This window comes from Felis catus, chromosome C2 (assembly GCF_018350175.1).
Source record: "Felis catus isolate Fca126 chromosome C2, F.catus_Fca126_mat1.0, whole genome shotgun sequence".
Lineage (NCBI taxonomy): Eukaryota > Metazoa > Chordata > Mammalia > Carnivora > Felidae > Felis > Felis catus.
In genome coordinates this window covers 136,551,813-136,840,170 of record NC_058376.1, presented here as the reverse complement: position 1 = coordinate 136,840,170, position 288,358 = coordinate 136,551,813, and the positions used below count along the sequence as shown (strand labels likewise).

The 288,358-nt window shown below is 40.0% G+C and overlaps 4 protein-coding genes, 1 long non-coding RNA gene, 1 other non-coding gene and 3 pseudogenes across 12 annotated transcripts; 5 read left to right on the top strand and 4 right to left on the bottom strand.

The window, feature by feature from the left end:
• LOC101081751 overlaps window positions 1-260 on the bottom strand; it is a 1,728-nt pseudogene extending 1,468 nt beyond the window's left edge.
• Window positions 261-4,377: 4,117 nt separating this feature from the next.
• On the top strand, window positions 4,378-7,940 carry LOC101081490 (40S ribosomal protein S6-like). The gene is given in 5 exon segments (XM_045037333.1): window positions 4,378-4,387; window positions 5,289-5,603; window positions 5,606-5,629; window positions 5,632-6,031; window positions 7,877-7,940. Coding segments are annotated over 5 exon segments (813 nt in total).
• A 121,126-nt stretch (window positions 7,941-129,066) lies between these two features.
• On the top strand, window positions 129,067-140,280 carry LOC101081245 (annotated as a pseudogene).
• A 15,736-nt stretch (window positions 140,281-156,016) lies between these two features.
• LOC101080993 lies at window positions 156,017-159,429 on the bottom strand (annotated as a pseudogene).
• SGO1 (shugoshin 1) lies at window positions 158,722-172,343 on the top strand. Of its 3 annotated transcripts, none has more exons than XM_023260596.2 (8): window positions 158,722-158,917; window positions 161,003-161,151; window positions 161,238-161,434; window positions 165,515-165,588; window positions 167,218-167,276; window positions 168,229-169,041; window positions 171,059-171,248; window positions 171,473-172,343. In XM_023260596.2, the coding sequence occupies exons 2-8, from the start codon at window positions 161,010-161,012 to the stop codon at window positions 171,573-171,575; spliced, it is 1,578 nt and encodes a 525-aa protein (XP_023116364.2). In that variant the 5' UTR covers window positions 158,722-158,917; window positions 161,003-161,009; the 3' UTR covers window positions 171,576-172,343. The 3 variants fall into 3 exon arrangements, with proteins under 3 accessions (XP_023116364.2, XP_023116365.2, XP_044893607.1); XM_023260597.2 differs by having other exon boundaries at window positions 158,722-159,032; XM_045037672.1 differs by lacking the exon at window positions 158,722-158,917 and adding an exon at window positions 159,104-159,620.
• An 8,060-nt stretch (window positions 172,344-180,403) lies between these two features.
• Window positions 180,404-283,908, bottom strand: KAT2B (lysine acetyltransferase 2B). 5 transcript variants are annotated; one of them, XM_023260591.2, is made up of 18 exons: window positions 283,585-283,908; window positions 251,524-251,650; window positions 236,839-236,984; window positions 232,348-232,440; window positions 230,838-231,019; window positions 223,038-223,229; window positions 217,147-217,253; window positions 213,129-213,254; window positions 210,229-210,365; window positions 207,524-207,732; window positions 206,234-206,360; window positions 197,568-197,678; window positions 194,230-194,373; window positions 188,925-189,039; window positions 187,380-187,416; window positions 187,074-187,137; window positions 186,891-186,975; window positions 180,404-182,479 (listed from the first exon to the last, which is right to left on the bottom strand). In XM_023260591.2, exons 1-18 carry the CDS (start codon window positions 283,891-283,893, stop codon window positions 182,286-182,288), a joined length of 2,505 nt encoding a protein of 834 aa, XP_023116359.1. In that variant the 5' UTR covers window positions 283,894-283,908; the 3' UTR covers window positions 180,404-182,285. The 5 variants fall into 5 exon arrangements, with proteins under 5 accessions (XP_023116359.1, XP_006936511.1, XP_044893603.1 ...); XM_006936449.5 differs by lacking the exon at window positions 283,585-283,908 and adding an exon at window positions 282,441-282,500; XM_045037668.1 differs by lacking the exon at window positions 213,129-213,254.
• Window positions 206,542-206,648, bottom strand: LOC111556377. The gene has a single exon (XR_002735862.1). It is a non-coding gene; the product is annotated as a U6 spliceosomal RNA (small nuclear RNA).
• Window positions 249,222-252,707, top strand: LOC123380143. Its single transcript, XR_006585529.1, has 2 exons — window positions 249,222-249,443; window positions 250,446-252,707. It is a non-coding gene; the product is annotated as an uncharacterized LOC123380143 (long non-coding RNA).
• LOC109491531 (40S ribosomal protein S27-like) lies at window positions 254,175-254,973 on the top strand. Its single transcript, XM_045037671.1, has one exon. The coding sequence runs from the start codon at window positions 254,719-254,721 to the stop codon at window positions 254,971-254,973; it is 255 nt and encodes an 84-aa protein (XP_044893606.1). The 5' UTR covers window positions 254,175-254,718.
• Window positions 283,909-288,358: the final 4,450 nt, after the last annotated feature.

Genomic DNA, 288,358 nt, shown 5'->3' with positions numbered 1-288,358 from the left:
CCCAGTGGTCTTGTCACTTGGCACCTACCCATCAGGCTGAATGCCGTGTTCCAGGCAATAGAGCTCCCAGCCAGCACTGCCAATCTGAGCACCAGCCTGGCCAACACGGACGGAGATGCATTCACACACAGTTGTTGCTTTGCAGCTGCCAAGCAGATGGCAGAGAGGAAAAGGAGAGGTTGTTGCTTCCAACAGCGTGACTCTTAAGTAGCCAATGTAAGAGAACCTGTCCGCTTTGTTGTTGATTATAGGGTATATTCTTAAGATCATCCATGCCCTTCTAACAAATGGGTTTATCACTCAGAAGCAGCCATGCAAAAAAAGAAAAAAAATAGCGGAATGATCTGTTAAAGGTTCAGCTAGGGTGCCTGCTTAGGAACAATACACCGAAGACTTGAGACTCTGACCTCCAGGATGCAGTGTAGATGCTATTCCAATACTTGACATGTGGTAGTATGTCTCCAATAACTTGAATACAAAAGTACAAGAACAAAGAGGAATGTGAGTGTCCCCTCTTATCATCACACTCTGTAGCCCACTTGTGGCATTTGTGCTTTCAGTTCCATAAGCCTAGGCTCCTAGGTTCTAATTCCCAAAAGAGGAACACTTGGCAGGGGATGCAAGGTGGTTCCACTGAACCAGAAGCTGTACCTACCACTTGGATAGCCTGAATTCTCCACGGAAGCGATCACAGAAAGGAGTTAATGTACTGGCTAAGATAATCAACCTTGATTACCATGAGATCTTAGGGTTGCTTCTACACAGTATGTAAAAATACAGACATTCACTAAGACATCTCTTAGTGTTTTGTACAGAAATTGTTTATGTGACTTGTCATGTGTTTTTCCCCAGAGCCACATATACACAATCAAGGGGGGCGCTTAGTTGGCTTGTACTCCATATCTGGCCTGGGGGTCAGAACTGGCCCTTCTGTTCCTGACGCCAAGTGGGATTACCATGCCTCACCAACTTGAGCCAGACCAGGCTGGCCCCGTGGAATGGATTAGGCGGGGAAGAGGAATATGCAGATGCCCAGACTCTTAGAACTGTGAGATATAATAAAAGAAACCAAAAATCCAGCTCGCTCAGGACTGCACATAGGCAAACTTAATGACTAACCATAAATCACAATCCGGATTGTCCCCTCAATCGGGACTCCAACCGGGCTGTTCAACGTGGGGCTTCCCCAGTCAGAAGTTTGGATGTTGTTAAGTACTTGATTTGATGTATTAAGCCTTCTTTGTTCTTCTCTGTACTTCTCTCCCTCTATATGTTTACTATATAATTGTTTAATTCCTTATATTCCCTTTCCCTTATAATCAATAAATTCATTCTAACCAGAAGCGTGGTTATCGTGAATACTTACTATTATTCAGAACAGTATCTCTACACCCACTACTAACTGTCATTGGCCAATTAGAACAACTATTATCCAGTAACACAGGACAACAAAGGACTTAAAATCCTCAGTCTGGGGTCTGGGTCACCCCACTAGGCAAGCGTACCAGTGAGAGTATTTGCACAAGGTGAGGAACTCTATACTGGATGGTGGAGGAGAAAAATGATAAGTATTACAGCCTCAGGACCCACTGAAGAAGCAGTAGTAGCTTTTCGCTGACCTTCCTGCCTTATCTCTTCTAGGAAAATTCACCTTGAAAGTGACTCTGTGACTGGTTGGACTTGTATCTCTACTTTCCAGGAAGATGTCCTCTTGTTCTAACAAACAAACAAACAAACAAACAAACAAATGTCCCATATTTTAGTTTGTGAACTAGATACAACTAGAGGTCATAAACGGATCTCGATGGTACAAGGGGCAGACTGTAAGACCCCTTTTTTTGCAATTTGCAGATTATACTGGCTTCACTTATCCCCCAGACAGCTGCCATCACAACCAACATACTCAGAATTTTTGTTACTTGAGACCAACCAGCCACACTGGAGTCCCCATATTCTCCTGCCTCTTTCTGAGATTCAGATGAAATGCCACACCAAAGAGCATTTGTTCTGGCGTCTAAGAAGCTGCTGAAGACGCTGGACGGTGCACACCAGTAGTGCCGAAGGGCAAACTGTGGTGCAAACCTTGACCAGGAAGAGCAAAGAGATGGGAAAGAACCAGGTAGATAAGTTCTCTTTCCTTTTCTCCCTCCAATGGAACGTTCTCAGTAGTGATTTCACCATGCAGCCTGGCCAAGTGGGTTGACCTGCTAAGTGACTTGCTATCTCTTTCAACTTCCTGGGAAGTAATAGCCTGTATGTTGCCTCGCCCTGCTTACCATCCTTCCCTGCCTCACTTCCCTTTTCTCTCACTCTTGCTGCCCTGGACTCATATCTCTCATAAAAAACATCAACACCTAGTCCTTGCCTCAGATTCTATTTTCTAGAGAACCTACGTTAGATGAGTACATTATTCAGGCTCCTTTGTAGTCAGATATGCCCGTGCAACTGAATTCTAACCCAGGGAATACAAGGAGAAATTATGTATCCCACTTCCAAAGTTGACACAAATTTGCTCTTTTCTATACAAACTAGAAAGGAGAAAGAAAAAGAAAACCTGGGAACATTTCAAAGCCTCTCCATGGCAGAGCCTTGGTTAGCCTGTGTCCCTAAATGACAGTAGAGGAGTGCTATGTGCTCACTTGTTGACATTCCCATTACTATTCCATTAACAAAAAATAAGCTTCTATTATGTTTGAAACATATTTGAGGTCTACTGGTCACTGCAATCAGCATACCCTGGCTAACAGACTTAAACCAGCAACTATTAAAGTTATTAGACCAGCAACTACAAATAGTGAAGATGAAGAGTCTAAAAAAGATATGATGCAAAAGCTAGGAGTCGTATTTTCTTTTTTTTTTCTTTTTTTGCTGCCAGTTTTCCTGAAACCATAACTTGTTTGTAAATTTGTATAAATGAAGTAAAGCAACAAAGTCACGATTCATTTCTCCAAAATTTACAGTTAATAGGTCTTCTTTACAAGCCATTCCCACCCAGTCACCCTTCAACCCATCTTCTCACACCTTCAGAAAAAAAAAGCCAAATGATCTGAACTGGCAGGTGTTCATCCATGCAAACATCTTCGTGCAGGTCTTACCAACAAAGGCTACAGTCCTAGGAATGCAAGAGAAACTATGCTAGATGCAATCATTGAAACTAACAGACTTCTTCCTTTCTATCCCTACATGTTACCAACAAATGAGGGCAATTTTTCTCTAAAAAGTAGAAAAATCCCCATGCGAGGAGCACCTCATTTCTGATATTACGAGTAAATGGTGAGTAAATCTGAGTAAATGGTGCCCTCTGATCTTAAAAACTCAGGAGGACAGCGTGGCCCATAACCATGACTCCCATTTGCAATCGCTGCTTAATCTCTTACACAAACCACTCAAATGTCTCCACCCACTTCATTCTCTTTCTCCCTCTTGGTACCCACATCATCCCTCCCTAAAGATAAGCTTGTGGTAGAGTGGAAATGGGAGAGTTCTTGCTTTTCTCTCCCTGCTCTGTATTCAGTAAGAAAGCACAGATGCTGGGTCAGTCATGTGCTAATAAAGGATGGCAGCTGCATACCAGAGAAGCTGTGAAGGAGAGATACAATCCAAACCAAAGACCAGGGAGGAGATGAGTCAGGAGCACAGGATGAAGTCAACATCTGTGGCTTCTGCTGGAGGGAAAGGAATAGTTCATAGATCTTGCTAGATCTCAGCCTCGCTAACATGACATCTTAAATGGAGGAAAAACTGTACATTATCTTTGTTCATTCAACACACACTCACAGGGAAATTACTATGCTTAGAACTTGCAGAACACCAGGGGCAATCACCAGTGCAATGTACAAGATAATTAGATATGTGCTCTGATGGAGCTTGTGGGCTAGTCTAGAAACTCCATACTATACTCTCAACAAGGGATTCATTCCCACCGGCTTTCTTAAGAAAAATAAATTGCAAAAGTGATTATGATCATTATCCTAAACATCACTTATAAAACTTCTAAAAGCATCCTCTCATGGTTAAGATATAAATCTCAAGACCCTGGCTTCTCAACTAAAAATCAAAACAGAAGTTCTGATAAATTGAAATTCCCTACTATCTCTCCACGTTCTTTCCTCCTCTAAGGTCTTTAAATGCACTCTCTGATTTTTAAAAATGAACCTTTTTGTCATATCAGGGAGAGGTGACACGAAACAGTGCTAGATTAGTGTGCAGATTGAATACATCTTTTTGCTAATTAAAATATCAGGTACGGGCTGAACAAAGGCACATGCCAGGAAACTTCATTCTTCATAGATGGTGTTTTGCAAATGGAAGACTGCTCGCACACGAGAACGGGTACAATGGCCGGTTCCTCCCTCAGAAAGACAAAGCTGGGGCATAATGGGGCCCAGTATGTACAGCCTGACAGACAAGTGGGATGAGGGGAAAGGAAGGGAATAAGTCCTGGCACGTGTTTAAAGCAACCCTGGATGTGAAAATGGCTCGGTGGTTATATTATTTTTGATATCTTTATCAGTTAGAGACACATCATGACATACTGATGTCTGAAGCAATATGAGTCTAGAGTTTGCTTTAAAATATGTCATTAAAAAGGACCACAAAACATGGATATTTGTTAAAACTAGGTCATGGGCACAGGGGTAAAATCTGTCTATTTTGTGTGTTTGAAAATGTTCGTTATAAAATATCTTTTGAAGAGCTACACACTGGGTCAGAAAGTTGTATACAGCTGAGGTACCAAGCTGTGAGCCTCTAACTGTAGCAGCTGTTACAGCACCGATAAATAGAAAATTCATGAACCTTTATTGCTCATCGTCACCGAGACATTGCTGCATAGTGTGAGGAGGTTCCTCATATTGGGGGAGGAGAGTCCTGATGCGGTAAAAAAAATAGGATCACAGTCGCTCTTTGTTGTGGCACCTCAACGTTTATTTATTTTTGGGACAGAGAGAGACAGAGCATGAACGGGGGAGGGGCAGAGAGAGAGGGAGACACAGAATCGGAAGCAGGCTCCCGGCTCCCGGCTCCCGGCTCCCGGCTCCCGGCTCCCGGCTCCCGGCTCCCGGCTCCCGGCTCCCGGCTCCCGGCTCCCGGCTCCCGGCTCCCGGCTCCCGGCTCCCGGCTCCGAGCCATCAGCCCAGAGCCCGACGCGGGGCTCGAACTCACGGACCGCGAGATCGTGACCTGGCTGAAGTCGGACGCTTAACCGACTGCGCCACCCAGGCGCCCCTGTTGTGGCACCTCAGAGGCGGCAGGCTGCTTTGGGAAGAAGCCGAACAACTCTGTTCCAGCTACTGGCTGCCAGAAACTCATCAATGTGGATGATGAATGCAAACCCCGTAGCTTTTGTAAGAAGCGAATGGCCACAGAAGTTGCTGCTGATGCTGTGGGTGAAGGACGGAAGGGTTACACGGTCCGACTTAGTGGTGGCAACGACAAACCAGGCTTCTCCATGAGGCAGGGTGTCTTGACCCACAGCCGTGTCCACCTGCTGCTGAGTAAGGGGCATTCCTCGTACAGACGAAGGAGGACTGGAGAAAGAAAGCACAAATCTGTCTGGGGTTGCACTGTGAATGCCAATCTCAACGTTCTCAACTTGGTCCTTGTACAAAAGGCGAGAAGGACATTCCTGGACCACTGATACTACAGGGCCTCATCACCTGGGGCCTAAAGAGCCCCTAAAGAGCTCACCTAAAAAAGCTAGCAGAAGCCACAAACTTTTCAGTCCCTCTAAAGAAGACGATGTCCACCAGTATGTTGTGAGAAAGCCCCTAAATAAAGAAGGTAAGAAACTTACAACCAAAGTGCCCAAGATTCAGCATCTTGTTGCTCCGTACGTAATCTACCACAAATGGCGCATTTCTCTGAAGAAACAGCATATGAAGTATGCTGCAGAATATGCTAAATTTCTGGCCAAGAGAATAAAGAAGACCAAAGAAAAATGCCAGGGACAGATTGCCAAGAGACAGGGGCTGTCTTCCCTGAGAGCTTCTACCTTTAAGTCTGAGTCCAGTCAAAAACGAGACTTTTCAGGGTGCCTGGGTGGCTCAGCTGGTTGAGTGTCCGACTTCAGCTCAGGTCATGATCTCATGGTTCATGAGTTTGAGCCCCACATAGGGCTCTTTGCTGTTAGCACAGACCCTGCTTCAGATCCTTTCTCTCCTTCTCTCTCTGCCTCTGCCTCTCTCTTTCTCTCTCAAAAATAAATAAACATTTTCTAAAAACTTAAAAAAAAACCAAAATTTTCTTTTTAAAAAAAAATTTTTTTTAACGTTTATTTATTCTTGAGACAGAGAGAGACAGAGCATGAACGGGGGAGGAGCAGAGAGAGAGGGCAAAATTTTCTAAGAGCAACAAATAAGATCAGACATAAAAAAAAAAAAAAAGGATCACGGTCTTTGTTCTCTACACAAACTCATCCCAGATGCCACCTGTCTCCTTCTCCATATGGTTGAGAACCAACTCATGTTTACCTAATTCTACTATTTCCATATATTTCATCCCGATCCAAAAACATGCGCATGGCTGCCTCTACTATGATATATTTCCCGTGCCCATTACTTAACCTAACAGTAATTATTTTTCCATATCATGAATCTCTCCCAATCAGTAATAATGACGCTCCCACCAGCTATTGTTTATGTTGTCCTAAAAAAATGAACCCACATCTGTATTGAATCAACACTTCTCTCCAGCCAGTGTTCCCTCACTTCCCAACCCCCACAGGGACCCAGCCCGGGGCTGGGCTGACTTCAGGCAAATAGTCTTTAGCTTCACTTATGGAGCTACTAACTAAATACTGGGATTTAAGCATGAACAGTTCATTCATTGATCCAATAGACAATTGTTAAGCACTTATTATGTGCCATGTGTTACAGCTACAAAAACAAATCAATGAGATATTAACCTCGAAGAAGGTGAAAATCTAGCATGTGCGATAAATGCAAAAACAATTGCAATAGGTTGTAGGAAAAAAATGCAGTTAGATACGTATGCTAGGTAGAGCGGCAACCTCGGTGAATATACTCACTTCAACTTTTTGGAATTAGGAGGTACGGCTATGAGGACTGGGCTTCCAAAGATGAAAAAAATTCCTGATTTTGCCTCTGGAAGGTAGAGCAGTGGTTTGTCAGGCATGTGTAAGAAAGCTTAGACATGAATTATAAAAATTCCATGAAGCTAGAACTAATAAAGGGAAAAGAGATAAGGTTGGAGGAAAAGAATATGAAGCTTCTTAATGCTATAAACCTTGTGATACAGTCCACAGAAAATAAAAAGTCACTGAAAGCTTTTAAGCAGGGCTGTCAAACAATAATACTTGCATTTTAGAAAAAACTTCCCTGTGGTAGAGTAGGAGACGACTCTGAAGGCTCAGGGCGAGGCCACAGGATGATTGTAGCTGTCTAGAGGACAGAAGACATACACCTGAATAAAGGCAATGACAGAGAAAGTGGACTCAGATGGTCCATAAATGTATTTACCAGCCTTGTATAAGCCTTTATTTCTCCCCCAAAAGAGTCTGTTTCCTCTAATAAGTCACCCTGAGAGACTATTGGGGAAAATCGGGGAGCAAGAATATTTGCCTGCTGTGCCCTATTATTCATTCCCTACAGATTTTCTCTCTTTCTCTCCCTCCCCATAAAGCCCTCAGCAAGTCCCAGTTCCTCCAAGCCATTTCTTGGCTCCTTTCTTCCTACTTTTAAAATTTGATTTTTAAGTAATCTCTACACCTAACACGGGGCTTGAACTCACGACCCCAAGATCAAGAGTCGTGTGCTCTACCAACTGAGTCAGCCAGGTGCCTCTCTTTCTAATTCTGAGCTCTGATCTGTACCCTCTTCAGCTGTTTGGTTTATACTGTAAAGGCTCCTTGTTCTAGAATTGTGGCTACGTGGACCAAAGGCATCTGCCCGAGTGGACAAGAATATGACAGTGACATGTAGCCACCACAATACACCAAAGTCGAGACTGATTTTGACAAGAACAAAAGCTTTCTGCCTGCTGCCCCTATCTTATGGGATTTTTAGGGTTTGGGGAAATTGTCTGTCTTAAAAATCCTGAATGTCCACGTGAGATTGAATGCCATTTAAATAAATGAGCCATTTATAGTGATGGTTCCTGTAACAGAATTATTCAGTTGGTTGCTCCGGAATTTGTTCCTTTTATTTTTAAAGTTCAGTGGAAGTTAGTTTTGTCAAAGTACTCTGCAAACGTTGTTGAGAACTTAAGTTCCAGGGGGTAAGATCCTAGACAAGTGTCAGCTGGCACAGCAAAGGTGTCAGGAATATGTTTAATTAAGTGTTCAGTGATCAATAACATAGGTATACTTTATCCCAAGATAAACACTGATATATACATATCATTGAGAGAGTTCATTCTTTGAGAGAAACAAGCCAGGTAATTCTTCAAGGCAGACAATTCCAGGACCATGACCTACACGTTACTTGGTGACATGCTAAGCGGGATTCCTGCTACCATTGCTGTATGGTCAACATCCGTTTTGGCCACTGCATCCTTTTCTTTCTGGGGCCTTGACCACTTCTCCTCTCCCTGCCTCTGTTCCCCAAACTCCAAGAGCTAAGACACTGTCTGCAGCTTTCCGAAGCATCCCGCTTCGGCATTTTCCCCTGGTCAGCCCCCTTTCCAAACTATCTCCTCCTCCAAACGAGCCCACTAACTATTTCATCTCCTCAGCTAGGTGTTAGAGGAGAGGCAATGAAAATGCCTGGTTAAAACCAATTCACACTGGTGGTAGGAGTCTTAACTTGCATTGCAGTTTTCAGCAGAACCTGTTATTCCAAATGAATCTCTGATTGGTGGGATGCATGAGGGAAGTATTTTTGAGGTGTGGGGAGCTAGAGTTCTTCCTCGCTGATTCATACTGACCAGAGCCTCTATATCCAATTTTCCTCCCTCATAGAGACTCCTACAGAGTCTACATAAACACATGCTGCAGCCCCAGCCCTCCGGATTACACCTAAAAAAACCTCAGCAGGAAACGTGGTTTGGCTTCCCAGTCCTTACAGTCTGTAGTTGAGTTTCCTCCTCCGGAGTCACGAGTGCACATTTGGACTTTTTCTACATAGGCTTCTGTGGCTCCTAGCAAAGATAAAAGTGATACTGATTATCTCTTGCACTGTTGTCTTTTCCAAATAGCAAAATATCTAGCTTGAAAGTTAATACTAGAGAAGAATAGCAGGGAAACAGTGACCACAATGCAGACCCTCCTAAGAGAGTAAGTTAATATGGAAATCAAATAAAGGAGTGAGGTGCATCTTTATGACACTGCATTTTAACATCAGCTCATTATGCACAGACAAACCTTCCCTTTATATATCCCAAATATTACCCATAAAATAGGGAACAAGTAGGAAGCCCCCGTGAGCACACACTTCTCACTAATGCCCTTACGGTCAGTTCTGCAGCCAGCTCAGATCGCTGTCTCTTCATTGCACACCACATGAAATGTGGCCTGCATTCAGGGGCCACATTTTAAGAAAAAACATGGTTCTTTTAATACTACACACACTTGGCTTTGACCATAAACAGTGGAATTTCCTCCAACTAAACACCTAGACAAAGAGAGTCCACCGATCATTTGGCTTTCTTTCAAAGAGCTCAAATTCTATCTTCACAGTATCTCCAAGCTAAGGTATAAATAAACTAAACAGACTCTCTCATGTGCACTATGACAGAACTCACCTTCCCGACTAGATGTGCTAAGTCCCAAACCAGAGCTTCATCCCTGCTACAAAACCTAAAAAGCAAGCCTAAAATTCACAACAGGCCCCTAGAAAATCAAACCTTGGATATAAGGCCAAGTTCCACTACCTTATCATTCAACAAATCCATGATGAGTTTCCTCTCTGTGCCAGGTATTAGCTAGGCTCAGGTGATACAAAGATGAACGATAAAAGAGAGTACCTTTCTTTTTTAGCGGGGCTCATGGTTTAATGACATAAGCAGGCAGTTACAATATAGTGTAACTGTTGTGACAGGCCACAGGTCAAGGGCACACAGGGCGGAAGCATCTATGCCACTTAAGAGCCAGGGCAGGTGAACATCAGAAAAATTTCTTAGTGAAGAAGGCATCTAAGATGAGGGATTTTATTTATGGTTTTTTTTTTAATTTTGTACTTTCATATGGTTTCAGGCTTACAAAAAAAGTTGCAGGAATGGCACAAAGGATTCTCATACACCCTTTCTCCAGATGTGCTAAATGTTCTAACAAATATGGTCTCTCATATATATGAGATATATATATGTATATATATATATATACATATATATATGTATATCTATATATATATCTCATATATATATATATACACACATTTTTAAAGTCATTTAAGAGCAATTTACAGAAATTATGCCCCCTTTACTCTTAGATACTCCAGTGTGTACTTCCTAAAAGCAAGGACATTCTCTTCCATAGTTTACAATTAGCAAAATTGTGAAATTAATACTATCTCATACTACTGTCTTAACTACAGACCTTATTCAAATTTCACCAACTGCCCCAACATATACTTTATAGCAAAATAAGTTCCCAGCTCATGCACTGCATTCAGTTGTCCATTTAGGACCCTACAGTCTGGAACTGTTCCTTTGTCTTTCCTGACCTTGTCATTTTTGAAGCACACAATCTAGTTATTTGGTAGAACGTCCCTCAATTTGGTTTTGTCTGATATTTTCTCATTATTAGATTTAGCATAAGCATTTTTGGCAGAAAATGCCACGGAGCTGGTTTTGTGTTTTTGTAATGAGTTTTGGAAAATGAAGACAAGTCAGCATGCATAACCTATTGCTACACGAATTTGCTTTTACATTCAGACTTGGGAGGAAGGAAGGTGGAGAGCAAAGGGAAAGGCTATACTATTATTAGCTAATATCGATCAAGTACTTAAGAGCCAGGCATTGTTCCAACTGGATTATATAAGTCAGCTCAATCATCCTCAGGACAAATGCTCTTTTCCCATATTTCAGATAACAAAGACTGAGGTACATAGAGATGACAAAGCTGACAAAGGCAGCCACCGGGTTTCAAATCCAGACATACTGACTCTACTGCCTATACTGTCAGCAGAAGAGATTCAGTGACGGCAAAAAATCTTTCAAAAAGAAAGGCTTGCACTGAGTTCAGAACCAGCTGGCTTCCAGAACGGCATGCAATACCTGGTCCAAGCAACTTCCGTAGAGATTGTGGCTTATGGCTGTGGCGCTCCCGCCCCCTGCTGGCTGAAGTCGCACATTGCATGCTCTTCGCTGCTTTCTGCTCAATCGGCAGGAGCACCTCTGTGCAGAACAATGATCACTGAAATTTCTGCAGAACAGAATTATGCCTGACCTATGAACATGCATCAGGAAGAATTTGGCACCCTTTCCATTCTTCTTCTCTGTGCCTCTCAGCCCCCTGCCACATTCTAAACGTTGCTCAGCGGAATAAATCCTAAGCCCTGTTCTCACCAACTTCTTTCATGAAACTTCCCCAGAGAATTTTTTTTTTTAAACCATGACAAATTTGGAATCCACTGAAGCAGTAAGGAAGCTAAAAGTTAAATTAATCAGAATACAATCCCCAGACAAGACAATCATTGCAGCCGAGGAAACCTGTAGGGAGGGTGTTTGTCCTTGGAAAATATTTGAAAAGGATCCAGTGCAGCTGAAGCAAATCATCTCACAGTGGGCTCTGAAGAGCCACATAGGATCAAATCACTAGGCAAATAAGATGATGGAGAGGAAAAATTCCCCTGAATGAATCATAAGCAGCCTCTATTTTCAATCAAATTCCCCTGCTCTTCAGAGGTAAAAGCTTGTCCCTCTCAGATTCAAAAGCCCCTGGGGCTTTCACAAAATTCCATTGTTTTCTCTAGTAAGGGGAAGAAGCAGAACTAAAAGCCAGAAGACAATTCAATGGCAGTCTTGAAAGGAGAGCACACTGATGGATTCCATATATATCCGAAATAGGCCTGGCAATTAAAAAAAAAAAAAGAAAAGAATATGTATTTAAATTCCCCAAATACATCCTATTGGAAAATTTGCTCATTCTGCCTTGATGGCAAAGACAGATGAGTCCATGGCCATTATTAAACCACTTCTAAGCTCCTTGTCCCGTGTGAGTATTAAGTTGATAACTTCTAGACACCTGTGTATCTGTCAGATTTGGAGGGACACAAATATATTTGCATACTGATATTCCCAAACAGAGGGCTGAAACCTTTGCCCCCAGGTCAAATCAACTCAGTTAGACAAATGCCTCCTGGGGGTGGGGGGTGATTGGGCTAAGCAAGCCTGTTACTTCAAGGTCTTCTTATTTACTTTAACAAAGCATCAAGGGTTCCTTGAAGAATTACTCAGAACTCCCCACTTTCAGTCTATCTGGAAACTTGTGCGTCCATATCAGTTATCTCTTGCCACAATAGTGCTGCATAACAACCTATACACCTCAATAGCATCCAGGATTAAGCATTTATTGCTCTCGTGTCTGGGGTTGTCAACCAGAATGGCCTTGCTGATGGTATTGCCTAGACTCTCTCATATGTCTGGGGCCGATGAGACTATGTCCCACACCACCCATCAGGCTGGGCCAGTATTGTTCTCATGGCAGTGTGCTCAGCAAGTGAACATATGGGAAACACAATGCCTTTTGAGACCCAGGCTCAGATATAGCATGCTGTCACTTCTACATTCCATGGGCCAAAGCAATTCATAGGATATGTCCACATTCAAAGGAAGTAGACTCTTTGTATTGGGGAAATGCAGCCTCAGGGCAAAAGGTGTAGATACAGGGATAGGTTAAAGACTTGGAGCCACGACGGGAATCATGGCCCAGAAAATAAAACTGGCTGGGAACTCTCCACATTCCCAGCATGCTCTTTCTTCACATATACTCTTCTCAATGGATGGACTACAACCGGTGCTCTCTAGATTGCCCTGGTAAGATTGAATAAAAAGGAAATTCTTCAACCTTGAGGATAACTTTTCTACATGTGAGATCTGGAACACCCTAGCTACCTGAAGATATTGTATCAGAGCCTTTGGATCTGACATAAATTACCACTTAAGACCATCAATTTCTCATTGACAACTGGTCCCAACTTCATTCTAGAGCAGTCTCAGATCTAAGAAAAAGCAGAAAAATGTCACTGATGTTGTCTGTCACTATGTCACAACCTTTGGTCAAAAAATATACATCTAAAGGGGCGCCTGGGAGCGCCTGGGTGGAGTTAAGTGTCCGACTTCGGCTCAGGTCATAATCTCGCGGTTTGTGATTTGGAGCCTTGCATCGGGCTCTGTGCTGACAGCTCAGAGCCTGGAGCCTGCTTCGGATTCTGTCTTCTTCTCTCTCTGCCCCTCCCCCACTTGTGCTCTGTCTCTCTCTATCAAAAATAAAGGAGTGTCTGGGTGGCTCAATCAGTTAAGTGTCCAACTTTGGCTCAGAGCCTAGAGCTTGCTTCGGATTCTGTGTCTCCCTCTCTCTCTGCCCCTCCCCCACTCATGCTCTGTCTCTCTCAAAAATATATAAACATTATAAATATTGAAATATGAATTACATATAACATGAAATATTACATAGAACATGAAATATTATATATAATATGAAATAGTGTTTTTTCTACCATGAAAAAAAATGTATTACGTTGCTGGTAGTCCTGCAATCTTTGCCATCAGGAAATCCTAATAATTAACCAAGAATGAAAATGATACAAGCAGTAGTCACAATAGGATCTTTTATTTCAGGAGGAGCCCACTTAACCTGAAAAGAATAAAGGACATAATGAGTGTTTAGTCTGGATTAAGGGTATTAAGGAAGGGGGCAGTCAGAAAAAAGTAGGCTGCACTCCAGTGTTTATAGCAGCACTATCAACAATAGCCAAAGTATGGAAAGAGCCCAAATGTTCATTGATGGGTGAAAGGAGAAAGAAGATGTACACACACACACACACACACACACACACACACACACACACACACAATGGAGTATCACTCAGCAATCAAAAAGAACGAAATCTTGCCATTTGCAAGTATGTGGATGGAACTGGAGGGTTTTATGCTAAGTGAAATTAGTCAGAGAAAGACAAATATCATATGACTTCATATGAGGACTTTAAGATACAAAACAGATGAACGTAAGGGAAAGGAAACAAAAATAATATAAAAACAGGGAGGGTGACAAAAACGTAAGGGACTTTTAAATATGGAGAACAAACAGAGGGTTACTGGAGGGGTTGTGGGAGGGGGGATGGGTTAAATGGGTAAGGGGCATTAAGGAATCGACTCCTGAAATCATTGTTGCACTATACGCTAACTAACTTGGATATAAATTTAAAAAATAAATTAAATTTTAAAAATGTATACATATCTATAAACATCTAAAAAATTTTTAATTCCACATATGTGTGATATAATAAGATCTTAAAAATTAGGGTACATAGATTTCTTGATCAATTGCAGTCTTTCTGGGTGAAAAATCAAAACACATACACCATCTGAAAATTTTTTTACTTGAAGAAAGGAACTAAGAACTCTTTTTTTGTGTGTGAGTGTGGGACAAGGGCTTTCAGCTTTTGACTTTTGAATGGCCTTGATGAATTCTCTTATTTGAATATGTTCATATAATGACTCCTCAGTTCTCAAATGACTAGGTTTTTAACCAAATCATTTTTCCTTCCTTCTCCATTTCTTATTCATCTTTTTCCATTCCATAACTGTTCTACTACCTGTCTCGAAATAATATATAAATGGAAAATATATGACCCCTCTCCCCTCAGTTTGCAAATCTACAAATATAATTTAACAGGAGAATCTAATATTTTCACTAATTATCTTTCCTTTACTATGGTCCAAGTGATTTTGCAAGTAACAAGGGTAAAAACTTACTCATGTTTTTTTTTTCCTTTTTTTTTTTCTAGTTTAAGTCAAGATTAGAGTAACAACATGACGAACCATGCTATGCTTCTCTTGGTATTTCCATCTTGCTGAATTGATGGTACATCAGGCAGCCCAATTTTTCCCAAAGGATAGGTTCACATTCAAAATATTAAATCCTTAACAGAGACAAATGAGGAAGCCATTTGAGATCCCTCCATTACTTCTCAATTTCAGTGAATCTCTTAATTTAGCCCTTTGAGCAATAATCTGTTCATTTCACTGTCATGCAAGTTCTATTTTACTCCACCTGACAGTCTGCCTACCTTTTTGTATATTGGAACATAAAAAACAATTTCAAGGAATAAAACCATCTCCCATAACATATCTCTGCTAATGCCAACCATATTGATTGCTTGACCTTTACTAAGTCTACTGACTAGATGGCATATAATGTTTGAGGATTAAAGATGCTGACTTATTTCTTTTCTAAGTCAAATTTAAACTCTGACTGCCCAGAATCAAATCCTGCACACTGTCTCAACCTGTCCCTGCTTCGCATCACTCTCTCTGACATTTGGACACCACTTATTGATTGAATTTTTAGCAGGTGTCATTCAAGGGCACCCAGCTTGAGCTGGGCCAGCATTAGAATGGCAGACTCCCAAGGGCCTAAAAATGACCCAGTCTGACCCAAATGTGTATCATCTTTCTGCAGGAATAAATGGATTCATTGAGGTTATCGGTTTAATAATTCTGATCCAATTATGATTATCATAATTAACAAACAGTCTTAGCAACAGAGGCATTCAGACTTAAGGGATTTTCCTTTTCAAGAAAGGAAATATGGTAAGAATGATTTAGCTTTCTCATTTCCAAGTATTTGGGGTGTGAAATCCATGGACTAAAATTTACTTTTATCTAACAGATGAGTTGCTAGTGTAGGGATGCAGGAGCATCATTCAAGACCATAAACCTCCACTGTCACCACACACACACACACACACACACACACACACACACACACACAGATTAGATAATGCCCTGGTCAAAAAAAACCATCTTTGCCAAATCTGATCATGATACTTAAAAACTAGCCTTGGCTGCATATCAGTTGGGTTTTGTTTAACTTGTGTAATTTAACAGAATAATTTTCCATCTTTCAAAAAGAATTTCTAAGCACTATAAAAGTGGCAAATATTTTATTCTTTTTTAAATATGAAATTTATTGTCAAATTGGTTTCCATACAACACCCAGTGCTCATCCCAACAGGTGCCCTCCTCAATGCCCATCACCCACTTTCCCCTTCCTCCCATCCCCCATCAACCCTCAGTTTGTTCTCAGTATTTAAGAGTCTCTCAAGGTTTGCCTCCCTCCCTGTCTGTAACTTCCCCCCCCTCCCCTCCCCCATGGTCTTCTGTTAAGTTTCTCAGGATCCACATAGGAGTGAAAACATATGGTATCTGTCTTTCTCTGTATGACTTATTTCACTTAGCACAACACTCTCCAGTTCTATCCACGTTGCTACAAAAGGCCAGATTTCATTCTTTCTCATAAATGGCAAATATTTTAAAAGTCAAGCACATTGTTCACTTTTAACAGCATATTTGGAAGTCATTCATGACCTCACAGATCAAAGACAACCCTTCCAGTTTCTATTAATAAACAAGACATTACTACTAGGCTTACTATGCACAACCAGATAAGATTATGAACACCTTCAGTTAGTAGGAAAGAATCAATGAAGCACCACTGTTTGACCCAATATGAAATTCAGACTAGAACATATACACCTTAACATCTTGTGTGGTTTAGCTTTGAGTACACAGGCACTATAAGACACTGGTCCCAGGGGTGCCTGGGTGGCTCAGTCGGTTAAGCATCCGACTTTGGCTCAGGTCATGAGCTCATGGTTCATGGGTTCGAGCCCTGTGTCAGGGTCTGTGCTGACAGCTCAGAGCCTGGAGCCCGCTTTGGATTCTGTGTCTCCCTCTCTCTGCCCCCTCCTCCACTTACACTCAGTCTCTCTCTTTCTCTCAAAAATAAATAAACATTAAAAAAAAGACACTTTTTCTTTCACGATCCATTTTTCCCCATTGACATGGAAAAGATGTCTTAAGTTAAATTGTATATTGTATAGTCCCACCTTACACCTAAAACAGAGTTAAGGTCACCAAGTTATTGGCCACTTTTAGTAAGCTATTAATATTGTGTTCTTGGAAAGCCAGTATTATTGTAAAATGAAATTTAAACATCAAGAACAGAATCAGCATTTTTTTGCCATCAAGGAAGAATTTCTCCCGTAAAATTGGTACCTTGGAACTAATTCACTTTGTCTCTCAAAAGTTAATTGTGTGTATCTCTTTGCAACTAACTCCATGTTCAGTGGGATGTTGAAAGCTTGAAATTAGTCATGTAGGGGTATCTACACCACAGAAACGGGCAAACTACTCATAGGTTTACAAGTTTAGTATTAGAGAAATAAAGGTGTTCTATATCTGTATTGTCCAATATAGTAGCTCCTAGCCAATGTAGCTATTGAACAATTGAAATGTGGCTATCATGACTGAGCTACTATATTTTTAATTTGATTTCATTTTAATTTAAATAGCCGTATGTGGCTAGTGGCTACCATTTTGAACAGCTCAGTTCCACAGTGAAAAAAAACAAGTGATGGCCTCTACCAAAAGTAATAGAGACTGAGGTAGCTAAGGCTTGGGAAGAAGCCAAAACACCTAAAAGGGGGGGGGGGGGTCAGTTCAGGTCTTAGGAAAATGAAATGCAAAGCCCTTCCAGGTTGTGTCATCACTTTTTGGCTCTGCTATCCACCCATGTATTCATTCTCAGGCCGGGAGCAATCAGTTGTGGGGACAGATGAAAGCTACTTCTTCATTAAGGTGACTCAGTAAAGAAAAGTGGCACCAGTGCCCTAAAATAATGGTTCCCCAATTTCAGCATGCATCAGAATCACCTGGAAGACTCATCGCACCATAGATTTTTGGGTCCTGCCTTCAATTTCTGATCCAGTGAGTCTAGGCTGGGGACCAAGAATGTATCTTCCTAACAAATTCCCAGGTAATACTGATACTGATGATCTGAAGACCACACTTTGAGAACCACTAGCCTCAAACTAATTTATAGCATCTCCAACCCCTGCTTCTTCAATCACAGTCCACATGCTTTTCACTCCAGCTGAAATCCTATTAGCTGTGTTTTCTAAGACACTAAAGCAAATCTCATTCGTCTCCATTGGTTAATTCTGTTCTTAAGGTCTGGCGTTAAAACTACCAGAAACCTGACAAGCTCTCCTACTTCACCTCTTCTGGGGTCTCTGGAGCTCTGTTGTTCCCCCTATGCCAGATGCTACTTTCAAATGTACAGTGTAAAGAGTTTCTGCTCCAAGCCCCAGCTGTTTACAAAAGCTACAGACACCACTTAATCTCTCTCTCTCTCCCCCATAATACCTTCCAATAGAATATACTAAACACAAGCACAAAAACCAAAAACAACCTCTAGTGTATATACCTACACCTTGCAAACTCCTTGACAATATAGATTTCAGCAGGAGCTAAATGATTTTATTTCCCAGAAGGAGGTGGTAAGAAGCGACTCTTCCCCAAATGGAAACACACCTATTTGAGTAGATTGGAGACCCAGGAATTTGGATCGTGAGAGTAAATGGCGTCTCAGTTTTAATTCTAGTTTAACAAAGAAAGCAATATGAGGCTTGTGCTTTCTCCTATTCTTGTTTTATCCCCCCTCATCCAGAGAAAGAAGATGATGGTATTCAGGAGACCATTTTAGGAACTGGTCCTGAGACAGCTAGGATAAAGAAAGGTTGATAAAGATCAAGTTATCCATCAAGACAGAAATGAATGATAGCTAAAAACACAATGTTGGTGATATAAAGAGAAATTACAAAGGAGGAGAAATATACAAGTATCAACTTCTGAGCCCCCACCCCCAACCTGTTGCCCCAACTACTCAGAGTTTGTTGTTGTTGTTTTTCTGATAAGGATGTTGCCTCACTTTCTACAACAGAATTCTGTTATGTCTAATCAGCACACGGTTAGGAAATCAAGGAACATTTTAAAAGTGAGAGCAGAGGCACCAAACTCTGTTCTTTCTGTGACGTGTGGCTATTTTTATCTCCAGGCTAAACCACTTCTAGACTGGGAAAAAATTCCTCAGCTTTTCACTATAAACAAGAGATTAGATCTAAACTCAAAGTATAGTACTGAATAAATAAAAACAGGCAATCCCTATTATTTCTCTTTGCATATAGATTATGAATGCTTTTTGCATACTTTGAAATCCATCTAAATTGGCCTTAACTGGTATTCTAAGGGACAGAAACACTAGATGTTTCTTCAAACCATAAATTAATTTTAAGGTTAGCCTGAACAAAATATCTTGAGACAGTAAACCAAACTGTTCCCCTCACACACAAAAAATTCTAATACATACTTAAGTCAGTTTACAAACCCCACTATCTCCTCTGCACAGAAAATCAAAAGTTGACTTATTTGTCTAGGACTATTATTCATATTCTACAGCCTCAAAAAGGGTAAAAATTGAGGTTAATGATATGCCTACAAAATAACAATGATCTATGATTTCCCCATACACACACACACACACACACACACACACACACACACACACACATGCCATATCAAGAAGCTACTAATCTTTCTCTCCTTTTTCACTCGCATACATTTTCTCACACCGTCTACATTCACTGGGTCCTGAAGTCACTTCTTTCTCCATTTCACACTTTCCTCGCCTTTAAATGATATATACTTTAAAACACCAAGAGGAAAGTTTGACATTCACATTAACTGATTTTAATTCTCCACTGGGGCTAAGATGTTTCTATTCAAGAAATATTATACACTCTGACCCCTAAGATAAGATGTCCTTTAAAAGAAGAACTCCAAATGGATGGTACATATAACACAGAAGCAGTCTGGTAGCAGAACTTGAAAAGATGCCTGTTTCTAGTATTGTCTTAGTAACAGAGCAAATGTCTCTTACTTGTAGGCTACATTTCCTAGCAATTGTTAAGTTAATTACAAAGAGGAAATTGATCTTTGTTTAGCTTTTCCATTTTAGAGCTTCCTATTAATAATGAGCCCTATCTGTTAATATGTGCTTACCATATGCCAGACATTGTTGAGTATTATGCACCTATAATCTCAGCATTTTATATTAGCTCATTTAATTATCATAACAATCTATCATGAAAATCATTTCAAAACTGCAAACACTGAGTTTCAAAAACAACTGAGAATTGTTCTGGCTCACATAGCTGGTAATGGCAAAGCTGACTCCAACCTCTGAAGTTTCAAAGCTTATGCATTAAACTCTATGCACAGAAGCCTACCTTGAAAACTGTACTCCCAGCAAAAGAACTCAAAAGAAGAAGACGGCAGAAGTTTCTCAAAGTTTAATGAGATCCAAATGTCAACTAACGCTTCCCATTAGAACTACTCATTACAATTATCAGCTCTTGCTGGCTTACAAATAGGTTAAAGAGGAAATTAGCTGAAGTAGATTTTAATCACTTAAATGGCTTTTTTTTCCCCCTTCAACAGGTGATTTGTTTCACCAAAAGCAAATCCTGCCAAGAAAATTAGATAAATAAGCAACCTGTAATTGAACGGTTCTTATCTAGTCTTCCCTGGGAGTTAGCAGAATTGGATTCACGGTTTCTGTCCCTTTAGGTAAGGAAAAAGTTAATATTTCAACTAATGTCTTACAGCACAGAAAAGGAGCTAACAGTGACATTCCTCTTTTTTTTTTCTATCTTTACCATGTTTAGCTATTTGGAACTTAAGTAGTAATACCAAAGGTGGGCTGCTCAAATACACGGACCTTGACTCTGCAATTTATTCCATGATTTTAAACAATCAACATGACAGGGTTCTTCAGGTGCATACATATCCTTCATCTATTTACTCATGGCTTATAGAGTTTTCATCAACCTAACACTTGCTCAATAGTTACAAAGGATTATTATTATTTTGACAGTGTTTCAGCTAGGGAGAGGGGCAGAGGGAGAGAGAAAAAAATCTTAAGTAGGCTCTACACTCATAACCATTATAAACAGATGAAAGAGTAAATAAAACACAGCATACATACAACGGAATATTACTTAACTATAAAATGAAATTCTAATACATACTACAGTGGAGGATTACATGGATGTACTATGTGGATGAACCTTGAAAACATGCTAAATAAAATAAGCTCAATACATAATATGCTTCCACTGATAGGCAGTACCTAGAATAGCAAATTCAAAGAGACAGAAATAGAGTAGACGTTACAAGGGATAGGGGTGCAGGGGAAAGGGGAGTTAGTGTTTAATAGATACATTTTTGGGGTGATGAAAAAGTTATGAAAATGGATAGAGTGATGGCTGCACAACACAGAATGTAATGCTGCTGGATTGTACGCTTAAAAATTGTTAAAATGGTAAAAAAAAATTAGGTATGTTAATAAAGTCAGCTTATAATTAAATATGTTCAAATAAAGATATATCGAAGGGAGAAAAAAACCTAAAAAAATAGTTATAAAGGAAACAACTTTCTTCTCAGAGAAATTCAGATTATGGGTTTCTTTTGCATTTCGAAGAAAAGGTTAAAAAAAAAAGATTTGGGTGAGGGGGCAAAATTTCCAATAATCTTATTTTAGAGGAATCTGTAATTACAATCACGAGTTCTGACATGAAAACTCCTAGAGTAAGAAGAGAAACCTACAAAACTTCTGTACCATTTCACTCCTGTTCATCTGCTTATCCTTTTAATTTAACCAATAATTATTTAATGCTTCCTGGGGGCTGGCCGCCATGTTAGGCACTGGGGATACATACAGCAGTGTATAAAACAAACATGATTCCTACTTTTTAGGGACCTTACAGAGCTGGTAGGGGAGTCAGGCGTCAAGACTCCCCCAGTCTTAAAGATACACAAATGTAAGTATACTCTAGAAATCTGTAAATGTAAGTATACTGCATAAATCTATAAAACTGTGTCTCCCAGAGAAAATTCCATGGCACACTATCTGTCCAGAGTTCTCCAGCTTTCCCTAATTGGGGTCAATTCCATTCTCTCAGAATTTTCACTACCTTGGAAGGTCACAGAAAGTCAGTCAAAAATTATACCTCTTACGGCAAGGGCTAGCAAAGGTGAAGAGCTTGCCAGATTGAAGCGATTCTTACCCCTCCAGGAGGACATTAGTGAGCATAATCCCAGCTCCTCCACTATAGGTGAGACTCAAGCCAGTCATTATCCAAAATCCCCTCTTCACACTTAATTCAGCACTGTGTGAAGAGCAGGAAGCAGCAGTGACCACAGAAAGATGCCATGTTTGGTGGTAGGAATCCCTCACTGCAAGTGACTAAAAACCCAAATCAGATTTATTGAAATTATTAAGAGAATTTACAGGTTCAAGGCACTGAAAAGTCCAGAGGTCAAATGGCCTTACGTGCAATTTCATTAAGTCTCAGTTTTATCTTTCTGGGATTCGTTAGGCTCTCCTCTGTATCCACTTGACCTTCAAGATGGCTTTTCTTACAGACCTAACAGCATTGCTAGCAGAAAGTGGAGCTACAGTTGTTTTCTCCAACACATCCAGGGTTGAGATGAGTTTTCCACAAAAAAAAAATTGAACAAAAACTCTAAACTTTACTCTGATTGGACCATTCCTAAACAATGACTGTAGCCGGGGAATATCATCCACAGACTGCCTTCTGTCCGGGTCCGTAATTCCCACCTTTACCAATCTTTGTGACAAGGAAACACAAATAACCGTGAATGGCTTTACCTATTCCACAGCCCAATACAGGAGACATGCATCATGGTGGCCACAAAATGGGATGAGGTGGAATGGATGCCAGAGAGACACCTAGAATAACTGTTTCGTATAGGTTTCTTTGTCTATCTTTAGTAACAGGTTTCCTCCCCACAGGAACAATGTCCAGCAGGCAAAGCCTAGACTAGTTGACTCACAACCCATAAAAGGAGTGCAACAGTGTTTCCAGATTCTTTTCCCAGCTAAATCAACAATAATGTAGAAACTCACATGCTGCTCTCATACAGTTTTATCAGCTACAGTGGAAGAACCTGGATAACATCCCAGCCAATCTCTCAGCAGCAGCTGGGGAAAGCATCAAAAAATTACTTTTTCAATTGTCCAAGTATTGTCTCCACTTAATCTGCAGATATCCAACCGTTAACACTAAGGGACTTCACTCAAACAAAGCAACTGCTACAGCACCCTGGGCACACTACCCCATGTGACCATTCTCTCGAAATGTTAATTAAAAATTCCATGTTCAGAGTAGACTTTGTTAGGAAATGTCCTTAAGCCCAGCAGAGCAGCCTGATTTCTCCGCTAATTGCTCTAATTCCCAAATGCTAGGAGATGCCTTTTGGTGGAACCTATTCTAGGCAAAATGTAGGTTTTCCAACTCTTCCTAAATGAACTTATCTGTTCAATTTGATTCCCCATAGGAAACAATGGCTTTAACCATTAGCACATGGGTCTCAATAGGCAACATGCTTTTCCTTCTCCATTTTATCTTGTAGCTTCTGAGCTTAACACGGTGAGTAAGAGCATGTGCTCTGTGGTCTGAGTCTTATGTGAGACAAGTCTCCACTAGCTATGTAACCTAGATTACACCAGCTTCTCTATCTATTAAAGGATAACTTAAAAAAAAAGGTATGATCATGACTCTCATACAAATGAACAGAAAATGAACATCATGTGCCAAAGATTTTATGTAATGCATTAATTAATGAGGAAACCAGTAAGATGTTACAACCAGTTCAAAGGATAATTCAAAGAACTACACCTACACTATCTGTAAGTAGGTAACAGTGTGAAACATTAATGAAATCTCTACTGGAAAAGACAGAGTTTGCATCTACCTGCAACTTACAGAGAGATACAAAACAGCTCAAAGACCAGGAACCATCAGAATCTAGTAACCCAAAAAGGTATGCTATAGCTTTTTATTAAAACATAAAATTTTTCTCCATGTGTCAAAGAGGGTTGATAACAACACAGACCTCATTGTGTGGCCTTTGGAGAAGGAAGCAGCCCAAGATACAAAACATGTCAGACTCTCAATCTTAACATAATGCAAAGTCCAGTAATGCTAAATTGATGGAAATGCTCATTGTTGCCATTATTATTGTTGCTATGGCAGCCAAAGTATCTTTCTTATACCTGGCTTGTTTTTTTTAAAACATTTTTATACAAAGATCTTCTTTACCCATTGCCTTGCTATTCAAGACAAACTCTATTAATAATTTATTTTATCACTGCTTATAAGGAAAAAAATGCAGAAACCCAAATGTCTAATGATAGAATAAACAGCCAAATTGTGGTCCATCCACCCAATGATACATGGATGGTAGCCAATGACAGCCTAAAACTGGTGTCTATGGAGAGTTTTAATGATGTAGAAATATATCAGAATACATTGACTTTAAAAAGAAAAGTTGCATAGCCAAATAAATAGGATGGATGGATTGGTGGGTGGGTGGGTGGATGAGTTTATGTATGAAAAATAACAGAAACAACACCTATTATATCTTTAAGACATTCTGCATCCTCTCCTTTTACTCAGTAATATGTCTGAGCATCTCCTCACTTCCACAAATAGTCCTTGAGAACATATACTCTTAAAGTTATAGCCTAAGATATATTCCCTCTATGTTATTTTTCTATTAACCTCTGACTCTCTCATTAAGAATTATGTGGAAATGGATGGAACATTAAATTGGCACGCTCATGCAGCAAGGCTGCGGATAAATCTTCATTTGAAACAAAGAAGAGTCCAAACCATAAATGCCATGGTCAAAAGGGGACCAGATGAGAGAACTAAGACAGAATATTGGAAATATGAGGGACACTTTCATATGACAGTCTGGGGTTTGAATGAGCCAATTTGAAGGGTTTGAGGTCCTCCTCCCGCTGCAAAGGTGAACTAGAAAATTCGAGTGGCCCCTCTTCCATTCCTACTCTTTAAGCAATAACACTACTATAGTTCACTAATACCCATATTTTCTCATACCCCTTTGGTCTCATACCCCGGGCTGTCCTTCTGTTTAGGACACCCTCCCCACCCCATCCATCTAGCAAACTCTTCTTCATCAAGTGTCAGTTCAAAGCACCTTATGCACAAATCTTTCCCTAATTCCCCCAAGGACCATAAGGGCTCCTTGTCATGATACCTCTTCAGCTTTGTAAGGACCTTCAGTACAGCCGTTCTTTCACTGTAACACAATCCTTTGCATGCTGACCTTCCCTAGTATACAGTGAGTTCCCTGAAGGTAAGGTTTTCACCTCTTTATCCCCCATACTTAGCATATTGTAGGTGCTAAATAATTATTCCATGGATAAATAAATGGAAAAATGAATGACACTTTGTGATGAAATAAAGTGAAATTTAATTGATTATCTAGGATCAAAAACAAAGTTTTTCGGGTCAGCAGCTTGGGCTGCCTAATTCCTTAGAATTACTAATATTCCCATTTTAAAGATAAAGAAACTGGGGCGCCTGGGTGGTGCAGTCGGTTAAGCGTCCGACTTCAGCCAGGTCACGATCTCGCGGTCGGTGAGTTCGAGCCCTGCATCAGGCTCTGGGCTGACAGCTCGGAGCCTGGAGCCTGTTTCCGATTCTGTGTCTCCCTCTCTCTCTGCCCCTCCCCCGTTCGTGCTCTGTCTCTCTCTGTCCCAAAAATAAATAAAAAACGTTGAAAAAAAATTAAAAAAAAAAAAAGATAAAGAAACTGAGGTCGAGGATTAGATAACTTACTCAAGAAAGTAAATTTCAGAAAAGAAATACATATGGTCCTTATTTTTTGAAAAGATAAATGTAAATTCAAACTGTTTTTTGCCTATCAGACTGGCAAAAAAAAAAGTTTATATTGGACTTTTTTTTAATATGGTGTAATAGGTACTTTTGTGTACTGCTGGTAGATAAATTGTAACCACCACCAATTTGGCACTATACCTACACCTGTATGAAATGATAGAAAAACAAGACTATTCACTGCTGCATAGTTTATAACAGCAAGAGGGTAGAAAAATCCTTTTTTTCTGTTCACAGGCTACATATATTATGGTACATCTAGAGCAGTGATTTTTAAAGTTTATTTTTTTAAATTTATTCTGAGAGGGGAGAGGGACAGAGAGAGAGAGGGAGAGAGAAAACCCCAAGCCAACTCCACACTGTCAGCACGGACGTCAACGTGGGGCTCGTCAACTATGAGATCATGAGCTGAGCCGAAATCAAGAGACAGATGCTTAACATACTGAGCCGCCTGTGAACCCCTAGAACAGTGATTTTTTTTTGAGAGACAAAGCATGAGCTAGGAGGGGGAAGAGTGGGGTGCGGGGGACCTTAAGCAGGCTCCATGCTGATGTGGGGCTTGATCCCACAACCCTGGGATCATCATCTGAGCTGAAATCAAGAGTTAGATGCTCAACTGACTGAGCCACGCAGGTGCCCCAGAACAGTGATTTTTAAAGCATGTCCCTAGACAACAACATCAGCATCTCCTGGGAACTTACCAGGAATGCAAATTATCAGATCCCACCGCAGACCTCTTGCACCAGACTTGGGGATATAGCTCAGTAATCTGTATTTTAACAAGCCTTGTACGTCATTCCGATGCATGTCAAAATGTGAAGAATACTGATCTAAACAGTGAGGCAGCATGCAGCCGGAAGGCGCTCTCTATATCCTGCTAAAGCAAGGTCACCAATAACTTTTGTTAGGCGGTGAAAACAGGCTGTAAAAGGCTGTCTATAACCTGTTACCTTTTGTGCAATAGGTGGAGGGAAGAAATCAAATTCTAATTGGCTTTTATAAATTTTTTGAAACTCTGAAAATCTGGATATGTCAGAAATTAAGAAGAGTGATTACCTATGGCTGAGGGGTCTTGGCAGACAGAGGGCAAGGAACAAGAGGGAAACTTGTAACTATGAACGTTTTTACACTTTGTAATTTTTTTTAACCACATGCATGTATTAACTCTAAGATAGATAGATGATAGATGGATAGATAGATACAAACTTTTTTAAAGCATGTATATATATATCTCTGAGTAGCAGCTAGAAAGCATTACCACCTTGGCTAATTGCTTGCTACTGAATCTTTCCCTCAAGACCCTACAGAACTGTGAATGGTTGTATTTTTTTCTCAAGAGTTGCTGATGACTCATGCTAACATCTAGTAGCTAACACACAGACACACGTACGCTCCGATGTGCACACAGACACGAACACACACACATTAGGAAGGACTGGCTGGCTTAATTACCTTGTCATCAATTAATTTTCCAACTGTTCTTCCAACTTTAAGGGTATTTCCTGCCCATGTGCAGAATTTGCCCGAGTGCAAAAAAGGCACAATCGTTTACAAACTGCCTGCTTAAAAAGGAGGTAAATTATTTAGAAAAATCTAAACTGAAGAGTCATTTAACAGTGCAAATACCAGGTCACATTGATGGATGATAAGTAAGTTAGATAAAGCAGTGCACCTGCTCTATGTTTTGTGGCCCTATAATCTGAGCAAAGTCCAACAGTTTGCATCGTTTCAAATGTGCACTAGCTGTTGAAAACAAGAAGTGTTTCGTGGTGTTATACTCTAGACGTCTGTGTGCGAGTACTGCTGTTGTTCATTTGTTGTGTGGCCCTCAATCATTACTAAGGGATTCAGTCATCCTTTCTATAAAGAAAAAAAATTGACATATTCCTCATCTATCCCATTGGGATGCGATATGAATTAATTGAGGATTGTTCTAACTTAGTAATATTTTTAGTTCTTCAATTCCAGACATTATGCAAAAAGCAAATAGCCTTGTCATAAATGTCTTCCTATTTTGTCCTATTTTCAACGTAGTGACACTCGGACAAAGTTAAATCCCAAGATCCCTTCCTGCTGCCAAACTCCAAAATGGAATCAACAGCAGTGACCTCACCTAAGTCTCCAGAAGGACTGGAAAATTACAACACCAGGTGGCTCTTGCTGGCTTATGTCCTCGGGAGACCTTTATAGGCCCTGTGCTGTGGAACACGAGGCCTACACTTGGCAAATTTACTGTGCTGTTTGCTTTGATCTGAATTTGCCTCCAATAAGTACCTTTGAAGCCCACATATTTCCTGAGACTACTACCCTGCAGATGCCCAAAATGAGCCATGAGCACTATTAAACTGTGTCTTGACCCGCTGTGGAAGCTCAAATGAACCATCAGTAATAGCATATAAGAGAACCAAGAGAGACCATAGCCAGTGATGGGTACAATTGCTATCAGGGTACTTCTTATCTATTTCAGAGACAGGCTGTAAAGATCTTGGAAAATGTTTGCCAAGTGCTTTAGGTCCTAGAAAAAAAATATTAGTGGAATCCTTTGAGACAAAAAAAAGGGAAAAGAGGGGCTTTTTTAAAGCAGAAAGAGCAAAGGGGATAATAGAAATTCAATTCAACAAACATTTGTTGAGTGCCTACCAAGTACTAGGCTCTGGGCTCAGTACCAAGATGAATGAGGCGCTTATAGGACAGCGCTCTGGAGGAGGAATGGGAAGACAAGTTTAATAACAAGAAGGTAGATTAAAATAAATTTCATGAGAAAGATGTTCCTGTTCTATTATCTGTTTTTTTATTCATTTGTTTTCGTTCCCAGCAACTGGCACTGTGCTTCACACAGAGGAAGTACTCAGTAATGCCAAAGACATGAATGAACAAATAATTGGGTATGTAACACTGGGGGGCATGGGGGGAGGGAGTGTTTCTGTCCTCTTACCTCTTAATCTGCCTCCTTTTCTGCACATGCCCCTGCTTATGATATTCAAATGGCAGTCATCACTTAAATGGTGCCTTTTAGAAACACGATTTGTAGAATTTGAAGTTAATTAGTGGCAACTATCACAACCAGCTGGCTGCCATTAATACAGGCACAACTGAAGCCTATGCTGAAATAATACTACTGTAGACTGAATGTTTGTGTCCCCTCCCCCCACCCCAAAATTCATCACTGACACCTATGCCCCAATGTGATGGTATTAGGAAGTGTGGTCTTCAAGAAATGATTAAGTCATGGGGCGCCTGGGTGGCTCAGTCGGTTAAGCGGCCGACTTCGGCTCAGGTCATGATCTCACGGTCCATGAGTTCGAGCCCCACGTCGGGCTCTGTGCTGCCGGCTCAGAGCCTGGAGCCTGTTTCAGATTCTGTGTCTCCCTCTCTCTGACCCTCCCCTGTTCATGCTCTGTCTCTCCCTGTCTCAAAAATAAATAAAGTGTTAAAAAAATAAAAAAAAATTAAAAGAAATGATTAAGTCATGAGGGTGGCACCCTGATGAATGGGATCAGTGCCCACATAAAAGAGACCCCAGAGAGCTCCCTCACTGTTCCATCATATAAAGACACAGCCAGAGGATGGCCATCCATTAACTAGGAAGCAGGCAGTCACCAGACACTATATCTGCAGGTGCCTTGACCTTGGACTTCCCAGCCTCTGAAACCATGAGAAAAAAATGTCTGTTGCTTAAACTACTCAGTCTGTGGTATTTTCAGGAGAGCAGCCCGAACTGACTAGGACAAGTATAGAATGCATGTTAGGAGGAAGGAGACCAGCTCATCCCCTGCTGCCCATGTCTTTCCCCTATTTAACAATGAAAGTCCTGCTTTCTGATGAACTCACTTCCAGGAAAACCAGGATGGTTGCTCGCCATTATGAGGGACTTCCTATGGACTTTTCCCCAAGTATTTTCTCTACCATTTAGCGCTGGCAAATTGAAAATGTTAGACTGTAACTTCCTGGACTGTCAGTGATTTCCCATCTACAAAAACTTGAAGCTCTTCTCCTCTCTCCCTTCCCTGCCAAATAGTCACTCTTTTAAAAGTTATCTGGCTCCAACTGCCCACCTCCCAAGACTCCCTAATTAGGTGTATCAAAAACGTTTGAGAGCTGAAATATGAATAGAATTAACTAATCTTGTCCTCTCTTTACAACTGCAGAAACTGGGATCCCAGAGAGGTAGTTGGCCAAAGTCTCAGCTTTCTGCTTGGCAGAGCAAGGCAAGTGCTCCAGGCTTCTGATTCCCAGATTAGTGCTATTTCTTTCAAACGTAGCTTTTTAAAAAAGTATATTTTATGTGCAAAAAGCCCAAACTTATAAATGTTTTCTTTCCCCTTTTACTGGACTTGACAATTCCTTATAAAGTCTTTCACAATGCTTTTAAGATCAATGTATAATTTGATCAACAGGGATCTAGGTTTAAACACAGCATTTGGCTACTGAAAAAGCTGAAATAACATAAGCTCTTCTATTCGTGATTACAAAAGTCCTTTAAGTTTCCCACCAAAGTAGGGATGTTAAAAAGTACTTTTCTATTGCATTGATTACCGAACTCATTCCTCCACTTGCCAGAGTCCATCACTGCCCACTGGGTTCCATGATTTAATAAGGTGAAAGAGTAACACACACAACGTTTATCAGTTTAACAATGTCACCTAAACTGTACAAAACCCTGCCAGGCAGCATAGAGGATGAATTCCCCCTGAAGAGTTTGGTTAAAAAAAAAAAAAGTTGCCCTCTGAGAGTTGCACTACAAAATCAATAAAATGCATTGTGATGGAGATATGCAGAGTTGATTTATAAAGTCAACTGAATCCCAGACATGCATAAGACAAGTTTGAAGATACCTGCCAATGGCTGGGTCATTCATAATGACAAGGCAGAGAAGCTAATAACCCTATTATAGAAAAGGATACATAAAGCTACCCTTTCCCTGGTGCTTCAAAATTCAAACCATGAAACCCCCTACCTTTATTTGAATCCTATTCCCACGTAACGTTCTGACTTTGACTGTACTTCCAAAATAGTTGGCCTACAAAGACAATATGCCCTAACCAAGGAATACTACTGTCCATCCCTGGTGATCTTCACCTTTCTCACTCAAATTAATAAATTCATGAGGCGCCTGGGTGGCTGAGTTCGTTGAGCGTCCAACTCATGACCTGGTATCAGCTCAGGTCATGATCTAACAGTTTTGTGAGTTCAAGCCCTGCAGTGTGGAGCCTGCTTGGGATTCTCCCTCTCTCTCTCTGCCCCTCCCGTGCTCATTCTGTCTCTGTCTCTCTCAAATTTAATAAATAGATAGATAGATACATACATACATACATACATACATAAATGAATAAATTTCCCTGATGGTTTGTACGTCAGTCTTCATTAATTTGGTTAACAAATCTTGCCTTGGAAGAAGACACCATTATCAGGACAGGGAAAACCCTAGTCTGCATGGATTTTAGAGACTTCCTCCTGAAATCCCCTGGCTGCCAGCCAGTTCACTTCTCCTAATGGTACACTGGGCTTGGCTCCATAACCTCCACACGGCATATGCCCTCATAATATTATCTTCATCTTCTATATGAGAAAACTAAAGCTGGGAGTTAAATGCTGGGAGCTAGTATAAGTGCGAGCTTGAAAGCAGACCTTTGACTCCAATTCCAGTACAGTTTCCTCTTCTGATTTTGTGGTAGACACGCCTAGTGTCCCAGAGCATATTGTCTTCAACATGTTGAATTTCAGTCTCAGCTGAAGCCTACGTAAACTTAGACTACCCTCAGGGTGACGGTGCCCCAAGTCAAGACATGTCATTCATCTCTGCTTTCTGCCAAAAAGCCTTTTCTGATGCCACAGAAGCTTGCTCAGCCCATGTGCAAGTACAGTCCAGAGCTTGCTCTCGGACACAGCCCTCAACCCAAGGGGAAACGAGAAGGTTGGATAAATATCTCTGAATCCTACCCTATGGGAGGATATCTTTAAGAGGTATGCTTTTCAGGAGCTCCCAGGGAAATCAAGTCTTTGTTTCCTACAACAACCTTGATAACACCCCCTTCTACTGGATCTTTCTCTTTCTAACTCTCCCATTCCCTGTCTACTGCTTTCTGGGATCATTTCCCAAACAAAGAGGAATAAATTGAGGGGAATCCAAACTGTGACAGATACATTCATCCACAGAGTAAACCAAGATAGACTTCCTTTTGTCCTGAAACCCAGAAAGTACCTCTCTCATTGCTGCTCTGGGACTCCCTGTAGAAAATCACACCCTCTGGGTTTCACAAGAGCCACAGAAACAAGTCTGGGGGCAGGTTTTATGGCCCATATTCTGACCCAGCAAGTCAGTAAATCTGAACTCCAGATCAGAGAGACCCTTCTGGGTTCTATAAAAGGCCCTAGAAGCCAAGAGAAGATATTACACTCTCCTAGAATCCAGAAGAACTCAACAGACTTTCCATATTGTGGGCTTTTGCAATTACCAATAGTCAAAGTAGTCCAATGATCTACTGTTCTATAATAAACTACCCAAAATTTAGTGGCTTAAAACAATGTCAACATTTATTTTGCTCACAGCAATACAGTTTTATAAATTCTATCTGTAATACAGCTTTATAAATTCTATCTTGACCCAGTTTTAAGGCCCTAGCTAGAGACTGGTCAGTTCTTTTCTTGAGCAGCTGATGAAATCCACACTCCAAGCAGCTCCTTCATCTGGGTCTCACACTCCGGGCCACTCTGAGCCTGGCATAATCACCCTAGGGCCAGGTACCAGACAAGCAGGGATAGCCCCATGCCCCATAACCTGCTGGTGTTATTCAAATCAGCCAATCTTCAGCCTGCTTGTCCTGCCTTGCCCTTTTCTTCCCACAGAAATCCCAGGAAAGCCACATTCTCACTGTTCTCTCTTCCCTCTAACTTGTGATGAAACCTGGTGCTTCCCCGAGGGACTCGGCACAACATGCCATGTCCCCCTTCCCCCCCCCCCCCCCGCCAGGGAACTGCAGGTTTAACAAGCATGTAAAATTCTCTCTGGCCTCTTTCTCTTGATCTGCCTCTGACCTCACCTCACCATGCCTCACCAAAGGTAAAAAAGCTAAAACACTCAAAAATCCTGCAATTTTGGCAGGGATCAATGGCGACATCTCATCTCTGTTCCATGCAGCACCACCTGGGGGGCTCAAAGACTAGGTGATAGACCCATCTGAAGACTTGCTTACTCACTCACATACCTGTTAGTTGATGCTGGCTTTCAGCTGGGTCCTTAGCTGGAGACGTGCCTGGAATATTTACATGTGGTCTCGCCGTGTGACTGCTAAATGAGGGAGAGTTAAATGCTTTAGGAAAGTCACTCAATAGGTATAATTCTGAACTTGAGCACAGACTGGGTTCCAAGGGTGAGCATCCCAAGGGAATATCAAGTGAAAGCTGTACCAGCCTTTCTAACCTAGCCTCACAAATCATGCAGATCATTTCTACTGCATTGTACCAATTAAAGTGAGTCATTCAGGCTCACTTAGTGATGAGAGAAGTTTCAAAGAATTTGTGGCCAGAATGTCTATCCCTTGCTAAATCTGCTATCATTGACCCTGCCATATCATGTTGTCTTAAAGATCTGGTCCTTGGATTCTCTAAGGTCCTAGAAACGGGTCCTTAGATTTTTTTAAACCATGAGAGTCTGAGACCTATTGCAGTCTTTAAAAAGTATGCAGTTCAGCTTCCCATAAATCTACCTAGTATACGGCCACTCAGATCATGTTTAACCGCTTTAAATGGCAACAGGGGAGGTCAACACTTCTCAAGCTGCCCATTTACACTGTAAACAGCTCTGCTAGAACATTTTCCCTTACCCAAATCTACCTTTGCTTGAAAATTCCAAGTCCTGGTTTCATTTGTAGCTGTAGGATTATCCAAAATAAATCTAATCCCTGTTGTACGTGATAGTCTTTAGATACAAATTATCTAAATAATTTGTGGTATTTAGAAGACAAATGATCACATCTCCTTAAACCTTCACTTTTTCAAGTTTAACATCTTCAGTTTCCTTAACTATTTCCTATGGAATAGGGGCTTCTAAGATCTTTCGTTAGCCTTATATTTTAAACTGAGGGCAATAATTTAAATTTATCCTAATTCAATTTCATGTTTAAAAGTCTCTGTTCAATTTTCCTACCTGGTCTAATCTTTTCAAATTTTAATTGTCTGAATCTCAAGTTTGTCTTATTTGAAAATTCTCTCTATATTACATATAACTATGTATATATGTGTGTGTGTATATATATATATATAACTTTATATATATGCACACAAAGAGATAATACATATGTTCTGTCAATTCATTAATTAAAATGCTAAAGAAAACGTCAATGTACACCAACAGTGAAAACAGATTTATTCATCAACTCTCAGCTAGTTATGCTTGGATGCAAAGATACTGAAAGATAGTTTGTTAAATGTCTTTTAATATAAAATATACTATGGCTTATAATAGTATTCTGATCCTCCAGCTTGCTTTTTCTATTTTTTAAAGGAAATACATTTTATTACTCTATTTAACAAATATTTAATAAATGCCCAAAATGCACTCGTTGCCATCCCAGGCACTTGCACACAACAATGACAAAATAGACAAGTGTTTTTGCTTTCTATAGAGGAAGACAGATAAACAAGTAGTCCAATGAATAAGATCATGGCAAAAAGTGATAAATGCTGGAGTAGTGAGTAAATGAAGCTATTTTAGTGTGAGTAATCGGGGAAAGCATCTTGGAAGGGATAACATGTTTAAATAAGACCTTAATAAAATAATCAACCCTGTAAGTATACAGGTTGTATACTTTGTAAGTAATACAACCAAAAAAAAAAAAATAGTGCATGCAAAGAAGCTATGGCCACACCTGAGAAACAAAGGGACAATGTGGTGGTGGGTAATGTGTGAGGCAGAAAGTGATACAAAACAAGACTGGACAGGTAGGCAGAGGTTATATTTAGGACCCCCAAGGCCATTATAAGTTTTTTTTCCACACACAAGTGAATGGCCAGTTGCTGGAGTTAGAGAAGTCCCCAAGACTGGCCTCACTTCTGACACCAATTAAAAGCTCAGTGGTCCCTGAGACCACCATCAGGTTTCATAATTCACTTTATGGACCCACCAACTCACTGAAAGCTATTATACTCAGATTACAGTTTATTACAAATGGACTGCACTAAATCCTCTTGGCAATCATGTGTAACAATACATGTGGGGTATCACCAATGAGAGAAACTCACCTGAGCCTTGGTGTCCAGAGTTTTTATTGGGCTTTGTCACATAGACATGAATGACTTCCCATGTGCTGACCTTTAGTCTCATGCCACTCTGAAGGTTGAACTGATACCACACGGTCCTAAATTCCCACCACAAATCAACTTGCTGGACTATGGGAAGAGGCAAAGATAGAAAAAATAAATATTAAAAAGTTGGGGCAAAAGACCAGACAGCCTAGGACCAGGTTGCCTTGCCTATACCAAGGCTAGCTCCCAATGATCACTGTACTCTAAAACGACCTAAACCACTCCTTTGTCAATTTACACTAAAATTTTGTCATTAATTGATGGCAAAGATAGCTATCTATCAATAGCTATATCTTATAACCTCTGTAGCTTTTTTTTCGTGAAAGTATACATGTTTTCCCAATCATGCAGTGATTTAGACAAAATTTCTACAAATGCAGTGAGGAATGAAACAATTTTTGAGAATGTGATATACATCAGACACTGCTACCGATGTCTATTAAGGTCATTTCATCTAGTTATAAGCAGATATTTTTTTTCAAATGTTCTGGGGTATAATTCATCTAGGTCTGAAGTCTCAATTATATCCAACGGGCCATCTCTGAGGATCAAAATGTATCTTTCTGGTGGTAATTTCAGAATACACAGACATTCATTAATTTCACTTATTCAACAAATATTTATCAATTGCCTACTATCTGCCTGCAAGATGCCCTGTACTCACCAATGAGGACAGCAGGCACTGGGACCCACCCCACTGGAGTGGACAGCCCACTGCTATACAATGCAATAAGAAACTCACAAACTGTATCATCAAACAAACCTAGATTTGAATCAAGACAACTACTTAGGAGCTCTATGACTATGAGCAAATTACTGAATTTCTCTGGACCATAATTTTTGACTCTGCTAAATGACACTAACACCATTCATCTCCAAGGGTTGCTGTGAGGCATAAATGAGAGAAAGAATTCATGGTAAGTGCCTGACCTTTAGTGGACTGTTAGTTCTCTTCTGACCCTTATGTGATTTGATCTAAAGGCTGCATGCCTGTCCTCAATAACCTTCTCTTTTTTAAAGCCAAGGTAGAGTGCAAGATTCTAGATATGACATTTAAAGTAATGGGATTATGCATTTCCTGAAATAAAAAATATCAATTGTTATAGTCAATTAAAAGATTCCAAGCCCACAGTCCTAGTCTCATTTTTCTTTATGACTTTTAGAAATGCACATTGTGGTAGCCAGTCTCCACAATGGTCCCAATGACCTCCATCTCCTGGTTTTCATACCTTTTCATCTATAATAGGCCTGGCCTGCATAACCAGAGAATATTGTGAAAGTGACAGTGTGTGACTTCCAAAGTTAGGCCATAAACACTATGAATTCTACCCAGCCCTTTCTTGTATTGCTCCCTCTGAGGGAAGCTGGCTGCCATGTTGTGGGGGTACTCTATTAGCTCTATGCAGAGGTCTGCACAGCAAGAATAGAGGTCTCCTACCAAGAGCCAGTGCTAACTTGACACTCTATGGAAGCCAACCTACAGCCCCAGAACAGCATTCAGTCTGCCCAACATCTTGACTGCAACCTCATGGGAGACCCTGAGTCAGAACCACCTAGCGAAGCCACTCCTTGTGTAATAGAAGGAAGGTTACTGTTTTAAGCTGCTGAGGGCCATCTCAGAGGATGCTTTCAGGGTAATTTGTAATTCAGCAATGGATAACTAATACATTTGTATTAGGCCACTTGAATAGCCAAGAACAGATAACCAAGTGTTTTCAGAGGCTCAAACATGATGTAAAGACATGTCTCCTTTGTTTTCCAACACACATCAAGAGTTTATTTTCAGATGGTTTTGTTGTTGTTATTTTTGACTTTTTGGCTTTGGTTTATGTGTTACTGGCACAAAGGTACTGGTATAATAAAAGGCGGTCACTCTGATCATGAAAAACTAGGAACTAAAAATGTTAGAAGTGTTTCTAAGGAACTAGCCCTAATCTTGTAAATGTAATTTATTATCTCACCAGCATACCGGGTGGAAATGCAGTTCTTAGTTTTAGAGAGTCAGAAGAAGGCAATGTGGACTCCTCTTGAAATATGGATATAAAACAGCCCATCTACAAACTCTGCTTCCTTCCTGCAGGCATAGCTCTGTGCATCTGGCGGCTGAGTCTTCATACGCCATTATATTATCTGACTAACTTATAGGTACAAAAATTAAACAAGGCACAGAGTTGATCTTTAAGAAAGATGAAGATTAAAAGATGAAATGAAAAAAAAACCTGAGGACAGGGATGGAATATCGTGAAATAAATGAACACAATTTTCTATAAAAATGTATCTCCTTAGCTAGATTTAATTTATATTAAGTTCTAAGAGATTAAATAAATTAAAGTCATAATTCTCAAATTCGTCTGTTATTCTCTGCTTTTTCACACTTCCCTTTCAAATCCTCTACCCTGCATATTCCATATACCCACATCTATGCTCACAGTCACATACTTCCCCACAAACACACCTCTTTCTTCTTTACAATAACTGTAAATTTCCATCGCTCAACAAAGGAAGGGTGAAAAATCTAAATTATTTGGTCACAGTCAGCATGCTAAAGGAAAAATAAGCCTAAAGTCAAAATCTGCATCCCCCAATGCAGAGACTTTAAGTAGACCTTATTTTTAGCTCCAATAAAAGAATCCACATCCCTTTGGTTTTCCATGTTTACAGAAGTAGGCTTCTTAGTTCTGCACATCCCAGGAGGGTTAGCTAATCCTGTACCTGCTATTTACACAGTCACATTCCCATCACTGTGCCAGAGCCCTGAGCCGCCCAAGAGAATTTTCCTACAGGCCCTTCAAAACTGGAGGCTGGCCCAGCAAATCTTAGAACCTCACTCACAGAGAAGGTATTCTGAAGTTGCTACAAAGTACTTATTTCAATAAAAATTACAACCCAAAATTTAGTTTGGAAAACTCCCTTTCAGTACAAGAACTAAATAGCATAAAAACTTTCACTACCAAAGATTTTCATTTTGACTCATAGGCATCCTCCCTAAATTCCATTCTACTATTTAATCAAAGACTTTTTTTAAACATTCAATTCCATTTCTTAATCTCAGCTGCCATCCAAAACCAAGAATTATTTTAACAAAGTACTCTAATTGCCACTTCGTTTCTCTTATTTACCTTAAGGTAATATTTAGATTAAATTATTTGGAACATGGGGATTTAAATGTCATACTCTAACATTTCAGAATCTTTTCCTAAATTTTTCATTGTAATAATTCAAAATCTTAATCTCCTTTTAATCATCACCTCATTCACTGAAGTCTCTTATTCAAAGCCTTTATTCCCAAATTATTGTAACTAATATACAAACAACTGGATAGGATTGAGATGAAATGCAAAAGAAGGAAGGAAGGAAGGAAGGAAGGAAGGAAGGAAGGAAGGAAGGAAGGAAGGAAGGAAGGAAGAAGAGAAAAAGAAGGACAATGAAACAAAGGGATCACTTAGAAGATGATGGAGTAGGAAGATTCTGTGTTTACCACCTCCCATGAACACACCAAGGTAACAACTCTTGTGTATTCCAACTCACTCTGAAAACAAGCTAAAGACTAGCAGAAGAGATCAGCAATAGCTGAACACATAAAGAGTAGGTCATATCAAAAGGGTAGAAGGGGTAGAGGCCTGGTCAGGAACCAAACCCCCAAGGGGGCTGCCCACAATCAGGAAGGATATCACAAGGATGGAACAGTGAGGGGATCAAGCCCCACACCAGGCATCTCTGTCCCTGGAAAACCTATAATGGCTGGCTTTGAAAATCAGTGCAGCTGAATTTATGGAGCTTTAAAAATCAGCAGGGCTTAGCTCAGGGAGAGCCAGAGATCTATAGGAAAATGAATATGTGCTTTTAAAGAGCCAGCACACTATATCACTCAGTCTGAGACCAAACCAGAAGGAACAGTTTGAGAAGTACCTAGATAATATGTGAAAAGATTCATAGACTAAGTTTAGGACATGTGCCAGAGGGTCAGAGATCTGTGGAACGCCCTCTGGGAACAGAAGTAGTAGTGGGCACCATTTTTCTTGCCCTCCTTCAGCCTACCCAGTCAGATGCTTATGGGTACCAGTTCTGAAAACTCTCCATCAACCTTGTTAGCACCACTTGCCCTATCCAGCATTCCCCTGTGGATCCACCTGCCTGGCAGGCACCCCTCCAAAGTGGCTCCCACACCACCATACCCAGTGTGCGGGCCCTGACAGGACCAATGCCCCTCTGGAGCAAATCCTTCCTTGGGGAAGGAGGGAGCTAGCCCCACCCACCAATGCATCCACAGTAGCTATAGTCCAACCTCTCAGCAAGCCACACTGGAGAAAAGCTCTGTCCACCAGCGCACCTGCAGAGTCATGGCAATTCATTGCAGCCACCTAGACTGAGAACCAGCCTGCCCACCAGCATCCATCCCTGCAGTAGGTACAACTGTGCCTCTCAGCCAGCCACTAGTGGGCAAGTCCTGCCCATCAGTGCACTCACAGCAGTTGTGGCCAATGATTGCTAAGAACCAGGTCAAGGACAGCCCGACACCCAAAGTACCAGCAGCAGTTGCAGCCCAGGCAGAACAAGAGGGCACACACAGTCCACACAACAGACACTCCAGGAGTGCCTGGTTCTGATGACTAAGGGGGATAGTACCACAGGGCACCACAGGACATGGTCTACATAAGACACTATTTTAAGAGTAGGACATATAGCTGACCTGCCTAATACATAGAAACAAACACAGAGAGTGAGACAAAATGTAAAGACAGTGGAATGTGTTCCAAATGAAAGAATAAGACAAACTCCAGAGAAAGACATAAACAAAACAGAGATAAGCAATTACCTGATAAAGAGTTCAAAGTAATGTTCATAAAGACACAAAACAGGCTTGAGAGAATAGGGGATAAATTCAGTGAGAACTTTCACAAGCAGACAGAAATATAAAAAAGAACCAGTCAGAGCTGAAGAATATACTAACCGAAATGAAAAATTCACTAAAGGGAATCAACAGCAATTAGAGGATGCAAAACAACAGATCAGTGATTTGGAAGAGAGAACAGTAGAAGAAACCAAACTGAAGAGCAAAGAAAAAAGAATACCAAAAAAAAAAAAAAAAAAATGAGGATAAGTTCAGGGACCTCTAGAGCTACATCAAGCATACTAACATTCCCATTAGAGAAGTCCCAGAAGGAGAAGAGAAAGAAAAAAAGGCAGAAAACTTATTTGAAGAAATAATAGTTAAAACCTCTAAAACTCAGAGAAGGAGACAGAGGTCCAGGTCCAGAAAGCACAACAAGCCCCACACAAGATGAACCCAACCAAGGAGGTCCACACGAAGACATACAACCATTAACTTAGCAAAGTGTAAAGAAAAAGAGAGAACCTTAAAAGCAGCAAGAGCACAGCAAACAGTTAAGTACAAGAGAAAGTCCATAAGGCTATCAGTTGATTTTTCAGCAGAAACTTTGCAGGCCAGAAAGGAGTGCCATGATATATTAAAAGTGGTGAAAGGAAGACACGTACAGCCAAGAATGCTCTACTTGGCGAGATTATCATTCAGAATTGAAAGAGAGAGAAAGAGTTTCCCAGAGAAATTAAAGTTAAAGGAATTCAACACCACGAAAGCAGCCTTACAAGAAACGTAAGAAAGCACATGTTCAAGTGGAAAGAGAAGACCATTACTAGAAGTAAGGAAGAAATTTCAGGAGGAAAAGCAAAGACATAGTAAAGTTAGGAGATCGATCACTTACAGTGATAAAAAAAATTATGTGCCAATAATTTGGACCACCTAGAAAAAGTGGATAAATCCCTAGAAACATCCAATCTTCCAAGACATAAAACGCATCCAAATTGGTAGGAAAGAAGTAAAACTACCACTATTTGCAAATGATATGATACAACATACAGAAGACTCTAAAGAATCCAGCAAAAAAAATTGTTAGAATTAATCAATGAATTTAGTAAGACTGAAGGATACAAAATTAACATACAGGAATCTGTTGCTTTCCATATAGTAAAAACAAAGTAGTGGATAGAGAAATTAAGAAAACAATCCCATCCACAATTGCATCAAAAAGAATCAAATACCTAAAGATTAATTTAACCAATGAGGTCAAAGTGTTGTGCTCTGAAAAACTATTAAAATTGATATAAAAGATATTGAAGACAATACAAACAAGAAAGATCTACATGCTCATAGGTTGAAAGAATTAATATTGCTAAAATTTCCATGCTACCCAAGGCAATCTACAGATTCGATGCATTGCCTATCAAAATACCAATAGTATTTTTCACAGAACTAAAACAAATAATCTTAAAATTTATATGGAACCACAAAAGACCCCCGAATAGCCAAAGCACTCTCCAGAAAGAAAAACAAAATTGGAGTTCTCACAATGCCAGATTTCAAGATATACTGCAAATCTACAGTAATAAAAACAGAATGGTACTGGCACTAAAACAAATACACAGATCAATATAACTGAATAGGAAGCCCAAAAATAAACCCACCCTTATATGGCCAATTAATCTATGACAAAGGAAGCAAGCATACACAATGCCGGGCGGGGAATATCTCTTCAACAAAAGCTGGACAGCTACATGCAAAAGAACGAAATACTACTTTCTTGCAGCACACACAAAAACAAACTTGAAATGGATTAAAGACCTAAATGTGAGACCTAAAATAATAAAACCCCTAAAAGAAAACACAGGCAGTAACCTCTTGGACATCAGCCTTAGCAACATTTTTCTAGGCGTGTCTCCTCAGGCAAGGGAAACAAAAGAAAAAATAAACTATTGAGACCACACCAAAATAAAAAGCTTTTTGCACACTGAAGGAAACCATCAACAAAATAACAAACAGGCAATCTTCTTCTATGGGAGGATATATTTGCAAATGATATGTGATGAAGGGTTAATATCCAATATATACAAAGAACTTACACAACTTGACACACACAAAAAGAATAATCTGATTAAAAATGGGCAGAGGACCTGAAGAGACATTTTTCCAAAGATAGCCAGCAGACACCTCAAAAGATGCTCAACATCATTAATCATCAGGGAAATATAAATTAAAACCACAATGAGATATCACCTCTATTCCAATGGCTAGTATCAAAAAAAAAAAAAAAAAAAAAAAAAAAACAATAAATAACAAGTGTTGGTGAGGATGTAGGGAAAAGGAACACTTATGCACGATTGGTAGGAATGTAACTTAGTGCAGCTACTATTTTGGAAAAAAGTATTTACCTGAAAAAAATGAAAACACTAAATCAAAAAAATATACGAACCCCTATATTTATTACAGCATTATTTACAATAGCCAAACTATGGAAGCAACTCAAGTGTCCATCAAGAGATGAACTGATGAAGAAGATGTGGTATATATACGATGGAATATATTACTCGGCCATAAAAAAGGATGAGATCTTGCCATTTGCAGCAACATGGATGGACCTAGAGGGTATTATGCTAAGTGAAATAAGTGAGGCAGAGAAAGACAAATACCATATGATTTCACTTACGTGTGGAATCTAAAACACAAAACGAATGAACAAACAAAATTAAAAATATAAAGAAACAATGGGGTACCACTAGAATGGCCAAAATGTGGAACACTGACAACACCTAATGTTTGCAAAGTTGTAGAGCATTAAGAACTCTCATTCATTGCTGGTGATGAAGCAAAATGATACCACTACATTCAAAGATAGTTTGAAGCAGTTTCTTACAAAATTAAGCATCTGATCCAGCAATCTCACTCCTTGGTGTTTACTCAAAGGAGCTGAAAACTTATATCCACAGTAAAACCTGCACTGTGGATGTTTATAGCAGCTTATTCGTGATTGCTGAAATGTAAAAGCAATCAGGATGTCATTCAGTAGATGAGTGGATAAGCTGTGGTCCACCACACAATGGAATATTATTCAGTGCTAAAAAGACCAAGCCAGAAAAGACATGAAGCAACCTTAAAATACATATCGTTAAGTGAAAGAAACCAATATGAAATATTACATCCTATATGATCCCACCTGTATGATATTCTAGAAAAGGCAAAACTATGGAGACAATAAAAAGATCAGTAGTTGATGGCGAGCAGGGGTGCAGGGTGCCAAGCCTGGCATGGGAAGGGATGAATAGGCAAAGAACAGGGGATTGTTAGCAATGAAAGTACCGGGTACAATGCCATAATGATGGATACGTGCCATTATACATTTGTCTAGACCCATAGAATGCACACCACCAGGAGTTAGCCATACTGTAAAGCATGGACTCTGAGTGACCATAATGCATCAATGTGAACTTGTCGACTGTAACAAATGTACCACTCTGTGAGGGATATTGATAATGGGGGAGACTGCATATATGGGGGCAGAGGGTACATGAAAATCTCTGGACCTTCTTCTTAATTTTGCTGTGAATCCAAAACCACTCTAAAAAATATAAAGTCTTACAAAATTTTAAAGAAAGAAGAAGAAATGAAATTGTGTTAGGGCAATTCAAACATCAAGTCCAAATATATAGATGGTATACATACTTAGCAAAGTGACTAGGACTACGTTTAAGACATGTTTTACTGCTCCATCCTGTCAATTATGTAGTTTAAATATTAAAATATTTGGGTGGGGAGAAAGAGGCAAAGTGTGAGTCTGTTTTAGAATCTGCAGATCTTTGTTGGAGGAAGAGGTGAGGTGTCATACAACACTGGAGATAATCAAATTTTTGATCTTCGACTGGAGTTTCATTTATTAAGGATATTGCCAGTTTTACTTTTTATGTCTATTTTTGACAAACCATAAGATAGGTCTTCTACAAGATTACTAGTTTCCACCACCACTCCAAATCATAGATTTGAAACGACTGGTTCCGTGCCCCATCCTGCCCACGTACAGAATAAAACTCTTCCATATAGTACTGTTTTCTAAGGTATACATGTTTAGATCTTTCTAAATCAGGATAAAATGAGTTGGGGCAAACCGTCTTTTTCCACTTGCTATGAAGTCTTGTTACAATAAAATAAAAAAAAATGGAGCTATGATAAAATAGAAGACATTGTGATGAGGAATCACTGAAGTCCCTGGACTTTCTATTATAAATGTGGTTCTCTTTCAGGATGAGCTTTGCTTCTTCCTTTTTTTTTTTAAATCAAAGCAGAACCAACAAAGGAAGACCTACAAATTCTGAAACAGAATCACAGAGAACTAGGCCATGTTAATAGCAAAGCAGTGTAATTGGGTGCATCTAAAAGATGCCATTGTTCATAATTTCCACAGTTTGCTAAAATAACTGTGTGTGAATAGAGTGGCCATTCTTAGAGCCCCATGCCATTCATAATGCCACTTGGGCATAAAAGCAATCAAATGTGTCAAAATAATTTCTCTCTGACCTGGGGTTCAGATGCTAGAATTGCCAAATCCACAAGGAACTTCCTGCAGGTTTTAGCAGTAAGAGAGTTCATCTCCACTGCCAATAACTAAGGAATAGCCAACAAAATTCCCTAAGCAATGCTTCACACACTGTACTGCGTATCACAATCATCTGTAGGACTTGAAACGTACAGATTTCTGGGTCACATCCTCTGAGCTTCACATTCAGTAAACCTGGGAAGGATTTGGGGAACACTTTTCCAGGTAACGCTGATGCTGTTGGTCTGAAGACCACACTTTGAGAACAATAATCCCAGAGAAGTGGCAAAGGAACAGCAAGCCCTACACAGCCTTTGGGGTCACACCTATATAGAATAGAGGTTCCCAACTTTGAATGCAAAATAGAATCACCTGGGAGACTTTTAAAAATACTAATGCTCAGGCCACAACCCCAGACCACTTAAAACTAGGGGAGAAGCAGCCCAGACAGCAGTCTTTTTTAAAGGTCCCCAAGTGATTCCATACGCAGCCATGGTTAAAAACCAGTGAAGACCCCATATAATTGGTTCTCAAACTTGGCTGCACATTGGAATCACCAGGGAGAAAATTTTAAATACTGATGCTTGGCTCCTACTCTCAGACATTCTGGACATCAGGGTTTTAAAAGTTCCCAGGTGAGGGGTGCCTGGGTGTCTCAGTCATTTAAGCATTCAACTCTTGATTTTGGCTCAGGTCATGACCTCACAATTCATGGAGTAGAGCCCTGCACTGGGCTCCATGCTGACAGTGCAGAGCCTGCTTGGGATTCTCTCTCTCCCTCTCCCTCTCTCTCTCTGTCCTTCCCCCACTTGAACTCTCTCTCTTTCTCTCAAAACAAATAAATAAATGTCTCTTTAAAAATTCCCAGGTGATTCTAATGTGCAACAAACCATGAGAACCAATGAAACTTACCTAAGTCAAATTTTCACATTATTAAAAAAAAAGAAGAAATTGACCCTAAGTCATAAAGCCACCATAATGAAATTAGACTTATGGATGTATTTTTTCCCCAAATTCAAGCATTTTAATAATATTTTTTATTAAGCCACTACAAATGACTTAAAAAATAGAGAAGAATATGAATATGTTTGTAAAAGCAAGTTAGAATTATGATTTTTTATGTATAATTCATATGTAGAGAATTCACCTTTTTAAAATGTACAGTTCTATGACTTTTGACAAATGCAGCCATAGTCAAGGTATAAAACAATTCTATCCCACTGAAATGTTCTCTTATGCTCCAAAAGCTCTTTTGAATTGCCAGTAGATCAGGATATTCTGCCTCACCGCCTCCTCTATTTCATCTCCAATATGTTCCATGATTCTTTCTCTGTCTTAGCAACAGGAGCTCAGTTTCTCTGAGGACACAGAAGTAGACATGGGGTGTAAACTAATATAAGTTAGTATATATCTACCTAATATTAAAATGGAATTGTATCATCAAAACTAAAGGCAACCAATGGAATGGGAGAAGGTATTTGCAAATGATGTATATCAGATAAAGGGTTAGTATCCAAAGTCTATAAAGACCTTATCAAACTCAACACCCAAAAAACAGATAATCCAGTGAAGAAATGGGCAAAAGACATGAACAGTTTTCGAAAGAAGACATCCAGATGGCTAACAGACACATGAAAAGATGCTCAACATCATTCATCATCAGGAAAATACAAATCTAAACCACAATGAGTTGCCACCTCACACCTGTCAGAATGGCTAAAATTAACAACTCAGGAAACAACAGGTGTTGATGAGGCTGCAGGGAAAGAGGATCACTTTTGCGCTGCTGGTGGGAATGCAAACTGGGGCAGCCACTCTGGAAAACAGTGTGGAGGCTCCTCAAAAAATTAAAAATAGAACTACCCTACAACCCAGCCATTGCACTACTAGGTATTTATCCAAAGGATTAAAAATGCTCCATCAAAGGGGCACATGCACCACAATATTTATAGCAGAACTATCAACAATAGCCAGATTATGGAAAGAGCCCAAATGTCCATCAACTGACAAATGGATAAAGAAGATGTTATATATTGGGGCGCCTGGGTGGCTCAGTTGGTTAAGCGTCTGACTTCGGCTCATGTCCTGATCTCACAGCGTGTGGGTTTGAGCCCCACATTGGGCTCTGTGCTGACAACTCAGAGCCTGAAGCCTGCTTTCTATTCTGTGTCTCCTTCTCTCTATGCCCCTCCCCTGCTCGCACTCTGCCTCTCTCCCTCTCAAAAATAAACATTAAAAAAAAATTTTGTTAAAGATGACATATATATATAGTGTATAACGGAATATTACTCAGTGACCATAAAGAATGAAATCTTGCCATTTGCAACAGCATGGATGGAACTAGGGTGTATTATGTTAAGCAAAATAAGTCAGAGAAAGATAAATATATGATTTCACTCATATGTGGAATTTAAGAAACACAACAGATGAACATAGGGGAAGGGAAGGAAAAATAAGATAAAAAGAGGGAGGCAAACCATAAGAGACTCTTAAATACAGAGAACAAACTGAGGGTTGCTGGAGGGGTGGGGGGTGGAGGAATGGGCTAAATGGGTGATGGGCATTAAGGAAGGCACTTGTCGGGATGTGCACTGGGTGTTACATGTAAGTGACAAATCACTAAATTCTACTCCTGAAATCATTATTACACTATATGTTAACTAACTTGGATTTAAATAAAATTTAAGAATTTAATTAAAAAAAATGGAATTGTATTGGGCACCTGGGTGGATCAGTCGGTGAAGTATCCAACTCTTGATTTTGCCTCAGGTCATGATCCCAGGGTTGTGGGATTAAGCTCCACTAAGCATGGAGCCTGCTTGAGATTCTCTCTCTCTCTCTCTCTCTCTCTCTCTCTCTCTGCCTCTCCCCCCACTCACGCTCTATCTCTCTCTCTAAAATTAAAGAAAATAGAATTGTACCAAATGTGACTGGATTTTAATCTATAATTCTATTTTTAATTTAATTTTTTAATTTTCATTTATTTTTTTAATTTACATCCAAGTTAGCATCTAGTGCAACAATGATTTCAGAAGTCGATTCCTTCGTGCCCCTTACCCATTGAGCCCATCCCCCCTCCACAACCCCTCCAGTAACCCTCTGTTTGTTCTCCATATTTATGAGTCTCTTCTGTTTTGTCCCCCTCCCTGTTTTTATATTATTTTTGCTTCCCTTCCCTTATGTTCATCTGTTTTGTATCTTAAAGTCCTTATATGAATGAAGGACATATGATATTTGTCTTTCTCTGACTAATTTCGCTTACTATAATACCCTCCAGTTCCAGCCACATAGTTGCAAATGGCAAAATTTCATTCTTTTTGATTGCTGAGTAATACTTCATTGTGTGTGTGTGTGTGTGTGTGTGTGTGTGTGTGTGTATAAAACATCTTCTTTATCCATTCATCCATTGATGGACATTTGGGCTCTTTCCCTACTTTGGCTGTTGCTGATAGTGGTGCTATAAACATTGGGGTGCATGTGTCCCTTCAAAACAGCACACCTGTATCCCTTGGATAAACCTAGTAGTGCAATTGCTGGGTCGTCAGGTAGTTCTATTTTATATAATGCTATTTTTAAAAAGATTTAAATAAAAAAGATGGTTGGTCACCACTGGAGGATGCTAGGGTAGCAGCTCACTATTTTGAAAACTGGTAAGAAAAGGAGAAAAAATGAAGCATTCATTCTTGCTTTCTTTTATCAACTGTACCACTGAGTAATCAAAGCAGTAGATGAGATGAATTTCTCTTCATTGAAGAAGAAGCTATGAAGCACTGGAATAGCATACGCTGCAACTCCTAATGAACTGAGGATATACGAATGAGGTTCATAGATAGCTGCTATCCCCCAAAAAGAGGAAAAAAACATGCATTGTGTACCTCCAGAAGGAAGAACAATACCCCCTATGAAGTGGTTTTGCAAAAGAAAGAAAGAAAGAAAGAAAGAAAGAAAGAAAGAAAGAAAGAAAGAAAGAAAGAGGAAAGAAAGAAAGAAAGAAATGAAACTTGACTCTGATCGAGCCTCTGGATCCAACTACCAATTTACAGGAAATACAGGGAACATAAAAACATGTTAAACTGCACCATGAGAACACAATCAGCAAAAAGCAGAGTATAGGAAACCAGAGGAGAAATGACCCAGTTCTTTCAACAAATGAATTCCAAAACAAAGACGGACACAGACAGAGACGAAGGGAGAAGCTACAGTGTCAAAGAAACATTGAATATTTATCCTAATCAAGTGCAGTATGCGAACTGTATTTGCTAATTCAAACAAACTTTAAAATTTATGATACTTATATGAAAATCGTATGTGTGAACACTAAGGCTATCCAATTTAGATTTAAGTATAGAAACTGAAGGAGTCAATGCTACTTTCCAGTATGCTAATGGTATTTTAGTTATCTTTTTTATAAGTGTTCATTTATTTTTGAGAGAGAGAGAGAGAGAGCATGAACGGGGGAGGGGAAGAGAAAGGGATACACAGAATTGGAAGCAGGCTCCAGGCTCTGAGCTGTCATCACAGAGCCCAATGGGGGGCTCACACTCACCCCACAAGATCATGACCTGAGCCGTTGTCAGATGCCTAACTGAGCCACCAAGGTGCCCCGAGGCTTATGTCGATTTTAAAAGGGGCTTATCTTTAAAAAATAAGAAGAAAAGAAAAGGGGCTTATCTTTTAGAGATGTTTACTGAAATATTTATAGATGGAGTGATATGACATCAGATATTTGCTTTAAAATAATACAATTATGAGAAAAGTGAGTGGGGTAGAGGAGAACCAAGACTGGCCATAAGTTAACAACTGTTAAACCTGGCTAATGGGCACGTAAGGATTCATTAAACTGTTTTGTCTACTTTTGTAAATGGCTGAAATTTGCCCCAATGAACACAAAAGGCAAGAAAGATTTGATTTAAAATATCCATAATAGCATAATTTTTTTAAGTTTATTTATTTTGAGAGAAACAGCACACGCACATGGGGGGTGGGGGGTGGGGAGGGGAGGCAGACAGAGGGAATGAGGGGATCCCAAGCAAACTCGGGACTGTCAGCACAGAGCCCAACACTGGACTGCATCTCACGAACCATGAGATCATGACCTGAGCCTAGGTCAAGAGTTGGACACAACTAAGTGAACCACCCAGGTTCCCCCATAATAGCATTATTGATAAGAGACTAAAACTGTGGGGGGGGGGGAGGAGGGAATGTGTCAATTGGTAAATGGATAAATAAAATGTGGCATGGCCTTACTCTATGCCTACAGTGGCTGATCTATATGGTTTGACTACCTGGAATAGTACTATGCATGAGATTCCATGCAAAGATTGAAATGTGAGGATTCAAGGCAGAGTGGCCTGCTCAGAAAACAATCCCCACTGTATTCAACATAACACCCACCAGCACATCACTTCCCAAATGGTAGAAGGAGCAAGGGCTAGAAGTCTGAAATACAGAAGGTCTTGGGTCCTCCAACATCCTACATTTAAAAGGAAATGATATGATATTGATTTATAATTCTTTTACACTGAAAGTTGGTGTTTCAAATCCTGTTTCCTTAGGTACCTGGTTAATCCTAGATTAATAAGACAAACTAAAAAATTCTTGTGTATTACCTGGATATCTAAATGCTTCAATCAGTGATAAAAATAAAAGACATTTAAAGGTAAGTAATATAGGGGGATTTCAGAGAGCATAAGGGAGACATGTTTTATTACGGGGATGGGGTTTCTCAGGAACTCTCCTGAGAAGGTAGCATCAGACGTGTTAATGTACAAGGCTCACAAAAAATAATATAGTTAATAAACACATGCTTCCATTCAGCATATTCTTAGGAATCATCTTCTCTCTACATACCATCAACAATGACAACAGAGAGATACAAAGTCACTGGCAGGGCCATATCTACTTAGACTCTTGTCTAAATGAGATCATAAATAAAGGTGGAGGGTAAGCTCTAAGTTTTTGAAACACACAGTAATAAATAAATTTTTAAAATCAAATATTTATATCAGAACTTATTTATAGTGGCGCCTGGGTGGCCCAGTCAGTTAAGTGTCTGACTTCGGCTCAGGACATGATCTAGCGGTTTATGAGTTTGAGCCCCACATCGGGCTCCGTGCTGGCAGCTCAGAGCCTGGAGCCTACTTTGCATTCTGTATCTCCCTCTCTCTCTCTGGCCCTCCCCTGATCATGCTCCCTCTCTCTCAAAAATAAATGAACACTAAAAAAAATAATAATAATGACTTATTTATAAAACTGTAAGTTGCATTTAATAATATATCTCAGTGAGCATGCTTGCATGTCAGTACAAAGGCAAGAAATACAACTTGATTACTGCCATGCCATTGCCCATTTTCCAGACAGGAAACTTGAGCTTCCCCGAGTTTCAGTGTTATTTCAATTGTTTTGCAGAATTTAATCAGTCAACATTATACCTAATCACTATGCCGGCATTAAACAAAGCTTCTTGCTAAAATTTTAACAGCGGACCTACAGAACTACTCTTGGTTCCCATATCAGGTTGGGTTAGGTTAGGTTAGGTTAGGTTAGCACTATCTAGAAAATGCAAACAAAGGCAGGTCAGAGACCAAGTCAACCAAGACCTGGGATCCAACTTGTCCCTCTCCCTCTCAGGCCCTAATTCTCAAGTTTAGAAGTTGGCCAGCTATTCTTTCCTCAATTTCAAAACAGCCATTCCCTCTACGTCTTCCCTTTCTGAAATTAATTATTGGTTCTGAATATTTTAATAAGATGAATTAAGATAGATTTTTGTTTTACACACTAGATTGAAAATTTTTCCATCTACCTTCAGATAATTAGAGGCCCCCTGGAGTGTTAAAACTTACTGCTTGTGAAATGTTCTTGGCTAATAATAAACATAAGGTATAGGGGGCTGTTTCTTAGCAGGAAACTGCTGTCAACATGCTCATAGGGACCTGTCATCACGGGCCCACACAAGGAGGTGAAACAATGGATAATACTGGCTGGCTACATTCCCCCAAGAATAAGCACAGGGTAACTTTTCTGCCCCCCTTCTTGCAACAACCCTAAATATTAAACAAATGCAACTTCTGTCCAAAAGAGTGTTTTGCCTATAAATTTAACATGAAGACATCCAAAACAAAACTGCGTAAGTTCTGTACCTAAGGTCAGCAGAGAGCCGGTTAAAATGCCAGATCAACTCGGGGCACCTGGGTGACTCAGTTGGTTGAGCATCCAATTTCAGCTCAGGTCACGATTTCACAGTTCATGAGTTCGAGCCCCACATCGAGCTCCATGCTGACAGCTCAGAGCCTGGAGCCTGCTTTGGATTCTGTGTCTCCCTCTTTCTGCCCCTCTCCTGCTCATGCTCTGTCTCTGTCTCTCTCAAAAACTAAAAAAAAAATTAAAAAATTAAAAAAAAAATACAAGATCAACAATTAACCAAAATAGAAGCTACTTGGGCATCCATAAATGAACATCTAATCCAAGCATGTTCACTTTATTAACTTACAGGGATATATAGTACACATTACATGGCAGCAATAGTTTTAATACGAAATTAAAAAAAAAAAACACAAGTGCAGATTTGGTAGATTTTCTGGGAGGTTAGTGTGCAAAGATGGGTGAGCGCAACTGAAAACCTCCAGTGCGCTCTATATTTAAACTGGATGTAAATAAACCTGTGACTTTCATAAGAGGGTGGCCTGTTCCTGTGCACTGTTAATATACACACACAATATGGACACTGCCCTACATCAGGACAGTAACACAAATCGAATCAGTAGGGTACACAAATATGGGCAGCGTAACTTTGTCAACCCATAGTGGTCACGCAGTGGGGAGCAATTTAAAATAGCGACTGGTATTCTTGCTCAAAGAGGAATTAATTGAAAGTGTAGATGAGCACAGTTTTGATACAACTGTGTTAATATAAATAACTGGTAAGGATGAGTTAAGGCTAATTATACATGAGGTGGGTTTAAAATACATTAGTAATTTCACTGAAACTCCTCCCTTCAAAAGTCAGACCCTAATTCTCTACCACTTGCATGTGGGCTGAATTTAGTGGTTTACTTCTAATAAATGGAATGTGGTGGAAGTGATGCCATCTTAATTCTAACCCTATATCAAAAGAAGGATGGCTTCTCTCTGGCTCTCTTTCTATCTTGGATTACTCCTTTGGGGAGAAGTCAGAGGCACGTCATGAGGACATTCAATCAGCTGCGTGGAAAAGAGCAGGTGGGGAGAAACTGAGGCCTCACATCAACAATCGACTTGGCAGCCTTATGAGTAAGCCACCTTGGAAGTATTTATGCCAGCTCCAGGCAAGTTTCACATAGCTACCAAACCAGTGAACATCTGACAATCCCATGGGAGAACCCAAGCCAAAGCAGCCAAGTTAAATTACTCCTGAATTCCTGACCCACAGAATGGGAAAGATAATAAGTATTTACTGCTGTTTAAGCCACTAAGGTTTGGGGTAACGCATTCCACGGTAACAGATAACTCATACAAAGTATTCTGGGTTTTACTTACTTATTATTTTTCATTTACATCCAAGTTAGTTAGCATATAGTGCAACAATGATTTCAGGGGTAGATTCCTTGATGCCCCTTACCCATTTAGCCCATCCCCCCTCCCAGAGCCCCTCCAGTAACCCTCTGATTGTTCTCCATATTTAAGAGTCTCTTATGTCTTGTCCTCCTCCCTGTTTTTATATTATTTTTGCCTCCAGGTTTTTTGTAGTGTTTATTTATTTGGGTTTTTTTTGGGGGGGGGGGGACCATGAGTGGGGGAGGGGCAGAGAAGGAGGAAGAGAGAGAGAATCCCAAGCAGGCACTGTGCTGTCAGAGCAGAACCAGATGAGGGGCTTGAACTCAAGAACCATGAGATCACAACCTGAGCCAAAATCAAGCTGGATGCTTAACCAACGGAGTTACCCAGGGTTTTGTTTTGTTTTTTTTAAGATCAAAGATTGGTTACCAAACATTGGATGTGTCGATGTGCTCCTACACCGAGCACCCTTGCAGATGGACAGGTGATCTCCATTTTACTTCGTGAAAATGCTGAACCCAAGAGAACTTCACAACTGACCTAAAATACTCTACCAGAAATATATCTTTTAAAGCAGAAATTGTTGTTTTGGTAATAAAAGGCAAGTAAAGTGTGGAAAAGCCCTCTACATAACTTCAAAGGTTCCTCCTTTACCCTCATGATGAAAATGGAGATTAAACATGATGTAAAAGGTTCCTCATGACCTAGACCTACCAAAAATCTCAAGCTTTATTTTCTGTCACTCCTCCTAAATTATTCATACTTTTTGGCTCATAATATTGGTCAGCAACAATTTTGGAAGACTTTACAATTGTTTAAAAGTTAAACTTTTTAAAAAAAACTTTCTAGAGGTCCTGACTAGCATGCCTTTGGAGATTATCTTAAGCTTTCATTGTGTTTGAAGTTATTTTTCAACTCTTTTTAAGTTATAGAAAATGGATTGTAATGCAAATGGTTTTGTCTATACAAATGCAAATGAATTGTGTCCAGTGGAGATGTGGTTGATTATTGTCCTTTGGAGAGAGACCAGTTTTGCATCTCTTTGTAAATTCATCTCACTACTCCTCAATGTTTATAACTGCATAGTGTTTTTTTTTTTCTTTTGAAAATTATGGGAATCCTACCGATTCCCTCAGTAATTACTCAAATAAGTAAAATCTTTGATATGTGTTTGTTTTATATTTGTATGAGACTCATGATTTAACTTTCTTTTATTGAGATATAATTGATATATAATATGCATAAATTTAAGATGCACAATATAATAATTTGATATATGTAAGTATTGTAAAATGATTGCCACAATAACATCCATCACCTCACAGAATTATAATTTTTTTCTTGTGATGACAACTTTTATGATCTACTAGCTTAGCAACCTTCAAGTACACAATACAGTATTGTTAACTATGATCACCATGTTGTACATTACATCCCCAGAGCTTATTTATCTTAGAACTGGAAGTTCGTACCTTTTGACCCCTTTACCTAGCCTCAACCCCTACCTCTGGCAACTGCCAATCTGTTCTCTGTATCTATGAGTTCATTTTTGTTTTTTTTTTATTCTACATATAAGTGAGATCATACAGTATATGTCTTACTCTGTCTGACTTCTCTCACTTACCTTGATGCCCTCGAGGGCCACCCATGTTGTTGTAAATGTTGTGGGATTTCCTTATTTTTTTTATGGCTGAATGATATTCCATTGTATGTGTGTGTGTATGTATGTGTGTGTGTATATAGATATATAGATATAGATATATAAATATAGATATATAGATATATATAGATATATAGATGTAGATGTAGATGTAGATATAGATATATAGATGTAGATGTAGATGTAGATATAGATATAGATACCACATTTTCTTTATCCATCCATCTGTTGATGGACACTTGTTTCCAGGTCTCAGCTATTGTATGTAATGCTGCAATAAACACCGGGATGCAGACATCTTTTGAAGCTAGTGATTTTGTTTTCTTCAGATAAATACCCAGAGGTGAAATTGCTGGATCATATGGCAGTTCTATTTTTAAGGTTTTGAGAAACCTCCACTCTGTTTTCCACAGAGGCTACATTTACATTCCCAACAACACTGCACAACATTCTCCACCTTCTCGCCAACATATCTCTTGTCTTTTTGATGATAGCCATTTTAACAGGTCTGAGATACTTCATTGTGGTTTTGATTAGCATTTCCCTGATAATTAATGATGTTTAGACACTTTTTATGTACCTCTTGGCCATGTGCATATCTTCTTTGGGAAAATGTCTATTCAGTGTTTCTACCCATTTTTTCTTATAAAAAGGAATTTTGGAGATGTTAGAATCATGCAGTAAGCAAGTGAGACTGCACGTTAAATAATACAGGCTTCAGGGGTGAACTACAGAGTGACCTACCACAAGTGTTCCCTGTTGCATGATTTCTACCAGTCAATTTCCTCACTGGCTATTGTGCTTTGAAATATTTTTCCAGTCAAAGGCTATGTCTGCAGTGTTCAGAAGACATGCTCTGGCCTCTTAAGACTGGGGCTCCTTTATATACGGGGTGCTGTCCATGAGTTTCCCAATACAGACCTTTGAGAGCATTTTAGTAATTCTCAGGAAGGCCAACAATTGCTGACTTCCTCAAGCTTGAACTTCAGGCACAACTGGACATTTCCACCAGCAATCAACCAAATTCGCAGTCTTTTTAATTTCAATTCCAGTATACATAACAATTCTCAGTCTCATTAAACCTGGCTGAAATATTAAGAACCCACTGTTTGCTAATCTAAGACTTGTACCGAGACCACAAAACTGCAGTTAGGAATGCCCTACAAAATCAAACAACTGTATTTTCCAAAAGTATTTTGTACAGCACTTTAAATAATTTACCAAGGGATTCCTGGGTGGCTCAGTTTGTTAAGCATTTGACTTTTTTTTTTAATTTCTTTTTTACGTTTATTTATTTTTGAGACAGAGAGACAGCATGAACAGGGGAGGGTCAGAGAGCGAGGGAGACACAGAATCTGAAACAGGCTCCAGGCTCTGAGCTGTCAGCACAGAGCCTGATGCGGGGCTCGAACTCACAGACTGCGAGATCATGACCTGAGCTGAAGTCGGTCGCCCAACCAACTGAGCCACCCAGGCGCCCCAAGCATTTGACTCTTGATTTCGGTTCAGGTCATGATCTCACGGTTCCTGAGTTCGAGTCCCACATCAGGCTCTCTCTGCTGTCAGCAAAGAGCACGATTCAGATCCTCTGTTCCCCTCTCTCTGTCCCTCCCCCGCTTGCTCTCTCAAAAATAAACATTTAAGAATAATAAATAAATTACCAAAAAAGCCACAAAAATCGTTGTTTACCAAGGCACTTCTGTTAAATAAAAATACCATTTTATGTTAATTTACAGGGCTATGTGTAGTGTATTCCAGTTTTCTCTCCCCTATATCACAAGCATTATCTACACACACACACACACACACACACACACACATGTATACTGCTTTCCACAAATATGATGAAAACCAGGAAGCATACTCACAACTTGAAGACTTTGCCCTTGGCCTCTGGGCTGCTACCACCTTCCTCTGCAGACGTGTCTGAATTCCCTACACTGCTGCTGGAGACCTCCTTGTCTTTGTGTCTCTACTGACTATCCTCCGTCTATTCCTAACATCCAAAATATTTTCTTCTGAACCTGAATTCCTCATGTCATACAAACCGAGCACTGTTTCTGACTCCTACGTGGACAGCGCCCGCCTTCCTTCTTCATAGGCAAGTGGGAGCTTCCCAACATTGGGCAGAGGCCAGCCAAGGTATCTCTGAAGGCTGAGAAGGACACACCCTGCAGAAACCGACGAGGGGGGTTCTGCAGAGGCTGGCTTACTCACCCTCCAGGAAAAACCAAAGTGAAATAACTGTATGCAGAGCAGCGGAGAAAAGCCTGCAAAGGGTAAGCTTTTCTTAGAGTCAATTGCCAGGCTGGGCAAGTGCCAGACCTGGCCCTCTGCCCCATCTCTAGCTCCAGAGGCCCCCTTTCCACACCACATCTCTACCATCTAAGTTCAGCACCTACATGCTCTACAGCCAACTCAGGTGGGCTAAGTCACTCCACGAGAGGGCAAGCCCAGCCTGGAATCATTCTCCCTCTCTGCTCCTGGGGTCCGAGTGAGTAAGCTCCAGCTCTCCAGAGTTCTTTAAAAAGGTACTACCAAGGGGGTGCTTGGGTGGCTCAGTCAGTTGAGCATCCAATTCTTGACTTTGGCTCAGGCTGTGATCTCATGGTTAGGGGTTCGACCCCTATATCAGGCTCTGCACTGACAGCACAAAGCCTGGTTGGAATTCTCTCTCTCCCTCTGTCTCTGCTCCTCCACTGCTCGTTCTCTCTCTCTCTCTCTCTCTCTCTCTCTCAAAATAAATAAATACACTTTTAAAAAAACAAAAAAGGTACTAATAGGGTTTTCCCTATGTGGGTGCCAGCTCCCTATGTGGCAGCTGATTGAAAGCACATTCCCCGGTGCTTATGCCTGTTTTTAAATCGGATGGTCTTTTTTTTTTTCTATTGAATTGTATAAATTATTTATATATTTTGGATACTAACCCCTGTCAGATAAGTGATTTGCAAATATTTTCTCATTAAGTAGGTTGCCCTTTCACTTTGTTCATTGTTTCCTTTGCTGTACAAAAGCTTTTTAGTTTGATGAAGTCCCACTTGTTTATGTTTGGTTTTGTTGCCTTTATTTCTAGCATCAAATCCAGAAAGATAATTGCCAAGACCTCTGTCAAGGAACTTACCACTTATTTTTATTTCCAGATCCTTATAGTTTCAGATCTTTAACCCATTTGGAGTTTTGTTTATGGTATCAGATAAGGGTCCAGTTTCATTTTTTTGCATGTGGCTTTCCCAACATCATTTATTGAAGAGAGTATCTTTCGTCATTGGTTTTATCATAAATGAACTGACCATATATGTGATGGCTTCTTTCTGGGTCCTCTAGTCTGTTCAATCAATCTATCTGTTTTTACGCCATTTTAACAATATTTATTCTTCCAATCCATGAGCATAGAATATCTTTCCATTTATTTGTGTCTTTTTCAATTTCTTTCATCAAAGTCTTAAAAGTCTTCAATGTATAGGTCTTTCATATCCTTGGTTAAGATTGTTCCTAGGTCTTTTACTCTTTTTGATGCAACTGTAAATGAGATTGTATTCTTAATTTCTCTTTCTGATAGTTCATTATTAGAAATGGAACTAATTTGTACATACTGACTTTGTATCCTGTACTTTACTGAATTTGTTGATTAGTTCTAGTAGTTTTCTTGGTGGAGCCTTTATGATTTTCTATATGTAATATATCACATTATTTGCAAGTAGAGATAGTTTTACTTCTTCCTTTCTGATTTAAATGCCTTTAATTTCTTTTCTTGCCTAATTTCTCTGGCTTGGACTTCTAGCCCTGTGTTGAATAAAAGTAGGGATAGTGGGCACCCTGTCTTGTTCCTTATAATAAAGGAAAATATCTCATCTTTTCACTGTTGACTATGATATTAGCTGTGGGCTTGTCATATATGATCTTTATTATGTTGAGGTACATTCCCTTTATACCCAGTTTATTGAGAGTTTTTACCATGAATGGATGTTCAATTTTGTCAAATAGTTGCTTTGTATCTATTAAGATGATCATATAGTTTTCATCCTCCATTTTGTTAGTGTGGAGTATCACATTGATTGATTTGCAGATGTTGAACCATCCTTGCATCCCTGCAATAAATTCCATTTGATCATGGTGTATAATCCTTTCTTTTTTTTTTTAATTTTTTTTAATGTTTATTTATTTTTGAGAGACACAGAGAGACAGAGCATGAGCAGGGGAGGGGCAGAGAGAGAGGGAGACACAGAATCCGAAACAGGCTCCAGGCTCCGAGCTGTCAGCACAGAACCCACAAACCGCAAGATCGTGACCTGAGCCAAAGTTGGTCGCTTAACTGACTGAGCCACCCAGGTGCCCCAGTGTATAATCCTTTCAATGTGTGATACTACCTTTAAAACAAATTTTTTAACACATGCTGATTTAATCCTCTAAATTTTGTATATGCTGTAGCCAATGACTGGAATGGTTTCTTCACCACATTCAAGACAAAAATCCAAGATATTTAGCATAACATATAAGGTCATTCATGACCAAGCCCTGCTTGGTTATGTAGTGCCTCCACTACTCTCACGTCCCAGTGATCTTCTGTTACACATCCTTAACATCCCTGCTCAGACATCATCTCCTTTCCAAGACCTCTGTAATCATTGATGTATATATAAGCAAAAAGATGTGACATTCCAGGTAAATGAAAGAGCATTGGGGAAGCCTCCTATATCTGGATGAAGCCAGGCATTTTGCAATACACAAGAAGTTTGGTGTGGCTGGAGACAGAGTGAGAGAATAATGAGAGATGACCATGCCAACCCATGCCTGGTCTAAAGCCAAAGCAAAGCCATTTCTTCAATTTATTGCCGAATGGAGATCGAAGGAAACAGACTGGAAATAAACCATAAGAGATACAGGGAGGCCATGTGAGGAGGCTATTGCAATTGTTCAGGTGAAAGATCATGAAAACTTGGACCAGAGTGTTGGCAGTAAAGGCTTAAAAAATAATAAATAAAGTATATATAGTGAAAGACATTTGGAAGGTAAAAGAAACAGACCTTGATGATGGTTGAGAATGAAGAGGTGGGAAACATGTAGGAGGACACCTGTGTTTCTCACCTAGGTAACAGGACAGATTATGGTGCACTCACTGAGAGGATGAATAAGAAGAGAAGTAGAGTTTATGGACCTAAGCATCATACCCTCTGAAAGTATAATCTTTAAAATTATAAGAAAAAGGGTAACACATTTTCTAGAGCAATGAAAGCTCTGAAACATATCTGATTATATATACAAAAGCTAAATTTTCTGGGTAGGATATTTTAGTTCACTGGTAGGCAATCCACTCTAATCAAACTACCGTCTCATGAAATCTTCAGGTAGTAAACTCTAGAGAAAGGAGAATAGCTAAGTAGGCTAAATGATACAGAAGGATAAGGCTTATCCTGGCTCAGATGAGAAGAACACCAGGTGGCCCTTTCCAAATGATTTCATCTCTGTCCCTTCATCTGAAAAAGGAATTCATGAATAGCAGTCTTACTCCAAGGGCAAGATGCATTCAGTCCTTCCAAACTGTGATGTTATTCATCCCAAAGTGGATTTTTTTTTAAGCTGAACTATCCAGTTTGGCTATCTACCTGAATTTAATCACACAAATAATCACAAAGTATCCTTATTACTTTGTTATGTTGATTTCCTGACTGAAAGTTCATTTTCTATCAGACATTCTATTTGAACTCTAATTCCTATAGATTTAAGATGCAGGCCTCCCTAGGTTTTCATAAGCAAGTACATCTTGTGTGATTACCTTGAAAAAAGGTAATTTTAAGTTGGTATATATATGATAAATATTATTTGAGTACTGTCCATCACCACTAGACTGGTCGTAACTTAAAACTGATTGTAAAAATAGTAGCTAAAAAGATTAGAATAAAATAAAAAGAGAAAAATAATGAGCACAAAATATAATGGAAAAATTAAAACAATTAGGTATGGATTATTATGACCTAAGTAATTCCTATAATGTCTACCTAGTTGAAAAATAGTAAGTTGGTAAAAAAACAAAAACATGCAATATCAAATAACAAGATGAGAAATGAGGACAAATAAACTCATCATTTGACCTATTCAAGCAGAAGTATAAATAAGCCAATTCTTAAGATTTTGAAACTTTTGAGTGTGATAGGGACTGCAAACGATATTAAGAATAACAAAAATTTGTTTAGGAGTGAGAATGCAACATAGCAATGCTTTGGTTAATGAGGAAATTACGATATTGGCAAAGTGTGCTCAATAAGGTGATTTCTCATCCTGATAAAGCATAATTTAACTTTTTTAAAAAAATTATTCTACAAAGTCTTACTTTAAATCCTTTTAAGTGTATTATAGATGCTTTATCAGAAGTTTCTGTAGCCAACACATTTATTTAAAGCCTTCCCTAATGTCCAATAAAATGAACCACAGTAACGAAAATGTTACATCAAACGATCTCTAATGTCACCAGAAGCAACCCGACCGTATACATAAACCACAGGGAGTTGCTATTAGTTAGATACCACGTAGACTAAGTTGAGTACAGATAACAGAACAAACCGATCTCCCAGCTTAAGAGTACTATACAGCATTGCAAGAAAAATGTGGGGAATGCCCTTCAGGTTTCCACTGAAACTTTCAGCTCCAAAAATATACAATCCAAACAACGAGCAGGATACAAAAATGCAGGAAGACTGCTCTTACTCTAGTCTTCTTTCCACAGATCAGCAGTGAAGAAAGTTAGACATACGTCTCTCTGCGTATATAAATCCACAGTCTTCAAATCTGCTTCCTACACTGAGAGATATGGCCTTGAGGACAGCCCAATTTTCAGTGAGGAATCAGGTCGCCTGCACTAAGAAGAAAGCATTCCAACCAAGAAAATAAAAAGTCAATCCTTTGTCAAGCATCATTTTAAATTCCAAAATTACCAAAGAGCATGGCTTACCAAGAAAAGGGAGATCATCTATATTCAAAACAACAAAACTCCTCAGATTTCATCACAATAGGACACACCAAATTATCTGACTCATTGGACAGAAGTTACAACAAATTAAGGAAACATAATTCTCAGGCTGTGCCTTTGCACACCAATTTGTCTCTCTCAGGTCATGAAAATAGAAGCAGAGAACATATGCTAGCCCATCTCCTAGCCATCCAACCCATTTTCCAAGCAGAGGACCTAAAAATCAAGCAGAAAAACAGCATCAATTACAACTTCATTCAAAGATGAAGCAATAAAAAAAAAGCTTGGGACTTGCACAAAATTCCTTGAAGAGAAGAAAAGAAACACAGAAATTGAAAAGATGGATAAAGATAGCACTTGTGAGGATTCATTTCAGGTTACAAAAGAATTTTTTAGAGTAAACTTACTTCCAATTTACAAATATATTAAAGAAAACATGTGCTTTATAAAATAGGAAAGTTGGAAAAGAAAAAAAAGAGAACACCAGAATTAGATAAAACAAGATCTGGCAATGCTAAGGAAAGAAATTAAGAAGAAAATAAAATAATAGTGTTGCCAAACTTAAAAATAAACTTCAAGCACACTAAGGAATCTACTCCTGAAATCATTGTTGCACTTACATGCTAACTAATTTGGATGTAAATTTTAAAAAATAAAAAATAAAATTTAAAAAAATACATAAAACAAAAATAAAATAAAATAAAACTGTAAAATAAAAAAAATTGTGGATTGGATGAATAAATGGTGTTACCATGTTTCAGCATAGACAAATTCATTACAGTAGTGTAATACAAAAGTGTTACAAGACTTTCCATTCTAATTGAGAGTAGTTTGGGCCCCATTCTATATATGTTGAAATATTATTATTGCTAAAATTATCTTATAATTTCACTTTTCAGTTATACAAGTGAAATATTAATTATAGGAAAACATGGAGAATAATATTTTGATAAATTTTTCTTACATTAAAAAAAATAAACTACAAGCAGTAGAGAATGGACTTTGTACTTCAGAAAGCTTAATCAATGACATGAAGAACAGATTTAGGAAAACACAAAGAGGAGCACTTGGGTGGCTCAGTCGGTTAAGTGTCCAACTTCAACTCAGGTCATGATCTCTGAGTCTGTGAGTTTGATCTCTGATCTGTCAGCACAGAGCCTGGAGCCTGCTTCAGATTCTGCGTCTCCCTCTCTCTCTGTACCTCTTCCACTCACTCTCTGTCTCTAAGAATAAATAAACATTAAAAAAAATTTTAACAACAACAACAACAACAACAACAAAACCACGGAGAAAACAACAACAGCACATAGACCCAAGATGACAGGCAGAAGATAGACATTAGAGACCCAATATACAGATCAGTGTTATGCCTAAAGAAAAGGGGGGGAAATGTATCATTTTGTCAAAGTTGTCTTCAGAGGCAGAACATAAATATATTGCTGGAAAAAAACCCAAAATGTTCCAGGAAAAAAAAAAGAGGTTAATAAAGATTGAAAAACTTCGAGATATATCCTGGTCAAGTTTTTACATTTCAAAATTGAAAAAGAATTCCACAAGCTTCCTTGTAGATAGAACTCTTCTACAAGGAAAGAGAAACAAGCTGACTGCAGACTTCTCCACAGCTTTAAGTGCTGAACAACAATGGAATCATATTTACTCTGTGAGTGTGTGGGTGTGCACGTGCGTGCATGTGCATGCATGCACAGGAGCACAAGCTAGTGTGCACACTCTCGTGCTTTTGGAAGACGTGATGAAGGGAAAGATAAGACACAATCCTCATGCGAAGAGAATTCTTGATAATGGAAATGACTGTTCTGGGCAACCTTCCGTTCAAAAACTAATCTTATTTGCATTTTTTTTTAATGTTTATTTATTTTTTTTGAGAGAGAGAGAGAGAGAGAGAGACAGGGCATGAGCAAGGGAGGGTCAGAGAGAGAGGGAGACACACAATCCGAAGCAGGCTCCAGGCTCTGAGCTGTCAGCACAGAGCCGGACGCGGGGCTGGAACTCACAGACGGCGAGATCATGACCCGAGCGGAAGTAGGACACTCAACCGACTGAGCCACCCAGGCGCCCCAAAAGCTAATCTTAATTGTTTTTCAGGAGTGATTTCTGAGATTTCTTTCCACAGCTATTAGTGGCTCAGGAGAGCAGCACTCGTTTTTAGGCATTCACAGAGAGAAGTCACACGGCAAAGAGTGACACCTCCCACGATTCTCTGATTTCATGCATTTGTGAAATAATGAAGGGGATCAAGAAGAGTTCTGCTAATGAATGAGAAATGAATGAGAAATGAAAACGAGTGGAGTAGAATGGCGAGGGTCACCGATTGCAGCCAGACTGCCTGGTCACTTACCAACTAACCGACCTTTAATCACATAACCTTTTGTCCCCGGTTTTCATCCGAAAAACCAGGATCAATAAAATAGTACCTGGTTCATAAGCAACAAAAGGGAGCTAAGGATTCATTAACTCCTTTTCCTTCATTGGTCAAGGATGGGCCCATGGTGCTAAGTCAGCCCCACTTCATTTGAATGCTGACATGATTCTCACAGCTGTCCCATCCCATCCTGGAGCAGAAAGTGAGAGGTATGGGGACTCTGGCTTGGGATGAGCCACTGTCTGATTTGTGTCCCTGTTTTGTGTCACAAAAACCTTCTGGGAACTGATCACCATAACAATGGCTAGAGCCGGAGGTGGTGACAAGAGGATGTGCATTCAACAGAGTGCCTCATTCCTTATCTTTGTAATCCCTCTGGAATTGGGTTTACTAGCTCAATCTGAAGGAGATGTCAGTACGTCAAGAACTGGACTTGAAGAATATGATAACATCTCACTTCAAGGCCTACCAAATTGCAGAAGGTGCCACTAGAAACAACATGAAGTCGTAACTGTCCAAAAGCCTTTTACTTTTTAAGAGGAGCTAGACAAGGGCAATATTTACATTTGCCTATGGGGAGTCTGAGATCTCTATAATGCTGTGGCAAGGGATAAAATTTCTCCTGCTGTTTAGTTTGTCATTCTGTGTCATCCTGAATAACAACAGGATTGAAACAATAAAGGGCAGTCAGAACAATGTTCAAAATATCACTGCTCTCATCAGGTGCCTCCTCAAGTTAAATACTACAACATCCAGCCATGAACATAACACCCTTTAGCAGTGATAGCAACAGTTGAGAATTTCTTTAACACATTACTCCATCCAGGCATTAGCTTCTGAATAATCAGCAATTAAATACACTCTCACCTCAAATGCTCCAGGTGAAATAAATTTTCCAGTCTTCAAAAGGTTTTATCTCATGAAGATAAGACCATATTAAAGAGTCAATGTTATGTAGACTCACATGCCCTCGTGAAGATGGGAATGATTGTTAAATTAGCCTCCATTTATTTGTTCTGGATTGCCATTCAAGGACTAAGTTGTTCTCAGGGTGACACAAAGCAATGGAGATTTGTCATCGTTTCCTTACGTACTGACTCTTGACACTAGCAGTCTGTAGTCTTCTCAAGTGACTTCTGACTTTAGAACCGAAAACTAGTCTTTTGAGAAAGCATATGGCAGATTGATAAGCATTCTTTCGTTCCTCGAAAAAATCTTTTACCACTGTAATAAGCCAGATGGAGAGCTCTTTTCACTTTGATCTTTCCTCTAAGAATGAGAAATGCACATTTTTAAACCTAGGTCCTTTATATTAGCTGAATGCCCGATAATAGTAATAATGATAGCTAACATTTGATGAGTTCTTACTCCATAACTAAGCACTAGTGCTTTGATTAGACACTCATTTTATTTTCACAAGATTATAAAGTAGATATTATTACCCTTATTTGAGAGCTAAAAGAACTGGGACAAAGGGTGTTTGAATAACTGACCCAATGTCCCTTATGCTAGGCAGGAAATAACAGTACTCAAACTCAGTTCTATTTGGGTTCAAAATCCACACTCTTATTAATCACTATATACTATATTGTCCTAGTTGCCTTAGATTTCACAAAGAATCTGTATAGTTGCTCTCTCTGAGGGTTTTAACCATTAATACAGGTCAGTCAATATTTTATAGATCTACCAATGTTTCCCTTTATTTTTAGTTTTCAAGTCACATTCAGATATAGACTTTCTCGGTTAAGGTTAGCACAACATTCTTACAATTCCACCTTTTGCGTTTCCAGGAAGATAGATGATACCCTGTGATATAAGCTGAAATATTATGTTCTGTTGCTTGTAGGTGTTCAACTTTACACTATTATCCAGGTTCCATTCTTCTGTTTTGTTGTGACTTACTGTGTTGCACTATGTCAAACAAAAAGCCTTCTCCAATAATATAAGCTTATGCATCTTCAGGGGGACTCCACCTAAAAACAATGGCGTCCAGTGACATTTAGCTGTCCTTTTCCTAAAATATTCCCTATTCCAGTCTACTGAGCTATCCCATGGCTGAAGTGGTTTTACTTTTACTTTAGGGAGAGAGAGAGAGAGAGCGAGCGAGTGAGAGCGCAAGAGTCAGGGAAAGGAGCATAGGGAGAGAGAGAAAGAATCTTAAGCAGGTTCCATGCTCAGTGCAGAGCCCAACACGGGGCTCGATCCCATGAGCCTGGGATCATGACCAGAGCCAATATCAAAAGTCATACACTCAACCAACTGAGCCACCCAGGTGCCTCTCTATTTTCTGACATTTTAATACTAACTTGCTTCCCTCTGCTATCAGAAAACTTCAGCACACTATCCCTGAATCTCTGTAACTCTCAGGACTCTTCTGAGATTTACTCTGTACTTCCCATCCTCCGTCCTCTTGATTCCTCTACTATCTTTCTTTCTTCCGACTTATTTTCCTGCTCTCTTCTTGCTACTTCTTTAACTTTTATGTGGAATTAACAGAACAATTTTTTGTCAAATATGCCATAATTCCAGATGCTTGAGATTTCAGATTTTCTGCTCACTAAATTACAAAATGTTTCTATAAAAGTTTTCACTTCGCTTTTATTTATTTTTTATTATCTACTTACTTCAAAACAATGTGCTCAAGTTCATCTATCACAGTGTACATTTGGGCTGGGTCAGTGGGGCTATGATACTTTAGGTACTGTGACTTTTATAGTTCAATTGCAAAGTCAAGAAAAAAGAGTTAAAGGGAATAAAACATTTTTGTTGAAGCCTTTAAATTGAAAAATTAAATCAAATCACAGTATCTGAATTTCCTTCTGGTACAATTAAAAGAACATACATGTATTTTTATTTGTGAGTCTACCTAAATATTCTGACTTTCCACAAGATATTATAGAAAGCATCTTCTTTTTCTACCCTTACCATTGATTCATGTGTAGCTACGATACACTGGAGATTCAAATTATAACTGGTTGGTTGGACATCCCCACACCTGTGATCAGTTTGTGAAAAAAGATACACAGTCATACCAACTTTTTAGTCTCCTTATATCTTCTTTATGTTTGTCGTGGTTTGAGTTAATGTAACTCTTACCTTAATGAAATTGATGTTATGGTCAATCTCATCCCCAGCCCAGATTCTTCACCCCTCTCTGCATCCATGCTCTTTGCCATGTGATTCTGCAGTTTATCCCATTCAACTTGTAAAGCATATTGCCCTACGCCTTGACTTTGGGTTTGGCCACATGACTTTGACCAATATTTTGAAAAAGATCAGGTGTTATTTCTGAACTTAGACCTTACAAGCCCTCAGATGTTCTCTCTTTTACGTTTCTACTATTGCTGGAAGAGGAGAATGCCTAGAAAACCTGCTGATTCCAAGAGGAGGATGAGAAGTCCTTGGAGCTGACTCACCCAGCCAACCACCTCAGCCAAGAACATCCAACCCCATCTACCCACAGGCACATGAGCTAGATAAGCGCTTGTTTTTGTATGCCACTACTTTTCGTGGTGACTGGCTATGTGCCCTTTTTATAACAATAGCTAACTAATATAGATATTTACAAGAGTGAAATGTTCTAAGACCAGCACTTAATGGATGCGTGTGCATTCACCATAAGCCAATCTAAATCAAGAAGACTTCTCCATGATTCCTTAAATGTCCCATTTTAAGCAAAATGAGGATTCAAAACACAGATATAATAGGAACTGCAAATTGCTGAATTCTCATAAACAATAGCTATAGACAACAAGCAATTCTTATTATACATAAGATTTCACTTGCTTTACCAAAAGGCTTAAAAATCACATTTTAGGACTATGGCCACACTAAAGAGCAGACCTGAAAGCTACCTTTGAAGGAGATGACAAGTTATTTAAAACATAGTCATTACATGACTAGCATTATCACTTGTCAATTAATTTTGGGTGATTTCTTTGATTTTCTTTTGTCACTAGAAGTTTTCTTTTTTTAATTTTAAGTCACATGGGTCAATCCCAAAATTTAGCCAGTATAATAGCATGCTTAATTTTATTTTTGCATTCCACAGTCCTTGATAATAGCAAACTAATTTCTGTGGCTGCATTTGATGAAAATATGCTGATGAAACTCATATTTCACATCATTGACTATAATGAGCCATTTTATCAAACTGTCCTTATGACAGTATTATAGAGAAAATGATAAATTTACTAATTTATTCACTTGAGATTCCATTTGAAATTTTTAAAAGAAAGGAAAAGATCAATGAAGTCAGGTAAATTAGGCTTTCACCAAATGATGCGTCTGGGTCTGTATAAAACAATACCACTAACCATCCCTGCACTTAATGAAATGCTAACACTAAATAAGGGTTGATTAATTATCACTTTTAATAAAATTCTTCAGAACAAATATGTAGCTGTGCTATAATATGCCCTATCGTGAACACATATTCACAATGTTTACTCATAATCAGTATAATCACTGCCATGGTTTTATATCAGAATTGTTTTGTTTTTTTTCACCTTGTTGGAATTTTTTATTTTTACTAGATTTTTAATTTGAAAATTATCAGTAAGTAGCTATATCAATTAATGAGAGTTACCAATCATTTTGTGGGACATATCTAAAAACTTTGAAGTAACTGGAAACTGTAGCATAGTATCTCTTTCTGAAATGTTGATGGGGTTGATATTGGTACAAACACCATCACATGTACAATGTGCTAAAATAAAATGTCTTTTGTCAATTATTGTGTTCTATAGAATGTATGCTCTCTGAACTCTAGAAGCATTATTAACTTAGAGCATGGCAGGGTCTTCATGGTCTGGATATATCCAAACAATCTTCAAGTGTTATATGACCATGACATTTTGTTTTGGAAACCTTTCTCAATATAAAATGAATTCATTGATTTTTTTTTCCATTTACAAGCCATCAGCAATGAAAACAATTGCTCTAATAAATTATTTAACTTCATCTCTTCTTGTGGGGTTTATTCCACCATGAATGACTCTCTTATCTGTAAGAATACACATAAGTAGAGAAAGGTTATTTTAAATGGCAACTATGTTCTTCATAAATGTTCACAGAAAAATCCATCGGTGCCATAATAGACACTGTTTCCTTCCTTTCTAATTGTTCCCCTATTTCTACTGTTTCTCAGATACTACCATAAAACTGCTGCCTTCCGTCAATCCAATTAATACTTTCCCAAATGATGAATTCATGATGATGAATTCTAAAATGATGATGAATTCTAAAAGCAGCTGTTAAGATTAGAAGAACATGACATTCTTAACGGCAGTGCACAGAGAAACAATGAAAGTATAATTTCGGGGAAAACAAGAACAGAAAATCCTCATTAAATAACGGAAACATAGTGTGAACTTAAAAATTTAGTGCTGACTGCCAATATCCTCTGGGGCTGTCAGGTGTGGGGAGAGTCCTTTGAAAATAAACTGTTTCAATATAGATCTATCTCTGCCATTCCAGAGCAATCAGCTGCTCTGTAAAATAATAATAAAAAGAAGGGAAGAGTTGATCTTATCTCTTTCCTCATTCGGTTATAAATGAATGGTCTGCTGTTTATACAATCTTAAAAACAGTACTACAGTAGTCAATGTATCTATGCCTCATCATAAAATATCCAATCATCACCACCATCATCTCTAAAGATTATTGAGTGATTTTTATGTGCCAGGCCCCAAGAATTTGCTCGTATTGGCGTATGCATTCCTCTTCACAACCTTGTGAGGTGTGTAATATATTCCTGTTTAACAGATAAAGACACTGAGGTTCTGAGAGACTCAGGCAATCACATATGTCCTATTATTAGTAGATTGTGGAGCTGGGCTCAGACCCATCACAATCCAGTATTTCTTAATGTCGAAAATTCAACTTCTGAGGGCTTTCATTTGAGCCTCTGTGCTGTAATTCATAAAGAAAGATAGATGAGGAATTATTCACTTTCATGACATAAAGAAATATAGCACATAATTATGCTCCCAAATATCATCAATAAACTACTGAACAAGTGATCCAGTTCTCTTTCTGTTAGAAAAAATTAGGGTTGGTCAACCCAGTATTTAGAAAGTTGACAGGTTTCACAAAGTGACTCTCTAAAGGCTATCTTTGCCACAAGAAGTTGGTCTAACTCCCTCATCCTAGACAAATGAAGAATTCTGTTGACTCAGTAATTAGGTCAACAGTTTTATTTCATGGTTACTTTATAGATGGAACACATACAGCATAAAACCGCATGTAAAAAATATCCCATTCTCATTTTCAAAATTAAAAGGATGCCTTTAAAAGACATATACAAGAGGGTGCCTGGGTGGCTCATTCTGTTAAGCATCCGATTCACTCAGGTTATGATCTCACCGTTCGTGAGTTCAAGCCCTGCATCCGTCTCTGTGTTGATGGCTCAGAGCCTGGAGCCTGCTTTAGATTCTGTGTCTCGCTCTCTTTCTCTCTGCCCCTCCCCCACTTGCAATCTCTCTCTCTCTCTCTCTCTCTCTCTCTCTCTCTCTCTCTCTCTATGTTAAGAATAAACATTTAAAAAAGGAAGTAAAAGACATACACAAGATTCCCTTAAATAAATAGAAGATGGATGAACGAATGAATGGATAATACTTGGTTTTGATTCACGAGTTTATTTTCAAACGAAACCCTAGGGAGGAGGTGCCGTGTGGTTATGTGAAATTGTCCAGCGACTTCTCTGTATCTTTCTGACATTCAGACTCTGCCTCTTTCTTGTCTGCTGCTCCACGAGAACTCACCTCTGTTAACTGATGACACTGCCTGACGACTGGCCCCCTGGGTCTGGTAAAACCCACCCAGCTTATTCTCAGTAAAGGTGGACATTAGAAAGGCTACAAGAAAACATCCAACAACCTTATGTGATCCAACCGAAACACATTTGTCATAATACAGAGGCAGTGTGTCTGCCCCCAAGGAAAGAATGTGTTCTTTCTTCTTCCCATTCAGTGAGAATTATGTAGTGAACCATGCTTCTCTTTTGCGTTCACCTCCAGGAAGGTCAAAAACAAATTTAAAGCCAAATCATGCAAGACTTTATTGTGAGGTTGTTGGTTTTTTTTTTTCCTTCTGGCATAATTTACTCTATTTTGGCTTTTCCTGCTGTTGGTTTTATTTTTATTTAACTAATTAAGCATCTCTCCAACTGGATTTCCTAGAACACTAATTCTTATATATAAATAGATATTTTGTGGGGAAAAAAGTTTCCTTTTTAAATGTATTTGTGAAATGTTGTATAATAACTATAGCCCCATGCCATCCCCAAGAGTCACTTAGTACTGATTTAAAAAAAAAAAATTCAAGTCCATTTAACCAACATTCTGAACAAATTGGACATGGGTCAGTTTTGCCATGATATCTGTAAATATTCCAGAATATGCCTTGGAAAAGAAACACTATGCTTTTTCATTATATATATTTCCTGAAAGCCACTTTATATCTTTGGGGGAATAAAGACAGTAAGAATAAATGAATGAATAAAAAAATAGAATTGAAAATTTTCTCCAAAACTACATAATATATAATTTTAATTTCCAAGTTGTATTCTAAAGCACAGTCTGATATGCAGAAACCTGTATACCCATTATGACCAGACTATTTGAAGAAAGAATTTGAAGCAGCTTAAAGAGACACAAATTTAAGAGGATCACTGAAGAAAAATAAAAGATAAGAACCAAGTAAAGTAAGAGAAAGAAAAGGTTAAGTCAAGAAAAATAAAATCATTGAAAGAGAAGACATTGCAACAGATCACAAAACTTAACCCTGAAATAGTTACCTCCAAGATGTGAAAAAGAAAAAAATAAAGAAAATACACATGTGGTTTTAAAATGAATGCTGTCTGGGGCATCTGGGTGGCTCAGTTGGTTAAGCATCTGACTCTTGATTTTGGCTCTGGTCATGATCTCATAGTTCGTGGGATGGAGCCCCATGTGGGGCTGTGCACTGACAATGCAGAATCTGCTTGGGATTCTCTCCCTCCCTCTCTGTCTCTCTGTCTCTGTGTCTGTGTCTGTCTCTGTCTCTCTCTCTCTCTCTCTATACACACACACACACACACGCACACACACACGCACACACACATAGTGCTCTCTAATAAAAGAAAGCTGTTATCAAAAGTTATAAAAAAATTGGTCATTTGGAATTATAAGAAGGATTTATCACTTAGAAAAATGATATCTAAGAGTAATAGTCTTGTAGACATCACTAAGCAATGTCATTTTAAATGTGTGTCATTACAGATTTGTTAAGTATGTTTTGGGAGATTCTTTTTTGATTTATATCATTATGTTAGTTTTAGAGGTACAACATAATGATTTCTTGTTTCACACTTGTTTCGAGTGTGAAATGGTCTCAATAAGTCCATTTAACATCCATCACCACATGATAGGGAGATTTTTAATAAATAGTTCATAAATTGTAAGTGTAATGCTTTCAGTAAATAAAGCTAGAAAGGACTCTTTCTGTCAGTAGGAAACCCAGGTAAATGAGAGAAACGCACCCTCATATACAAACCTTATAAGAGAACAAAGAAAGCCTGTTTTGTAACTCACAGATGCCTTGCAAAGATCAAGGCTATAAAAAGAGGCTAGGTGGTAGATTTTGGAGGGATTGATGAAGAGATTACTCTGGAGAGAGCCAACATGGCATGATTTAGGTCTTGTTAATAGGGCTCCGTAGGGGACTAGAAGAATCAGCAGAAAGAGACTGGAAGCCAGGACCTAAGGAAGAAGATGCCAGTGACTTATCAGGAAGAGTAATAAATCCACTAGCCTGGCCCACTGAACTGTAAGCCTCGTGAGGGCAGAAACCACAAACGCCATGATGACCTTCATATCGTCTATGCCGAGCACAGTCCACAGCACTACCATTATCTTACTCTCAGCTTGCCTGTTGCATCAAAGTACTATTACCCAATAGCTATCATTATGCTTTATAATGTACAAAGTCCTTCGCTCCACTCTCCCTCCATGAGATTTCATTTCACCCACAGAGTTCCTGTTCCAAAATTCTACTGTGCTTTTTCTCCCTACTTTCCCAATCTCCCTTCAAACTTGTCATTTAATCAAAAGAATAATTTCAACTATTATAATTAAGAAAAAGTAAAGTGCTTAAATATCCTTATTTCTTCATTCTAAGGTATATTGTTTACATTTAATATTTACAAAATTCAGATGTATCTAAAAATGGACCCATATATTTAATATAGCAGCATTTTTCTCCTCTTTAAATATTAAATAAATGATAAACATCACAATCATTGGCCCCTTAGAGTGGAAGAAACATAGTAATTAATATCAATAAATATCTGGTATTTCATATTAACTTTCTTTTCTAATAATTGCTCTCTTGGGAGCAAAAAACAGAAAACAATTCCACCTAGCTAATGCTGAGGAAGGAATTTACTTGCTCACATAACTGAAAATCCAAGGGATCAAGCCTGGCTTGACCCAGGCAATTGACCGATGTCTTGAAAGCTCTGCCTCCCTCACTGTCTCTACTCTGCTTTGTTTTTTGTTGGCTTTGGGTTTTTTTCTGGTTGTTGGTTCATTGTGTTTGTTTGCCTTCATTTTTGTGGCGGGCTATATCCAAGAAAAATGACCATCCAAAGATTAGTTGGTCCTATGAGTTTTTATCCCATGGATGAGAGGGTTTCTTTGCTAACAGAACTGACAGAAGGCCAAGATTGTGATGAACTGAGGGGGAGAAGGGGAACAGTGAGAAGAGGATCAGGATTTCTTTTTTTTTTTTTTTTAGTTTTTTTTTTTTTAACGTTTATTCATTTTTTGATAGAGAGAGACAGAGAGTGAGTGGGGGAGGGGCAGAGAGAGGAGACACAGAATCCGAAGCAAACTCCGGTCTCCCAACTGACAGCACAGAGCCCGACGTGCCCGACGCGGGGCTCGAACTCACGCACCGAGAGATCATGACCTGAACCGAAGTCGGACGCTCAACCGACTGAGCCAGCCAGGCGCCCCGAGGATCAGGATTTCTACTGCACTTTCTTAGAACCTCAGGTGGTATGGGTTTCCCCATGTTTGGATTTCCAATTCTTGTTAAATTCAAGTTGGGCCTCAGTAAAACGGCTTGTTCTAAAGAATGTTCAGAATAGGGTTAACATCCCACTGTGAAATCAGATGCTCCTAATTGACTATGGGAAACAAGAGTTACCATCTTTAAACATCTTCAATCCATTCAATCCAAAGACTACTAATACACTTCTTAGTCGTGTGTTGTTTTTTCATGACCGTTTCAGTGCCCAGGGTGTTAAAATTTTATCCTCTAGGACTTCGTTTATTCTACATTTCTTTTAAAGGAACCAGAAATCATGAGGTCTAGAAGGGACCATCATTGCCACTCGACCTGCCATCGCTATTACCAGTCATCTCATAGTGAAAGCCAAATTCAGAAGAACCGAGACTTCCCAGAGGTGGCAAAGAAGACAAGTAGCATTCAATGCTCTTTCCGACATACATTTTTGTAAACTTAAAGTGTAAATCTGCCTGTAAAATCATTTAAACACATTTACCTTGATCTCCTGATAGTTTCAAGGACATGTAACTTATGTTTCAGAGACTACAACATTGCTGGAAAGAAATGGAAGTTGCGACTGAGTTGTAACTCAGGAAATATTTCAGGCTGGCCCGCTGAAGTGTCTCAGTGCTTTCTTTGGATAAGGAGGGAAATGGAGTTGTTTAAAATTGAGAAGTTTCTCCCATTTCATCAAAAAAAATTTTTTTTAAAGAACAAGAAATTTTAAAGTGCAACTGTCTCTAAACATGAAAATAACTCCTCCGAATATCCCTTTTAAAAAGTTTGCGAGCTGCAAAGACACTTAGTTTATGCCCTGAAGACTTGACCTTAACACCTTAAGATGTGCTACTGCTTTCAGTTGACTCGAGGGTATGAAAAGCAATTCCTCACACTTTATCAGCTTTTGACAATAGGCACTTATGGGCCTAAGTGATCTAAAATAGATTAATGAGGCACTAAAGTACTTTAATGAATAATGGAGCATTTTAAAATTTATTTTGTTTTTTAATTCATTTAACTGCAATCCATTTAGCAGCTGAAACACTCCCTCCTGAACATATTAAAAGGTATTTTACATTGAGGTTTTTCTTAATTTATTATGTTTCATTTATCATTTATTCATTTTATTAATATATTCATCGAATTGAGCTTCACCCTACAAACACTTTAGAAATCAATAGTTTTATTGGGTTCTACGTGCAACAAAATAACCTTTTAGTAGGTTAACTCGGGAATTCAGAATCCATGAACAGAACACCATTGGCATAATGCAAAAATACTGTTATCATTTCAAAGAGCATAGGATGGCAGAGGGCCCACTCAAGAACTTTGATTCTGTCTCCTTGAAAGGTAGATTTTTTAAAATAATCAAAGACGGTTTGCGGGCATTTTATTTCCTTCCCCTTTCCTTATCTTAGTCATCCATTAGTAACACTTACCCTCCCTCTCTCAGATTTACTCCTTTAAAGCACACCTGTACCTTTTCCTCATTGATTAAAATAATACAGATCTTAATGAAGTGATCCACGCCAGAGTCCCGTATGTTCCCAGCTTAGACTAATGAGGGGTCATGGTGGAATTTCATGCGTCTACATGCAGCATAAAGAAACTTCTAAATAATAGTCGGCAGACTAGGTAGAAGAAGATCTTCTTTTCCCATAAAGTGACAAGGCTTTGGCAGTGATCTATGTGGGAAGGCTGCTTTGGCCCCTTAGAGTGACTTAAGTCTTTTTAAAATATGGTTTCCTGCTCAGCTGGTTAGAACTTTATCTGTGAGATTTAACCAGAAACAACTTTGTCCTTTGGGTCCACAAAACCAAGGCTCTTCGAAAAAACTTGTTTCCTTGGTCTACTCAACAGCCTTGGCCACCTTAAACCACCATCCTCCAAAGCAGTGGAAAATAAATGACTCTGTACTGCCTTGTTCAACACTATCATCTCAGGCACCAGGCTGACACATGTAAATTCCACCTGAGGTTTCAGCCCACCCTGACAGGGGCTAAATTCTAGATCATTCTTGCTGCTGAGCCATTCCAAAACTTAGCACTGCAATTCTTCAATCACTGTGTTGTAGCCTCAGTCCTCAGTATCCATCGTTTTCCCTTGCCTTGCACAGTGCTTTACAATTTTCAATAAATATTTGTCACATCAATGAATGAATAAAAGAATCCCAATTTCCTAGGGATCCCATTCCCATCCAGTGTCCCTGCTTTGTACCCCAGTCTCTCAGAAACTAGATCACTGCCCATGTCTGAGTCTCTCAAACCTGGTGTTGGACCGTCCTTGGGACCATCTGGACCACTCCTATTACTTGAAGCTCAGAGTATTTCTTTCCTATCCTGAACTGAAACCACTCACCCTGGAGTTCTATTTAGATTTTTGAGAATTCTTTTTCATGTATTTTAAGACCACTCCTCTAATGTTCAATCTTACCATCTGGAACATAACTTTGGATACATTTTTAAGAGACCATTCCCTAGAATGACTGAGCCTGAGCCATAATTTAATGTTCAAACCTTCAGATTCTACTCTCTCCATCAGGTCTCTTTACTTGGTCTCTGCCTGCCTCCATCCCTCCTCCCCCAATGTACACTGTCATTGTCCCATGTCTGATCCACACAGGTGGTTCTTTTCTCTTTTTATACAGAAGGATCAGAGATTTTAAATATATTGGCTTCTGCAACCACCTTTAGAAATACATTCTAGTGCATCTAACAAATAAAACATTCAGATTTGGGGAAGGAGGGGGGAAATCCTCTAGATCATGCCACCAATATTTGCCCATCTCATCTCCTGTGTCAAGCTGTTGAGTATCTTCAGAGAAAATTACAAAATATTTATAGAGTACCTATTATGTGCCAGGTTCTCTGGTAGATGTGGAAGGTGTAGATTACAATTCACATACTATCTACTTACTGATAATATCACAAAGGTATAGTTTTTATCTTCTATGAGGAAAAGTCCAAATTAGGTATACCATATGCACCAGGAGAAAAATAAAAGTAGTCCATAATGTCAAGAGAGCAGAAGCAATGACTGTTTAAAGTAAGTAAATAATTAACAGCTAAAGCATCACCTAATCTTTAAGAAATTTTATTCTCCCAATTCTCGTCCCTATCTGATGGATAAACATCTATTGAGATGATCATATGATTTTTATTTTTCGTTTCAGTAATGTGGTACATCATACTGACTGATTTGCAGATGTTGAACCACCCTTGCATCCCTGGAATAAATTCCATTTGATCACGGTGTATGATCCTTTTAATGTATTGTTGAGTTCGGCTTCCAAATATTTTGTTGAGGATTTCTGAATCTATGTTCATCAGGGGTATTGGCCTGTAATTTTCTTGTCTTACTGCATCCTTGTTTGGTTTTGGTATCAAGGTAATGTTGGCCTCATAAAATGGGTTTGGAAGAGTTATTTCCTTTTTTATTTTTATTTTTTTTGAAGAGTTTGAAAAGGATTGCTATTAATCCTTCTTTGAATGGTAGAATTCACCAGTGAAGCTGTCTGGTGCTGGACTTTTGATTGGAGGTTTTTTAATTTGATTAAATCTCCATACTAGCAATCGGTCTGTTCAGATTTTCAATTTCATCATGACTCGGTCCTGGTAGGTTGTATATCTCTAGGTATTTATCCATTTCTTTTAGGTGTCCAGTGTTACCATATAATTGCTCGTAGTAGACTCACGATCCTTTCTGTTTCTATGGTATCAGTTGTAAATCCCTTTCATTTCTGATTTTACTTATTTGAATCCACACTCTTTTTTTCTTGGTGAGTCTAGCTAAAAGTTCGTCAATTTTGTTTATCTTTTCAAAGAACCAGCTCTTAGCTTCACTCACCTTTTCTATTGTCTTTGTAGTCTCTATTTCACTTATTTCTGCTCTAATCTTTTTTATCTCCTTCCTTCTACAAACTTTGTATCTCATTTGTTCTTTTTCTAGTTCCTTGAGGTATAAAGCTAAGTCTTTTGAGACTTCTCTTGTTCTTTGAGGTAGGCATTTATTGCTATGAACTTCCCTCTTAAAACTGCTTTTTGTGCATCCCATAAATTTTGGTATGTTGTATTTCCATTTTCATTTGTCTGAAGGTATTTTTTTTCTTTCTCCTTTGATTTCTTCTTTGACCCATAAGTTGTTCAGTAGCATGTTGTTTAACCTCCACATATTTGTGAATTTTCCAGTTTAATTTACACTTTAGTTTCATAACTTTGTGGTTGGAAAAAAAATGTTTGGTATGATTTCAGTCCTCCTAACTTTATTATTATCTATCTTGAAAATGTTCCTTGTGCATGTAAGAAGAATGTGTATTTTGTTGCTTTTGGATGGAATGTTCTTATATATATCTAAGTCCATCTGGTCCAACATGCCATTTAAGGCTGATGTTTCCTTATTGTTCTTCTGTCTGAATTGATACAAGTAGGGTATTAAAGTTCCCAACTATTATTGTATTGTTGTCTATCTCTCCCTTTAGGTCTGTTCATATTTGCTTCATATCTTCAGGTGCTCCTATGACGGGTATGTAAATATTTACAAACGTTATATCACCTTTTTAGACTGACCCCTTTGTCATTATGTAATTCCCTGCATTGTCTCGTACTACAGTCTCTGTTTTCAAGTCTTTTTTGTCTAAGTATAGCTACTCCAACTTTCTTTTGGCTTCTATTTGCATGGAATAGTTTTTCCCATCCCTTCACTCTCAGGATGTGTGTCCTTACAACTAGAGTCTCTTAGGGCGCCTGGGTGGCTCAGTCGGTTGAGCATCTGACTTCGGCTTAGGTGACGATCTCACGGCTCATGAGTTCGAGCCCCATGTTGGGCTCTGTGCTGACAGCTCAGAGCCTGAAGACTCCTTCCGATTCTGTGTCTCCCTCTCTCTCTGCCCTCCCCCTCTCGCGTTCTGTCTCTCTCTCTCTCTCTCAAAAATAAATAAACGTTAAAAAAAATTTTTTTTAAGTGAGTCTCTTGTAGGCAGTATATAGATGGGTGTCATTTTTTATCCATTCAGCCACTCTATGTCTTTTGGTTGGAGAACAGAGTCCATCTACATTTAAAGTAATTATTGATACGTATGTCCTTACTGTCATCTTGTTAAATGTTTTCTGTTTTTGTAGTTCTTCTCTGTTCCTTTCTTCTTCTCTTGTTTTCTTTTGTGTTTTGATGGCTTTCTTTAGTGATATGCTTATGTTCCCTTCTCTTTATCTTGTATGTATTTACTATAGTTTTTTGCTGTATGGTTTCCATGAGGTTTACATATAACAACTCATATCTATAACAGTCTATCTTAAGTTGATAACAAATTAAGTTTGATTCCATTGTAAAGATCATTAATACTCTCACCTCCCCCTCCACCAAATTTTATATTTTTGATGTCACATTTTGTATCTTTTTATTTTGTGTATCTGCTATTACTGTAATCACAGTTATTTTTACTACTTTTGTGTTTTAACCTTTATACTAACTTTATAAATGATTAATACAATACCTTTACTATATATTTACCTTTCCAGTGAGATTTATTCTTTCATATGTGTTCTTATGACTAATTAGTGCCTTTCTTATCAGCTTAACAAAGGCCCTATAGCATTGCTTGTAAGGCCAGTTTAGTGGTAAGGAACTCCTTTAGCTCTGGCTTGTCTGGAAAACTCTCTGTCTCTTCTCACAACCGAATGATAATTTTGCCAGACAGACTATTCTTGGTTGGCAATTTTTTTCTTCAGTATCTTGAAATATATCATGCTACCCCCTTCTAGCCTACAAAGTTTCTGCTGAAAAATCTGCTGGTTGGCTTATGGGGGAAGGGTCCCCTTGTACATAAAAAGTTGTTTTTCTCCTACTGCTTTTAGTATTCTCTCCTTGTTTTTAATTTTTAACATTTTAATTAGAATGTGGGTTTCTTTGCATTTCAAATATTTTTTCAAGCAATATGAAAGATTATCACTTTGCAATATTTTTGTGTAAATTTCTATAATTAGAGGAAGGAAAAGTTATATTAAAAAGAATAAACACAAAAAACCCCATCCTCAGAATAAATATTTGCCACAATGAATCTACTCAAAAAATAATTACACACATGAATACATACACACAATTCTAAGAATATTTCAGCAACACTAACATGAACATAGAACCTTCCAATGTGATTATTCTCAAAATGACTTTTTAGTATGGGACTTTGAGATCCCTCTGTGATGTATAGTAATGACTTATTTAATAAATATTTGGGGGTTATTTAAATAAAATCAGACTACAGCAAATATTTTGGAAAACTTTCATTGAAATGAGAAGCACATAAGTCAGGCCAGCATTTCAGCCATCACAAGCCATCAAACAGATTCAGGAATAAGGCCAGATTGATGGAAGCCCAAGGCTGCCCCGTCTTGCCCTGGTCAAATTTGGTATCACTGAACATAGAAACGGAATGAGGGAATTCAAATTCCATTCACCTTTAGACACTATTGAAAACAATATCTAGCTTGAAGGTATCCTTACAACATTTACACCTCGTTCTAAAAATTTCATAAATTAAAGAAAGGGGAATAAACAGAAAGTAAAAGCATACTAAGAAATGTATTTGACTCAGCAATATTTGGCAATGTGATTGCCCAGGAAAATCCACTACATTTTTTAAATTCTGCCCATAACTTGCCTACCCACATATTTCTCCTGAAACTGTGTGACAACAGTTTGTCTACTGTCACTTTTCTAGAATTGTATTTATTGCTGCTGCATTTCATATACTTAAATAGAGCTTGATTTATATTTTTCTTTTTGTGTTTAAGACAGTTAAATAAGACTGCAAATAAGCATATTATAAAACCTTTCAGGGAAGGGATTGTTTTTTTCCTAAGTAGTATTTGGCCTTTACCTAAAATTGCAATCAATCACACCTGGAAAAATGCATCTATATTTTAAGTGTAATTTTCCATTATTTCAGCTTGATGATACATTTCAGAATCTAAAACATAAAAGGTGTACAACTTTCCTGGAGAAATATGCCATCTATTTTGTTTTATACATCAACTTCCCCTTAAAATGTTAAAGCATGTATAGATAATTGAAGGTCTTTTTACTAATTTTCTACTTAAAATTACCTCCTCCCCCCAAAAAAACTATGCTAAAAATAAAAGTTCAATGTTGGGATGTCTGGGTGGCTCAGTCAGTTGAGCGTCCAACTTCAGCTCAGCTCATGATCTTGTGGTTCTTGAGTTCCAGCCCTGCATTTGGCTCTGTGCTGACAGCTTGGAGCCTGGAGCCTGATTCAGATTCTGTGTGTGTGTCTCTCTCTGCTCCCCCCTTTCCCCCACTCACGCTCTGTCTCTTTCTCTCAAAAATGAATAAATATTTTTTTAAAAATTTAAGTTCAATGTTAAAGACATAAAATACAAATAGCTTGCTAGTTAGATTCCATATACAATACCAAAAAATTACCAGATCAAAGCTTAAAGACAGAAATATTTAGCAGCATGTTTTATATACATTCTAGAAAGTTCACCAGACTAAAAGCACTAGGGAAGATAGGGTGGGGAGGCCTCCTATTAGAAATAATTCCAATTATTAGATAACTTTTTTATTATTCAGTGGACCCAATGACACTCAAAACTAAAGTATTTTACCATAATTATTGATCATGTCTTTGTTTTTGCAGAACATAAGCACTGAAAGTAAACAGGTATTACAGTCAACAGAAATGGGCTTGACTACGCTGAGCTCAACATCTAGATTGATACTGTTACCAGAAGCTGCCTGAAAATTATGTCTGAGACGTCTGGTATCTTAATTAAAATTCCACAAAATCTCCAAAGCTAGGAAGCTTTCTTTCTTCAGGAAGATAAAGAGAAAATATGTAATTCTATCTTTTGGCTAGCTACCAAATGTTAATTCTCTCTTTGTGAGGTTATGAGATATACACAAGATATACTGGGTAACACCCTGTTGAAACTCATCCCCCTTTTTCATCTTATTGCCTCCACCCTCCCAGGGGTAAATCTAATTGAATGAGAAGGTAGCCTGAGTTCTTACAAGATTCCCTGTAGGATGGATTTCTACCCATTCTGTTTGCCCTGGCTGATCATTTCACCACCCCTACATATACCCTTGGTCAACCTCTTCTTACCTACCTAACACAAGGACATACAGATCCAAATACAAATATATAGAGCACACTTACCTCTGCTTCTTATTTTCCAAAGACTGATTTTTCTGTTCTTTCTAATGTTCTACATTTATTTATTTATTTATTTATTTATTTATTTAAGAGTGTGTGAATGGGGGAGGGGCAAAAGGGGAGAGGGAAAAAGAGGGAGACAGAGGGAGAGGGATAGAGAGAGAGACAGAGGGAGACAGAGGGGGACAGAGGGAGACAGAGGGAGGGAAGGAAAGAGAGAGGGAGAGAGAGGGAGAGGGAGAAAGGATCTCAAGGAAGCTCCGTGCCCAGGGCGGAGCCCAACATCGTGCTCAAACTCATGAACTGTGAGATCATGACCCGAGCCAAAATCAAGAGTTGGCTGCTCAACTAACCGAGCCACCCAGGTGCCCCTCTACATTTATTTCTGTTTCAGACTTTCTTCACTCAAAGCCTCTCTTTTCTCTTGGACAGCTGAAATGTATACACTATTCATTGATCATGTGTGAGATTTGTTTCTTAATATGTTATTCTGAAACCTTTTTAAAATAGTTTATCATTCAGAGATGAATTTCCAGATTTATTTCCCTTGTGAGACATTAGTTCTATGGGTTCAAATGTTAAAACTAGGGACTATATTGCCTGAGCCCAGTTCATAGACCCAAGTCCTCATCAAACAGAACTAGACAGAGGTCCTTTACTGAGTGACTGATATTCTGTCTAAGGAGCGGCCTGAGACCTTTGATCACCCTCATATTTCAACATATATTCCAAACAGAATAAAAAACAAAGACATAGTTGATCATTTGATTTGTTGATCAACTGAGAATCCATTAATCCTTTTCACTTTCAACCCCCTCATGTTCTCATTTCTCCCCTTACCTTAAATTACATCGTCAATCACTCCTTTGCCCTTTTGTTTTATTTTATTGCCTGGAAAATCTCCAACCTTGAGTAAACGCATTAATGCTGCCACTGTCTTGTGCATCTGAAAGGTGATAGAGAAAATCACTCAACCAGACTTACTAGGCTCAATTTAAGTTCCTTCCCACTAACTCCAGAAGGCCCTCCATGGAATGAACTAATAATACCTCATGCCCATTGCTTATCTGCTTCCCTACTTTCCTAGCCCTCTACTTCACATCTTCTGTTCTTGCTTCAAATTATACCACCTCCTGCCTGTCCTCATACTTAGCTGAATGAAAAAACGGAAAGAATCAGAAAAGAACTTGCACAAACTTCTCCGACCATATTTACCTACCTACCAACATCTATGTCCATAAACTCTGCCTTCCCAGATGAACTATCCAACTCCTATCAATGGCGAGCCCCTACGCTTGTAAATCACATGCATGGCCCCCCAAGATATTTCTCCAGTGATTCTTCCTTCTTTTCCCTGCATCTCTTTTGTCTCCCTCCTGGGTTATTTCTATCAACATACAAACTTGCTATATCCCCCATCTTCATATTCTTCCCCCACCTAAAAAATATAATATTTGTTCTCACATTATTCACTGGATACAATCCTATTTCTCTTGTCCCTTTAAGCAAACTCCTAGAAATTCTTGTCTATACTTGGTGTCTCCAAATTCTCTCTTCTCTTCTCTTCTCTTATAGCACTCCAGTCAGGCCATTTCCCCGTACAACTCCACCAAAATTTACCTGTGACCTCCAAATTGATAAGCCCAAAGAATAATTTTCTTTCACCTTCTATTTAAACTATTAAACAGTGTTGCACACTGTCTATCCTTCCTTTCTTCCCAGAACTCTTTCTTCATTTGACCTACAAAAACATCACATTCTCCTCCTCCTCCTATATCCCAGGGCATTATAAAATCACCATTTGCATCTTTATAAGAGCATTATAAGATCACCATTTTCTATTATTTGTTATTTCTGTTATATTCTATTACCTTGTAAATTCTAGGCAAGTCAATAAAACATAATGAAGAAATAAGAGGTACAGATATCTAAATGGAGAAAGCAAAATCATCATAATGTGTAGAGAGAAATTATCTACCTAAACTTTTAGTTACCCAGAAATAACTTTAACACAAAACGTGCAGCTCCTAAATGACGAGAACTATAAAATGTTAGTGAGACATGAAAGAGGTCTTGAACAAATCCAAAGACATAATTGGAGAAACTTAAAATGGGAAGTGAATAGCTTATGGCAAGGCTAGAGAGTGCTTCGGAAACCCTTAGTTACTGAAATAGACACCATGGTCCTGGATTAGAAACCTTAGTATCACAAACATGTTAATCTTAACTGATTGATCTACGTGTTTATAAAATTCGAATCAAAACCTCAGGAAGACGTTTCCTAAAAAGTGTTAAAGTGGTTCTCAAGTTTACCAAGAAGCCGTGACAAGCAAAACAAGAGAAAAAGAAAAACATGGAAACACTGGAAAAACTGGGGAAATCCAAATAGAGGCTGAAGTTTAATTAATAATGTTGTGCTGATGTCAATTATACAAGAAACATGAACAGACAAACACAAGAGAAATAAAACTAACAAATACATTTCGTTGTTATTACTGTTTCATTTTTCAGTTGTGATTTAAATTCCAGTTAGCTAATATACAGTGTAATATTAGTAATATTAATATATTACTGTATAATATACAGTATATTATATATACAGTGTAATATACAGTATATTATATCTATACAGTGTAATATATTGCACTGTAATAATATACAGTGTAATATTACTAATATACAGTGTAATATTAGTTTCAGGCATACAGTGTAGTGATTAGACACTCCCATACAACACCCAGTGCTCATCACAAGAGCCCTCCTTAACCCCCATCACCTATTTCACCCATCCCCCACCCACCTCCTCTCTGGCAAACATCAGTTTGTTCTCTATAGTAAAAAGTCTGTTTCTTGGTTTGCCTCCCTCTCATTTTCTCCTTTGTTCATTTTTTTTGGTTTTTAAATTTCACAAATGAGTGAAATCATATGGTGTTTGTCTCTTACTGACTTATTTCACTTAGATAATACTCTCTAATTCCATCCAGATCGTTGCAAAGGGCAAAGTTTCATTCTTTTTTATGGCTGAGTAATATTCCTCTGTGTGTGTGTGTGTGTGTGTGTGTGTGTGTGTGTGTGTGTGTGTATCTCACCTGATCTTTATCCATTCATCTACCAATGAATTGCTTGGGTTGCTTCTATAGTTTGGCTAATGTAAATAATGCTGCAATAAACATAGGGGTGCATGTATCCCTTTGAAATTAGTATTTTTATATTCTTGGGCAAACATTCACTGGTGCAATTGCTGGATGGTAGGGTACTTCTATTTTTAACTTTTTAAGGAAACTCCATACTGTTTTCCAGAATGGTTTGCCAGTTTGCATTCCCACCAACAATGCAAGAAGGTCCCCCTTTCTCCACATCTTACTGTTTCTTGTGTTGTTAATTTTAACCATGCTGACAGGTGTGAGATGGTATCACATTGCAGTTTTGATTTGCATTTCCCTGATGACGAGTGATGTTGAGTATCTTTTCATATGTCTGTTGGCCATCTGTATGTCTTCTTTGGAGAAATGTCTCTTCATGTCTTCTGCCCATTTTTTAATTGCATTATTTGTTTTTTGTGTGCTGAGTTTTATAAGCTCTTTATATATTTTGGATACTGAGCCTTTATTGGATATGTCATTTGCAAATACCTTCTCTCATTCCACAGTTTGCCTTTTAGTTTTAGTGATTGTTTCCTTCGCTGTGTAGAAGCTTTTTTTATTTTGATGTAGTCCCAACAGTTCATTTTTGCTTTTATTTCCCTTGTCTCAAGAGACATACCTAGAAAGAAGTTGCTACTGCCTATGTTCCCTTCTAGGATTTTTATGGTTGCAGGTCTCACATTTAAGTCTTTAACCCATTTTGAATTTATTTTTGTGTATGGTGAAAAGAAAGTAGTCTAGGTTCATTCTTTTGCATGTTGCTGTCCAGTTTTCCCAACACTATTTGTTGAAGAGACTTTTTCCCATTGGATATTCTTTCCTGTTTGTCAAAGATTAACTTACAATATAGTGGTAGGCTCATTTCTGGGTTTTTCTCTTCTGTTCTATTGATCTATGTGTCCATTGTTGTGCCAGTACCATATTGTTTTGTTTACTACAGCTTTGTAATATAACTTGAAGTCTGGAATTGTGATTCCTTTAACTTTGCTTTTTTTTCCCCAAGATTTCTTTGGCTCTTAGGGGTCTTTTGTGGTTCCATACAAATTTTAGGGTGGTTTAACAAATAACTTTAAATTCAACTTTTCTAATGGCCAAAAAAGTAAAAGATTAATGAGGCAAGTTTTTGCCATCATATTAGCCAATATTCAAATGATTATTAATGTCCAGTGCTGATGAGAATCTGCTCAAATAGACTACACTGTTGGCACGACTGATGAGCGTGTAAATTATACACGCTTCCTGGAAAGAGATTTGGCAATGTATAAAAACAATCTTTAGAATTCAAAAGGTCATTTCCTTTTGCCCAATATACAGGTGAAGATTTATACATTTGGCTACTTGTCAATGTGCTGTTAATACTAGCAAAAAAAAAAAATGAAAACGACCTACACACATGCACAAGCACTTATGTACGTGCACTAATAGGAAATGCACACACACACACACACACACACACACACAAACAGCATTTATTGGTGAGTAGTGACATTATGGGTAAATTTTACTTTGCTTCCTTTTACTTCTCTAAATTTCCTAATCTCACTGGTAGTATCTATTACATAATTTTAATTTCTTTATATTTTTGTCTGTTCTTTAAAGTCTCTAATTTTTCTTGTAATTAGGAGGGGAATGCACATTTTCACACAGAGGAAACAGTGAATATAACACACAAAAGAATGTAAGAAATGTTTAAATGCATCAAGATTTTTAAGTAGTTAAATTTTAAAAAACAAAACAGATGAACATGGGTGGGGGGCAGGTAAAAAGAGAGAGGCAAACCATGAAGTCGACTCTTAACTACAGAAAACACATTGAGGGTTGCTAGAAAGGAGGTGGGCAGGAGGATGGGTTAAACAGGTGACAGGGATCAAGGAGGGCACTTGTGATGAGCACCAGGTGTTACATAAAAGTGATGAATCACTAAATTCTGCACCTGAAACTAATGTTACACTGCATTAACTGGAATTTAAATACAAACTTGAATGAATGAATGAATGAATGAATGAAAACAAAAACATATGACAAGAAATTTTAATATTGTCTGATATTTTGATATTCCACAGAAGACAATAAAATAGATTAGATTGCCAAATTAAAACTGAGAACATATGAAAACTAGAGAACATGCCGGGCTAATTGGCCTATTTTCATTTCAGGAGTGAACCAATCAATTTCTGTAGCTTCTGGGTCTTTAGTTTCCTATTTCCAATTGCCCCAAACCTCTGGTTGATACATTCTGATCCATCCCCCACTCTCCCCTTACTTCCTGAGGCCGCTAGGATGCTTGAGCCACTAAGACCGTTTAGGGTTCTGGATGGTTGTGTCAGGTGCAGGATTATGGGAGATTCCAACTTGCTCCAGGGGTTCCTAGTTCAGTAAGACTTTCACCCTCCAACACACAACGCTAGAAACGTACACAATCATCCCCATGGACATTGGGAAATTGCCACTGGGTTTTCAGAAGTAGGTGATGATGTTCACACTTTTTTTTTGGAGGGGGAGGAGGCAAAATTTCACAAAACAGTACTTTGCTTTACTGTGAAGTAAATATTCTTGGTGTTTTCTATTCTATTGTTTTCTACTTCTTTAACCTACTAAATTGATTTCATGAGCTTCCAATGGTCCCTCATCATAAGAGCAAAAAGCACTAGAATAGAAAATGTGGAGAATGTTAGCTGACAAAAAAAAAAGCGCAAATAACAAAAATACTCATAGTCAGAGGCAACTAGGTAGCTCAGGCAGTTAAGTGTTCAACTCCTGACCACAGCTCATGATATCAGGGTCGTGAGTTCAGTGCTAGGCATGAGGCCCTACTTAAACAAACAAACCCTCACAGCCAGGTGTTCAGAAATGGAACACAAGACAAATCTATGCAGAAAGGATATTCATCAGTATTTGGTTCCTATAGTGAGATTTAAAAAATAAAACAAAAGCAGGGGTGCTTGGGTGGCTCAGTCGGTTAAGCATCTGACTTTGGCCCAGGTCATGACCTCACAGCTTGTGAGTTCAAGCCCAGCTTGGGCTCTGTGCAGACAGCTCAGAGCCTGGAACCTGCTTTGGATTCTGTCTCCGTCTCCCTCTGCCCCTGCCCCACTGGCACAATGAATCTCTCTCTCTCTCCCTCCCTCCCTCAAATATAAATAAACATTAAAAAAATTTTTTTAATAAAAGCAAAGGTGGTTTTAGGAGCTATGCAGACCTAACACGAAACATGAAACATTCTCCTTTTGGCTCATTCAATTCCTTCCGATTATCATGTATAGAAAGCCTATCAATTCTTGCTAGAGAAAGCTCTTCAAAAAAAGTATTTGTTTTTTTAATTGATCAAATAAGCACATGGAACAACAATAAAAATAACTGCAAATGTTCATATAGTCTTGCCAAGTGCCAGGCACTGTTCTAAATACTTTTCACATATTTTATTTCATCTTCAGTATAATTCTATGAGTTAAATACAATTAAAATCACCATTCTATAGATTAAAAAATAGAGATGGAGAGAAACTAAGTAGCTTGTTCAAGGTGACACAGCTAGTAAGCGGCAGAACCAGGATTTGAACCCAGGCAAGTGAACTTATGCTCTTTAACTGCTATTCTGTGATTTAAAGTATCCAGAAGGATAAACAGTGAAAAGTAAGGATTCCTTCTGCTCCACTCTGAGCCCACCCTTTTCTCCCCACAGGACACAACCACTGTCACAAGTTTCTAATACACCATTCTAGAGATTTCTATACATATAATAAACAATAGTAGATAAACAATGTATATAATAAATAACATATACAATAAATAATACATAAAATATATAATATAAAGTGTATAAAGATCTGTGTGTATATTCCAAATGAATCTTTTTTCACATAACAATCCACTCTACATAAAATCTTCCACAGTTCCGTTATATTCTATTGTGTGGATGCATCATAACATTTTACTAAGCACTATCAGTAAGCACTTTATTCTCATCTTTTGGTAGGTCAAATAGTGCTTCAGTAGATAACCTGTACATAGGTCACTCGGTACAGTCATAAACAAATCTCCAGTATATATTCGTAGAAGTTATATTTGCTGGGTAAAAGAATACGGGCATTTTTTATGTTTGTATTAACAAAGAGCAAGTATGCCTCAGAATGAGAGCCTTACACAAGCCACAGTAGTTAGCCAGGTTTTAATACTTCTTTTCCTTCATTTTCACTTTTAAGTAAAGTTATGAAGCATTTATGACTGGTGATACTGGTTCTCCAATTTATAAAAATTATACAAACTTTCCTTAGTGAAAAAGTCATTTTAAAAATTTTTATCATATAAATATTAAGGTGGTACATGAAGGTAGTCCTTGGACCATTTAGAACAGAGACCAAAAAAAGGCAAAGGGGGTGGTAAAGAGTCATCTTAAAACACATCCATATTCACTTCTAGAATTTAATATTTTTCAGTATTTTCAGGCTGATAAGAACAAGTGCCTGGGTAAGTACCAACTGGCTGACAGTCATTCTTTACCACTGGTTTGGCAACTGCAGCCTTATTCAAAATGGCAGGCCCTCAGATGCTTCCGCACGGTGATTTCACTCCCACCCATAGATTATACTGACCTCTTGGTCTACCTCTTGCCAACTCTTTTCATTTCCTTCCTCTCAGTACATAGTAAAAGGTACTCAAAAAATGTTGACTACTCAACATGTTTCAAGTTTTCTACAACCAACTATTCTATCCGTCAATCAAATTCTATCCATAGACATGTTTCATAGATTTTTACAGACGTTCCTAGTCCTATAACTTGTCTAACCCCTTCAGTTTGCTAAAACGCTCTAGTTCAATTGTGTTGTCGTATCTAATACATCTTTTGTACATTTAAGTTACTCTTAGGATCCAATATTTTCCCCTTCTCACATAGCTAATTTGAAATAATAATGCATCATTCCACAAAGCATGTCAGCCATTTTAAATGTGGTCTTGCCTATGGACCCACTGAAGTTCTATGATAAGAAGCTCCCCTACAGAAACACAAAAATACATGCCTATGCGGTTACTTTCCTTGACTCTTTCATAAAGTATGCTCTTCAATGATATCAAAAATATCTAGTTGTGAACTTCAAATTGCTTTGGACTTGGAATTTGTTTCCAAGTTATAGTCCAGACTGTGTAGTCTGTTACCATATATTTCTACATTAAACTGTTAGCCAAATCTACTTACAGAAACTGCTGATCTCTGTCCCAATACCATTTTATCAAATCTCAGCTTGAAAACATTTAGTTATACAAACTATGCACTGTGAGCTTATAACCATCCTACTGCCAAGCGGCCTTTGTTTCCTTTTTATGTTTCCATAAAGACTAAAGTTTAAAACTTTGTGGGAGTCCAAGAATTGCTCACGTTATTCTAAGTGGAAAGTGCAACTGCTAATTATTATTTTTTTTCCTTTTCTTATTTTTTTTTAATTTTTTTTCAACGTTTTTTATTTATTTTTGGGACAGAGAGAGACAGAGCATGAACGGGGGAGGGGCAGAGAGAGAGGGAGACACAGAATCGGAAACAGGCTCCAGGCTCTGAGCCATCAGCCCAGAGCCTGACGCGGGGCTCGAACTCAGGGACCGCGAGATTGTGACCTGGATGAAGTCGGATGCTTAACCTTAGACTGCGCCACCCAGGCGCCCCCACAAGCCATTATTTTTCAATAGCATCTCTATTCTTATTCAAATTTTATATTGAATATATTACTTTTACCATTGGACAAAAATAAAATATTGGGGGAATTATTAACCTTAAGGTTAACAATAACAACCTTCAAGGTCTACAATCCACCAAAGAAATATGAACTACAAACTCTCCAGAGAAACAAGTTCTTAAAATTATCACATAGTTTCATTTCCGTGTGTCACATCAGGTTTCAGTTTTATTCCAAATATCTCCTAATACAAGCTATGTGTGTGTGAGTCTTTTGAATCACTCTACAAATAGAAGTATCTTTTTAATACTTCTTCAAATCCTCTTTAATTTTATTTAAAATACTAGGATACAGGGGCACCTGGATGGCTCAGTCAGTTAAGCATCTGACTCTTGGTTTCAGTTCAGGTCACGATCTTGCGGTTTTGTGAGTTCAAGTCCTGTGTCAGGCTCTGTGCTGGTAGTGCGGAGCCTGCTTGAGATTCTCTCTCTCCCTCTCTCACTACCCCTCCTCCATTCATGCAGTCTCTGGCTCTCTCAAAATAAAGAAATAAACTTAAAGAAAATTTTTTTAATAAAATAATTTAAAATACCAGGATACATACCAGACTTTCTGTTCCTTGCTAAATAATGCATATCCTGCATGTCCTTTTGACAGTGTTTTCCAACAGTTTGTCAGTTCTTTACCTTGTTTCTATTACTGCTTATTGAGGAAACTAATCAAGATAAAATCCTTCCCATTGTACTTACTAGAATGGATCTGGATCGGTGGGGTCACTTACTTTGTAACAGTAACCACAGCCACCACTTCCTAAGCATTTGTATGTGTCTGGTGCTGTTGTAAGCACAGAAACATTGACTATTTTCTATAAACATTGCAATGACCCCGCTGATAGAAATAATATTGTTGTCTCCAGTTGTGGATAAGGACACTGAGGGTTGGAAAGTGAAGTATTTTCCCAATGGTACCTACATCAGAGGAAGCAGAATTGGGAATCAAGCCCAGAGCTCTCAGGCCAAACCCTTAAATGCCATGTTTATTCGCACTGCCAAACCACTTACAGTGGGTCTTGTATTTGACTTAAATCTGGTCTCACAGGTGAGAAAAAAAAAAAAAGAACGTTATTCCAAGGTCACATGTTACAAAATTAATATTAATCAGTAAAGTACAGGTAGACACTATTGATTGGAAAGGAGATAACTGCTTTTAATAAACAGTTGATGTCTTAATTCTGGAAATAACTAAAATATACATTACCAACAACCAGCCAGTATCGTCTGCTTTTATCTAAGTTAATTTATTCTTCATTTACTCCCATTGCTTGTTGATTCATTTTCAATTTTGAACTTCACCATGACCTTTATATTATTTCCTTTTTGCCCTCTTAAGTCTATGTCAGACATTCATGTCAGACATTCATGGTGCAGAATTTCATTCCAAACTGAGATGGATTTTCACGGATATTAGGGCTGTGTGTCTGCCTTTCTCTATGTACACACACCCATATTAGCTGTATGTAAAATCCTTTTTATGATACTAAAAATTGGTTTATCCAAAATTACATCCTCTACGATTTAAAAGCTTTCAGATACCATTTTGTATTTGCACTGTGTCTTAATTGTTTTGTGCGGCTTTTCGAAACAAGAGACTACAGCACAGAATGACTTTTTTTGCCAAGGGGCACCTGGAGTCAGAGGCAGAATTGGCACTGAAACCCTGTGCTATTAAATCACAACTCCCCCATCTGTTCCTTAATCTACCCAGCAGCATGGACGCTCAAAGGTTTAAATAAACAGGAGAACCACATATTCATCAATGGGATAAATTTCTCGCTTATCCTTCCTCTTTGAATATGGCTCATTATCACTACTGTATTGTACTGTTTGTCACATAAAAACATAGGTAACTGAAGTACAACTGCATTAATCTTAGAAAATACCTGGAAGTAAAATGCACAGTAGAATATGATGCTAGACCAATATGTTGGTTTGGATAGCTTCTCTTCAAATGCATTTCAGCTCTGGTCTGTAGTGTGGCAAAGGAATATAACAGAGATTGATAGGTTTAAGGTGGGTTGTTTTGGTTTTTTTTCAAATTTCTTATACAGATGTCATAGAAGGATAGCAGACACTGGTATAATTGGTTTACTAAGTTCTTCTTTTAATTAATTGCTAACATTTAACCCTCAAAGACTTTACACAAAAACAGATTTCCAGATCTTTTTACTCATGAGGTCCAGTGGGCACCACAAACCACATGGCCGAGTATCTGCGGTCCCTACCAGACAGAGGCTGTACCTCCAATCCACCACACCCTCCCCTCATCTGCCTCACTGACTTCTATTACCTGACTGATTTGTGTTGAACATGGAATCTGTGGCTTTGGAAGAACTTAATAAGCTGTGAAAGGTATCACAGGAAACTGGGCTCAGCATAGTGAGATACGGTTAAGTCCAGTGACAGATTCATTACAAAATCTCAGTGAATTCCATTATGCAAAATGGTTAGCCCAGGCTCAGACTACTAGAAGGATTTAAAAACATAATCCACGAGGGGTGCCTAGGTGGCTCAGTCGATTGAGCGTCCAACTCCAGCTCAGGTCGTGTCTCGTGGTTCATGAGTTCAAGCCCTGCATCGGGCTCTGTGCTGACAGCTCAGAGCCTGGAGTCTGTTTTGGATTCTGTATGTGTCTCTCTCTGCCCCTCCCCCACTCATGCTCTGACTCCCTCTCTCTCTCTAAACATTAAAAAAAATTTTTTTAAGTATCAAAAAGAAGATAAATTAAGAAATCATTTAAAAAAACTTAGTAATTTGGCATGTCAATAAATATTCTCCTCTTGCAATAACCTGAAAATCCTTGATTAAAATTTGTAGCCTGTGACTGAGTCATTTTAATACCTAAGGAAACTGCAAAGTACATCTATTCTTAACAGTCCCCTGGACCAAGGGTGACTAAAGGAGAAAATAGACTCCAACACTGTGCCCAAGAAATAGAAGGAAATTCCTAAATCTAAGGCCAAACCAGATTATGTCAAGACAGTTCCTCCAAGTAAATGAAGTTATACTACTCCCCCTACACACACACACACACACACACACACACACACACACACACACACACACAAATTCTCATTTGTTTATATCATTTGTGAAATAAGAAACATTCATAAGAAATAACTTTCTAGAGCCTTCCACAGATACAGTCCTGTCTTAAATCCCAACGTGATGCAAAACTGTCAAGATTGAATCGAATTTGACCTAATTAGAAGAGTGGCTTTTCATCATGTCGGCACTGATTAAGGGCTTAGTTTACATTTAGGGAATGCCCCGCCTCCAAATGGCACTGCCATTAATCTGCTCGAGGGCGCCGACAAGAACGTTCAGTCATAATGCATTGTCAGGTATTTTTATCTCTTGCAAGAACTCGCTCTCATGAGCAATTATAATCTAATTAAAGTCATTAATGTTTACTCCTCTGGGAAATACAGTTATTCATAGAGATCAGAATCTTTTATGTTTTTCCATCTACTGTACAATTTATATCTTGCTTCTCACTTCTGAGAGTCTTCAGGAGTTATTTCCCTGTCACCCTAAAATAGAAACGTACCCTTTGGCAGTGTTTTCAATATAGCTCTTTGCAGTTAAATTGAATAAAAAATGAATAATGTGTTTATTAAGAGTATCAGGAGCGGAGATGCAACTTTTCTCATTATGTTATATTACTGTTTCTGCTGAGCTACAAGATATTAATAATTTTATAACATAAATAGTATAAGCTTTGAAAAGTCATAACATCTACAGGAACATACCTGGACTGAAAATTCTTCCACAGAGTGGCAATATCCTTTAAATCAAAGTAAACTATAAATCTGGTACAAACTTTTAAAATTTTATCGTCCTGGGAAGTGTTTTTCATTTTTTAAAACAAAAATGCATTTTTATATTGGTGTTATGATATTGCTATCAACACATTCTCCAATATACCTAGGGGGTCCTTCAACAAGTAATATATGCATTAGAAAACACAAAGTAAATTGTTTTATACTGTTTACTTAGCACTGCACATGCCACATACTCTATTTCAAAACAGAGATAAAAATTCAATATTAATGGGCAATAATGACTTACACCTTTTTTCAGGGTTTACTTTGTCAGGCACTGGTTTAAATGCTTTGTGTCAGCTCATTAGCTCCTCATACCTCATTAATTGGATCTTCTTTTAACAGAAGGGGAAACTGAGGCACAGAAGGTTAAGCAACTTGCCAAAGTCAACCAGCCAGTAAATATGGTAGAGCCAGAATACCAACTCACACAGTTTGACTCCAGTGCTGGACTTCTACTGTCTTTTCCTGTGCTCTACTGTTCCTTAAATATAGGGGTTCTCCTTTTCAAAGCTGTAGTCATTCAACTGCTATCTACAAGTTTCAAACTCTCCTGCTGTCCCTTCATGCTTCTGTGACAGTACCGCAAAGTAGATTTTTTGAGAGAGAGAGAGAGAGAGAGAGAGAGAGCGCACAAGTGAACGAGGTACAAAGAGAGAGAGGGAGAGAGAAGCAGGGCTCACCCAAAGTAGGGCTCCTGTTTTTACCCGAAACGGGGCTCAAGATCACCCAAAGCAGGGTGTGAGCTCACCTGAAGCGGGGCTGGAGACCAGCCAATGTGGGACTCAAACTCACCAACCACTTGATCACGACCTGAGCCAAAGTCAGATCCCCAACGACTGAGCCATCCAGATGCCCAAAGTAGATTTTCTTTTAAGTCTATGTCAGACACCAGGCCTGCCACTTAAACGGCATGGATCTAGGCTTCTCATAGAAACTCTCTGAAACCTCAACTTTCTTCATCAGCAAAATGGTACCTACTTCATAGAACTGCTTAGAACTGTTTTTGAATTAAACATGGAATGCATATAAAGCACTTAGCTGAGCGGTGCCTGGCTTGGAGCAATCACTTGATAAATGTTGACAATCCTATTACTATAGTTTTAATGTTCAACAAAGGGAGGACGTGTAGAGGATGATCTATTAAGGAGTCCAGAGATGTCCTTATAACATTAACCCAAGCAAGCAATTTCACATTTGATACAAAACTATGTTGGTTTTGATTTGGGGTTTTTTATTTCAATAATGTGAATATGCTCCATGAAATAACCAAGGATGTTATCGATGGACTTGCAGATATTTCTGATAGATTAAGAATACAAATTAAATTGGGGCGCCTGAGTGGCACAGTCGGTTAAGCGTCCGACTTCGGCCAGGTCACGATCTCGCGGTCCGTGAGTTCGAGCCCCGCGTCGGGCTCTGGGCTGATGGCTCAGAGCCTGGAGCCTGTTTCCGATTCTGTGTCTCCCTCTCTCTCTGCCCCTCCCCCGTTCATGCTCTGTCTCTCTCTGTCCCAAAAATAAATAAAAAATGTAGAAAAAAATTTTTTTTAAAAAATAAAAAAAAGAATACAAATTAAATAATAGGAAAGTGTCTATGACTTTTAAGTTAAATTTTTTTTTGAGAGAGAGAGAGAGAGGGTGAGGGATAGGGCAAAGGGAGGGAGGGAGGGAGGGAGGGAGAGAGAGAGAGAGAGAGAGAGAGAGAGAGAGAGAGAGAATACTAAGCAGGCCCCACACTCAGTGTGGAGCCCAATGCAGGGCTTGATCCCACAACCATAAGATCACAACCTGAGCTGAAATCAAGAGTCAGACACTTAACTGACTGAGCCACCCAGGCACCTCAAGCTAAATTTTTTAATGATACTTTTAATAGTATATAAAATGAATGACAGTAAATCAGAAGAATATATAAGAATTAAGCCCATGTTTTTATTTCCTTCAGCACTCTTTTTAAAGCCAACAAACAATTCTTAAATAACAATATCTTGAAATTACATCCTTATGTGTATCTTCCTTTTTGTACGAGAAATATTTTTAAAGATATTTTTATCCAAACTTACCATCCCTTCACTTGTGAGTGTTCTGAGTGTTAGTGGTTTCCAAATTTTTAATTACCCTAAAGATAATGACAATTTTAACCAAGTGAGGTGCATTATGATAGAATGATTTTTAAAGAGTAAAATTCAAGTGGAGCTATTGAAGTTTACATTTCAAGGCTCCTCATTTGCATGGGACCCCTTGTAGTACCCTGAGATGTTGAGTTGGGGATACATTTAGTTTGAATTTAGTGGGAGTTATTTATGTAGTTTGCAGTAACTTCTCTTTATAGTTTTGTTATCACTGGCTTTCCTGACACACAAATGGATTCCAAAAGATTCCTACTGCCCACTATAGTGAATTATCCAGCACTGTTTTGTTAAGGTAAGAGACAGAAGTCATATAATGATATAAATATGGTATCCAGCACTGGAATTATATCCATTGTAGAGAAGAAATAAGATTGCAAATATTTGGAGCCACAAGCTAGTCTGGAAAATTATTACACAGATGTGTTGGCAGTTAATGGACAAAAATATTTATTTCTGTGGATCTAGTGATGTTTTAGGGTTTCTCCCAACTTTTCTAAGTTTTCAACTTGCTACTTTTTTCTAATTTTAAATAAATGCAGACTCTTGTGTCTGATTCTGCATTTCTATGTCCTTTTATATAAAAGAGCCCTAACTAGATGAACATAAGGGAAGGAAGCAAAAATAATATAAAAACAGAGAGGGAGACAAACCATAAGAGATTCAAACACAGAGAACAAACTAAGAGTTGATGGAGGGATGTTAGGTGGGGGGATGGGCTAAATGGGTGATGGGCATTAAGGAGTGCACTTGCTGGGATGAGCACTGGGTGTTATATGTAAGAGATGAACCACTAAATTCTATTCCTGAAATCATTATTATACTATATGTTAACTAACTTGGATTTAAATTTAAAAAAAACAATAGAAAGAAAGCTTTAAAAACAAGCTTCCAGGGAAACTGGGAAATCTTTAACTTCTTGGAGGTGATTTTAAAGAGAAGCCCCTTGGGGCGCCTGGGTGGCGCAGTCGGTTAAGTGTCCGACTTCAGCCAGGTCACGATCTCGCGGTCCGTGAGTTGAGCCGCGTGTCAGGCTCTGGGCTGATGGCTCAGAGCCTGGAGCCTGTTTCCGATTCTGTGTCTCCCTCTCTCTCTGCCCCTCCCCCGTTCATGCTCTGTCTCGCTCTGTCCCAAAAATAAATAAAAAAAAACGTTGAAAAAAAAAAAATAAAGAGAAGCCCCTTGGGGCGCCTGGGTGGCGCAGTCGGTTAAGCGTCCGACTTCAGCCAGGTCACAATCTTGCGGTCCGTGAGTTCGCGCCCCACGTCGAGCCCCACGTCGAGCCCCACGTCGAGCCCCACGTCGAGCCCCACGTCGAGCCCCACGTCGAGCCCCACGTCGAGCCCCACGTCGAGCCCCACGTCGGGCTCTGGGCTGACGGCTCAGAGCCTGGAGCCTGTTTCCGATTCTGTGTCTCCCTCTCTCTCTACCCCTCCCCCGTTCATGCTCTGTCTCTCTCTGTCCCAAAAATAAATAAACATTGAAAAAAATTTAAAAAAAAAAAATAAAGAGAAGCCCCTTTCTCTTTTCTGATAGCTGAAAAATACCTATGATGACTGGAATCAGAGCAACTATCCTGGATCTCAAGGAAGAAACCTCGTGTTAGGAGTGGCAAAACAACAAGGTAGAAGGAAGGATTGTTAAACTCCCATTCCAGATTTGGCCTGCTCACTTCCATAGTCATTGTTTTTCTTTTTTTTAGCTTTGGAAAGAAAAATAAAATCTTTCTTAAGGAAAAAAAAAAGCCCTGAACTGCAAAAGGGCTTCAAGGTCAAATCCTGCAACGCCTGGACCTACCCTCATAATGTGTAACAGAAAGCTTATTAGCCTATTTCCACACTTCTCCCAGATAGAGTCACCTACAGCATCAAATGAAATCTTTCTCACTGCAAAAAAGCAAGCCTTCCAAGAAAAAAGAAAAGATACACATATGAGAGCATCGAACCAAGCAAAATTAAGAAATCTTTAAAAATCCTCCATTATTCTTTTTCATAAATCAGTTATGTTCCATATCTATGTCAATTTCATCATTTCATCCATATAGTCAAAGCATGAATGATTTTATCTCACTTAAGATCTCACTTAAGTAAGGAAGATATTAATCTTATTTTAGATTCAATCCTTTTGGAATATACCCACTACCTGAGAGGAAAGGTTGGCAAAATGTTATCTTGATAAAGGCACAAAATTATGCCTATGCACACATAAATATAAATATAAATATAAATATAAGTATAAATATAAATATAAATATAAATATTTTTCTTTGATTTTTCAATTTTGGAAAGGTCACAGTTAAGAAAGGCTCTCATCCAGAATCTTTCCTTCAAAAGAGTCCAATTCATTTCTGGGAAGGATTTCTGAAGGCTATAGTGACCTTCATTTAATGACCACCCTAAAATTTCATCTTAAATGCCTGGTCAATTTTTGGAGCAGCCCTAAAATCTCCAACTGGCCCAGCGAATCCCAAAGGCTGATATCTATCAACAAACACTCGGGTAACATCTACTGAGCATTTTGTTCCAGGCACCATGAAGCTACCTAAAAGCCCATCTTGATTTCACGGTAATTGACATAGCAAGTGAAATGACTGTGAGCTTTTAGGAGCCACATGAAATGTGCTAAGATGTCACTGAATCAGTAGATGATATACCTACTTCACTGACTCCTGGGGTTGGGGGTTATACATAGCGTTGCATCCAGCTTGATAAAAAGACTGCAATTTATTGACTACAACAAGCAAAAGACCCTTAATAAGCCCAATAAGTTTGGTCTTTACTTACACTCGATCACAATTAAAAAAAAAAACATTAAAAAGTTTTCTTGAAAGGTTATGTACCCCAGTATTTGACAATTGAGGGTATTAGTCTTGAATTTTGTCGTAAAACCATTTTTTCCCAAGAAACCTGCTGCACAAGTATATTGGAATTGCATAGTATTCTAGCTCCACCAAGTGACAGTTTTGTACCATTGCTATGTTGCTGCTACTCATCTGTTAACCTCTGAGGGGAAGCTAATGAAAGAATGTGTTCTACGTATAACCTGTTCATCCAGCTGGTCAAACTTGAAGGGATTTTGCTCTACTCGTTCACAGTTCCAAAAAAACCCTTACATTTCTATTTCTAAAATTCCATCCTCCACTCTGCCCTCCTAAAATATACCAGTTCTAAAGAGAAAATCATACAATAGGATTTTTTGAAATTCATTATTTTACATTCCATTCTGAGTTTATGATGACAGTTGTTGAAGAAAATTGGATGAAAGTTTCTTATTCTCCCCAAATATTTGTGTCTTACAAATTAAAGTTTATATAATTCAGAGTAGTTATGCTGGGGGTAGAGATGACTTAAAATAACAAAATAAAATAGTTAAAAGGCAAAAGTTGTGTACTTTGCCCCAATAATTCTTTAAATTAAAATTAAAAATAAAAATCTACCCAGCATATAAGAAAGCATCATGAACATTTTTTAAATGTAATTTTGAAGAGTAAGGGTTTGTCTGGCTAAAATTCCTGTTTATAAACTACAGAATAATGGGGGAGACCTTTTTTCATCAAATAGAAGGATATATTGTATTTCCAATAATAAAAGTTACACATGATTATTCAAAATAAATAATTCATGATATGAAAAAATATTTTTAAAAGAAACAAAAAAAAATTAGAAACCATTCATAATTCCTCTACTAAAATGTAACCAAAATGACATTCTAATGGACATCAGGTTATTTGCTCTACATATATTCACACACATTTCTAGAAGGTACAAAAATAGTATCAATATAATACAAGTTACTTTCAAGTTTTCTCTTTTCTTTTTTTTGATTTTTTTTTAACGTTTATTTTTGAGACAGGAAGAGACAGAGCATGAACGGGGGAGGGTCAGAGAGAGGGAGACACAGAATCCAAAACAGGCTCCAGGCTCTGAGCTGCCAGCACAGAGCCCCACACGAGGCTGGAACTTACGGACTGCGAGATCATGACCTGAGCCGACATCGGATGCTTAACTGACTAAGCCACCCAGGCGCCCCAAGTTTTCTTTTTCCTTAATGGAGGTTATAATGTATAATATCATCTGATATAGATGCATAGTGTTCCAAAATATGAATATATTATCTTTTTTATAGCCAATGTCCACTTGTTAAACGTTTTTGTTGCTGCCAGTATTTCCTCTATAATAGACAACTATAAATATATAATTTTGCAAGCCGTAGCTATATTAATAACAGATCATCATATAGCAAAAAAGCATTATTAGAAAAAATAATTAAATTAAACTTCATAATTAAAAGGGTCATTTCACCAGGGATGCCTGAGTAGCTCAGTCAGTTAAACATCCATGCCAATAGCACAGAGCCTGCTTGGGATTCTCTCTCTCCCTCTCTCTCTGCCCCTCCCACTCTCTTGCACACGTGCTCATACCTTCTCTCTCTCAAAAATAAACAAATAAAACTTTAAAAAATAAAAATTAAATTAAAAATACAAGGGTCACTTCACCAAAATGACAAAGATTTTAAACATGTACACATCTAAAGTATAGCTTTCAATTTAAAAGCAAAAATCAACAGAACTAAAATATGTTGACATTACATAAAGAATTTATATAAAGAATTTTACATTATATATAATATACATTGTATGTGGAATTTTTATACACTTTGGTTATTGTTATATTATATTCTTATGTATTTACCAAAACATGGTAAGATTATAGAAAATCTGGACAGCATAATTAATAAGCATGTTTAGAAGAACTTACCAAGCATACTGAACCCAGCAATGAAAAAATGCCTACCCTTTTCAAGAACATGAAAATGTATATAAAAGTTGAGCACCTGTTACTCATAAAGCAAAATTCAACAATTTTTAAATCATTGTTTTCATATGGACCGTAATGCAATTTTAAAATGACATTACAAAGATAATTTTTTAAACGTTAAATTTTTTAAATGTTTAAATATTTTAAATTTAAATGAAATTAAGAAATTTTCTAAATAATTCAGACTAGAAGAAAGCATGAAATAAAAATTAGAGAGAACACAGAACTAAGTTATAAGGAGAATAATACTGATGAAAATTGTATTATTTAGTTTGTTAAAAAAAAGAAGAAAAGCTTAAAATTAATTCATCGAGATTTCAACTTAAGATGTTAGGAAAGGAACAAAATAATAAAAGTAAAAGAAGGTAGATATAAAATAATAAAATAGGAATAAAAATTAATTTAATAGGGTAAAAAAAATTAGAGAAAGAAGATCAATTAACTAAAAATTGGCTCTAGGAAAATATTAATAAAATTGACAAACTGCTCGCAGGATTGATAAAGAATAAAAGAAGCCTTCCCCAAAAATGTTAGGATGAAAAAGTAGATATCATTACAGATGCATCATTATAGAGATTAAAAAGAGACTACTATGAATAACTTTCTCCCCAAAACTGCAAACATTTAGATGAAGTGCATAAATTCTATATATACATATATATTTATGTATAGGTGTACATATACATACATGTACATACATAAATACACACACCCACATATATAGAAAACTTTGCCCAAACTAAATCAAAAGAAAAACTTTTAAAAACTAATAAATTCATTAATTAAAGAAAGGGAGGCAACAACGCACAATATTTACACACACACAAACAGGCCTGTATATTGTATTTCTTGGTCCAATCTTATATAAATGCTTACAGAGACTGGAAAAACAAGGTATAATCCCTACTCGTTTTATGAAGCTAGTACAACCTTAATGCCAAAGGCAGTGTAGAAGAAAGGGCAATATCACTAGTGAATTTAGATAAAAATATGCTAAAGAAAACACTGGCAACCTGAATCTAGCAATTAATTTAAAAGATAATACCACATGACCAGGCTGTGCTTCTTCCCAAGAATATAGGTTGGTTTCTGATTAGAAAACCTATTAATACCGTTCTCTATATTAACATTTAAGGGGGGAAAATCATATGATTATTTCAATAGAATAAAAAAAAAAAAACATTTCATTCATACTTTGATTCTCTCAACAAATATATTATACGTATTAGTGCTTACTATGTTCCAGGCATTTTTCCAGGTACTGAGAAAAATCCCTATCTCCATGAAGTTTGTTTTTCACCAAACAAATGAATGAACAAACAAACAAGATATAGGACAGCAGATGGTGTTACCGGCTATGGAGAAAAATTAAGCAAGGGAGGGCACTGTGGGAAGCTCCAAAGAGGTCAGAGGTTGAAAGTTTATATAAGATTGTTGGTTAAGGCCCCACTGAGAAGGTGACATCTAAGAAGACCTGAAGGAGGTGAGGAACATATGGAAATATAAGAATTCTGACAGAAAGCACAGCCAGTACAATGGTTTTGGCCAAGAGGGTACCTGGACAATTTAAAGAACTATGTGTCTAGAGCAGAGTGAAGGAGGGACATTTGAAGGAGTTGGTATCCGGTGATAGGGCATGTATCAGAGAGTAGGAAATGAGGCTGCATAGGGCTTTGTCCGGAAAGCCTTTGGCTCTTACTGCCAGGGAGACAGGATGCCATTAAAGGAGGGAAAGAAGAAAGAAAGAAAGAAAGAAAGAAAGAAAGAAAGAAAGAAAGAAAGAGAGAGAGAGAGAGAGAGAGAGAGAGAGAGAGGGAGGGAGGGAGGGAGGGAGGGAGGGAGGGAGGAAGGAAGGGAGGGAAAGAAAGAAAGAGAGAGAAAGAAAGAAAGAAAAAGAAAGAAAGAAAGGGAGAGAAAGAAAGAAAGAAAGAAAGAAAGAAAGAAAGAAAGAAAGAAAGAAAGAAAGAAAGAAAGAAAGAGAAATGGGACAAGATGTGATTACACGTTAACAGGATCACTCTGACAACTGTAGCAAAATAGATTGTAGGAGGAAAGGATGAGTGCAGAGCGACTAGTTAAGATCCAGGCAAGAGATGACAGTGACTTGGTAACACTGAGGGAACGAGAAGTCATTGAATTCTGAAGATATTTTGAATGTAGAGACAACGTTCTTTGCCGGCAGATAGGATATGGAGTCTGAGAAAAAGAGGATCCAAAGGTGATTCCAAAAGTGTGACCTGCACAACTAAGAAAATTCAGCATTCGTTTATGATTCAATACTTTAAATTTTTAAAAAAGAAAAATCACCCTTTTACCAAAGTACAAAAATAAAATGTCACTGCGTTAAAAAAGAAAGCAAACCTTAGGGCAATCACAGATGGGGGATGAATAGAAAACAAAAGAAACCTCTCCACCTGACTAGAGAATTGCATGCATTCAACCTCCTAAACCAAGTAGAGGCAGGAAGAGCTATCAAGACACTTACATTCAGGTGACTGAGATCTGCAAGTTCTAGTGAATGACAACTGGGACCACATTTTCTGAACGCTCCCTTATGGCTGCCCTACCTCAGTCCCCTAGCCCCCACTGAGAAATGGTCGGCCTCCAAACATTTTTAAGCCCATTTTTTTGGTAACTCAGGATACATTATTCTCTAACAACGTTAGAGACAGTGTATTACAGCTCACAGAGGTCCACTTAACCCATACCATAGATGAGTTGTATTGTGATTAATAGGCCCACAGAATCTAATCATCATTGACAGTATTGTCCCTCAGGGAAAACCGAAGCCAACTTCCACCCCGAACCCCACAGAGCTTCTTCCTCTTAATGTAGCTGTAGGAATGGGAAGGTAAATTTCCCCCTGCCTGCTATCCAAAGCCACTGGGGTAAGACTCCCATTGGCCTATAAGCACCAGAAAGAAAAATTTAGGAGATAAAAAACACGCCACAGTCCTAGACCACCCCAACTCCCTACCCTAACAAAATCCACCTAGATAGTCTCAGACATAACCAGAGACAGCAAGGAAGAGCCCTGATCATACCCAGAAACCACAGAGATCAGAACTTTTGATCCATTCCCAGCATGCTTTGTGAAGAGGACTTAGGGCAGCCAGGCCTAGAAATGGGTCCTTTGGTCAAGATTCCAGCCTAAGATAAATTTTTGAGTTCTATATTCAATCAAGAGCTGTCTGAACTGTAGCAAATAAATATTATCAATAGGAGGTTAGGGGATAATAAGACATTCCCTTCCCTGAGGCAGAAGAAACCAGGAACACATTATTGGGCCAGAGAGGCCCATTGGCCTGTCATTCATAGCACAGGATTGTGGGTAAATGGACTTCCTGTAGATGCTCTACAACACCCTTGGGAGACAAACGGGTGACAGGTACAGTTCCTCCCATTTTTCATGAAGAGGAAATGAAGCTCAGAAAGTATAAGTGGCAGACTTCCAGAAAGCTTTTCAAAAAATATGAAACAAACCTTCCACAGTCAGCCACTTCTCTCTCTAGGTGAAAAGTCCTGCATCAAATGAGAGTAGTTCCTCTCGAGACTTGCTGAAAAGACTTCTGGGATTTGTTGATGAAGCATTTCTCAGGTCTCATGGGGGAAAAAAATGGTAATTTATAATTGTGACATTTTACAAATGTTTCAACCTTCTGCATAGCTAATTATGCTTCCTAGGGCTTTTCTACATTTTTCTTGACTATTGGAATTAGTGATGAATTACTTGGCATATTTCTTCTGATTACACTTGAAATTAAATCTTCTTATTTCTAGTGGGTTTTTCTCTCCTCTACTTCTTTTCTAATTATCTGGACTATTCAGAAAGAATATTGATATCTACTCTCGTTTCTCACAAATACATGTTACATAATTTTTATGCGTATATGTCAGACTTACCAAATTCATCTTCCAGCTCCAGAAAAGACACTCTTGGAGTCTACTTTATGTTCAAATTATCTTTATGAACTGCATTTTATTATGTAAATCCATCTTTCCATACAAACAGGACTTCTCAGAAATCTCTTTGGGCTGAAAGATGTAACGGGTTTTGAAATAGAGTTTTTAAAAAAAGATGATGGATACACAACATAGAGAAGATAAAGAGAAAAAGATGGACAGGATAGTAACAGTAGATGCCTCTTACTCTTCAAGTTATTTAAGCCATAAGAAATTCTTATTGTACTTTTATTGGCATCTCCGTTGAAGTTCCTCTTTAAGGCATCCAGCCTACCAGCCTTCTTGGAACTTTTCCTTTTTCTAATGAAAAGAGTAATGTACACTTCAGAAAGCTTCATTTTTTAAAAATTCATTTCTGAAAATAGAAGATGACTTTTCTGACTTCACTTGAAGTCAAAATGTAAGGCCCTTAACACTCACCGTCTCCCAGGATAACTAGAGAGAAAGAATCATTCAAAACAACACAAATGCCAGAGAAGAACAATAAGAAAGACTGGCCATTTCCCCCTGTTCGAGATCTAGTTTCCTAACATCTCTGCTGTCATTTGGAATGCGTGAACCATGCTGGTTAGTAGATGAAAAAGCTCTAGGTGGTCGTCCAACCACAATGGTCAGCAAAAGGACAATGGATAAGGGAGAATAAGCCAGACCAAGAAACAAAGAAAAAGACGAAGGACAAAATAGGCTTCTTTCTTTCCATTCATCACAAGGGCCTTTGCCTCTTAGTCCCCCCGTGACATGCAATTGCCCTCCGAAACCTGAAAACGAGATCGAAGAATAAAAAGTGCATTTTAGCCTGGAGTCATTCCACCATCAACCAGAGGAACAGTCCCCCACAGAAGCAAGGGCAGGGGCCAGGAGGAAGAGAGCAGCTGCTTGGCTCTCCTGTAGGGAGGGGACCAGCTGCTGTCACAGACACTTCCAAGAGAAGTAGCAGCCACTGCCTGAGAAGGGGTGACCCCAAACAGAGCTGGAGAGAGGTTCTACCATACACCAATGACTGGGATTTAAGTCATCCATGCTTTCTGTCTGCAAGGCTATTATTTCAATATATAATCCAGATTTTTTATTCCCTCAGCTTCTCTACCACCGTTTTCTTTTTCACATAATAGTGTTACACAAGAATATGTAACAATGAAACTATATCCTATTATATGAAATGTATATAAATATATAGCATTTGCTTTTCTATAACATATATTCATTCACTCAACAAACACAGAGGAATAAATGTAATGAATGGAGCACAGTCAGCCCTTCCCCCAGTCTCACTTTAATTCTTTACTAGTGTTTGAGCTAAATAATGCTTACAGAAACTGTCTGAAATCAGAAACTTCCAGGGATATAACCATGTCAAGGAATATTTATTTTTTTTTTAATTTTTTTTTTTTAACGTTTATTTATTTTTGGGACAGAGAGAGACAGAGCATGAACGGGGGAGGGGCAGAGAGAGAGGGAGACACAGAATCGGAAACAGGCTCCAGGCTCCGAGCCATCAGCCCAGAGCCCGACGCGGGGCTCGAACTCCTGGACCGCGAGATCGTGACCTGGCTGAAGTCGGACGCTCAACCGACTGCGCCACCCAGGCGCCCCAAGGAATATTTATTTATGTGATGAGATGGACACAGTGGATTGCCAAATTGGAAACGCTAACAGTTTATCACTGGCTGCAAAAGAGTACATCATGGGTATGTTACTATTTTAGTTACGATTATATATTCATTTCTTCCTTCATCAGTTATTGGCTATCTACCATATACCAATCACCTCAAAAAGATCCTTTGGCCTGTAACAGTTTACATTCTAGAAGGTGCGGGAAGCAAGGGGAATGGGAGAGAGGGCAAGTAAGCCTGGCAATACACAACAGATGTAATAAAACAAGTATGTTCTGTAATATGTTTAAAAATCCTAAGTTCTTGAAGAAATGCAGCCTGGAGCAGGCCCAGGGGAACTGGCAAGAGTGGGTGTAAGGAAACGTGGGGGTGGGCTGCAGTTTTAAAGAGAGTTGTCAGGCTAGGCTATTTTGACAATGTGAGATCTGAGCAGAGACTGGAAGGAGAGGAATATTCACAGAGACGGCCCCTCTTGGAAAAGAGCTAGAACAAAGGCCTGAAGATAGAGTATGCCTGGTGTGCACCAACAGCAGCAATGAGGTGAGTGTGGCTCAAGTAGAGGGAACGAGGAGGAAAAAAAGGAAGCCAGAGAGATACTAAAGGCTGGCAAGTGAGGTGAGTCCTTGTAAGACACATAGTACAGTTGACTTTTGAACGCAGGTTCGAACCTCAGGATCCATTTATACACAGAGTTTTTTCAATAAATATAATACAGTACTGTACATATATTTTCCTTCTGATTTTCTTTTTTTAAGTTTATTTATTTACTTGGAGAGAGAGAGAGAGCATGAGCAGGGAAGGGGCAGAGAGAGAGAGGGAGAAAGAGAGGGGATCCTCACACGAAAGATCTCAGGATCTGTGAGATCATGACCTGAGCCAAAATCAAGATGCTTAACCGACTGAGTCACCCAGGCACACCACTTACGATTTTCTTAATAACGTTTTCTTTTCTCTAGCTTACTTTACTGTAAGAATAGAGCATATAATAAACAGAACATAAAAAATATATGTGAATCGACTATGTTATCGGTACGGCTTCCTCCAGGTCAAGAGCAAAGTTCTTGGGAATTCAGAAGTCATACACAAACTCTTGACTGTGTGGGGATGGGGGTAATCAACTGTATTATTTTCTCCATGTGAATACTAGAAAAGCATAAGCCAAAAAGGTTGCTTTTTTTTCTTTGAGTGATAGGATTACAAATAATTTACATTTTCTTTGTGCTTTGTTATGTTCAGTTTTATTGAGATATAACTGATACACATTACTGTATAAGTTTAAGGCACACAGCATAATGGTTTGTCTTACAGATATTGTGGAATGCTTATCACAGTAAGTTTAGTCAGCATCCACCTTCTCAGATAAAGAAAAAGAAATTTCCTTGTGTTGAGAACGCTTAGGATCTACTCCCTTAACCCCACCCCATACAGCAGCGTTAACTGTAGTCTTCATGCTGTGCATTACACTGCTGGTAATGTACTTATCTTAAAACTGCAAGTTTGTACATTTTGCCCACCTTCCCACCACTGTGCTCTGCTGTGCACTGGTTTTACAGCTAGGAAAAAAAAAGTCATCATAGGAAACAATTTTAATAAGATCTTAGAAGAAATCCAGGCTATCTTAACCCCTCATTCTCTGCGACAGCTGTGAGGAAGGTACACCTACAGAATTCAGAGTTCCCCCTGGCTATGGGCGCACACCTGGCAAGCCACGGTCTCCCTCCTCGCAGCAAGGAAGATAAAAGAGAATCAACAGCCTCTAGCAGCCAGAAAATCAGAAACCCAGAGCACATCACGGCCTGCTGCCTGTTAGAGTCAGTCTCTCCAGTGGTTTCATCTGACAGAGCCAGGGCTTTGCCATCTAGACCTGGGAGTCTCACCTGCACAATTTCTGCCGGAGTCAGTCGTATCCACGGACATTGACAGAACACCAGTGATACAATCTCTGTCGCTGTGGGTTCAAAATACAGGAGATTTTTGGCAAAAACCTCTAAAATCTATTGGCTAAGTCTACGATTACAGTAAGCCATAATAAGGGATATGGCAAAGGTAAATAGAGGTCTTCCCAGAAGAACAGCCAGAGTATGTGGAAGGAAGGATGAGGAGGTCTTCCAGGAGGGGGAGGCCGGAGGTCAATTTTAAAGGATAAATGGGAAGGAGCCAGCAGGACGGATGGGCAGGCAACTGGTCAGAGAAGATGGTTTCCGGAAAAGCATAGAAGATACAGACACAGTGCTCCCCAGACATGAAATGTGAACATAATTACTGGACAGCCTTGTTAAAATGCAAGTTCTGATTCAGCAGGGTGGGATGGGGCCTGGGATTCCACATTTCTAACAAGCTCTCAGCTTTGCTGGTAGAAAGACCACATTTACAGGACGGAGAACCATATTTTGAGTATCCGAGGGCTAGCAGTCCCTTTCCAAGCTTACAAGGACCGATGCCTGGCTCCACCCCCAGACATGCTGATACAATGGGTCTGGCATACAACCTGGGCCTCTCCCCCTGGTGGTGCTAATGTGCAACAACATTTGGCATTCAGGAGCCAAAAGAGGGCTCAGCGCCAGCGGGGAATAGAGGGAAATGTACCATGAGGTCAGCAGATGCCAATAATAAAGAACCGCCCCCCCTCCCCGAACTTCCACACTAAGAAGTCTGGATACTTGTATACCTATAGAGAGAGAGATACAAGTGAATAGACGGATAGATACATAGAACAACCTAGGAGCCTGTTAAGTTCTCCCTTCTTGAATAGCTAATAGACATCTCAAAACTGCTATGTAAAAATCCAAACTCCTCATTTCCACCCCACCCCACCAGAAAAGGTCTGTTCCTCCATTAGTCTTTCCCATCTCGGCAAGTCTCAGCTCCACCCTCCCAGGTGATCTGGGGGCCATGTTTGAATCCCACAGCTCATGTCCAAAGTGGCAGCAAATCCTATTGATTCTACCGTCAAAATAGATCAGAATTGTCTGGGATTTCTTCAAAATAGTATGTGAGGGGAAGAATGGAGTGGTTTATATAGGACAGATAACTGGTCCTAAGTTAACCACTTTTTTGAAGGTGGAGGGACTTACGAAATTGTCCTCTGAATTTTCCTATATATCCAAAGCTTTCCACCATGAAACGTTTGCATCTCTATTTGCACTGCCTTCGTTACCACCCCAATGGCCTAAGCAACCACCAGTTCTTAGTGGATTATTGAAAATGCTCTTAGGCACACCTGGGTGGCTCAGTCCGTTGAGCTTCTGACTTCAGCTCAGGTCATGATCTCACAGTTTGAGTTCGAGCCCCGCATCAGGCTCTGTGCTGACAGCTCAGAGCCTGGAGGCTGCTTCAGATTCTGTGTCTCCCTGACTCTCTCTCTCTGCCCTCCCCCACTCACACTCTGTCTCTGTCTCTCTCTCAAGAATAAATAAACATTAAAAAAAATTTTTTTTAAGAAAGAAAATGCTCCTTAATTGCCTCCAAACCCCTGTCTAATGGGCTTTCAGTCTTGCCCCTTTTCCGCCTATTCTCAACAAAGCAGCAGAGGCATCCAGTTAGGTAAGTTCACATTGCTCCTCCACTCAACCTTCTCCAGTGGCTTCTCATCTCAGTCACGGGAAAAACCAAAGGCTTCACAACGGACCATAATTTGCTCCATCCCTGCTCCCATTTGTTCTTACCTCTTGGATCCTATTTCCTATTTATTTCTCCCTTCTAAATACATAAGTCTTCTCACCTTTCCTTTAAACCATGAGGCATATCCCCTCCTTACTTCCTTTGCAATGGCTGTTCCCTCTACCTGGAATGCTCTGCCGTCAGATGTCTGCAAGCCCTGTGCTTTCCTCCTTCAGGTCCTCACTCCTGCCATCTCCTTTGTGAGACTTCCCAGACTTCTCTATTTTGAACATGTTGCCTGGTAGATGACAGGTGCTCTGTAAATATTTGCTGATTGACTGAATGTTTCCATCAATCAACTGTGCCTGGCCATCTTGGATGAGAGACCTCTACTCCACATAAAGTACTTGCTACAGTGCACCACACTATTGATAAACAGTAGCTCTTTTTATAATACATATTCCCTACAGCAGAAGTCGACAAACTTTTTTCTCTAAGAGGCCAGCCTTTCGATAGGAGCCACACAGTCTCTGTTACAGCTATTCAAATCTGTTATAGTAGCAGGAAAGGAGCCATATACTACAGATCCGCCAACGGGCACCGTTGTGTTCCAGTAAAACTTTACGGATTTGGCTCACAGGCTGCAATGTGCCAGTCCTTGCCTTATAGCAGAGCCTCCCAGTTTACCCCATACTGAGGGATGTGTAAAAAAATTGCCTATCTCATGTCAAACAATGCAACCAAAAGCAGGAGCAACAACCAAATCCCTCAAAATAGATGAAATAACTTTGAAACAATAAAAGACAGATGTAACCAATTCACTCAAGATGTATTAAGACATTTTGGCATAATTTAATAGCACTCTGTATTTCTTAGAAACAATGGTGCATCTGACATTGATAACTTTTGATGAAATATGGTAACTTCTTTTCTGCTTGAAATACCTGGAATAGTTTCTACTTCCTGCACCTTGACTAATATAATGCACATTTGTCCAACCTGCCGAGATGAATTTTCTCATATTCTATCTATAGCTTTCTCCTGATCTATCAGTAAATTAACTAGACAGATAACTTGCTCTTTTGAAACAAGGTTAATTGCTAAGAGCTTTTTAATTGTTAATATAATAGTATAATTGTTTAAAATTATTTTAGTTAGTTTAATTGTTTAAAATTGTTTAAAATTATTTCAGGATAGCAAGCAAATTCAGATTATCTGTTTTATGGGCTTTTTAAATATCAGGACTATTTGCCTATCTGTAATTTTCTTATTTTCCTCCAGGCTGACCAATCCTGGCTCAGTGATCTAAAATGAAGCTTCTGGAGCACCTGGGTGGCTCAGTTGGTTAAGCATCCAACTTTGGCTCAGGTCATCGTCTCACAGTTTGTGGGTTGTGTAGGGCTCTGTGCTGACAACTCAGAGCCTGGAACCTGCTTCAGATTCTCTCTCTGCCCCTCCCCCACTCATGCTCCGTCTCTGTCTCTCTCTCTCTGTCAACAAATGTTAAAAAAAATTTTTTAAATGCAGCTTCTTCCAATATTACAAAAACTTTATCAATAAGGAAGCAGATTCATTTAGAGTATCAAAGTATGGCACATGCGGGAATATCTCTGATAAAATGGTCCACTCACAGCAACAGAGACTGAGAGGGAAAGGAGTCAGAATGCATAAGATTTGCACACTAAAGCAGAACAAGGGATGGGAAACTAACTGAAAACAGGCTTTCGCTTGCTTCAGAGAAGCAGCCAGATGGGAAAGGTGCAATGTCCAAAGGCAAAACGAAATAACTGCATCATTTCTGTCTTCCGGTGTATTAAATCTGTCTTCAGCTGGGACCAATCTACTGTTCAATCTGTCCACTGAGTTTGTAATGTCACTGACTGTATTTTTCATTTCTAAAAGTTCTATTTGGCTGCATTTGTTTCTTTTTTCCAATCTTCTTGGTCTTTTTCATGGTGTCTGCTTTCTTTCTCATAGTTTTGACTCTGGTTACATCCTGAACTATTTTAAGCATGCTTATTTTATCTTTACTGTTCAGCAGTTCTCTTATCTGAGGTTCTTGACAGTATATTACTGCTGCTTATTGTGTATGCTGACTTGCAATGGTGGTATATTGTTTTCTTTTTTTTCCTTTTTTTTTTTTTTACAATTTTTTAATGTTTATTTATATTTGAGAGAGAGAGAGACAGCGCGCGCACGTGTGCAAGTGGTGGAGGGGCAGAGAGACAGGGAGACAGAATCTGAAGTAGGCTCTAGTTCTGAGCTATCAGCATAGAGCCTGACATGGGGCTCGAACTCGCGAGCCATGGGATCATGACCTGAGCCTAGGTTGGATGCTTAACTGACGGAGCCACCCAGGCGCCCCAAGTGGCATATTGTTTTCTTATGTGCTTCGTAATTTTGTATTGTGAGTTCTTCGGGATGCTTCAGGACGCTATGGGTGGGAATCGTGTACTATCTGGATTGAAGGTGTTCCTCCAGAGAAGCTTTACATTTTACTTTGTCAAATGCTCAGGGTTTTCACGTGCCCAGGCCATGTTCACGTATTCACTCAAGAGTTTCCAGAACCCTACAACTAGGAATATCTTAATCCCAACTCTGGGTGAAGATAGGGATATAGTTATGAATTTTCATTAAAGACTTTTTCTATCTAAAATCCAAATGAAGACATACAAACGTCTTTCAGACACTATTCAGCAGCAGTGAGTGGGTAGACTGTTGTTCCAGGTGAATCTTCAAAGGTCCCAGCTGTCCACGGGGGGGTCTCAAATGCACTTTTTAAACTCTTGAGACCCCAAGACATTATCTTCTATTCTTGTGTAGGCACTAAGACAGAAACAAGACTTCCATCGCTCTCTCCTGATCCCACTCCCCAGCCTGCCAAAGCACCATTCAGTGAGATTTGGCTCTGGTTTTCAATTTGTACTTCATTTTCTGCCCATTGGGGATTTCCTCACATGCTTTCTCACTCGGCTACATATTTAAAAATGACATTGTTTTCTATTTTGCCTAGCATGCGCGAGTGTTTTATAGCAGGAAGCTTTCTGGACAACCTGGTTTGTCATGTTGCCAGAAATAGAAGTCGCAAATGGTAGCATGATACCATCAAGATCAGTGGGATACATTAAAACTAAGCATCTCAAACCTGAAGAAAAGCCATTGCAATTTTTCAGAGACTGATAAAGTCATGCAACACTAAAGGTAGAATTTTACAAAGTGTCGTGAAATGTGGTAATAAATATTTAGAAGCTTCTTTTGAGGCTTCTCATTTTAAAGCAAAGGTAAAAGGCACAGCCACATCCAATGGGGAAACACGGGTTCTTTCCGACACAGTTGAAATGACTGAAACATAACAAAACAAAACAAAAAGCATGTGGTGAAACCTAAAATGTGTATCTTTGTCAGCAAATAGTGTTGAATGATATATGGAAAGCATTATAGAAGAGTGAAGAAACAAATGTTAGAACAAATTACGTAGTGTTGAAGGTTTGCTATATATTTCGATGAAACGCTGATGCTTCTAATATCTTTTCAGCTATGGTATTTTCTGGATCCTGTTTCCAATAATAAAACACGTGAAGTGCCCTTTTCTAGCGTGAGCTACTAAAAAAAGGACCAGATGATAGTTTCCCTCAATAATACATAACTTATTTTAGAAAAATTATGATGTTTAGAATGTTTCAGGCAACTATCTGAATTGGGATTTTTTAAATTCTCCAAAAAAAAGTATAAAGCACTGTGCGTGAAATGCATTCCCTCTATCTTTCACAGGGAAGCTGCTGCAGCAAAGATGGTGAAGCTATAAAAGAGCAAAGTGCAGGATATTTCATAGGGGAGGTTGGCTTTATAAAAACTAGACATTTGAAAATATAGGGGACTCTTTGCACTCCTTTATGGAGAGTACTTTTCTTAGATCAGATTCCCTGGAGAGAAGATGGTGAGAAGAATAACATAGAAATTTTTACTGGAGAGTGCCCTCAAGATCAACTATAGGGGAGGCGCCTGGGTGGCTCAGTCAGTTAAGCATCTGACTTCGGCTCAGGTCACGATCTCACGGGTTCGTGAGTCTGAGCCCTGCGTTGGGCTCTGTGCTGACAGCTCAGAGCCTGGAGCCTGTTTTGGATTCTGTCTCTCCCTCTCTCTCTGCCCTTCCCCCACTCGTGCACACTTCTCTTTCTCTCTCTCTCAAAAATAAAAATAAACATTAAAAAAAATCAACTATGGGGAAGTGCAGAAGGCAATATTGAGCAGAGGGAGAAATTAAATTTAGTTACCAGCAAGCCAGCTGAGCCTTTATATCCAGCTTGGACCCGTCTTTTGATGAGAGCTGCCCCCTGGGAGGGGGTGTGACCTTGGGTGAGGCATCCTTCCACTGAATGAAATACCTAGAGAATGACTTCTCAGTCACCAACACAGTGGAAAGGGCTGTGAACTGCACACCACAGCATCCAGTGAAGCAATCACACAGAGAACTGCAGGTCTAGACTGGTAAAATCCTTAAAAGAGTTGGCTGACTTAAAGATGAGTTCTTTATTTTCCTCTAACAACAACAAAATCAAGTGATTCCAATGTGCTGACTTTTGCTATGGGGGCAGTTTGGGGACACAAAAATTCAACATACCACAAAACATTCGCTCTAACAATAAGTGAGAAAATAAATTACTTCTTCAAAGACATTTATGCAATGGAGAGAGCATTCTGAAAGCAGAAGTTTGAAAGTGTTTCCATTATTGCATACTATTGTTTCCAAAACTTTTATGGCCTATAAAAACTCTAATACAGGCACACTTAAAGAAACCTGGAAAATTGTTTCAACTTGTTAAAATTTTTCCAGTGCGTTTAAAACCTACATGTTAATTTTTTTCTTAATTATAAACCTTAAATAGATAATTTTGTCTTAACAAAAATATTTTTTTATTTTTAATTTCTTTTTTTTTCAATATATGAAATTTATTGTCAAATTGGTTTCCATACAACACCCAGTGCTCATCCCAAAAGGTGCCCTCCTCAATACCCATCACCCACCCTGTCCTCCCTCCCACCCCCCATCAACCCTCAGTTTGTTCTCAGTTTTTAACAGTCTCTTATGCTTTTATGTATTTTTTTAACCAAAACCTAAGTTCTTTGTTTTGTCTTGAGGCATTTCCAACCTGACTGAGAAAACAAGACATGCATTCATTAATCGAAGAGACAACCTACCTTATAACGTAACTAATGTAACTAACTTGAGTTTGCTCTTTGGTGAGTCACAAATAGAGACCAGACCAGGTGGAGTGGTCACAAAAAGGAAATGTTATTTGCAACAAATTAAGGAGATCACAGAGAGTAACTTCCAAAGTCCTGACTTCCTGAGCAATGGTGAGTGTGCCTTTTATGTAGGGTTAGAATGAAAGAATATTCAGAAAAGGGACCCTTGTCATCACCTGTAAAAACAAACATGAGGTTGCACAGGTATACTTAGAACCTATATATGCATCTTATGTTAATATGTTTTTTTAATTGTAAGATTTATTTTACTTTATTTATGTAATTTTTTTAATGTTTATTTATTTTTGAGAGAGAGAGTGTGTGTGCAGCAGGGGAGGGGCAGAGAGAGAAAGAGACACAGAATCCAAAGCAGGATCCAGGCTCTGAGCTGTCAGCACAGAGCCCATTGTGGGGCTTGAACCCACGAACCCTGAGATCATGACCTGAGCCAAAGTCATACACTTAACCGACTGAGCCACCCAGGTGCCCCCTAATTTATGTAATTTTATTAGTTTTGAAAAATGAGTTTTACAGTTTGGAAACCATACTCAAAGATACACTTTTTGTATTGGGGTTTACAATATGTTAGAAGAAATTTTTCAACTATGATAGCCATTAAAAGCAAGTATCTTAATAAACGGAAAGCATAGGTTTTTAAATTTCTATATCACAAGTTTTGAATTAGAGGAAAGCCTTTGATCACAGAAAGATACGAGGCTTAAAATTTTGTATGGTCTTCATTGGGGAAGGGAAGGGGAAAAAAAAGTTAGGGAGGGAGGTAAACCATAAGAGACTCTTAAAAACTGAGAATAAACTGAGGGTTGATGGGGGCTGGGAGGGAGGGGAAAGTGGGTGATGGTCATTGGGGAGGGCACCTGATGGGATGAGCACTGGGTGTTGTATGGAAACCAATTTGCCAATAAATTTCACATTAAAAAAAATTTTTTTTGTATGGTCTTAATCCAGAACCAGGATAATTCATGGGCTCAAGGCTCCTGGGCTCCCCCAGTCCCAAATTAAAAATGTTCATTCTCTTCTAGATTGTGGCTGGTTACCCTATCACTTAGCACAGTGGCCTCCAACTCTTTATCTTCATCTGTCACCATGAGTAGCAACATGCTGTGCATGTACCTCCATTTATTTGTTTACAAATTTACACATGTGCTGCTTTTCTGATAAATTATCTATATTATGTGACACATACAAAAACAGAAATTAAAAAAGATAATTTTGCCCCAAATGCATAAATTATGAGGAAATATCAGGCAGCCTCAAATAAGAGAGATTGTGCAATGTAAGTGGCATTTATTCCTCAAAAATGTCAATTTCATGAGAGAGAACGATTTAGAAATTGTTCCATGCTGGAGAGACAACTAAACGCAATGCATAATCCTGGATTGATTCTTGGACCCATAAAGGAAATTTTGGAGGAAATAGGCAAACTTTGAATGGGATCTATGGATTAGATGATAGATAAATGTCAATTTCATAATTTTGATTTTTGTATGGTAAATACAGTCTAAATATGAAGGGGTTATAGGGCATCATGTATGCAACACATTTTCAAGTAGTTAAGAAAAAAAAAACCCACAGCAGTATGTAAGTATATATACTGCATGTTTGTGTATGTGTGTGTGCGCATGTGGGCGTGTGTGTGTGTGTGTGTGTGTGTGTGTGTGTGTGTGTGAAGAGTGACAGAGAGAAAGAAAGAGAATGCTAACAATGTGGATAAAGACCATACAGAACTCTATGGATCTTTTTACTACTTTTGCAACTTTTCTATAAATTTAAAATTGTTTCAAAATAAGAGAGGTTATAACTTTAGTACAAACAAAAGAAAAAATAATTTTAAAAGATGAGACAAAAATAGAAACTAGTTTAAGAGTATTTCATTGGGGCACCTGGGTGGCTCAGTTGGTTAAGCTTCTGACTCTTGATTTCAGCTCAGGTTATGATCTCACAGCTTCACAGATTCGAGCACCGGTGGTGCTGAGCCTGCTTGGGATTCTCTCTCTCTGTCTCTCTCTCTGTCTCTCTCTGTCTCTCTCTCTCTCTCTCTCTCTCTCTCTCTCTCTCTCTCTCTGTCCCTCCTTCACTTGCGCTATCTCTTTCTCAAAATAAATAAATAAACTTTAAAAATAAAGTATTTCAGGAGCGCCTGGGTGGCTCAGTCGGTTGAGCGTCCGACTTCAGCTCAGGTCACGATCTCACGGTCCGTGAGTTCGAGCCCCGCATTGGACTCTGGGCCGATGGCTCAGAGCCTGGAGCCTGCTTCCGATTCTGTGTCTCCCTCTCTCTCTGCCCCTCCCCCATTCATGCTCTGTCTCTCTCTGTCTCAAAAATAAATAAACATTAAAAATAAAGTATTTCATCCATAAATGTATAAAATAAAGTATTTTATTAAAATAACTTTTTTAACATGAGAATATTTAAAACTCTGGATATTTGTCCTTTCCTCTTCTTTATGAAACTATTCCAGAAGAAAACCTTCAATGGTTTTTTATTAGTAAAGAAAAATGAACTTTCCAGATTATAAAACCAGTCCCTCTTGAAAGATCAGATTTAGTAATTTAAAAGTAACTTTTGGGGCACCTGGGTGGCTCAGTTAGTTAAGCGTCAATTCTTGGTTTCAGCTAAGGTCATGATCTCGCAGTTCATAAGGTCGAGCCCCTCGTCAGGCTCTGTGCTGACAGTGTGGAGCCTGCTTAGGATTCTCTCTCTCTCTCTCTCTCTCTCTCTCTCTCTCTCTCTCTCTCACAAACACACACACACATTCTCTCTCAAAATAAACTCTAAAAACAGTAACTTTTTATTGGTTGACATTTAATACTTAAGAATTAATGAATCGTAAGCAATTTAACAAATACATTTAATATCTATTCAAAACTATTCAAAAGGCTTAAATTATTTCACTTAGGATAATGTTTACACTTTCTCATGAAATAAAATAGAAATCATTTCCTAGAAGACACTCAAATCTTGACCATTTTCTACCCATTTCCCATATTCCTGGTTCGCTCTCTTCCCTATTAGTATCAAAATGGGGTGTCATCTTAAGAGGACTCAAGATTTGAAATATTATGTAAGAGGAAGTGATAATAGTTTCAGCTGCAAAAAACTGTTCTTCCTGAGACCTTCTCCTCATTCTAATCCCCAAAGAATGGTAAAATGATTATGTAGCAGCCAGTGCCACGGAACAATCCCCTGCTGCCTCCTTCACTCAGCCCGCTTCCCTCACAAAGGGAAGCCCTCCACCCAGAAATTTAGAGGCGTGGATGGACGGTGCACTGACTTAAAGAAAAGTATATGGTCCTTAAAGAAAAGGAATGCATATATGGTCCCTTTAACTCAACAAACAGACTCAAAATGCATGGAAACAAAGATTGCTTTCATTTGATTTTTATTTCGACTTTTATATTTCGTTTTATATTTCAACTAGCATGCAATACAAGTGCAGTGAGGGTTATGTAACTGTGAAATAAGGTTCGTGGGTAACACTGCAGCATGTATACCCACAGCAACAGCCCTCAAACACCGAGAGCCACTGAATGTCGGAACTTACAAACAGTCCAACTCCCCCAAGAGTGTCACGAATCTACTGTGTACATGATGTTGCTGAGTACTATGTCCTGTACAAGGAATTAGCTGAGAGAGAAAGCAACGTTCCAGAAGACAGTCTGCCCCTGTACGTGTCAGGAACCATCAGCATCACCCATGAATACTCATCCATGAATATATGGGATCAAAGTTCCTGTGGGAATTCTCTCACAGATGTGGAAAAAGTAAGAATCTTCAACACAAAAGAGCCTCATTTGCTGCAAACAGGAAAGCCTCATTAGAAGGAACAAGCAGTGTGATTTGGCTTGAGTTAAGACTGTGACACTTTTCATGTCGTAATTTGCATAACTGTCCATATGCAAGATGGTAACAAGAAAGCCAAAGATTTCTGTCAATGATTATGTTTCTTCTGACATAAGAACTTGGTGATGTAAAAAGACAAAGAAGTGGGCTCCAATGTTTTAACAAAGAACCTGGCTAGGATGCTATGACCTTATAGGTATCAAGACACCGCATATGAAATTAGAAGATACCAGCTATGTGATATAGCAGAATATAGAAAATCTAAACATTTTGGGGAGCATGGGTGGTTCAGCTGGTTAAGCGTCTGTCTCCTGACTTAGTAATTCAGGCTCTGCGCTGAAAGCCTGGAGCCTGCTTGGGACTCTGTGTCTCCTTCTCTCTGCCCCTCCCCTGCTCACGCTCTGTCTCTCTCTCAAAAATAAATAAGCATTAAAAAAAATTTTAAAAAGAAAATAAATTTGAACATTTCATTCCAATAGCAAAGGGGTGGGGAAAAAAGTACAGATCTCACCGACTGTTCCTTATGCTTATTAATGCTCTTGAGCTAAAGACCAGTGGCAACACCGATAGCTGAAAAAGTTGGGTTTCTTGACTTGTTGCAATAATGGAGAACACACCTGTGGGGGACCATAGGGCATCTCACCAAGAGGCAGTATTAGAGATCTGGGCTTATGTTAGTTCGGTGATACGGGGGAGAGGTCAAGAAAGCAGGACTTTGCCCTGGACTGGATGTTACCAGGATGTGGGTAATTCTGTGAGGGGGGCCTCCATAATTCTTATCTAGAAGGTAAGTCTAGATGAGTCTAAAGCTGTCATTGGTGAAGAAGCAGGAGCCATTCCTATCAGCCAGGATATAGGAAACGTCTGGCCACTTTTGTGGTTTAGACATTGTTCCTGTCTTTGCCTATGCTCAAACATAATTATCGAGTGGTCTTGTTTTGTCTTGACCCACCACAGTCACAGAGGGGCCTTGTCTGGCATTGTTGTTTGTGTGTAACATAAGGCCAGGGCTTCGCTATGTGCTCCAGGGCTGTTCCTGGCTGTCCAGATCTGCGTCTCTCTTTCTCACACTGATAAAATGGGTAAGTGTTCCAGGAACACTTCTGGGAATACTCAGTACTCAAGCTTGGGACTATTTTTAAATAAAAATATATCCTAGTATTCATGACAGATGCACTAGGGCAAATGTACTGTGGAATAATAAGTTGTGAAACAGAAAATAGTTCAAGAGGTCCTTGGATTCATCTTCTTGCCTCCAGGATGGATCTCTCTATCTTACTTTAAAAGCTCCTCATTTAAAAATTATACAGTTTCTATGTGGCAGGTCTGTTGCTATAAGAAGTGATCCCAAATTCTCCCTCATTAAATTGTAAGATGCTTTCTTCTTTCCTTCTCTGTGGAGACAATCAGCCAATATCCTCTTCGCTCTAAAAATAAAATCTCTGCCTTCTCTTCTCTGGCAAAAGTAGCCTCTATTCCCAAGGGAGCTATTATAAATATCTCAGATTGCTCTCCCTCTTTGCCTCTGCTGCTACTCCCCAGGGTGCACCCCATCATGTCTTCACTAGAACACTGCACTACCTGAACACTTCCTACCTGATCTCTCTCCTTCATTCTGACACTGCTCCCCACCTCCTTCCACACAGCGGCCAGAGTGATCTCTGAGTTCATTTCACTAATGGACATTAGCTTCCCCCATTTTTACAAAGCAAATTCCAAACTCTTTAATATCACCCAGAGGGTATTACTGCCCTTCATCCACCTCACAGTCACATTCTGCAACACAGATTCTTCTCTGCACTGCAGCCACATTAAATATCTTTTAGTCCTGGGAAATCCATGGTCCTTCAACCCCAGTGCCTTAGCATATGCTCTTCCTGAAATGCTCTCCCCCCCCCCACCCCCGCTTTACCCAACTCACTTCTATTTATCTTTCAGATCTCATTTTAAACACCCTGACAACCTAGATTAGGTCAGGTCTCCTTACTGATGCATTCTTAGCATCCCCTGCTTCATTTAGCATGCATCACAATCAATTCACTTACCAGACATGAGTTGTGTATTTGGCTCTAAAACAGCAGAGACAGTTCTGGTCTTATTCATCCCCTCTCCTCAGAACCTGTTGGCATAATTCCTTTATTGGATAGTCATTCAATAAGTATTTGTTAAACAAATTTAAAAAACACAGTAACTTGTGGGCTGGGTCCTCTTTAATTTCTGTACATTATTTTTTAAACCAGAAAAAAGTACTCGGAAGTGATATAACATTCTGAATACAGCAGTGGAACCTCATCCAAGACACCATAGATCCAATTTACGTTAGAAATAATACAACCCCTTCATGCTATTGGATGACTGACATATTGATTTACAACACCAGTTCATTCCACCAAGGATTTAAGATAATACAGTAGTTTAGTTTCATTCTGGTAAAGCCATTACCTAGTTACTCACTAGTCTCTCTGTTAGGATTCTCCACTTTCTTTCAACTATGTTAATAATAAAAGTATTACGATCGTTATTCATTATTATATTAGGTTCTCTTCACATGTAATCACTTTAATTATTTAATAATTATTAGAAATTATTATTATCATTTTATGGAGGAGGAAGTGAGGCTATGTAGCTAGAGGAAGCTAGGATTCAAATCCAGATATATTTGATTAAAATAAGCCTTTAAGAACCAGGAGTCCTCTTCAGTAGTTATGGGAGACCCTGGCACTCAGTGAGTCTGGCGGGCCTCCTTCCCAGGGCCACCCAGTAACCGAACAGGTAGGTGTTGATGTAAGTGAGCATGTGCAGATCCCCTGGCTTTCGCAGTTGCCCTTTCCTGACCACCCAAGGACGGTTACCTGGAAGTAACCTGCTGCCATACTCTCATCACCAGGGCTGATCCCCTTATCCTGACAACTACCTGAGCTTGTTCCACAACTGTTGTAACTTTTGGACATTGTGCCTGGAACTACCTGGCTCTCCCAGCCTGGATCAGCCATTACAGAAGCTTAGGTCCCAACTTACTAGACACTAGCCTAGGCTTTCCAACCTTCCCACAGACCCAACCTTACAATGATTCCAGCAGGTCCCATAGCAAATGAACTTCCAAAAAGCAGTGTGCGTGTGTGTGTGTGTGTGTGTATGTGTGTGTTTATGTGAATGTGCACGTGCTTGGGCAGGTAACTGAAATTTTCATTGAGAAAACAAAACACACAAATGACACACTATATAAACAAATAAAAATATAGTCCCGTGTCAAAATAGAGGATTCAGAGAAGACGTATTATGAACAGTCAAGATGTGAATAATAGTGATGAGAGAGGTGCTCTAGGAGGATTTGAAAAAGAAAGTGTGACTTCAGTCAGATAAGGAGCTAGATTATAAAGGTCCTTGAATTTCCTAAGCATGTGTTTCCTAAGCTTAAATTATTTGTGTAAACTTACCATATCTATAAACTACCTATGCTACTTTTTTTAAATTAATTAATTAATTAACTTACTTAAGTAATCTCTACACCCAGTTTGGGGCTTGAACTCACAACCCCGATTTGCAGAGTCATGCTCTCCTTGCTAAGGTAGCCAGGTCACCCTGTATTGCTTTTAACATTTTTCGTTAAATTGATTCACCTTCGCCCCCCCCCCCCGTTTTTTTTTAGTTTGTTTGTTTGTTTGTTTATTTATTGCACAAAGATCTCCAAGATCAAGAATTGCATGCTGGAGCACCTGAATGGCTCAGTCAGTTAAGTGTCTGACTTTGGCTCAGGTCATGATCTTGCAGTTCGTGGGTTTGAGCCCCACGTCGGGCTCTGTGCTGACAGCTCAGAGCTTGGAGCCTGCTTTGGATTCTGTGTCTCCCTCTCTCTCTCTCTCTCTCTCTCTCTCTCTCTCTGCCCCTACCCCACTCACGCATGCTCGCTCTCTCTCTCAAAAATAAAATTAAAAAAAATAAATAAATAACATTAAAAATTAAAAAAAAAAAAAAAAGGTTGCATGCTCTTCCAACTAAGCCAGCCAGGCACCCTCGATTTACCTGTTCTACTGAAATACAGTTATTTCAGAGGAGGATTAAGATGGCAGAAGAGTAGGGTGACCCTAAGCTTGTGTCCTCCCTGCGAATAGCTAGATAAATATCAAATCATTCTGAACACCCAAGAAATCGACTGGAAGTCTTAGAGAACAAAGCTGCACTTCTACAAACAGGAAAAATGACCCCATTAGGGAGGACTGCGGAGAATTGCTTTGTGGGAGAAAAGAGCAGCAGGCTCTGCAGTGGGGAGTGAAAACACACGCAGGGATTGCCCAAGAAAATTGTTTCCCAAAACCACTGACGGGGGGGGGGGGGGGGGGGGGGGGGGGGTGGTGAGAAGGGGGCGGGGCGCGGGGAGGAGAGGGTTTCAATACCACCGTTTTTTATAAACAGGAGAGCACAGAATCTGAAGTTTCGGAGGTCAGTCCCTGGTGGTGCTCCAACAAGGCAGCAGGACAGAGCCCTGGGAACAGACAGCGTGGTCTGAGGACCCCTGGGTCTTTCCGGGAGAAGCAGTGCCCCTGCTTGGAGTGCATTTGGTAGAGGTGATATGGCCTCTCCCTGGGCAAAAGACCCAGTGGGCACCACTGAGCTGCCCTGTCACCAATATAGGAACAAAGGTGCCAGCTGAGGGCAACAAAGGCAGTGTGTTGCAATTTACCATAAACTCCAAGCTGCTGCCACCGGGCAGTCTCACGACTGGTTCCTGGGACAAGCTGGCACCGACCACAGCACAGTGAGACCCTCCCCCAGAGGATTAGTGTGGGTCAAGGCCAGGGGTTCCCTAAAGCACAGGGTTCAGAAACACAGCCACACCTGAGATAAAACCCAGGTGGGTGGTGCTGCCTGACAGACAGACAGCTGAGACACAGACAGGGTAAAGGAGGGTCTCTGATGCAAGCCCGGGACACAGGAGAGGTGACTGATTACATGCCTTTGAGTGCACAAACTTCCAGCTCTGGAGACTAGAGAACAGGCTGAAGCCATTTCAACCCTAGCGAACCAGCGCTGATAGACCTCAGTGAGCTAAACAGCACCACCAAGTGGACAAGAGAGCCACTACACCAAGCCCCATCTCCCTGCACCCTCTAAGCCTATCTCCGGTAGGGCAAGTCAGCCTGAAGATCAGAGCAGGCTGCTCCCCCAGAGGACCAGCACAAATCCCTTCCACACATTACGTCTACTAATCATAGGGTGCTGCAAAGCTTCAGCTCTAGGGGAAACTGGATCTAGCTTCCTTTGGGCTTTTTCATATGTGTTTCTGTTTTTGTTTTTTCTTGGTTACAGAAAGAGCAATTTTTTTAAATTTTATTTTATTATTTTTTTAATTTTTAATTGTTTATGTTTTTTGTTTCCATTTTTTTTTCTATTAAGTTTCTCTTAACAACCAGACCAAAACATATCAGGATCTAGCTTTATTATTTTTTTAATTTTTTACATTTTATTTAATTTTATTTAATTTTATTTTTCTTTTTTCCCTCCAAAATGACAAGAGAGAAGAATTCACCACAAAGGAAAGAACAGGGAGAAATAATGGCCAGGGATTTAATCAATACAGATACAAGTAAGACGGCTGAACTAAAATTTAAAACAATTATAAAGATTCTAGCTGGGATTGAAAAAAAAGCATAGAATACTCTAGAGAATCCCTTATTGCAGAGATAAAAGAGATAAAATCTAGTCAGGCCAAAATGAAAAATGCTATAACCGAGATGCAAACCAAAATGGATGCCATAATAGTGAAGATGGACAAACAGAGGAATGAATTAGTAATACAGAAGACAAAATTATGAAAAATAATGAAGCTGAAAAGAAAAGGAAACAAAAAATCACAAAGGTACACTCAGGGAACTCAGCAACATATTAAAACAACATAACATTCATATCATAGGAATCCCAGAAGATTAAGAGAGAGATAAAGGGGCAGAAGGTTTATTTAAGCAAATTAAAGCTGAAAACTTCCCTAATCTGGAGAAGGAAGCAGACACCAAATCCAACTCCCATTAAGTTCAAAAAACCCAGCCATTACCAACTCATACCAGAGTCAAATTCACAAAATACACAGACAAGGTAAGAATCATGAAAGCAGCAAGGGAAAAAAGTCCTTAACCTACAAGACAAGACAGATCAGATTCACAGCAGATCTTTCCACAGAAACTTGGCAGGACAGAAGGGAATGGCAGGACATATTGAGCATGCTGAAATCTGTTGCATTTCTATACACCAATAATGAAGCTGCATAAAAAGAAATCAAGGAACAGATCCCATTTGCAATTGCACCTAAAACAATTAGATACCTAGGAATAAACCTAACCAAAGAGGTAAAAGATCTGTACTTTGAAAACTACAGAACACTTATGAAAGAAACTGAAGACGACACAAAGAAATGGGAAAGCATTCCATGCTCATGGACTGGAAGAACAAACATTGTTAATGTCTATACCACCCAAAGCAATCTACACATTTAATGCAATCCCCATTAAAATACCATCAACAGGGGCGCCTGGGTGGCGCAGTCGGTTGAGCGTCCGACTTCAGCCAGGTCACGATCTCGCGGTCCGTGGGTTTGAGCCCCGCGTCAGGCTCTGAGCTAATGGCTCAGAGCCTGGAGCCTGTTTCCGATTCTGTGTCTCCCTCTCTCTCTGCCCCTCCCCCGTTCATGCTCTGTCTCTCTCTGTCCCAAAAATAAATAAACGTTGAAAAAAAAAATTTAAAATACCATCAACATTTTTCAAGGAACTAGAACAAATAATTCTAAAATTTGTATGGAACCACAAAAGACCCCGAAGAGCCAAAGCAATCTTGAAAAAAAAGACAAAAAAAAAAAAAAAGCAAAGTTAAAGGAATCACAATTCCAGACTTCAAGTTATATTACAAAGCTGTAGTAAACAAAACAATATGGTACTGGCACAACAATGGACACATAGATCAACAGAACAGAAGAAAACCCAGAAATAAACCTAGCACTATATTGTAAGTTAACCTTTGACAAATAGGAAAGAATATCCAATGAGAAAAAGTCTGTTCAACAAATGGTGCTGGGAAAACTGGACAGCAACATGCAAAAGAATGAACCTGGACCACTTTCTTTTCACCATACACAAAAATAAATTCAAAATGGATGAAACACCTAAATGTTTGATGCAGGAAACCATCAAAATCCTAGAGGAGAATACACAGAGCAACCTCTCTGTGACCTCAGCTGGAGAAAATTCTTACTAGACACATCACCAGAGGCAGAGGGAAAAAAAGCAAAAATGAACTATTGGGACTTCATCAAGATAAAAAGCTTCTGCACAGCAAAGGAAACAACCAACAAAACTAAAAGGCAACTTACAGAATGGGAGAAGATATTTGCAAATGACATATCTGATAAACTGTTAGTATCCAAAATCTATAAAGAACTTACCAAACTCAACACCCAAAAAAGAAATAATCCAGTGAAGAAATGCGCAGAGGACATGAAGAGACACTTTTCCAAAAGTATCCAGATGGCTAACAACTACATGAAAAGATGCTCAACATCACTCATCATCAAGGAAATACTAATCAAAACCATGCTGACATACCACTTCACACCTGTCAGAATGCCTAAAATTAACAACATCAGAAACAACAGGTGTTGGCAAGGATGGGGAGAAAGAGAACCCTCTTGCATTGTTGGTGGGAATGCAAAAGGGGGCAGTCCCTCTGGAGAAGAGTATGGAGGTTCCTCAAAACATTAAAAATGGAATTACAGTAAAACCTTGGATTGCAAGTAACCTGTCCTACAAGCATTCCACAAGATGAGCAGACATGTCTAATAAATTTTAACTTGATAAGCAAGCAATGTCTTGCAATAGGAGTAGTACGTGATGCCAAATGTCACATGATCGCAACAGAATGAATGGTTCTTCTCTCGCTCGCTTGCTGCAGGATGCTTCTCTCTCCCATACTTGGATGTTCGGTCTCAGGCTGTGGTGTTTGTTAGAAATCAGAACATTGGAAGGTGCCTGCAACTGGCGCTAGTCAGTACTTTGTCATTCAAAGCACTGGGGCGCCTGGGTGGCGCAGTCGGTTAAGCGTCCGACTTCAACCAGGTCACGATCTCGCGGTCCGTGAGTTCGAGCCCCGCGTCAGGCTCTGGGCTGATGGCTCAGAGCCTGGAGCCTGTTTCCGATTCTGTGTCTCCCTCTCTCTCTGCCCCTCCCCTGTTCATGCTCTGTCTCTCTCTGTCCCAAAAATAAATAAACGTTGAAAAAAAAATTCAAAGCACCTATGCACCTTTGGATGGTCCTTTGCTTTTCCATACAAGAGTAAACTTAGGAATGCTTCGCTTCGTTCTAGGTCAGGATGCCGGCAGACATAGAACCTTTGCTTATTGCCAGTTACATTAAATACAGTATATGACAAGAGTTTATTAATACTGTACTGTACTCAATGTATACAATGGCCCCCAGGCAGAGAAAGGTTGAAAAGAAAGGTGCTAAGAAGAAGGAGATAATTACAGGGGAAGTTGAGAAGGAAATCATGGAGAAGTACAAACGAGGTATGCAAGTGGCCAAAATTGCAAGATCTTATAAGAAGTGTATGTCTGCATCTTGTCTGCAGAGGAGGAGGAGAAAAGGTGGAGGAATCCCTCACTTCAAATGAGATTAGGAGGATGTGTAAAATATGGGAAGCAGTGCAAAATTTTGTGGAAAAGCACCACCCAAATAAGGATGTAGCAGTGCAAGCGATGAATCTGTTTAAAGACAATGCAATGTCACATTTCCATGAAATCCTCAAAAGGAGGCAAAAGCTAGTGTCATTAGATTGGTTCCTTGTTAAAGTTGCACGAAAAGAAAAAGATTCCATTGAGCCAATAGATAGCAGTGATTCCATTAGTGATAGTGAAAGTCGTCCTACATAATAACCCTCCCATCTCTTGTCTTCCCATCAAAAACCAGCCATGAAGGTTTTCAAAGGTAAGTACAGGTTAATTTGTTTACTTTTCTTTATATTTTGTATTTTCTTTATTATTTTGTATTACATTACAGTATTGTAATCATTTTTATATAATATTTTTGGGTTATGGAACGAATCATCTGAGTTTGCATTATTTCTTATAGGGAAATTCACTTTGATATACAAATGCTTTAGATTACAAGCATGTTTCAGAATGAACTGTGCTCACAAACCAAGGTTTTACTGTATAGCAATTACACTACTAGGTATTTACCTAAAGGATACAAAAATACAAATTCAAAGGGACACATGCACCTTGATGTTTATAGCGGCATTATCAACAATAGCCAAAGTATGGAAAGAGCCCAAATGTCCACCAACTGATGAATGGATAAAGAAGATGTGTATGTATACATACACACACATATACATATAATTGAATATTATTCAGCCATCAAAAAGAATGAAATCTTGGGACACCTGTGTGGCTCAGCTGGTTAAGTGTCCAACTCTTGATTTTGGTTTCAGGTCATGATCTCATGGTCATGCTCTCTCTAGGAAGGAAGGAAGGAAGGAAGGAAGGAAGGAAGGAAGGAAGGAAGGAAGGAAGAAATAGGTGAACATATGGGAGGAGGAAAAAAGAGAGGTAAATAAACCATAAGAAACTCTTTTTTTTTTTTAAATGTTTATTTTTGAAAGAGAGCGCGCGTGCATGAGTTGGGGAGGGGCAGAGAGAGACAGAAACTGAAGCAGGCTCCAGGCTCTGAGCCAACAGCACAGAGCCCGATGCAGGGCTCGAACTCATGAACAGGACCACAAGATCATAACCTGAGCTGAAGTCGGATGCTTAACCAACTGAGCCACCCAGGTGCCCTAAGAGACTATTAAAGATAGAGAACAAACTGAGGGTTAATGGAGGCAGGTGGGTGGGGGATGGGCCAGGTGGATGATGAGTTTTAAGGAGGACATTTGTTATGATGAGCACTGGGTATTGTATTTAGGAACAGAAAAAAATATAATAGAATTCAGGAATCCTATTCCTGAAACCAATATTGCACTGTATGTTTAACTAACTAGAATTTAAATTTTTTGTTTTATTTATTTTTGAGAGAGAGAGAGAGAGAGAGAGAGAGAGAGAGAAAGACAAACAGGGCACCAGTGGGGTAGGGGCAGAGAGAGAGGGAGACACAGAATTTGAAGCAGGCCCCAGTTTCTGAGCTGTCAGCACAGAGCCTGATGCGGGGCTCGAACTCATGAGCCACGAGATCATGATGTGAGCTGAAGTCAGACACCCAACCAACTAAGCCACACAGGTGCCCCTAACTAAGTAGAATTTAAATAAAACTTTGAAGGAAAAAAAAAGAGATAAATTTATTTCAAAAAGAACTTTATACCATTATGTTTATGGCATTATAAATGCTAGCTGTATTTTCATATACACAGTAGACTCAAAGTATGACAAGATTGTAAAAGCATGTATTGAAGTACTACTTAAAACCATCTCACATACCAACAGTGGTATGCTAGACATGTCTGTGGAAACACCAACTCAAATATTTGTAGTTGGTCAACAAATGCATGACTCTCCCAGGCAACAATATCATACATTCTTCTTTCTCCTCCTCCTCCATCCTCCTTCTCATCTAACCTTCTTAAACGAACTGTATGTACTCACTGTCTCCCAATTTCTCTTCCCTCACCTTCTCTTAAACCCACTCCAATCAGGCTTTCACCCCGACCACTCCCACTTGGCTTCTAAAACACCACTACTTGTCAGTTTCTTCCTGCCCTCCTGGACACTCCCTGGCTTTCTTTGCTGATTTCCCCCTTTCTCCTCAATGTCTTAATGTTGATGAGCGCTTGGATTCAGTCTCGTAACTCTTTTCTTCTCCCTTGGTGATTGCATCTCAGCCACATGCCTTTAAACATATTAAATACAGTCTATATACTGATGACTCCCAAATTTCATCTCCACTTCAGATCTCTCGCCTGAATTCCCAGTGTGTACTCTGCCTCCCTGACAGCTATACCTGGATATGTGGTAAATCTCTCACATTTAACACATTTAATGATCAATTCCCAACTCCCAATCTTTGCCTCCAAACCTACTCCACTCATGAGTCTTTCCATCTCAGTTGATGGCAACGCCCTCCAGCCTCCCATCACTTCCTACCCAAATCTCTGCTCCCATCCAGCTCTAATCCCTCATTATCCCTCTCCTCAAAACTGCAATTGGATTCTGCCCTGCTTCCTTCCACAGCGTAATTTCAATACAAAAGCCTTGTAAAATATGTTAGATCATATCACTTCTCTGTTCAAAATCCTTAGAGGTTTCCCATCTCAAAGAAAAAAACTAAGTCTTCATAATGCCCTACAGCGTCTTAAATAACCTGACCCCTCACTTCTTTGACCTCCTTTCTTCTGTTCTCTTCCTTGCTTATGCGGCTCTAGCCATTGTAGTGCATTCTTTCACATACAGTCATAGTCCTCAAAGGCTATGATTATGCCCACTTTGAGGATGAAAGAAAACTGGAGCCCAGAGAAGTTCCTTGGCCAAGGTCAACATCAAGTTCTAGAGTCAGAATTTAGTCTGTTTCACTCCCAGATATGCCTCCCAAGTATACCCTGCAGTCTCACACATTCTTATTCTTCTCAAATAGGCCCAACTATTTTGGAATTGTATTTCTGACAAAGGTGAGATTTCATGTCAGTAGCTAAGTGGTATTGGGACAACTAAATATATATCTGGAAAGAAAATCGAGCTGGATTGCTTCCTCTTTTCTTATACAAAATTTAATTCAGGTAGAACAAAGATTTTACTATTAAAATGAATCCCCAAAACATCCAGAATAAATCACAAGTAAAATTATTTATAATACTAGAGGAAAAAGAGCAGAAACCCAGAACCACAAAACCCATAATCATAAAAAAAGAAAGAATGGTAATCTAGAACACAAATTTTAAAAACACTACATGACAAACATACCATAAACAAGGTGAAACACAAATAACTAATGGAAAAAATATTTATAATGAATATGTCAAAGAGCTAATTTCCTGAATTTACTAGGAGCTGGTACAAATTAAAAAAAGAGAATTGTTCTTAAAACAATTGTTAAAAGTACATGAAAATATGCCCAACCTCCCTTGAAATGAAAGAAATGCAATTTAAATCAGCAAGGCGATATCATTTTTTACCGAGCAGGAAACAAAAGGATTCTGATTTTGTTAGCTGCTCTCTGGCCTCAGAAAAAATTAAAAAAAAAAAAATAATGTAAAAAAAGAAAAAAAAAACCTCATTAGCTGCTACTCATTAATCCCTACCCATCCTCAAAAAAATGTTTAATAGTTAAATCCACTTGGTGTAGACCTTGCTTTGAAATATCAGTATCCAACATGTAAACCACCACCTGAACCACTTTTTAGGGTACCGTCCCTCAAATACTCACATGGGCTTGCCCATGTCCTGGTCTTACACCCTTTGTCCACTTCCCAAAACCTTCTACTACACCCATAGAACTCCTGATCCATAATCAGCAAAAATCCCTATAATTTCATCCTGGCTCCAAACTCCTCCTCTACCACCTTGAATTAATTCAAATTGGGCTTCCCCAAGGGCACTGGTGGCCTTGTAGCCTTCTCTGGTGAAAGCAGTTCGTCCTCTGACATTCCATTGTTCCTCCCCATGTTTCTTACTATTTTTCGTCTCTCAGGTCATTCCTCCTCATTCACCTGTGACGAGGCACATGACTCACCTCCAAGCTCTGCCATAAATAAATTCTGGGGGACCTCACTGTCCACATAAGCAATCAATCTAATAACTGACCTCAAAGGTCCCTAACTTCTTCATCTCCAAGCTCTTTCATTTTACCCTAGCCACCCACTCCCATGGTGATACCTTGAACTTTTTCACTTCCTTCCACTGCTCCATTTCAAAAGTTTCTATTCAATGTCAAACAACCCAGGCTCTTATAACAGCCTCTCCTTCCAATTTTCATTAACTTCATCAGAACTTCAAATTTATAAACGTCTCTATTTTCTCTCAATCTATCTGTCCTAATGACCCACCTTTTTTTTTAAACTTCCTTACTTATCCACCTTCAATACCATGAACTACCATTTCATTGGTTCCCATTTACATTCATCTCAGACCACTTGCTAGTACTTCAGAAGAGCCTTTCCAGATTGTCCTGTCTAGCTGAGGTCACCCCATGACTGCTTCCACAGAAATGTGTTCCACGTTTTCAACATGCTTTTCAGAATTAGAACCTTACAGTTATACTACATTATGTGATAAATATCTGTCTTCACCATTAGACTATAAGGTCCACAAAGGTGAAACTGGGTAGGAGGGAGACTTTCGCTTTTCATGTTATCCCATTTTGTACTGTTTGAATGTTGTAGCCATCTATTAAAGGATTTTTTAAGGTAAAATCATGACTCTCATACAAACTAAAATGAGTAGATATCAGAAATTTGATTTAACCCATTAATTAACGAAGGAATCATTTTGAACTATAATTAGTTCAAAAGAGAATTCAAAGAACCACATGCATCTGGGCAATCAGCATTGCTAAAATGATTTATAAACAGCTTCAAAAGAGCTCTATTCTCAGGATAGAAATCAACTGAATTCCACTGCACACAATTCATTTGCATTTTTATAAACAAGAATTATTTCATTATTATGAATTTTCTACAATATACAAAATTATAAAATAGCTCCAGAACAATGAAAAGCTGAGATAAGCTGGAATGGTACACCAAACGGGACACTTAATATTTTTTTTACCTGTTTCAAAGGTTTTTATAATTTTTCCTACCCATCAGTGTATGTATACTATACATTAATATATGTATGAATTACTACTTAGTTTTTAATAATGTTAAAGATTATCTGTGTAAGGAATTCCGACCTAATTTTATATGCATTTTTGTACATAAAAAAACTTGTAATTTTATTTCAAATGTTTTGAGATCTAATTGACAGATAACATTATATTAGTTTCAGGGGTACAACATAATAGTTTGACATTTGTGTATATTGAGAAATGATCACCTCAATGTCTAGTGAACATCCATCACAACAAATAGTTGCAATTTTTTCCTTATAACTTTTAAAATCTATTCTCTTACAACTTTCAAAATACAACACAGTATTGTTAGCTACAGTCACCATGTTGAACATTACATCCCCATAACTTACTTATTGTATAACTGGAAGTTTGTACCTTTTGACCACCTTCACTCATTTTGCCCACCCCCTACCCTCCATCTCTTGCAACCACCAACCTGTTCTCTGTATCTGAGTTTGGTTTTGTTCAGATTCTACATATAAGAAAGAGATTATATCGCATTTGTCTTTATCTGATCTATTTCACTTAGCATAATGCCTTCAAGATCCCTCCATGTTGTTGCAAATGGCAGGAAAAAAAATATTTCCTTCTTTCTTATGGCTGAATTGTATTCCATCATATATTTACACATACACCACAACTTCTTTATCCATTCATCCATCAATGGATACTTGGGTTATTTCCATGTCTTAGCTACTATAAATAATTCTGCAATAAAGATGGAAGCACCTATAGCTTTACAAGTTAGTGTTTTCATTTCCTTTATACATAACCAGAAGAATTGCTGGATCATACAATAGTTCTATTTTTAATTTTTTTTTGAAAGAGAGAAAGAGCATGAGTTGGGGAGAAGGGCATAGGGAAGGAGAGAGAGAAAGAGAGGGAGAGGGAGAGAGAGAGAAAGAGAGAGAGAGAGAGAGAGAGAGAGAGAGAGAGAGAGAGAGAGAGAGAATGAATCTTAAGCAGGCTCCACACTCAGTGTGGAGCCCAACGTAGCGCTCAACCCCACAACCCTGGGATCATGACCTGAGCCAAAATCAAGAGTCGGATGCTCAACTGACTAAGTCACCCAGGTGCCCCTCTGTTTTTAATTTTTGAAGACCCTCCATATATTTTTTTTCCATAGTGGCTGAGCCAATTTACATTTCTATCAACAGAGCACAAAGGTTTCCTTTTCTCCACATCCTCACCAGCATTTGTTATCTCTTATCTTTTTGATGATGGCCATTCTAACAGACATGTGGTGATATCTCACTGTGTTTTATTGTTGTTTTTTTTTAAATGTATTTAAGTATTGACATACAATGTTACATTAGTTTCAGAAATACAACACAGTAATTTGAAAATTCTATACATTGTACTATGTTCACCTCAAAAAGCATAGTTACCATCTGTCACCATGCAACATTATTACAATATTGTTGATATATTCCCTATGCTGTAGTTTTCATCCCTGTGACTTACTTATCCTATAACTGGAAGTTTGTACCTCTTAATCCCCTTCATCTATTTCAGTCAATCTCCCACCCACTTCCCCTCCAGTTCGTTCTCTGTATTTATGATTGTTTCTGGTTTGTTTTGTTAGATTTCACATATAAGTGAAATCACATGATTTTGTCATTCGCTATTTCACTTACATAATACTGCAAATGGCAAGAACTCATTCTTTTTATAGTTGAGTAACATTCCATCACACACACACACACACACACACACACACACACCATAAATTCTTATCTATTCATCTATCTATGGACACGTAGGTTGCTTCCATAATTTGGCTATTGTAAATAATGTTGCATTTAATATAGGGTGCATATATCTTTTCAAATTAGTGTTTTCATTTTCTTTGGATAAATACCCAGTAGTGGAATTAATGGATCATATGGTATTTCTATTTTTAATTTTTTGAGGAACTTCTATACTATTTTCACAGTGGCTGCATCAATTTACATTGCCACCAACAGTGCACAAAAGTCCCTTTATCTCCACATCCTCACCAAGACTTTTTATTCCTTGTCTTTGTGATAGTAGTGCCATTCTGACAGGTGTAAGATGATATCTTACAAGGTGGGTTTGGTTTGCATTAGCCTGATGATATTGAACACCTTTTCATGTGTCTGTTGCCAATCTGTATGTTTTCTTTGGGAAAATGTCTTTTCAGGTCCTCTGCCCATTTTTATTTTTTTAAAGCTTATTTATTTATTTTGAGAGAGAGAGAGAGAGAACATGCACATGCAAACAGGGGAGTACCCAAGAGAGGGAGAGAGAGAATCCCAAGCAGTCTCTGTGCTTGTCAGTGTAGACAATCAATCTCACAAACCATGAGATCATGACCTGAGCCAAAATCATGAGCCAGATGCTTCACCAACTGAGCCACCCAGCTGTCTCCACCCATTTTTAAATTAGATTATTTGGTTTTTTAGTGTTCAGTTATGTATGTTCTTTATATATTTTGGATATTAGTCTCTTCTCAGATAGATCTTTTGAAATATTTTCTCCCATTCGGTAAGTTGCTTTTCCATGTTCTTGGTGGTTTCCTTCACTGTGCAAAAGCTTTTTATTTTGGTGTAGTCCCTCTCATTTATTTTTGGTCTTGTTGCCTTTGCTCTCAGTGTCAAATCCAAAAAATCATCACCAAGACCAATGTCAAGGAGCCTCACTATTTTTCCTTCCAGGAGTTTCAGTTTCAGGTCTTACATTCAAGTCTGTTTTTAACAAATCAAGCTTTCAGAATATGGAATTGGCTGTACAATATCTAAAAAGAAAGCAATCTGGGGGAAACAAACTACTACCCAGCATGTGTGTGAGGATCTGAGGGAAGGTTGGCTAATGTGTAACAGCCTCAAGGAGCAGGCTGGGGAGAGTCAGAGCCAGGGGCTAGAAGCCATTAGCCTTTGGAGTCTCTGGGCTGGAGGAGGGTTGTCCCTGGCTTCCAGTTTCTTTCATAAATGGCACTGCCCTCAAGGCAGGAGGGAGCTGAGGGCAGGGGAGGAGCTGGACAAGGATAAGTGATAAAGCCTCCTTTGCCCTCCTCTGCTGGGGGGAAGGGAGACCATGATGTACTTCTGGAAACAGCCAGGGGCCAAAAAAAAGCAGTAGTGGGGTGCAGTTGTGACAGTGGAGATCAGCTCAACAAGGGGCTGCACAGCAGGGACCACGGTGGTGACCGGAGAGGTGGTACTAGAACCCGAGTCAGAAGACGAAGTGCTGAGGGACAGGACCTAACGGGTGGACGAGCCACTGGAGGACAACGATATTATAACAAACTTGGGAGGAGGGGAAGAGTGAGACAGAGGTGCAGTTCACACACATACTAGACAGGCACTGTGGCGGCACCAGGGACCTTAAGACTACCAGGGGTCCCAAGGCCAAGCTGAGGAGCCTGCACGAGTGTCCGTGTGGACCAGTGCTGAGTGATGGTCAGAGGAGTCCTGTTGACCTGCTGACCTGCAGAGCAGCCTTGACCACGTGGGAGGAGAGGAGGAGTCCAAGGGACCCAAACTGTGCCCCACAGGCATCCTGATTATCAGATGGTGGGCAAAGCCACCTGGCAGGCAGGTAGCAAACCACCCAGTGATGATCCACATCTGACTGCCGGCATGGCTGTCATCACAGCCGGAATCAATTCATGCACGGATTTTTCTAGATACAATGCAGGGTTATCCTTCAATGCCTTTGCCATCAGATAGATGATTAGGGCCAGGTTGTTGTGCACCACACTCACATTCTCTTTTTTTCCCTCTTCTGTGGCGCTTATAATTTTGATTTCACTCCTGAAAAAAACTTCAGTTTTTGGAAACAAGATTCTGCTCTGTTTCCAAATCCCACACTTTGAAAAGCATTTATAAACCTCAGTCTCAAAACTCTGCAGAAGACATATAATTGTTTCCTGGTTCGTATAATCTTGGGTTTTATACATATATACACACGCACACATATATACATATACACACATAAATGCCTGATGCCAGATATTTCATAAATACTCTAGCTACTGTAAATATTGACTCCTCGGAATTGTTTTAGAAAATCAACGCAATGCATTAAAATCAAGTGTGGGGCAATTTCCTGGTCTCACGACAACTTTCATTTTGTCATTGAATTAGTATTAAATTGTATCTAACTCTGCACTACAGACTAATTACACTTTGTATTTCCTAAGGCTTCATAAAGAAATCTTTTCAACCTTTAAAGAAAAAAGCAAGCACGTTGCAGAGCACGAGAGTCACGAACGCTGAACTTGCACTGACAAAAACAGTCACAACCCCCCTTCCTCACCACTCCAGGTGGCCCCGGGCTGCCCTCCCTGTCCTCTACCCTCTCCCACCTAAGCGTCTCCTCTCCGGCCTGTGGTCTTTTGCACCCGCTGCCCCGGGCTCCCGCCGTCCGCCAACGCCAGGAGCTGGGTTCCTTCCCCACGCCCTGCCCTCCCCCCCAACTGCACAGGAGGCCCACCTGCTTCTAGGCCACTTTGGCGCCAAACCTCGAATTTCTCTGGCCATCCTGCTTCCCGATGGCTATGCACACGGAGCGGCTAGTTCGGCCCAGAGTGGCCCAGGTGCTGCACCCTCAGATGTCTCCCAGGAATCCGCAGGGACGGCCGGCCCCTTCCGGTGCATTCTGGTAACCTCCGCCCACTCTGGGGTCAGCGGGCCTCGCCAAGTGCAGGTTGCTTGCTGCAGAGACGCAGACGGGCCAGAAGATCCAGATGGTCCCCTCAGTGGACACCTCTGGTATCCCCAAGCAGCCATTCATCCTCATCGGCCCAGACGGAGCTGGAACTGAGAAGGTGATTCTGGCTTCCCCCCGCCCCGAGACATCCAACGCCAGACAGCTCCTTCTCACCACCTGGGATGACCTCATCCCTGGCGGGACCCACGTCGTCAGGGTCCCGCCCCCACTTCTGTAGAAGGCCCACGTCCAGTGGCCGGAGATGGTAAGTACTGTGTGGTCTGTGATAACAAAGCACCTGGCTGTCACCATAGGGTTGTCAGTTGTGAAAGAGGCAACATTTATTACAAAGGGGCATAAGGAAAAATTTGACCTACAGCTGTCAGAGCAACGAAGGCTGCATCATCAGTAAGCGGCACCTGAAGAGCTGTCAGTTTTTCTGACTGAAAAAAATGCTTAGAGATGAGTACGAAAATGGAATCTGTCCAGTGTGAACAGAAGCCCTTTGGCGGGGGGGGGGGGGGGGGGGGGGGGGGGGGGGGGGGGGGGGAAGGAGAAGAAGCCCTTTGATGTGCGGTGGGAGAAACCAAGGAACTGTGCCGCTTCAGCTGAGAAATAGGTCTTCTTGATGCAGGATGCTTGTGAACATCCAGCAGCCTTTGATATACGAGGATGGTATGGTTCTTCTGATCACAGATTCTAAAGCTGACACAAGCCAGGGGGCTCCGGACACACCGCAAATGTAGTAGCGTCCCTTGCCAACCTAAGTGAATCCCTTAACAATGCCAAGTCTTCAGAACACCATGGGAGAACCAGTCTGCAAGTGAGGTTCCTTGAGCATGTGATACCTTAGCAAAAGCACTTAATACCACAGCTTCTTGTCTCCCAGCCTGGCAGACAAAATAGCAGAGGAGAGAGCATCCACAGCATCACTGGAGACCAGTCCACTATCACTGAGGTCAAAGACACCCTCCTTTTAGACACTTACATTTAGGTTTGTGATGCCTGGCCCCATTCCAGAATCCCTCAACATGTGCTACATCTGCAAGTCGACATCCCATTTGCTTTTCCTCCCCATGGTCTGGGCCCCAAGTTCAGTCACTTGGTCAGGAATGCAACATCAGCCTTGTGCTGCCCTACTGGAATGAGCTCTTCAGCCTTGGCCTGCCCCAGTGTGCCCAGGTTGTGAGTCTCTCCAATATCCTGACAGTTATGGTCAACCACCTACAGAACAGCATCCAGGGAGATAAACTTTCTGGTTACTGAATAAAGCAAGTCATGGAGCACATCTGTAAGCATCAGGACTTCTGTTAACAGTATGGTGAAGCTGGATATGGACAGCTATGAGTATGCATACTAAGGTAAGCTATAGTTCTCTTTAGTCCAGATCATTCGGGTTTGACCAGCACAAACCAGATCGAAAATTCCAAGAAAATACAGAGATGGGCTTACAAGACTATGTTCAGAAACCTTACTCAGAAGACACCTACCAATTGGCCTGGATTTTCATCTGTCTGCCGGGACTTAGGCTGATGATGATCTCCAACATAACAGAAGAACTTAATTTTTTGTTTTGTTTTGTTTTGTTTTACTGGTTGCATTGTCAATGCTTTGATAGCATAATCCCCTATATCCTCAAAATGGAGACAACAGAGTACAATGGCCAAATCACCAGAGCCAGTATCTAATGCACACCACACACCTGCTGAGAAGCAAAAGAATCTTCCCAGGACTGCTCAGATACAAAGACAATGAAGTAGTGGTATTTTGGTATATACAAATATTACCAGTATGTTAGCCATTCCTTCCTCATTTCTTCTTATTTGTTAATCCCAGACAATAGCAACCAAAACCTAACAGGATCCTTTTTTGCCACGAGAAATGTTTTCATGCCTTTCGGTGACACAGCAGGTTTTGGAACAACCGTTTAACTTAATTTGTATTTAGAAATTCTCAAAGGGCAAATAACAATAACAAAGTTTTATAATCAGAGACTATAATTAAGGAAAACTAAAAGAAATGTTTTGAAAAACAAAGAAGCCTTATATTCCACGGTAAATTCTAGCTCACTAAGAAAGAAAAAAACCTTAAGATAGACATTCACAAATAATTTGCTATTAACGTTCCATTGAATGTTCAGCTTAACTTGTCACCTAATGAACACTATTTTTAAGAACACAAAACTAAGTAGACAGGATGATAGAGTTCAAGCCAATATTCTCCCAACCTGTTCCAAAGAATAAAACTACAAAAGATTACTATGCCCTTTTGCCTTGTACTTAGTATAGTAATTTGCATTAATATGGTATGCGGTGGTTTATCTCATATTCAATACAACAGTGAATTGCCTATTAACAGTTGTTCTTTAAGAAAAAAAAAAGATTAAAGCTTAGCAAAAATAAAATTTTCAGAGAAGATTTAATTTTAAAATTTCAAGAGGTAATTAGGTAACCTGTGCTTTTATTTACTTATGTGTTAAATATGATATATTCCAACATATAGATAGTTTTTAGAAAGTATTGGTACTTAAAATTATTTCTATTTGGCAAAATTTCACTTACCTATGCCATTATTATCTGGCATTTGGTGGAAATAAAAATCAGTACTACATGTTGAAACACAAATGTATGTAAAATTAACACTAAAACTATCACATGTCTATTGCTTAAAGACAAGAATTACCCAGACCCACATTATGCTCTTAATTCACCTGACAATCTTTGCCTATTATGTTGCCCTTTCCTCGATGCAAAAGAAAAAAAAAATGACTACCACTAACTGGACAAGAAAAAGAAAAATAGCAATTTCTAAAGATTATTATTTTTAATTGAACTTTTTATCGAGATAATTTTAGATTCATGTGTAGTTCTAAGAAATGACACATAGATGACTTTGCTCATGTTACCCTAATGGTAACATTTTGCAAAACTGTAGTATAATATCACATCCAAGATATTGACATTGATACAATCCACCAATCTTAATAAGAGTTCTTCAGTTTTACTTATACTCATTGTTGTGTGTGTAGGTGCATGTATGTGTATTAAATTCTTTATTATTACCTGTGTAGGTTTATGTATCCACCACAGTCAAGATAATCCACAGGTACCTAACCATAATATAAGAACTAAAACTATAAAACTCTTAGAAGAAAACACTGGTGTAAATCTTTGTGACCTTGGAATAGGCAATGGTTTCTTAGATATGACCACAAAAGCACAAGCAAGAGAAAATAAAGATAAATTGGACTTTATCAAGATTAAAAACATTTGTGCTTCAATGTATACTATTAAGAAAGTAAAAAGACAACCAACATAGCAGGAGGAAATTTTTAGAAATCATATATCAGATAACAAGATTTGTATCTAAAATTTATAGAGAACTTAAAGAACACTTACAAGTCAAAAATAGAAACAAATAGCCGAATCTTTATAATGAACAAATTATCTCAATGGACATTTCTCCAAAGAAGATATACAAGTGGCCAATAAACACATGAAAAAATGCTCGGTATCATTAGCACATCAGAGAAATGCAAATCAAAAGTAAATGAGATACCACATCACCCCCACTAGGATGACTGGAATCAAAGAGAAAGGTAATAACAAGTGTGGATGAGGATGTAGATAAATCTCCACCCTCATATTCTGCCAGTGGATTGTAAAATGGTACAGCTGCTTTGAAAAGTAGGCTAGCAGATCCTCAAATGGGTAAATGTGAAGGTACCATATGACCCAGCAATTAAACTCTTAGGTATATATCCGAGAGAAATAGAACTATATGCCCACACACAAAATTTTACACAAATGTCCATAGTAGAATTACTCATAATAGCCAAAAAGCAGGAAGGACCTAAATCCAACATAGGAACGGATAAATAAAATGTGGCATATCTATACAATAGCATATAATTCAGCAATATAAAGGAATAAAGAATGCGTATGTGCTACGTCGTAGGTGAACTTTGAAATCATTATGCTAAGTGAGAGAAGATAGTCACAAAAGACCACATATGATTCTGTTTATATGAAATATGCAAAATAGGCAAATATATGGAGACAGACAATAGATTAAGGATTGCCTGGGGTTGAGGGAGGGGATTAGGGAAAAATGAATGGCTTCTAGTAGTTACTGGGTTTCTCTTTGGAATGATGAAAATACTCTAAAATTGATTGTGAGAATGGTTGCAAATACTTGTGAATACACTAAAAAAATTGATTTGTACACTTTCGATAACTTTATAACTCAATAAAGCACTTATCTAACTCTTAAAGGTTAGGGGAAAAAAAGGTAAATCTCAAGTATCCTTCATGTTGCACTTTTATAAGCATACGCACCTTCTTCCTAAACCTCCCCATCCCTATTTCTATTCAGGGACAGTTCTAAAATTTTGTCACTTCAAAACTGTTACATAAATGGAATCATGCAATACGTAATCTTTTGGATTTGACTTTTTCCCCTTGACATAATTCTTTGGAGCGTCATCCAAGTTGTTGCATGTATCAACATTCTTTTTTGTTACACTGGTATGGATGTACCACAATTTGTTTATTACCTGTTGAAGAAGGACATCTGCAATGATTCCAGGTTTGGGCTGCTAAAAATAAAGCTTCTTATGAACATTTATGTACAATTTTTTTGTGTAAACGTAAGTTTTCATTTCTTTGGGGGGAAAACACCCAAGAGTGCAATAGCTGGATTATAGGATAATCACATTAGTTTTTTGAGAACCTGCCTAACTTTTTTCCAGAATGGATGTATCATTTTACATTCCCACTAGCAACGTATCAATGATCCAGTTTCTCCACACCCTCACCAGAATTTGGTGTTGTCATTATTTTTTATTGTAATCATTCTGATAGGTGTGTAGTTGAAATCTCATTGTGGATTTAATTTGCGTTTCCTTGATGACTCATCCTGTTAAACATCTTTTCATGTGCTTTACTGCCATCGGTTTGTCATCTTCAGTGAAAGGTCTGTGCACGTCTTTTGCTTATTTTCTAATTGGGTTGTTTTTCACTGTTGAGTTTTGATGTTCTTTGTATATTCAAGATAGTAGTCCTTTGTTGGATAGGTGTTGTATTATTTTCCTATGGCTACTGTAACAGATCACCGCCCAGAGGGTGTCTTAAGACAACAGAAATGTATTCTCCCCCAGTTCTAGAGGCTAGAAGTCCAAAACCAGGGTATCAGCAGGGTTGTACTACCTCTGGAAGAAAAACCTTCTTTGCTTCTTCCAGCGTCTAGTAGCTGTCAGCATTCCTAAACTATGGTCACCTCTCTCTGTCTCTGCTCAGTCTTCACATCGCCTTCTCTGTGTGTTTGCCTGGTGGCTGCATCTCTCCACCCTTTACCTCCATCTTCACATCACCTTTCTTTCACCATGTATTTGTCAAATCACCCTCTGCCTTTCTCTTACAAAGCTTCTTGTGATGGCATTTAGGGCCCACCTGGGTAACTGAAAATAATATCCTTATCTCAAAATCTTTAGCTTAACTACATCTGCAAAGACCCCTTGTCACAGCCCATCTATTTTGAAAATATTACCTAATAAAAGTTTTAAAGGAAAAAAAAAGAAAACCCTTTTTCCAAATAACATTTACAAGTTTCAGGGATTGGACTTGATATGTGTAAGTACCCATTATTCAGCCTACTACAGGTGGTTTGCAAACATTTTCTCCCAGTCAGTAACTTGTCTTTTTATCCTCTTAACAGGGCCTTTCACACATCAAGAAAAATTTTTCATTTTCATAAGGTACAATTTATCATTTTTTCCTTTTGTAGATCATGCTTTTAGTGTCCAGAAGTTTACCTTTTTTACCTTTTGTAAGATGGGCTACTTGAGAAGCAAATAGGTGAGGCCCATCTATTTCACGGCACTGGATGAAGAGTCATGTCTGCAATCCAAGATACTTATTACAGGAGTAAATGTAGGCTGGAATGAAAGTTAGAGCAAATTTATTTGTGACCTTTGTATGTGTGAAGGCCTCGATGGCAAGCTGGTATACCAACACAGAAAAAGCTCTGTTTTAAAAGGCAAGAGACAATTAACTAAAGGGAATTGAACCTGGCCAACTTGCCCTAGCATATTGTAGCAAAGGAGCTAGAATCAAACTGAATCTTGAGCAAACTAACAAAGTAATTCTAGATTAGATCATGAACCTGAGAAAAAAATATAGCTACACAAAAACATTATTGCAACAATTGATGAAATTTGAATACAGATCCAAGATTAGGAAATAGTGTTCTATCAATGTAGAATGTTCCGGTTTCAATCGTTGTACTGAGACTGTGTTAAGAGAATGTCCTTTATTCCTAGGAAAGACATGTAAGGTTTCTTAGCAGTAGAAGCATTGTGTCTTCTACTTACTTTCAAATGGAATAGATCTGTTCCCAGGTAGAGATGGAATGATAGGTCACTCTCCAGAATGAGGTTTAGAACCTAAGGGGTCATGAGGGTGGGTGGCCAAAGGAGGCCGGTTGTTCTAGAATTGGGCATTCACTACAATGGTTCTCAGATTTGACTGTATATTAGAATCACCTGGAAGCGTTTAAAAATCCCTAGTGCCTGAGCGTTACTCCATCTATCTGCTTACCAAATCAAGAAATCTGGGGATGGATACTAGATAGTAATTTTAAAAGTCCTCATGTGATCACAATGTGCACCAAGCTGGAGAAGCACTGTCTTAGAGTTCTGCTACTCCAAATGTGCCCCACAGACCAGCAGCATCAGCAACACCTGGGAGCTTGTTAGAAATACAGAATCTCGGGCTCAGCCTCACGTCTAGTGAATCAGAATCCGCATTTTAACAAGATTTCCAGGTGATTTATATGCACATAAAAGTCTGATGAACATCAGAATCACCTGGAGAACAAATACAGCTGAGAAAGGCCCAGGCTTGTCGAGGCAGGATAAGGCCCACACCTCTGTATTTTTACCCAGTTCCTCAGTGAAAGAGTTTCAGTATCTGACCATCCCAATCTGTCTCTTACGTAAGGTAAAATTTATCTTCCCTCAGTGCACATTTCCATTCTCCCAATCTGGCAAACTTAGCCAACCACTGTTAGATGGAATAATTCACTATTTAATGTTCTGCAGCTGAGGTAATTTACTAGTAAAATTTACAGGTGCCTAGAGCTAACCATATTTTCTCTTTATTATAACTCCATACTAAATCATGAAAAAATCTGATGCTATTAATAAACATTACCTTTCTATTTGAGCAAAATAATATTTAAAGGATAAGAATGCTAGAATAATAGTAAATTGGAATTTTTTCCCATTGTTTCACATTGCACAAGAAGCTGATACATTTCATATGTAACTACGCATGCTAATATAACAGGACTGCCGTAGGTAGTCTAAGAAATAATCAGCTTGGAGTTTTACAAGTATGTGGACATCTCTAGACTATTCTAGAAACTGCATTCTAGTTACCGTACCTCCTTTACCATTGGCCTCTTTCTCAGATATCAGCCCCCTTTTACTCTGATACATAGTACCGTCTTAAGGCAAAACTTACCTTCTCTCAATGCACATTGCCAGTCTAGTCCTTCAGCCCTTGTAGACCTAACAAAGATGCTGTTTGTTTGGGGGTTTTTTGAAGATAATTGTTTATGAAAGAAATTATAAAATAACATAATCAAACGGAATTAAGATTTCCAAGGATAAACAGAAATGTGTCAAAATAGAGTGTCAAAGGTAGACACTTGAGAATATTTGTATAATAGAAATGAATGTTGAATAAACATGCTTCTAGTCACAATGAATACAGTTCAGTGTGTATGATTCAGAAAGTTGTTTTTTTTTAATGAGAAGGAAAACTGTAGCAGAATTTTAATCTTTGTTTAATTTCACCTAAAAATTGGAGTGAGAGGGCACTGGAAGAAGGTAGCAACTGAAATTTCACAGTTTCAGGACTTTGCATGCAGTTTTGAAATAATCTCTGCGATTGTTCTTTTTATCCCTCCTTTGCTCTAGAATAATGAGCCACGCATCTCTGTAATGGGTGGCTAAATTAGGTGAGGTTGTTAATAAGGTGAGGCATGAACACTTGTTGGAGGGAAATACAAGAAACCAAGAAACTGTGAGACTTTCAGTAAATAATATAACCTCCAAAATCTATAACTTGAAGGAGATCAAACAAAACAAACTAATTTTAATTCAATTTCAACATTCTTATTATCCCTTTAACACAACTGTTTTACTGATCTATAGGTGCTTACTAGTTCATTACATCAACACATAACACAAAAGCAAACTTAGCCATAAAAATAGCATAACATTAGTGATTTGTGTTTCTAACATAAAGCTTTAATGAAAATGACTCATGTCTGGCAGGTGCATATCCCCTCCCCTATGACATTAATAACAAATTGACAAGGACATTATTTCACCTGAGTATAATGCTAACTCAGAATCCTTCTTAACACAAAGTTGACAGTCATTGCTTCATTTATTCATGCATGCAAACAAAGATTTACTCTGTGCCTCTTCTGGGATCCAATATAAAACAAGACAGACACAGCTCTGTCATCATACAGCTTATACATTTTAGGAGAGACATTGAAATAAGTAATTATGATGATGTAATGTGACATGAAAGATGAAACCATTTTTGCTATACTTGCTTTAGGATTAGACTCTTCTTAAGCTAGAAGCTTAAGAAAATATGTCATGAAACTTACCTAGTTCCCTATATAAGGACTTCCACTCTTTTTTTTTTTTTTTAATGTTTATTTATTTTTGTGAGATAGAAAAAGCACAAGCAGGGCAGGGGCAGAGAGAGAGGAAGACACAGAATCTGAAGAATGTGAAGCAGTTTCCAGGCTCTGAGCTGTTAGGACAGAGCCTGATGCAGGGCTCGAACTCACAAACTGTGAGATCATGACCTGAGCTGAAGTCAGACACTTAACCGACTAAGCCACCACGGTGCCCCAGGACTTTTACACTTATTAGATATTCCTGCAAAAGGGAGGTTTGAAATGTTCATTATAGCTGCACACATTGCTACTCCAATAATATAGTGGTTCTATTATTAAGAGAGAAGAAGGGATATCAGGTAGGCAAGAGCAGTCTCTGCCTGAGTGTTTAAAAATACATTTGTTCTATGAGTGAATGAAATCTTAAAGTCACTCCATTGCTTCAATTCCTTCAGGTAATAATATTCATTTTCTCACTCCCATTTAGCAATACTCATTCCCTTACTATCTTAGATCATTAGCATCCTTAACTATTATTATTATTACATCATTGTTATGTAACTTTACACAGGTGTATACCTTGTTCTCCCAACTAAATTAAGCCCTATGAATACCTTTTTATTTATAGAATACCATCAATATGCTATAAATTACTTCACTTAATAAGTCCGCTATTCTGTTTGGGCTGCTCTAACAAAATATCACTGTCCTGATGGCTTATAAACAACAGAACTTTACTTCCCACAGCTCCTGAGGCTGAGAAGTCCAGGATCATGGTGCTGGCAGATTCAGTTTTTAGTGAGGCTTCCTTGGTTCACAGCAGGTGACTTCTCCCTGTGTCCTCACAGAGTGGAAGGGGCTAGGAAGCTCTGTGGGATCTCTTTTGTTAGAGCACGAATCCCATTCATGAGGGCTCTGCCTTCCTGTCCTAAGTACTCCCAAAGACCCCACCTCCTAACATCCCATTGGGCATAAAGATTTCAAACATAACAATTTGGGAAGAAAACAAATACTCAGACTGTAAGTAATTCCCAATATTTGAAGGAATAACATACTTCAAAAAAGAAATAAGGGAAATAACCACTTTCTATCATGACAATTACTACATGTCTCAAATTGGGTTTTTTGTTTCTTTTTTATATTTTAGAGACAGAGAGAGAGAGAGAGAGAGAGAGCACACACGTGCAAGCAGGGGAGGGGAAGAGAGATGGACACAGAATCTGAAGCAGGCTCCAGGCTCCGAGCTGTCAGCACAGAGCCCAATGCAGGACTCGAACTCACAAGCAGTGAGATCATGACCTGAGCCAAAGTCGGACACTTAACCAACTGAGCCACCCAGGTGCCCCTGTTTGTTTTTTAAATTGAATTTTTCAAAATGTTTGAGACAGAGAGAGAAAGAACATGAACAGGGGAGGGGCAGAGAGAGAGGGAGGCAGAATCCAAAGCAGGATCCAGGCTCTGAGCTGTCAGTACAGAGCCCGACACCGGGCTTGAGCCCACCAACCATGAGATTATGACCTTAGCCAAAGTCAGACACTTAACTGACTGAGCAACCCAGGTGCCCCACAAATTGGTTTTTTTTTTAATGTTTATTTATTTTGTGTGTGTGTGTGTGTGTGTGTGTGTGTGTGTGTGTGAGAGAGAGAGAGAGAGAGAGAGAGAGAGAGACAATAAGTGGGGGAGGAGCAGAGAGAGACAGGGAGAGGGAGAATCCCAAACAGGCTCCATGCTGTTAAGGCAGAGCCTGATGCAGGGCTCGAACTCATGAACTGTGAGATCATGACCACCCAGGCACCCCTCAAATTGTTTTAAGTGTGCTCCTACCATGGATTTTTACAAGTATAACAACATTAATGAAAACAAAAATCAAGAAGCTCTAGATAATTCTAACCAATCATTATCCCATTAAACATATTTTAAGAAGGTGGAATTTGCATATGTGACAAAGTAAAGGGATAGAAAAATATTTTCCACACAAACAGAAACCAAATGAAGTAGCTATACTTAATTCAGACAAAATAGACTGTAAGCAAAAACTATAACAAGAGCTAAAAAGGTCATTATATAATGGAAAGATGTCAATTCATTAAGAGGACATAATACTTGTAAATATACACATATCCAATATTGGAATACCTAAATATATTCAGCAAATACTAATACATTAAAGGGAGCAATAGGCAACAATACAAAAATAGGAGGGGAATTTAATGCCACACTTTCAACAAAAGATAATAATCCAGATAGAAAATCAATAAGGAAACATGGGACTTCAACCACACTTTAGACCAGATGGACCTAATAGACATATACAGAACATTCTATCCAATAGCATAACACTCATTCTTCTCAAGCACATATGGAACATTCTCCAGAATAGATCATTTCTTAGATCACATATCAAGTCTTAGCAAATTTACAAAGACTGAAGTCATACTCTGTATCTTCTCCAACCACAATGGTATGAAACTAGAAATCACTAATAGGAGGAAAACTGGAAAATGCACAAATATGTAAAAATTAAACAACACACTCCTAAACAACCAATGGGTCAAAAATGAACTCAAAAGGGAAATCATGGCACCTGGCTGACTCAGTTGGTAGAGCATGTGACCTTTGATATTGGGATTGTAAATCAGAGTCCCATGTTGGGTGTAAAGATTACTTAAAAATAGAGAAAAAAAAATTTTAAAAAAAGATCAAAAAACACCTTGAAACACACAATAATGGAAATACAACATACCAAAATTTATGGGACTCAACAAAAGCAGTGTTAAGAGGAAAGTTTGTGGCAATAAATGTCTGCATTTTAAAGAGGGAAGGAGCGCCTGAGTGGCTCAGTCGGTTAAGTGACCAACTCTTGATTTCAGCCCAGGGCATGATCTTATGCTTCGTGGGTTTGAGCCACATCAGGCTCCACGCTGACAGGATGGAGCGTGCTTGGGATCCTCTCTCTACCCCCCTTTCTACCTCTACCCTGCTCATGCTCTCCCTCTCTCAAAAATAAATAAATAAAACTTAAAAAAAATTGTAAAAGGGGAAGAAAAGAAGAAAGATCTTAAAGAATTAACTTTACACATCAAGGACCTAGAAAAAGAAGAACTAAGCCACTCTGAAATGTACAAAAGTTATCTATACTTCTACTCTGGTGATATTTTGTCTCTTTGGTGGATCAGAGACCCCAAGCTCAGCCATTTCTATTCTTCAAGGCCCTATAAAACAGACTCAATCTAAAGTTTGATCATTCTCAAGATGAGAAGGGACAAGGTACCTTCCAAAGTCAGAACCTTCAAGACCTTGCTGAAGGCCAGCTACATAATTTGTGTGGGCCAATGCAAAATGAAAATGTGTGAGGCCCTTCTTCAAAATGCAAGACAAATGTGCCAGGAAAGATACAAAAATATAAAGTTTTTCCCTTTCTTCCATATCTCTCTCAATTCATCATTGTGTTTTATTCATCTGACATTTAAAGTCATTCTCAGTAAAAGCAAATTTTAAATTTCAAACATTAGCATGAATTGTACCATTCATCTTTATATCATACAATGCTAGTTTTAGATGCAAACATTTAACTTGAATGTGCACAATCACCAAAATCACATCATTCATATCTCAGAGCTCTTGCATGCATATGCATTTCATTCTTACCAGAACAGTAGAAAAGCTGCACAAGACTCACTGAACTGTTTTTAGTTCTTTAAAAAAAATTTTTTTTGACGTTTATTTTATTTTTGGGGGGACAGAAAGAGACAGAGCATGAACAGGGGAGGGGCAGAGAGAGAGGGAGACACAGAATCGGAAACAGGCTCCATGCTCTGAGCCATCAGCCCTGAGCCTGACACGGGGCTCGAACTCACGGACCGCGAGATCGTGACCTGGCTGAAGTCGGACGCTTAACCGACTGCGCCACCCAGGCGCCCCTGTTTTTAGTTCTTTAAATGTGCACATTCTACCAACACTTTCTACCTTCCACTAATGAGATGGACTGAAAAGAAAAAGAATTTTGGCTTGTCCTATCTTTTTCCTTCTATGTCATCATTTTTAGTGTAGGTTGTTAGAAAATAGTAATGTTCTTCAGTCATGTTTCATAGACACCATTGCCATTCTGTGTTCAATACAGCTTACAGGCTAATAACAAAACCTCAAAGACAATGAACAGGACTAGATCTGTAATGGGCATACTACAGTTCTCTACTAAAACACAAGTTTTCTGTCTGTAGCCACTCTATTTTTACCAAAGACAATTTTGGTAACACTGATTTGTTTGTGAAAAAGGTCTAGTCTCATTAAATTTGGCCTGGTTATTTACACAAGTGCAGCAAGAACAGTGATTTTATGCATGTTTTAAAATATGATATTTCAGTTAAAGATTTGCTAATATCCAAGGGGCTTCATTGGCTCCATATAATTAACTTTAGTTATTCTTAAAACTGTCTGATAAGAAGCAATCTCAGATTACATTTTTAAAAGTCTCATTCGGCTAAGAAGCATGAAAGTTCAGTGAGACCCAAAGTGAATATAGAAGTTCAAAGATAAAATCGTTAAGAATTTCAAACAAAGAAATAGCCAAGAAATAACCCCACTATTAATCTTTGACAAAGGAGTCAAGAATATGCAATGGGGAAAAAAAAGTCTCTTCAACAAATGATGTTAGGAAAAGTGGACAGCTATATTCAAAAGAATGAAAACTGGACCACTTTCTTACACCATACACAAATATAAGCTAAAATTGATTAAGGATCTAGGGGCACCTGGGTGGCTCAGTCGGTTAAGTGTCTGACTTCGGCTCAGGTCATGATCTCACAGTCTGTGAGTTCGAGCCCCACATTGGGCTCTGTGCTGACAGCTCAGAGCCTGGAGCCTGCTTTGGATTCTGTGTCTCCCTCTCTCTCTGCCTCTCCCCAACTCACTCTCTCTCTCAAAAATAAATAAAACTTCCAAAAAAATTATGTTTTATTTTTTATTATTTTTTAATTTTTTTTAAATAAATAAAATAAAATTGATTAAGGACCTAAACATGAGACCTGAAACCATAAAAATCCTACAAGAGAACATAGGCAATAATTTCTCTGACAGGAGCCGTAGCAACAGGGGTGCCTGTATGGCTCAGTTGGTTGAGTGTCCAACTCTTGATTTCAGCACAGGTCATGATCTCACAGTTAGTGCATTCAACCCCCTCATTGGGCTCTGCACTGACAGTGCGCAGCCTGTTTGGGATTCTCTCTCTATGCCCCTCACCCACGCTCTCTCTCTCTCTCAAAACAAATAAAATTAAAAAAAAAAAAGTTCCCACTCCTTCTTTCCCTCCCCCATGGCTCCAACCTAAATCATCTCCCCACCCAAACCCCAAGCTCCCTGAAATTCCCTTGGAATCATTTTTTAAAAATTTGGATAGGTCTCCTGAGGCAAGGAAAAGAAAAGCAAAAATATACTATTGGGACTACATCAAAATACAAAGCTTCTGCACAGTGAAGGAAACAGTCAACAAAACTAAAAGACAGCTTACTGAATGGGACAAGATATTTACAAGTGGCATATCAGATAAAGGGTTACTATCCAAAATATATAAAGAACTTATACAATCCAATACCAAAATAAGAATAAGAATAATAACACAATTAAACCATGGGCAGAAGGCATGAATAGACATTTCTCCAAAGACACACAGATGGTCAACAAACACAATAAAAAATGTTCAACATCATTCATTATCAGGGAAGTAAAAATCAAAACCACAATGAGATATCACCTTATACCTGTCAGAGAGCTAACGTCTAAAACTCAAGAAACAACAAGTCTTGGCAAGGATGTGGAGAGGGGCACCTGGGTAGCTCAGTTGGTTAAGCATATGACTTCAGCTCGGGTCATGATCTTATGATTCATGGGTTCCAGCCCAACGTCAGGCTCTGTGCTGACAGCTCAGAGCCTGGAGCCTGCTTCAAATTCTGTGTCTCCCTGTCTCTCTGCTCCTCCCCCACTTGTTCTCTGTCTCTGTCTCTGTCTCTCTCTCTCTCAAAAATAAATAAAAGCATTAAAAAAAAGAAAAAGGATGTGGAGAAAATGGAACCCCTGTGCACTGTTAGTGGGAAGGCAAACTGGCATAGCCACTGTGGAAAACGGTATAGAGATTCCTCAAAAAATTAAAAATAGAACTACCATATGATCCAGTAAGTCCCCAAGAATACAAAAACACTTATTTGAAAAGATATATGCATCCCCATGATTATTGCAGCATTATTTACAACAGCCAAATTATGGAAGCAATCCGAGTGTCCATCTATAGATGAATGGATAAAGAAGACGTGTGTGTGTGTGTGTGTATGTGTGTGTAATATTACTCAGCCATGAGCAAAGAATGAAATCTTGCCATCTGCATCAACATGGGAGGATCTAGAGAGTGTAATGCTAAGTGAAATAAGCCAGAGAAAGACAAATACCATATGATTTCACTCCTATGTGGAATTTAAGAAACAAAACAAACAAAACAAACAAACAAAGAAAAAGAGAAACCAAGAAACAGACTCTACACTATAGAGAGCGAACTGATGGTTGCCAGAGGGGAGGTGGGTGGGGATATGGGTGAAATGAGTGACGGGGATTAAGAGTACATTTATCCAGCTCCTGGGTAGCTCAGTCGGTTAAAAGTCTGACTTCTGCTCAGGTCATGATCTTGCGGTTTGGGAGTCTGAGTCCCCATTGGGCTCTCTAGGCTGTCAGCACACAGCCCACTTCAGATCCTCTGTCCCCACCCCCCCCCCCCTGCTCTCTCTGCCCTCCCCACCTCCAAAGCTGGCATATGCACACGCACTCACTCTTTCTCAAAAAATAAATAAATGAATAAATAAATAAATAAATAAATAAATAAATAAAAGTATGCTTATCATGATGAACCCTAAGTAATATATAGAATTGTTCAATTGCCATACTGTATACCCAAGACTAATATAACACCATATGTTAACTATACTAGAATTAAAAATGTTTTTTAATTGTTAAGAATTTCAAGATGACAGCAGAGCACTATACCAGGATGAAGCCCTACTGAGCATGGAGCCCCAAGTATAAAGGGTGTCACAGAAGCCATTTAGTGGGCATCCTGATGACGATATGGCAATTGGGGCAGCAAGAGACACAAATGGACACACAAAGTGCACGTTATCTCATTTGTTCATGTGCCTGTTCCATTGTCTCATCAGACTTCACTTACAAGTCGCAAGTGCAAAAATAAATTATTAAGCACTTCAAGATGGCCAGAGCAGAGCATTAAACCGAGTGCAAGGCCTTTCTGAGCATAGGTCGCGTGTTCATGAAGCAGCCCTGCTCTCACTTTCCAATTCATACCCTCTGGCCTCAAGCAATAAAAAAATTTAAAAAATCTCTAACCCTTTTTTCTTCTTCTCTTTAATCTTCTCCAATGACTGTCAAACGTATTCATAAATATCCCAGCCGCAATTAGTTTTATCATCTTTTCAATTCAAACAAGCAAACAACTGGATCCACAACTTATATTACCTGTTATTGTTTCCTATATTAAACATCTACCATAGTTTAAACCCTTTGGGTACTTAATCCTTCCAAGTAAAGAAGCTTATAAAATCACCTCCGTAAGAGGCAGTTGCCCTTCCAGTTTTCTTCCTTCGACTAAACAAACAATGCTTAAGATTTTCCACTTTGGGCTGTAGCAGTACTTAGTGCTGTATTCTATTCTAGACTTCTTCAGCCTAGAATGTACCCATTTTGTATTCTTTCAGAGGAGGGTTGAAAGGCAACATCCCTTACCATATTAGGTACTTTCTTCCATGGACTACTCTATTGCATGTATCTCCAGTCCATTCTTTTTTTTAATTTTTTTTTTTTAACGCTTATTTATTTTTGAGACAGAGAGAGACAGAGCATGAACGGGGGCGGGGCAGAGAGACAGGGAGACACAGAATGGGAAGCAGGCTCCAGGCTCCGAGCCATCAGCCCAGAGCCCGACGCGGGGCTCGAACTCACAGACCACGAGATCGTGACCTGAGCCGAAGTCGGACGCTTGCGACTGAGCCACCCAGGCGCCCCTAGTCCATTCTTATCTCAAGTCACATATTAACTCATAATCCATTAGAATATGTGTTCCATTAGAATAACAATTCTCAACCAGGAATTACCAGAAAGCCCTAGGGTGGATGAAGGGAGTCATCAGAAAAGGCCCCCATGTTGTGAGTCCTAGGATTTTTCTGAAAAGAAAACTAGAGCTTTAATAGATGTACAAATGGGTCTATGATCCTCCACACCTCAAAAATTTTAAGAATCACCTCACTGGATTCTCTTACTTGATAAAACTTCAAAGTATGAGATTGGTCAGTATAATCTGGCATCATTCAGCATCTAACCCTGTTTTCCAAAGTTCTGGCACCTCTAGGAAATTATAATTTTATAAACAGAACTAGACACTTTGATTCACTTTTGTATTTTTAGGATGCAATTAAACATACATTTCTAGCACTTAAAAGATTTGTCAAATATATTTGGATTATAATTTAACCCACAGTACTTCACACAATTCATGATTTTATTTTTTTTTATTTTTATTTTTTGTTTCTTAATGTTTACTTATTTTTGAGACAGAGAGAGACAGAGCATGAATGGGGAGGGTCAGAGAGAGAGGGAGACACAGAATCTGAAACAGGCTCCAGGCTCTGAGCTGTCAGCACAGAGCCCGACGCGGGGCTCGAACTCAGGGACCACAAGATCATGACGGAAGCCAAAGTCAGACGCTTAACTGACTGAGCCACCCAGGCGCCCCCACAATTCATGATTTTAAATAAAGACAAATTAAATCACATCTGAATCTCTAAACCTAAATATATTAGATAGTGGCACTTGGAATTGTTCCAAAATTCCTGGAAAGCATGTCATTCTCTTGAAATAAACTTAGCATAAAAGGTGGCAAAGAGGTCCTTACAAGGCGTGTCTGAATCTGACGTGGTCAACGGTATTTGGCAAAGTTGGCAAAAACCTAGGAGAATGCAACAACAAATTCTGTGAAAGGCCCATGAATCTGGAACATAAGCAGTAGAGGACAATTGATGAAGGTACTGTTGCAGCAATTGGAATCATCAACACTGATACCACACGAACAAAGCACGTAATATACATCTGAAAAGGAGTCATTCCAATTTTTTGCAGAGCAAAAATCTCCACTATTAATAAACTGATGACACCAACAGAGATAAGCAGAATCCAAGAGGAATCCAGTGCAGTGAGGTCAGGAAACCACAGGACCCTACTAGTGGGTAACTGTTCCTGAATAGAAAAACCTACATCTGAATGTGTTGCCCCTGTGCTAAAATTCCAAAGAGCAACAGACATGAAGATCCACATTGGAAACCGAATCCAGACCAACACAGAGGCTTTGAGAGGGTGGCAGTTATCCCTAACATATAGCTCTTGAAACAAGCCCCCCGTATTCTTTAGGTAAGTTGGCCTGGCAACTCTTTTGGACCACCTCAACTGATCTGCACTAACTGCACCTTCTTGGTTGAAATGCCTTGCAATGCTTTTTATTTCTGGCTGCAAATTTTCCACCTTGGCCAGGACGTAGTGCTAGTTACGGTGCGGTAGTAGGGGCGGGGGAGAGGGGGTCTAGACCACGCCCAGCAGGACCTCGGTGGTTAGGACAACACGGGACCACTAGGGCAGACCTGTGGCAGTGTGCGTGCGGAGTAGCACCTGCTCTGCGTCTGTACCAGTGCTGATGTGGCCAGGTCCTCGCCCCAGCTGCCAGGGCCGTGGCCACTGCCGGAGCCAACTGCCAAGACTGACGCCGCCAACCCACACCCGCAGAGCAGAGTGATTAATGGCACCGTGGAGGTTGGCGCAAGAGGCAGGCCCCTGGCCCCAAGTTGCAGTGCAGCCACCTACCGCCAAAGCCGGCAAAACATGTCTGGGTTGACCTTTCTTCTTGATGCCTCTGCACCTGTAAGCCACCCTGCCCAGAGTAGAAAACTAAGGACTAGTGGAGGTGATGTGGCTCATAACACCTGGAGACCAAGTTGTTGGCTAAAGACAGATATTCTCATCTCTTCCACTCAAGCCAGAAAGGCGTGAGGTGAGGATTAGACAAGGTAAGGAGGTAAATGTTATCTAACAAAAAAAAAAAAAAATTCTTTATGATGAGTTGAATATCTAAATTGAAAACAATTGCTTAGGTTTCATTTACTTATTCTTTTATTGTCCAATGAATATTTACTAACTGCAAATTGCTAATTAGAGGCTGAATATTCAACTATAAGCAGGCATGTATAGTTCTACCCTTACGCAAGTTGAATAAATAGCCAATGAGTGACAAGTCAATGCCACAAGGGGTACCAAAGGAAAAGTGCATGCATAGCACTAAGGATGTACAAATCGGACTATTAAGGGGGCTTTGGGAACAGATAAGCCTTTCTGGAAGAATTCACCTCTACAATGACCTGCAGCATGAGTAAGACTAACTGGTCTCAGAGAGAAGAAAGACTGTTCTTGACCAACAAAACAGCATGGGCAAAAGCAGCAAGATGAATTACGAGGAAATGAAAGAAAATTCAGAAGAGGTGGAACATAGAACCATGGGGTTCTTCAATGACCAAATACCTTTAGGAGTTTGAACTCTATCTTAAATGCAGTGAGGAGCCATTTAAGAGTTTCATATTCAATCATATTTGCTTTGTCAAACCATCATTCTATGAATAACATAAGGGAGTGGAGTCCGCGATCAGAGTAGGTACTGGTACAGTTCACAGTTAAGATTAGGTATTTGGCTGGATTGGGGTATGGAAAATAGTGGGGTTTGGACGTGAAAAATACCTAAAAGGTAGAATTGACAGGACTCAGTGATTGACGGGACGTGGAAAGGCTAAGGGAGAATAAAATATCAATAAAGAAAATTTCCCAGACTTCTGGATCAGTAGCTTTACGTGTGCTAGTGCCATTTCCCGAGGGTTAAAGCGCCAGAGGTAGCCAGACAAAGAACCTGGGGCTGAATATTTCAGATATCTGCAACTTCCCTAATCCTGTTCATCCAAAATTTGTTTCCTATTTTGGTTTTAATGTTCCCTACAAGATGCCTCTGTGCAGCCGGCCGACCGCTTCGGCGGGCAGACAATCAAGGAAATTCTTCGCACAAGAGGGAGCCCTCGAGTGCAATCCCAAAGACGGGAAACTGTAAGACTAAAGAAACAGGAAGCTTTTGAACGCCCTAAAATACCCACCCTTAGATATACCGCAGCCGATCCAACCCGAAAAGCCAATGACTCTGGGTAGAAAGGTACGCACAGGTCACACAGGCGCTCCCTAATGACTCCGCCCCCTCGGGAGGGGGCACGGTAGATACCCGGATGTGGATGCTCGGCGTGAGTCACGTGACGCAGCCCGGTGAGGCGGGACTCCTGGCAGCGCAGTCGCCTCACGTGACCTCCTGCCAGTCAGCCAATGGGTGAGCGCGGCGGCGAATTTCGAATGTGGTGGCGTTAGCCGGCGGGCGACTGGGGACGGGGCCTAGACCTGGAGGGGCCGAAGTACAGGCTACGCCGGCCGGACAGCTTCGCGAAACCTTGGAATGTGAGAAGGAGGGCGACAGCTGCGGCAGAAGTGGTGGCCAAGGTACTGTTTTGGACGTACCTGTGGGAGGAAGATCTCCCGGCCCTCTTCCGGCAACACCCCCGCCCCCGACTTTCCCCGAGCCCCTCCGTGAAAGAGAAAGCCGCGGGGTTTCCAGGTGTGGAACTGGGGTGTCGTGGTCCCTGTTCGTCTGCCCTCAGGGGTCTCTCTGTCGTTCTAAGTTCGGTGGCCAAAAGCTCGGGCTGTGGAGTCGGTTTGACCCCGACACTTTCTCTGTTCGTCCACTCGACTTGCGCTTCCTGAGGCTCCATTTTCCTCTTGTTAAGTAAATGGGGACACGAACCTCCTGCCTTGCAGAATTTTGTAGATTCCGTGATCTGTAAAAGCATTAGTAGTTAAAGGCAGGCCTGACGTGAGGGCACACAAACTGGCAGCTGTTCTTTGTGCAGCCCTATGCCCTTGACGTCCTGTGTTGCTTCTTCGGTTCGCCTGGAGAGGCTAGCACTGGTCAGTGTCGTACCTGGCTGCCTCAGCAGCAGGAATGATGGAAGCATTATGACGGAGATCGGATAGATATTCCAGGTTCTTCTGAATCCAGACCCCTCACCCGAATGCTCTAGAGACTGACCCTTCCCGCCCTGTGACCTGTTGCCATTCGTTCTCTCCACCACACCCCCTCTACTTCGGCCTAGATAGGAAACTTCTTAGACGGCAGTTTTCTTTTGTGATTTTAAGTTAATTAAAGGTAATAACGAAAATATTTTAGGTACGTTGTTAAACTAACTTGATCAGTTGCTTAATCTGGGTGACTTTTCAAACATCTCCTGTTCGAACTTTAAAAACTCCCATGGTGATACGCTGTTTTTATACAACCCACTTAACATTAGTGCTTTACAAAAAAAGAGTTGTGTTAGCTCTACTGGAAACATCCCAGTATGTGTTGTATCTACATTGTCAAAGAGAAAATAACAAATGAGGTCTACATTGAACACCCCCAGACAGTGCATAGAGGAAAATAAATACGGGCTGGAGAAAATACTCAAGAAAACGTAAGGTTCAGCAAAATTATTTGACTAGCTTAGAGCAGATGAAGGTATCTTTTGTAGTGAAAATTGTAAGTATGGTTGTAGGAAACAGGAATTATTTCTTGCAATTTTGTGATCTGCAAAGTGCAGTCTAGGGTAAAAGATGTTCATGAAAAGCAGTTCGATACGCTTAGTAGCAGAATATTTAAGCAAATCTGATTTGCAGCACTGAAGGATTTAAATATATTTATGTGTTAATATATTCAGTAGCATATTTCACTGTCACTGCTTGTTTTACTACTTTCAACTGTATGTAGAACAACTGTTATTTAATGTCTTGTTCGCTATTCTCATGATTTACTAAGAGCTAACAGACCGGAGTTTTAAAAATAACTTTGAGAAAACTGGCATGTTGCTCTGCCTCAGTTCCTGCTCTTTCTAGTTCTATAATTGTTATAATAACCTATTAAGATTGTATATAGTGCTACATAGTTTCAACGTCTGAGGATTACCTCGACTGTCTTGGGAGTGTGTGCAAATCTTAAGCACTGGGTTAAAAGAGTGTGGAAGAATAACTGTTTCTTGATTAATTCTATCCAGTGACCTAATGTGATAAATTAATAATGTAGAGAAGAACTGGAAAACAAAGCCCACATACAAGATTACCTCTGAACTAATGCTGTAAGTCTAGTAAACACTAAATGCGGGTCATAAACATTGTCTGTAGGAAACATAAATAATAACAACATCAAAATATAACATTAAGTGTTTCCCATAATGCCTGGTATATAGCAAGCCCCCAGTGGGTATTTGTTAAGGAATAAATAAGTGGCATATTACAGAGTCTTTGGGTTAAATGCATATTTATTAGTTTTCCCTGTAAAGTACCTGAGGAGGATAACATTATGCCAAAATGTTAATGAGGTATAAAAGCTGCAAAATCTAACTTATTACCAGGTTAGCCAGCTTCTTTAAGCTGATTCTACAGTTACTAAGTCTATTTAATCCATTTTTTGTGAACAACCTGTGTTTTCCATCTTGTTTTATATTTGATATTATCTCTTAGAAAAATTAAATACTTTTTACTGTTTTAAATTCCTAGGCAGAAGATGGCCAAGGAAAGGTGCCTTAAGAAGTCCTTTCAAGATAGTCTTGAAGACATAAAGAAACGAATGAAAGAGAAAAGGAGTAAAAATTTGGCAGAGATCGGCAAACGAAAGTCTTTCATAGCTGCTCCATGCCAAATAATCAGTAAGAGATTTTCATGTTGTCCTTTTGCGTCGCTTTTTAAGTTTATATTTAATACATAATAAAAAAAAAAATTTATCCTCTTTCAGCCAACACTTCTACACTGTTAAAAAACTACCAAGACAACAACAGAATGTTAGCTTTAGCTTTGGAAAATGAAAAATCCAAAGTGAGAGAAGCCCAAGACATCATCTTACAACTGAGAAAAGAATGTTACTACCTCACATGTCAGCTACATGCATTGAAAGAAAAACTGGCTTCACAACAAACCGGAGAAACTACTCAGGTATTTTCATTACAAACGTTGAATTTCTTAGGAAAAAATGTGAAATCAGTGAATTGGTAGTTTAGATCAATTATGTTATATAAATTCATTACTGACCGATAGCTCTGTTATTAGTGAATTGATCAAAACATACATGATTGAGGCTTGTGCTCGTATAACTTGGTTCTGAAAGCAGGTAGCAAGACAAGGTACAGAAGAAATAGTTTAGCCTTTTGCACTGCTGGTCCTTTCAACCGTTCAGCTAAGTGAGTCAAATATAGGGCAACTCAGCTAAAGGTCTAAAAGTGACAGTTGAAGCGGACTAGTCCAAAAGTTTTAATCAGTGCTATAAATCTTAGCTTTTCTATGTAGTTGTGTTATACCTAGTGAGGTCTTATAAGAACTGCCTTAATTTGGGAGAGGGGGCATTTAAGTGTTTTTTGGAGAGTCCTTTTTACCCACTAGTTGGCTAAATAAGGAAAGGTATACATTAATTCCCAAACAAGAACTATCCTAAACATTTTGCTGTTTATATTTTACTCTTATTCTGTTGTATTCAAGGTTACATGGAAGGGTCAGCCAAAATGTAACAGATGTGGAGAAAGCTTGATATTCTTTGTGTCCCACTGCACACTGATCCCAAGAAGAGAGAAATGATGAGCCAGGTTCTCCTTTCCTCTTCCCAGGAAAACGACTTGGGGCAGAGAGAGAGAAGGCAGTGGTGCATGTCAGGTGTTGACAGAAACAAGTTTACTTTTTTCCTGGGCGGCCATCTGTTTGCTGTGCCAGTGAAGACAGTTGTGTTGGCACTTCGGCCAGGAAACCAGAGAAGAAAGCCAGACCATAGCGATTAGGGGGAGGGTAAAGACTCAGGAAGGGAATTGAAGTCACCTCTCCACTGACAGCAAGAGTCAGTGATGAAAGTGACTCCATATTTTTTCTGTGTATGATATACAGAATGTACGTACACATACATATATGCAATATATACATATACGGTATAGCAGAGAATTGGCTATAAAAGATTTGATATAATTTTCCTTTATGTGAGGGTTAGATTATTTAAAACTTTTTGTTTTTTGGGGATTTTTTCCCCTTCAGAATATAATCTTTCCTAATTTTTTTTCTTTTCCTTGTTCAGTCAACTAGTAAGAAAAAAAAAAAATCCCTCCAAAGACATTTGAATGTTCCTTTTCCCTTTCCAAAGTTTTTGGTGAAATCATATATAAAATAGTGAGAAATGAATACCCAGTGAGACAATCACAAAAACAATGGGGGAAAAAATCTGTTATTGCAGGCCTTTTGACATTTATCAATGCTTTCTGAGTATTTATTAAAACATATTATTAGCTGGGGCGCCTGAGTGGCTCAGTCAGTCAAGCATCTGACTCTTGGTTTCAGCTCAGGTCATGATCTCTCAGTTTGTGGGATCGAGCCCCATGTCGGGCTCTGTGCTGACAGTGGGTAGCCAGCATGGGATTTTCTCTCTTTCTCTCTCTCTCTCTCTCTCTCTCTCTCTCTCTCTCTGCCTCCCTCCCTCCCTCTCCCTCTCTCCTTCTCTGTCTTACTCTGAAAATAAATAAACTTAAAAAAACAAAAACAAAAACATTAGTTGCTGGGCAAAAGTGTTCTTAGCATTTAAAACATCAGAGTTTGTTTTCTGCCATACATTTGCTATATGTGTCACTCCTCAACCATCATTCTATACTTGTGCTTACATGTTTATGTTTATCAAGTCAATTAATCAGTAATGGAGAAACTTAAAATGCTTTAATAAGAAGAATGGGGTTTTTTTTGCCTACCAATAGTTAACTTGGTTTATAAGGATTAATCATAAAGTAATTTCTAATAGCCTTTTGTTTCCTAAATTTTATAATAGATCTTTTTAGTAACTTGTTACTAAATTATATTATTCTGTAGTTAAATATTCTCCTTTATTTACCTTCAGTAATATCACTACTTAAATTTAGAACATGAGCTATATTGAAAATAAATTTAAACCTTTTAACAGGATTAAATTTCTAGTTGTTTTGTTTCTCTTGAACAGTTTTAATCTATCATAACATCAGCATATTATATGTGCATCAAATTTCAAGAAACAACTGAACTGAATTAGAGTGACTTCGAAGGAATCAGTCCAGAACTCTTACCTTCCTAATACAAATCTACAAATCTGCCCGTATCTGCAGTGTGTTCTCTGTCTTCCCTCCTGTCACAGTGGGAGAAGTGTCTCTGCTCCTATCAAAGGCCAAGCCTTTCCCTGTGCATCACATTCCCCTTTTCTCTTGCCCTCAAGCACTTTGGTCCTGAAAGTTTGCACTCTTTCAACACGGATCTGCCTCTTGACTGACTCATTCTAGCTGTCATACAGATGTGCTTTAGCATCTTTTGCCTTAAGAGGAAAAGAAAATAAATGAAACCTCTCCTGGTTTCATATCCCTCTACCTCCTCGTTTCTCTGCTTCCCTTCACAGCAGAACTTTAGCAGAGACAAACAGTGCACTTACTGTTTTCACTTCCTCAGCTTCTATTTCCATTTGAACTCCCTCTTATCTGGCTTTTATCCCCATCATTCTATGGTCACTGTGCCAAGGTCCCCACAACTCCCATATTACCAAATTTAGTGGCCACCTCTCTTTCTTCTTGACCTTTATGTAGTAACATACTTTATAATCTCCTAGCTTTCCTACTACCATACTCTTGTAGTTGTCCTGCCTTTCTGACTGTTACATGTCTGTCTCGTTTGCTCACTTCTTCTTTAGTTTCAAATGTCAGTTGTCCTAGATCCATCTTATCTTACCCATGCTTTAAATACTCTCTGCTGGGGACTTCCAAATTTATAGCTCAACACACACACACACACACACACACACACACACACACACACACACGACTACTACTTGATTTATCCACTGAAATATTTATAAAGGATCTTAAACATTTTTTAAACGTTTATTTATTTTTGAGAGACAGAACATGAGCAGGAAAGGGGCAGCGAGAGTGGGAGACACAGAACCTGAAACAAGCTCCAGGCTCCGAGCTGTCAGCACAGAGCCCAACGCGGGGCTCAAACTCATGAACTGCAAGATCATGACCTTAGGTGAAGTCGGATGCTTAACCGACTGAGTCACCCAGGTGCCCCAAGGATCTCAAACATTTTGTACAAAGTACAACTCTATTTTCCCTCTCCCAAAGATACTGTGTACTTCTGCCTTTGTCTGTCCATCTTATTCATCTCATAAAACAACCTACCATTTGCTCAAGTCCAAACCAAAGAGGCTTCCCTCTCCCTCACTGTCCCCACTTCCACGCCGATTCAATCTCAGCATCTTTGTTCTCTCAACAGCTTCTGCTGGGCTTCACCTCTGTAGCTATAGGACTCAAGTCCTAGCTGATACATGTCTTGCTAGATTTACTACAGTGACTTCCTAACTCCTTCTTCTCTTGGCCCCTTTCAATCCATGTTCCACATAGTGGTCAGACTGATCTTTTTAAAACTTAAATCGTTTCACTTCCCTGCTTAACGATTAAGTAACTTCGTATCACACTTGGACTAAAATCCAAACTCCTGACTCCCAAGGCGCCGTGTTACCTGGTCTCTGAGTACACATCCCCTCCTGTTCTGTGAGAGAATTCATAGATGTCCAGCCACAGTGGCCTTTCTTTTCTAAACACAGCAAAGCTTTGCCTACATCATGACTTTTGTATCTGTTGTTTCCACCACTTTTTCTTTCCCTCCTCTTTTCAGTGGCTGGCTCCTTTGCATTCTTTAGATTTCAGATGAAGGTCTAAGGGAACCTCCAACCTCAATCACTCTCTGTCACTTCAACTCTGAGTATTTCCTTCATAGCACTTTATCACTATCTGAAATTATTTATGTATCTCTTTCCTTTCATTTAAAATTTTTCTCTCCCTACACTAGAATGTAAGCTTTAAGAGAGTTGGACTTAAATATATTTTTTAGCTGCTAGAGACTTGGTTCCTAGAACAGGGCCTGGCACCATAGTAGACTGTTGGTACATTTTCATTGTTGAATAAATGAATGTTTTGTTATGAATATTTCAGTTGTAACAGTGTTTTCTTTGTTTTCATATATTAACAGAACCAGGAAGTATGTCCCTCTGGAATGGCCACCAGTAGTGACAACTCCGGGGATTTATTTGTGAAGGATTTACCGTTGGTATCAAATTCATTATTATGATTACTAATGTCAAAAAAGATTTAATTCTCTGACACATTTATGAAAGAAAATTTGCATCGTATTGATTCTTGTGTTTGGAGTCTGATGTTTCTCTACTAAAAATGCATTTTAAAAAATTTGATATGTTGATATTCTGTTACATGTAGCTAAGCCAAAACTTTCTTATATTTACCTTTTTGATGTTAGGATTAAGCTAGCTATTTAAATATAATTGAATTCCTTCAGTTATATTTTTGTGATATCATGTTTTTATTCTAAGAAGGATTGTTTATTCAAATGACGGTATTTTGCCAGTGCTACAAATAGTCTGGTTTAGAAATGAAATATAATAAAACATCACATTTAGCACAGCTATCACCCTGTCTTGCTAATCCAATTCATTCCTAAATACAGTCAGACCCCATATACCCTCTTCCCCTTCTCTTGGATCAAGTACACTTTGTTTATGAATTATTGAGATATAATTACATACAGTGAAGTGTGCAGATCTTAATTATACAGTTCAATGAGTTTGACTAATGTATACACCTGTGGAACCAAAATCTCAATTATGATATAGAACACTGCTGTCCCTCTAGCTGGGCTTTCTCAGTTTCAGCATTATTGACATTTTAGGCCAGATCATTCTTTGTTGTGGAGGGCTGTCCTAAGCATTTTGGGATATTTAGCAGCATCCTTGGCCTCTACCACTAAATGCCAATGCCACTTCCTTCCCCCAGTTAAGACAACCAAAAATGTCTCCAGACAGTGCCATGTATCTGCTGAGGGGATATGATTATCCCCAATTAAGAACTGCTATAAACCATCTCCTCATATCCCTTCCAAGTCTACGCCCTTCTCTTCACAAAAGTAATCACAAAGACAGTTTCTGCCCCCATATTTTTAATCATGAATAGTTTAAAAGCTGTTGAACTGTAACACCTGACAAAATATTTATGTAATGGTCAAAAAGTAAAATGGGGTAATTGAATTTTTATAAGATTCCTGAAATTGTTATTAATTAGTTACCATAACTCTATTACCTAAACCTGTATTTAAAATTTGATGTCTAGAGGGAAAATTCTCTATAGGAAGTAAAGAATAAAATTATAATTAGAATGAAACAGCCAGTAATAGTATTAAAGCATAAAGAAAATTGTTTCATGAGCCACAAGGGGGACAAGATTTTTAAAGAAAATAAATAGTATTAACTTCAGAGGGGTCAGTAGTTAGGCACCATAAAAACCTATGCTACAAAAAAAAAAAAAAATCACAGGTCAGCTAATGATGAAATAGGCTGCTAAAGAGTTGAGTAATCAAATTGCATTTCTGTAATATATAAGTCAGTTTTGATTGGCTGTTTCTCCAGGTAAATGGAATTACGAGTTATGGCATGTCATCAGGAGTAAGTGTCCAAATAGATAAGATAGTTCCTCCAGTGGAGTTGAATGTCACTTATAACAAACGAGGCTCCATATAATCAGCAGAAAGGTTTTTTGTTTTCTTTGATACTTAGCAGATTTAGAATAGAATTATGAAATGATACTAAGAGAAAAACTTAAGAAAATCTTAAATTTCTTTTTGTTACATAATTCTTAAATAAATTTCTGTTTTTCTTTGGCTAGACAAGTTCCTCTTCAGGAAGCTCACCTTCCAGGACAAGGAGAATCATTCCAAATAGAAGGTAATTCAAGTGAAAATGTAAAAATACTAAGGGCAAGATGAGATCTTTGAGAACAAGTAACATAATTAAATTTCTCTAATTTTTTTTTTAACTTTTTAAGTATGCTCATCTGGCATTCTTCTGCTCAAAGCAAATCTGTTTATTTTACACAGAATATAACAGTTTAAAAACATATCTATTTATTTTGTTATCAGCTATCAGCTATAACTGGCTGCAGTTTACTGAGCCCTACTATTTGCCAAGCTGTGTTAGCCATTTTACATTATCTCACTTAACCCTCACAACAACCTTAGAATATAGGTAGAGTGGGTCCCATTTTATATATACTCAAAGAAGTAAAGTATCACACAAAAAGTAGCCCAAAAGGTAAGAGCTAGCATTTAACTGAAAGCCGACCTCCAAAGCTATGCCATTCTTTCCATTTCTAAATTGGCGTGTCCCTGTTCTCAATGCTTTGAAGAAGGGATGGCATTTGAATAAGCAGAACCTTTCCCTAAAAATGCTTACTATACTTCTTACCTGAAAGGCTTTGTAATTATTGCAGTTTTACTGGGATTTCAAAGAACATCTTAGCTCCCACTTTCTCAGTGTACTGGTCTTACTTTAGAATATGAGGTTCTCTCCCACTGAATCCTATACACATAGATACATATAGCCAACTACTTTTTCTTTAAACCTTTAAACTAGGGACACAGAAAACCCCCAGTTAGAACATGTTTGGACGTTATGTAAGATTCTTTCACAAGTCAGATAGAACCCATTGATTGATCATTGCCAAATAAATTAGATGGTAGTACTAAGTTCCCCAGATTTTTATTTGCTTATAGCAAATGCGGAACTACAAACTGACCTTTCATTTATTTCATTTTTAATTTTGAGTTCTAAGATTACTGAATTGAAAATTTCCATAAAGTTAAACTATTTTTTTCTCATTTATCTTTTAAATTCTCAGAGCAAATACCTATTTCTCAAGACAGACTGGGATTTGATTTGAATTCAGATGACGATAAATCTACTGATAATGTCTTACCTAGAACTGTATCTGTCCGTCGCAGTTTAAAGAAACATTTTAATAATCTATGTCAGTTCAATACCTTGGATGATTTTGAAATCAGTCATTTCTCAGAGCAGTCCTTTGAATTGGAAAGAATTAGATGTGTAGACCCAGTAGTAAATATGCATTTACCTGAAAACGTGGAACAAAATGTTTGTCAATGGAATAATGATCAAATTAACTTATCACCAAAGCTGATTGACCCAGAAAGATCCACTAAAACAAAAGAAGACATCTTAGAGTATAAACCTGAACAAACTAAAAATAAGCGCAGAGGTGCACAAGGAAGAAAAGGAGAAGAGAAAAGAAAAGGTAACAGAAGGAAAAAATCAAAATCTGTATCAAAGTATAAAGCGAGCAAAAGTGAAAATAAAAAAACTGTCTCCAAAGAAAAGTTGGATGAATCTGTCACTTCCAGTGATGCCTACAATTTTAATTTGGAAGAGGGAATTCATCTCACTCCTTTCCGACAAAAAATTAACAATGATTCTAACAGAGAAGAAAACACCAGTGAACCTGAAGTGAGCGTCTGTGAATCAAGTGGTTCAGGAGATGACTCTGATGACCTCTATCTGCCCACTTGCAAGTACAGTCAAGGTCTCTCCAGTGAACCAGCTGGGAGCCCAGTCAGCAGGCCGAGACCTAAAAGAGCGCTAAAACACAGGGCTGAAAAAGAGATAGAGGGCACTAAGCTTATAAAAACTCCTATCAGTAAGTGATCTACTTGTTCGCCTGCATTTTTAATGTTTATAATAAATGATCATTCCTGATGCTTATAGGTTATGCTTACCATCTGCTTCTCTGGGGGAGGTTAGAGACTTGCCATCTGTCTCTTTGGGGGTAGTTACAGTCTGATTAAACAATGGCGGGTTGGGGGTGGAAATCACAATTGTATGGCTATGACCTACTTTAAGCTAATTTAAATCTTTAAGAACAATACTACTTGTTATGGAGAAAGTATTTTTAACTTCAGTAAACGAAGACTTCCAAAGTAACAAAAACTTTTTGGTGGAGTTAGGTTGAATTAAACTATCTTTTATACACTCACCTGACACAGGTCTTTGAAAATGAAATCAAATTTGAATCCGGTGACCTATCATTTTAATGGCTTTGCTTCATATTCAGTTTGACAGGAACCACAATTTTAAATTGATTCGTTCTAGTTAGTGAAAGGTGGCCAAACACTAAGCCAAACTTTTCCCTCAGTTATTGGGCTTAGTTTTTTGTAAGACATTTGTAAGACGTCTAAAAACTGTGGCTTAGAAAATCTTGCTTTTATAGATCAAAAGTAGCATGGTTCAAAAGTTGATGATAACAGCCTGCATCTGCCCACAACCATTCTCATCTGGGAAATTGTTATTGTGGTAAAACTAATATATGTGGTCAGGTTGTAGCATTCCCAAAACATCTGATCCTCAGGATAACTTTATAAAGTGCAGGTGTAAAACAAAACAATAAATAAATAAAGTGTAGCTATCAACATCCTTATATTGTTTATAAGAAAACTGAAAGCCTAAAAAATTTAAATGACTTCCCAAAGTTAGGCAGTGGTAGTATGCAACCATGTTTTGTTTTTTTTAAATATGCTATAATAATGTTAATGTAAATCAAGATTGGCAAAATGTTGATAATTACTGAAGCTGGGTAACTGGGGGTTCATTGTTGTCTCCATATTTGTGTATACTTGAAATTTTACATAATGAGTTTTTAAAAGAAAAAATTACACTCTAAGATAGTATTACTCAGAATTTTATCCCCAGATCATCAGCATCACCATTACCTTGAAACTTCTTAAAAATTCAGAATCTCAGGCCATACCCTTGAATCAGAATCTGCATCTTTTTCACAAGTTCCCTGGGGGATTTGTAGATACATTAATTTTGAGAAGCAATATTCCAGAATATAGCAAGTGAGTAGACGTTGCTTAACCATATTTTCCAAACTAAAAGTTGGAATAATTAGTATAGTGCAATATGTGTAAGTGGAGACAAAAAAGACAGTATTTGAAACCTAGATAACTCTGGAGAGCATGGTTGCTAAAAATAGTCATTTTACAGTTATAATTTCGTTTGTATTGGAAAAACAACTTGCTTTTTAGAGCTGTTTGAAGAATTGTCTTGCAGTGTTCTTTGTGTGCTGGGTACCTGACACCCAATATAGATCTAGCTCCAAAGTAGAATAACTTGAATGTTTATGATAGGAAAAACATTGGTAACTTTTTAACATACTAGCTTTACCAGAGGGAATCCCCTTCCTGCTGGTTTACACAGAGACTATGATGTAGAATTCTCATTTATTTAATAAAGTGAGTTTACATAGCTTTTTTAAGACTATAGGAAGCCACTTGATAAATTATGGTTATGAAAAAGATGGAGGCCTTGATGATTCTACAAAGCAAGATGGAACTAAAATGAAATTCTGTGATTTAAGGTAATTCATTATGCCCAAGCTATCCTAGAAGAATTTTAATTTTTTTAAGGAATTTAAGTCTTAGGAAAAAAAAAAGAATTTTAAGTCTTAGTAACCTGTTGTATTAGCTCTTCACATCTATAGTAATTGATATTTCAGTGTTATCTGGGATGGAAAAATGATGAATGGGTTAAAAAAATCTATATAATACAATGCTGGATTTGTATATGTTTAGGATCTGTAATTGCATATGATTTTAGTTCCTGCTTTGTTTTTTTTTTTAATTTGGAACCATATTCAGTAAAAGTTGTCTTCGTAGGTGCACTACCTAAAACTCACCGCTCACCTCATTTTAGCCTGAAGGATATCACCAATGCTCCCTTGTATCCTGTATTGAAAGTCAGAAAACTTTCTCTTTCTCCAAAAAAGAATAAAGAAAGCCCAGCAGTGTCTCTGCCAAAGCGTAGGTGCACAGTCAGTATGAACTATAAGGAACCCACACTCATTTCGTAAGTATTTGTGGGAACCCACTTTTAATGATAAATGTCAGGGGTGAGGGGAGTAAGGTTTGGAGCTTTGTTCAAGAGTGAGTCTTATTTGAAATACCAAATTTTGATTAAAAACTGAAGTGGGAATATTAACACTGGCATATGTCACAATAACTTTATATTGAAGGGTAAGATGGTGCTGGGATGCTTATAATTATTCCTAAGAGTTCTTCTTATCCTTCTAGGAAACTGAGAAGAGGAGACCCTTTTACAGATTTGTGTTTCTTGAATTCTCCTATTTTCAAACAGAAAAAGGATCCCAGACGCAGCTCTAAAAAAAAAGTGTGAAGTAAATACAGTGAAGTGTTTTCTGGATGCTGTTTAAATTCATCCTACTACACCTCCTATCTCTCCAAGAGAGAATCTGTAAGATAGTCTACAAAAGGGTTGAACTATTGCCATGGAATATTCTTTGACTGAACCCTAGATCATGAAAATGTCTTCAAAACTATACTTCAAATGTGATGCTTTTTTCTCATACCACTAATAAATTTGGTTTATTTTTTCTTTTAAATAAAAATAACCGGACATAAGCCCAATTTCTTAAGCTGCCTAAAACTTTTAATTTTACTCAAAATGTATCTTCTGTGAAAGTAAAATGTGAGATAATGAACTGATGGTTGCTTAGGTTCTGGGACTAGGCAAGTGACTAGCTCTAAATACCAAGCTATCTAGGTGTATACTGTTCAGTGACCCGTTAGCGAATTATTATGTTTGGACTTTCAGGATAGTTCCTTAGTTAGTCGTTACCATAGTAGGGTCAGTGCAGATATAGAACATTTCCATCACTATACAAAGTGATTGCACTATTGGGCAATTTGAAATTTGGTGTTTTTATACTTTTAATATTTCTGTATTCTTACTGTTTATCCCTAGACTGTTAAGAATCGTTTTGTATGTTAACATTTTACTTGAATGTTATATTGTACGTACCTTTTTGCAACTGACTTTTACTTAACTCACCATTGTTTTTGAGATTTATCCATGTTGGCAGATGTAGATTATTTTCATCGTACAGTTATATAAATAAACTAGACTTACTATTTTGAGAGGTAATTTGCTTCCACTATTTCCATTATTACAAATTAGCGCTGCGGTGAATATTCTGCATTCTTGCACACATGTGAATAAGTTTCCATGGAGTGGATACCTAGAAGGGGAGCTGCTCTCTAAAGTGGTTGTACCAATTCTCCTGACACAAGGAGTGTTATCACTCTCCTACGAGCAATTTATAAGTTCTAGTTTCCCCACACAATATCACTTGGCATTATTGGACATAAAATTACCTAAGCCAATGAATGTCAAATGGCTTTTCTTTTTTTTTTTATTTTTTTAAAAAAAATTTTTTAACGTTTATTTATTTTTGAGACAGAGACAGAGCATGAACGGGGGAGGGTCAGAGAGAGAGGGAGACACAAAATCCGAAACAGGCTCCAGGCTCTGAGCAGTCAGCACAGAGCCCGATGCGGGGCTCAAACTCACGGACCGCGAGATCATGACCCAAGCCGAAGTCAGCCGCCTAACCGACTGAGCCACCCAGGCGCCCCGCTTTTCTTTGTTTTAATTACTTATGAGATATTATCTAATTGAGTTAATTACTTGTGAGAATTCAAATATTGGTCACTCATTCCTTCTATGAATTATTGTCTATTTTGCCCACTTTTCAACTAGAGTGTCTTTTTCTTAATAGAATAGGGCTCTTTATATATTCTAGATAGTATTCCTTGTCTTTATTTACATGGGCTATAGCTTTCTTTTTCTACTTTATTTTTACCTTATGTTTTTTGATGTTCAAGAATTTTAAATATTAATATCCTCTGTCACCTTTTTGCTTAAAATTTTTCTCTAAAATTTGTTTTGCTTTTTCACTTAGGTCTTTAACTGTGTAGCATTTTGTGGAATGGGGATGATTTTATTTTCCATGAGAATAGCCCATTGCCTTAGCACTATTCATTGACTAATCTATCTTTTCCCCACTGATGAATACCACTCTCTTTGTCACACACCGAAATTTCTTTCTATTGGTTTATTTGTCTAGCTATGGGCTGGGTACTGTATAATCACTTTTTTTTTTTTTTTTGGTTTGGCGATAAAATATAGTATCATTTTGATCATTTTTAAGTGTATAGTTCAGTAGCATTATGTACATTCACACTGCTGTGCAATCATCAGTTACCCGTCTCCAGAACTTTTTCATCATCCCAAACTGAAACTCTGTACTCATTAAATAACTGCCCATTTATTCCACCCCACCCCATCTCTTAGTAACCACTATTCTACTTTATGGCTCTATGAAATTGACTATTCCAGGTACCTCATATAAATGAGTATATACAGTATTTCCCCTTTTGTATCTGGCTTATTTAACATAATGTTTTATCCATGCCATAGCATGTTTCATACATGTCCACACATACCAGAATTTCATTCCTTTTTAAGCCTCAGTAGTATTCCATTGGATCTATGTACCACATTTTGTTTATCAATGGGCATTAGGGTTGTTTCCACTTTTTGTCTATTAGAAATAATGTTGAGGGGCGCCTGGGTGGCTCAGTCAGCTAAGCATCCGACTTCAGCTCAGGTCATGATCTCACAGCTCATGAGTTTGAGCCCCACGTTGGGCTCTGTGCTGACAGCTCAGAGCTTGGAGCCTGCTTCTGATTCTGTGTCTCCCTCTCTCTCTCTGCCCCTCCCCCACTCATGCCACATCTCTCTCAAAAATAAATAGACATTAAAAAAAAGAAAGAATGTTGCAGTGAACATGGATGTACAAAGATCTGCTTGAGATCCTGCTTTTAATTCTTTTGGATATGTATCCAGAAGCAGAATTGTTGATAATATGGTAGTTCTATATTTTGATGAACCAACATGCTGTATTCCAGAGTGGTTGAACCATTTTACATTCCCACCAGCAATGCACAAGGATCCAAATTTTTCCATATCCTTGCTAATACTTGTGGGTTTTTTTTCAGAATACCTATCGTAATGGGTGTGAAGTGACATCTCATTGTGGTATTGACTTGCATTACCCCAGTGATTAATGATGTTAAACATCTTTTCATGTGCTTATTGTCCATTTATATAATTTCTTCAGAAAAATGTCTCTTCGAGTCCTATTCCCATTTTTGAATTGGTATGTTTTTGTTGTTGAATCTTAGAGGAGTTCCTAAAACATTCTAGATATTAATCCCTTATCCAATCTGTGATTTGCAAATGTTTTCCCCCATTATGTGGGTTGCCCTTTTACTGTTGGGAGTGTCCTCTGGTGGACAAGTTTTTAATTTTGATTAAGTCTAATTTATCAATTTTTCCTTTTGTTTTCTTTGCTTTTGATTGTTATACTTAAGAAATCATTGCCTAATCCAATGTCATGAAGTTTTTCCTGTATCTTGTAAGTCACAAGTTTTTTTAAAAGACATGGATGGAATTGATTTCTTAATATTTTAGGAATTTTTTTATACCTATGATCATAAATTTGCCTATATCCTTTCCCATATACATTTTTGGTAGCAAGGCCACTCTTAAAATTAGTTGAACCTTCCTTTTTTGCTCTCTGAAACAAATGGTACCTATTCACATTTGGTAAAACTTTGCAATTGAAACTATTTTATCCTGTGCTTTTGTAGGCAAATTTTTGTCTTGATTTTTTTAATGATTATAAGAGTTCTCTAATTCCTGATTCTATTCAGTTAAATTACATTTTTCTTACAAATTGCATATTTCTATGTTTTATTTAATGGTATATTATTTAAAAAACTTTTTTCAGGGGCGCCTGGGTGGCTCGTTTGGATAAGTGTCTGACTTCGGCTCAGGTCATGATCTCACAGTTCGTGGGTTCAAGCCCTGCGTCAGGCTCTGTGCTGACAGCTCAGGGCCTGGAGCCTGCTTTGGATTCTGTGTCTCCCTCTCTCTGCCCCTCCCCTGCTCATGCTGTCTCTGTCTCTGTCTCTCTCTCTCTCAAAAATAAATAAAGGATTTAAAAAAAAATTTTTTTTTCAAATCTCTATACTATATAGGTACATCACTTTTTTGTTACCTATTTGTATCTACTTTCTTTTGTACTGAATCCTTTTTGCTAGTTGTTAATCTTTTCTTATTTTGTTAATCTTTTCAAAGGACCAGCTTCTGTTGATCCTCAGTTTTTTCATTTTCTGCTTTATTAATTTCTGCTTTTGTTATTTTCTTTGTTCATATTCTTTGGGTTTATGCTGTCATTTTTCTAACTTCTATTTAGCTCCTTGATGTCTAGTTTTCCTCATATATATTTTTTAAGATTTTATTTTTAAGTAATCTCTGCTAACATGGAACTCGAACTCACAACCCTGAGATCAAGAGCCACATACTCCATCAACTGAGCCGGCCAAGCACTCCTACTCTTAAATTTTTAAAAGCATTAATTTTTGCCTCTTAGTTTTACTGCGTGACCTCTTTAGTGTTATTTGTATATATCTCAAGTTTGATTTCAAGTATTTTCTAACTTTGTGATTTCTTTTTTGACCTATTATGTAAAACAAAATTTTTCTCATACCAAATTGGAGATTTCTATTGTTATTGTTCTTTGTTAAGTGAGTTCTACTTCTTTTTGTAATACATCAAAAAATTTATTTGTATGGTGTTGGTTCTTTGGTATTTAAATCTTTTGTGACTAGTAAAAGTTGTTGAATTTTGCAAATGTGTAACTGTATATCCTTGAACATAAATTCTCTAATTGTTGAATGCAATGTTGCATAATGTTTTCAATCTTTTTTTGTATCTTTACCAATTTTGCCTGATTCATCATTTGCTATACACACACACACACACACACACACACACACACACACACACCACCTTCCACAGAATTTCTGGATTTATTGATTTTCCTAGTGAATTATTACTTTTATCACTGTTGTAGTCACTCTTTTTCCTTCGTAATGCTGTGTCTTAATGTCTGATATAGCTAAGGCAACTTATATATGGTTAATATTTGCCTGTGTATGGTTAGTATTAGCATTTTTACTATATCATTTTTCCATTTTTTTTAAGCCTTCCTATGTTACTGTTTTAGATATATCTCATTAAAGAGTATATTACTAGATTTTGGTTTTGGTCCAAATTGAATTGTCACCTTTTACCTAACAAATTCTGTCCATTTACATTTATTGTGATAACTGCTATAATGTGATTTATTTCCAGCAAATATTTTTATGTTATCTACTCTGCCTTATTTTCTTTTTTCTCTTAACTGTTTACCATTGGATTAATGGAGTTGTCTTTATTTCTACTTTTATTAAGTGGTTATCCTGAATTGGCTTAATTTGTATACATGACTTCCCAAAGCCAAGTTTCTGAAGAATATCTTTTGGAAGTCATTTTGATGAGGGTCAAATTCTCAGTCTTTTTTCTAAAAATGTATTTAATTTTGCCCTCACTCTTATTGAGTGTAGGTTGACAATTCCCTCAACATTTCATTTTCTTATGGACTTAATTTTGCTGTTGAGAAGTCTTGACAAATTTTTTGCTCATATTTTGGTAATTTATCTCAAGCATTTCATGTTCTTGACTTATTGTAAATGTATTTTAAAAATTCATTTTCACCTGTTTGCTGCTAGTTTCTAGAAATGTAGTTGCTACTAGTTTATGGAAATGCAACTGATTTTTATATATAGACCTTGCTAAATTCACTCACCAGTTCTAGGATTTTTTTTTCATAGATTCCTTAGAATTGTTTTTATGTACATGACCTTATAGTCTACAAATAAAGACAGTTCACTTCTTTCTATCTTGTGTGCCTTTTCTCCTTACTGCACTGACTAGAACCTCTGCTATAATGTTGAATAGATGTGATGAGAGTAGGCATCTTTGCCTTTATCTCAACCTTGGAAGCATTTGGTCTTTCAGCATTACTGTGATGTTGGCTATAAGTTTTTATTGATTACTTTTACCCTATTGAGGAAGTTTCCTTTTATTCTTTGCTAGTTTTTTTTTTTTTAAAGGAATGGGTGTTGAACTTTGTCAAATGCTTTATCTGCATCTATTGAGATGAACATGGTTTTTTTTATGCTATTCATATAGTTAATTACATTAGTGGATTTTCAGTGTTAAATGAACCTTGACTTAATCAGATATGCCCCACTTGGTCATGATCTCTGATATTTTTTATATATTGAATTCCATTTGCTAATATTTTGTCAGAGATCTTTGAATTTGTGTTTATGAGGGTTGTTGATCTATAGTTTTCTTGTAAACTTTGTCCTGACTTTGGTGTCAAGGGTAACAATACTGGCCTCATAAAATGATTTCAGAAGTCTTCCCATGTTTTCTGTTACTTTTCTGCTTACGCTGAAGATCCGTGTATTTTATTGTATTATGTGCGTTTTGTATGGTATTGTGTTGTACTGCATGTATATTGCTAATTATACTTTATTTTTTAAAGTTTATTTGAGAGGGAGAGCATGAGTGAGAGAGGGACAGAGATAGGGGGAGAGAATCCCAAGCAGGCTCTGTGCTGACAGGGCAGAGCCGGACACAGGGTTCAATGTCACTATCTCATAGTTCATGAGTTCTAGCCCCATATCAGGCTCTATGCTGACGGCTCAGGGCCTGGAGCCTGCTTCAGATTCTGTGTGTCCCTCTCTCTCTGCCCCTCCCTGACTTGCCCTCTGTCTTTCAAAAATAAATTTAAAATAAATAAATTTAAAACAAGTAAAAGAAAAAAAAAGAGTTGGACGCTTAACTGAGCCACCCAGATGCCCCATTTTAATTTTTTTTTTAATGTTAAATATAGAAGGGAATGTTGAGTTTTCCACAAAACAACATACAACTATATAGGTGTGAATGTGTTGAGTAGAAGCAGTGCTGGCACACTGAATCAATAGCACTGTATGGGGAGAAAAGATTTTAATAAGAGCTTGATCATAAAATTTGTATGAAATGTGTATTCTATTCAATTTTTAAAACAACCAACATTAACCAAACTTAAGCACTCTCTTATAGCCCTCTTCCTATTCTCTTGTTGGACTGCCCTATTGGACAAAAAGGCAGATTTTTTGTTCTTAGATATTATTAAGCATAAATAGCATACCCATCTCTCTTAACTGCAGAAAATGGGTGGTTAACAGAGAGCAAAGAACAGAGACCAGTGAATTTTAGAAAGGGCCCAATAACCAAATGAAGTGGTATTGCAGAAAGCACACATGCATGAACATGTGCAAGGAGGTCCTTACCTTCTAGCAAATTCTCCGACGGATTGCTTTTTTTTTTTTTTCCTTCAAAGTTTATTTCTTTTGAGAGAGAGAGAGAGAGCCTAACTGGGAAAGGGGCAAAGAGAATTCCAAGCAGCCTTCGCGGGACCAGTGCAAAGTCCAATGCAGGGCTTGAACTCAGGAACCACGAGATCATGACAGGAGCCCAAGTCAGACGCTTAACTGACTGAGTGACCCAGATGCCCCCGCGAGGGATTGCTCTTGAAGAACTTCAAACCTAGATAAATTAAAACTGACAACCTTCGGTTCAGCTCAGAAAATTACACACATACACAAATTAGATGTGTTGTTTCTCATCTTTTTAAACTAATTCTGCCAAGGTTGTGTTGGACTTCCCAATAACAAGAGGGAGCAGGAAGACTGACTTTTGTTTTCCTTGCTTTTCTCTGCGTCGCTTTTTAATAAACCCAGAGAAAATCTACGGCTTTGTCTCTGTTAGTTTTTTTCCACAAAAAAGTAAAGACACTACCATGAAAAAGCCAAGGCATAAGTATACATAAATTACAGTAGAGAACTTTTCATGGCACTTAAGGGTGTTCTCTCACCCCCTCTTTCAGCATCTTCTGTGTACTTTGTTGACGCTCTCGCTCCAAACTATTGGTTCTACTTTGCTAAGGGGAGAATGCTAGTTCTGGAGGGCCCGAGCAGACCAGCTCAGAACAATTCGGAAAAGGCCATAGGCTGCCACCAATAACCCTTCCTTGTACAGCTCTTAGAATCTCTTCAACATTGGTCCGAAGGACGTCAGCTAAAAGACGTGACACATTATTAACCTGCCCATAGTACCTCAGTCTGATCTTGTTTCTACTTCTTAGGTTTCACAATTTTAAATTTTACTTCTAAGTAATATGAAAACCTCGGTCTTCTTTTCACTATTCTAATGAATACAACCAGTTATTAGATGTGTTGAATACAACTTCAGAGCAATTTTTGATATGGATACATGGGGTGGAGTGGGAAGGAGACTTATCCTCCAATCCTGATGTTTGCATCCCTGTGGAAGGACAGACATCACCCCCTGGCCTCCCTGTGCCCCTCATTCATTCCTCCCCTGGGAGGGACTTACCTAATTGATGAGTTACAGCAAGGCCCTGGACTGCACGGGTTGGCTGTTCCGTCACCTGTGCCTCTTCAGAGTTGGCCTGCCTTCAGAGAGCACCACTGCTCTTGGCCATGCACTAAACTCAGTGGTACAGGCTCTGCCCTTGGAGGGGAAGCTGGCAGTGTCTGCAGAGCCGCTGGCGAGTCAGTCACATTCTGGGGTTCAGTATTAGCCCATTTTCCATAGATATATAAGCCACATTCTTCAATATCCATTTTATTATTAATGAAGATATTTTGGTCATCATGTGGCTTATTCCTTTGACTTCTCAGTTGGTTCAGGATTGAGTAAGAAAAGGTACAGTACTTCTCATACCCCAACAGGATATAGGATTCTTTCCTGCAGTCAGCATTTTGAGTGAAATCAGAAGCTCATTAGGAGATGTCTAAGAACCAGCTATATTTTTACCCACGTCTTCATTCATCTTTTTGCAGATGGAAAGCAGAAAAAACGGGGGGGGGGGGGGGGGGGGGGGACTTAACTTCTAAACCAATAACACTCCTCTCTCACTGCTTTTTTCTCCCCTTTGTTTAATGAGCGACAGCGGGCAAAATGCAGTGGACCACTCAAAAGACACAGACCCAGACAAGTGTCTCTCCTCATGGAATTATCTCAATGGTGGTTTGTGAATTTTTATGAAACTTCCAACGAATGCAGCAATTCTAAACATCTTCAACAAAATGCCTAAAAGAATTACGGATCTAGTCGATGGTCATCAACCATCGCCCCGTTGAATTTAGTGGGCTAGAAGAAGAAAACGCAACACCACATTGAGAGCTTTTTAAAATATAATTTAAAACTATGTTGTACCAGTACAATATATTAATTTTACAAATGTAAAATTTTATCCGCTGTTAAAGCATTTGCAAAAACCACACATCCTACTTCAGCTTTATTGCACAATATCTATAAGAAAATATTAATTTTTAAATTAGAAAACATAAAAATGCTTTCAATATAGAAGAGACAATCTGATTTTAAAGACAATACTCTATAAGAATGTCTACCCAGAAAATAACAAACTTTCACAGGATACCAAGCTGGACAGATGCTTCGGCAGATTCAGTACAAAGCACTGTTTAAAACCAGTCCAAGACACTTAATCCAAAGTGTATCATCATTCTTCATTAGAAATCTAGATGCCACTCGAGGCAGTTTCTTAGACTTAAAAAAGTTGAGGCATTTTTCAGTGTGAGCATTCTGAATATCTCTTACCTATTAAAAACAATACTTCCCGCTTAACAGCCATTTGCAGGGTTTTTTCCGTCATGCAGATTATCTCTGGCAACTGTTTTTAACAATGATTAAATGATCACTTTAATTCACTTATGCTGATAAAAAACCCCATCAAGTTAAATACACTTTTAAAACTTAGTCCTTTACAAAAATCAGTTTATAAATTTGTATCATAAAAATTAGTGTCAAAGACCATCAAAATGGCCTTCATTTGTTTTGATATTAGTTGGTTCTCCCAGAGTTGGGATGGCAGACGTCCCACTTCTCTATGTAGTGTTAATCAGAAAATAAACCCAAGCGCTAAGCTGGAGTCCCGAGACAGGTTAATCCGTCTGTACGATGGATTTTAGTGGGATATCACCCTGGGTCTGTATTCCAATGTAGGTGATAAAATACTGACAGCAAATCTTGGTAATTGATTTCACCTCAGACAATGAACAGAATGTAGAGACGCAACAGGAAAAATGTTCATATCGTACATTATCAGTGGGGTTGTGTGTCTCATAGAAAACGAGAACAATCCTTATTAGTTAGAACAAGGATCCACCAAATTTGATACATACGTAGATTATGCATCTTTTCTTATTAAAGCACATTGATTCGATCTCAAGTGTTCTCAAATGTATGCCTTTGTGCAACAGGAGATTGCCTTTTGGAACTTATGGCCTGCATAAGCAAAGTCAAATATAATATTACACATTTGTGTAGAGAAAATAATTATTAAAATAGTGGTTATGCGCTCACAAGTTTATTGTAGGTAGACAGAATTATCAAAAACCCAGATGCTTATAAAAAACTTTGCAGTATTTAGAATTTCTTCCTTAGGAATCAAAGCAGTTGCTTTTCTGGAACTGCATTTTTTCAGAACTGCTCAAAGCACCTCATCTAGATGAGTGTTTTTAAAAAATATATATAAAAAGTCTACAATGAGACTTCAAACATCACATATTTCACCTTTTACGGGCTTTTTATCATGTATCCCTTCCTTAAAGTCCTTCAGAATAAAATAAAAATAAACTCTCACATTCCATTAGAAAAAATGGAAACATTCATGGTCTGAAAAGTTTCTGCATTCCCCCAAATCTTGGTACTATGTGCAATTTCCTCATACACAGGTTTTGAGGAAACCCCTGATCATCTATCACTGAATATTCAGCTAATGGACATGCCATAGAAAATTTACATTTAATAGTAGTAAATAGATTAAAATCTATTCCATAAAATAAAAATGTTCTATGACTTCAATTTAAATACGTATCTGAAAAGCTAAGAGGAGGTTTTTTTGTTTTTCAAAAGTGCTAATTAATACAGTTACAAGTATCTTCAATACATTATGTCCAATTCTTTATAAAACTAAACCACCTTGCTTTAGGCACACTGTTTGATGAGTTTCTAAGAAGCAGAGGGGGGAAAAAATCACTTGTCAATTAATCCAGCTTCCTTAATTTTACTGAAGAAGAATTTCTCCAGGATATTGGCACATTTGTAGTATTCGCTTTCAGGGGGGTTGTATTCTTTGCAATTGGTAAAGACTCGCTGTAAATCTGCCATGAATAATTTCTTAGACACGTAGTACCTATTCTTGAGGCGTTCGCTCATGGTTTTCAGATCTGCACAGGAAAAAAAAATATTAGCAATCTTTGACTCCTATTTTAAACACTCGCTGACAAAAGGGAGACAGGGAGAGAAATTTATGTCATTGGTTTGGCTACATTTTTACCACCCCAATGCCCCTGCTTATAAGAAATTCATATGATCAAGGAAAACAGTTCCTAAATCTTAGGTTGTTTCTGTTGTGAGGGTTCCTTGTGTAAAATCACAGCATTTTAACATTGAAGGGACCATTATTAGTCATCTGGCCCAATCCCCTATTCAGCACAAGGAAGCTAAGTAGATTAGCAGTGATAAGTATGATAAACTAAGTACTGTTAGCTATTCATTCGGAATTACACAGAAGAGGCTCTATCTACACAGAGTAGAGCAGGTGGGACATTTGTACTGAATCACTGCATTACTTAAGTTGAACAATCAGACTGAGTTTGTTTCAATAAATTCACAGTTGTTTTGGTGCTGTAGAGACAGAACTAAAGTACAAAAACTGATCATAAATAAATCTGCAGATACACCAGTGTCCTTGCATATAAAGATTCAAATTAATTTAGTTTCATGCTCCATCCATGAAATAAGAATCACAAGCAATAAAAAAAAAAAAAAATCACACAAAAATTTTTTTCTAAAGCCGTAAGCCTTGAGAGACTACTGTAAAATAGTATTTTCCCAATATATCTACTTCCTTTAAATTATATTATTTTACAAATGAAAACAGTACTTTATCTAAACTTATAAGAATACCATGGGGCTTGTTTACTCCCCACTCTTAGGACTGATTTAAAGAATTCCATGCAAGGGCACCTTGGTGGCTTAGTCGGTAAAGCATCCGGCCTCAGCTCAGGTAATGAACTCACGGTTCGTGAGTTCAAGCCCCACGTCAGGTTGTCTGCTGACAGCTCGGAGCCTGGAGCCCGCTTCAAATTCTGTGTCTCCCTCTTTCTCTGCCCCTTCCCCACTCGCTCTCTCTCTCTCTCTCAAAAATAAATAAATATTAAAAAAAAAAAAATCCATGCAGATTAGAAGATGTTAACATTTGTCTACTGATAGGTTCCTAGTTGACTCTAAGTCTGGTTCTATCACTAAAACTTACATTAACTGTGGGGCACCTGGGTGGCTCAGTTGGTTAAGCCTCTGACTTTGGCTCAGGTCATGATCTCATGGTTTGTGAGTTCGAGCCCCATGTAGGGCTCTCTGCTGTGAGTGCAGAGCCCGCTTCAGATCCTCTGTCTCCCCGCCCCCCCCCCTCTGCCCCTTCCCTGCCTGTTCTTTCTCAAAAATAAACATTAAAAAAATTATATTAACTGTGCATGGAAAAATAAGTCAAAATTGTTAAAGAAATACCTCTGACTACCCATAACCCAAATTCCCACTATATGATCAAATTTTCCAGAGGCAAGGAAACTTACAACCAACTACAGTGGGATTATCAGTTAGTCACATATATAAAATTATGTACAACAACCAAAAATGGAAATTCATTTAGATCAAAATCTTAAATCTACCAAAACACCAAAGAAAAAAATGGGAAATATGTACTCTCGCCTATTTCCTCTGAACAAAGCTTATCTTTGGTAGTGCTATGTCATCAATCTGTGAGTTCAACGTTCAATTTTCTTTTCTCACTAAAACAGTTTGGAAGAAGAGAAAAACTGGCAAGTGTTAAGATACCTAAAGGTTCAGCAAATACCCCACTAGCTGTCTCACCCGAGTGTGACTGAACAGATGAAGATGTCCTCTCATTAAATGAAGAAAGACTAATGAAATTAATTGTGTCTCTCCAAGTAAGTTAGATGTTTACCTTCCTTCCACCACATGCCTACCACTTAAGATATGCTACCTGATATAATTTTATGTTTTAGAAGGAAAAGACATGTAACCAAAAAGGGGAAAAAAAGAATGAAACATGGCACAAAGACGTTTATCCAAAAGCTTTCAAACTATTATTTGGAAGAGAGTGGATAAGAAGAGATGGGGAGAGCCTAAAATACAGTAGGAACAAAACAAGAGTCATAGAAGTATTTGAACCTTTCAGAATAATTACAGCCGATTCCGTACATTTCCTTTCCATCTTTCTATTCTACTCAGTTATAAATAACATCTTTCTTCCTCCAGCCTTCTAAGAGGCTTGGTTGGCCAAACGGCATGTGTTAAAAAAGAAGGTGATTACACATCAGTGATACCACACAGGAAGAAATCATAAAATTATTCTGTTTTCATCCCCCACCCCCACCAACTTGGGAGTTCTGGGTAAATAGGAAAACTCTAACTAGTAATCCACACATGGTAAGAAGACATGCTTGAACCAGACTACTCAGACAATGTTCTGAATGAGATGCCCCAAATGACACAGGTTAGGTCTCATTCATATGGGAGAAAAGAGTTTTTGAAGGCAAAGGGGAAAGAGAAGAAATGCTTTTAGAAAAAGCCAAGAAGGCAATAATGGGAGAAAGTAAAATTATTGATCTGTCAGTCTTGTCCTCAGAAAAAAGACCATCTTTTTGGGCACGACCATCTTAGGGGCAAGACTACACATTTTACTCAGCACCTAAAGACATCCCAAGAAAAATATCATTACTCCCCTAAAGAGCACCATTTACTGTTTTAATTCTCTTTGTCTAGAACACACCTCAGTTCACCACTGGTCTTGCTCAACAGGGCCAATATTGCCCTTGGAAGCATTCAGCTATGCACACAGGTGGTATCCAACTGGAAAGGCTCATCCCTTTGCTTGGCTGGACCAGGAAAAACACTTCCAGAAAGCAGGCTGAGAGTAGGCTATGACAGACAGGACCTTCTAGATCTACTATTGCAGGTCTTCAGAGCATACATGAGCAGGGCTAAAAGATAATTATTCTCCCCAAACTCACACAACCTCCCACGAGGGTTTCATAAAAGGAGTGGAGATGGTCCAGGGTCAGTTGGAGTTAACTCCAGAGGTCAGTTAACTTAAGTTTGGAAATGGGCACAAACGGTCTTTACATATACTTTTTAAATGTTTATTTATTTTTGAGAGAGAGAGTACAAGTAGGGGAAGGGCAGAGAGAGGTGGGGGACGAGAATCCGAAGCGGGCCCCGTGCTGACAGCAGTGAGCATCTGATGCAGGGCTTGAACTCCCAAACCGGATCACGATCTGAGCTGAAGTCAGATGTTCAACGAACTGAGCCACCCAGGTACCCTGGTCTTAACATATTTTTTACATGATGGAAAATACCAAGGGACACATCACTGGCTCAGTCAGTAGAGCATGCAATTCTTGATCTCAGGGTTGTGAGTTTGAGCCACATGTTGGGTGTAGACATTACTTAAAAATAAAACCTCTTAAATTTTTTTTTAAAAAAAGGAAAAGAATATACAGACTCCCCAAACACCGTTCCATACAGAATTCTAGACTCAGTCAATCCTCACACTTTGGTTTTCATAACTGAAATACACAGAAGCAAGGCAGAAAGCAAAGGGAAAGAAAAGCATATAGATGTATGTCCACTTTAAGGAGTACAGAGTACCCAAATCATTACTATGACTATATAAAACGCATTCATGTGAAAATTAAGGCTATAGAAAACACCCACAAATAATTCTGTTGCCAGGGAGCTAATGGGTCCCTTTCATTCTTCCTTTCATATTTTAATACTTGCTTGGTACCAGGAATAGATTACAGGTGGAAAAGGGACAGAAGACACAGGCTGGCTCCCAAACAATGGCCACACAAGTGACTGAAAAGAAAACATTTCAGCTAGTTTTCTGTCATCTACACAATGCCAAATTAGTTTAACTGGATTCTCAATTGGTTCAACTAATCATTTAGCATGGTGCAGGTACAGCAGCAAATCCCACACTTCTACATTTCTAAAGGTATTTCTTGTTTGTTTGGTATTGGATGTGTAATAAAGCTTTAAAAAGGAGTGTAAATAGGGACACTAATAGTATCCATCAAGAACATGGAAAATCAAGAATTTCTCCCTCTGCTAGGATAGCAGGCAAGCAGCTTAATCCAACTTCTTTTTATTGCTTTCAAAAATTCTCAAAAGGCTCACAATATATCAAGAGGACAACCTGAAGTTTCTCCATTTGCAACCAAATGGGGGAGTATAAACAAGGCTGTGTCCACACAGCCAGCTTTCACATCTAGTGCTGAGTGCAGTTCCCCGCGTGGGCTTTCTGCATCGAGCGCTGTCGGGTGCAGCTCTGAAAGGTGCAAGCATGTCTCCTGAACACAGCCACCCACGTCTCCTTTATCACGCTGCTCTACGTCACTGGCCCTCCGCGGGGACGGGGAATCCCACCGCCCGTCATCACACAAACCCTACCCTACCACAGAAGATTACAAATCAACCTCAGCAACCGTTTGTCCCCCACACCGCCATCCAGAGAGTGTTACATCTATACTTAGAAAATGTTAATGGCATTACCCATGGGGAACCTTATAACTTCATAATATCCCGGAGCTTCTGTTCTCTTCACAGGTTCCATGAAGGGCCAAGCGCTTTGATGGCTCTTGAGTAAAGAAAAAAGTAAGGTATCTAATATGGAAATTCCATGTGGGAAATCATTTCAAAATATCTGCATGAGGTGAATGAAAAGAAAACACCCACCTTCACCTGCTGGAGGATGCTCTTGAGCGTGCTGTAAAGCTGGTCAGGGTCTTTGGGCTCTTTACTTGAAAGGAAAAGAGCAAACAACAAGGAACAATGATTAGTTTTTTGCCCTCCTGCCAGGGGATTCCTATTCAGCTCATTTGCACAAAACCCTAAGATTGGAACCATCCCAGCACTTTTTATGAAAACTGAAACGCAGCAAGTGCCGCCTGAGTGATTACAGTCAGTTTGCCCGTTTCCTCTAAGTTGCGGGGAGGAAAGAAAAATCACTTCCATTAACATCCTCTCGCCCATCTGACTTACCTTTTCTCTCTTCCACTCGGCTTCCAGCCTGTCTCTCCTACATGTCAACGAAATTAAACACTGAATGAGAACTGCTTTCGGTCAAGAGAACAACAACATTAATACTTATCAAAATGCAATAAATTATACGCATGCCTAAATAAAAGTCTATTTCTGGGAAGAGAGAAATCAACTGCAATTAGTTTTCTTCCGTATATGGCTACAAACCTGAAACATTTCCAACATTTCCAAGATAACCAACACTACTTTAGGTTAGTGTTTTTTAAAGGAGGAACTCCAACTTTTCAGAGAGTATAAAAAATAAATATGTCAGTACATGTGTATATTTTAAACTCTAAGTCACATTTTTTTGCTAATCACATGTGAAAGAGTTAAGCTGTTATTTTAGGTTAGAACAAACCTTATCCCTCCCGGTCTCTATTTTATTTGGCAAAGAACCTGCTTGCAATGCAAGATGGTTTAGCACAGCAGAAAGAAAACACAGCCTCAAATCCAATAGACCCGGATTTGATTTCTTGCTCACTCCTTAAAAGCTAACTTATCCTAGATAAATTACTTAACTTTTTGCCTCTACAGTTTATCAATCTATAAAACAGAACTCTAAAAATTAGGTGACGTTATCGCTTTTGAGATTAGTTGATGCATGTAAAAAAAAAAAACAAAAAACCAGAAAAATGCCTGGCAATATGGTAGCTATTGTGCCATTAACGGGGATGATATAGGGAAGTGAAATCTCTAGGGCTAGAAGTAAAAGTAAGATGTGCTATAGGGTAGCCATTGTAATGAAGGAATATATCTTGCCCAAATAATGTCTTATTTTTTTTCTGGAGAACTGTAGTTTGTTGCATTTTGTTTTCTGTATTAAATCTTCAATATACTAGAAGATGCTGGATTTGAACTGAATCAAAGCATAGCTATTCAATACTTTCGATCTACAAAAACAAGCTATTTTGTGTGTTTTATCCCAGGATGAGTCACCTCTCACATACTCACAGATAAGAACCCTTGGGAAAACCACTCTAAAATAGGGAACTTGAAACAAATTATATGTTTCCAATCATCTTTTTTAGAAATGCTGAGAGACTGATTTGGCCGAGCACACATGTGGACAGGTTGCAATCATGACGGCAACGAGCAACGGGTACGAACAGCAAAATGTCTGGAGATCCGAATCAGGCGGCTTCTAATTCTGACAGTTACTAGCCACGTACTATGTAAGCTCAAAGGACTTAATCATTCTGAGACTCAAATTCCCCATTTGTAGAAGTAGAATTCCCCTGTGCTCTAACAGCAACCTCTCGATAAATGGCAGATATTATCAGCTACAAGAAGGGGTCATGTGAATTCTCCTTGATTTGTCCACACTGAGAAGTAGAGAAAAGACATAAAGGGAAAGCATGCACTCCCTTCCCAAGACTACAAACACCATGAATGGAGACAGGCAGAGCAAAAAGCTCTCCAAATCACGGCACTCTGGCAATTGTTTCAAACCTATCTCATGGCATGACCAAAAGGTTTTGCTTTTAAAAGAAGATCTATACATACTAATTCCAGGAATGCTTTCTATTGGAATCTGTCGAACTCCATCTTTAAAACACGAAAGTCCAGGGTATACTTTTCGAATCTGGGCTTGTTTTCTTTCTATCAGCTTTTTAATGATCTGTAAAGCACAGGAAGAAAACGTGTTTAGTGACAGAAGTTTGTGGCTACAGATTAAGCTACTCAACCTAGGAAGTTGGGCCCCTAAATATAGCCTTCAGGACACAAAAAAGGAGAAAGGGTGAATGCCATTTTACGGGTAAGACATGAAAACATTCTATTACACACCATGCCCCTTCGGTGGCATTCACACAACTGTCTTTGAAACCTTGTCCCCTGCCATTCAAAACAGCCGAGACTGAGAGAACACACTGCCCTCAGGGGCGGCGGTCCTCCCTAGCACAGGAGCCAGTGATTTTGTCTTGCTTCTCTGAGGGGCCTCTGCCCAAGCTGCAGCCAAGCAGCCCTGTGCATCAGCTAACCCAGCTGAGACCCGTGTCAGGACCCCTTCAGGTCCCCAGAGCAGGAACTATTCCCTTCGGACTGGAGGGCACATGAACAGGCCTCAGAAAGTTGCCAATGACAGGATGACCTTACTAGCACTCAAAATTGTCAAGGCTTGGGTGCCTGGGTGGCTCAGTTGGTTAGGCGTCCGACTCTTCATTTTGGCTCAGGTCGTGATCTCACGGTTCATGAGTTCAAGCCTCGCGTCAGGCTCATACTGACAGCGCGGAGCCTGCTTGGGATTCTCTTTCTCCCTCTCTCTCTGCCCTTCCCCGGCTCATGCTCACTCTCTCTCAAAACAAATAAATAGCCCTAACCCATGCTGTTTGCATCAAAAAAGCAATTCCAAATTGTTCAGGCAACACAACTCCTGTTGTGAGCATTCAGGACCTATAAGGGAATTTTGTAAAATAATTCCTAATGTACTTAGGTTAACTATTTCCAAAACAGTACAGTTTTCCATTAAAAAAAAAAAAAAACAGAAAAAGATAAATTAAAAATAGCCATCCAGAAACTGTCATAACTGAATTTTGGAAAAGAAAAAACAAGACAGTAGCAGTCATTAATTGAATTTACAAAGGAAAACAAAAAATTCCAGTTCCTAACAGCTTGATCTCAAACACATCGTTGGTAAATGTTCTAGCATGAATACATTTTAATCCTAACAAATAAACAAAGAACTCCATAATGTGAATAGGACTAGTCAAAGTACATTCCTAACAAATCTAGTTCAATGCTGTCCAATAGAAATACAATGTGGGGCACCTGGGAGGCTCAGTCAGTTAAGCATCTGACTCTTGATTTAGGCTCGGGTCATGATCTCACCATCATGGGATCAAGCCCCATGTTGGGGCTGGAACCTGCTGGAACGTGACCATGGAACCTGCTTGGGATTTTCTCTCCCTCTCACTCTGCCCCTCCCCAACTTGTGCTTTCTCTCTCTCTACATAAATATTTAAAAAAAAAATAAATATAATGCAAACCACTAATGTAATTTTTTTTTAATGTTTATTTATTTTTGAGAGAGACAGAGCATAGATGGGAGAGGAGCAGACAGAGAGGGAGACACAGAATCCGAAGCAGGCTCCAGGCTCTGAGCTGCCAGCACAGAGCCTGATACGGGGCTCGAACTCACGAGCCTTGAGATCATGACCTGAGCCGAAGTCAGATGCCCAACCGACTGAGCCACCGAGGCGCCCCATCACTCATGTAATTTTAAATGTTCCAGTAGCCACACTCTTTAAAGTAAAATGTTAACAGGTAAAATTGGATTTTAACAGTATGTTTTTATTTACCCCAATATATCCAAAATATTATCACGGCTGTATATAATCATTAAAAAAAAAATAAAGATATGTATGAGATACTTTACATTCTTTTATTCATAACAAGTCCTCAAAATTGTAGTGCATCTCAATTTCAGCAGTCTATATATCAAGTGCTCAATAGCCAATATGTAGCTAGTGCCTCCCATTCTGGACAGACAGATCTAGATGAATGCTACCCCTTGTTTATTTATGAATCTAAGTCTTTTTTCTTTTTTTAATTTTATTTTTAAGTAATCTCTACACCCAGCATGGGGCTCAAATTTACAACTCCAAGATCAAGAGTCACATGGCCTACCAACTGAGCCAGCCAGGCACCCCAAGTCTAAGTTTTTGGGTTTTAAGTTTTTGTATTTATTTAGGTAATCTTCTACACCCAATGTGGGGCTTGAACTCACAACCCCGAGATCAAGAGTCATATACTCTTCCAACTGAGCCAGCCAACAAGCACCCCTCCCCCAGTCTAAGCCTTTTTTTAGAATTTCTTTTTAATGTTTATTTTTGTGAGAGAGAGAGAGAGGCGGGAATGAGCAGGGGAGAGGCAGACAGGGAGGGAGACAGAGGATCTGAAGCAGGTTCTGCGCTGACAGCAGCAAGACCAATGTGGGGCTCCAACTCATGAACCGTGAGATCATGACCTGAGCTGAAGTTGGACACTCAACCAACTTAGGCACCCAGGTGCCTCCCTCCTCCAGTTTAAGTCTTTTTAAAAGAGAATCCTAATGGCAATCTCTTAAATAAACACCTTCAAAAAATATAACTTCAAAGTTAAATTTTAAAAGCTTTTCTCTTTATCAGGAATGCTCTCAGATGTGATATCCCACCCCAGTGGGTTCCACACCCCTTGTGTAGCACCTTGAAGGTTTGGGGTCCTAGTGAGTGACTGGTAATGGCAGTAGAGGGTTTCTTAACTCCTCTGAGCCTCCAAGGATCGCTTTGGAAAAAGGAGACATTTCACTTCTGTTCCAGTCTTTTATCTTCACTTCCCTCGAAAATGTCTCCACTTCTCCACCTGTCATCATCCTTCTCTCCTCAAATCCTTCTCCCGGTCCACCACTGTCCATTTTAGTCTCCCCAAACCAAAGATTTAGGGGGACTCCCCCATCTGTGATATGCCAATAAGTCTTAGCACATCTTCTTACAAAGAAATCACACTAGTTGGCCTCACCCTTACTTTGGATCCTCCAAACCCAGCCCCCCTCATTGTTTCACACTTGGATGAAGATTTGAGAAGTGTCCCCACCTCTCAGGCCCTTCGCCCCAACACGCACATGCACTCATACACTCACCTCTGTCTGCTCAGGGTCTAGTCACACTTTCTCAAATAGTGCCTTTTATCACTGGCACAGCTATGGTCCTAGCTGAATCTATTTATGCTGGACTCTGAATCTTTGCCCATGCTGATGGGATTTAGCAGGCTCAAAACAGCTCAAAATACATCTACATGAAGACACCTCCAATGATGCTAGACCCTTACAGATCGCACTTTCCTCCTGGAGCCAATGCTCACAAAGTGGTCCTCTACTCCCACTCTGCTCCCCTGTCCAGCTGCAAACTTCTCTATCTCCACCAGCCACAACCACAGTATATTCTGCTCTTGCATGCTTCTAGGGGCCAGGAAAACCCTCTACACACTTACAACTTTGTTTGCTACCACCACTAGTCCCTGCCTTCCACAAGGAGGTCTTCAAAAGTCAGAATAAAGAGACTTGTGACACTCACTTGAATTCTGTGGAAGAAGATACTACATGAATCCAAGTATTTTATTATGGTGAGTTCACGTCTCTTTGAAAGGAACTAGGTTAACAGCTCCAAGCCAGCATGAGCCACTCCGAGGCGCGTGTTAGAGAAGGCTGGAGGGAAACAGGGAAGGTGAGGAGAGAGGGAGATGAGATCCAAGAGGAGGGGAGAAAGAGCAAGGGGGAGGGAGCACTGTCGTCTAAATAAGTGCCTGCTTTTGCTAGCTCCTTGTGTGTGCCTTTCCCCTCTATGTAGTAAGAGCCAAAAGATCCAGACTAGGTCAATCTGCAGGGGAATCCTGCTCTCAGCTTCCACCCAGAGACACAGGAGTCCTGCTCGGAGGAGGAATGAGGGAAGGGCAGATGACTGCCCGGTGATGGCTCTAGTGGGCCGGCAGGCCCCCCATGCTGAACACTGAGCCGCTGAATACAGACCTGCTCATTAAACTCCAAAGAGAACAATGAAGAAAGCTAGCTCTTCAGAGAGAGACAGAGGGGGGAGGTGGGGGGGCTGCTGTGCTTTTATTAACTCTCCAAGTACCCTATTTGTAATTCTAAGGCTGACATCTCTTAGCAAGAAACAACAAAGGTTGTTATTTTCTAACTTAAAACAAAGGGGGGGGGGGAGCTTTTACTCACAGTCATGCTCACATTCATAAGAACAAGTCTGACCCAGTTCAAGTAAAAGGAAAATATTTATTGAGCTCCTACTATGCACCAAACTCTATGTAAGGAGTTTTACGTCTGTCATGTTGGTCATGTCTGACAAACAACTAAGAACTAGGGCTAAGGAACATGAGTAGAAACTAGAAAACAAAGATGGGTTGAAGACAGACGTCTTTTTTTGGTTACCTGCTAGGAGAAAAGTGCACTAGAATGAAGAACAGAGGTATGAAGTGGAATTGATGTGCAAAGACACAGCCGCAAAGCCCGTTCTTGAATGCCAACGAACTACGGGAGCAAGGAGGTGGCTTCACACAAAATGCATTCATTTCATAAACGGCCTCTGCACACTCCCCAATTCTGCTCTTTTTATGGTATTTTCTTTTCTGTCTTGGATAAATGTAAAATTGCTATGCAGTCAAATCTATCAACCTTTCCCCTTACCGTTTCTCTTTTAGCTCCTGTGCATAAAAGACTTTGCCCCATAATCAGGTAACAAATCACTGAATTCCTACAAGTATAAGCCTTCAGAAGTTGCAACGTTAAAAGAAGAGATGGATACATACGAAGATAAACCCTAAGTAAGATAATGAATAACAAAAATTCAAATGACCGGATCAAACTTATGCTAGAGAAGTTCAAAGGAGAAACTGAACACAGGCCCAAGTAGTCCGATTTGTATGTGCATTGGGGAGAGTGAGGTGGGTAATGGAGAAAGACACCAAGATAGAGGCTTAAAGCATCAGTAATGACTTTTAGAGAAGAGTTTAGGAAACCAAAGAGGTAAGTATGGGAAGGATGCAAGAGGCCGGAAGGTAAAAGGCTTTGAAGGTGAAAGTAAGATACGTCATCATATTTTATAAGTTTTGTATTTTACACCAATTTAACAAGTGTTGACTCTTTTCGGAATGGTGCTTAGAGAGGAGACAGATCAAGGATACAATCAAAGAAGAAATCTATACAAACCATTGTAAACTAAGGCTACGATACGTGCGAGAGCCATGCACCTGGCACCCACTGGTACGCAACTCACCCAACGAAGACCAACCTGTATGGAAGGAATTTGAGTCACATGCTTACCTCCTTCTGCTTCTTAATGATGACAGAAAATTCTGTGTATGGGATCCGTGGATTTAGCTCACATCCCATTAAAGTGGCCCCTTCATAATCCTTGATGTAGCCAACATATTTGGTTTTAGGTATTTTAATTTCTTTGGAGAAACCCTGCAATGAGATTAAATTCATTCATACGGGTGTTGTGCATCAGGTACTTACTGAGGGCAAACCACGTGGTAGGCCTCAAGATACGCTTCTTTCAAGTTCTCATCACATTATTCGGGGAAGGATTAGCGAGAAACCCCTCCACGAAGTTCAAAAACATCACAAATCAAACTGTGCAAGCAGGAAGCAAGATGACATAAACCCATAATCCTAGTAAAACACGAATTATACAAAACAGTTTTCACAGAAGTTAAAATAAGCTTTAAATGCATAATTTCTCCCAACATGGGGAGGGAACCGCAGGATTCTCAACAAATCAAACACCGATCTAAATTCTGAAAGAAAATCTTATCCAAAAGTATATTAATTAGGGGTACCTGGCTGGCTCAGTCAGTACAGCATGTGACTCTACATCTTGGGGTAGTGGGTTCAAACTGCACGTTGGGTATAGAGATTACTTAAAAATAAAATCTTTAAATATATATACAAATTCGTTTAAGTTTACTTACAGAGAGAGCGAGAGAGCATGCTCAAGTATGCATGAGTGGAGGAGGGGCAAAGGGAGAGGGAGGGAGGGAGAGGGAGGGAGGGAGGGAGGGAGGGAGAGAGAGAGAGAGAGAGAGAGAGAGAGAGAGAGAGAGAGAGAGAGAGAATCCCAAGCAGGCTCCTTGTTGTCGGTGCGGAGCCCAATGCAGGGCTCAAACTCACAAACCATGAGATCATGACCTGAGCCAGACACTTAACTGACTGAGCCACCCAGGTGCCCCTATATATATAAGAATTAGAACTTTGATGTTGAGGAAATGAAACCCCTACTGTATAGGCAAAAACTTCTAGACCATCATAATGTGTAGCTGTTTCAGTGACATTTATTTAAAATTTATTCTTTTACATACTTTAACCTGCAGTAACCTAGTATTTCAGGATATATATTCTAAATATATATTATAAACATAACTCTCCTTACAGTGCCTATTTCACTTCTTTGCAGTAAATTACTTGAAATTCAGAACTATCACCAGCAGTTTCCTGCTTCCCTTTCAGCAAAAACTTATTTTCCAAGCAATCATTGCCATAATCCTCAAAGAGGACTACAGATAAGTCATTTAAAAAACATGACTGATATTTCAAGCTTTGCAATGTATTTACAGCCTAAGGATGATGTTTAAGCCCTCAGTAAAACAATCCCACTAAGTTCTCCCAAGTGAGTTGTATTTAAAAAGTCACAAACAGATCCTAAAGAATGAGAAGAAAATAAATAGGAGATGAACTATCTGACATCAGAGGAAAATAAGCTCTCTAGTCACATAAGACTTACATAAAAAAAGAAGTTAACAGATTTTATGTATTCATGAAATACAGTTCTGTACATGCAAAAGCCATAAACAATGTTGAGACAGCTGATGAAAGGTAGAAAAATCACAAAATAAAAGGTTAATATCCTTAGATACAAGACTTTTCATAAGTCACTGTGAAAATAAAGATTTTAGTAGAAAAAGAGGCAAAAAGACAATGAATTGGCAATTCAAAAACAGAAGAAGAAATACAAAGGATCGATGAACAAGAAAAAAACATGTCAAACTTCACAAAGATCAAATAAATGCAAACACACACAATTTATCTAGGAAAGGAGTAAAAATATATTCCTGAACCCCTTACATACTGCTGACAAGAACAGTTGTTACAGTCCCTGTCAATGCATAACAAAAACCTTGAATATGTCTGGAAACAACTCTACTTCTAGACCCTTATTCTAAGCAAACTTAACATAGATGAGGGCAACACACATACACACACACACTTATAAATGTACACTTGTGTGCAAGAAATACTTAAATGTCCTAAAAATGTGGTAATGGTTTAATGATTTTCTACTTATACCATAAAATTTCAAAGAACCATCAAAAATTACATAACAAATGATCAGAATATAGTAAGTGAAAAAGGCAAGTAATTAAATCACATATACTACGAGCCAAGTTTTTATTTATATATATATACACACACATGAACACACACACACAGAGAACAACTACTAGAAAGGTATATATCAAAACATTAACAGTCAATCTCTTTGGGACGGTAAAATTACAAGTGGGTTTTCTTCATTCTGCTTTACTAGGTCTTCCAAGATTTCTACAATAACTGTGTTATCACTTTTGCAGTTAGGAAAGTGTTTAGGAATTATAAAGCACTATTAAAAAAAAAATATGCAGGGGTGCCTGGGTGGTGCAGTCGGTTAAGCGTCCGACTTCAGCCAGGTCACGATCTCGCGGTCCGTGAGTTCGAGCCCTGCGTCGGGCTCTGGGCTGATGGCTCAGAGCCTGGAGCCTGTTTCCGATTCTGTGTCTCCCTCTCTCTCTGCCCCTCCCCCGTTCATGCTCTGTCTCTCTCTGTCCCAAAAATAAATAAACGTTGAAAAAAAAAAATTAAAAAAAAAACAATATGCAGCCAAAGAATAATCCTTAAAAAGTTGAGCTGACAGGGTTGAACACCACTATTCTTATTTGTTTGCAGTCATGACTACACAGGTATATACAATTGTCAAAGCTTATCAAAATGTTGGTTTAAGATCTGAGCATCTTATAAGTCAATTATACATCATTTTTCTAAATTTAGATATAATTCTTTAAATACTACCTTTAACACCCCCCCAAAATAAAACAATAAACAAATATTATCTTTAACCCGAAAAAAAAAAAAAGTTGAGGTGAAAACTTCTGGTAAGAAAGGACCAAGGTGGCAGTCACATTCCTAGCCTTATGTGCGCTGCTGAAGAAGGATTGTCTGAAGCCCTTCATAAACTTCAGAATTTTCTTTCTGCTGTCATAAATGGCAGCTTCCCAGAGGCTGAAACTATTTGTTCGATAGATGGAGAACTCTATTTACCCAGTCCTTAGGCTGGAAATTTCTCCTTAGCCCGGGGATACCATATATTAGAATTCCAGGATGCAATAGAATATTTCATTTATAGATGACAATCATTCATTCACCCAACAAATATTTATTTAGTACTTACTATGGGCTGGTTATACCCTCTACTACAGTCTGAAGCTTACTACTGACTTAAGGATTAAAAAATGCATGTCCTTCTTATAAGTAGAAAATGATAGAGGGAAAACTTATTTGGATGAAGCCTACCTGAGAATATACTAAGAAAAGAAACGACAGAACAGAGTTACACGTGAACAACCTACCTGTTTCTTGAAATAACCAATTGCATATTCATCTGCATATGTGAGAAAGTTCAGGATGTCATGCTTTATATGATATTCTTTCAAGTGATTCATCAGGTGTGTTCCATAGCCCTATGTGAAAGTTAGTACACAAACATATTAGGTTCTGGAGAAAGGACATTCCTACAAATTCACTGGGAAATGTTGGCAAATTTAGGAGTTGGTACTTTGATACATGTTACCAACATAGACTAACATCCGTTCTCACATTTCTCAACTTTGAAGACGACCTACAAAACCAAAAAATTCAAAATCCTTGAACTGAGATATAATCAACATTTAAAAATACAAGCTTCTGGTTCTTTGAAAAAAACACACCAAAGCTACAAGCGGCTAGTTCAAACCTAAAGAGTGATGGCTGAATATTAATAAAGCAGTTTGGGGACTAAATATTCTGATTTCTGCTTATCTTTAAAGTATTTGAGAACCTGAGATGCAAAGAGCAATGTAAATGAAAACTGCTAGGGGCGCCTGGGTGGTTCAGTTGGTTAAGCATCCAACTTCAACTCAGGTCACGAGCTCATGGTTTGTGAGTTCGAGCCCTGTGTCGGGCTCTCTGCTGTCAGATCAGAAGGTCCCTTCAGATTCCGTCTCCCTCTGTCTGCTCCTCTCCTGCTCATGCGCTCTCTCTCTTTCTCAAAAATAAACATTAAAAAAAAAAAAAGTGCTAATCTTTACTAGAATACTAACCCAAGCGTTTCCTGTATGTATACAAATCAGCAACCCTTCCAAAGAAATGTAATCATATCACATAGACAGGGTTTTCATCTTTGTCTTATCAGGCCTTTCCAAGCGAGGTCTAAGAAACCCAGGATCTCTGAGAGAGTCAGAAGACATAAGAAGTAAACTAAAGACAGTGAACAATGTTGAATAAATTAATGATTGAAATACGAAAAAAAAAAATGCAAGTATCAGGTTTTTCAGTCATATACAAAGCTTAGACAAAATCTATACATTTAAAGTGACTGTTTTAGAACTTCATTAAAAGAGGGGAAAGTAAATCCAAGCATCCAGACACAAATAGCCTCACATAAATATTTTAGAATTTGGTGACACACTTTTCTAAAGAACTCAAATGTGCTTACTCATGGAAATGTAGTTGCACAGGGGGAGAAGGATCTTTGAAGTCATTTGATCTAATTCTCTATCCCATGTGACACTAGAAGGCTTCTGCCATCTATCCTGAAAAGGCGAGCTGTTAGAACCCCACCAGGATAGGGGGATCACTTGGTCCTTACATAAGTCAGTTCATTTTCAGATATTGTTATGGTTGGGAAGTTCTTCCTAAAGTTTACCCGAGATCTGACCCTTTCTTATTTCTACTTATTGACCTTAGTTCTACTCTTAGAGTAACAAAGGATCATTCTTGCTCATAATAACTCTTCAAGCCCTTCAAGACTATACTCTCTCATGCCCATCCCTACCTCCCAAACCCCATGTGAAATACCATTGAGGTTTTAGTCCTTCCTTAAAAGGCATGCCTGGAAGACCCCTTATTAATCTAATCATTGTCTTTAGGGCTTTCTCCTGTATATCCATGCTCTTCTAAAGCAGAGATCCCCGGACCAAGCATAATAATTAGGGGATGGTCTGCCCAGTGAATAGGATAATAGTATTACCACCTGATTTTTCCAGAAATTATTCTTCCATTGATGTTACCCAAAGGACATCTTAGCTTTCCACAAACATATCCCAATATTGAAATATTGTGATTTCAATAAAACTTCGATAAAAAGAGGAATGAAATGTCTCTTTCCTTGAGGAGAAGATGGTAAAATGGGGAAGATAAACCCATAAATACAAAATAACACTATAGAGCTGTGCTGTTCAATATGGTAGCTCATAGCCACATGTGGCTTTTGAGCAACTGAAATGTGACTAGTTGAAACTGAGATGTACTAGAGTGTGTAAAATACACATCAGGGGAAAAAAGCTCAATAACAGCTTACCCTTATTACATGTTGAAATGACAGTATTTTGGACATGTTAGGTTAAATAAAAAATACAAAATTAATTGCACCTGTTTCTTTTTACTCTTTTAAATATGGCTACTCAAAAATTTAAAATTATGTATGTGGTGGGGCGCCTGGGTGGCTCAGTCAGTTGAGCGTCTGACTTCAGCTCAGGTCATAATCTCACGGTTCGTGGGTTCGAGCCCCCACATCAGGCTCTGTGCTGACAGCTCGGAGCCTGGAGCTTGCTTCTGATTCTGTGTCTCTCTCTCTCTCTCTGCGCCTCCACTGCTCACGCTGTCTCTGTCTCTCAAAAATAAATAAATGTAAAAAAAAATTTTTTTAATTATGTATGTGGCTTGCATTTGAGGCTCAAAGTATATTTCTATTGTGTAGCCTTGGTTTAGAATCATGTATTTGTACCTACAGTAAAGAAAAAGGCTGTATGGTATTTAAGAGGGGGAAGGAGGAAGGTACATAAGGAAAAGAACATGTTTAAGCTAGGCCTTAAAAGAGTTTGTCAAATGGAAAGCAAGGTAAGAGGATGGATTGGAAATGTAAATGTAAAGAAAAACAAACTTATATAAAAGCATTATAAAGAAATATTGGAAAGTGGGTTTATAACATAGGGGTACAAAAAGGCTTCCTAAAAAAAATGTAAAATGCAAAAGTATAAAGGAAAGAAGAGATTAAGTAGATTACTTCAAATTTTAAAACTCCTTAAAGATATTATAACCAATTGAAGATACCATAAACAAAACACAAATGACAACTGACAGCACAGTTGTAAGATATATTACAAAGATTTAACATCTTCTATGGGATCAGTACAAAAAAAAGAAAGACAGGGGTGGCCTGGGTGGCTCAGTCGGTTAAGCATCCAACTCTTGGTTTTGGCTCAGGTCATGATCTGGTGGTTTGTGAGCTTGACGCCCACATCAGGCTCTGCACTGACAATGTGGAGCCTGCTTGGGATCCTCTCTACCTCCCTCTCTCTCTGACCTTCCCCTGCTCTCATTCTGTCTCAAAATAAATAAACTTTAAAAAGAAAAAGAAAAATGGTCAAAGCACAGGAACAAGTCATAGGTATCACCAAAAAAAATAAATTCCGACGTTCAACTTCAATAGTAATTAGAGCACTCCATCGGGAAATGCAACATACTGTCACTCAAGAGTATGTCACCATCTCTAACGTTGATGGTATCCAGTGTCAGTAAAGACAGGGGAAATGGTACTCTGCAAAACCATTTACACTGGGAAAAATGTAAATTGGTAAGCCCATTGAGAAAGGGCAATCTAGAATTTTTTTTTTTTTTACATCAGACAGGCCATATTCAATTCTGTGTAATTCCACTTCTCAGCGTCCAGAAAAACATTTCCAAAAAGAGCACTGTTTGTGAAAGAAAACATCTGTAAATACACATAACTGTCTTCTTTTTTAAAATTTTTTAATGTTTTGGGGCACCTGGGTGGCGCAGTCGGTTAAGCATCCGACTTCAGCCAGGTCACGATCTCGCGTTCCGGGAGTTCGAGCCCCGCGTCGGGCTCTGGGCTGATGATGGCTCAGAGCCTGGAGCCTGTTTCCGATTCTGTGTCTCCCTCTCTCTCTGCCCCTCCCCCGTTCATGCTCTGTCTCTCTCTGTCCCAAAAATAAATAAACATTGAAAAAAAAATTTTTTAATTTTTTAATGTTAATTTATTGTGAGAGAGTGGGGGAGGGACAGAGAGAGAAACACAGAATCCAAGGCAGGCTCCAAGCTTTGAGCTGTCAGCACAGAGCCCGACGTGGGGCTCAAACTCACAAACTGTAAGATCATGACCTGAGCCGAAGTCGGATGCTTAACTGACTGAGCCACTCAGGTGCGCCAAACATAAATGTCTTCAATAGAGAATATTATATAAATTATGTTGCTTCCACATTATTAAATACTATAGAAAGAAAATAGCTTTATATCAGCACTAATAGAAATTTCTGCAATGATGGAAATGTTCTTTACCTATGCTATCCAATGTGGTAGCCGTCAGTCACATGTGGCTATTGAGTATTTATGTGACTGAGAAACTGAATTTTAAATTTTATTTAATTTTAATTGATCTAACTATAAGTTTAAATAAGCACATATATGCACTAAAGTTGAAAGAGCTCTAAGACATTATGAAAAGTGTTTATGTCAACAGCAACAAAACACATAGCCACTCTTATAAACAGGTACATTTCCCTGCACGTAAATCAGTAAAGAAGCATCTGGAAGGTTGCACATGAAGTTGAGAATAGCGGGATGGCAGGGAGAAGGGGGAGTGGGATTTTTGCTTTACCTAAAAGTGTATTTATGTATGATCTATGTAATTAAAAATGATGTTTAAAGAAAAATTAAAACTAGAAAAAAGAAAAGGTTGGCTAGTTGGAGGGAACTGCATGGGCATAGAAATAACAATATTTAGGAATTCATAAGAAATGCATCTTCTGACAAAACTCACTTTAACATAGATAAAGTTGATGGAAGAAAGCGAGGCTTTTGTTACAAGGGGTTAATAGGCCATAAACTTTCTAAGCCTTGCCCACAATCCAATAATTTTTCTCAAGAAGAACAGTAATGGTTCTTTTGTGAATAGCTTCTCAAAACCCACATAAGATATTGTTCATCACTGGCCACTTATTTGTCACCTTGCCAAATAAATTTTCCAGATTCCAATCGCTTAAGAGTAAGGGTTTTATCTTTTAACTTAAATCCTGTCTAGTACTGTGACTGGCAGTAGAGGTAAAACATTTCCTTGATTAGCTTAAATGTTTCCTTGGCAGGCAATTAGCAATATTAAACCACTATACACAAATGTTTAGATTTTCACCTAGAACTTTCTCCCTTTATTGGTCCACCTTTATTGTTAACTATCACCAAAGGTTTTATTTACTTATTTTTTTTTTTAATTTTTTTTTCAATGTTTTTATTTTATTTTTGGGACAGAGAGAGAGACAGAGCATGAATGGGGGAGGGGCAGAGAGAGAGGGAGACACAGAATCAGAAACAGGCTCCAGGCTCTGAGCCATCAGCCCAGAGCCCGACGCGGGGCTCGAACTCACAGACCGCGAGATCGTGACCTGGCTGAAGTCGGACGCTTAACCGACTGCGCCACCCAGGCGCCCCACTTATTTTTTTTAAATTTGAGTTTCTGATACCTTATTTTTTCTTTCTTTTTTTATTTTTTTTATTTTTTAATGTTTATTATTGAGAGACAAGAAGACACAGAGCTCATGAGCAGGGGAGGGGCAGAGAGAGAGGGAGAGACAGAATCTGAAGCAGGCTCCAGGCTCTGAGCTGTCAGCACAAGCCTGATGTAGGGCTCTAACTCACAAACGTGAGATCATGACCTGAGCCAAAGTCGGACGCCCAGCCAACTGAGCCACCCAGGTGCACCAAAGGTTTTCTTTTCTAAATCCATCTAGCAACCTCAGTGTTTATTTAAATATTAAGATATATAAATATTAGCTCCATAATTTTAAGTGTGCATGATAACAAATCCAAATAGTTTTGAGATGACAGATAATTCTAAAACCAGGTGACGAGCTTCAAGTAAAATCTCAAATGTTATCTTGCATGTGCTCTGAGTGAGATAAAGTCACATACAAATCTTATTTCCTCATTCTCAGGAATTTATATGCAAGCTGGATTCTCTAAAACGAGAGGAGGGAAATTTGAAAGTATCATTTAGCCAAGATTTTTAACATATTAAATAGAAATCTAAAACCTCCACTTATGAACTTGAGGTTTTTTCCACATAGGTGCCACCAACACTTGCTTTTATCAAACTTCCCCATTTATCAAGACTAATCTTCATTTTCTAGAACTACAGTTTCAAGTCATTTACAAAAAGTGGCTTTTTCTAGTTCCTCCTACTGGGTTTGTAATATTTGGCCACCTGCCTGCAAATCTTTAGAAAATTACATGGTTTGGGAAAAAAATAAACTGCCCTTCTGGGAAGTAATAAGACAGAGTATCCAATTCATATTAAATACCTTTAGTTTTCCTCTGGTGGCCCTAAAAGCGTCCACGTCACCCTCAATCAACCTCTCCAAACAAGGTGCTTGGTGTAAGTTTTCTCTGCAAACAAAAACTTTGCAATCTTTTTCTGAAATCATAAACTAAGGACATGTTTGCCAGTTCCCTCTCCCTATGAAAAGCCAAACAAATTTTGCTTTTAAGTACGTTTCTAAACTCTGCATACTTGAAATTGTTTCCCACTTTGGCGAGCAGAAACTAAAAAATGATACGCACAGCAACAGCACCATCTAAAGACACGCTGTCAGAATTCCTTGGAAAAAGTGCGAGACGTCAGTTTTGAGCCAATTTGGGCTCTCACCTTCCCCAGTCAGAATGACAGATGTATGACTGATGAATTTTGTTTATCCTTTGCTGCTCAGTACTATGAGTCAAAGACAAAAAAGCCCCACTTGTGCTTCGTGAGAAGAAATCAGCAGCTATCATGGGCTCTGTGACCAGAGTAAAGCCGTTGATGAAAACCAAAGTACCCACAGCACTGGCTGTAGCCCTCAATCAGAGAATGATTCCTACCAGTGAATTACTGCTGTTTTTTGTAAACGGCATTGCTTCTTTGCAGCTAGAGCAAGCAACAGTGTCCCTAGACCTGCACTGCCCGATATGGGAGCACTGGCCACATGTGCCCAGGGAGCACCTGAAATGTAGCTAGTCCAAATGGGGACGTGTTCTAAGTGTAAAACACATCCTAGGTTCCAGAGAGTTAGTACAAAACAAAGAATATAAAATGTCTCATTAGTGATTCTCTGTGATATTGAGTACAGTGACACCTCTTTGGGTAGTGGGTAAAATAAAATACGTTGTTAAAATTAAATTTGCCGTTCAGGCTCTGCTCTGTGAGCTTGGAATTCTCTCTCTCCTCTCTCTCTGCTCCTCCCATGCTTGTGTGATCTCTATCTCTATCTCTCTCAGAATAAGTAAACATTTAAAAATAATGAAATAGAAAAGAAAAGAAAAGAGAAAAGAAAAGAGAAAAGAGAAGAGAAAAAAGAGAAAAGGAAAGAAAAGAGAAAAGGAAAAGAAAAGAAAAGAAAAGAGAAAAGAAAAGAAAAGAAAAGAAAAGAAAAGAAAAGAAAAGAAAAGAAAAGAAAAGAAAAGAAAAGAAAAGAAAAGAAATTTTGCCAGAGTGCCTGGATGACTCTGTCCGTTGAACATCCACCTCTTTTTTTTTTAATTTTTTTTTTAATGTTTATTTATTTTTGAGACAGAGAGAGGCAGAGCATGAACAGGGGAGGGTCAGAGAGAGAGGGAGACAGAATCCAAAACAGGCTCCAGGTTCTGAGCTGGCAGCACAGAGCCCAACGCGGGGCTTGAACCCCAGACCGTGAGATCATGGCCTGAGCCGAAGTCGGATGCTTAACCAACTGAGCCACCCAGGCGCCCGAACATCCACGTCTTGATTTCGGCTCAGGTCATGATCTCACAGTTTGTGAGAGGGAGTCCTGTGTTGGGCTCTCTGCTGACAGTGGGGAGCCTGCTTGGGATTCTCTCTCCCTCTCTCTCTGTTCCTCTCCCACAGGCACTCGTGCTCTCTCTCTCTAAATAAAAACTTAAAAAAACGAAAATTTAATTAAGAAAAGAAAATTAATTTTGCCCGTTTCCTTTTCTTTCAATGTAGCTACTCGAAAACTTAAACTTACATGCATGGCTCACATTTGCACACTGCATCATATTTCACTGGACAACATTGCCTGAGACATTCCAGTCATTTTTCTCAGCAGCTATCTAATCCTGAGTTAATTGTCTTCCCACTATTTGCCCTAGTTTTGCATGATAGTTTTTAGGGTTCCCAAAATACCAAATGAATAATAAAAACACATTTCCTGGTTCCATATTCCTAAAAGCAGCAGCAGAATAGAACAAGACATACACTAGATCTGAGGTCTTTCTGACAACAGAGTCTACAGTTTATTCCAGCCAGACTGCAACACCAAATGCAGTTTCAAGGTAACAGCCTCGCTCCGGGGGAGGAAAGAACCAATGCCAAGGCCAAGTCGGAAGGTAAATGAGCCACACACACAGACAGACACACACAGGTAGGCATGCACACGCACATGCGCGCACACACCCCACATTCCAAACCCAGCATGAATACTTCTAAAACACAGACCTAAATTTCTTCAAATTTTTCATGACTTCCCTTCTAGAATTTCTTTAGCCCTTGACTGGTTTTAGAGACAAAGCCATAAGACATCTTCCTTAAGTGTAAGCCACCTAAATCATGTAGCCCACGCCACATCCTTTCTGGTGGTTCAGCATTACCAACTGTGTGTGTGTGTGCCTGTGCGTGTGGAAATTAACAATGAACAGTGAGATTTCTTTTCAAACCTCCCTTCACTTGCCATAGACTGTACTTCAGTTGCATTTGGGGCTGTGTGGGGTCCTTGTTCCTTGCCCCAGGTCCATACCATTGGGAGAAGCTGACCTATTGGGATATGGAACGATCTACTCTTGTCACACACATACACAGACACCTGCAGCCAGAAAACTCTTCTCGGAAAGTCCTGAACTCCACTTTAGACATTCTGCAGACATGATACAGAGACAGACCTTGCCAAGCTCCACAACTTTAGGGAGAAGCACCGCATTCGGTTTTTCTTCTAACACCTTGGGTTACCCTTACCTTGACTTGCTCATTTGAGGTTACAGCACAGAAAACAATCTCTGTGAATCCTTGGGATGGGAACATACGGAAACAGATACCACCGATGACACGGCCATCTTTAATTAGGGCAAGGGTTTTGTGTTTCCTGAAAGAATAAGATTATGGCAAAGTTTTACCTATTTTGGTTATATAAAAATACTTTTTGGGGTGTGCCTTATGAACCAACCAGGATAGGAGGGGAGTGGTTTTCTGGAGTTTCTATGGCTGCTTCCTTTATCTAACCACTATCTTGGCAGAACATTCTTTTATTTTTATTTTCATTTTTATTTAATACAGAATGTTTCAAGAATCTGCATGTCATCCTGGCTCAGGGGCCATGCTAATCTTCTCTGTATCGTTCCAATTTTAGTGTATGAGCTGCTGAAGCCAGCACAGAACATTCTCAATGTGGACTCTAGAGTAAGGTTGCCTGCACAAGACTTCATTCATCCAAAAAAAGTGTCAGCCACCTACGAAGGGCCTGAGGTTTACAAATAAAGGACAAAGTATGTGTGGAGGTGCTCACCGGTACTGGAATGGTGCTACACTCAATGCCAAGGGTCCCAAATCGAGGGTTCAGAGGGAAGGCACAGTCGTGGACAAATGTGGCACATGTTTCTGAAGAGTTTACTCTTACTCAAAAATATTACAGAAACATGATGGAAGAGAATACAAATCCACATGTACAGTTCGTCAAAACCTGCACTGTAGCATCTCTTCAGAACTTCCAAAATGTCACAATGAATGGTCACATGCAGGGATCACAGTCCACATAGGCTGTGGGGCTATATGCGTTAAAATACATTCAATTAGAGACCTTTAGGTTTTCTGTTGTTGGGGTTTTACTTAAAGCAATGGATTTTCAAATGTACCTGTCTGATAGCCCAGGAATCTTCCCATAGTTAAGACCCAGCAACAGTGGTACTTGTTAAGATACCAAAATCAAGCATGTTTTTGCCTATGAAAAAAGTGGGACCCTTCTTGGTGTTAATACTTCACTACTGTAATGAATGAAGCACAGGATAGTCACCAGCCACTCAAAGTAGAAACCTTCGTTATTATTAACAAAAAAATGTATGAATTGTTCAACAATTAATCTTACTGCTTTTAAGCATGGCACTTAGCTTGATGGAGCTCTGTATTCCCTGGCAGGACAAGAGGCAGCAGGATTCAGTGACCCTGGCTGACTTCTAGTATCTGAGTGGTTCCTCCTTCATTTAAAAAGGAAATAAGAAAGAAAGAAGAGCCAGGCAGTCGAGCACCACTTACGGGTCGAAGACAAGCCGTGTGATATACTCTTTGGGCATCCGGGGCAGCTGGTGGGAGAACACATTCTGGAGACCGACTAGCCACATCAGAATCTTCTTGTTGGGTTTCTGGTTCAGGGAATTGCCGACCACGTGAAATTCAATCACACCCCTGCGCTCCTCCAGCCTCGCTGCCTCATCCCTGGCTGAATGTGCTGACAGTAAATTGGTCTGCAATGTGGGAGACAATAGAAATTAGGCAGAGCTCTTCTCTTAAGACAATGGAGATGGGATCTCTCAATGTTTCTCTTACTTGTTCTAATAAGATGCTCATTTGTGGATTTTCAGGGACCCAAACAACATATACCAGTTACGAAAACAAAACAAAAAAGGGAGACAAAACATTTTGAGAGATTACAGTACTATATGTGTACATGCATACTTATTGTAGATTAGGAGTCATCAAACCTTCCTGCAAAGGGCCAGTTCGTAACTAGAAGGTCTCGGTGACAACTAGTCAACACTGTTGCCACACAGACATACACACGTGAATGGGCGTAATAGTGTTCCAGTAAAACAGTATTTAAAAGCAGAGGGAGAGCAGACCAGATTTGGCCTGTGTGCTACTCTTTGGTCTCGAGGAATCCCATCTGGCTGAACTATGTAGAACCCTCAGGATGACAGAACCCCCCAAATTCTCACTGCAGTCCCGACAGTGGCAGTCATGTTTACAGTGTCAGCACCTCTTTTTGGAAGATAGTTTTCTTTCCAGAGGGTCATCTGTTGACCCACTCTCCACCACAGCTGGTGGCACAATCCCGTGCTGGCACTTCATGCTCCCCATCCTATTTAATCCACCCAGGGATGTGCAGGTAAATGTTCAACAAATAGCTCCCGGGGAAGAACAGCCCCAAACGGTAGCACTTGCTCATCCCGCTGGTCTACAGCTGGCTGCCCCGGTGACCAAGTTCCACTGTGGTCAGCTTCAAGCTAACATTGCGTTTAACAACCAGCTCACAACTGCCTTGTGCACGCCTATACGAGCCAACTCCAGTTCACTATCAAATCCACCCAACAAATCTGGAAATGTGTGATCACATCCACACGTCACAGCTGAAAAACCGAGCTGAACTAATCTGCGAAGGTACTAACTCCTTGAAAGACAAGTACAGAAAAGGTACTACAGTCTTAGATTCCCAGGACTGGATATATCTAACAAGAAATGAGAATAATCATCTTACAATGAGATCTTTCCCTTAAAACATTCCTGTTCTCTGAATTATCCTCAATACTATCAAACAAATATCTAAGGAAACATGACAAATTAAAAATTGATGGAGCAGAGCCACGCTAAAAAAATTTTACAAGATATTTTATAAGATAATCTCCAACACATCTCTTCATTTCCTGGAAGCTGTCACAAATGTCTTAAACTGCCCTGCCCGTGGATGCCATGCAATGAGATAACAGCAAATTTTTTACCAAAAATGCTTTACTTGAATCGAATCATGAATAAATAGACAAACCCAAAAGGGGTCATTATGGAAAACTAGGGAGCAGGATTCTTCAAAATGGAACTGCCATTTAAAAAAAAAAACCAAAAAACGGACTGGGGAACTGTTCTAGATTAAAGGAGACTAAAGAGATGAAGAGAAAGAACTAAACGCAATTCATGATCCCTGGCTGATCCTTGAACAACAGCAACAAATGTTATAAAGGACATAATATGGTTATATGGGGAATTCAGATATGGGCTCTCTATACATTAGGCCAAGGGTCAGACTTTCTTATAAAGGGGCCCGGTAACAAGTAGTTTAGGCTTTGTAGGTCCTACACCAGCTGTCTTAATTATTCAAATCTGCTCTTGTAGTGCAAGGCAGACATAGACAACATGTTTAAATTATACTTTATTTACAAAAACAGCCAGTGGGCTAGATTTGGCCTGTAGGCTGTAGTTTGCCAATCCATATATTAAAAAATGTTGTGACCTGGCTAAATTTTCTGAGTGGTAGTTACACTGTGGTAATGTAAAGGAATAGTCTTTATCTTAAGAAATACAGGTAAAAATAGGTGTGAAATGTTGTGACATCTATATTTAATTCTGAAATGGTTCCAAATGGTTCACAGGAGAGAGAAACAGAGGTAATGCAAATGTGGCATGTCAACAATTGGTGAATCTAAATAAAGAAACTAGGGGGGGGCGGGGGGGGGGGGGGACACCTGAGTGGCTCACTTGGTTAACTCTTGATTTTGGCTCAAGTCATGATCTCACAGTTCATGAGTTTGAGCCCTGCATTGGACTCTGCTCTGACAGCACGGAGCCTGCTTGGGATTCTCGCTCTGCCTCTCCCCTCTCGTGTTCTCTTTCTCTGTCTCTCAAAAAAATAAATAAACTTAATAAAAAAAATTAAATTGGAAAAAACTATGAATCTCCATCACGAAATTTTTATAACATTTGTCAGGATTTAAATTTTTCAAGTTAAAGAGCTGAGGGAGGTGGGAAGACCTTCAGCTGTGTGAGATTATTAGCATATTTCTCTGTGGTGTGATATCCACCCAGGGGAACCACCTCTCCACCAGCTTTTCTTGCCCTCCACACCTTGACCACCTGGTTGAATGTAAACCAGGGTAGCATAACATGCTATCTCTCAGTGATACCACCCCCACTTCCAACAGTTGGAGACAGAAAAGGGTTACCAGCTGGCTGCTCTGGTTTACCCTGCTGACCTCTGGTCCAAGCATTGCTGCAGGGTCCGTGATGGTAGACATGACCTCGTCAATTAATTCCATTGGAATATCCCCCATAACCCGGGGTTTCTTGGCCTCCTCCAAGGCATGAGAGTCATTCATTTTCCTCTTTTCTCCTGTGATGATCAAAACAAAAGGGCAAACAATGGGTGATCGTAAATACAAAGCAGATAATACGTGACAACTAATCCAACTAATTTTCTATTAACATTGATGGGCATGGAAATCAACTCTCCATTTACCCAGGAAGGGGTGGCTGTGGAAGATGGGAAAGAGAAGGGAGGAGGTCCCAATAATCACCAACCACAGATACATTCAGATATTTTCTACTTTCTATGATAATTTTTTAACTTGCTATATGAGTTATGTGTTCATTTGCAAATGCAAGGGGTGGTTTCAGTTATCACTGGTTATTAATCTCTAAATTTAGTCCCTTTGTGGTCAAAGAACATGGTTCATATAACAAAACATCAAAAATTTCTGAAACTTACTTTAGAACCTACAATATGACCAATTAATTGTAAATGTGTATTGTCTTCTTGAAAGTAATGTGTATTGGGGCGCCTGGGTGGCGCAGTCGGTTAAGCGTCCGACTTCAGCCAGGTCACGATCTCGCGGTCCGGGAGTTCGAGCCCCGCGTCGGGCTCTGGGCTGATGGCTCGGAGCCTGGAGCCTGTTTCCGATTCTGTGTCTCCCTCTCTCTCTGCCCCTCCCCCGTTCATGCTCTGTCTCTCTCTGTCCCAAAAATAAATAAACGTTGAAAAAAAAAATTAAAAAAAAAAAAAAAAAAGAAAGTAATGTGTATTGTATGACTTTTAGGAGTAATGATCTCTGTATATCCATTAGAGTAAGCTTACTGATTATGTTTTCAGAGTTTCTGTATCTTTTTTGATAGCTTTGTCCATTTGAACTATGAATTACTCAGAGATGTTGCTTCAAGCCTTCAACTATTGGTTGATTGGGTTGTTTCTCTTTCCAGTTCTGGAAATTTTCTTTTATGATGTATGCATGCGTGTATATGTATAGGTACGTGTATATTATGTATGACTACATATATTTGACCTATACTAATGAAATGTTTATTTTGCTAGTGAATTTAATTTTTTCATTATAAAATAACCCTCTTGGGGCACCCAGGTGGCTCAATCAGTTAAGGTTCCGACCCTTGGTTTGGGCTGAGGTCATGATCTCATGGTTTCATGAGTTCAATCCCCACATCAGGCTCCGTGCTGACAGTGTGGAGCCTGCTGGGAATTCTCTCTCTCCCTCCCTCTCTTTCTGCCCCTCCCCCACTTGTGCTGTCTCTCTCTCAAAATAAATAAACTTTAAATAAATAAATGAATCCCTCTTTATCTCTCACAGTACTTTTTTGCCATAAAATGATACCCCACAAAGTGAGTAGGGCCATTCTCGACATGTCACATGCTGGGAAAAGCCAGGCAAAGGCAAAGAGAACTTTTTCCCACTTTCTTCCTTAGATTACATGGTGGCTTGTTTGTCCTTTCTACTATCATGGTTGGTTTTTCCTCTTTTTTTCCCCCGTCATAAAATGTCATAAAGTTATTTTTACAATAAGTTTAAAATTTGTTTAGATGTTCAAATCTAATTATTCCTCACTTGTGAATCCCACTAGGCACATTTCCACACATCTTTAGTTAAAGGAGCAGAACAATGTAATGTATCTTGTCTATATGAGATGCTTCCATAAACATTATACCACTTATTAAATGGCTTTTGTTGAGTTCTTGTTATTATAACTCTTTTTTAGTTGTAAATGAGAATATTTTCAGTCATTTGACCAACATGCCTCCAAATTCTATGATTCCCCAAAAAGTAATGCTTTGAACTATTTATTTTGTAGCCAAGGTTTATAATAACATGCCCCAAACTTGATAAATTGCTGTTAGTGTCATTGTAAGAAAGTATCTGAGGCTACATCCAAGCTCACTGGCAAAGAGTTTCTGCATTGATGAGTGGCATCTCCCTTGGAAGTGAGAAAGTAAATGGTGGCACACATGTTAAATATGTGGTACTGCATTTAAAATTCTCTTCTTTCCTCTGGCCTGACACTTCTCTAATGTCAAGATTTGGTCATATCTTGACAAGATATTAAGCCCATGGACAGAAGGAAAACCTTCAAAACATTCTGTAACTAGGAAATGCCTTTAGGGTTAAGAGATGGTTTTGCCCACATGGCAGATTACATTAGCAGCCAAATTCTTTACCCTCCTGGTATCCACACTCTTGCCATGTGACTTTGTGGTTCTTCCTACAAAAGAAGTAAGAGTACATTTCTCCACCCCTTGAATCTGAGTTCGACCATGTAATTGGCTTTAGTTGACAAAATAAGGCAGGGGTGATGGTATACCAGTTCTGAGTCCAGGCTTCCAGAAACTGTATTTCTACTTGTTCTCTGGTACTTCTGCCATTGTCAGAAGGACATATTCTGCTCCAAGAAAAGCAGCCCAGTGACCCCAGGAGGAAGATGAGAAATATTTGGAACAGAGATGCTCCAGTTTAAGTGCTCTAGCCCAGAACAGAGCCCCCAGTCAATAGGTAGGCTCATGAGCAAGCCTAGCAAAGACTGACTGAATGAAGTTGGCTGAGATCAACAACCTACCAGGAAACACAGAATGAGTGAGCTATGATAATAAATGATTATGGCTTTAAGACTCTGCATTTTGGGTTGCTTTGTTGTTTAAGACTCTGCATTCGGGTTGCATTTTGTAACTAACCAATTCAGCTCAAAGTGATTTCCAGCCATAAAAATCCTGGACATACACAATCTGTAGCTGGTCTAAATCTACCTTTTGCACTCCTGAGATAACAGGATTTCTATGGCAATCACTGCCCTCTCTTATGCCCCCTTACAAGCTTACCTGGGTTTGCCTCAAGCCCAGAAGAGCCTTTGCAGGAAGGACTGGTGCTCCCTCCATTAGGTTGCTCAAGGGAAGATGAGTTTGAATTATATGAAATGGTCCCAGCTACAGGAGGTGGACTGATAACTAGCCCCAAAAAGAAAAACAGGAATTAGGTGACTCCTTTCTTAAGCAATAAGGAACCACGTGCACATGCAACCATCCCATTCCTGCCCAACACCACAACAAAATCATCTTTAAAATAAGAGCCATGGAGGGACACTTGGCTGGCTTGGTCGATGGAGCATGTGACTCTTGATCTTGGAGTCATAAGTTCGAGCCCCACGTAGGGTGTAGAGATTACTTCAAAATAAAATCTTTTAAAAATGAGTGAATTAATTAAAATAAAATAAGAGCCATGGGGCCAAAATGAACATGACAATAATAAATGAATCATTAAATAAATAAATAAGTGGCAAGAAGGTAAAGGTCTTCCTTATAGGAGAATACCAATAAATAAAAAGGAAGGAATCATGGATGTTAGGGGGTAAAAAAAACACTTGACAGCCAGCATGTAATAATTGATTCAAGGAAGAATCATCTGTGCAGGCTAAACCTTGGGAGTATAATTTCGATGAAGACAGGCTAGTTTCAAAGTGTCTCTCTACAAAAACACTTCTTTATTGCAAAAGGAAAGATGGTTAACACTGCAGTGGAGAAACCATGTAAACACTATCATAACCAAGTGATCAAGCTTATACCAACAATTAATGAGGGAGGCCAACATCATGTGCCTCCTGAGGTCAGACAAAAATTGCTATAAACCACAGGATTGTGATTAGAGGCAAAAATGGAAAATAGCCTATAGGTTAGGTAATAATATTGCATCAAGCTTAAATTCCTTACTTTGATAACTGTACTGCTGTTAAGTAAGAGAATGTCCTTGTTCTTGGGAGATATTCACTGCGCTCTGTAAAGGGGTATGAGGTTTGCAACTTTCAAATAGTTTAGAAAAAAAAAAAAAGAAGGGAGGATGATAAACCAAGTATGGCAAAATGTTAACAAGTGGTGAATCTGGGCGAAGGATATAGAATATACCAGATTTCTTTGTCCTATTGTTATAACTTTTCTGTAAGTTTGAGAATATTTACAAATTAAAAAAACATCTTTTCTTTTCTTTTCTTTTCTTTTCTTTTTTTCTTTTCTTTTCTAAAAGCCATTGTCAGAAATAGGATATTGCTTTGCCAGTGTGCTGCTGATTTGTAGCTAGTGTGGTGAGAGCAGATGAAGAATGCAGACATTTTCAGTGGCACTGGTCACGTACAGGACAGAGTATAGCAGTAAAGCCAGATGCCCAGAGAGAACGTTCAACTAAGTTTCAATGCAGCCACAGTTCGGTCCCCAGAGGACGTTCTGAACAGCCAAGAAAGTGATGGAGTAAGTTTACAGAGAGACACCATTCCACAGCACGGAGAATATACCAGAGTGCCAGGCCATATATATATGTGTGTGTGTATATATACACACATACATATGGCTTTCCTTCCAGGAAACAGGCCTTCTGAATCTCAGTGCACTGGAGTGATTGCACACAAAGGGGAAGCTCTGGTTATTCTGAAGACATTTGAGTATCTTGCAAAACTTCAGAGCCATCATTACGAATGTCATTTATCACAGCTGCATAGATGTGCAGACATGCCAATTAAGTAGATGATTACACTCTTCTTTCCCCCCAGAGAACACACTGCAATTACAGTAAAAAAAAAAAAAAAAAAAAAAAAAAAAAAAAGGAGAAGGCAGCCTGCTTCTGACAGCTTTGGGTAACACTAAAGAGGACAATGCAGTTCAACCGGGTTACAACCTCAGCCACACAAATAAATGTGGACCTCCCCGAGAGTCAGACACAACCTCTGCCTTCTCCATCCTGTGCGAAGACATAAAATGCGCTAGAAGCTGAACACACCAGGGAGGCATTCCGGGAGGGCAAGGATTAAGGGGAGTTTTCACAAAGAGGAATCCTCTCTGGAAGACCCTCCAGCAAAGAACTCAGCTGATCCTGCTGAATTGCTTTGGTGTCCTCCTGCCTGAAGGAGGAAACTGCTCTTCACTCACTCCTCCCACAAGCGTCTATCTGCCGGCACATTCACAGCACATGCTAGAAAGCCTGGCTCGAGGTCTGGCTGGCTCTTCATGGGGTGTAGTAGTTGAGGAATTTCACAGACTGGGCATGAAACCCAATTCCATCACTTAGGAGCTCTGGTTGTGGGCAACTTGGTGCTCCTTTCTGAGCTTCTATTTCTCATCTATGTAAAGGGGATAATAATACCAACTTCTCCGGGCTTGAGCTAATTCACTATGAAGCAGACTTCACAGGCAAGGACTTAATGGAAGTCTGTTATTATGATTGTGGCAAACAGCCTCTGACCACCACACTCACTGGAGACAGAAGAAAAGTGGGGTTAGGACAGCACAAGGTAAGTGCTGCGTGACACAGCGGTTCTCAAATACGGCTGCACATCAGAATCACCTGGGGAGCTTTTAAAATTCTCAATGTCCAGGCTAGACCAATTACATCACTCTTTTGGGAGAAGCCTCAGAAATCAATATTATTTTCAATCACAAGTGAGGCCACCACACAGCCAAGCTAGAAAACCAAAGATAAGATATATTCAAGGTTCTGTGAAAGTTTGGAAGAAAAGAGATGCAGTCCTTGCTGGAAGGCATGGGAGGAGCAAGGAGAGGGTTTGTGGGAGAGACGTTATTTGAAAACCAGATAAGATAAAGACAAAGTGAACAGCACAGGGACAGAGAGAGCAATACAGAGGACATGCCCAGTCACTATAGAGGATATGTCCGTAAATGCTAGAAACTGGGGTCTCTAAAAACAAGAATTCAAACAAAAAGGATTTGATCCAAACCAAAATACCTCATTCCCTAAGTACTCTGCTTTGTAGGGATTTAATTATATTTACATCCAAACTTAGGCGCTAGATAAGAAAAACATTATTAATCACCTTCTCAAATGCATTATGCTGAGTGAAAGAAGTCAGACTCAGAAAATGGTGTACCATATGATTCCATTCATATGACATTCTAGAAAAAGCAAACTCCAGGAACAAAAAACAAATCAGTGGTTGCCAAGGCTGGTGGTGGGGCAATGAACGAACTACAGAGGGTTGCAAGGGAATTTTCCGGGGTGAAGCAACTATTCTGTATTTTAATGGTACTGGTGGTTATTTAACTGCATGTGTTTGTCAAAATTCACAGAACCGTACAGTAAAGAAGGTGACTTTTACCGTTTGCAAAAAAGATTTTTTTTTGCTAGAGGCAAAAATACTATACACTGAGCTAGATGTACTAAAAACTCTAATATGGAAATTCTGCATTCTGCTTTCCCCACGGCCACATAGGAATGACTGCTTTGGCATCTCTTGCCAAACTTCTCCGAGTCTTCCTAGCGTCAAAGGCAGCAGTTCAGAGCCTCTCTCTGGGATCAGTGGGACTCTAGAAGTCACATGCCTTCTTCCGTCACAAAATACTAGCTGCTGCCACCCAAAGCAACGGCAAGGATGCTCTGGCCCCACTAGGAAGAACTTCACGACCTGAGACTCAAGATGGCTCTCCTCCACTCACCACCCTACCTTTATCCATGACAGTAACTTGCTGCACGAAACTGACATCACACATTCCGAAACCAGACCAAGGCTTGATTCCTGGGCATATCTGGCCACTACTGACCAAGACTTTAAGTGTCTTTTTAAAAAGCCAGCATTTGACTACAGAGCCGAGCTGTACGGCATTTTACACCTCCTAATGTGCAAGCTAAGCAAACTCAATAGCACAAGGAGGGGTTGTTTTAACTGATTTGCACCTGCTCTCTTCATTAACCGAGATGCACATGTAAGATTTGCCAAGGTGTTACTTTTGGGCCGGCTCTGTTCTTCGATTTTTTGACAAAAAAAAACCCACAAATAAATGCAGAGTGAGCTGTGACTAACACATTCTGGTTGTTCTCTGATTTATGCAAAAAGAAATTTACCTGTTTGGATTCCTAGCTGGCTGGTTCTAGAAGAGGCTGAGAGAAAATCCTGATCCCAGATAGGAGAGTTTTGACTATAAACTTCTTCTTCTAACATGGATAGAAACCTAGACACAAGAGTGAAAGCAATAATAAGATCAAAATATATTACTAATATATTACTAGAAGGATGAAAACCCTAACCATTTATGGCAAGCACCCCAACATCAGCCTCTCACCTTCAACTCAGAAATAACGATCGCGAATTATGACTCAAACGATGATCTGTGGGTGGGCCTGGTATATTCAAATAAAGAAATGCATTTCCACAAATTTATTCTCTTTTGATTCTGCACAGATTGACATAACATAGAACGCACAGAGCATACATCAGTAGGAATGCATCCCACTGAGCATTCCTCAGTGAGCCCCAGAGCAAGATTCCCACCATCTATGTAGCTGTCATTGTTCACCGCAAAACTAGTATTTATCGAACGCTTGCCATGTGCCTGCACTGTTCTATGAACTTCTTATTGAATCCTCATACCAACCCAGTGAGTTACATATTTTATTTTTATTATCACACGCCTACTCTTACTACATGACAGACATTGTTCTACGTGGTTGATGTATTATTAACTCAGGTGCTCTCCTAACAAACCTATGAAATGGAACCCATTATTATACTCGTTTTACAGAAGAAAAACTTCAAGCAAAGAGATTAAATAACTGGTACAAAGTTCCACAACTAATAAATTGCAGGGCTAGGATTAGAATAAATGATTGAGGGGCACCTTGCTGGCTCAGTCAGAAGAGCATATGACTCTTGATCCAGGGGTTGTGAGTTCAAGCCCCACGTTAGGCACAGAGATTACTTAACAAAAATAAATAGTTAATTTAAAAAAAAATTTTTTTTTTAAAAAGAACCAGGGTGCCTAGGTGGTTCAGTCAGTTAAGCATCTGACTTCGGCTCAGGTCATGCTCTTGTGGTTCATGAGTTCAAGCCCCACGTTGGGCTCTGACAATGTGCTGACAGCTCGGAGCCTGAAGCCCACTTCGGATTCTGTGTCTCCCTCTCTCTCTGCCCCTCCCCTGCTCGCACTCTGTCTCTCTCTTTCTCAAAAATAAGTAAACATTTTTAAAAAAGAACCAGTGACTACTATGTTATACTTCCGGTCATATTATAAACCAAATGGATGAGACCTTGTTAGAAATACGGATAACCAAACCCTACCTGGGCTTACTGAATTGAAGTCCATGAGAACAGGCCTGGGTAACCACATTTTGATAAGTACCTTAGACTTCTGTACACCAAAACTGAAGAGCTATGATTTAACTACACACACAGATCTATACATCTGGTACTGAAGGACCTTCCGACAAGCCTCTTCTTGAGGCACATTAATTCTAGCGGAAGGATACAGAAAAGAGACTAAGAGCCTGGGCTCGAGAATCCATTTGCCAAGTTCAACACTTAATTTCCGTGACCCCTGGGACACATTCTTAGTTTCCTCTTCCTCAGCTTCCTCTTCCATAAAACAGAAATATCAACAGTAATTCCTGTGCAGGGTAGTCGTGAGGGATACGCTGAGGTGCGGGCGCGAAATGGTGCCTGACCCCTAGTAAATGCTCCACTCATTCGTTCACCAAACACTGACCGAGTGTCTACCCAGCGCCAGATACTGTGTCAGATGCTGTTAGGACAGAGTGAACAGAACCATCACCTTGCCCTCCCGAAGTTCACACGGCAATCGTGTAACAAAGGTTGAATATGAAGAGTCCGCTCTCCTGTCTCTGAAATTCTGAAATCCACAAGCTCTTTAAAAAAAGATCTTCCAGGGGGTGCCGGGGTGGCCCAGTCGGTTAAGCCTCTGACTTCAGCTCAGGTCATGATTTCACAGTTCGTGAGTTGTCGCCCCCCCCATCTGTCTCTGTACTGAGCTTCAGATCCTCTCTCTCCCTCTCTCTCTGCCCTTCCCCTGCTCACTCTCACTCTCACAAATAAACATAAAAAAAAAAAAAAAAAGATCTTCCATAACCCATCTGGCAACAATCTGACCCAAACAAACATAAAACTATTTATAATTTTTATAATTATAAATGGATTTGATTTAGGGGGATTGCCTGCATCCCTAAAGCCATGATATATAGTATGCGTTATTTTTAATTTTTTTTTTTTTGTTTATTTATTTTTGAGAGGGAGAGGGGCGGGGAAGGGTTAGAGGGGGTTGGGGACACAGAATCCGAAGCAGGCTCCAGGCTCTGAGCTGTCAGCACAGAGCCTGAAGGGGGGGTTCAAACTCACGAACGATGAGATCATGACCTGAGCCGAAGTTGGACACTTAACCGAATGAGTCACCCAGGTGCCCTAATAATATATGTGTTATATATTACCTTTACAAAATATTGTAAATTTGAACTGTGAAACATTAGTATCAAGGTTTTGGATAACTGATCAAGGATCTGTATCATCCTCCTCATCACCATCACTAAAAGTACCACTGTTCTCATTTATCAATGACTGCAAAATTCTAAATGGTTTCAGGAATGGGAGAAGCTTGTTTTGCATAAGTGAAAACAGATGGGGAAAGGTCCTAAGGGGTCTTTTTACTTGCTGCTCAGGTTAAATCTCAGATTTAAAAACAAACCACTTGAATGAACACCTACCTGCACTCGATAGTTTAATTCATGGTTTCTAGAAACTGCATGAGTCACTTCTACTTCCTAAGCAAGCCACCATTATCTTACGTTTTAAGACATTTTAGTGTGTTTCTTACCAATTATGGAAAGGCTGACAGCAACACATTCTGAGATCATTTTGATCTTGCTGATGAGAAAGAAGGTGCTTGAGGTCTTTTCCTCTTTTCCTACCTTACACAGCCCTCAAGATTTTCCCAACTGCCCTTCATCACAGAAGTAAATTTCCTTTCCTTTTCTAGGCTCTTTCTCTATTAGTAATTACATGGTCAGAACACTCTTCACAAAGCCCTCCAAAGACTCATCAAGGAATAATGCCATTAATAATTTAGGAAAAATAATTTTATATGCACATGTATGTGTGTTTTATGTATTTATTTATGTATAAATAAATACATTTATTTCATTGTAATAAAGAACAGCCTCATGAAATGTCATGAGAAAGTGCTTGCTTTATGTATATATATATATAAACACACACACAATATAAATTGTATATAGAATAAAAGAACACACTACATGGAGAAATAGAGAAATATCTAAAAACACTAAAAGTAGTTCAGAGTGGTAGGGCTATGGGGGAGTCATTTGCTTCTTTGTTCTCTCTTAATCAAATTTTCGTATTTTCATCAGCAGGTGCATTTATCACTTGTAGAATGAAATACCGACACTAAACATTTTTTAAACAATCCTGTAAGTAGGTGGATGGGAGGAGAGGCACGAGTTAAAGCCAAGTGGACGAAAAGGGCACATAGGAGGAGGACAACAAGGACGTAAGCCCCGCAAGTACATGTGAGAGCCACAGCCACCCCGCACAATGGCATGAAGCCAGTCACAGCTCTCAGTCTGAGACAGTGCCCAGGACCCACACAGCACCTCAAGCTTCAATATACATGATTCAGCTGCCAAGGCTGTGGGGATAAATCCCTATTGGGCCCAGTGTTGTTATATTCAATGACAAGGGATTTCAAAGGAGAAGTGGGTGGTAGTTTTACCCTACCATTAGTAATAAAGAAGGAAAAAAAAAAAAGCAGCACTGATTTTTTTAACTCAGTAGCAGAAGCACGCCAGAACTATGGGATGAAGGAACGTAACACGTTATAATTAGCAAATATCTCCAAGAAGCAAGATGACTTTGCGATGGGGGAAAAATTGTTACTATGTTAGGTAATTAAAATTTCTCTTTAAGTACCGCAAAAGGTGGGGTAGGGGGAGGGTCCTCTTTGTTCCTTGGCTTGGAGACAGAATGACAACCGTAATCTGAAAGTGTAAAATGCTGCTTATGTGGCAAATGTAATAGAGAAATAAGAAAATTGCTTTAAATCCCTAAGGAAAGCTAAAAGGCAGCCACCGAATACACGAGTGTGCCCAGAGATCATAAGCCATTTAGGGGTAAACACCCAAACTCCAATTTCAGTGGTGCTGAACCTTCTTTCCCGGAGAACGCCAAAGTGTTCATGTCATGCCTGTCTCAGGTACCAGCTGCTTAATAATACATTGAAAATCAGGAAGCTAGGATTTATGTACAAACATTGGGCATTCAGCTAAAGCTCATCAGAATTACCCATGATGCCCTCTACCCACGGCTCAAGATTTGTGTTACACTGCCAAGGAATTTTCAGTCAATTTGTATCAAAAAACCATTTTTGTGGTTGTTTTAGACCTAATTTATTCTTTAAAATTAAAGCTATGTTGGAGCGCCTGGGTGGCTCAGTCGGTTGAGCATCCGACTTCAGCTCAGGTCATGATCTCATGGTTGGTGGGTTGGAGCCCTGTGTAGGTCTCTGCGCTGACAGCTCGGAGCCTGGAGCCTGCTTTGGATTCTGTGTCTCCCTCTCTCTCCACCCCTCCCCCACTCGTGCTCTGTCTCTCACACTCTCTCTCAAAAATAAACATTAAAAAAAATTTTTTTTAATTAAAGCTATCTTTCCTGAGAAACAAACTGGGTAATACAATAATTGTAACTTAATAAAAATCTAGTTTCCCTGCTAAAACAGGGTATTATCAGTCTTTGGTTAAAGAATATCTCCTTTCTTAAACTCTCTTCTCTACATGAGCAGTTCTTAATGGGCGGGGGGAGAAAGACTCTATCATACCTAGAAAGTCCTTTCAAATTATACCTTCGACTTCCCCCACACCAAAGCGCTGCTCTGGGCAGAATGATGCCCCAGAATGAACCGTCTCACTCATGTCTTGCTGTCACTGCTCCATGACAAGTTGGCCACTGCATCCTCAGCCCCTCTCATGAGCAGTCAGCCTTTTAGCTTCAACTTTTGTTTCTTAGCACTGAAAATGCACTTCCAATGTCAATATTATAGCACTGCAACTCCCTAGTCCTTTGACACACTTCTTTCATTTGAAAAATACGTAAGTGATTATTTATATGTTGGAAGCTCTGGCAGGTACAGAAAGCAAGGTGCATAGGAGTCAGGCATATTCTCTAAAAAACTGAGTAGAGGGGCACCTGGATGGCTCAGCTGGTTAAGCGTCTGACTTCGGCTGAGGTCATGATCTTGCGGTTCGTGGGTTCGAGGCCCACGTCAGGCTCTGTGCTGACAGCTTGCAACCTGCTTCAGATTCTGTGTCTCCCTCTCTCTCTGCCCCTCCCCTGCTCTCTCTCTCTCTCTCTCTCTCTCTCTCTCTCAAAAATAAACATTAAAAAATTTTTTTTAATAAAGAAAAAGAAACTGAGTAGAGAGGTACAAAGATCATTTTAAAGGAAGTCTCTCTACTCCTTTCCAGCCCACTGGTGGGGTCTAGTTTAGAGTGAGGGGGCAGGCCGACTGTGGCTGAGGCAGGAGTGATTCACCAGGTCTTAGAAAGGGTTAGAGATCTGGGATGGAAAAAAACCCAGCAAACTAAAGTTGTCCTGCACCACTTCTGAGTAGATGGAAACTGCTTCTACCACTCTCCCCCATGGTCCCCTAGCTTCCTGGCAGCTTCCCCATCCCGAGACCCAGACACAATGACTCGGGTGGGATGAGTTGGGGCTCAGGGAACTACAACTGCCAGCAACACAGATTGCAGCTAATAACAGATGCGTTGTGCAATTCCCAAGACGACTCACAAAGGGAGGTGAGAAGGAGAGGGTCCCTTCTGCCTCCTCCCTGGGACGCTTTTGCTATCATTCCTGACCTCGTGGCTGATACAGGCTTTGGAACGTGTGCATCGATCTCAAGCACCAGGATCAAAGACCTGCAGGAGTGCTCTCTTACTTTGGGAAGTGGGTGAGGATTAGAGTTCGTTTCTCAAGTGGCAGTTTGTCTTTTTCCTGCCTCGCCTGCTCCAGGAGTTGTCGTCTCATAACTGTGAAGACTGAGCGCAGCAGTGTTCTCCCAAACACCTGGGTGGTTTCATACCGAGGTAGACTGTCACAGAACTGGGGCACGTTGCAGTAACACAGCCACCTGTGGTCAGAGGAGACAAGCACCATCAATATCCCTTCAACATCCCAGATGATCTGAAATATCCAAGCATGGTGACTCTCACACCACTAACCACAGGGGAAGAAACTAGGTCAGTATCACTGCCAGCTAATGGAACTTGAAGTCAGATTCGCTCGCCCCGATATAAGCAGTTGGGTCCAGTTCGAGGACAACCATTCTATTCTGCAACATCGCGTGGTGAGTCCTGTAGTCAGACACACCTGGGGTCAAATCCTTGCTTTGCCACTTAACGGGCTGCTTGACTTGGAGAATTTAATTATGTTTTTAAGTCTCCATTTCCTCATCTGTAGAATGGGGACAGCAATAATACCTACTTTGTTGGGTGATCACGAGCATTATATGAGATACCATATGGAAAGTGCACAGTGCAACTTGAGTTTCTGGTACGTAAATGGTAATTTAAATAAAAAGAAGAAATTAAGAAGAGGAAGCTGAAGAAGTCCCATTTGTGAAAGATGAGAATTCCACCATCTAGTTCTCTGAGTAAAATTTAAAATGCCTACACAGCACTCACATACCCCCAAAGCCTTGGTGGGAAGATAAAGATCTTCAAGACTATTCAAAACTCAGTCAAAACACAGGAAGTAATGAGCTCCCACCATCTGTCGCTAAGGTGCATTTTCAATGACTCAGTCTCAAACTTAAAAATGCACTTTGGCATTGCAAAAGCTGGATGTGTGCCCAGGCCCAGAGGGAAGGAAACCAGGGGCTTTCTTGAGATCAGACCACAGTTCTGGGGTACACTGGCTGTGTAGGGCATACAATGTGGAAAGCTCACTCACCCAAGAGAAGCTAGAGAATGCAAGTTTATTCAACACCAGCCCTCTTTCTTTACAGTCTCCCAGGATGCAAGGTCTCAAATTCCCAGGACCCAGCAACACAAATGTACAGTGGGGGTCAGGGGGTGGCACCAGACCAGGGGTCAGAAGCTTCGTTGCACAGATCTTCATTCCTTGGTAGCAGATCCAAATATCTCTTTCCAGGGCAGGACGTGCTTTCCAAAAATTAACACCCCCTCCTCTCTGTGTGCCTTCCTGATCTCCTTTAAAGTGGGAGGGAAGGCTGGCTCTAATGAGCCCAAACTGGTACTGGGAAGCTCCCAATGAACTTTCAAACCCTTAATAAAGAGTGGAATAATAGTGGTTACCTAACTTTTGTTGGTTTTTTTATCTCACTCTGTATGACTTCATACTTCCCCTGTGCGTGGTGGTGATGGCAGTGGTTCATCTTTGGGAGAGAAAACTTTCGTTACTGTTAGTTCATCTGCCTAAATTTAAACCTGACCTTAAAATCCTGCTACCATGTCTTCTCTTCTCTCGGCTTTTCTGTCTTAATTAACACCCAAATGTCACTTTGTTGGTTACAATTCCAAAATGGGCCTCTTACGTGTTGATCTTGTCAAATCACAAACAGTGACCTCGGTAGCAGAAAGGCCAGGAAGCGCATTTATGTTGTGCTTCCTAAGGCACTGCACACAGAACTGTATCACCTTCAAGGCTAGTCTTTGCTGGGTATTAGTCCATGGCCACTTAATGACGTTCTAAGATATTCAGGGCTGAAGGGAGGCCAGCCGCCAAGTGGCTCATCACGAAACGACAAATGTTAAGAGTTAAACAGTTTACAGACCTTAATAATCAGAAATTCGGTTTCATGAGACTTAGACCATCACAAGACTATCAGTAAGACTTAATATTAAAAATATGTCCAATTCTCTGCAATGGAAGACAGAAGACTCTCAGAATTTAGACCAGTACTGTCCAAAACAGCGGTTTATACTGATACTGTGCAGATACAGTAGCCATTGGCCACACGTGAGTACTGAACACCTGAAATGTGGCTAGGACAACTGAGAAGCTTAATTTGTAATGTCATTTAATCAATTTAAAATTTACTTTTAGTGTGAAATATTTTTCCATGAAATATAACTTTATTGCTTTGGTAGGACTCCACTGAGCTTTAACCATTTTAAATTGAGTGAATGAATTGAGATGTGCCGTAGGTATAGAATACACGCTGGATTTCAAAGACAGCACAAAATAAAAATATATCATTAATAATTTTTCACGTCGATTACACAGTGCAGTAATATTTATACATTAGGTAAAACAAAGCATTATTGAAATTAACGTCCTGTGCCTATTTACTCTTTAAAACGTTAACTACTGGAACATTTTAAATTACATTTGCAGCTCACATTATGTATCTATGGGAGGTGCTGATTTTGAGTCTACAGAGCATTTCCATCTGTGAAGGGGTCACAGATGTCTGAGACTCTACTTAAAAATGATGTTATTTCTGCTACAGCAATGGTAGGTTTTAAATATCACCATAAAATCATGAAGTGTTATAAAGAAGGGCGTAACAGGCCATGCAATCTTCCCAGGGTGGGGGAAGGCAGCACAGACCATTATCGTCTAGTAAAATGTTTCAAGTAATGGACTTCCATCCATTTCTTCTAAGAAGCATTTTATAGACCATAGTTTATGCTTTTTAGCTTTGTTTTGTTTTTGCTTCCAAGATTAATATTATTTTATAAATCTGTCAAGTGCACAGCATGATAAGAGAGAGTCTGAGTCAACGTGTGGTGTTTTAGTGCTGTTTTAACAAATGACATCGTCATCGCGCATAGTGGGATGAAAAGAAGAAATGGGAATTTGTGTGCATCTCTGCACACACACTCCTCCAAACACTTAACTGTAAGAAAAGATTTTACCTAAATGACTGGTGTCAGGTCATCTAAGAAGTAATGACAGGGATACGGTCCATTCATTTTTGCATGCCTAATAAGAATGGCATGTGTGTGCAATTTACTGGTAGTTCAAATAACTCTCTCAGATTTTTGACACCATTATGATGCTTTGCAAGCACCTTGCTTTCTTCAAAATGTGAACAGAACTATGGAACTTGAACACAGAAGACCACACCGCCCTACTTACTGGCGTGAAAATCCTAAGGTTTGTAGGAATCCTGTGATCTCTCCTAGTGCACCTGAACTAAAAGGCTAGGGTCTCCTCTCACCTCATCCACTTTCTCTCCATGCCTCCTGATACTGTCCTAGATGTACATGCCTGATGATGAACGCTCAGTAACACACAACAATGGTTATGTAAAAAAATCAACTTAGTTATATCAAACTTGCTCTGTATTCCTACAAAACATCTCCCCATATGTGAAATTTGAGAAACACAACAAATGAACATAAGGGAAGGGAAGGAAAAATAAGATAAAAACTGAGAGGGAGGCAAACCATAAGAGACTCTAGATGATAGAGAACAAACTGGAGGGAGGTGGGTGGGAAGGATGGGCTAAATGAGTGACGGGCATTAAGGACAGCACTTGTTAGGATGAGCACTGGGTGTTATATGTAAGTGTTGAATCACTGGGGTCTATTCCTGAAGCCAAGACTACACTATATGTTAACTAACTTAAATTAAAAAAAAAAAAAAAGATCTCCCCAATATGGGATGACCGTTATCAACTTTCAGACAGTCTGCACAACTTAGCATCTAAGACTAAATATTTGCCACTTCCAACAGCAGATTCTGTTTGTCAGATGTATTTTAAGAAGTCACATTTCTCTGACACTTTATTTTCAGGTTATTTCTTCATGAAACCATCTTAGTGCACCATCATGAAATTCAGGGAACTTCAAAATACTTGTTCAGAGTTTGTTTGTTTTTTTCCCTAAAACCACAGTGATTTCTGGGGGATATATATTGCTATTATTAAGTACATGTTAACATTACTGTGTCATATTTTCAATATATAAAAGTTTTCTTTCAGGAAATTTTCTTTCATTTTCTTTCATTTTCAGGATCCAGTCTCTTCCACAGAGAATCCTGTATCACCCCACCTCCGTGCTGACGTACAAGCTCCAAGAAGTGTTCAACCGCTTTGCTCTGATTGCTACAAATGCTGTAAATTATATGTGGAACCAGCATGACAGGTCCTGAGGCTCACTTACACATCAAGATAAAGCTTGGTGGTGCCTGCAGCCTGTAATATTACCCATTTTCGAGAAGATTATTATCAAGGAGACACCATGCTATAGTGGCGTGTGGTTTATTAAAATCCTAAGTGGTCATGACAGTGAGGTTTTACTCTGAAACAATTACTGATTCTCATAATTTTCACAGGTTGTTTCTCTCTACTTCCCTTTCTTCATCAACATGGCGTGACACTGGGCAAGCGGGGGAGGTGAGTGTTGTCTACCTTCGTTTCCTTATTTATTATTAACAGAGGCTCTTGGTCTACATTCCACCTAGAAATCAGCAGGTTTCAGAACTCATCAGGGTGTATTCATTCCAGACTCTCAGCAGGTTTCTTTTCACCATTGTCAGACTCCACTCTTCTGCCTTCAGCCCTTGGCTCAGGATACTGGGCTGGAAAGGAATCTGTGGCTATCTTTCTATTCCCTATGATGTTGGCTTCTTAAGTCGTATTCAAACAACGACACTCTCATTAAGTTGTACGTGCTCTAGCTTAAGAGTCTCACGCTGGCAGTGGCTGAGTTTTAGAGAACAACGTGTGTGGGAGGAAAATGATGACCAGGCATCTCCCCAGTGCCTGTTCTGTGTGCCAGACGCTACACACAACACTCAGTACTCATGAGGCTCGGACAGAGGAAGAAACTGAAGGTCAAGGAGGTGAAGTGACTGGTTTAAAGCACACAGAATTAGCGAGAAATGGAGCTAGGATTCATACCCACTGTTCATTTCAAAGCTCCATCTCTAACTTTACTACTCCTTAAGTATTATTTGTAAGTGCCACCCATTTCCGGGTAATTTCCAGGTGCTACATAGTATCTTTACAGTTTTCTAAAATACACTAATATCTCCATGCTGCTTCACATTTAATTCTTCTTGATGAAACACTTTTTCCTGTTAGTAGTGGTAAATACTTTCAGGGGTCTGCCTTTGGCAAATATTCAGCTTTCCAATCGTTAACAGGCAGGCTTAAGACAAAGATAGATAAGACAGATGATGGACAGATAGATAGATTTTTTAAATCTTTATACCCAACATGGGACTCAAACTCATAAACCCAAGATCAAGAGTCACATGCTCTACTGACTGAGCCAGTCAGGTGTCCCTATATTTTTGATAGATGTGTTTTCTCAACTCTTATTATAAATGACAGTTAAGACACTATAGGACCTATTGTTCATGCAAAATTCTGAAATGAAGGTATAGAAATAAAGACATAATTTTAAAAAAATTGATGCTAGGCACCTAGGTGGCTCAGTTGGTTAGGCATCTGACTTTGGCTCAGGTCATGATCTCACGGTTCATGAGCTCGGACCCCGTGTTGGGTGAGCTTGAGACCCACTTCAGGTGAACCCCACTTCTCTCTCTCTGACCCTCATGGGATTCTCTCTCTCTCCTTCTCTCTCTGCCCCTCCTCACTCGTGCCCTCTCTCAAAAAAAAAAAAAAAAAAAAATTGGTGTTGAAGATATCTGTAATTCTCATAAAAGTCAATTAGTAAGAGGAAATACTTTATAACTCAAATTATATCTATTGTAAAAGAAGGGAGGACAGAGAAAAGGGGATGTTATTACTCATGAATATCAGGTCAATGATCTGAGAGGAAAAGCTTATCTCATTCCTACATGTCATCTGCTATTATAGAAAATAATCTAGGTAGAAGTGCTCTTTGCACTATCAAAAAACATTGCCTAGGGGCACCTGGGTGGTGCAGTCGGTTGGGCATCCGACTTCAGCTCGGGTCACGATCTCGCAGTCCGTGAGTTCGAGCCCCGCATCGGGCTCTGGGTTGATGGCTCAGAGCCTGGAGCCTGTTTCAGATTCTGTGTTTCCCTCTCTCTCTGCCCCTCCCCTGTTCATGCTCTGTCTCTCTCTGTCTCAAAAATAAATAAACGTTAAAAAAAAAAAATTAAAAAAAAAAAACATTGCCTACTCTAAGTCAGGAATACCTCTTGAAACAGGCTTGATGTGTCTATAAAATATAAGAGGGAGTCAGGAGCCTCAGTAGGTAGAGCATACGACTCACCATCTCTAGGTCATGAGTTCGAGCCCCATGTTGGGTACAGAGATTACTTAAATAAATAAATAAACTATAAAAGGGGGAAAGTAGGGGGCGCCTGGGTGGCGCAGTCGGTTAAGCGTCCGACTTCAGCCAGGTCACGATCTCGCGGTCCGTGAGTTCGAGCCCCGCATCAGGCTCTGGGCTGATGGCTCAGAGCCTGGAGCCTGTTTCCGATTCTGTGTCTCCCTCTCTCTCTGCCCCTCCCCCGTTCATGCTCTGTCTCTCTCTGTCCCAAAAATAAATAAACGTTGAAAAAAAAATTAAAAAAAAAGGGGGGGGGGAGTACAAAAAGGTAAATAAAATGGATAATTCAAGCCACTCTCTTACTTAAATGAAAATAAATGTAGTCATCCTGTTTTGTGTGGCCCATGTTTAAGATTTTTTTTAAGTTAATTCTATTATTCTGTAATTCATAGACAATAAAAACAAATTCCCACATTAAGGAGAAAATGTGCAATCCAGGACACAGTCTGATGTCAACCAACAGGGAAACGGATGGGTTAATTATAGTACATCAACCCAACAGACTATAGTGTAACCGGTAAAATATTTGATATGATGTTAAGTAGGGAGACATAAAGGATGCAAATTCTATGTATTTTTTCATTCTAATATAAAGTATTATTTAAAGGGCAAAGACTGAAGACAACTTGTATAATGATATTAGTTCCATCATGGTTCTGGGACTAGGGTGATCATTCCTTCTTTATAAAAATTCTTTACCACTATTATACTCATGGTCATTGTTCTTTTGTTTTGTTTTTTTAAATGATTGAGGTTTCTATGTAATAATTACGGAGTCACAGTATGGTTATCTAGATCACTGATGTTCAATAGAAATATAATGCAAGCCACATAACTGATTTAAAATTTTCCAGCAATCTGATTGAAAAGGTAAAAATAAACAGATGAAATTGACTTTAAAATATCTTCTTTAATCGAATATATCCAAAATATTATCATTTCAACATGTAATCAGTACTCATGAGGGGCGCTTGGGTGGCTCAGTCAGTTAAGCTTCGGACTCCTGATGTCAGCGCAGGTCATGAGCTCACGGTTTGTGGATTAGAGCCCCGCACTGGGCTCTGCACTGTGGGCACAAGTCTGTTTGGAATTCTCTCTCTCCCTCTCTGCCCCTCCCCCGTGCACTCTCTCCTTCTGTCTCTCTCTCTCAAAATAAATGTACTTTAAAAAAAAGTTCTCATGAAATATTTTACATTTTTTTAAATTTCCTATTTTTTGTATAATCTTAGAAATCTCAATGCTAGCCATATTTCAAGTGCTCAGTAGCTCCATGTAGCCATCAACTGTCATACTGGATAGTATAGGACTAGGTGCTTTGGATCTCTCACCCCCCAAAATATCGTGACATTAATAAAAAGCTACATTCTAGAAACATTCTCTCTGAATTGACGGATTACCACAGTAACTGGGCAACCCTCGGCTCACAGACACAGGCAGCAATTTTATGTCTGCAACAGGCTCTACAAGGGCCAAGGGAAAGGAACTGATCGTCTGATTACCTTGTGTAGTTCTCTTTGTATCCAGAAATATCATCATTGGGAGATCTCAGTCTTCGTTGAGACGGTGCCTCCAGATGCCAATAGTTGATGCGGTTTAGGAACATTTTTGCCAACTCAACTATCGTTTGCCTTTCTTTGGCTGGCAGGTGACTAAACTTGTACTGCACAAAGTTATTCACACCCTTAAAAGGAGGGAAGGCCATTTATTCATATAGTTATGCATACTAATTCTGAACACCCACACAGCACCATTGACGGTTATTAGCAAGAGAACAGACACTTCTCTACGCACAAAGCCTCTTCCTTTTCCCTATTAGAAAACAGGAATGCCCGGAGGGAACTGCACCACAGATCACAGTGGATGAAAAGCGACAAGACAGAGAAGCTGTGAGTTGCTATTCTGTGCCTGCTGCAATCCTCAAGCGTCACAGAAAATCAAACTCACAGACTGAAAAGGTCAAAACCTTTCAAACGAGAAAATAGGACTATTTTGTAAACTAATTCTTCCTGCACTATCCACATAGATTATATACGATGAGGTTCTTGGATAAACATTATGTTTTTGCATTACCAAAATGTGAATCCAAAGGCCACCAGCAGGTCTTCCATTGAACTAAACCAACAGAATTTAAACTCTTTACTATCACTTTTTTTGGCAAGCTTACCAAGGGGAAAAAAATTCTTATTCAGAATTATGAGCTTTTAAAAGAATCTGTGGATTCATTTAATCTTTCTGCAGAACACTCCCATCTAATCTAATTTCAAATAAAAGAACAATGAATTCTTGTTTAACAGAGTTTGGAGACAAAATAAAATTTCTTCTACTGAAAACTGATAAAAATACATTTATTTGTACTAGGGACTCTGATGTCCTATCTTCTGTAATCATTCTCATTAAGAAGTTCAGTCAAGAGAATCTAAGATTTATTTAGCCAAACAATGATAGGCTAAAAAGTGACTCTGACGAGGAGTAGAACACCTCACAGAGAAAGTCTATCCATGTCAACAGATTCCCCAAGTAAACCAGTTTCTTTCCAGGAATCATAATGTAACAGAAAGTCAATTTCTGGATGCAAAATCTCATTTCCTATTTGTGCTTTTTGCTTGACTTACAATGTTTTTGACAATGCTCCTGAATTCCCTCACCTCAACAGGCTTTTTCAGATAGTGCCAAATAAGAGGACAAAGACTTAATTTTAAAACATCAACACCAAAACAGAGCACATTCCGTGTGTTCTTGTGAACTACATGTTCTTAATTTTTTTCTTCCCCAAACACACAGTGAATTCTGAGTATACAGCAACCATAAAAGACAAAAGCTAGATCATTTATTAAATTAAATATTCACTTGTGATGCAAAGGGTCCAAAACAATTTCTCCATACTCATCTCTAAGCATCTCTAAGCTGGGTATAGAGGATGGAAGGAAGACGCATGTAAAAATGCAAAGAAGATTAGGTTTGTTCAGCCTTAGAGCAATAAAAAAGGGCTTCTCTCTTTTTTCTTTTTACCTGTTCAATACTAGGTTTTTCAAATGGGGGTTTCTTCTCCAAAGAGCCTTCAACCACAGGTTTTCCTCTTTGTAAAATAGACTTTCTCAAGAGCTGCAAAAAAAAATCATTAAGAAAAAGAAAATCAGTGTCTCTCTCTCTCTCACACACAAACACAGACACATACATAGCCTCTGAAGGGAAGTAACCATATTCTAATTATCTTAACTACATGTAAATAAATCCTTAAATCAGTAAAAATGGGTGACTACCAGGTAACCCAAATTTGCCTTCACACCCATGACCAGAGCTATGAGAAACTAAGACCCCTTTCATGTTCTGTGCAGACTAGCACAGTAGCAGTAGCCACCGGGACTCTCTCTCCGACTCATTTCCCTTCTCCCCACTATTTCCAGATTCCACTGACCCAGAGGCCTGGCGTGCAACACGCACATTTTGCACATGCCCACCTAGGCCAATGCAGGTGCGCTCAAGAGGGTTTTATTTAACCCCCTGAACGGCAGAGATCCATTCTGCACAAGTATGGCCAGGGGAGAGGGATGTCTGTAGCTCCCATATGTCGTATGCATCATCTAGAGCCCAGGCCCTTCGGGAAGGAATTCTCTAAGGCTCTCAATTGGCAACTTTCACTGCTGCGGTCTTTTCTCATTTCCTTTCCATCCATAGAATGCAGGCCAAGTGTTCTGGCATCTCAATGCCCACAAAACAAAACACTGCTCTTAATCCTTGCCACTGGAATTTAAAGCCCTCAAAGAGCAAATATCAGAGAGAAAAGGGAACACAGAGTCACTAATCAAGACCTAATTTGAAAATAAATTTGGTATTGAAATCCTTTACTTTCAACCTTTGCTTGAATCTTTCATAACATTTACATGGGGGCCAGTCATCACATGACCACACATTTAAGTTAAATCTTTCCCTCCTTTCTCCACTTACTGCCTCTTCAGTGGAAACAAAACACAGCAACCATTCTCCCAGGAGTTAATGGAAACGGACAAATGGCCAAGGTTGAGGATCACCATGTGTTCCCCCGGGCCATGTTTTGCAAGGGCCTCAATTCCTTCTAGGGGTGCCAATACATTATTAGCATGGGACATTCATTGATCTTTTCAAGGAATTGTGCCCATTTTTACAAAAATAAGTATGCAAAAATAAGTCACTATATCTGTTTCTAAGGACACGGAAAGCTTGATCATAAAATCTAAATACAAGTAAATTCCCGCTGCCTACTTTTTTTACCCAGTTAAAATAAGACCTCTTGGGAACTTGGTCCACTAGGGGTTTCAAAACGGAGGTAAACTAACAGGTTGGGGAGTGGCTGAATCTCAGTTTCTTCATCTACAACAGGACAGAGCTGGGATAAGTGGGCCCATGAAAGACATTTAATGCCAGCATCAAGCATTTGCATCCTTACTTTTGCCAGGCACTCTTCACAGTTCTTTACAGGTCTTATCTCCTGGAATGCGCATAACAACCTTTTGAGGCAGGTGCTGTTACTGTCTGTACTTTACAGATAAGGACACAGGGAGAATGACCCGCCCAATGTCACATTTCCAGTGTGATGGACCCAGGGTTCAAACCCAGACAGTGGACTTCCAGAGCCACATTAACAGGGTCGAGATACACCCAGCTTTACGAGGCAGCTTTTCACTGGGTTTATCTTCAACATCTAAGCCTGAGGTTTTTAAGATGTTACACAAATGTGTAATACATTTCATTTTAATTTAATTATTGAGACACAAGACACAGGAACTGCCTTTCAAAAGCTAAGGCATGGGTGATTTATTACTTATTTGCCCAAAAAAGGACTCTGGGGGAAGTGGGGGAGAATGCTGAATAGTTGAGGTTTCGTTCCCATGGGCCAACATATTTGCACTGTTGAAGACGAGGGAGGTGAGAGAGAGAAAACGTACTTCAAAGCAGAGCAATGCTTTCCAGCCTATTTGGTTAGTTATAAAGGGAATCGAGAGGAGGCTGGCAGGATGGAAACCTTGACACCACCTTCACTTCCAGCCGGCGGTGGGGGCTGCCAGGGCACTTCGTTCCAAGACAAATAATAGCGGCAGTCATGCAGACGTTGTTTTTCTTCGACGAAGATCTTTTTCCAAAGAAGCTCTAAACAGCATGACCCTGCCAGGCTTCAATCTGGATGACTCAGGCCTCATAGCCATGTCAACAAGTTGTCACCTGGAGTAGCCTAGTGCCTGCTAATGGTAGTGGGGGATTCAGCTGTTTGTCCTCTTTCTGCCCACCCCACTCCCCTCTCTCTCTCTCTCTGTCTCTCTCTCTCTGTCTCTCTCTCTCTGTTTCCTCTCCCTCACCTCCCATTAACCTTTTTAGAACTAATATCCCCTAGGGGTGCCTGGGTGGCTCAGTTGGTTTAGCATCCAACTTTGGCTCATGTCATGATCTCATGGTTTCTGAGTTTGAGTCCCACCTTGGGCTCTGTGCTGACAGCTCAGAGCCTGGAGCCTGCCTCAGATTCTGTGTCTCCCTCTCTCTCTGCCCCTCCCCCACTTGTGCTCTGTCTCTCTCTCTCTATCAAAAATAAATAAATATTTTTAAAAATTAAAAAAAAAAGGATATCCCCAAAACCTAAAAATACAATTCTCCTATCTACCTATCTGTTTGTCTCCTATCTACCCCAAACCCCCATTAGTACTCCCCCCCAAAAAAGACAAAAGTAAATAAATGAGAAGGGAAAATTATGTATCAAGTAAATTCACATTAAAAAAGGGAGTGTGGTGCCTGGGTGCCTGGACATCCAGCTTCAGCTCGGGTCATGATCTCGAGGTCAGTGGGTTCAGGCCCCATGTCGGGCTCTGTGCTGACGGTTCAGAGCCTGGAGCCTGCTTCTGATTCTGTGTCTCCCTCTCTCTCTGCTCCTCCCCTGCTCCCGCTCTGCCTCTCTGTCTCTCAAAAATAAATAAACGTTAAAAAAAATTTTTTTTTAAAAGCTATGGAATTGGGCACAAAATTTGCAATGAGATTCCTAGCAGCCAAAGCAAAAGAGGGAAGTCAGTGGAAAATTTTCCTATCCTTATCATATGAAATGAAGCACGGTGCTCATTAAAAGAGGCAAACCTTGGGGCGCCTGAGTGGCTCAGTCGGTTAAGTGTCTGACTCTTGATTTCGGCTTAGGTCGTGATCTCACAGTTTGTGAGACAGAATCCCACATCTGGCTCCATGCAGAGTGCAAAGCCTGCCTGAGATTCTCTCTGATCTCTCCCTCTGCCTCTCTCTCTCTCAAAATAAATAAACAAACATTAAAAAAAAAGGGGGGGCGGGGGGCAAACCTTTCCTGGCTACAAGCTCTGAGTACACTGTTTTGTTTGCTGTCTTTGTTTTTAAAAGAATCTTGTAAGTATTAAATAATACGACATAATCAACAGTGCCTCAATAGCAAGGTGTTTTTGTTTTTAATTATTTCCTGTCAGCCCCCTTTAAAAAAATGTCATTTTTAGAACTTTTTCTGTCTGTTCCCACCACTAGTTCCTCTCCCACACTGTCCATCCTGACAGCAATCAGAAACTGGGGAGACAACGGTCTGCAGAGAGGGGACGAATGTGACCCAAATGCAGCTGAGGCAGAGCCACGAGGAAGCAGCTACAGGGAGTGGCAGCAGGAATCGGTGACTGGGGTCAAGGAGACACAGAGGACAGTGGTGAGGTGCCCAAATCTGGAAATTCTTGATTCCTCCCCCTGAAGTACGAGAGTCAAGGCCCTGGTGCCACCCTCCAACCAGATCTCCTCCCACCTTCCCCTGGCTCACTGGGCTCCACCACACCGGCCTCCGTACTGTTCCCACATCACATCAGACTCACTCAGTGCACGGCCTAGACGGCGGTCCTTCTGCTGCCTGGAAAGCTCTTGCCCCCAGCCCTTTCCGGCAATGGCTCCTGTCCCCTGATTCAGGTTCCTGCTCGACTGTGGTCTCCTCAGAAAGGCTTTCTTAACTGCCCTTCCTCATTATCATGTCCCCCCACCGACCACCATCCCTGCCATTCTGATTCCACTTACCCTACTTTGTTTCTCTTCACAGCACTTATCACCACCTGCAAATATATTATTTACTGGTTGATTGTCTGCCTCTTCTACTGAAATGTCAACTCCATGAGGGCAAGGACTTTGTTTTGCCCACTGATCTATCCCTCATGCCTACACGAGTGCCATGCACAGACCAGGTGTGCAATACATATCTGGATGGATGAATGGATGGGTGGATGGAAAGAAATCCATAAGCAAAAGCAAATAAAGATATTCAAATCTGCATACAAATATGAAGGCTCTCAAGGAGAGTGATGTGTTCAGCACATGGCGGGTCACTTTAGAGACTCCCTCATGGAGAAATGCATGCTTCCACAAACTCTGCGGGCGAAACATACCATGAGCTGAGAACCTTCCCACCCCCGACCTGGGATACAGAAACGGAGCACATCTGAACAATGAGAGAGAGAGAAGAAAAGCCTTCTTAAAAGGGTGAAACCTCACCTTAAATAGATAGAAATAAACTTGTTTGGTGTCTGCATCTTCTTCCCTGTGGACGCAGGTAAAGAGATATTCCACATCCAACACTATTCCCAGGAGTCTGTTCATCTCTTCCTCTGACACGTTTTCCAGGTGGGAGACATGGGCAGCTGAAGACAAAAATCGAGGGAACATATATGACACGGGAGCTGGAGACAGCAAACGTTCTTGACTTTAAAACAGAAGGGTCTCTCTCTAAATCTCCGGGGACACCAATGCATTAGGTTGCACTGTAAACAGAGGAATTTCTGAACTCCTGAAAGACCTCAGTCTTCTCTCAAAGTCAACTTAAAATTAAAAGACTGTCAACTTGCTGAGCCCTGGCCTCCCCCTCCAAGACCCAAAGTGGGCCAGCAGCTAATGTGTTCTAATAAACGTATACTTTAAGATCCAGAACTTGTCGGCACCAAAGTCTGGTCCTCATAGTGTTGAATTTTTTTTTTTTTTTTAATTGAAGTAGAGCTGATGTGCAACGTTACATTAATTTCAGGCGTCCAACGTGGTGATTCGACGAGTCTATATGTTACAGTATGCTCACCAGCCATGTAGCTATCACAAAATCACCGGCTATATTCCCTATGGTATACCTTTCGTTCCCATGAAATGTTCATTCCATAACTAGAAGCCTGAGCTTCCCCCTCCCCACTTCACCCAATTTGCCCATCCACCCAACCCCTGTCCTTTGGCAACCACCGGTTTGTTCTCTGTATTTATGGGTTTGTTTCTGCTTTTTGACAGCGTTAAATTCCTATGTTTCCACATAAGAATTCCTATGTTTCCCCATGCCTGTGAATAGTTCAGTGAGCCAAGAATATCATATTAGTGTAAAAACTGAATAACGGCCCTTTCCCTCAGCCTTTCTGAGCAATGCAATGAAATCTCACTATCGTTGCAGCCAAGTCCCAAGACCTATTTGAGCTTCAGATTCAACGCCTTCCATCGTCAAGCCCCCAAATGCATTTTTCCCACCTTTGTTCTGTAAGATCTCTAGTTAGTGACCGAGCCACTGACCTTCTCTCCCATGCCCCTGTCCTCTCTTCTACCCAAATCCAGTCCATCTATCAAAGGTTATTGCATTTAATCCTCAAACCATCCCATGAATAGGTATTAGTCATCCCATCTGACAACTGGAGAAACTGAGGCTCAGAGAGAATGGATGCTGTTTCATCCAATGTCACTTAGCCAACAAGGCAGAGCCAGGGTCTAAAAGTGAAAAATGCTTGACCCAAATTCCAAATTCCCAAAAAGCACACTTTTTGTTGATTAGCTGATTCACTTCAAGTCCTTCCTCACTTACAAAGGTTCCTCTAGGTAAACCACTCAACCCCTATCCCAGGAGCTCTCCTGGGTCAGGATCCCCTCTCTCATCTCTGCGTCCCCAGCATTTATCACTATGCTTGCCACAGAAGAGGCAATGGCACTTTGAGGGAAACCTCTTAGGTACAGCTCTTGGCATGCTGGCTTAAAAATGCTTAGACACAGAAGTGTTTGAGATCATTTTTAAAGAGAGACTAAACCACGTAGAAGATTTCCCTTGCCTTCTTAAAAGGAGATGGAACTGGAGCGTCTGGGTGGCTCAGTCGGTTGTGCATCCAACATCGGCTCAGGTCATGATCTCACAGCTCGTGAGTTGGAGCCCCGCGCAGGCTCTGTGCTGACAGCTCAGAGTCTGGAGCCTGCTTCAGATTGTGTCTCCCTCTCTCTCTGCCCCTAACCTACTCGCATTCTGTCTCTGTCTCTCTCAAAAATAAATAAACATTAAAAATAAATAAATAAAAAAAAAAAGAGAGAGATGGACCTAAAGATTATTGAGGAATACTTGTCAGGTGTCAGGCATGGGTCAGTCTACCCCAGAGACCATGGTGCTCTTGTCATTAATCCACGAAACTCAATCATCAGACTGGGACAGAGAACGCTGCTGGTACCCTGGGCTATCTCCTCCCCTTACCACTTCAGGTATACCTTCTGGCGTCCGATTACGGGCAGCTCCATTTCTCTACCTAAGCGCTTTTCCAGTCACTGTCATCTGCTCTGCCACCCACCTCCCCCTCAACAGCAGCCCTTAACCCAAAGCCAAGACATCCGCCTATAAATAAATACCCCAGATCCCTCATCCCTCAGGCTGAATAACTGGCTCCCAGATTTCCCACTCCCCACCCAAAATTAAGTAGCAGTTGCCCAAGGTGGGAGCTGGCTCAGTAATTCACCCTCTCTTGGCCGCTTTTTCCTCACTTCACCCTTCTACTCCCCTAGCTTCATGCCAAATAAACTACAGGCATTCAAATCCCTGTCTTAGGATCTGCTTCTGAGGGAGCTCAAACTAAAATATGCAGTCAAATGCATTTTCAGAGACTCAAGAGGATTAAATACCAAGAGGCTGAGACTTGTAAATTGTCCACAAGGAAGCCAGATTAAAGAACTCAGAATTAGAGAGGCAGAGGACACCCAACTTTCCTTCCTTTCTCACGTGGAGAAATGATGGAAAGGCAGAGTGATGGGCCCAAGGTCATGGACCATTGGTAAATCAGCGTGATGTGCACATACGTGTGCGTGGTGTGCGTGTGCATGCACATATGCACCCCATAGAACACTTTTCAAGGTAAGAGAAGAAGGAAATTTGTTTATCTGTCTGCCTTGGGCACTGTGGAATAAATCTAATGGATACATCTAAACTAGAAAATGCCAACACTGTATCATCACATTACCAAATAGAAAAAGAGTAACCAACTAAACTATTTCTCAGAACTTAAGTAACTTGTATCGTAAAAAAAATTACAAATATATATGAGTATAAATAAAACATTAATATTCAAATCTATTACATTCTACTTGGCTATCCAACATGTGACTTCATCATTGCCTAAAAGCTACCCAAAATTAGATTTCCTTTTAGGTATAATTTTTGCCAGGTCACTTTTTTTTTTTTTTTTTTTTTAAGTCCGTGCAAAATTTTCCTTGAGGTCAGTCTGGAGCCTTTGGGACACAGGCCTCATTCTGAAGACAACTAGGTCAAAATTTTTATGTCAGTTATTTACAGAAATAATTTTACTGAAAACTGCTTTTGCCTTGTAATGTTTAATTGCTTTCCAGTGATAAGCTATGAAAGCAATCGGTTTATAACACAACATCAATTCCTTCAGATTCTCCACCATAGGAAACAGTCTAATTAAGGTGCTAAGATAAGTGGGTTTAACTCATAGAAGTACAAGCCATGATTTATTTTTAAAACCAGTGGTTCACTTTCTTTAAGCCACAAAACACTTAACCCAAATGAATTCTTCTTCTTTTTTTTTTTTTTAAGTAGGCTCCGTGCCCAATCCAATGCCACTCTTGAACCAATGACCCTGACATCAAAACCTGAGCTGAGACCAAGAGTCAGATGCTTAACAGACTCAGCCACCCAGGAGCCCCAGCCCAAAGGAATTCTTAATCAGAATTAGAAAAAGTTGCTCTGATTGAAACAGAAGTTGGAGGCATCTATTATCAGAAGGCGAGCTTGGGGGCATCCCCTCCCCTTGTTGGGGCTCTACAGTTTGAAAACCACTGTTTAGAACCATCATCCAGCATATTCTGAAAAAGAGACATTAAAATGCTTAAAAAGTAAGACCCGAGGAAATTTCTTTCCTGCTGATTCTGCCCATAATGAAATCCATGATCTCTCCTCAAAGCTCTGTGTGTAAGCCAAAGCACAAAGGACTAAGGAGCTGAAGACTGGGAGGCCTGTGGGTTAAATGGAACAGCAAGTTTCCCAGAAGGAGGGAGGGAAAGGGGAAAGGCTGTGCCGGGCAAATGGGGCTAACATTTGCAGCACAAGAGGGTCGGTATCTCTTCCTCTGAGAATAAGGGTGGGTGTGGGGTGAAACCAGCCCCCAGATTCAGGCCAACTTCCTCTCACTGTGTCTCAGAGTAACCACTTTTCCCTGTCCCTACCTTGCTGGTCATTGGGATCTCAAGCCTAGAGTACCAAAATAGCCCCAGACTGTTTTCTCTACTCCCAGGATACCCTTCCTAAAACACTTTCTTCAAACAACCCCTTCCCTACCAAATCCAAAGACTGACTCCTTGTGGCTGCTGACCAGAAGTGGACAGGACCTACTCAGGAGCCCACAAACAACCCCAACCCATGCAAACACCCAGGTGCACTTCACTCTAACTACAAAGCTAAACTATTTACTATACTGATAATCAACTCATATTTAACTAAAAACAGTCACTCGTAATTGAAAAAAAACCCTTCTTTCAATTTGGAAAGCAATCTGTGCTTCAGTTTGGAAGCACATTACTAAAAAATAAAAATAAAAGTAAAAATCTGTAAACTACATTGTACAAATCTATAGCAGTTAATCTGCCACAGAACTTGTAAGGCTGAATCATTGCTATTTAAAGCTTTTGTAGGGGCCCCTGGCTGCCTCGGATGGTAAAACATGCAACTCTTGATCTCAGGGTTGCAAGTCTGAGTCCCATGTTGACTGTAGAGATTACCTAAAAATAAAATCTTCAGGGGCCCCTGGGTGGCTCAGTTGGTTAGATGTCTGACTTCAGCTCAGGTCATGATCTCGAAGCTCTGTGTATTCAAGCCCTGCATTGGGATCTGTGCTGACAGCTCAGAGCCTGGAGACTGCTTCAGATTCTGTGTCTCCCTCTCCCTCTCCCTCCCTCTCTCCCTCTCTCTCCCTCTCTCTCTCTCCCTCTCTCTCTCTCTCTCTCTCTCTCTCTCTCTCTCTCTCTCTCTCTGCCCCTCCTCCACTCACACACTCTCTTTCAAAAATAAATACACATTAAACAATTTTTAATAAAAAGCTAAAATCTTTAAAATAAACAAATAAAGCTGTTGTATATGCTCCCTAGTTTAGCTTCCCCCACCAGGGAAGTTTGCATCAATGTAGACTCTCAACTGTGAGAGCATAATGTGCCTTCCCCCACTCCTGCCTCCAGTGAAGAATCATTCTCGGTAATTAAATTAGCCTTTTGAAAATTAATGAGTCCCCCACTGCTTTGATTTGCATTCACTGAAATGCCCTTGGAGGTGTTTGTTTTTCCGTGTTACTGGCCATTTGTATTTGTTCTTTTGAGCACTATTCATGTCCTCTGCCTGGTTTTCTTAGGATGTTGGTCTTTTTCTCATTGCCTTGAAAGAGCTTTAATTCCTTCATGTTCATTGTAAATGCTCCTGGATTTTGTTGCAGTTTGGGGTGGGTTGTAAAGGAATCTTAAATTTTTTTACAAAGTCAAATCTATGTTTGGCCTTTCTTTAAGGCCTTGCTTGCAAAGGTCTTCCCTACATAACCAGAAGATGACAAAAATGTATTTTCTCCTAGCTCTTTAACAGGTTCTTAATTTATTTTATTTTTTTATTTTAGAAAGAGAGAGCAAGCGAGAGGAGGGAAGGAGAGAGAAAGAGCGAGAATTTCAAGCAGGCTCCATGCCCGATCCCACCACTCTGGGATCACGACCAGAAACCAAGAGTAGGACACTAACCAACTGAACCACCAAGGCAGCCGAACAGGTTTGTTTTTAAAATATAAAACATTCCTCCACCAAAATGTCAACGTCATAAAAGACAAAAAACAAAATAATACAGAAAAAAAGCTGAGGAACTGTTCCTGATTAAAGGAAACTAAAGGGACCTGCTGTGAAATTGTAACTTGTAATAAAATATATATATTTAGTCTTTGTCCCCTGTCCTGGCACAGTGCTTTTTCCTCCCCACCCCCCACTGTGCTTCTAAAACCCTTGGAATTTCCTAAGTAGTAAGAGCAACAATGCGAAAGGAGTATCTTTTGTTATTCATAACAAGTCCTCTGCAACCACACCTGAATTTAAGTCACTGACCTTTTAGAAAGTCCCTGTGGATGGGGGGGCTGATTGCCAGGGGAACCAAATAAGTGACTAAGGGTTGGAATTTTCAGTCCCACCTTCTCTACCTATGATGGGGGTGGGGAGTGGTCTGGAGGCTGAATTAATCACTAGTAGCCAAAGCTTTAATCAATCGTGCCCATATAATGCAGTCTCCATAAAAACCCCATGAAGGGGTTTGGAGAGCTTCAAGGCTGGTGCACAAAGGAAGGTGCTGGGAGAGTAGTGTGCTTGGAGCTTCGTGCTCCTTTCCTCCAACCTCTCTTCCAACTGGCTGTCCCTGAACTATAATCCAGTGTTCTGTTTTTTTTTTTTTTAATGTTTATTTATTTATTGAGAGAGAGAGAGAGCGCGCGCCTGCACAAGCAGGAGAAGAGGAGACAGAGGGACACAGAATCCCAAGCAAGCTCCACACTCAGTGCAGAGCCTGACACAGGGCTCGAACTCATGAACTGTGAGATCACGACCTGAGCCGAAATCATGAGTCGGATGCTCAACCAACTGGGCCACCTGGGCACCCCTGAACAGTGGCTTCCTTTTATGATAAACCAGTAACCAAAGAAACTGTTTTCCTGAGATCTGTGAGTCACTCTAGAAAATTATCCAACCCCAGGAGGGGGGCATGGGAATCTCCAGCTTACAACCAGTTGGTCAGAAACACAAGTGAAACTGGGACTTGCCACTGGCATCTCAAGTGGGAGGAAGGAGGGGGACCGAGCCCTTAACATGTGGGGTCTGTACTGACTATAAGGCCATTAGCGTCAGAACTGAGTTAAGAATTGCAAGACAGCCTGTAGCTGTCCACTGGAGCGCCAGAGTACTGCTGCCAGAAGCGTTCGGGAAGTATTGATTGTGAGCAAACTGTTTTCCTTTCACATGACAACTAAGCACACTCGTGATTCTAGACTGGGTGCTTAATGTGAAGGACAATATCAGTTGGGGTCAACTGATAAAAGTAGAATACAAACGGTAGATTAAAATATTACATTAATGCTAAAATATACTGAAGCTGGTGACTGAACTGGGATTATGTAAAAGAACGTCCTTATTTTTAGTAAATACACATTGTAGTATTTAGGGGGAAAGGGCCATGATGTATATATATGCAACTTATTTTCATATGGTCCGGGGGGGGGGGGGGAATGTATATACAAATACACACAGGAGCCCCTGGGTGGCTCAATCAGTGAGGCCTCTGACTTGATTTCAGCTCAGGTCATGATCTCATGATTCATGAGCTCGAGCTCCAGTCGAGCTCCACTGACAGTGCAGAGCATGCTTGGGATTCTCTCTCTACCCTTTCTCTCTGTCCCTTCCCTCATGCATGCATGTGTGCTCTCTCTCTCTCTCTCTCAAAAATAAATAATCTTAAAAAAATACACACAAACTCAAATATGTGAGTCTCTATGTATATTTATACATATATGAGAGCAAATAACAAAGGAAATCGGGCATAAATCTGAAGTAAATCTGAGCAAAATCTATATGGGATGTCCTTTGTTACTAGTCTAATGACTTCTCTATAGGTTTGAAATTATTTCCCAATAAACGGCTTTTTAAAAATCTTTCATCCCCACCCCCACCCCCGCCAAAAAAAAAAATCTTTCATTCACTTGGAATTTAATAATCAAATATAAAGGACCCTGTTTTCATTCCAAATAGTCTTCCAAGGACATGGCACAGAGCATCGATATAATTTTCCAAAATTGGCCAACCCTTTACTTGTGGGAAAAGCTTGCTCTTTTTGGTGGGCCATGGCTTCCCCCAGGGTCCATCGTGTGCAGAGGACAAGGGGGAAGCGGAGGGAAGGTGTGAGCCAGAAGACTGGGGGGGGGCAGGGTCTGCTCTCTTCGTGTCTCTCCAGGAGGATGTACCTTGGCACCTCTCAGTGCAATACCCAGGGTGCCCCAGAGAGACCTGCCAAAGGCCTGCTGCCAAGGATCACGGTGCAGCTGTTGCCTTGCTGGGAACAGGAAGCACACTGTCACCATGTGCTGTGACCCTCTCTAAGCTCTGGCTCCGTGCATCACTGGCCTGCACTTCTCTTGAGGACAGCCTGCCCGTCCTCACATGCCCTGCAGTGTGAACAGGCAGCAGCTGGGCGGGCGGCTAACATGTCTCCGCTCCCTTGGACTGGAAAGAAAGCAAACAGCACAGCACCCGTAGCGTTTGTAAGCTGTTCAAATATATTTTTTTTGCTCATGGGAATTTGAGGTCAAAGCTAGAAGAGGTAAAACAGATTCCTTCAATGAAACCTTCTGAATTGACTAACATCTAAAAGTTTATAATTTACAAGTGGTTTCCTCTTTTGTAATCTCAGATCTGGATGGAGAAAAAGAGAAGTTTAAGATTAAGAGCCCTTTGGATGAGTTCAGTCCAATATATATAGAATATAAGACACATATGTATATACAAGTACACTAGCAGCCACTTTTAAAAAGGTGAAATTAGGGGTGCCTGGGTGGCTCAGTTGGTTAAGCATCCGACTTCTGCTCAGGTCATGATCTCACGGTTCGTGAGTTCGAACCCCGTGTCAGGCTCTGGGCTGATGGCTCGGAGCCTGGAGCCTGCTTCGGATTCTGTGTCTCCCTCTCTCTCTGCCCCTCCCCTGTTCAAGTTCTGTCTCTCTCTGTCTCTCAAAAATAAATAAATGTTAAAAAAAATTAAAAACAATACATAAATAAAAGGGTGAAATTAATTTATTAATACATTTTACTTAACCCAATATGTACATTATTCAACATGCACTCAGTGTAAAAAATTATTAATATTTTGCATTGTTCTATAATACTAAGTCTTCAAAACCAGTGTGCGTTTTACACCTTCAGTGTTTTTCAATTCAAGCTAGCCACGCGTGACTAGTGGCTACTGTTTTGGACAGTGGCAGTACAGATTTTAAACTGTGAAAGCTCCCCTAAATGCTACCAGCCATTTTTTAATATTAAGGAATTCAGTGAGTGCTTATCAATGAAGGAATAAGCCCAATTATGCCCAAGGAACTGAATATATTAGGAACTAGAGAAAAAGTACTTAACCTTAGTCTACTACAGAAAGCCTACAATACACTATTATATAGTTACATATTATATAATCATTTATTATATATCTTAGATGTATAATTAAGAATAATTATAGTTATGCAGGGAACATCGCAGTACAGCTCCAAGAGGCCTTTATTCTCTCCACCAAGTTCTAGACAAGTCAAACCTTGGGGGTGAGCAGGGTTCCCCTGGAGGAGAATGAAGGAAAGGCACTGCGGGTGTTGTGAGCCTCTGCATCCACAGTAGAGGTGGGAGAAAATAGAACCTTCAGAGGGGCACCTGGGTGGCTCAGTCAATTAAGAATCCAACTTCGGCTCAGGTCAGGATCTCACAATGTGTGGGCTTGAGCCCTGCATCGGGCTCTCTGTTATCAGCATAGAGTCTGCTTCAGATCCTCTGTCCCCCACCCCTCCCCGGGCCCCTCTCTGTCCCTACCCAACTCATGCATATGCGTGTGCTCACAGGCTCTCTCTCAAAAATAAATAAGCATTAAAAAAAAAAAAAAAAAAAAGACCTTCGGAGAACATGGACCAGCCTGGTAGCCAAAACGCAGCAGAGACGGGGCGGGCAGTGAGGGCTAGACGCCAGAGGCCCAACAATCCTCAGTGAGAGCTGAACTTCACTCTGAGAATAATGGGAGGCTCAGAGGGGCTAAACACGAGAACGCTTAGCTCAAATTAGATCACTACTTTCTTGGGACGCTGAGTGCACAAGGATGGAGCTGGGGACTCCAGGTGCTCCTGCTACAGAGAAGAAACCTGAATTCAGGGAAAGCTGGAAGGAGGCACAGGCGAGAAAAGCAACAGGAAGGACTTCATGATCCAAGGAAGGTAGGGAGAAGTAACTCACATGAAGCGAGCAGAAAAAAAACTACCAGATGGATCTATCCCCTTAACTCCTACTGTATACCAGACTCCCAGCTCCTGACAACTCTGAAACCTATGTGTAAAAGACAGCATTAGAAACACAAGGGGGCCTGGCTGGCTCAGTCAGTGGGGCACGCGACTCTTGATCTAGGGGTTGTTGGTTTGAGCCCCACATTGGCTGTAGACATTACTTACAAAGAAAATCTTTACAAACAAAACAAAAGGGAGAACACCCAGGCAGAGAAACATGCTGACTTGACCCAGATGGCTGGGTCAAGTGTGCTGGGCCCCCTATTTCTATCATTTGGCATCTACACAGTACATTCGTAAATGGGAACTAGAAGTGATTAAGTGGTGGAGGTCTGTGCAGTGTGGTAAGGCTGAAGAGTTGGGTCAATGATTTACCTGTGATTTAAATGTCTGAATTAGTCCATGAGGAAAACACTGGTAGTCCCTTCATACCTCATGCTATTCAAGAAAATAAGCTCTAGTGTTATTGGTTAGTGCTAGTCTTTACTTTCCTTAGAAAGTTTCCACTGTAAATAAGCAAGTAAGCAGAGGTAACCATAGTAAAAAAGAACTGTCAATTTCTACCATTGTAATGTTTAAACACGAGTGTATCTGTGTGTTGTATGTGTCTTTATCAGGAAAAAGTGATGGCACGGGAACAGTAACCAAAAACCTCCTACTTACAACTGCAGAAAACTATCATTAGTCAAATTTAATAATCAGTGTATCCTGGCAGAGGTCAGAACAATGAACTTCAAAAAGACAACAAAAATTCCAATTGTGTTTGATCACAGTGGAGCATTTCCTCCTTCCCGATCATAGAAGCAGACTGCTATTCAATCAAATAAGCAATCCCCAAATAAGGAACTTTTATTAATACTAAAATAAGGAGAAATGTTTGGGCCAATGAAGTGCTTTGTTATATTTTTGTAATCTGAACTTGACTGTCCCAAACTCAAATGACAAATAATTTCAGACAATGCACTCGAATGTTGCCAGGCCAGCGCTATCCAAAGGAAATATAATGTGAACCAGAGGTGTAATTTTAAGTCTTCCATTTGGAAGACCATTTTCCATTGGAAAAAGAAACAGGTGAAATTAATTTTAATAATATATTTTATTAACCCAAAATACTTAAAATACCATTTCAACATATAATCACTATTAATGAGATAGCTCATCTTACCTTTTTCATACTAAGCTTTCAAAATCTGACACGTATTTTATACGTACAGCTCATCTTAATTTGGAGTAGCTATATTTCAAGCGCTCACTAACTCAAGTAGCAAGTAGCTATAACATGGGTTATAGACAGCATGGGTTATAGACAGCATGGGTCTAGACTACCCATTTTATTCTGTGGATGAAAACTCCAAATCACAAAGGGATTGGGAAAGTGCTGTGCCAGGCCTAGAATTCTGGTTTCCTAATTCACAACTGAACGTTCTTTCCACTTGGCCAGACCGTCAGTCCTATGTTTTGTACCCAGGAGACAGGGAAGAGTGTCCAATGACAGGCCAAGGACACCTGGGAGAGAAGTAACTGCCAGGAGACCGCATGAAACCCGAGCTGTCAAAAGAAAATGTATGGCTGAACCAAACAGTATCGGACAGCAAAGCAACAGAACAGACATCATCTCAATCGATAAGCCTGAAGGTTATGTGTTGATAAGCACAGGAATGTTACACGTTGAAACATGTGCATAATCACTGGGGACTAAATCCACCAGGCTCAGCATAGTGACTGTGGAATCAGAATGGTGTACACAAATTTAAATATATTTGAGAATTCAGGCCATCATTTCTAACAGAATTCCTTATACCCTAATCTCTACTGTTGGTATAATTTAATCTGCATAAATAGGAAAATACGTGTGGAACTTGATTTAAATACTCTGGCAAAAGAAAAAAGTGAGGGGAGAGAAAATTGGCAAAGTTTAGTAATTATTAAAGCTGGGTGATGAATACAAGGCACTTATTAAACTATTCTTCCTACCTTTACATACTGTGAACTTTTCCAGAATAAAAAGTGTTTTAAAAGGAGTATAAGAGAGAGGAAACATAACCTCAGAAAAAGGTTTTCTAGAGCCCTGATACTAAGACCAAAAAATAAACTGTGACATTCTGCCAATAATTCTAAGAGCACTTGAAAATGTACAGACATTTCAATTTTAGAAAAGCACACTGAAGAGAGACAGAGGTAAAAGGGGTGGGGAGGGAAAGGACAGAGACGAGGAAAAATATTTTTAAAACACCAACAACCTCAATACCCTGAGAAAATCACTGTCAGCAACTCAACATAATCCTTCCAGATCCTTTCCTGTTAGCATATATTGAAAAAAAAAATATGTCATATCTTCTAAACTGATAAAATGAGATTATACTCATGATGCCATTCTTAAGTCAGCATGCCTTCGTGGGAATGACGAAGGGTTCTCGAAGGGTGCAGCGGAGGGCTGGGCACGTGACAGATGCTACACCAATCAGATCCTATCCTCCAGGGATGTAAATCCTCCTAAGCTGATACTCTCGGGGGCTGGGCAGATGGAGCTGAATCATCCAGTGGGGGTGTCCTGGACAGAAGGCCCACAGATTTCTGCAGCTGAGATCCCTGAACAAGACTAAAACTGGGTCTCCCTGTGTTTTCAGCTTCTGGAAGCTACCTTCTTATAAACACTGTTTTCTTATTTAAGCTAAGCAGAACTCCTATCTGTTGGCCGAAGTTCAAGAACTCTGGGAGTATGGTAATACTACCACTAACAGCAAGAAGAGCTAAGAGTAATGCATTAATTTGCCAGGTACTGATCTAAAATTTTTATGTTTTATCTCATTTAATCCTCACAACAATCCTATGATATCAATACTGTTACTAACTCGGTTTCAGAGCTGAGAAAATGGAGCTCCAGGTAAACTGAATAACATGCCCCACTCACAGCTACTGGTTGTAGAACCAAGATTTTATCTTGGGCTGGTGGATCCTTAAGTCCTAAATTATAAAAGCTCCAATTAAGCTACTTTATGACTTGCTTTTTTCATTAATGATATGTTAAGAATGTCTTTCCATATTGGAAAATACATCATTTTTAATAGCCATATTGAATTTTATAAAATATAGATTGTCATAATTCAAGCAATTATCTCCTACTCTGGGATACTTCGGTTGTTTCTAGTCTTTTAATATCATGAATAAAGCTGTAATAATGTTCTTTTAGTTTTGAGGACACATCTTGATTTACAAATAGGTTAAATTTCTGGCATGGATCTGCCAGGTCAAAGGATATGTACTTTTTCCCCTATTCTTGATTGTGTATCAAATAAGGGTATTTGTTTTCAAAGCTAGTTGAGAAATATAAAAGGGAACAAAGTTAGCTTTTCTTTGTAAAAGGCCATTTCTGCCTTTGGGCATTCATGTGTGTTTACATGCTCAGAATGGAGACAATCTGCTCAGCTAAGAAAGAAGGCTCTGTTTTTAAATGTTAATTGATGTAAGATAATTGGATTTCCCAATCAATACCAAATACAGTTCAAGCACAGTGCTTAAGAAGTTCCTGAGCCAGCTTTTTATTGCATCATATTTCCTGAGGCAAATTCTAAAGGGCACTCACTCTGGGATCAATTGTGGAAAAGGTAAGTTATAAGCAAAGGTGTTTCTGTAACTCTTGGAATCCATCCTTTGCACTGGTTTTTTCAAAAATCAGAACTTACATTATTTCAGACACCAGTTATACAATGATGTAATTATGTGTTTATGGTATGTTTATTTCTTTTGTGAGATCAATGTTCTCTATTTCCTTTCTCAGAAGGTTACTTCAGTGCAGTAACTTCCTGGGAGGATCACATTATCTACTTTTCTGCTCTGTGAGGATTGAAATACTCTCCAGCTGAGTACAAAATAAAACTTCAGACTCGGCCTGACATCACACTACCGTGAAGGCTGATGCTGCACCGTTTCATATCACCAGGAAGCTCGAAAGAAAGATGATGTCAGAAAGAAGCCACCTACTTACAAATGGTCAGGGGGAAAAAACCGCTTCAGTGACCAGGCTCTGCCCAGAACAACCCTGGACAGTAAACTGAACATGCAAGACGTTCTCTGGGAGACTGGATAACCAAAGCGGGAAAAGTAAGTATAATATTCCAAGATGGTCCTTTATGAACTAGAATTTTAATATCTAGGGAAAACTACCCGTTAACTTTTATCTACCCAAACCAAATACAATTTTTAAAATTTTATCTTAAAACGAGTATCGAGACAAGAACATAGTAGCACAGTCCAGTTGAGTAACTCTGGCAGAGCCTATCTTTCCAAACTGACAATGATTATCTTGCCAGGGATAGATAAGAAAGTTGAAAGGGAGAACACAAGTAAACATTCACCAAACACAACCCCAGTGAAGAAAGAGCTACCAGATGCAAGAAAATAAACACTATAAAGATAAAATGAAGCACTTCCAGCAAGTTCAAGGAATCAGAAAATAAAATAATAAAAATAATAATAACAATAACGATTAGACAAAGACCCAGTTGGTTGAGGCTTAGATCCTGGAGATCAAAGACCTTCAGGCTCCCATCAGAATGAATGAGGACACATTACACTCTATTCTAAGCCGCTCAATGGCCGTGGTCCATCTTATCCAGCAATCCCCCAGTGGAATCCAGCTCTTAGGGAAGGGGGGAGAGATGGATAAGGACTCAGTGCAAACAGTGCAGAGCTTGTCTCACATTAAGCAAATTCATGAGACTAAATAGACTCTTTTGTTACTGCCTCAAAAAGAGGTAAATAGCATGCGAGTTTGGTTAACCCACGGAATTCAGTAAGTTAGAACTTTCAGGCAACGAGGACATCGTTCACGTTCCCTTGAAGATTTAGGAACTCACCTAGGGCATGGCTACAACTCCGGCAGGATTCTGTTAGACTGACAATTATTTGCTGCAGATCAGCTCTGGGGGGAGTAGGAGAAGGGTTGGGGTTTTTCCAGCCATTACATTTACAAGACTCCTCGGCCTAAAAAAGGAATAGAGAAAATCATGTAACAAGCAGCAATGGACTCAACATTTTATGTGACATCAATACACACTAGTTACAGGACAGCTATCCTCCCCGCTCCTGACTTTGTAACTTTCGACATATGCACAAGAAACAAAAACAGAGAAAAAGGCAAAGGGAGTGTTTGATCCAGGCATTTTGTGTTTTTGTAGTTTTTTTGTTTGTTTCTTTTCTGCTGGCTGGAATGTGAGTGCTGCAGCTCAGACAGCAGACCCATACACTTTGGTACCATTGCCCCAAGCAAATGTCCATGGAGTGGTCAGTTCCTAGGGAATCCATGCAGAAAGCTTCCCAAGGCAACAAGCCAGATTCCTGAGGTACCTGGAACACAGCCGGGGCCTTGGCCATGATTGAGCCTTGCAGGTTCGAAGGCGCCCCCGCTGCAACTCTGTCCCAAGGACCAGAAAGGAAACCCGCGAAACTGAGGAAGTTAGCAACCTTAAGGACTTGAGGAGGGACACGCCCAGGGGAAGCCACATTTGCTGGCTTCCAAGTCCTTCCAAGTAGGCTCCAGCTTTAGAAAGAGAGAGGGTCTCACCGTGTAGTCTGGGATTTCTACCTGTGATATTTCTGAGGTTTCCTGAACTGCAACACTATTATTTATTATTTTGGCAACACTTACTAGATATCTTCCATACTCTCCACATTCCCCTACCTTCTTTGACAACAGTGAATACAATCTAGCCTTTTTATAGTGACTTGGGTTATAAAATGTAGGACGAGGGATAGAAAGATATCAACTATTTTCAAATGTAAAAATAGCATGAAACATAGCTGGCTGATTGCGGGTGAGAGCCTTCTATGTACACTGTCCAATATGTAACCACTAGCCACATGTGACTGTTGAGCACTTGAAATGTAGCTAGTCCAAACTGAAATGTGCTGCAGATTTATATACCAGATTTAAAACACTAATGCAAAAATAAAATATCGCATTATTAATGTTCACACTGGTTACATGTTGAAACATTAATATTTTAGGTGCATGGAGTTAAATAAAAGATATTAAAATTCATTTGACCTGTTTCTTTTTACTTTTTTAATGTGGCTACTGGAACATTTAAAATTACATATGTGGTTCACATTCTACTTCTTTGGGTAGCACTGGTCTACAAAACATCGCATAAATTTTTGTGCTCAGGCTTTGTGTTCGATCTTTGATCAGAGATTTTTTTCTTCCCGCTTCCCACCACCTCCCACCCGCCAGCCCACAAACCCCATAGCAGATAGCTGAAGTTAGTAGAAGTCTAATTTGTAGAAAATTGGAGAAAGGCTGCTACCTTAACCTCACACAGAAAATTCTCCAAGACAGGGACAGTTTCTGAAGTGTGTGCACATATAGGAGAATAAGAAATGAAAGAATACATAACTGGCAAGGCAAGAAGGGCCAAGGTGAAAGAAGGAAAACGTGTTTCTACAGATAAGACCCTATGCTTTTGAAGATAAGTCCTTTGCAGTGGGCCCTGCGAACGCTGGCAAACACAGCCAGACTGCTTCTCACATTTTATCATCCATGAGGATGGAGAAGGCAAGACCAAAAACAGCAGCTTAACAGCACAACCCCCAATGAGTAGTAGCTCAAGCAACCCTCTTATGTTTGGCCAGGCATCGGGAAGGATCTGACTATCAAACCCTACTCTTCACTTACTAAGCTGAACTGGGCCGTGAAATTCCCTATAATGAGCCAGCCACTTCTTCAGAGACTGGAAAGGTCTCAAAGAGCCATGTTTTTGAGAAGGACTCTCATGACAACTTCCACCCAAGAAAGCATCCCTATAAATCTTTGTAGGGATGGAGGAAAACACCCCCATTGTGGACCATTCCTCTCCTAGCAGTGGAATAGCTACCCAAGGGACTCCCACGGCCTCTGGCTTCTCTGAGCAGCTGCCCTTTCCAAAAAAAAAAAAAAAACTCTTGGTAGAAAAAGAAAAATGATGACAATAGTAGTCCCAACAAATCGATTAAATACAGCAGGACAAATCTAAAAGGAAAAATAGCAATGGCCCAAAGCCTTTCAGTTTGTAGAACTAAATTCCAAGCCAAAGAACTACTATGCATATTGAGTCATTCATTGAACAGTATATATTGAGGGCCTACTCTGTGCCAAGTACTTCTGCTAAGTATGGAAGGAAAGAACTAAAGATCCTGCCCTCATGGTGATGACGGATGGGGCAAACAGGCAACACAAATTAACGAAGTATATAGTATATTAGAAAGTGACAGTGCTATGGAAGGAAAGATGAAGAGATGGGAGAGGGGGTGGGGGAAAGGATAGGATAGAATCTGCAATTTTAAGTAGCCTTTTTGAGAAAGGAGCAATAAAGCAAAGACTTGAAGGAGCAGAGGGAGGCGACCATTAGATGTCTGGTGGAAGAATATCCCAGACAGAGGAAATAAAGCAAAGTCAAGAGTGGCTGGCTTGATCAACAAAAAGCAAAGACCAGCATGGCTAGAGCACAGTGAGCAAAGGAAAGAGCTGAGCTGGAAGTAGGAGGAATCCTGCAAAGCCTCAGAGGCAGTAAGAAGGACTTCAGCTTGGTTACTTGACCTGTCGTGTCTCCCTCTCCAACAGGATCCTCTGGGCTTGAAACAGGGATAGGGACAGAACACAAGGACATGAGGCAAGATGTCTCCAAACTCATTTGTTTCTTTCATTTTTTCCTTTCCTCATTTGTGTAAAGCCTTCCCACTTTCTCTTTTCCTTTGGCATCACTCACAGAGGCATCCATTTTTCTGTCACTAGCTTATGTGAGCAAATAATCCAATTTCCTTTCACTTTTAACTTCCAATCCAGGATCAACTATGCATTATTCTATTACACAGGGAAGCACAATAACTACTCATACATTCCAGAATTTATAAATCTCTTTGCTTATCTAGATAGAAAGGAACTCTACTCTAATACCTTAACCAAGGCCCAGCAACAGAACAAAGGATTCTTCTGAAACTACCAAAAGATGCCAAGTTGTCTAGTTAAGAGTTTCATCACTTAGCCTTTCTGGCAGTGACAACCTGCCCACAAGAACATGCCCCTCGCGAAGGACCTCCTGCACCCATCCCTGGAAGAGGAGGAGAGGAAACACAAGAAGCAGCGCCTGGTACAGAGCCCCAACTCCTACTTCATGGATGTGAAGTGCCCGGGGTGCTACAAAATCACCACCGTGTTCAGCCATGCACAGACAGTGGTGCTGTGTGTGGGCTGCTCCACCATTCTGTGCCAGCTGACAGGAGGAAAAGCAAGGCTCATGGAAGGATGCTCCTTCAGATGGAAGCAGCACTAAGTGCACCCTGAGTCAACGTGAGTGGGGAACTATCCCAATAAACAGATTTTGCATACATTCAAAAAAAAAAAAAAAAGAGTTTCATCACTTACTAAGGCCCAAGATTAACTTTAGGCTAGAGATCAGGTGGGTAATAACAAGTTCAAAACCCCAAGGAATTATGTAATCTGGGATTCTGTCCTCATTCACTTTAGCTTTTGACAAACGATGGATTTTGCATCTGGGCACATTAGCAACGACAGCCTACGTCTCCTTCTTTGGCAGGTTGTCTATGGGCAGGCAGGAAAACTAGTAGGAACTCTGCATGGACCAGAGTAAGACTAACCACTGCCAGCATTTGTAACTCCAGATTCTCAGAGAGACAGTGACCCAGTGAGACATGAATTTCCTTCATTATGAGGAAGCCTGAGAAGCCAACTTGCTCTGAACTGATCCAAAAGTATTTCTAGCCTATGTACTTCACCTCTACAAGAGGCATCAGCCTTGACAAAACACTACTCCGCAGTTCAAAGGTATGAGTCTACAGGTAAATCTCTCCATACTGTGCTTGGGGCTGAAATCCATGGGATCACGCCGTAGCTAAGGCAGTGTTGGGAATGGATTATCTCAGAAGACAATGCTAACGGGGAATGTTTTCTCTGTATTTGGACGGTGGGTGGGAAGAATGCAGAGGGAAAAGAATAGACAGAATGTGAACCTTTCCTACTGACTCACGCACTGGCTACGTATTCATTCTTCAAACACTGAGCACTACTACATATCAATCATAGGACCAGATACAGAAGACACACAAGAAATTTCTCCAGAAATAAAAACCTACCCCAGTGGTTCTCAATGTTAGAGGCACACTGGAATTACTGGAGAGCTCTGCTAAGCCTAATACCACACCTGGCCCTAGATCAATTAAATCAGGATATCTGGGTATAGATCCCAGACATCAGTATTTTTTTAAGCTAGTGATTCCAATGTGTAGACAAACTTGGGCATCTCTGATCTAAAAGGAAGAGTTACTAGTAATGGATCCATTAAAAACACACACACTGGGGTGCCTGGATGGCTCAGTCGGTTAAGCGTCCAACTTTGGTTCAGCTCATGATCTCATGGTTCGTGAGTTCGAGCCCCACACTGGGCTCTGTGCTGACAGCTCAGAGCCTGGAGCCTGCTTCGGATTCTGTGTTTCCCTTTCGCTCTGACCCTCCTCTACTCACAGTCTCTCTCTCTCTCTCTCTCTCTCTCTCTCTCTCTCTCTCTCTCTCTCAAAAATAAACATTAAAAAAAAAAATAAAACACACATGCATACTAATAGGCCATGTCAGGAAGATCTATACAGACAAGGGGCTTTTCAAGTGGGAGGAGAGGAGGGGAACAAGAGTTCATTTTAGAAGGGAAACAGCAGATGTGTGCTTTGGAACATACTTCTTACCCATCATTTCATGTATAGCTAAATATGTAGGTGCCTGCTTTCTCCATAACATTTCTATGTAATTAGAGACCAGTGGTACTCTCCTGAGGCTGGGTGACAGAGGAGAAAAGAGGGTGGTTAACATCTTTGTGTCAGAATTTTCTAGGATTTTTATGAAGGGATAAAAGAATATGTATAGTTTAAAATTCTAAAATTATCACTATAAACAAATACATTATAAAATTACTCCTTTTGGGGGGGGCTATCGTTTATAGATCTCTGCCTGAACCTTGCCTTTTTTAGTCATGATATTTATCTTAAAAATTCAGCCTAGGGGCACCTGGGTGGCTCAGTGGGTTAAGCATCCAACTTCGGCTCAGGTCATGATCTCGTGATTTGTGAGTTCGAGCCCCACACTGGGCTCTGTGCTGACAGCTCAGAGCCTGGAGCCTGCTTCAGGTTCTGTGTCTCCCTCTCTCTCTGCTCCTCCCCCACTCATGCTCTCTCTCTTTCAAAAATAAATAAACATTAAAAAAGAACTTTTTTAATAAAAATAAATAAATATTCAGTCTAAATTAAAAAACAAATGTTGAGAATCATCGGCCTAGAATAGAGAAGACTTTGGGACTGAATCAAATAGGTGATGCATACCTATTCCTCCTGAAGCTCTGCTCAGGAAATACATTCTCAGATATTTTCCCAGATAGCTGTATGGAAAGAGACGAGATCTTCTTGCAGCAAAATCTAAGAACTAGAACATTCTTTCAGGCCTTCCTGAACAGCCTTCCTCAGACTCTGAAGAAGCAAAGAGGCCAGGGATAGAAAAAAGGGGCCAGGTTACAGGAAAGACAGGAGTTTGAGGCTATCCACCGTCATAAAAAAAGACTGGCAGGAAACTCAGAAAGAGTTCTTTCTGAGCACTCCTGCAAGGGCTCTTTCCCTTTCTCCACTACTCCTCAACACCCTGCCCTCAACCCAATCATAGCAGCAACAGAAGGAATGGAGGCAAACTCAAGGTCAGCAAAATGTTTCAGCTTAGGTTGAAGTTGGTAGAAAGACCACAAGTGACAGTATACAGCATCAATGCCATGGTCAAGAGGAAAGGACTTGCAATTAAAGAACTACAATTTCAAATCTTAACTCCAACACTTACTATGTGAACCTAGGGTGAATCACTTAACCTCTCCAAGCTTCCTAATCTATAAAGTGGGTTTTAAAGTACCTATCTCACAAGACTGTTGGAGGTATTAAGCAATTAATGTGGGTAGATGCTGAATAAATGGAAATTGTAACAAAGATTACAGTGGCACTGATAATGATAATATGCTAGGAGTATTCTGTTAGGTGAAAGGTGAGCAAGGAACAAGGGCTCTATAAATCATGAGGAACTATGACAGTTAATACTTTTTTTTAATTTTTTTAAATGTTTTATTTATTATTGAGAGAGAGAGAGAATGAGCAGGGGAGGGGCAGAGAGAGAGGGAGACAGAATCTGAAGCAGGCTCCAGGCTCTGAGCTGTCAGCACAGCCCAACGCGGGGCTCAAATTTGTGAACTGAGAGATCATGACCTGAGCCCAAGTCGGGTGCTTACCCGACTGAGCCACCCAGGCGCCCCGACAGTTAATACTTTAAAGCAAGGACTTGAAGAGGATGCAACCAATGGAAGTAGTTGGAGGACACTGGCCTCAATCACTATGAAAGAGGTTACAGATCTTACTGAATAAAAGACTGAGCAGCTTATAAGTTATGTAAAAAATTATTTTCCTCAAAGAATAAATCAACTCCATGTCCACTATAGGCGAGAACAGTGGGAAGTCACTCAACAGCTCACTGGTGATCTCAGTGGACATTTTTACAAAAAGCAGAGGTGAAGAGAAAATGATGGCCGGGTTACATATACACAATCACCCAGTAAGTATATAATATATCAAAATCCATGGGATATGGTCAAGGCAACATTTAAAGGAAAACATATACCCTTAAATGCATATATGGGAAAAACATGAAGATTGAAAATAAGTAAACTATTCATTCAACTCAATGATCTAGAAAAAGAGTAACAAAATAAACTCAAGAAAAATTGACAAAAGGAACTTACATAAAAAATTTTTCAGGAAATCAATAACAAAGAAAATCATATACCTAACCAATATAATAAATGGTTGATTTTTTAAAAGACATTAAAAGAAACAAACTCTTGACAATTCTAATGAAGGCAAGAAAAAAAGAACAATGAGAAAGGAAATACAACTACAGATTTATTTTACAACTATAGATAAGTACTCTGTAGAACTTTATACCACTAAATGTGAAAAACTAGATGAATCAAGTGACTTTCTAGGAAAATATAAATTATCAAACCTGATTTAATAAGTAGTAAAGTTTTCTAACAACCCTAGAAGAAAACGAAAAGGTAGTCAAAGAGCTAAAAAAAAAAGGCTCCAGGATCAAATGGTTTTATAGGTAAGTTCCAGTTAATTCTCAAGAACTATCCAATATAAATATCATGTGAACCACACATAAAACTTTTAATTTTCTAGTAGCCACATTTTAAAAAGTAAAAAAAAAAAAAAGTAAAATTAATTTAAATAAACTTATTTAATATAGTATGTCCAAAATATTACCGTTTCAACATGTAATCAGTATAAAAACACTATTAACATGACATTAATATATGATAGCACATTTCCATTCAGACCAGCCACATTTCAGGTGCTCAACTGTCATTTGGACTCAGGAGAGATTAGTCCTTTGTATTGTAAACTGTTTCAGAGCGTTAGAAAAAGACGCACACTCACATGTCACTCTACATATCCAGTATAACCCTGCCACAAAAACAGAATACAGACAGCAAAACACACTGAAAAAATCACTAGCCCAATCTCACAAAAAAAATTTTAAAGAAAATGGAAATAAAATATTTGTAAATTAAATCCAACAGTACAATTAAAATCATGCATTTTGACTGACACCTAAGAACTAAGCAAAGTTTATCACAAGAATACAAAGATAATCAATCACTGCAAACAAATTACATTAACAAATTAAGAAAAAATAATTACAATTGATGCCAAGGAAGCTTTTCATAAAATTCTGTATCAATTTCTGATTTTAAAAATTTGCCAACTTGCCATAGAAACAAATTCTTTTAACTCAAAAACATTATATTAAATAAAGAGATACATTATTCCTATTAAAGTTACCATAACAAGGAAGCCCTCAACACATCCACTGTTCAACACTGTCCTGGAAGTAGATAAAGACTGTAAAAATTGGTAGGCAATTCTTAGAGATTATCAAAACTTATACAGAAATCAGTAAATTGACTAAAGAATAAGATCAACATATAAAAGTCAGAATCTTTCCTCTATGTCAGCAAGAACCACTTAGAAAATGTAATAGGGGGAAAAAAAGATCCTAATAGCAAAAACCATCAAATACTTAGGAATAAATCTTCAAGGAGATGAGTAAGATCTGTATACAGAAAACTATAACTTTCTACTAAAGACTGGATAAATTTCTGTATTGAAATGAAGAAATATGCATTGTTCATGACAGGATGTAAACGTATTAATTTTACCATTTACAATATGGTAAATCTGTAAAGATAGCAATTCTCCTCAAACGTATAAGTTCCATAAACCAGATCAGTTGAAAGAATATACACTTATGACATATATAACAAAGTATTAATATTCAGAATTTATAAAGATCATCTATAAAACAAGAAGTAAAAAGCACAGTCTGACAGGGAAAAATTTGCAAATCCAGATGATTCCAAGAAAAACGGATGCTAATGTTAAATAAACCTATACAAAATGGTCAAAATAACTAGTAATGTAGAAATGAAAAAGTAAAAGCCCTGTGAGGTATTTCCTCATACTAATTAAGTTGGCAAAAATACAGAAAAAGTTGACATTGATATCTAAGGTTGACCAAGATGTGAGGAAACACACACCCTCATATAACATGTGTGGCAGGAAACATTGGTACAGACTTTCAGAAACCAAACTGGACTGTTTGTGCCCTTTGGCCCAAGGGCACTACTTGGAAGCTTTCCTACAGAAATGCTCACATGTGCTCAATGATATCTGTACACCATTTATTAGAGCAAAAGAAAAAATATATGTCAGGTAAAATCTTATCATTAATGTAAGAATTTATAAAATTATGTAGATTGGTGCCACAGACTATTATGCCACATTTATCAATATAACTAACCGCGTAGACTTGGGACCCCTCCAGGTCCCAGTAAAAGGCAGAAAAAGCAAACTACAGAACAATACTAAGCATATCCAATATATCTTTTAATAAAATAAGAGAATATGCAATTTAAGCATGTAATATGTATTTGGATATATACAGAGAAACTAGATGGATACATACTTATGGAGGGGGGCAGAAGTGGGAAAGGGAGAGGGACATTCATATTGTACTTTATCATTCTTTTTCTATTTTAAAGTTTATTTCTTTGTTTTGAGAGAGAGAGAGAGAGAGAGAGAGAGAGAGAGAGAGAGACAGACAGAAAGCAAATGGGGCAGACAGACAGACAGACAGCAAATGGGGGATGAGAGAGAGAGAATCCCAAGCTGGCTTTGAGCTGTCCCAGTGCAGGGCCCAACATCGGGCACTACCTCATAAACCCTGAGATCATGACCTGAGCTGAAATCAAGAGTCAGATACTTAACCAACTGAGCCACCCAGATGTCCCCACACTGTACTTTATATTTTTCTCTACGGTATTCATATTCATGGGTTGCTTGCTAATTTTCTTTAACATGAATTCATCTGAGGGGAAAATATAATTCCAGAAAAATATCCAAGGACCGTAACAGAGGCTCAGTATAAATCAGTCGTGGGGGAGGAAGTGCAGAAACCACATCCTTATCACAAACCACATTTAAGAATTCAAGGATCCAAAACTTTTCCCCCGTGGGGTTGCTTATAAAATCTCCCTCCCTTTCCTGAGGTTCAAGCCAAAAAATAACAAGCCTGCAATTCTTGAAAAAGACAATATAGATTTTTAGAGATAGAAATTCTGACTTCATTATTACAACAGACTTAGAAGAATCAGCCCATAAAGAAAAGTTTATTCTACTCCTTGTCTTAACATGACAGAGAAGAATGGCCGTGTTCATGGGGGTCTGATAATGGGTAAAGATCTCAGGGCAGAGAGATTTCGAATAATAAAGTCTTATATTCCCTCTGCTAAAAAAAAAAAAAAAAAAAAAAAGTTACATCCCAAGTATTAACTTCACTTCCTTAAGCTACCTGTGATAGAAGTACTTAATGAATTCTACCAACAATAAACACTTAAACATGTAACTGAATAAAGGACTTTTCTTTCAAAATGGACTCACTCTGCTTCCCCCACTGAGTCTGGGGATCTCAGTAGCTTTCACAAAGTAGACTTTTATTTCTTTTGTTCAGAACAACTGAGACTGTTTCCAAATAAATAGAAAATTCCCTGAAAACTAATCGGAAGATAAAAGGACAGAGAGAGCAAAGGAGGGAGAAAACAAGCAAAACACTGAGAAGTATAAAAGTTTTGTGAGCCCCCCAGCACTGGAGCTGAGCTGGCCGGTGTGCAGCAGGCAGCCACAAGTGGGTATCCAGTCTCCAAAAGGGAGTAGGTCCAAGTTGAGATGCATTCTAAGAGTAAAATAAACACTAGATTTCAAAGACATACTGTCAAAAACAAAAAATGTTAAAATATCTCACGAAGAATTATTTTACATTGATTACATGTTATAATGAGATGCATTCTAAGAGTAAAATAAACACTAGATTTCAAAGACTTGGTGTCAAAAACAAAAGAAGAATGTTAAAATATCTCATGAAGAGTTATTTTATATTAGGGGCGCCTGAGTGGCTCAGTTGGTTGGGCCTCTAACTTTGGCTCAGGTCATGATCACACTGCTCATGGATTTGAGCCCTGCGTCGGGCTCTGTGCTAACAGCTCAGAGCCTGGAGGCTGCTTCAGATTCTGTGTCTCCCTGTCTCTCTGCCCCTCCCCCACTCACACTCTGTCTCTGTCTCTCAAAAATGAATAAATGTTAAAAAAATTATTATTATATTATTACATGTTACAATGATATTGTAGAATGCTAAATAATATATTAATAAAATTTAATATTTGGTTTTTCTCTTTTTTTTTTTTAATTTGGCATAGTGGGTGCCAAGTCCGGGACTTGAAACACCAGATGGGATCTTATTTGAAAACAGATATGATTTTTTGTAGATATGAACAGTTAAGGATGCTGAGATGAAATTATCCCGAACATCAACTGGGCCCTAAAACCAATAACTGGTGCTTTTATAAAAGAAAGGAGAGATTTGGACATTGAGCCATAGACACGGGGACACACAGGCCATGTGAAGACAAAGGCAGAGACTGGAGTGATACATCTATACACCAAGGAATGCTGATGATGGCCAGGAGGCAAGAAAGGATTCCTTCCAGAGCCTCTTGAGGGAGCATGGCTCTGCGGACTCCTTGACTTCAGATCTCTGGCCTCCAAAACTGTAAATAAGGAAAGTTTCTGTTACTTAACCCCCCTTATTGGTGATAATTTGTTATGGCAGTCCTAGGAAACCAATACATATGGCCACTGGAAAATTACATATGTTAAGTCACATGTGTGGCTCATGCTACATTTCTACTGGCTATTGCCGCACTAGAGTTTAAAAGGGATCTACCCCCCAAAACCCGTCTTTGCTATAGACCCTAAGAGCTTACGCCTAGGACAGTCCTAACATTTCCTAAGTGGTTCTAAGTGGTTTGAGTTATACCTCTCTGAGATACCTGGAAATCCCTTGAGCTTGGCCCACTTGTTTCAGGATTTATTCTTTTTTCTTTTTTTTAGTAGGATATACAAAGCACTTCTTACATGTGGACATGCACTTGGGCACTTGGAAACCTAAGTGCAAAAAAATTGTAGTATGTGTGAGACTTCTTGCCCAATTTACTGAAGAGGACATACTAAAAGAAAACATTCATTGCCTTTATCCTTGACTGCCAGCAAAGCACTTTCTGCCACATGTTCCAAGCTGTTGCTACCATGCCCTCTGCCTTAGCCTTTAATTCTCCCTTCCAGATGTGCAGGCCCAGCCACTGTTCTTCCAGATAAGAGGTTTTCCTTCAAAATACCTTTCCCACATCTTTCCTTAATTAGGCAAGACAGCTGCTATCTACGGGAACTCCCAAGGGGACTGGCCTTGCAGCTTTAACAAAGTACCATCTGAAGGACAACCTTTTAGGGAGTGTGCTGCAAAGCCAATTACTGCTGCAGCTAGCAACCCAGGCACAAGGAGGAGAGAGCTCCCCAGATGACTTCATCTCCCCCAAGAGCACATCTCTGCAGACTTGGCAGAACCAAGCAAGAAGGAAAAAGCCACCAGATTGCTTCAACAGGCCCAGGATGTAAATGGTCTTGCCCCAGTAGAATCCAAGGTCAGATGGCAAGAGAAGGCAACAGCCTTCATTGTAGTATGCAGAAGCCAGGATGGAGGACGAGAAGGAAGCTACACTGGAGAAACACAGGATCATGACTCAGATGACAGCTGGACAAGGGAGCAGGGTGCTCACAGTTCATTCAGTGTCAATGAGTGAGACAGGCGTGAAGATATTTGGGTGACATCCAGAGGAACAAGAGAAAGCCAAGATGACTAGGATTCAGTCATGCTTACAATACTGGGAAGTCCTATTTGCTGGAAAACTTAAATCAGTGACAGGGATGTCTCATAGCAAGAACACACTGAAGGGAAACTGATGGAGTAAACCTGTGCCTCCAACATGTATTAAGCACCTAAAATGAGAAAAAGCACTTGTATACTTGTTCTTATCTCATCCTGTAGGAGGAAGGTATTAATTATCCCCGCTATTCAGAAGAAAAGGCTGAGGCTCTAAGATGTTAAGAGATTTGCCAGAACTTTCTCAGTCTACCCTGCAGAAGCACTCATTGGGTACATTGAGGCAAATAACTGGTCCTGTGGTTGTGTGTGGAGGTCCTCACTCTATTTTACTACCTCTCTACTCCAGGTGAGACAAAAGTAGAATGTTTAAAAGTCAACACCAAAACCATTATTAGATACAACTTCACACCTTGCTCTTACAACCAAAAGAGCAGATAATAATAATGGGGCACCTGGGTGGCTCAGTCAGTGAGCACCTGTCTCTTGATTTTGACTCAGGTCATATCCCAGAGTCATGGGATCAAGCCCCAGATCAGGCTCCACACTAGGCATGGAGTCTGCCTAAGATTCGACCTCTCTTTCTCTTCCCCTGCCCCTCTCCCCCGCTCACACTCTCTAAAAATTAAAAAACAAAAACAAAATTAAAAAACAGAAGAGCAGGTAAGGATAAATGTTGACAAGGATGTAGAGAAATGGGAATCTTCATTGTTGGAGGAGATGTAAAATGGTAGCCACTGTAGAAAAGAGTTTGGCAGTTTCTTACAAAGTTAAACATAGATCATGACCTGAGCCAAAATCAAGATTCAGATGCTTAACTGACTAGCCACCAAGATACCCCTTGTCTACTTTTTCTTTTGTTGCATGTGTTTTTGGTGTCATATCAGAAATTATTTCCATATTTGATGTCATGAAGCTTTTCCTGTTTTTTTTTTTAATATTTATTTACTTATTTTCAGAGAGAAAGTGTGCACATGGGTACATGAGCAAGGGAGGGGCAGAGAGAGTGAGAAGGAAATCCCAAGCAGGCCCTGTGCTCAGTGCAGAGCCTACTTGGGGCTTGATCTCATGACCATGAGATCATGACCTGAGCCGAAATCAAGAGTCAAATGCTTAACTGACTGAGCCACCCAGGTTTAAGGTAAGGGTCCAATATCTTCATTCTTTTCCAAGTTAATATCCAGTTTTTCTAGCTCACTTGTTGAAAAAACTGCCCTTTCTCCATTGACTGGTCTTGGCAGAAATCATTTGATCATTTACGTGAGGGTTTATTTTTGGGCTTTCTATTCTATTCCATCCTGTAGGAGGAAGGTATTCATCTATCTATTCATGAGATCAAACCCCAAGCCAGGCTCTGTGCTGACAGTGGGGAGCCTGCTTGGGATTCTCTCTCTTCCTCTCTCTTCCCATACCCCACTTGCTCTCCAGTTCTCTCACCCAAAATGAACATTTTAAAAAATAGCTTCATTTAACTTAACCAAAATTAAAAACTTCTGTGCATCAAAGAACACAATCAATCGAGTGAAAAGGCAACCTACAGAATGAAAAAAAAAAATTGCCCATCAAATACCTGATAAAGGGTAATATCTAGAAGCTATAAAGAACTCCTACAACTCAACAACCAAAGAAGAAACAACCCAAAAGGGGATAAGACTTGAACAGACATTTCTCCAAAGACAAATGGTCAATAAGCCTATGAAAAGACACTCAACATCTCTAATCACTAGGGAAATACAAATCAAAACCATAATGAGGTACCTACCCCCTCATACTCATTAGGATGGCTACTGACCAGAACCAGTGTTGGTGAGGATGCAGAGAAACAGGAACCCTTGTGCATTATTGGTGGAAAGGAAAATCAGTGCAGCCACTATGAAAAACAGTATGACAGTTCCCCAAAATATTAAAAATAGAATTACCATATGATCTAGCAATTTTAAAGAATTGAAAGCAGGAACTTAAAGAAATATTTGTACACCCAAGTTCACAAAAACATTCTTTATAGATGGTAAATTTTATGCAAGATGTATTTTACCACAACTTAATTAAGTTCAACATAAATTTACCACATGGCCCAACAAACCTATTCCAAAGTATCTGCCCAAGAGAAATGAAAACATGTATCCACACAAAGATTTGCACACAGATGTCCACAGCAACATTATTCATATTAATTAGCCAAAAGGCAGAATGAATCCAAATATCCATCACTGGTGAATACATAAACAAAATATGGCATATCCACACAGTGGAATATTATTTGGCATTAAAAAAAGACTGAGATGCTCATATATATATATATATACTACATGAATGAACCTCAAAAACATTATGCTAAGAAGCCAGACACATACTATATAATCCTATTTATATGAATGTCCAGAAAAGGCAAATTTATAGATCTAGAAAGTTGATTAGTCTGGGGGCACCAGTGTGGCTCTATAGGTTGAGTCCAACTCTAGATTTCAGTTCAGGTCATGATCCCAAAGTCATGAGATTGAGCCCCATGTTGGGCTCTGCGCTGAGCAGGAAGCCTGTTTAAGATTCTCTCCCTCCCTCTGCCCCTCTCTTGCTCCTGCGCCCTCTCTCATAAGGAAGGAAGGAAGGAAGGAAGGAAGGAAGGAAGGAAGGAAGGAAGGAAGGAAGGAAGGAAGGAAGGAAATAAATAGATATAGTCTGAGGCTGGAGTGCAAACGGGGTTGTCTGCAAATAGACATAAGGATCTTTCTGGGGAGATGGAAATCTAAAACTCAATTTCCTAAAAGTCATTGAATTGTACACTTAAAACCAGAGACTTTTGGGCATCCAATTATATCCCACTGAAGTTGTTTTTCAAAAAGGCAAGAACTGCTAATAACTAATTATCACTTCAAATACAGGTCTTCTGGAAAGTTGCACCAAACTGTGTCCCAAAACTGAAGCACGTTTTCTCCTCACAAATTAAAGAAGCTTAATAAGCTACATTTGGGAAAAAAAAACAAAAGACAAACCAGAAAATGGGGGTCTCCATCTCTGTCCTTCTCCGATCTAAAAAAGCAAAAGAAGTTAGTCGTCTAGGTGGCCACACCTCTACTGTCAGAATCTGTCAGCAAAAGAGAAACAGCAAAGGATGGGAATACGTCTTTAAGTAGGTTGTCCTGTTTTTAAAATGAATGGAGACTTTGAAACAATTAAAACTTGCTAATAATAAAGCCGCATTGCGGTGCTTCTTTTGGGCTACCCTCATCCAACACTCTTGACTTGCTGACATCCAACTTTCTGGCATGTTCACAGCTTCATTCGAGCCTGACAGGAATCCAAATGGATTTCTGTACAGTGAATCGAGTTCCCCTCCTTGAACTGTGATATAAACAACACGGTGCAGTCTTGGGGGCGGGGGGGGGGAGGGGGGGAGACTGACACTTTCTGGATCTGGAAACAAGGAAAGGTAGTGAAAGCCAGGATGGAGGAGGACAGGTGAGAGGGCTAATATTTTCATGTGCCTCCATCGTGAGCTGCCTGGATTCTCCTCTCAACGGTGTGCATGTGTGACTGTGAAAAAAAATCTCTTAATCCTGTTTTAAAAAACAACACCTGGAGTCTCTGTAAGAGGTAGTGATCCCAATGAATTTGGAGGTGAACTGCTTTGGGGGCAATGTGGATAATGCTCTCGTGATTTCAAGCAGTGCTTCCCAAACTGTAATCTGCTCAGGAATCACCTAGGAAATCTCATTAAAATGCAGATTCATTCAGTAAACCTAGGGTGGGGACCTAAGATGCTGCATTCCTAAAAAGTTCCCAAGTGAGGACCACCCTTAGAGTATCAAAGACTTGAAAGGACAAAGAGGTCTGATGCATGTATTAATACCTTCCTCTTTTCCCGGGATTAACTTCAGCTTCTCATACACAATTAAACTGTAAATAGCTAAGTAATCCTTTCGGGGACACAGACTCTTTCTCTCTCCATTGTGAAAGTCTTTCCAGCTCACACAGATGTACATGGAAGGCCAGCAGGCACCATAAAGCTATGACTTAAAACTGGGGTTTAAAAAATCTGGGTGCTTTCTTTGTTTAAGATTTTAAGTAATCTCTACACCCAATGTGGGGCTCAAACTCACAACCCCAAGGTCAAGAGTCACATGCTCCACCAACTGAGTCAGACAGGTGCCCCCCAAATCTGGGTACTTTTGGCACAAGTGAAAAGAAGGTGGTGGGGGGGGGGGAGGAGACTTCCCTCAGAAGACAAATTTGCCCGAAATTCAAAGTAAAAACAGACTTAGAAGGGGAGAAAAGATAACCAGTGTGGCAATCCAGGGAGAAATATCTCTGAAGACCTTAATGAAGAGTGCCATTTGGGTCTGGAAAGTCACAAGGACACAAAGCAAATACTGAAGAGTAGTCAAGGATACACAAGGAGAATGGAAAATATATCATGAGGAAATGACCTAGGTATAAACACCCTAGTCAGACGCTCCTCTTCCAAGCTCTCAAGATTACTCCAACATCAACAGAAAACCTTCATGACCTTGCCATCTGGAAGAAGTCCTATGCCTGGGCTGGAGCTCAATCAGGAACTGCCTGCCCTCTTTATGCTAAATAATCAGGTCTGCCGGAATCAAAGGCTCACACCCTCAGGCATTATCTCAAAAGGTACTAAATGACTCCAGTGCTACCAAATTGCCTAGGGATGGGCCAGACTCTTCATCACATCTGAGGCATGTCTCCAGGACCAACCCAAACACACATCACCCATGGAAGGGCCTCAAGAGTTCCTGAATGACACCAAGGCCAAGAAACTGGTGCCCCAGAACCCTAAATCCCAAACAATCACTGAGACTTTTTTTTTTAATGTTTGTTTGTTTATTAAGAGAGAGAGAGAGAGAGAGAGAGAGAGAGAGAGAGAGAGTGTGTAAGCAGGAGGGGGGCAGAGGGGAGGCGGGGTGGGTGGGGAAGAATCCCAAGCAGGCTCCACGCTGTTGGTGCAGAACCAGACGTGGAACTTGATCTCACAACCATGAGATCATGACCCAAGCCATGATTAAGAGTCAGACACTGGGGCGCCTGGGTGGCTCGGTCGGTTGGGGGGCCAACTTCGGCTCAGGTCATGATCTTATGGCTGGTGAGTTCGAGCCTCATGGAGCCTGTTTCTGATTCTGTGTCTCCCTCTCTCTCTACCCCTGCCCTGCTCGCACTCTGTTTCTGTGTCTCAAAGGCAAATAAACGTTAAAAAAAATTTTTTTTAAAAAGTCAGACACTTAACCGACTGAGCCACCCAGGCACCTCTGGAACCTCTTTTAATATACACAGGACCAATCTCAGACTTTATTGGTGACCTTGCCAAAGCGACAACTCAGTCTTCCACACAGTGGAAAGACTTGTCAAACTGTTTGGCTGACACTGAGCAGGCCAGACAACCAGCTGACAGACAGGATTTGTCATTCTTCAGCCTGCTGTTCTGGCACCAAGTCAGCCGGGATGAGCAAAACCAACAGTGCCACACATAAACACTGCTCCTTGGACAGCTCACGCTCTCATGGTATCCGTCGTTATCTGGGCCGATGACTCACACATCCACATAACCAGCCGAACCTGCAAAGCAGAACTTCCAGCCTGCATTCCCAACTGCCCACACCTGGCATCTCTGCCCGGTAAGCTTTACATTATTAGGCTTGCCCTCAACCCCAACACCCCTCTTCAACTAGCCTATTCCCTCCAGTAGCATTGCCTTTTCTTAGGACATCTGCATTCAGTGCCTTCACCCAAGGCCGTCTGATTCTTCTTTCCAAGTCTCTCCCAGATTTGCACCTTCTCCATTCTCATGGGCAGGGCCCCGGGTCAAGGTTTTAATAGCCAGTTAGAAGGAATAGCTTTCTTCTCACTTTCAGTATATCCCCACTCCTCCTCCATCTAACAAGCACCGGACACATCAGCCTACTCTCAAATGCCATCTGGGGTGCCTGGGGGGGCTCAGTCAGTTAAGCATCTGACTCTTGATTTTGGCTCAGGTCATGATCTCATGGTTCCTGAGATGAAGCCCTGAGTCGGGCTCTCTGCTGACGGTGCGAAGCCTGCCTGGGATTCTCTCTCACTCCCTCTCTCTCTACCCCTCCCCCACTTGAGCATGTGTGTCTCTCTCTCAAAATAAACAAACTTAAAAAAAATAAATAAATAAAATGCCATCTAATTGGGGCACCTGAGTAGCTCAGTCAGTTGAGTGTCCAACACTTGATTTCGACTCAGGTCATGATCCCAGAATCGTGGGATTGAGCCTGATACCAGGCTCCATGCTGAGTGTGTAGCCTGCTTAAGATTCTCTCTCCCTCTCCCTCTGCCCCTCCCCTGCTCATGCTCTCTCAAAAGAACATAACATAACATAAAATGCCATCTAACAACATCGAGCACTTCTGCCTGATACTTTCCAAGGCAATTTTCGCCTACATCATCTTATTTTCCTCTCCCTATAACCCCACAGGACAAGTAATTCAATGCTTACAGAAGGGGTGTGGCTTGCCTGAGCTACCCCAGCTGGCAAAGGAGCAGGGAGCCAAAACCAAAACCTAAAGCTTTTCGCTGGCACTCTAAAATATCTCGGGTCTCCTCCTTCTTAAAGTGCAAAGACTTACTTTTATTTAATGAGTTCAGTCCAAAATTTTCTACCTGAAACTCAAGACTGATTTCTTCTTCACCCAAAGAGAGGATCCTATTTCCCACTATTTCTGTGTACTTGTTTTTCCATTTCCTCCAATTTGGCCGACCTCTTTAAGATCAGTAGTTATTATTTAGCTCTGCTTTTAACTGTAACACTAACTACCATTTTTTTGAGCAAGTAGAATATTCCATATACTAAAGCAAACTGCTAAGTGGATTACCTCATTTTACTATCAAGACAACACTTGACTACTAAAAGACTCACCTGACTAAACACATCCAGAAAAAGGACTCTTCTCCTCCACTCCAAACCTGCCTCTCTCATAGTCTTGCCCAAGCTGGTAAATGGAACTACCATCCTTTCCATTGCTCAGGCTAAACGCCTAGACATCAAGTTCATTTCTGTCTCCTCCTCACCACCATCCCCCAACAAATCAAGTCCCGCTGCCTCTGAATTCATAGTACTGCTCAAGATGTCTACTCCTACCCCCTCCACTGCCATCCCCCATCATAAGCCACCATCCCACTTATACCTAACCCTGCAGCAACTTCAACTGGCCCTCTTTACTTCCTCTTGCACGCTTTATTTTTCCCAAAACAGCCCAAGGAGATGCTTTAAAATGAAAATCTTATCTGAATCCATCTGAAACAACCCATCAACAGGTAAATGAATAAGCAAACTGGTTCATCCATACAGTCGAGTACCTCTCAGGAATAAAAAGAAATTAATCACTGATACATGCAACATACATGAATCTCAAAAAAACTACACTGAACGAAGAACAGGATGTACTGTGTGGCTTCATTTATATGAAATTCTGGAACATTAAAACTAATATATCATGATACAAAGTAGATCAGTGGTTGCTTCTGATAGTGAGGAATTTGAATGGCAAGGAGAAGGGAACTTCCTAGGGTGATTAAAATGTTCTGGGGGGCGCCTGGGTAGTTCAGGCAGTTGAGCATCCAACTTCGGCTCAGGTCATGATCTCACTGTTCATGAGTTTGAGCCCCGTGTCGGGCTCTGTGCTGACAGCTCAGAGCCTGGAGCCTGCTTCTGATTCTGTGTCTCCCCCTCTCTCTGCCCCTCCCCTGCTCATGCTCTGTCTCTGTCTCAAAAATAAATAAAAACATTAAAAAAAAAAACTAAAAAAAAATGTTCTGGGTCTTGATATGCATTTGTTGAAAGTATCAGAAATGGAAATGGGGAGCACCTGGGTGGCTCAGTCAGTTAAGCATCTGACTTGGGCTCAGGTCATGATCTCATGGTTCAGGAGTTCGAGTCCTTCCTCAGGTGAGCTGGAGCCCTGTTTCAGGTGAACATGCTTTTCTCCCTCTCTGCTCCTCTCTCACCTGTGCTCTCTTGAAAGACAGAGAGAGAGAGAGAGAGAGAGAGAGAGAGAGAGAGAGAGAGAGAAAGAAAGAAAGAAAGAAAGAAAGAAAGAAAGAAAGAAAGAAAGAAAGAAAGAAAAAGAAAGGAAGGAAGGAAGAAGGAAGAGAGGAAGGAAGGAAGGAAGGAAGGAAGGAAGGAAGGAAGGAAGGAAGGAAGGAAGGAAGAGCAAGCGAGCTATATCATTTTTTTAAAAAAGAAGCGGAAATCAGATCATTTCACCGTGTGAAAATTATATGCACTTGGCCATCTGGCCCCATCTACTTCTCCCACTTCATCTCCTACACTTGCCCCCTTGCTCCCCATCTACCCACAAGGGTCACCTGGCCACCCTTGAGCATACCAAGCCATTTCTCCCCCCAGAGTCTGTGCACTCCCCACCTGGCATCCTCTACACACACACACACACACACACACACACACACACACACACACACACTGTCCCCACCCCCAAGCTTCTTGTTATCATTCAGGCCCCAGACATTGTCCCATCCACTGAGAGACCTTCATGGGCACATGTCGGAAGGACTCCCCAGGCACTCTCATTTACTTCTCTGTTTTCATTCTCTGTGTGGCACTTACCACTTTCTGTTATTTTCTTGTTTACTGTCTGCTTCTGCTACCAGAAAGCAAGCTCGGCAAGAATAAAAACCCATCTGTCACTGTATCCCCAGCATCTAAATCAATGCCTGGCACACGATGTAACAGTTTGTTGAATGAATGGATAAAGTTGACAAAATCACACTCTCCATATTCAGCTATGCAATCTGAGGCTTGTAAAGGGTAAGTAATCTCCCCCTGCTCACACAGCAAGAAAGCAGCATTTCAGCATTCAAACCCAGGCAGTCTGCTGCCTAGGTGCACGTTCCAAACCACTCTGATGTCCTGCCCCCTTCACTTTTGCTTCTCTGCTGTTTTATATCGTTCACTCCACCTAGGCTGAGCCTCTCTCCTACACTTCCAGCTGCCCCCAGCTTATCATGGTTTTTCTCTGCACTGACTTCATGCTTGATTATTCACTTGAATTTTTCTTTCCCTCCATATCTGTCTCCCCAGCAAGATGTGAGGCTCCTTGTGGCTTTCACTTCCTTTGTCACTCACCGCCCACCAGGACAGAGCCTGGGCACAGGTACCTAACAATACTCATGGACGTGTCCTCCTGGAGGTGGGGTGAGTCAGGTAGTCCTATGGGTATGTGCAAATCCCGGGTTACATGACTCACTTTGCTATTTCAAAGTATGCTGACCTTGACTTCGTTGGCATTCTGCCATCCAGTTTCAACACCAGCTTGTTAGAGCTGATGCAAATTAGAGCTGCCACCATCAGTCACTATGATACTATTCAGGTCTCATCCCTGTACTTCTGGAATCTCCTGCATACCACAGAAGCCTCACAGAGGGCTGCACAGACCAAGAGCATGCAACGGATGGGGACTTTTTAGGAGGGCATAGAACTAATGGAAGGATCCTCGTATGTTCCGCCTGAGGTGACTGAAGGGGTTACTCAAAGCCTCCTCCTAAGGTTAGGTGATGTATCACTCCAAATGGATCATTAAAGATATTATTCACACTTGATGCAAAATAAATGTATTCACCTCCTGATTTAAAAAGTAATAAACCCTGTGTCTGTGCTTCTGGTACAAACAGAAGAACAAATTAAAGAAAGCCGACTGTAGCCTTTAGTCTAAGTAGGCAGCAAAGCAACAAAAATATAAACAGTAGTTAGAACACATGCCTTTGGGGGTGCCTGGGTGGCTCAGTCAGTTAACCATCTAACATCGGTTCAGGTCACGATCTCACAGTTCCTGGGTTCAAGCCCCACGTGGGGCTCTGTGCTGAGCACTCGGAGCCTGGAGCCTGGTTTAGATTCTGTGTCTCCCTCTCTCTCTGCCCCTCTCCCCCACAAAAAATAAATAAACATCAAAAAAGAAAACATGCCTTTGTAGGTGATTTTTTTTTCGTTCACTAACACAGTATAGACTTTTAGAATATGTGGTAGGGCCTTTTTCTCACTTCATAGGTTTTAACTCGCTGGTTTCACGATACTCACAACACACTTTTGAGAACTGACTTCTAACTTGCAGAAGAGGAGACGGTGGTCAAAGAAGTTCACATCATCCTCTCAGAAAAGGACTCACGGTGGGTGTGACTCTCCCTGCTCGTCTTACAGCAGAAGCCCAGGCCATCTGACAAGTACTGCCTATGTCATCAGGTCTAACTGTAAGCTCACCAGGGACCACACTTAGCAACAGAGTCAGAAGATGCCGTTCCAGCCCCAGCCCGGCAACCACACAGCTTCGCGCGAGTTGCTAAACCTCTCTGAGCTTCAGCTGCCTTGTCTCTACACACAATCTCCCCTCTTCCAGTCTCATGAGGCCTGTGAATATGAAATTCGCTGTGAACACAAAATTACCCATTCAGTTAACAAATATGTATTAAGCACCTACTATGTGCAAGGCATAGTCAGTGGAACTGGAATACAAAGTGAACCAAAGTCCCTGCTTCATGGAACTTCTATTGTCACAAAGTAAACAATATGTATTTCCAAGTGTTGAAAAATGAGGAAAAGGAAAGCAAAACAGGTAACCTTACAGAGTGATGGGGTGCTGCTGTATTTGGTGGAGGGGGGGGGGTGGGGGTGGTCAGGAAGGCTTCTCTGAAAAGCTGGCATTTGAATAACAAACCAGAATGAGGTTTGACAACAAGCCACACCCATACCTGGAGAAGAAAAGTGCAATGCAAGGGGTATCAGCATGCATAACTGAATTCCAGAGATGAAAGCAATTCAATATTATAAAGATTCAATTCTATTTCAATTGTGATGAAAAGTGATGAATTGTCATAAGGAATTTAGATGGGAGCTACCTAAGCAGAAATCTAAAACAGCCCATGGAAATAAATGTAGAATAAACAAACAGCATTAGTTATAACACCCCCATGTACATGTGCACACAAGTAAAAACGTAAAAAATTCTGTTGTGTTAAATACATCAATCACAGGGGCGCCTGGGTGGCTCAGTTGGTTGAGTGTCCGACTTCGGCTCAGCTCATGATCTCACAGTTGGTGAGTTCGAGCCCCACATCGGGCTCTGTGCTGACAGCTTAGGGCCTGGAGCCTGCTTTGGATTCTGTGTCTCCCTCTTTCTCTGGTCCTCGCCTGCTCACATTGTCTTTCTCTCAAAAATAAATAAAGATTAAAAAATATTTAAATACATCAATTACAGAAAACATTACTTTATAAGTAGATAGTCCGTATGATTCCATGAAATAATAAGCTTGCATATTTCATATGAGTTTTCAAGGATGAGTTGCTATGCCAAAACTGTGTGGGGCTACAGAGTAATCAGTGTTCCTCACTACACTCCTAGAGAGAAGGGGGCCTTTAGTGGTCTTAGCACACACTTCCAGTATGAAGGAAAATGATCTCTTTCCTGCATTTCCATCCCCTTGGCCAATAACACAACAGAGGTGTCAATGCCTACTGGAGCTTTATGTGCTGGGTTCTGGCCAGCCTTCTAGAAACCCTGCCACAGCTCCCACCATGGTTCTGCATGGCTTGCAGGATACAACGTACAACTCTAGATATCTTTCAGAACCAAGGATGGGTGACAGCAAGACTTCCCATGGGTATTTACCAGTAAGGACTCACCACTACAGATTCCAGAGGAGAAGGAAGTATGCAGGCTGGCCGTTCCAGCAGCTGTGACATCACAGGCCCCCAGCACCCACCTCCCCAGCATTCTGTTCCTCCTTCATCCCAATGCTTATCTACAGCCCTCCTTGGTTTTTTTTTTTTTTTTTTGGTTTTTTTTTTTTGTTTGTTTGTTTATTTATTTTGAGAGAGAGAGAGAGAGAGAGCGCATGTGTGTGAGGATGGAGGAGGGGGCAAAGAAAGAGGGGAGAGAGACAGGGAGAGAGGGAGAGAGGGAGAGAGGGAGAGAGGGAGAGAGAGAGAGAATCCCAAGGAGGCTCTGGCAGCCCAGTCAGTACAGAGCCTAACGCAGGGCTCGATCCCCCAAACCCTGGGATGGTGATCCGAGCTGAAATCAAGAGTCGAACGCTTAACTGACTGAGCCACCCAGGCGCCCTCCTCCTTGGTTACTTGTCCCCATTTCTGCCCTCATGCGTTCTTCCCTATATGCCAAGAACTTTCACATATGCTAAATTCTGGAATATCAAATTCCCATCTTTTGAAGATTTAATTAAAATTCATTTTATGAAGTTGTCCACATCCAATGACTTCCATCCTGAAAATGGCTGACAATTTTTAAACTTATTTTTAGGTTAAAAACATGTGTCTTGGGGCACCTGGGTGGCTCATTCAGTTAAGTGTCCAACTCTTGATTTTGGCTCAGGTCATGATCTCATGGTTCATGGGTTTGAGCCTCACATCAGGCTCTGCACTGATCGGGATTCTCCCTCTCTGCCTCTCCTCCTCTCTCTCTCTCAAAATAAATAAATAAACTTAAATAATAATAATAAATAAAAATGTCTTTACAAACTACTCCTATATGCAACAACATGGATACAGCTCCCAGACATCCTGTGAGTGACAAAAGCCAGATGCAAAAGAATTCATACCATGTGATTCCATTTATGTCAAGTTTAAGAAAAGCAAAAGTAATCTCTAGTAATAAAAGTCAGAATAAGGGTGAGCAGAGGTGGGGAGGAGGCACCAGGGGGCCCTCAGAAGTGCTGGCAATGCTCTCCAGCTTTATCTGGATGGCAGCTGCATGGCTGTGTGCCTACACACAAATTCATCAAGCTGTATGCTTACGATATGAGCACTTTACTGTGCATAATAAAAGTAAAAGGTAAAAAAAATGACTTCCTTCTGAATTGTACTGAAACACTGCTGTGTGTGCAATCCTCTGTAGAGCTATTTGGGGACGTCTAAATGTCCCGGACAGTCCGTTCCTTACCTCTCTGACACATCTGGAACCTTCTACAGCCTGAGTAGGTATCACTTTCATCTTCCTTCAACAAGGAATTGTAATGGGCCAGCACAGTGACCATTCTTGACTGTTAGCTTTAAAACAATCAAGGGCATGCATCGGTCTGCCCTAGGCCAGTAATAAAGAACACTTTATTTTGTTTGCTTTATGGCCTGCACGGTTTCAATGAACTAGAAAAGCCTTTGAACATACTCTCAATAGGAGTAACAATAAATGTCAAACGAGAGCAATCGAACGCCTAAAACGAAATCCTCTCTGTAAACCACTGAGATTCAGAACACCACCCCCTCCACCCCACAAGAAAGTCTGGAAAGAGGACGCAACATCTCTTTTGCGCTGGAAAGAAAATCTACGTGGGCCGGATCTTCCCTGAGCAACCGCCGCTGCTCCCAAGAAGCTGCTTAACCTCTTTGGGTCTCAGTTCTCCGCGAGTAAAATGACCTTCCTTACCTTCCTCTTGCCCCAGGCAGAAGAATCAAACGACACGAGGCATAACACTTTGGCAAAACACTATCAACACAACTGCTGATACCAAGGGAAAGTTTCCACAAGTAAAATAAAATAGACGTAGGCGGAACGCCTGTATCCCAAGAACTTTCACATACGCTAAAACTATGTCATCCTCACGTCGATAAGTTGCCACCTTGACTCCCGCTTCACCACTAGGGAAACTGAAACCCAAGACCCTGAAGTGGCTGCCCCATCGTGCCCGGCACGGAGGGTGAGGGAAGAGCATTCTCCACGTTTCCTCCAGGCAGCACGCGGAATAGGAAGCACGCCCACGACTCTGCCACAGGTGCCTTTGTGTTGGAATCAGATTAGCAGCAGGAAACCATTAAGAGTAAGACACCACTGACAACTGTTCCTAAATAACTACCTTCCTCTCACGGAGACAAACCAACTAAATCAGAGGCCACCGAGCCTTGGAAATCCAAGTTTTATTGGCACTGCACGGAGTATCCAGATCTTTCATCTGAGAAGCACATGTTCTGATTGTTCCGAGGGACCTCATGTGAAACCGTGGGTTTCCACCTGGACGTTCCCCACGACGGGTTAGACCTGTGGATGTAGCTGATAGAAACAGAATTAAATCCCGCCTATGTGGCCAGGTTTAAATCTGCTCAGTAGTTTAAAAACAAAAAACAAACAAACAAAAAACAATACACCAGCACTGCATCACAAAATGCTATGTGTAAGCACATGCTTCCTGAAACAAAACGTTCTCTTCTGCCCTATAAACAACTTTCTCAGTTACATAAAACTGCAAATTGCAATCTGAAGGCTTTGCGGGCTTGAATTTCCATCTTCCCTGAAAGTTTATGAGGAAACAATTAAATTTGGTCATCTTTCTCTAGGGCTTTTTATATTGTGCCTGCCAATTGAAATATTTTTCCTATGTGTGCCTGGCTCCATGACACCGCCTCTTAGAGAAGTTACCACATGTGAAATAATCATGTGCTATAGATGTAGACGTTATAGCTACACCCTTCCATGTTTTCTGCTTTGCTATCATAATTCTACTTACCCGTTGAGTCTCCAAAAGGATATTTCTAATTTGGTTTCTGTTTACGAACTATGAATTAACACAAAATATCACCTTAAAAAGGTGCCTGGGGGAAGAAACTTTTCAGGAAGACGGAAGGCTTTTAACACTGAACTGTAGTGACAGTGGAAAAAAAATGAACTGTAGTGATGGATACACAACTATATAACTTTACCCCAAAGCATCTGACTGCACACTTACAGTCTGTGAGTTTTGTGATCTATAAATTATAGTTCAATAAAGCTGTTTAGAAATATGCCCCATGATTCGCAGAGTGAGGTTTTTCAGGTTTCAAGTGCTATTCAAATTAACCTTAAAAGCATTAATGTTTCCTAGGCTGCAAATGTATTTACAGTATTATGGGTCAATATAATTTTCCTTTAGAACAGAGTTCCTCAGCTTTGGCCCTGTCATTTGGGGCCCGATAATTGTTGTGCAGGACTGTCCTGTGAGGAGTGAGATGCTCAGTAACATCTCTGGCTTCAACTTACTAGCTGCCAGTAGCACTTCCTCCCTCACAGTAACAATGACCAAAAATGTCTTCAGACACCGCCAAGTATCCCCTGGGGGGCAAAATAGCTCCTAGGTAAGGGCCGCTGCTCTAGATGTTGCAGCTGAAAAAGAAATTTGCTCTTTGGGGGAGCGACTGACAGATACAAAAGCGTTGGGGGCTCTCCACAACTTTAGGGCTTGTTCTAGGGCCCCAAGCACCAGTTCCTGGCCAACGCAGGACAATTTTTCTCTGCCTCTGCCCTCTGCATATTCTACAAGCAGTGTTACTTTTAGATTACAAACCATTATTTTTTAAGTGAAGCCTAATTTTACAGCCCGTGTCACTCTCAAGTATGGCAGTCAGCCCAGAAATCAAAGCAACTGGGTTCTCCATAAATGCTTTGTGGCCACCGGGGCCGACAGACAGCGCGGCCATTCCCATTAGCCAGCATTAATCCAACACTTTTAGGTTCTAGGAACTTTGGAAGTAATCAAGGCTCAGAGAAAAACCAAATGACTTATGGCCAGGATCACACAGAGGCAGAGCTGAGATTGGAGATACCTCTAAGCCCCACGTTCCTTCCTGACGTCCACGTTAACAGCATATGCCCAAACTGAGCTGCAGGAGGGGCTTACCAGGACCAGACACCCATCTGGATGCCTCAGACATATTAGCCCACTTTAAATCCTCCCTGTTATGCAAAGAGGTGGTATTATTATTCCTACTTTACAGACAAGGAAGTGGAGGCTTGTCCAAGGTCACACAGCTGGATATCCTGAAATCTGAACTCCAATTAGTCTGAACTCACAAGCACAGGCTCTTGGCCACTATACTGACTCCTCTCCTGAAAAAGTGCCCTATTTCATTAGGAAGAGTCAGTGGGATATTTTTTTCTTTCCTTTTTTTTTTTTTAGTAGATAAATAATACTTAAATTCAACGAGATTTAGATTTGGGCTACCATACATTTACTTCAGTTTATTTTATAACACTAAAAACCCAGTCCTGCGAACACCTGTGAGATACCTAGAAATGTCCTACATGAAAGAATCCCCTCTACCCCACCGTCAAGAAGCAGTCAGGCTAAAATTTCACTACTTCCATCTGTAAGAGCTAATCATTTCCTCTGTTTTCTCTTCTCTAATTCATTCATCCAGTCAGTAACCACATCAGTTAGAATCTATTCAGAGACAAACACATACCAAATAATCACACAATTAAATATTGTGATAAAAGCACTAGGAAGGAAAGGTATACACAAGGGGGTTCCAAACAATTTATAATGGGAAGGCTGGCCCAAGGTGGGGGGAGGTAAAAGAAATACAAGGAATGTGAGATCTGCAAGAAGAGTTGGGAATTAATTTGAAAGTGAAGCTTTCAGTACCAGTAAACAGTGTGTACAAAGGCCCCGGGGTAGAAGGAAACCACGGGTGCAAGGCCCCGAAAAGGAGCCAGACTTAGCAGCGGTCAGGCCGTGCTGGGCTTCGTGGACCCCGGCAAAGAGAAATTAAAGGTCCCAAGTAGAGATATAATGTGGTCAGATCTACATTTTTAATGATCACACTCCCCTGTCACACAGGAGCAAAGAGATTCTCTGAAGCAACCTTTGCCAGAACATAGTTCAAAGAACTCTACCCTGGATCCTGCAAAACAAGTTTGTTTGTTTCTTCTTTTCTCTTCTCTCCAGGGTGTGGCATACCACCAGGGCTGTGAACTAGCTCCCTCCTCCTTCTGTTTCGTTGGTGAAGTTTAAAGGCCAGATCTTTTATCAGGTCTGGGACCTGGTTTTCTTTTAACAGCCCCCAGTAAACTATTCATCCCTTTCCAGGTCCCTCCTCCTCCTCTCACCTCTCTACTCCCTCCAACTTGCCAAGGGGCCGTCAGTGACAAAAGGTAGAAGGGAATCCTTTTGGGGCTTTCTTATGTGAGGGTAGAGACAAGCTGAGAAAGAACCACAGAACTGCTCTCTCACACTCCCCTCACACCCAACCAAGCACAGTTAAAAAAGAAAAAAGAAAGGCAAAGCTGAAAGACTGTTACTCCCCTGGTGAAGATTCCTGGATTCCTGGGGCCACACACAATGCCCCCCAACCTGGTGGCCTCAGCCAGTGCAGCGCAAGCTCCCGTTGGCCCAGCTCCAAGCGTTCACAAGTGCTTTCAGTTTCTCCTCTTCAAGAAGCTTCACATAACCCCACCCTGCACTGCCAAGAGTCCTTAGCACCCACTGACACTTCCTCCAGGAAGCCATTCCTACCCCACCCATGCCAGCCCATGAACGGCCTTCCTCTGAGTTCCAACAAAAAACTAAGAAAGCAATTTTTTTTACTTCGCTGTGAATGGTTCACTGCACAGCTCCCCCGGCCTCCAACATACGCATGCACGTGCATGTGCCCGTGCACACACACTCCCTCAGCAGCTCCAGAAGGACACATTCTGGGTACCACAGCCCCAGCATCGAGCACAAAGCCTGGCACCGAGCTGGGACCCCTCTAAGTATTTATCGAATGAATGAGCAAATAAAAATAGACACTTTCAGAGTCTCCCGGGAGCAGAAAAAAGAGGCCTTTAATGAGAAGTTTTCCCTTCCCCAAAGTTTGGTCGTGAATGAGAACATGAAACACTCAAATCACAAACTTTAGAAAAGCTGCTACATCTCACTCTTCAGAAGTTTGAAAGGATCAAAAATATCAATGCAGGGCACATAACCTATGCTCATGGTTTGGGGACCAAAACTTCTGGGAAGTTTTCGGGCGTTAAGGCAAGAGCAGGCAGCAGGGAGACAAGGGATTCATGAAGTGAACACGGTAAAACGCCGGGACAGAAACGCTGAACTGACACTTACTACGTGAACCCACACTGGCTGCAGAACCTCAAGTCCACCAGGTAACTGACCTTGTTTTCGATTCCGGGCACAGATCTCGCTTCGCCTAATGCCCTTTGTAACCACCTCCTGGCCCTTCACCTTTCTTAGAAGCATACTCCCCTCTATCTTCTTTATAGTCCTTTCTAAATACCAACCATGTATTGACCTCAGAGGAAGACAGTTTGCCTTCTTGACTGAATCCAAAAGCGATTAATAATAAATCACCCAGGTCTGAATTGGGGCCTTGCTGCTTGGCGTGTGGCCACTGGACTAGCATCACATCATCTGAGAGTTTGTTAGAATCGCAGACATCTCCACCCTGATTCAGAATCAGCATTTTAACAGCTCCCCAGGTGATTCCTATGCACCTCAAAGTTTGAGAAGCACTAGGCTACATCCCACATTCACTCAACAAATACTTATTAAACCAATACAGGGTACACAGTAGGCATTCAACATATACATGAGGATGGGAACGGTGTGGGAAAAGGGGTAGGCAGAGACCTTCCACTGCAGTTGAGAAACTCCACTAAATACTAAAAACAGCATCGCTGTGGAGAGAGGTTCCAGCAGGATTAATAATCTTTACATCAAAATTCAGAAAGTGGCCCTTGCAGCTTGGCTGTGGGAATCTGGGAACTTGACCCTGTTTGCAGCAGGCGGGAGAGATACATGGGAGGTGTGAGTGTGTCTCTTCCCCGCCTCAGCCACAGGCCGCAGGAGCTGACAAGGCCAAGTCCCCGCCCCCCTCAGCTGTCACCCTGTCAAAACAAAGCCGCTGCTGACAGCGCAGGGCCAGCCTGCCCCGCGGCCTCGGGCAAGCCTCCCACCCCGGGAGCGCGGCGCCCACATCTGGATCTGCAGCTAAGGGGCAATAGGGTGCCGAGAGCTGGGATGGGGAGGGGATGGCAAGAAAGGCGTGTCCTCAACCTGAGCAGTGGTGCCCGCTGCGCCAGGCTGTCACCTTGCCAAATCGTGTTTACACCTCGAGCAGCTGGGACAGCGTTTTAACGAAACAAGTAATAATACAATAATGACGGGGCTGTCACCGCGCGCAGCAGCGCCTCCGCCCTCAGCCTAGGATGTTGGGAGCTCCCGGACCCTCGCCTCGGGCTGTGCCCACATCGCCATCCGGCGCGTTCCGCCCCTTCGATCTTCCAAAGCGCCGGGAGTCCTGGAACCTAATTCACTCTCACCCCTTCCACCCAGTTCCTCCCAACGGGGCACGGGGAGAAGATGGGAGAAGAGGGGGCTCTCAGACGCCCCCGGTGGGTGTCTCCTCCGCCCCGGGGCGCCCGCCACTTAGTAAGCGCTGCTCCCCTCTCTGGAAGGTGCCTCAGGCGAGCTCCTACAGAGCAACAAAGCCCCAGGGCAGCCCAGGAGCGCAGACGCAGAGGCAACTCCTTCCAAGGGGGAAGAATGAAAGGCTCCGGGTCTCGGCGATCCCCTCCGTCCAACCCAACAGGACTCTCGTCCGAGAAGAAGCTAATTGGGCGCGGGCGACAGCAGCACTTCCGCGGTGCAGCGGCCCCAGGCGGGAGGCGGGAGGCGGGAGACGGGGGCGGGAGGGGGAGGGGGCGAGGGTCCCGCGGGCTGGGCCCCGGCGCCCCCCCCCCCCTTCGGCGGCCCGGGAGCGGCGAGGGAGTACCTTGCAGGCGGAGTACACTCCGAGTTTCTCCAGTTTCTTGGCCCGCGGGGCCGAGCGCAGTTGCGCCTTCTTCACGGCGATACGGGCCGAGCCGCCGCCTCCCGGTCCTTCGGCCGTGCCCGCCGCCGCCACTGCCGTCGCCGGTCCGCAGGCGCCCGAGCCCCCGGCGGCGGCGGCGGCGGCGCACGGGGAGCCCTGCGGCGGCGCGGGCGGCGGCGCGGGGGGCTGCGGGGGCAGCGCCCCGAGCCCGGCCCCTGCCCCGGCCCCTGCCCCGCCGCCGCCCGGCCCGGCCCCGCCAGCCTCGGACATGCCGCCCCGGAGCACGGCAGGAGGCGCCGAGTGTCAGGCGCCGCCGCCGCCGCCGCCGCCAGGGTCTCCCTCTCGGGCTCTGGTCGCCGGGAGAGCGAGACCCTCCCCCCACGCCCTCCCGCCCCCTCCGCCCACCCCCCTCCCCGCCCCCGCCCTCCCCCGCGCGCGCCGCTCGCCGGGCTCGCTCCGGCCGCGGCCCGGGCGCTGATGGTGGCGGCGGCGGCGGCGGCGGCAGCTGCTCCCCCAGGAGGGAGGGGACTAGCGGCTCCGCTGCCGCCGCCGCCGCCGCCGCCGCCGCCGCCGCTGCACACGCCCTCCCCCGGTCCTCCTCCCCGGGGCTCCGCTCCGCGCGCCGGCCGCGGACATGTTCCTGGGGCTGCGGGCTGCGGGCTGAGGGTGCGTGCCGACGGGTGCCGACCTCTCCGTGCCTGTCGGGCCCCGGCGGCCCCCCTCGGCCTCTTTCCCGCTGCCCGCGGGGTTTGCGCCCCCCACCCCCGCTGCTCGGCACCGAGCGCTCGCCCGCCAGGGGGCGAGGCCAAGCTCGGGGTGAGGATGAGGGAGGGGGTGAGGGTGGGGGTAGGGGGTTGGAGCGCAGGCACCTGCTGGCCTCCTCCGTCTCGGCGGCCTCCCCCGCCCCCCCGCTCCCGCCCCGGCAGACCCCCGCTCTCCCCAACGAGGCAGAGCCTCCCAGTCATTTGTTCTTCCACTCTATTCCACACTCTCCGAACGGAGACAACTTCCTCCACCCTAGCGGGAGCCAGAGGAAAAAAAAATATTTTTGAAAAGAACCCGTCCAAGCTAATCCTTTTCTTTGTTACTAAGTCACCAAAATAAAGGCGTAATGTTTTCTATTTCTCTTTTTAAATACTTTTCTGTGCAACTTTTTTCTTTTTTTTTTTAATTAAGAACGCTTTCTTCCTATAGCAATTCCTGGATCCCGTCTGCCAGAGGGGGAAAAAAAGTGTTTATCAGTATTTTCTGTAATTTTTTTTTAAGAAGCGCTGGTGGTTAAAAAGAACGGTTGTCTAAAAGCACTAGCAAAATGAAAACTGTTCGCAGTGGGAAAAGTTTGAATTCAAAAAGTTTAACAGGGCTCATCTCTGCATCGGTGGGATTATAACCTTGTTATTTTCTTTGTATAATGTTCCATAGTTTTCAAAATTGGTATCACTAGCATTCCTACTAACCAGGAAAAAAATTTAAGCCGCATCCCAAAGAATGACTGTTGATTTGGGCCTCACGCTTAAAAAACAATTAACAAAACAAAACAAAACCTCGACTCAGCGTTTTCAACTACGGTTGAGAACTGTCCTTTTCATTGTTGATGACAATGAGGGTGGTGCGCACATTCCGGTTTTTCATTTGAAAGTTGTGCGCCTTGGTCGGCCTTTCTAAAACAGTTTTAAAAGCCCAACGCTATTTCTCAGGTCCCTTCACAAGTGCGGTGCTTTCATAATAGGAGTCATAATTTTTATGTAATATGGGTCATAATGTGCGCATTATTAAATTCTTTGCATGCCATGTAGCTCTCAGCCAGAGATGCCTTAAGGAATGCGCTTTTCTCTGGAAACATTCCCCTTGCCAGTCCCGTTTTTTTCCAGTTAATTTTCTCTATTCTTTTCCCAGCGTCTCTGTGTTCTTTTGGCTTTTAATGCAGTGACACATTAAAATGAAAAATAAAAAGTTTGTATATCTAAACCGCGACAGTAGACCACACAAAAGGAAAGAGCCTCTCCCAACCTGAGTCCAACCTAAAGGGGGAAATGGCAGACTCCAGTCACTTTCCATCAGGACAGTCCCTTGCATGCTTGACGTGCTTCTCCTTCCCTCTCCTCTCCTGGCTTAACTGAGGTTTCGCAGATTAATTGCCATTCTCCCCACCGCAGAACAAGAATCTTAAAGGCTGTGAACCTCTGAACAAAGTCTAACATCATGATGTTGGCAGATATCGATGGAGGTTTGGGTTCCGCAGGTAGGCGTTTGTCAAACTTAGGGGATGCTCCACTGGAGGTTTATGCATTTACTGGATATAAATTTCCCTCAAATATTCTTTAAAAGTTATAAATATTAAACTCTAGTTAATGATGATCATGCTGAAAGTTTACGGGTGCAGCCTCATGATATCTGCAGCTTGCCTTGAGATGCATCAAAAAATAAGGTGAGGGGCACCTGGGTGGTTTAATCAGTTAAGCGTCTGACTGATTAACTGATCAGTTCCAAAGTTCCAAAGTTGGAGCCCCGAGTTGCACTGTCAGTGCAGAGCGTGCTTGGGATTTTCTCTCTCTCGGATTCTCTCTCTCTCTGCCCCTCCCCCATCTCAAATAAACATTTAAAAAAATAATAAATTTAAAAAGTGAAAACATTTTTAAAAAAAGATTCTCTCTCCCTCTGCCCCTCTCCCCTGCTCATGCCATCTCTCTCTCTCTCTCTCTCTCTCTCTCTCTCTCTCTCTCTCTCTCTCCCAAATAAAACAAAATAAAATAAAAATTAAGATGAATTGATATATTTATGAAGGGGCAAATAGGCAGATGAACAGATTAGGTAACGAAACAAGTCAGTGAAATGTTAATAAGTGAATCTAGGTAGTGGGGATAGGAGTGATCACTGTGCCATTCTTTCAACTCTTCTGTACGTTTGAAATTTTTCATAATAAAATGTTGGAGGAGTATGCTAGCTTTAAGATTAACTCACCCATCACCTGCCCCCTCCCCAGCCAGCCCCAGAACTCAGGAGGCAGGCTATTTCCAGGATGTTTTGAAGCAGAAGAAAACAAATTCATTTCAATCCAGCCTGAAAACCATCACTGTCTGAATGGTGAATGGCTTGTGACATCAGCTGAACATTATTTTTCATTATTTCCCCACTCAGAGCACCCAGATGACATACTGCCTTAGGCTGAAGGCCCACAGTTTCAAGGCCTATTCAAAGTATGTTAGGAACACCAGGCAGGGACATTTCAAGGGCAAAGGATTCAGAAGTCTTGCTGCCTCCTCATAATCAGGCTGTTGTGAGCACTCAGTAAGTTCCTACATGCGGAGCCCTTTTACAAAGTGAGTACCAAGAAAACAAAAGGCAATGTTTTGGTTTGTGAAGTATTTGCAACCGTGGAAGGATTTTAATTTAAAATGGAACCAGAGCAGGCACCTGGCTGGCTCAGTTGGTAGAACATGTGAGTCTTGATATTCGGGATTGTGAGTTTGAACCCCACATTGGGGATAGAGTTTACTTAATAAACAAATTAAATAAAACGGAACCAGAAGATACAAAATGGAGAATCTCACGCATGCATCCTCAGAAGAACAGAACTTAAGAACTGAGAATGATTTCCTGCAAACACCTGATTTATAAAAGACCGAGACTTATCTCCTGACCAATGATTATGCAATAATCCTTTCCCAGGGGCACCTGGGTGCCTCAGTGGGTCAAGTGTCTGACCCTTAATTTCAGCTCAGGTCATGATCTCACAGTTCGTAAGTTCGAGCCTCACATCAAGCCCCACATGAGGCTCTGTGCTAACAGCTCAGAGCCTGCTTCGGATTCTCCCTCTCTCCCTGCCCCCCGCCCCCCGCTAATGCGCGCGCTCTCTCTCTCTCTCTCAAAATAGAAAAATAAACTTAAAAAAGAAAGAAGGAAAGAATCTCTTGTCACCCATCCTCAAAGCCAACAAACTTAACAAACTTAACTGCTTGGACTCTGGCCGGACTTCCTCCCTGACCATAAACACAGCCCACCCCAAGCCCTCAATGGACACACCTGCAGCTTGCTGCAACATATGTTTCCTGATTGGCAATTCCTCTGCTATTCCCAAAACAGTTGGATTTCTAGTCATTCAAACTTGCCTCGATTTACCTCTTTATTTAGCTTAACACCTTTTACTGAGGTAAGGAAGCCGCAATTAGAAAATGAAGGGCTTGGGGAATAGGAATTGTAGGGGGCAGTTTGACCACTGGGATATTAATACTATTTGGCATATTAATACTATAGTACATGATGTGGCTGTTACAAATGACGACCTTTATACAAATGTAATAGCAGAAATAGATCTCCAAGAAGTACTATTGAATGAACCCTGTACAGTATAATACCATTTGTATTAAAAACAGGCACACTGACATATAAGCACAATTCTGCATATGTCCAGTGGGTGCATGTAAAAATGAAAAAACAGGGGCGCCTGGGTGGCTCAGTCGGTTAAGCGTCCGACTTCAGCTCAGGTCACAATCTCGCGGTCCATGAGTTCGAGCCCCGCGTTGGGCTCTGGGCTGATGGCTCAGAGCCTGGAGCCTGCTTCTGATTCTGTGTCTCCCTCTCTCTCTGCCCCCCCCCCCCCATTCATGCTCTGTCTCTCTCTGTCTCAAAAATAAATAAACGTTAAAAAAAAATTTTTTTAATGCAAAAACAGCAGAAAGATACATAGCAAACTCATATATACTTGTCTTTCACTGGGCATCCTTAAGAATAAAAC

What these genes read in the sequence shown, in the direction of transcription:
- SGO1 (XM_023260596.2), top strand. Translation starts at nt 161,010, where the DNA reads ATGGCCAAGGAAAGGTGCCTTAAGAAGTCCTTTCAAGATAGTCTTGAA. An exon ending in TGCTCCATGCCAAATAATCA is followed by an intron (nt 161,152 to 161,237) that starts GTAAGAGATTTT and finishes ATCCTCTTTCAG; the next exon opens with CCAACACTTCTACACTGTTA. An exon ending in AAGGAACCCACACTCATTTC is followed by an intron (nt 171,249 to 171,472) that starts GTAAGTATTTGT and finishes TTATCCTTCTAG; the next exon opens with GAAACTGAGAAGAGGAGACC.
- KAT2B (XM_023260591.2), bottom strand. Translation starts at nt 283,893, where the DNA reads ATGTCCGAGGCTGGCGGGGCCGGGCCGGGCGGCGGCGGGGCAGGGGCC. An exon ending in AAAAACCTAGTATTGAACAG is followed by an intron (nt 231,020 to 232,347) that starts GTAAAAAGAAAA and finishes CCTCCTTTTAAG; the next exon opens with GGTGTGAATAACTTTGTGCA. An exon ending in CCAGCTAGGAATCCAAACAG is followed by an intron (nt 213,255 to 217,146) that starts GTAAATTTCTTT and finishes TTTTGGGGCTAG; the next exon opens with TTATCAGTCCACCTCCTGTA.
- LOC109491531 (XM_045037671.1), top strand. Translation starts at nt 254,719, where the DNA reads ATGCCCCTCGCGAAGGACCTCCTGCACCCATCCCTGGAAGAGGAGGAG.